This window comes from Microcaecilia unicolor, chromosome 2 (genome assembly GCF_901765095.1).
Source record: "Microcaecilia unicolor chromosome 2, aMicUni1.1, whole genome shotgun sequence".
In the NCBI taxonomy this organism is placed as follows: Eukaryota; Metazoa; Chordata; class Amphibia; order Gymnophiona; family Siphonopidae; genus Microcaecilia; species Microcaecilia unicolor.
In genome coordinates this window covers 571483735-571694191 of record NC_044032.1, presented here as the reverse complement: position 1 = coordinate 571694191, position 210457 = coordinate 571483735, and the positions used below count along the sequence as shown (strand labels likewise).

The 210457-nt window shown below is 44.2% G+C and overlaps 1 protein-coding gene across 1 annotated transcript; it reads left to right on the top strand.

The window, feature by feature from the left end:
* The first annotated feature begins 39971 nt into the window (after positions 1–39971).
* On the top strand, positions 39972–210164 carry LOC115461567 (cytochrome P450 4V2). Its single transcript, XM_030191477.1, has 11 exons — positions 39972–40247; positions 118665–118777; positions 121749–121834; positions 123647–123837; positions 131905–131974; positions 149111–149237; positions 158443–158634; positions 165318–165420; positions 185654–185788; positions 187729–187908; positions 209277–210164. Exons 1-11 carry the CDS (start codon positions 40052–40054, stop codon positions 209447–209449), a joined length of 1566 nt encoding a protein of 521 aa, XP_030047337.1. The 5' UTR covers positions 39972–40051; the 3' UTR covers positions 209450–210164.
* Positions 210165–210457: the final 293 nt, after the last annotated feature.

Below are 210457 nucleotides of genomic sequence, written 5' to 3'. Positions count from 1 at the left end.
ATTCTTAGGAAATAAGTATTCTATATTAAATTCTCAATAAATTATTCAAGAGTTTCCTCTCACTGAGAGGACAATCTTAAGATTTCAAGGAATGTATCAAATTGTCTTACTAAACACTTTTCTTAAGCGCACATCCACTTTCCTTAACTCTTTTCTCTACATAACTTTCAAATTTACTTTTAACTAAATTTCCTCACGTCAATCACACAGTAGCAATCATTCAACAACTTCCTTCTTTTGAGCCCAACTGTCTTCTCCAAGAAGTCCTAAACTTCCCCTTAGAAACAGGTTCTTTCTGTCAGCAGGGCAGCCAATCAGAATCATGCCATAAGATTCTATGGAGATAGCCTGCCTGCAAAGATCCCTTGCACAGCTCCTAACCTTTCAAAAACATTACAATTTCACTATTTAAAACTCTCATTTTAAAACTTTAATCACTCAGAACACCTTACAGCCATGCTTTAAGCAGTATTATGTAAAAATCTGCATCATTATACACCCCAGGAACTCCCAAATGGAACTCTCTACAGTTACATTCATTTATATTCAAATGGAGTTCAAATGACATCATAGCACACATTTATAAGCTCCCTACACCTTAATTCTTTATTTAAAAACTTTTTAGACGCTTTAGAAATTCTTTACATATGTATTTTAGTGAGAAGGTGTCCTTGTTGATCTCCTTGAAACTCACAGTGCATGCGCCCAAAATTGTGCCATTTGTGTCATATATGGGCTTTCTGTAGCCCCCCCTTTACTTCCCAGCAGCCTTAGGAGCAAAAATCTTCAAAATGCGCCGTATGCGCAATTGCGCAATAGCATCAATTGTGATGCAATTCAATTTTATATAAAAATGGGCCCTTTTATGGGTCAAAACAGATGTTCCCCATTTAAAACTACATTAAACATTGGTGGTACAGCGTTTCCCGGGCTCCAGAATACCTCCGGAGCCATCAGGACTGTTAGGGCAACTGCGCATGTGTGCGTGACATCACTGCCCATCACAGCAACGCGCCTGCCCCTGCAGTCATTTTCAGGGCACACCAAGGCCCAGCATCACCCAGGGCTCTCCCAAATGCCAACGTTGGCTCTCTCTGACCCCACCCCAGAGCAGCTTGGAAAGAGTGCACCCACGGTGTGATCACGACCATCATGACCCCCACCCGCGGGCACTCTGGATGCATGCCCCAAGTCCCTGAGCCCTCCCCAAATTAAAAAAAAATATTTTTAACCATAGGTTACTCAAATAACCTTGAGCTTAACATGTCCTAGCCAAAAGTATGTTTATTTATTTATTTATATATTTATTGCATTTGTATCCCACATTTTCTCACCTCTTTGCAGGCTCAATGTGGCTTACAATACATCATGAGTAATGGAAATATATCAGAGAATAGACAATTAGTGTTACAGCAGGATTTGGGGTAACATAATAATGATAAGACATGGAAGTAGTATAACAAGCAGATATTGTAAAACAATTCTGAATATGTGTGGGGGAGTTGTGTATATTCACATTGGATGACTTTTGTGGTATGCCATGTTAACGAGATGGGTCTTCAGTAGTTTGCGGAAGTCCGTTAGTTCGTAAATCATTTTTAGGTTACGCGGCAATGCGTTCCATAGCTGTGTACTCAAGTAGGTAAAGTTTGACACGTGTATTAGTTTGTATTTTAGACCTTTGCAGTTAGGGAAGTGCAAGTTAAGGAATGTGCGGGATGTTCTTTTGGCATTCCTGAGTGGTAGGTCTATCAAGTCTGACATGTAGGCTGGTGCATCTCCGTGAATGATTTTGTGGACTAAGGAGCATATTTTGAACGTGATGCGTTCTTTAAGTGGGAGCCAGTGTAGTTTCTCTCGTAATGGTTTAGCACTTTCGTATTTTATTTTACCGAATATGAGTCTGGCTGTATACTATACTGTATACTGTATACTATGCTGGGAAATTCATGTCAAATCTTACTGTGCAGAAATCTATACAAAATTTGAGCTCAGCTTTAAAAGAAATTATGGGCTGTATAGAGCATCTTAAGAATATGAGTACTTTTTCTTAGCCTTACGAATAAGATTCCACTTCCATTTCATTCATTTGTTAGGACCGTTAGATCATCTTCTTCAAATCTTTTAATGATTCCTTCTGTGCGAGGGAGAGTTTAACAATTTCTTGAGTTTACAAACAGTGAATAATCTATTTCTATGTTATGGAATACCCTGCCTATAATTATTAGGCAAGTAGATTCTTTATTTTAAGGGACAATTGAAGGCTTTTCTATTTTCAGTAGCTTTTGGCCTTTGATTTTTGATCTTTTGCTTTTTTTCCCGGTTTGCTATCTCTGTGACTGTCTGCTGGGAACCCTGGGATCTTCTCTGTGTGTGTATGTATATGGTTATGATTATAGTGTGAGAATTTGTTTGCTTTTAGCCTCCCTTTCCTATAGCGTTCTTTGTCATATTTTATTTGGTTTTGATTTTAGTATTGCAAACTGCCTAGGTATTTTTCGAGCAGTATATTAAGTTTTAATAAACTTGGAAATGCAAACAAATGAAGTGGTGTACAATAATAACACAGAAAATTAACACAGAAAATCAGAATTAACAGATAACAAAAAAGTCAGTAAAATCAAAGTACAGGATAAAAACAATAAGAGTTAGGGCATACTTATCAATGTGGCCTACATAAGAACATAAGTGTTGCCATGCTGGACAGACTGAAGGTCCATCAAACCCAGTATCCTGTTTCCAACAGTGGCCAATTCAAGTACTGTACCTGGCAAGATCCCAGAACAATAAAACAGATTTTATGCTGCTTAACCTATGCACGGTAAAAGAGTCACCAAGGGAGTGATGTGAATATTCGTGCAAAAGAGATGAGACTCCACCTGGTTGCTGATTGCGAATACTCTGATTGATCTTCTCCTACCAGTATATTTTAGTAACCTAACTTCATTAGGAGTTATCTAAGCCATTTAGGTTTTTTGTTTTTGTCAGTTTTGAGGAAATGGCTTCCAGCTCGTGGAAGACTGGTTTTAGATTTAGTGCAGACACAGCGTCAGATCTGTTACAGAAATCTACGGATCTTGCTCCAATATTAGGTGAAACCCTGGACACAGAATGGGAAACGATGCTTTCGAATTGTAAATCATCATTAAGATTAGAGATGAATTGTTCCACATTGGTTGAATACTGTAGATCGGAACTTATTCCAAGGGGGCTCAGAATGAATAAAGCCCCACAGATTTTCAGAGAACATGAAGAATTTGTCAAAAAATGGAACATGATTTTAAATCAATGTTCACTCGATCTAATGTTGTTAATAATAGAACATTCACAGTTGGTTCTAAATAAAGAAAAAGAGCTCCTTGACAAAGAACTACAACGCTTGAAACAAAGCGTTTCTGATCAAGTTTTCAACCACAGGCACACACAACTAAAAGAGAGTTTAGAACTTTTAAAGGAAAACATCCGGAAATCAAAATTAAAGAAGTTTTCAAGAGACAAAAATGATTATATACACGATCGAGTATACCCTTGGACACAGAAAAAGAATATCAATCAGGACAATATAAGTGAAACATCGGAGTGTATTGAAAAAAGAGTAACCTTTAAGGTATTTCAATTTTCTGATAATTCGTCAGGAAGTGATACAGATGATTTTTTAGACCAAGGTCAAACACAGATACCGAGAGCCAGGGGGGGCAGACGAGGACCGAATCGCGGTTACCCCAGGTCCCGTCCACGAACCCGGTCCCAGTTCAGATGATTGATAATGTGATGAATCTTTCTAACACGCAATTGCAAGCTGCAGAACTTTCTCTTTTAGCTAAAGGCTTATCGTTTGTTCCTGCCAAACCGTTTGACACATTCCAATTTAGAATAGACTTGGAAAAATTCATACGTACTTTACAGCTACGGATTTATTTTAATGGCAGAGAGCCTGAGCAAAATACATCAAGAGTACAAGAGAAATCACAATGGATGCCCCCTATTCCCATAGATCCGGTTGTTAAAGTATTTAAACAACTCGTTCTTAGGGATGTACATCAATTATATCAAGACAAATCATACAGATGGAAGGATAATTTGTCAAAAGAAGAAAGACATGCGATAAATACACTTAAGAATAAATCTGAGATTGTAGTGAAACGTGCAGACAAAGGAGGGGCTGTGGTAGTATTAGACAGAACTCAATATATGGAAGAAGTTTGTTCACAGTTATCTGACACGTCAGCTTACGAATTGTTAAGCGAAGATCCCACAATTAATCTTCAGAAGAGGATTCAAGAGATTACCCAAACAGGAGTTGAAGAGGGTTTTCTTACGGATAAAGAATATAGATACTTGAACAGAAAAACCCCAGTTATTCCTGTTCTATATATTCTACCGAAGGTCCACAAAAGTACAACAAATCCACCTGGCAGACCTATCATGTCATCAAGGGGATCTTTATTGGAACCATTATCTGTTTACATTGATTCCTTTCTGAAAGACTATGTAAAATCTAGCCCAGCCTTTATCAGGGACACTACTGATTTTTTGAATATATTACAAACAATACCTACAGTTGATGCACATACACTAATGGTAACTCTTGACATTAAGGCACTCTACACAATGATTCCCCAAAGAGAATTATTGGATACTATCTCAGAGTTACTAGAAACTAGGGTAAGACCACATGATGTTCCAACCGACTTTTTAATAGAATTGACTACTCTGGCGTTATGCAAGAACTTTTTTAGATTCCAAGAAGGAATCTATCTGCAAAAGTCTGGAGTGGCCATGGGCGCCACGTTTGCCCCTACTTTGGCCAATCTTTTTATGGCAATGTTTGAAAGAAAATGGCTATATAGTTCACCATATGTTTGTAAGATCATATTATGGCGGAGATTTATAGATGACATTTTTATGTTATGGAGGGGAGATGTACAAGATCTGATGAAATTCATCCAATGGTTGAATAAATGCCATGCCAACATTCAATTTACAATGACATGGTCAAATACCAAAATAAATTTTTTGGATGTAGAAGTGCATCTAATTCAAAATCAGTTTGTCACTCGGGTTTTTTCCAAACCGACGGACAGGAACACGTTTCTGGATTATCATAGCTGTCACCCGAAGGCTTTGAAACAGAGTTTGCCCTTTTCTCAGTTTCTCAGATTCAAAAGAATCTGTACTGACATACAAGATTACAAATCGCATGCAAATGATTTAGGAGCAAAACTGTTACAAAGACATTATCCACATAAGACTTTGAAAAAAGCATATACACGTGCTAAGTTCAACAATAGAGAACTACTGTTGCAATCGCAACATTCAAAAAAACAAAAAGATGAGGTTTTGACTTTTGTCTTACGGTATGTCCCTGGTGGAGAAAGAATAATGAATATTATTAGACAACATTGGGACATAATACGATCTCATCCTCTATTTGAAAACCATTCAATAAGAACTGCTTTTTCCCGTTCTCAGAATTTAAAAGAAATTTTGAGTCCAGCGCTACTACCAGCTCCGTCTAATGAGTCATCTGAAAATATATTAGCAATGGGACACTTTAGATGTGGCAAATCTCGATGTATGACATGCGAGATGACAGAAGAGGGAGATCATTTTTACCATAATGGCAAGACATACTCATTATATAAACACACTACATGCCGAACTCAAGGCATTGTATATTACATTAAGTGCCCATGTCATAAGCTTTATATAGGCAAATCTATTCGATCGCTCCATGCCAGATTGATAGAACATAAATCTAGGATCAATGCACGTAACTTTGGCGCTCCTTTAGTCCAACATTGTGTGGCCAAGAGTCACAGTTTTGAAGATCTCAAATGCAAAGTGATTGAATGTGTGGACCCAGCTATTAGAGGGGGAGATTTTAATAGGAAATTGTTGCAGCGCGAGACCTTTTGGATACATCGGCTAAATACGGTGGAACCCGAAGGTCTCAACACTATGCTGCAATGGGGTAGCTTTATGTGAACACTTTATGTTTCCTTACGGAAATGGAGTATAACAATTTCCGGTAACAAACAGATTTGAAAGAGAGCAGAGGCGCCATTTTGTGTGAACAACTTAAGGACTGTGTCAAGACACGATTCAGTAAGTCCACAATAGTTATTTGTATAGGATTTGCAATGGCAACAAGAGATTGACACTGTATATATTTTATGATTTATTTTACCAGGCTAATATTGTGTGGGTTCCCCCAGAAGAAGCACAGCGAAACAGGCACTGTCGGGGCCTCTACACACTGAGTCTGAATTAGGGAGTTTTAATCGCTCCAGAAGCTAAGTGTCTTTAGTATATTTGATACATTTGATATATATTCACATAAGTTTGTAATTGTGGGTACGTTAAGTTTAAGATTTCACAATATCAGGGTGGAGGTGGTTTAAGTCGATGATTAAAACCTATGCACGGTAAAAGAGTCACCAAGGGAGTGATGTGAATATTCGTGCAAAAGAGATGAGACTCCACCTGGTTGCTGATTGCGAATACTCTGATTGATCTTCTCCTACCAGTATATTTTAGTAACCTAACTTCATTAGGAGTTATCTAAGCCATTTAGGTTTTTTGTTTTTGTCAGTTTTGAGGAAATGGCTTCCAGCTCGTGGAAGACTGGTTTTAGATTTAGTGCAGACACAGCGTCAGATCTGTTACAGAAATCTACGGATCTTGCTCCAATATTAGGTGAAACCCTGGACACAGAATGGGAAACGATGCTTTCGAATTGTAAATCATCATTAAGATTAGAGATGAATTGTTCCACATTGGTTGAATACTGTAGATCGGAACTTATTCCAAGGGGGCTCAGAATGAATAAAGCCCCACAGATTTTCAGAGAACATGAAGAATTTGTCAAAAAATGGAACATGATTTTAAATCAATGTTCACTCGATCTAATGTTGTTAATAATAGAACATTCACGGTTGGTTCTAAATAAAGAAAAAGAGCTCCTTGACAAAGAACTACAACGCTTGAAACAAAGCGTTTCTGATCAAGTTTTCAACCACAGGCACACACAACTAAAAGAGAGTTTAGAACTTTTAAAGGAAAACATCCGGAAATCAAAATTAAAGAAGTTTTCAAGAGACAAAAATGATTATATACACGATCGAGTATACCCTTGGACACAGAAAAAGAATATCAATCAGGACAATATAAGTGAAACATCGGAGTGTATTGAAAAAAGAGTAACCTTTAAGGTATTTCAATTTTCTGATAATTCGTCAGGAAGTGATACAGATGATTTTTTAGACCAAGGTCAAACACAGATACCGAGAGCCAGGGGGGGCAGACAAGGACCGAATCGCGGTTACCCCAGGTCCCGTCCACGAACCCGGTCCCAGTTCAGATGATTGATAATGTGATGAATCTTTCTAACACGCAATTGCAAGCTGCAGAACTTTCTCTTTTAGCTAAAGGCTTATCGTTTGTTCCTGCCAAACCGTTTGACACATTCCAATTTAGAATAGACTTGGAAAAATTCATACGTACTTTACAGCTACGGATTTATTTTAATGGCAGAGAGCCTGAGCAAAATACATCAAGAGTACAAGAGAAATCACAATGGATGCCCCCTATTCCCATAGATCCGGTTGTTAAAGTATTTAAACAACTCGTTCTTAGGGATGTACATCAATTATATCAAGACAAATCATACAGATGGAAGGATAATTTGTCAAAAGAAGAAAGACATGCGATAAATACACTTAAGAATAAATCTGAGATTGTAGTGAAACGTGCAGACAAAGGAGGGGCTGTGGTAGTATTAGACAGAACTCAATATATGGAAGAAGTTTGTTCACAGTTATCTGACACGTCAGCTTACGAATTGTTAAGCGAAGATCCCACAATTAATCTTCAGAAGAGGATTCAAGAGATTACCCAAACAGGAGTTGAAGAGGGTTTTCTTACGGATAAAGAATATAGATACTTGAACAGAAAAACCCCAGTTATTCCTGTTCTATATATTCTACCGAAGGTCCACAAAAGTACAACAAATCCACCTGGCAGACCTATCATGTCATCAAGGGGATCTTTATTGGAACCATTATCTGTTTACATTGATTCCTTTCTGAAAGACTATGTAAAATCTAGCCCAGCCTTTATCAGGGACACTACTGATTTTTTGAATATATTACAAACAATACCTACAGTTGATGCACATACACTAATGGTAACTCTTGACATTAAGGCACTCTACACAATGATTCCCCAAAGAGAATTATTGGATACTATCTCAGAGTTACTAGAAACTAGGGTAAGACCACATGATGTTCCAACCGACTTTTTAATAGAATTGACTACTCTGGCGTTATGCAAGAACTTTTTTAGATTCCAAGAAGGAATCTATCTGCAAAAGTCTGGAGTGGCCATGGGCGCCACATTTGCCCCTACTTTGGCCAATCTTTTTATGGCAATGTTTGAAAGAAAATGGCTATATAGTTCACCATATGTTTGTAAGATCATATTATGGCGGAGATTTATAGATGACATTTTTATGTTATGGAGGGGAGATGTACAAGATCTGATGAAATTCATCCAATGGTTGAATAAATGCCATGCCAACATTCAATTTACAATGACATTGTCAAATACCAAAATAAATTTTTTGGATGTAGAAGTGCATCTAATTCAAAATCAGTTTGTCACTCGGGTTTTTTCCAAACCGACGGACAGGAACACGTTTCTGGATTATCATAGCTGTCACCCGAAGGCTTTGAAACAGAGTTTGCCCTTTTCTCAGTTTCTCAGATTCAAAAGAATCTGTACTGACATACAAGATTACAAATCGCATGCAAATGATTTAGGAGCAAAACTGTTACAAAGACATTATCCACATAAGACTTTGAAAAAAGCATATACACGTGCTAAGTTCAACAATAGAGAACTACTGTTGCAATCGCAACATTCAAAAAAACAAAAAGATGAGGTTTTGACTTTTGTCTTACGGTATGTCCCTGGTGGAGAAAGAATAATGAATATTATTAGACAACATTGGGACATAATACGATCTCATCCTCTATTTGAAAACCATTCAATAAGAACTGCTTTTTCCCGTTCTCAGAATTTAAAAGAAATTTTGAGTCCAGCGCTACTACCAGCTCCGTCTAATGAGTCATCTGAAAATATATTAGCAATGGGACACTTTAGATGTGGCAAATCTCGATGTATGACATGCGAGATGACAGAAGAGGGAGATCATTTTTACCATAATGGCAAGACATACTCATTATATAAACACACTACATGCCGAACTCAAGGCATTGTATATTACATTAAGTGCCCATGTCATAAGCTTTATATAGGCAAATCTATTCGATCGCTCCATGCCAGATTGATAGAACATAAATCTAGGATCAATGCACGTAACTTTGGCGCTCCTTTAGTCCAACATTGTGTGGCCAAGAGTCACAGTTTTGAAGATCTCAAATGCAAAGTGATTGAATGTGTGGACCCAGCTATTAGAGGGGGAGATTTTAATAGGAAATTGTTGCAGCGCGAGACCTTTTGGATACATCGGCTAAATACGGTGGAACCCGAAGGTCTCAACACTATGCTGCAATGGGGTAGCTTTATGTGAACACTTTATGTTTCCTTACGGAAATGGAGTATAACAATTTCCGGTAACAAACAGATTTGAAAGAGAGCAGAGGCGCCATTTTGTGTGAACAACTTAAGGACTGTGTCAAGACACGATTCAGTAAGTCCACAATAGTTATTTGTATAGGATTTGCAATGGCAACAAGAGATTGACACTGTATATATTTTATGATTTATTTTACCAGGCTAATATTGTGTGGGTTCCCCCAGAAGAAGCACAGCGAAACAGGCACTGTCGGGGCCTCTACACACTGAGTCTGAATTAGGGAGTTTTAATCGCTCCAGAAGCTAAGTGTCTTTAGTATATTTGATACATTTGATATATATTCACATAAGTTTGTAATTGTGGGTACGTTAAGTTTAAGATTTCACAATATCAGGGTGGAGGTGGTTTAAGTCGATGATTAAAACCTATGCACGGTAAAAGAGTCACCAAGGGAGTGATGTGAATATTCGTGCAAAAGAGATGAGACTCCACCTGGTTGCTGATTGCGAATACTCTGATTGATCTTCTCCTACCAGTATATTTTAGTAACCTAGAAATAAGCAGTGGATTTTCCCAAGTTCATCTTAATAATGGCTTATGGACATTTCTTTTAGCAAATTATCCAAAACGTTTTAAAACCCAAAGTAACTGTTTTTACCACATTCTCTGGTAACAAATTCCAGAGTTTAATTACACGTTGAGTGAAGAAATAGTTTCTCCAATTTGTTTTAAATTTACTACTTAGTAGATTCATTGCATGCTTCCTAATGCTATTGTTAACATTTGTTGTTTTACCACTATCTTGAGTTATTTTATGTAATGAGATCTAGTTAATAATTAGGGTTAGCAAAACAATCCAGCCCCTCCTATCCAGCAATCTGCAGAGAAGAGGAGGGCGAGGTGGTGAGCCTGAAGCAGAGCACTCACTGTTCTTCAAGGACCTGATACTCAGAAAACACTGAGCTTCTAAATTTATGCTTCTTAGGGGCCCTTTTACTAAGGCCTGCGCTGGTATAGGCTCGTGTTTTGGACGCCTGCTGGTCCATTTGCTGAGTGCACCTGGAAAAGGGATTTTTTTAATGTGCCGGAAAATGGACGCGCAGCAAAGTGAAAACCAGCACGCGTCCATTTTTGGCCTGAGACCTTAACGCCACCCATTGACTTAGTGGTAAGGTCTTACACGCTAACCAGGCAGTAAGTGTGCAGCATGCGCCAACTGCCGATTACCGCCGGGTAAGGGCCCTGCAGTAGAAAATAGAAAATATTTTCTACCGTGTGTTTTGGGCACACGCCAAAAATGGAATTACCACCTAGGGCACACGGTAGCTGGGCAGTAGTGCCAATTTGACATGGGTTGGACACACGTAGGTGCCTATGTGCCTTTGTAAAAGGGCCCCTTAGTTAGCTCCCTAAATTTGTGCCCTAGGAACATAACTTTTCAGCTGAAATTTCATCCTTATCTGCTGATGCATTTACTGCATTAAAGGGTCCTTTCACAAAGGTGCACTGAAAAATGGCTTGCGGAAGTGTAGGCACGGGTTTTGGGCGTGCGCCGATCCATTTTTTAGCGCACCTGTAAAAAAAGCCTTTTTTGCCGAAAATGGACATGTGGCAAAATCAAAATTGGTGTGCGTCCATTGTGGGTCTGAGACCTTACCGCCAGCCATTGACCTAGCGGTAAAGAATCTGGGTGGTAATGACCTACGCGCTTCAGATGCCACATGGCACGTGTCCGTTACACTCGCCAGAAAATAAAAAATATTTTTTCAGACGCGTGTAGCGGACCCACGCCAAGATTGAAATTACAGCAAGGGCCACATGGTAACCGGGCGGTAACTCCAATTTGTTGCGCGTTCGGCACACATAGGTGCCTACGCAGCTTAGTAAAAGGGCCCCTAATTACCCTGTTTGGTAATTGCAGGGCTGATGCTAGCCGCACGCCGTATATTTATCACACAAGCTTTTGAAGAAAATCATCCAAGGCAGTGTACAGCAAGAACAATCTGGACATAAAAATAGACAATTTCAACAGAAACAAAATTCAATAACTCTACACATTATGGCACAGTATGCTACTTACAATATCCACACAGTACACATTAAATCATCTTAGAGAGCATAGGGTGTAAGCGAAGGTGGACCATATCTATATAATAATTTGTACCTCAGGTTATTTGGCTGGCTGGCTGGCTGTCTGGGTTCGTAACATGTTGCTGATATCAGCTCGCCTCCAGCGTTCCCTCTCACTGTCCCGCCCTCGCGTAGAGACTAAATGATGTCAGAGGAGGGCGGGACACTGAGAAGGAAGGCAAGGGAATGCTGGAGGCGACGCGAGCCCAGCCTGCCTGCCGCTGTTCCGACCTGAGATAAGATGGACGGCTTACAGGCAGGGTGGCAGAAAGGACAGTCACTGGCCATGGAGGGGAGAATCACTGCACATGGATGGGATGGCAGGGCAGGGCACAGGGCAATCGCTGCCCATGGATGGGATTGGAGGGCAGGGCAGAACCAAATAGCTGGATTTTGATGGGATGGGAGGCAAGGGGATAATCGCGGGACATGGAATGGAGGGCAGGGCAGAGGAGAATCCCTGGATTTCGATGGGATGGGAGGCAAGGGGATAATCGCGGGACATGGAAGGGAGGGCAGGGCAGAGGAGAATCTCTGGACATGGAGGGAAGGCCAAAATCGTGGGACACAGAGCAGGGGTGGGCCTGGGTGGGCCCAGGCCCACCCAATCATGGCTGAGGCCCACCTAGTTCTGCCTGATCCTCCAATCAATTCTGTCTTAGGCTTAAGGAAATTGCCAGGGCTGCAGCCTCATTGGCTCTGCTCACAGCCACACATGCAGTCGGCACACAGCAAAAAAACCCAGCAGCTCTCCGCCTGCCTTGCCTTACCCCCGTTCCCCGCAGCATGCAGACCAGTGTTACAAGGAAATTTCTGCCGCCAGTGTTGCAGCTCAGCTGGAGGAGATGTGCTGGAGCTGGCTCCAGAGCTGTTTGTTATTTTTTAAAGAATTTTGGGAGCCGGTTGTTAAACTTTAACAACTGGCTCCCAGCATTTGGGCTGGGGTGGCTCAAGTCCCTTCCTGGCAGCGTCAGCTGCCCTGTGATGGGGACGTCTCACTCCGACTCCGACCCTCACAGCAAAACAAAAAACAGCATGAAACCATGTGCGGGGCTGTAGCCCTGTACACACTGCTGCAGGCTCCCTTCCTTCTCCCTCTCCAAAACGGGAAGTTAAATCCTGAGGGGAAGGAAGGAAGGAAGCCGGCAGCAGCGTGTGCAGGGCTACGGCCCGGCACATGGTTTCATATTGTTTTTTTGTTTTGCCTGCCACAAGCAAGATTGTAGCTCAAGGTTCTTGCTTCAGCCTTCAGGCCACGGAAGTACCAGCCCAGGACTCGGAAGCCAGCAACAGTGAATGCAGGGCTGCAGCTCAAAGAGGTTAGATATGTTAAGTGTGCACCCTGCTTTCAAAAGGGAAGAGGTTCCAAGTTATTCCAGAAATGGCCTGGGGCTATATTTTGTGTAGGCTGGGTCTGTTGTCAACCTCCGGTTTTGAAAAAGCCTGCCTGAGTATTTGATTAGAGAGCTCTCTTTTACAACCTGTATAGAAACATTCTTTGATAAATATCCTGGGGCAATTGCACTGCTAGTTACAATAGAGTACTGTTTGTTTTCATGCAGCTTTCAGAAGCTTGCCTGCCATGACTGCTTTGTGTGTTTCATCACTTGGGATATACCTCCTGCTGATTCTTCAGAGGTTTGTCTCTTTCCCCTACCCTGCACAGCCATGGTCCCAAACAAAGCAAACAGTCATTTGAGCTGCTGCTCCATGTTGTCCTTCTTTAATGTTGGTAGCATGTTTATTTAATCTCACTTATATGTTCAAACATGCCAGCTTTTCATAGGTAGAGTAGTAAATTGTTATAAATCGTAATTAGTGTGTCATTTGGAGGAGGGGCTGGTTATAGGGACACTCTAGCACGTATTGTGTTCATGCAGAGATTTTTTTTCCTCCTGGAAAGAGCCACTAAAACAGATATCATATTATCATAAATATTTGAATGTATTACAAATATCTGTTTTTCTATTAAGTATATATGTGGTTTATATTGATGCAGGGCAGCTGTTGGGCAGACTACTTAGAAATCCATCATACCTATATACATAGTGCCCACCCATATTAGCTCCAGGCCCACCCAAAATGTCAGGTCTGGCTACGCCACTGACACAGAGGGGAGGGGAAGTGAGAATCGCAGGACATGGATGGGAGGGGAGGGCAGAGCACAGGACAATCGCTGGACAAGGAGGGGAGGGCAGGGAAGAGGAGAATCGCTGGACATGGAGGGGAGGACAGAATCGCGGGACACAGAGGGGATAGCAGGGCAGAGGAGAATTGCTGGAAATGGAGGGGAGGCCAGAATCGCGGGACACGGAGGGGACAGCAGGGCAGAGGAGAATTGCTGGAAATGGAGGGGAGGCCAGAATCGCGGGACACGGAGGGGACAGCAGGGCAGAGGAGAATTGCTGGAAATGGAGGGGAGGCCAGAATCGCGGGACACGGAGGGGACAGCAGGGCAGAGGAGAATTGCTGGAAATGGAGGGGAGGACAGAATCGCGGGACACGGAGGGGACAGCAGGGCAGAGGAAAATCGCTGCACATGAAGGGGAGGTCAAAATCGCGGAACACGGAGGGAATGGGAGGGGAGGGGAGGGAAGAATCGCTTGACATGGAGGGGAGGGCAGGGGAGAGAGGAGAAATTGCTTAGACGAGAGCCTTCCTAGGGCCCCTTTCATTTTTGACGAAACGGGTTTTGTTGCACTAGTAGACAAATAAGACAAAGTAACAAGAATGAGGTAGTTCCCTTATTTTCGAATTTAGTATGATTTCATACAAACACCCCCCCCCCCCATTTCAGAGTTTTTTTCCTATCATCACTTAAAAAGAACAACATGAATCAATATGGAAAATTGTTTCAAATGAATGCACATGCCTAGACATTACTAATATGTATTAAAGAAAAAACACACTGAGGGGCATTTTTGATATGATGTCAAAAATCACCCTATTTTAGACTTTTTTTATGCTCAGTGCCTCTTTCTTTTAGGGCCATTTTCAAACACTAAAATGGCCAAGGGAAAAAATGCACAAAAACAAGCCCACTGGCCACACCAACATCCCAGCAGAGCAGTGGGGCAGCCTAGGAGGCACTGCAGTGAACTTCACATAAAAGGTCCCTGGTACATGTCATATCATAACCCCCCCCTCCATATATTGTATGATGAGCCCTCTAGGAACAGCAAAACAATGTGCTGTATCCAACTGTACCCCACTATAGTAGCCCTTATGCCTGCAGGTGTCACCTATATGTGGATTCAGTAGGCATTTTGTGGGTTTTGGGGCACTCGTGCTTTCCACCACAAGTGTATTAGTTAGGGATATGGGCCTGGGTCTCCTTCTGTACAGTCCACTGTACTGACCATAGGTAGTCGGTGGCCCAACTGTTTGGGGAGGCTAAAGGGGGTGGGGTTAGTGGGTGGGGCTTACATCCATAATTATCTGACAACACTCCTAGCTCCTTCCCCACCTATCCCTGACGTTGTTGACAAGATGTGTTTTAAAATTTGTTATTTATGAAATTTCAAATAAAGACAAATCAAGCAAAACTTGTCCATAAAAACAAATTCAATTAAGCACAATGCTATCATAAGAAACCTATCTAGCCCATTATATGGGCTGAAGCCAGTAGGCAGGCAGAGCTTACCACCATTTTCACTTACCCAAAACAGTAGCAAATGCTGTTGAAAACAATAGCAAAATATTATTAGAAATGAGGTACTACCTATGTGTGGTCCATCTGTAAAAAGGCAAAAGTTATACCAATTGGACAGGCAGTGCCGTAAAAGATGGAGGACTATATATATATTTGTACTTATTGGAGTTTTTCATTTATTTGAAAGCTTCCCATATATAGATAAAAATATCCTGAAATAAAAATTGAATATCACTAAAACAGCTTTAAAAAATATTGTAGCTGGTAGAGACAGCAGTTATAAACTCTGTATTTTGTGCTAATTTTTCTACATTGTTCTATACAATAGAGATGGCCAAATTCAGTGAGGGTATCCTTTTTCCTGATGGGTTCATCTTAACAGCTGTTGTAATGTACCTTAGGAAGCCTGCCAGGTGTTATAAAGTAAGATGAACTATATTGGAATTAAATGGAGGTGGTGGAGTCGAGGACTGTTCCAGAATTTATGATTTATCTTTTTTTATTAAAGACAAGTTATCCTGTAAGACATAAAAATACTAAGCGATAGTTATACACTCAGATTTGTAAGTCCATATCATAACAGGAGTAAAGAACATCAACCATGTCCACAACTTAATACAGATATTAATAAATTCCCCTACCTCCCCCAACAGCCCCCTACCACCCTTCTCTTCCCCCCTCCCCCCCAATTTACCAAATTCCCTCCCTCCCTTTACAAACCCTCCCCCTCCCTTTTCTTATGCATTGCCTGGGAACTATCATATGTTCAGCAACCTACTCCTGGCTGCTGGGGTCAGTGTGTCTAGCAATGGGTGCCAAGTATCTAGAAACCGCAGACCAGGTCCAGAGTTAAAGTCATGCACCCCCATCCTTTCGACTCTCAACAGCAGGATCATACGAGTCCGCCACTGGGAATAGGATGGGTAAACGTAGGATACCCACTCCGACAGTATCACCTGCATAGCAACTATTATGGTTTTGTGCACAAAAGTTGTAAATCCTTTCGGTATTGGTCGGACAAGTACAGGGTGGCCCAGCAACAAACCTGGGTCATATTTCCATCCGGCCTGCCAAGTATGAGATACATAATGTATTATCTGCTTCCAATAGCTGACAATGCCTCTACACCTCCAGAGCATATGCCCCAGAGAGGCTCCAGGCTCCTTACATTTGGGACACTCCCCCCACGGAGAGATCCCCATATGGAAAGCCCTCCTAGGAGGAATGTACAGTCTGAGTGCCACTTTGTACTGAGTTTCCCAGTGAGAGACCATAGAAGTGTGTCTCCTCATAGTCAAAACATGAGTTTTCAACTGTGATATTGTAAATTCCATCGGAATGTCCTGTTTCCACTGGGCTAACAATTTGGCATAATCAGGTTCTTGCACTGTGTCTCTAATGTGCCTGTGGTAAAACTTGAGCGGTACTTGCTGTTGTGCTGCTAAGGAAAATGCTGAGGCCAGTTCTTCCTGAACATCTTCCGCCAAATCCTCCCAAGGCAAAGACTGGATATAATGCTTTAACTGACTGTAGTGAAACTCGTCCGAAGGGGGCAGACCAAATTCCTCCTGAAGCTCCCGGAACGACTTTATCCGTCCTTCTGGAGAGACTACATGCAGTAAGTATATCATCCCTTTCCGCTTCCACCTTTGGAAAGCTGGATACAAAATGCCTGGTGGGAAGGCAGGGTTTTCACAAATCGACAGGAACGGGGTAGTTTTTGCAGAGAATTGATGCAATTTACAGACCCATTGCCATACAGCTTTCGCTGACCTCAGAATTCCTGTCGTTTGCAATATATATGGCAAGGGAGGCCCTGCCGTATGCAGATAGTTACTAAAATGTGTTTCAGGATACAGATGCATTTCTATGGAAGTGGCTGTATAGTCCTGGGATCCATGGAACCAGTCGTTGATATGTCGCATTCCACTTGCCACTGACATATACTTAATATTTAATAGTCCCAGGCCGCCGTACTCCACTGGAACACTTAATGCGTAATAAGACAGGCGTGGCCTCTTCTTCTTCCATAAAAATTTTTGTACCATTTTTATCAGCTTCTGTTCATCAGATTTTTTTAGAAACAATGGGAGTGACTGAAATGTGTAGAGCCATCTAGGGGCTATAACCATGTTAAACAGCGCAATCCTTCCCATCAAAGAAAGTGGCAACGGCCCCCAGGCCTCCAACTGCCTTTTAGTGTCTTGTAATAATCTCTGTACATTTTGCACATATAGTTGTGATAAATCCCTAGTGATGGTGATTCCCAAGTATTTCAAGGAGGTCTGTGTCCATTGGATGGGGAAACTCCCCAGCCAGGTTATTGGTTCTTCTGACAACACTGGTAAGGCTATAGATTTATGTAAATTTAAACAAAACCCTGAGTATCTCCCATACTGTTCAATTAATCGCAGCAAATTTGATAAAGTCTTAGCGGGCTCTCTCAAAATTACTAATAAATCATCTGCATAAGCTAGGATCCTAATATCCTTTCCTGCCAGATTAACCCCCTGGAGGTCTGGGGCTGAAGAGACCCTCCGCAGCAACGGCTCCAAAGACAATATAAATAATAAAGGGGACAAGGGACAACCCTGTCGCGTACCCCGGCTTATTTGGAACTCTGGCTCTCTGACTCCATTTACAAACACTCCTGCCTTGGGTTGACAATAAAGTGCCTGAACCACCCCTCTATACCCATGGCAGCCAAGGTCTGGTGCATGAACTCCCATCCCACCTGGTCAAAAGCCTTTTCGGCATCTAGACTCAAGAGCAGGGTGGAGGCCCCAAGCTGCTGGCTGGCCGCCATAGCCATCAAAGTCTTCCTGATATTATGAACCGACTGACGGCCCCTAACAAACCCAACCTGTTCCTGACTTATCAGGGATGGGAGATATTCTGCCAAACGCTCAGCCATCAGCTTTGCCAATATTTTGGTGTCAACATTTAGCAAAGAAATTGGTCGGTAAGATTCAACATTATCCAAAGGCTTCCCTGGCTCTGTTCCAGAATTTAAAAAGGCATAGGATAAGCATGTGGGATCGCTTAGGAACAGGAAGAATTAGGGGTTACAGAGGATGGCAGACTGGATGGGTCATATGGCCTTTATCTGCCATCATGTTTCTCTGTTTCTAAAATTAAACTCACCTTTCATTAGGGCACATGAAATCACATCTTCACAGGTCTGTTCTCAATCTAACCTCCTTGGGCTCCCCACCTCTCGTGGCCTGTCCCTGCTTCAAAACCATAGCCAGCCTCCCACCCCCAGTTCAAAGTCAAGGCTCCTTCCCCAGTGGTTCTGAGCACTGAAAAAAAAAATTGTATCTTCCTCTCCCTACCGAAGCCCACCCCTCACTCACTTATTTTCTTAACCGGCCACCTGCCTGACTTGCTACAACCCTAAGGCTCCTTCCCCAGCGGTTCTGAGCACTGAAACAAACAAACAAAAAAAAAGAGCTGCCGGTATAGAGCCACATGCTGCAACACTCACAAGCTTACAGTCACAGCCAGGCTCTGCCGGAACAGCAGAAGGAAGTGTGTCACAGGGGGAGGTTCCGGCAGATCCTGTGAGTAAGTGTTGCAGCATGTGGCTCTATACCAGTGGCGTTCCTAGGGGGGCGGACACCCGGGGCGGCGCCCCGCCCCCCCGGTGCAGCGCGGAACCCCCCCCCCGGGTGCACGCCGCTGGGGAGGGGGTGCCGCAGCACGCGTCTGCTCAGAGTTGCCTGACTTCGCGCGTTCGCTGGAGCTCCCTCTGACCCGGAATAGGAAGTAACCTGTTCCAGGGCAGGGGGAGCTGCAGCGAACACGCAAAGTCAGCGAACTCAGAGCAGGCGTGCGCCGCGGCACCCCCCAGCGGCGTGCACCTGGGGCGGACCGTCCCCACCGCCCCCCCCCCCCCCTTGATACGACACTGCTCTATATTGGCAGCTTTTTTTTTTTCAGTGCTCAGATCCGCTAGGGAAGGAGCCTTAGGGAGGTAGCGAGTCAGGCAGGCGGCTGGGTAAGAAAAGAAGTGAGCGGGGGAGGGGGCAGAAGGTACTGACAGAGCAGGCAGGGGAAGGTCATGGTGGGCCAAGCCTCTTATAAGGGGCACGTATGGTACATACCACTAGGCTGCTCCAAGGACTGCTTGCCGCTCTTAGAGGAATTGCCATTATATCTGTAGCTGTCATAGAGCTTTCACCTCTTAGGGGGTGGGAGGGTGTCAGTGATTAAGGGGAGATTAAGGGAGGGTCATGCCTTTATTCCTCCAGTGGTCATCTGGTCAGTATGGGCACCTTTTTGGCACCTAGTCATTATTGAAACAGGTCTAGTCCAAAAGGTCCTATTTTTTGCCCTGAATGTTTTTACAATGTTCCATTATTGCAGAAAAACATCCAAATTGTAAGCCCGCCCTAGTTCCGCCCAAAACAAGCCTCCAACATTCTCCCTTGATATTTAGACAAACTGCATAGAAATCTCCTTAAAAATGAGTTTCAAAAATAGTGCTTTGGACGTTTTTATGAAACATGCCTTATTTGTATTTCTGTTTCAAAACTGAGCCCCAATATTTTTGCCATGTAATACCCATTAACAGCCTAATTCTATAAATGGCACTCAAAACTGCATGCAGAAATTTGGGTGTGAAACCAATTTCCATATTTAACAAGCCAATTAGTGCCAATAATTGGGTTCTAATAATCAATTATCGGCATTAATTGGCCTCAATTAAAATTTGCTCATACAATTTTAGAAATTGGGATCTGCGCATAAATTTTACAAGTGGATCCAAAAAGGGGCATGGCCATGGGTAGATTGGGGGCATTACTGAAATTTATGTGCAATTTTTTAAAATAAAGGAGATCTGCGCCTAATTTAGATACAATAGTTGGCACCATGTATTACTTAGGGGTCTTTTTACTAAGGTGTGCTGAAAAATGGCCTGCACTGGTGTAAATGCATGTACTAAATGAGCGCAGGTCCATTTTTTAGCACACCTGCAAAAAAGGCCTTTTTTGGCCAAAAATGGATGTGCGGCAAAGTAAAAATTTGGCATGCATCCATTTTGGGCCTCAGATCTTATCCGCCACCCATTGACTTAGCAGTAAAGTCTCATGCGTTAACCGGGTGGTAATCAGCACGCATACACTGCTGATTACTGACCAGTTAGTGCCGTGTACCGGAAATTTTCCACTGCGCATAGTGGACGCACGAAAAAAAGGAAATTACCACCCAGGCCATGTGGTAGCCAGGCAGTAGTTCCAAATTGGCGCATGTAGGCGCCTATGCGGCTTAGTAAAAGGGCCCTTCAGTGTAAATCCTTGCATCCAAACTTCATAACGGATCCTGGCCCCAAATGTTATTCTATAAATGGAATTCAGCGTGAAATTTTATCGGTGCTGATTTTTCAGTGCTATACATAATTTTGCCCTAAATGGCAAAATTGTCCCTTATTTTACTTTAACATAAATTATTTTACCAGATCAGAAGCTACATAACAGTGAGATGCAAATGCATGCTAAGCACCTCATTATACAAACCAAATAATGCAGCTTTTAACTTTACAAGCTGTGTCATTTCTGGAAAAATAACACCATCCTTCAGACACAACTTCTATCCCAAGGCAGACTCCTCCAAGAACAACTCTTCCTCACACTAGATACTACTTATACTCATTATTTCTATAGCGCTAGTCGACATACGCAGTGCTGTGCACACTATATATGCAGGTACTTTCTCTGTCCCAAGAGGGCTCACAATCTAGGGGAGGGGGGGTTCTACCTAGGGCAGGGGTTCTCAACCCAGTCCTTGAGACACACCCAGCCAGTCAGGTTTTCCACAATGAATATGCATGAGATAAATTTGCATGCACTGCCTCCATTGTATGCAGATCTCTCTCATGCATATTCAGTGTGGGTACCTTATAATCTGACTGGCAAGGTGTGTCCCAAACTACTGAATTAGGGCAATGGTGGGTTACGTGACTTGAGTAGGATCACAAGGAGCTGCAGTGGGACTCATTGGGAGCTGCACTAACCATTAGACTACTCCTCAGCTACCCCTCTGGCACAAGGACTTCCCTCCCCCTCCTCCGCACAAGGACCCTGCCAGCACAAGAACCTCCTCCCAGTGCTCACCGGGACTATCCCTGGTGTCTAGTGGGAGTGGGCACAAGTGCAACCCCCAGTAACCCCTGACTTCCAGCACCAAAATGGCACCAGTCAACCCCCGGCAGAAGTCCCAGGGCACCACGATCAGGGATCAAGCTGCCATGCAGTACATGCTTCTTATTTTGCAGCCTGACCCCCAGCGACAGCACCACAAGACCACTACCAGGGGTCAATGGCGCTACCCTGATGCCAGCAGCCCAGAGGGCAGGAATAACCACAAACTGCTCTCGTGCACCCTACCAGCGATAGTCCCAGCAAGTGCCAGCGAGGTCCCTATGCCAAGCCAGGGTTTAGAGATTGGAGAGTCTCTGTGCAGGGAGGTGTAGCTGCTTGGAGTGGGGAGGAATCTGCTTGGGGTGGGTGATTTGTTTTATGCACTGGCCGCTCTAAATAGCATCAGTGATAATGCTCTTAAGGTAGACAAAAGCAGCTTGTGAGGTTGAATGCATATGAGTTATTCATTTACTGTAACTGTTACTAATCCCATGGATTAATGAGACAAAGCCAACATGGATTTAGTGAAGGGAAATCTTGTCTCACCAATCTATTACATTTCTTTGAAGGGGTGAACAAACATATGGATAAAGGCAGTGGTGTGCTGGTAAATTTTAACAGGCTCTCTCCCCGCCCTGCAATTACTACTACTACTACTACTACTACTACTATTTAGCATTTCTATAGCGCTACAAGGCATACGCAGCGCTGCACAAACATAGAAGAAAGACAGTCCCTGCTCAAGGAGCTTACAATCTAATAGACAAAAAATAAATAAAGTAAGCAAATCAAATCAATTAATGTGAACGGGAAGGAAGAGAGGAGGGTAGGTGGAGGCGAGTGGTTACAAGTGGTTACGAGTCAAAAGCAATGTTAAAGAGGTGGGCTTTCAGTCTAGATTTAAAGGTGGCCAAGGATGGGGCAAGACGTAGGGGCTCAGGAAGTTTATTCCAAGCGTAGGGTGCAGCGAGACAGAAGGCGCGAAGTCTGGAGTTGGCAGTAGTGGAGAAGGGAACAGATAAGAAGGATTTATCCATGGAGTGGAGTGCACGGGAAGGGGTGTAGGGAAGGACGAGTGTGGAGAGATACTGGGGAGCAGCAGAGTGAGTACATTTATAGGTTAGTAGAAGAAGTTTGAACAGGATGCGAAAACGGATAGGGAGCCAGTGAAGGGTCTTGAGGAGAGGGGTAGTATGAATAAAGCGACCCTGGCGGAAGATGAGACGGGCAGCAGAGTTTTGAACTGACTGGAGAGGGGAGAGGTGACTAAGTGGGAGGCCAGCAAGAAGCAGATTGCAGTAGTCTAAACAAGAGGTGACAAGGGTGTGGATGAGGGTTTTGGTAGAGTGCTCGGAAAGAAAGGGGCGGATTTTACGGATGTTGTAAAGAAAGAAACGACAGGTCTTGGCAATCTGCTGGATATGAGCAGAGAAGGAGAGAGAAGAGTCAAAGATGACCCCAAGGTTTCGAGCTGAGGAGACAGGGAGAATGAGAGAGCCATCAACAGAAATAGAAAACGGGGGGAGCGGGGAGGTGGGTTTGGGGGGGAAAATGAGAAGCTCGGTTTTGGTCATATTTAATTTCAGGTGGCGTTGAGACATCCAGGCAGCAATGTCAGACAAGCACGCTGAAACTTTGGTTTGGATGCAAGGTGAGATATCAGGGGTAGAAAGGTAGATTTGGGAGTCATCAGCATAGAGATGGTAGGAAAAGCCATGGGATGAGATTAATGAACCAAGGGAAGAAGTGTAGATAGAAAAGAGGAAGGGACCAAGAACAGAACCCTGAGGTACGCCGACAGGCAGAGGGATAGAAGTAGAAGAGGATCCACCAGAGTGAACACTAAAGGTGCGGAGGGAGAGGTAGGAAGAGAACCAGGAAAGGACAGAGCCCTGGAATCCAAGTGAGGACAGGGTATCGAGAAGTATGCTGTGATCGACAGTGTCAAAAGCAGCGGAAAGATCAAGAAGAATGAGGATGGAATATTGACCTCTGGATTTAGCCAGTAATAGGTCATTGGAGACTTTAGTAAGCGCAGTTTCGGTTGAGTGGAGAGGGCGAAAACCAGATTGTAGTGGGTCAAGAATAGCATGTGAAGAGAGAAAGTCAAGGCAGCGGCAGTGAACAGCACGCTCAAGTAATTTGGAGAGAAAAGGAAGGAGGGAGATGGGTCGGTAATTAGAGGGACAAGTAGGGTCAAATGAAGGCTTCTTAAGGAGAGGTGTGACCACAGCATGTTTAAAGGCAGCAGGGACAGTCGCAGTGGAAAGTGAGAGGCTGAGAATGTGACAGATAAAAGGAATAAGAGCAGGAGAGACGGCATTAAGAAGGTGGGTGGGAATGGGATCAGAGGAACAGGTGGTACATTTTGAGGAAGAAAGGAGAAGTGTAGTTTCCTCAATAGTAACTTCAGGAAAGGAGGAAAGGGAATGAGGGGAAGGAGAGAGAGGGGAACGGACTAGTGGAGGGAGAGGTGGTGAGGTAGAGAAAGCAAGGTTTATCTTTTGAACCTTGTTGTGAAAGAATTCAGCAAGGGTCTGAGGAGATAATGAAGGGGGAGTTGGGGGAGGGGGCACCTTGAGGAGAGAGTTCAATGTGGTGAAGAGAAGTCGAGGATTAGAGCCAAGAGAGTTGGTCAGTTGGATATAATAATCCTGTTTGGCACGTAAAAGAGCAGATTGGAAGGAGGTCAGCATGAACTTAAAGTGTAAGAAATCAGCAAGTGCCCGAGATTTCCACCAGAGGCGTTCGGCGGAGCAGGTACAGGAACGTAGGTAGCGGATATTAGAAGTCAGCCAAGTTTGGGGGAAGGGGGTGCGGGGGGCACAGAAGTGGACTAGGGGGGCAATGCATTACTCTCTCCTTCCCTCTCATGTCAGAGCTCCCATTAAACAACAAATCTTTATAGCCCAAATCAAATGCCATGTTCATAACGTGTCTGTTAATAGTGTGCTGGGCTGGACAATGTTCGTTACTTCAAAGAAAATTGGCTTGGACTTCCAATAAGTAATTAACTTTATCACGATAAGTAAGTCAGCCGTTGTGTGATTAACTACAGACTGCACTTTCAGTGAAAGGGTAAAAGTCTCATAATGTCACTATGCTTATGTGCTGTATTGTTGCTCATCATCTGGACATCTTTCAGCATTTGTGACTTTGTGTAATCACTGACAAAAACCCCCGACCACCTGAGTTTTTTTAAATATCAAAGTGCAGTGGTATGAATTGTGCACATCGCACAGTTAGCTTTTTTTTGTTTTTGCACTTGCAATGTCATTTACATTGTTACTACATTTACAAAGTTACTAGCGCAATCATGCTGTTTAAGGCGTTCTTCTCTGAAGGGCAATCAATCACTTATCTGCATAATATGAACCTTCTCCAGACCCCAACAGGTTCCTGTTTCGCCTGGGCTTTGTCGAGGGATCTGGATTTGTTGCAGATCTAGTTAAATGAAAAACTGATTAGCCAACACACATCCACAGCAATTTCTCTAAAAAAGCAGAAAACCCATAGAAGTTTACAAAAAAATATCACATGCAACTGGTAGGGAGGGGGATGGGCCTGGGTCCGCCTGCCTGAAGTGTACTGCACCCACTACAACTGCTCCAGGGACCTGCCTACTGCTGTCACAGACCTGAGTATGACATCTGAGGCTAGCATAGAGGCTGGCACAAAATATTTTGAAAGATATTTTTTGAGGGTGGGAGAGAGTTAGTGACCACTGGGGGAGTAAGGGGAGGAGAGCCCCGATTCTCTCCGGTGGTCATGTGGTCAGTTCGGGCACCTTTTTGTACCTTGGTCGTAAGAAAAACAGTACCAGGTAAAGTTGTCCAAGTGCTCGTCAGGCATGCCTATTTTTTTCCATTATGGGTCGAGGACGTCCATGTGTTAGACACGCCCAAGTCCCGCCTTTGCTACACCTCCGATATATCCCCTTGAACTTTGGTCATCCCTGCGACGAAAAGCAGTTGAGGATGACCAAAATCAGCTTTCAATTATACCGATTGGATGACCCTGTGAGAAGGATGCCCGCGGCCCATCTTCCAATTTGTGTCGAAAAATGGGCGTCCTCCTCTTTCGAAAATGAGCCTGTTATTGTAATAAAGTTAATTACTTATGGACTGGACAATGTTGGCACATTTAGACTCTTCCCTCATTAATCAATACCTTCTCTGTGAAATAGTAGTAATAAACAAAAGGCAAGTGCATTTTTATAATATACCACTGCATTCCACAAAGCAAAAGGAGCAAGTTCCCACATGCCATCTTTTTTTTTTCTGTAGGTACAGGAAAAAAAAAGATTTTAAATTCTCCCAGGTTCCAATCTAATTCATATTTAATATGGGATAAAATGCCATAAATCTACTATAATAAAACTCACCCTCAACATTCTGAAGACAACGTTCTGAAGTCACTCAGTCACTCACTGAAGAGTTCATGGATTCATGGTGGTGAAGCCACAACACTGACCATGTCTCTCTGCCCCGCCCTCGCATGACGGACCAATCAGAAAAAACACCCTCAACATTCTGAAACACAAAGGACCATCACAACACCGTTCCCAGGCAACACTAGGCAACGTAAGACGGACCAATCAGAGGAAACTACGTGATAATAAGGGGGAGCATTCCCCAGCAGAATGGCTCATTATCTGTGCAGCACGGAGAGCACAGAACCACCGCTGGAACAAGAGAAGAATATTCCTGCTGTGGGTATGTGCAAAAATAGACCGGGGGGGGGGGGAATTTTTAAATGCCTAATGCCGGTACTGAAGAGTGCCGGAGGGCCTATAGCATAGACTATATTTGGGTTCGCTTGACGTGGAGTCGGTGGAGCCGGAGAACAGCGTGCCCCTCACCATCTGGGACGTGGGCGAACAGGACAAGCTGCGGCCCAGCTGGAAGGATTACCCGCGACCCAGCCAGCAGCAAACAGCGACCAAGGAAGGGGGAGGAGTACTCCTTCCCTGCCTAGGAATCGCTGGAGACTGGCTGCCAAACTAACGAAACAACTGCACACTGACGCACCACCTCCATCATTCGAAAGGCATCCACTCTTTCTTCAACAGAAATGCAAACTAATAATACAAAACAAACAAAGAATACCCGGTTTCTCACGCGGCTGCAGGTAACTCCCCACCCCCTTCCTCTTCCCCTTTTGCCGAAGTGGCCAAGAACGTGCCCAACCATCCCCAGCCTCAGGCAAGCCGTCTCCCACCTCAGGGATTCCCCGAGCACCCGGAAAAAGATGGCGCTGCTTCCTGTAGCACATAAATGTTCCAGCATTCCCCTGCAGCCGACCTGAAATGGACCGAACATACCGGATCACCTCCCGATGGCCCGAGACCATGCTCCTCTCCCTTCCGCCAACTTAAAACAACCATCCCCGTCCTCAGGCAAGCTGTCTCCCACCTCCAGGATGCCCAGAACCCCAGCCCAACGGAAAAAGACGACGCTGCTTCCCACAGCACATTTCTCTTCCAGCATTCCCCTACAGCAGCCCTTAAACGGCCAAAAAATACCGACAGACCAAGAACGTGCTCCTCTACCTTCCGCCCATCTAAAACAACACTGCTGCCTCAGCACAACACTAAAAAAAAAAAATCCCGGAAAAAACAATCCACCACTTAGCAAAGGCTGACCCCCCTACAACCACATTTACATTTCACCAACAGAAAGACCCACCTCCACAAACCTCCTCGACAGACAAAACCACACACACACAACAGAAACACACCCTCAAAGCCACACACCAATCCATCCCACTTTGCCAGCACAGCACATCCCCCAACCCCCCCAAGCAAAAAACAAAACAAAAAAAAAGACATACATCAACAACCTGCACACACACCCCACCCTCACACACTCACACACACACACACACACATACACACACACAAAAGAACTCTGTGACACATACACACACAAAAAGAAAAGCCACATGCTAGCGCCCGTTTCATTGGTTTCGGAAACGGGCCTTTTTTACTAGTAAGTAAATAAATAAACAGAAACTCTGAATGTTGAGCACCTGATTCTCATAACATGGTGTCTGTTTTAGTGGTCCTTTACCAGGAGAAAAAAGATCTCTGCACGAATATAACACGTGCTAGGGTGTCCCTATAACCAGCCCCTCCAAATGACACACTGATTACGATTTATAACAAGTTAGTACTCTATCTTTGAAAAGTTATTCCGTTATTACAGTTCCTCTTTCTATGTACATCCCTATGCACAAGCCGGCATGTTTGAAAATATAAGTGAGTTTAAATAAAAATTCAACAATAAAGACATACCTATTCCAGATCTCCTGGTCTCCTGAGCCGCAGGGTGCCCTCCCGGCACATACCTGAAGCAACCCTGGTTGTCTAGTGGAATTTTCGGGGAAGGAAAGATCCCCAGTCTTTTTTGCCCACTGCCGGTGCTGACCCTCTTGCTGCCGCATCTTCTTTAAAATGGCTGCCGAGACTTCCAATGGTGGCCTCGCAAGACTTCAGTGGAAGTCTCACGAGGCCGCCGCTGGAAGTCTCGACAGCCATTTTTAAAGAGTGATGCGGCAACAAGGGGGTTAGGGCCGGCAGCGGCCAGGAAATACTGGGGACCCTTTCCTGCCCCAAAGACTCCACTAGACCACCAGGGCGGTCTCAGCCAGGTATGTGCCGGGGCCCTGCGACTCAGGGGAGGAGAGGCTTTTAACAACCATCTTGCAAACTCTGTAAAAACTTAACAACTGGCTTTTGTGAGCCGGTACGAGCTGGCACCAGCTTATCACTGGATAAAAGTGAGCTGGTCAATATTGTGTATCTGGATTTTCAAAAGACATTTGACAAAGTACCTCATGAAAGATTCCAGAGGAAAATGGAAAGTCATGGGATAGGAGGTAGTGTCCTATTGTGGATTAAAAACTGGTTAAGATAGAAAACAGAAAGTAGAGTTGTAGGGTTAAATGTTCAGTATTCTCAATAGAGATGGGTAAATAGTGAGGTTCCCCAGGGGTCTGTGCCGGGACCGCTGCTTTTTATAAATCATTTATAAATGATCTAGGTATGGGAGTAACTAGTGAGGTAATTACATTTGCTGACGACACAAAGTTGTCTAAAGTTATTAAATCGCAAGAGGATTGTGAAAAATTACAGGAGGACCTAACGAGAGTAGCGAGACTGGGAGACAAGGCATCTAAATGGCAGTTGATGTTTAATGTGAGGAAGAGGAACCCAAATTATAGTTATGTAATGCAAGGTTCCACATTAGAAGTCACTGGCTGGGAAAAGGATCTAGGCGTCATTGTTAATGATATGTTGAAACCCTCTGCTCAGTGTGCGGCGGCCGCTAAGAAAGCAAATAGAATGTTAGGTATTATTAGAAAAGGACTGGAAAACAAAAATGAGGACTTTATAATGTCTTTGTATCACTCTATGGTGCGACCACATCTCGAATATTGTGTCCAATTCTGGTCACCGCATCTCAAAAAAAGATATAGTGGAATTAGAAAAGTTACAGAGAAGGGCGACGAAAATGATAAAGGGGATGGGAGGACTTCCCTATGAGGAAAGGCTAAAGCGGCTATCCAGCTCATAATCGAAAGTGATCGCCGGCCATTTCCCGACACAAATCGGGAGATGGCCGGCGATCTCGGAAAAGCGGTGAAATCGGTATAATCGAAAGCTGCTTTTTTTGACAGCATCGCCGCTTTCCCGTCGCCTCGCCGGCGAAAGTTCAAAGGGGCGTGTCGGCGGTGAAGCGAAGGCGGGACATGGGCGGGTATGGGCGTGGCTACCAGATAGCTGGCTTTCGCCGATAATGGAAAAAAATACGGCGTTAAGCAGTATTTCGCCGGGTTTACTTGGTCCTTTTATTTTCACGACCAAGCCTCAAAAAGGTGCCCAAACTGACCACATGACACCGGAAGGAAGCGGAGATTACCTCCCCGTACTCCCCCAGTGGTCACTAACCCCCTCTCACCAAAAAAACCCCCACTTTAAACACTTTTTTTTCCAGCCTGTGTGCCAGCCTCAAATGCCGTACCCAACTCCATGACAGCAGAATGTGTTCTGTCCTCCGACAGCCTTTTCCTGCTTGTGATGTGGCTCTGGGGTGAGTGTGACATGTTTTCTGTTATTTGCACCGCAGAGTCACATCACCAGTGCATTGTGGTGGGTGTAGGTATTGGTAGGCTGTATTCCCTTGGTGCTTCCCCCTGCTTACTGAGTCAGAGTGTGCCCTGTTTTGTTTCCTGTTGTAGTCCATGCGGTAGTGGCCATTTTTGCAAGCCAGTTTTAGTTCCCTTTCCTGTGTTACCCACGTTAGAGAACGTAGTTCTTACCTTGAATGGTGCTGAAAGAGGGCATTGTACACCATTGTGCCAGCTCTGACCTACTGCTAATCTTAGTACCAGGGGACTCTTTGCCAATGGGCACAACCTCTGATCTGCAGTTAACTGTGAGTAAACGTGCTTATTCAAATAAAGGACTTTTTCAAAGAGATTAGTCTTCAGGTGTCAACTGGTGTGCCAAAGTTATACAGCAGCAATAAGTCCTAGAGGCTGTATGCAGGTCCCTAGAGCAGTTTTAGTGAGTGCAGTACATTTGTGGATAGTGGGTTTTGGGGGGTGGGGGGGGGGGGGCTCAGGTCCCAAAGTAAGGGAGCTATGCACGTGGGAGCTTTTCTGAAGTCCACCGCAGTGACCCCTAGGGAGCCCGGTTGGTGTCCTGCCATGTCAGGGGGGCCAGTGCACTAAAAATGCTGGCTCCTCCCACGGCCAAATGCCTTGGATTTGGCCGGGGTTTGAGATGGCCGACATAACTTTCCATTATCGCTAAAAAACGAAGCCGCCCATCTCAAACCCCGGCCAAATCCAAGGCATTTCGACTGGCCGGAACCGTATTATCGAAACAAAAGATGGCCGGCCATCTTTTTCGAAAATACGGGTCTGGCCAGCTGTTTGCGGCACCGCTAAAATACATCGCCGGCCATGTATTTCGCCGGCACCATTCGATTATTCCCCTCTATGGCTCTTTAGCTTGGAGAAAAGATGGCTGAGGGGAGATATGATAGAGGTCTATAAAATAATGAGTGGAGTGGATTGGGTAGACGTGAATCACTTGTTTACTCTGTTGGAAACTGGATGCTGAGCTTGATGGACCTTCAGTCTGTCCCAGTATGGCAATACTTATGTACTTACGTACCATGTTTTGCAACTAAGGTGCATACGTGCAAAATCATACTGCAGTTTAGTAAACAGGCCCATAATTAAAGAGGAAGAAGATCTTGTCAGAATCAGTGGGTATGATTCTTGCTATATTTTTTGTGAGTTGTAGTCTCATTCACCAGGCCTAGTTTTTTTTTTCTTTATTTGATTAAAAGTGCTTATCTCCCAGCCCCCTCTCTGGACAATCCCATCCACTACATACTTGTTGACCTATTGATATTTACATTACACAAGGGAACACCTAAAGAGATTGCAGCTGAATGCTGCTCAACTCCCTCTGCTGCAAGCATACAATGAGAATGGGAATGTAATATAATGTGATTACAGCCAGCCCTAGGAAATGATGAACTAGGCACCCACCAAGGAAGGTAGAATTGGGGGGGAGGGGGGAGGCTGGCAGGGCAGGACAGGACAATAGCACTAAAAACTGCTGTGAGTGCAAGAAACCTTTCAACACATGTCCACACTCAAGTCCTGCCACATCCTACTCCCTCAAACAGGATTTTTGCATTGGAGGGGCCTGTGGTCAAAGCTTTCATTTTACCACAGCCTTGGGCCTGGAGAAGGGCAGGATGATTGCAGCAGGCCTGAGAAAGAGAAGGTATGCTATGCTATGCTGTATGATTCTAATATTCCACTAAGTTGAAAAGAAATTCTAAGCAGATTACAAATGATAAGGGGTCCTTTTACTAAGGTGTGCTGAAAAATGGCCTGCAGTAGTGTAGATGTGTGTTTTGGGCACGCACAGAATGATTTTTCAGCTCACCTACAAAAAATGCCTTTTTAAAATTTTTGCAGAAAACGGATGTGCGGCAAAATGAAAATTGCAGCGCGTCCATTTTGGGTCTGAAACCCATTGACCTAGCGGTAAGGTCTCACGTGGTAACCAGGCGGTAATACATAGTTACATACATAGTAGATGACGGCAGAAAAAAACCTGCATGGTCCATCCAGTCTGCCCAAGACAAACTCATATGTGTATACCTTACCTTGAATTTGTACCTGTCCTTTTCAGGGCACAGACCATATAAGTCTGCCCAGCAGTATTTCCCGCCTCCCAACCACCAGTCCCGCCTCCCATCACCGGCTCTGGTACAGACCGTATAAGTCTGCCCTCCCCTATCCTCGCCTCCCAACCACCACACCCTCTTCCCCCACCTGCTCCGCCACCCAATTTCAGCTAAGCTTCTGAGGATCCATTCCTTCTGCACAGGATTCCTCTATGCATATCCCACGCATGTTTGAACTCCGTTACCGTTTTCATCTCCACCACCTCCCGCGGGAGGGCATTCCAAGCGTCTACCACCCTCTCCGTGAAAAAATACTTCCTGACATCTTTCCTGAGTCTGCCCCCCTTCAATCTCATTTCATGTCCTCTCGTTCTACTGCCTTCCCATCTCCGGAAAAGATTAGTTTGCGGATTAATACCTTTCAAATATTTGAACGTCTGTATCATATCACCCCTGTTCCTCCTTTCCTCCAGGGTGTACATGTTCAGATCAGCAAGCCTCTCTTCATACGTCTTGGAACGTAAATCCCATACCATCCTCGTAGCTTTTCTTTGCACCGCTTCCATTTTTTTAACATCCTTCGCAAGATACGGCCTCCAAAACTGAACACAATACTCCAGGTGGGGCCTCACCAACGTCTTATACAGGGGCATTAAAACCTCCTTTCTTCTGCTGGTCACTCCTCTCTCTATATAGCCTAGCAATCTTCTAGCTATGGCCACCGCCTTGTCGCACTGTTTCGTCGCCTTCAGGTCCTCAGATACTATCACCCCAAGATCCCTCTCCCCGTCCATGCCTATCAGACTCTCCCCGCCTAACACATACGTCTCCCTTGGATTTCTACTCCCTAAGTGCATCACTTTGCATTTCTTTGCATTAAATTTTAATTGCCAAACGTTAGACCATTCTTCTAGCTTCTTCAGATCTTTTTTCATGTTTTCCACACCCTCCGGGGTGTCCACTCTGTTGGAAATCTTGGTGTCATCCGCAAAAAGGCAAACTTTACCTTCTAACCCTTCGGCAATGTCACTCACAAATATATTGAACAGAATCGGCCCCAGCACCGATCCCTGAGGCACTCCACTACTCACCTTTCCCTCCTCCGAGCGAACTCCATTCACCACCACCCTCTGGCGTCTGTCCGTCAACCAGTTCCTAATCCAGTTCACCACTTCGGGTCCTATCTTCAGGCCGTCTAGTTTATTTAAGAGCCTCCTGTGGGGAACCGTGTCAAAAGCCTTGCTGAAATCTAAGTAGATGACGTCCATAGCACGTCCTTGATTTAATTCTCCTGTCACCCAGTCAAAGAATTCAATGAGATTCGTTTGGCACGATTTCCCTTTGGTGAAACCATGTTGTCTCGGATCTTGCAACTTATTGGCTTCCAGGAAATTCACTATCCTTTCCTTCAGCATCGCTTCCATTACTTTTCCAATAACCGAAGTGAGGCTTACCGGCCTGTAGTTTCCAGCTTCTTCCCTATCACCACTTTTGTGAAGAGGGACCACCTCCGCCGTTCTCCAATCCCTCGGAACCTCTCCCGTCTCCAAGGATTTATTAAACAAGTCTTTAAGAGGACCCGTCAGAACCTCTCTGAACTCCCTCAGTATTCTGGGGTGGATCCCGTCCGGCCCCATGGCTTTGTCCACCTTTAGCTTTCCAAGTTGTTGATACACACTCTTCTGTGAACGGCGCTCTATCCACCTCATTCTCAGGTGTACTTTTGCCAGTCCCTCTCGGTCCTTCTCCAGGGTTTTCTTCAGTGAAAACAGAACAAAAGTATCTATTTAGCAAATTGGTTTTTTCTTCATCATTTTCTACATAGCGTTTTGTTGTATCTATGCGTCAGAAAATAAAAAATATTTTTCGGACGTGCGTAGCAGACGCGCACCAAAATTGAAATTACCGCAAGGGCCATGCAGTAACTGGGCGGTAACTTCAATTTGGAGCACGTAGGCACCTATGTGGCTTAGTAAAAGGACCCTTAAGTCCTTCTTCAGGAGAATTTACAATTGCATATCTAGTACACTGAAACTAAAAAAAACAAAACACCTTTTTCATCAATTGCACATCTAGTTGCATATCTAGTACACTGAAATTTAAAAGCATTTTTCTCATCAAATACAGTGAAAGTAAAAAACATCTTTCTCCTCAAACAAAAAAAGACTTTAACGCTTTCCTTAAGCGTTAATGTTGTGATATTTTCTGAATTTTTAAAGGCAGTCTGTTCCAAAGTCTAACTCCCTGATGTAAAACGGACGCTCTAGTATAGGATGGATAATTTAATTTCAAACAGTGTTCTGATCTACCTGAGGAAAAAGATGATGGGAAATCCAAATAATTAATCAGTTTACCAGATCTATCACCATACAGCATTTTGTATATCATACATGGTTGCTTTAAACTTCAATCTTGAAGATACAGGAAGGCAGTGTAGCTCCTTCAACAGTGGGGATGCTCTTTCATACTTTCCCAGACTATAAGTCGATCTTGCTGCTGTATTCTGCAGAAATTGAAGTTTTTGTAACAAGGTTTTTAGTAAAACCCCCAAATAGCAAGTTACAATAATTATAAGTATGGAATCAGGATTGCCTGTGCCACTGTTCTAAAGTTATCTGTGTGTAATTTAGATCGACTTTCTCTCAGCTGGTGTAATCAGAATTTTTTTTTTTAAGATAAATCCTTCACATGTAATTCAAAAGTTTAAACCTGAATCAATTATGACTCCCAACCAGTGGCGTAGCTACGTGGGGCCAGGGGACCTGGGTCCCCGTAGATTTGGCCCTGGACCCCCCTGCCGACGACCCTCTTGACCCCCCCTCCCGCTGTCGGCTGCCTTTGCTGGTGGGGGACCCCAACTCCCGCCAGCCGAGGTACTCTTCTTCCCGCAAAAGGCTTCCTTCTGTTTCTGATGTCATGCATGAGGACCTCGGCTGGCGGGGGTTGGGGTACCCCGCCAGCAAAGGTAGGCGACGGCGGGTTGTCGGCGGGAGGGGGGTCGAGAGGGTCAGCGGCAGGGGGGGGGGCAAAGTTGGCCGTGGTGGCGGGGTCGGCAATGGGGGGGGGGGGTCGGTGGCGCCGGGGGGGGTGTGTCTAAAATGTGCCCCTCACCTCCGGCTCTGGACCCCCCCTCCCGCCGAAGTCTGGCTACGCCCCTGCTCCCAACACTTTTGAGTGGTCCTCAATCATTAGCTTCTCACCTGTACCCAATTCACAACACTTAGCTATCAGCTTCGTATAATTTCGAAACCAAACAACCTTAGGGGTCCTTTTACTAAGGTACGCCGAAAAGTGGTCTGTGCTGGTGTAGATGCGTGTATTGGATACGTGCAGGTTCATTTTTCAGTGCATTTGCAAAAAAAGGCTTTTTTTTTTGCTAAAAATGGATTGTTAACCGGGCGGTAATCATTGCCTGGTTAGCGCCATGTGCTGGAAAATTTCTGCCGTGCCTACTGGACGCATGTACAAAATGAAATTACCACCTGGGTCATGCGGTAGCCGGACGGTACTTCCAAATTGGCGTGTGTTGGACACGCGTAAGCGCCTACGCGACTTAGTAAAAGGGCCCCTAAGTCTTTAATCAATTTCAGAAAATTAGCTTTAGCCCAGTTATCAGTTTTGATGACAGCCTCCCTCAAGAAAGTCATAGTATCTTCACATTTTTTCTCGAGCTTCACACAGAAGAAAAATATCAGCATATGAATAGACCAATATTCCCAAGGTGGACAGCACTGTTCTCATCGTACTTAAATAGATGTTGAACAAGGAAAGTGACAACGGTGACCCTTGAGGAACTCTGCAACCTGCATTCCACTGCAAGAATACCTTAGAATCCTTTCTTACACTATATATACTCTCCTCTGTAAAAACTCACTATACCATTTCAAAACAGTGCCACTCACTCTAATCAGACTAAGCCCATTCAACAGTTGATCATGGTTCACCACCTCAAAGGTGGGGCTGATATATCGAATTGTAGCAAAATCATTTGTTTCCCTTACTAATGGGCTGATGATCAGAAGCAAACGCAGGCGCTAGAGGCTGTTAGCACCATACTAGCGCCTACACTTGCTACCGCCCCATGATCAGAGCCCCCGAGTGTCTGAAACAACGTGCTCGCGGGCTCTGAACGCAACTAGCATGCAAATGCATGCAAAACAGGGCTCTTGGCACAAGTGTCATGCAAATGCATACTAAACTTATTCCTCCCTGATGATCAGCGACCAGCGTGCCCAACGTTGGCTCACTGGCCGAAAGTGTAATATTTGGATGCATGATGTCCAGTTATGCATTCTTATAGGGTTGTTGTGGATAGTCATTATTGTTGAGTTTAATTACCAAAACCTTTGGGGGGGGGGAGGGGGGGTGAGCTAGAGGCCTTACATTTAATGGGGGAAGGGGGGAGATTGAAGGTTTGCCTACGGGACTGATGCAAGGTAGATGGGTGATATGGGGGTCCTGCTACCTGCTTTTGAGACATAAACTAGCATCTCCTCTGCCCTTCTCTACTCCCCATGTTCAGCATCATTCACTCCCTTAGCAAGATCCCAGAATAATAAAACAGATTGTATGCTGCTTATCCTAGAATATGCAGTGGGCTTTCCCAAGTCCATCTTAATAATGGTTTATGGACTTTTCTTTTAGGAAATTATCCAAACCTTTTTTAAACCCTGTTAAACTAAATGTCCCTATTCTCTCTACCTTTTCTAATTCCACTGCCTTTTTTGAGATGCTGTGACCAGTATTTGAGATGCAGTCACACTTGTGACATGGATTGGCCACTGTTGGAAACAGGATACTGTGCTTGATGCACCTTTGGTCTGTCCCAGTATGGCATTGCTTATGTTCTTAGGGCCCTGTTTACTAAGGGTGCTTTAGTATTTTTAGCGTGCCTATGCTTAGCGTGCGCGCTAAACATATAGGCACCTATAGGGATATTGTGGGCACGTACATGGTTAACGTGCATTAAAAATGTTAATGTGCTTATGTTATAAATATCCCCCAGATAACCTGAGAACTTATACAAAAATAACTTATGAAATCAGATTTGGTGAAACAAGTCTTAATTAATTTATTATTTCAAAATACACCTTTGAAAAGATGGGTGCATCTAGAAGCAATAGGCACACCCCTCCTTAAAGTTTACAGGGTTTATACCCTTTCTTTTTAGTTACATTAAATAAGTTTCTCATTGGATAGTGATCACATTTACCAACCCCTAATACATCATTGTTAATTATCATATGACAGTCTTCTAAAAATTTTCCGTCACCCAAGCAGCTAGGTCTCTATCCATTGTTAGTTCTCCTTGGTTTGCATTTTTGTATATTTAAACCTTTATATGAGAGCTTTGCATAGTTCAGCACATGGCATGTTCCACCTTCCCCTTTGTCCATAGTCTTACAGCTTCATGGTCTCATACTTAGATACATTGTTGTTTCAGCTCTTTGGGCTTCTTACCCCTCCTTTCTTCTCTCTCTCCCTGTCCTCAGCATTTTTATCACTTTGCACACATTACTTTAAACTAACAGAGTTTCTTTTGTTAATGATTTAAAAAAGCTATAATATGGTGGTTTCTGTTAGAAAGGGCCTACAGAAGTATAGTTATACTTCTATCCCTAAAGAGTTCCTTTCTACCAGGGCATAAGTTATTTTTGCAATTATGTTACCTAATAACGTGGCAACATAGTAGATGACGGAAGAAAAAGACCTGCACGGTCCATCCTGTCTGCCCAACAAGATAAACTCATATGTGCTACTTTTTGTGTATACCTTACCTTGATTTGTATCTGCCATTTTCAGGGTACAGAACTTAGAAGTCTGTCCAGCACTAGCCCCGCCTCCCAACCACCAGCCCCGCCTCCCAATCTCAGCTAAGCTTCTGAGGATCCATTCCTTCTGAACAGGATTCCTTTATGTTTATCCCACGCATGTTTGAATTCCGTTACCATTTTCATCTCCACCACCTCCCACGGGAGGGCATTCCAAGCATCCACCACTCTCTCCGTGAAAAAATACTTCCTGACATTTTTTCTTGAGTCTGCCCCCCTTCAATCTCATTTCATGTCCTCTAGTTCTACCGCCTTCCCATCTCCGGAAAAGGTTCGTTTGCGGATTAATACCTTTCAAATATTTGAATGTCTGTATCATATCACCCCATTTCTCCTTTCCTCCAGGGTATACATGTTCAGGTCAGCAAGTCTCTCCTCATATGTCTTGTAACGCAAATCCCATACCATTCTCGTAGCTTTTCTTTGCACCGCTTCAATTCTTTTTACATCATTAGCAAGATACGGCCTCCAAAACTGAACACAATACTCCAGGTGGGGCCTCACCAACGACTCATACAGGGGCATTAAAACCTCTTTTCTTCTGCTGGTCACACCTCTCTATATACAGCCTAGCAACCTTCTAGCTACGGCCACTGCCTTGTCACACTGTTTCGTTGCCTTCAGATCCTCAGATACTATCACCCCAAGATACCTCTCCCCGTCCGTACATATCAGACTCTCACCGCCTAACACTAACACATACATCTCCCGTGGATTTCTACTCTCTAAGTGCATCACTTTGCATTTCTTCGCATTGAATTTTAATTGCCAAACCGTAGACCATTCTTCTAGCTTCCGCAGATCCTTTTTCATGTTTTCCACTCCCTCCCAGATGTCCACTCTGTTACAAATCTTAGTATCATCCGTAAAAAGGCAAACTTTACCTTCTAACCCTTTGGCAATGTCACTCACAAATATATTGAACAGAATCGGCCCCAGCACCGATCCCTGAGGCACTCCACTACTCACCTTTCCCTCATCCGAGCGAATTCCATTAACCACCACCCTCTGGTGTCTGTCCGTCAACCGGTTCCTAATCCATTTCACCATGTCGGGTCCTATCTTCAGCCTGTCAAGTTTATTCAAGAGCCTCCTGTGGGGAACCGTGTCAAAGCTTTGCTGAAATCTAAGTAGATTATGTCTATAGCACGTCCCTGATTCAATTCTCCAGTCACCCAGTCAAAGAATTCAATGAGATTCATTTGGCACGATTTACCTTTGGTAAAACCATGTTGTCTTGGATCTTGCAACTTATTGTCTTCCAGGAAATTTACTATCCTTTCCTTCAGCATCGCTTCCATTACTTTTTCAATAACCGAAGTGAGGCTTACCGGCCTATAGTTTCCAGCTTCTTCCCTATCACCACTTTTGGAAAGAGGGACCATATCCACCGTTCTCCAATCCCATGGAACCTTTCCCATCTCCAAGGATTTATTAAACAAATCTTTAAGAGGACCCGCCAGAACCTCTCTGAGCTTCCTCACTATCCAGGGGTGGATCCCGTCCGGTCCCATGGCTTTGTCCACTTTTAGATTTTCAAGTTGTTAAATGAAAAAGCAAGATATTTACACCTTTTTAACACCTATAATGCTGCTTAGTAAACAGGGCCCTTAATTTGTGCCATGCTGGCTGCTGCAGGATAACGGTAGCATAACTAACACCTGCACTAACTGTAGTGCACTTTTATTATTTATTTGCTGCCTGCTTGAAGGAATTCACTCAAGGGTACAGTAAGAATAAATCAAGCATGCGCAATAGGACAATTAGAGCAGTAAAAATGTTAAAATAACATTCCAAAGGTTCATTTTATGAATTTAGGCTGTTCATCAATTTGTTTAAAAACTATTCCTGGTAGTACGCTCACACAAGCACCTTGGATCCTTAACATACGCAAATACAGTGACATTTTTAATGGATTTTAAAAGCGACTGCTGTAATCCAACTTGTAATTTATTTATAAATGCAGCCATCTTTCATATTTAATTTGTCTGATGAAATAAAAAAAAAAAATAAGTTGAACTGACACGGCTACCACGCCACTTTACTCAAGAGTTTTCCAGTAAAGTGTGCACTGCCTGGCACGTGCAGTTGCTTCTAATGTCAGTCAGACCCTTAGTTCTATTCAGTTCTTTCTCTTTCCCCACGGTCGGGAACGTCAACTCTGTAAATAAAGCACACAGGCTTTTGCGAAGGTGAACCGAGAAGTAGCATACCAGAACCAATCAGAACTTAGGGTTGCTGATTTGCCAATCAGGAACTGATTTATGCAACCAATAGGATGCGGGCAGAGGGGGGCGGATGTTCCATGAGTTCGCCCAATGAAAGAGGAGCATCAGCTGTGCTGTTAAGAAAGTACTATTAAATTGTGATCCGGGGAGCGGGAGGAGGGAGAGAGAGGGTTATGCAGTGAGTGACGCGGTTGCCGGTTAGTCGCCCGTGGAGGGAAACAACTTGCTTAGTAGATCTTAGGGACAGCAATGGTTGCGCAGGACGACATCCAGCTGATGATCCGGTTGGCTGGAACCACCGTGTTCTTCACTCTTTTGGTCTTATTCTCTTTCCCCTTCCTGAGTGACTACATTCGCAAATGGGTGATGCTGAGACCGATCCCTTGTATGGAAAATGCTCTTCCTCTGTTGGGAAATGCTTTACAGATGAAGCCGGCTGGCAAAGGTAACGAATTATTAGTATTGATGTCTTAAGTGCAAACTGTACCAGTATAGATCGTGTATTTAAACCAACCTCTCCTCCTCCCCCATTCTCTATTTCTGTGGATAACACTCTCATCCTTCCTGTCTCATCAGCTCGTAACCTTGGGGTCATCTTCTCTCCTTCCCTGCATGTATTCAACAGACTGCCAAAACCTGTCTTTTCTTTCTCTGTAATATCAGCAAAATTCGCCCTTTCCTTTCTGGGCACACTACCAGAACCCTCATCCACACTCATCACCTCTCGCTTAGACTATTACAACTTGCTTCTCACAGGTCTCCCACTTAGCCATCTCTCTCCTCTTTAATCTGTTCAAAATTCTGCTTCATGACTAATATTCCACCAGTGTCGTTATGCTCATTTTAGCCCTCTCCTCAAGTCACTTCACTGGCTTCCTATCAGTTTCAGCATACAGTTTAAGCTGCATTCACTCTGCAGCTCCTCAGTACCTCTCCACTCTCATCTCTCCCTACATTCTTCCGTTCACTGGATAAATCTCTCTTATCTGCACCCTTCTCCTCCACTGCTAACTCCAGACTCAGTTCCTGTTATCTTGCTGCACCATATGCCTGGAATAGAGTTCCTGAGCCCGTATGTCAAGCTCCATCTCTGGCTGTCTTCAAATCTAAGCTTTTTATGCTGCTTTTAACTCCTAACCCTTATTCACTTGTTCAGAACCCTTATTTTATCATCCTCATTTTAATATTCCCTTATCTCTTGTTTGTCCTGTTTGTCTGTCCTAATTAGATTGTAAGCTCTGTCGAGCAGGGACTGTCTCTTCATGTTCAAGTGTACAGCGCTGCGTACGTCTAGTAGCGCTTTAGAAATGATAAGTAATAGTTGTAGTAGTAAAAAGAAAAAAAATGCACCCGCACTGAACATGTTGAAAAATAAATTGTTTCATTCCTTGACTAAGAAGAAAACAATGTTCACACCGTGATTAAAATATATTTAGCAGACTCCACTATAAACAATGTTGGTTATGGAAACAAAACTATATGGGCTGGCAAAACGCAGATTTTGGGCCAGTCTTTCTATCCATCCCATCCTGGTGCGTTATGAAACTTGCCACAGTCATTTCAATTGGCAGAGTTAGGCACTGTTTGATTCCACACAGCTTGGAATGTATGTTAAAAACCAGGACTGGGCCAGAATCTCCAGTATGGAACTGTGTAACTTGGTATCTGTGGTGGCTATGGCCTTAGGGCGAGGCGACCGCATAGGGCCTCATGCTCAAGGGGGCCCCGCGCGGCGTGCCTGAAGTCGCCCCACCCCGACCACCCGAGCTCCAGTCCCCCCTCCCTTTGGATTTTAAAAGTTACCTCGCGTTGACGTCGGGACGGGTTACAGCGCCGGCAGGTAGCAGCAGCAGTCAGTGAAAAGCGTGCGAGCTGCTCGGTGCTTCCTTTCCCTCGCTCAGTTCTGGTCCCGCCCTTATTTCCTGTAAATGAGGGCGGGACCAGAGCTGAGCGAGGGAAAGGAAGCGCTGAGCAGCTCGCATGCTTTTCACTGACTGCTGCTACCTGCCGACGCTGTAACTTGTCCCGATGTCGACGAGGTAACTTTTAAAATTCAGAGGTAGGAGGGAGGGAGCTGGGTGGGAGGCGGGAGGGGGGCCTTTGGAGCTGGGAGCTGGGCCCTTGGAGGTGGGAGGGGGGCGTTGGAGCTGGGGGCCCTAGGGGGGGGAAGCCCTGGAGCTGGGGGCCCTAGGGGGGAGGGGGCCTTGGAGCTGGGAGGGAGTGGCGGCTTGCCCTGGAGCTAGGGTGGGGCCCCATCAATTTGGTCTGCATAGGACCCCGCACTTGCTAAGACCAACCCTGGCTATGGCCTTCTAGCAATATCTTTACAGTGCACACATGATACAACAGTAGTACATACAGCACCGACCCGGGCGCATGACTGTTCTTTCTTAAAGCAGTACGTGCCCCCTGTCCTAACCTGTTCACTCCCTCATCTAATTTGTAACCTTTCCACTGTGTTTGATATAGGAAGATATTTTGGCAGGTGGAGAGGTATCCAGCTAAGACTCTGTCTCACATTGGCTGTGTCTGTTTTGTCAAACAAAAGCTCTTGCTCAATGACTTATGGTAGTTAACTTGGTTTATATGTGTGTGCTGCTTAGGTCCTACAGCTGGACTTGAACCCTACTCGGTGACATCAGAGAGCACTGCTTTTGCTATCACACCACAGTTCAGAGACAGCTTGTGAGCTTATTAGTTACCTGGCAGCTGTCCACTGTGCATTTGCCATGAACTGACACAAATGTGTGTGTGTGTGTTAAGAGTTGGGAGACTTTAAACGGTATATGTGCTTAGCAGGTTAGTGTTACAGAAGTGGAAATTGGTGAAAGAAATAAGATGTAAATCATATGTACATGCTAGATAGGTACTGTAAAGAACCAATGTGGATATATACGCTAAAAAAACTAGGTGTAAATTTAAGAACATATATTAACGCAGAGAAGTATGTTAAGAAATCAAGGGAATGCCCATACCACGCCTACTCTGGAATGCGCGTAACAACCTTTTCAAATATGCGCATTAGAACCTGGTTGTATTATATAAAATATTGCGCAAAGATATTTATGCTCATACATTCCAATTAATGCACATAAATTCCAATTGATATTTATTAGTGCTTGCTAATCTATTAATGTACGCACATTCTCTATAACTCTGCGCATAACATTGCGCAGAATGTTCGGCATGGTGTATAGAATCTGGGGAAAAAACGTACTGTTTTGGGATCTTGCCAGGTACTTGTAACCTGGATTGACCACTGTTGGAAACAGGATGCTGGACTTGATGGACCTTTGGTCTATCCCAGTATGGCAATACTTATATTCTTATGTGATCAAACGTTGGTGTAGGCTGTTGGAGATCACTTTCAGACTAAAGTAATTGCGAAACCTTGAAACACTCTAGGGGGCCCTTTTACTAAGCAGCGGTAAGTACTAGTGAGTGCATCTTAGCATTTTGCACTCTGTGCTCACTTCCCACATGCTAAAAAATAAAGTTTATTTTTTTTAGCTCTGTGGTGGGTTGGGGGTGGAGAGTAGGCGTGTTCTGCGCTATTCGGTGTAGCTACATTGCCGTGTGCTAACCGATTTAGTGTGTGGTTAGCTCTTGGGCCTTTACAGTCACCAAAATAGGTGTAGTTAAGGGCTCATGCGCTAATAGCCACGCACTAATGGGATAAGTAGCGAATGGCCATTAATAGAGAAAATAAGATTTTTTTTGTCATCTTACCGCTGCAGTAAAAATGGTTTCAGCTTGTAGGAAAGGGTCACAGATTTGATATACTGCCTTTCTGTGGGTATAACCAAAGCAGCTTACATATAGTGTATGCAGGTACTTTTTTCTGTTCCTAGTGGGCTCACAATCTAAGTTTTGTACCTGGGGCAGTGGAGGATTGTAACTTGCTCAGGGTCAGAAGGAGCTGCAATGGGAATCAAACCCAGCTCCCCAGGTTCTGAGCCTACCTCACTAACCATTAGAGTACTTCTCCATGTTAGGGCTACTCCTCTGCCTAAATAAAAGGGATTAGTAAAAGGGCCCTAGGCAAGGGTGAAGTACAATGGGATGTTTTTGATTTTAGAATAAAGACAGCTGCTTGTCCTTTAGATCTTGTGTCTACCTCCTGCTAAACTTCTAAGAGGAACTATAGTTAGCTTTTTACAAGAACTAATTAATGCATCCCTTTGGGAAGGTATATGTGATGCTTCATGAATGCTCTTGATCCCTGGCAACATGGTTTTCAGGCTCCACATCTCCAGAAACTTTGATAGCTGTGCTTCTAAACTTAGTGTTGCATGGTATAAAGAATGTTTGCAAACAAACAAACAGAGCAGATCAGTATAAAAGAAGAAAGTGATAATTTATTGGAAACAATACCTGACGTGGCCAGATATCGCCCACAGGCTGCATCAGGAGTAAACACTAAAATACAAACACAGATTCCAAATTAAATAATAAAGAATTATGATCAAAAATGATAATTAAGAGGACAAAAATTAAAAATTGATAAAAACCCAAATGGTGTAAAACATGTAGATAGGCAAATAGTGCTGGGCAGACTTCTACGGTCTGTGCCCTGAGAATGGCAAGGACAAATCAAGCTCGGGTATACGTATAAAGTATACATACCATGTAAAATGAGTTTATCTTGTTGGGCAGACTGGCCTTCATTTACTATGTTACATACATATAGAAAACAACACTTCAAAAAAGGCATGTGCGGTGTGAACTTGCAGATATGGGGACGTGCACAAGACAAAGACTAGTGAAGTACGGGCATATACCATTGTGTCAGTGACAGTAAATTTACATATAGCAATATACATGCACAAGTGTCAACCTTTAAAAAGTGTCGGTGTCATGATTATTTATTACTTATTTTGTAATTTGTGTTTATATTTTAGTGTTCACTCCTGACGCAGCTTGTGGGTGAAACGTGGCCACGTTGGTTATTTGTTTCCAATAAATTATCACTTTTTTCATTTAAATTGATTTGCTCTGTTTGTTTATTTGCTTTACCTGTTGGCAGATCCTTGTTTATTGTGCTAAAGAATGTTTGTGCTGCTTATCTTTTTGTTTTTTGCTAATATGTCAGCAATCCTTGTTTCTGTGTTACCGTTTTTACTGGTAAGGCTCAAATTTCCTGCGCTGTACTTAACAGTTTGCTGTACTGAACATCAGTAGAACAGTGTGTCGGAACAACTCCCTCGCTGTACTGAACAGCGCTGGAACAGCACGTCAGAAGAACTCCCTACTACTCAAAACTCCTGTACTGTACTGAACAGCGCATTGGAACAACTGCCTCACTATAGTGAACAGTGGTAGAACTGCGCATCAGAACTCCCTCACAATACTGAACAGCGCATCAGAACAGCTCCCTCGCTGTACTGAACAGTGCATCAGAACAACAGCACTAGAACAGTGTGTCAGAACAACTCCCTACTGCTCAAAACTCCTGCACTTTACCGAACAGCGCAACAGAACAACTCCCTCACTGTAGTGAACAGCGCTTGAACTGCACATCAGAACAACTCCCTTGCTGTACTGAACATCGCATCAGAACAACTGCGCTAGAACAGTGTGTCAGAACAACTCCCTACTGCTTAAAACTCCTGCGCTGTACTGAACAGCGCATCAGAACAACAGGCTAGAACACTGCATCAGAACAACTCACTTGCAGAACTGCGCTGGAACTGTGCGTCAGAACAACTCCCTCGCTGTAATGAACAGCGGTAGAACAGTGCGTCGGAACAACAGCGCTAGAACATCGCATCAGAACAGCTCCCTACTGCTTAAAGCTAACAGCGCACCTATATTTGCATCTCAGCGTTGAGCATTACTACTACTACTATTTACCATTTCTATAGCGCTACAAGGCGTACGCAGCGCTGCACAAACATAGAAGAAAGACAGTCCCTGCTCAAAGAGCTTACAATCTAATAAGTGAGTTGTTATGATGGATTGTGCCTGGCATATGCACGGCTCTTGTGCGTATGCGCCTGCGCTGAGTGGAGATGGAACAACTGGTGTGGGCTAGAAAGCAGGTTCCATTACTTTCGAGTGAGACTTCTTTATTTCTTGAATCCTGTTGAATGCTCTAGTATGCTGAATGAAGTATTGGCAAGTTTCTGAATAATAATAAAGTTTCTGATAGTAGTCACATGCAGGTCTAGTCACTAGTGACTAAAGGGTTTTTTCCTATTTTGTGGCTCTGGGAAGTGCTCATGATGTCAGAAGAAGGCAGGTCACTGAGCGAAGAGAAGCGCTTTCAGTGGGAGCGCTTTCACTGACGCTGGGCTGCCAGACTCGGAGGTAAATTTGAAAGAAAAAATAAAGTAAAGGGATCTTGGGGGGAGAAGAGGGTGGGCAGTTGGGGCAGGGGAGAGAGTGAGATGAAGGGGATGGCAGGGCTCAGGGAAAGAGGGGAATTGCTGAATATGGGTGAATGGAGGGGGGCAGGGGAGAGAGGATCATGGATGGGAGGGCAGGGCCCAGAGAGAGAGGGGAATTGCTGGATATGGATGAATGGAAGGGGCAGGGGAGAGAGGAGCATGGATGGACATGGATGGGAGGACTGGGCCCAGGGAGAGAGGAGAAATTGCTGGACATAGAGGGGAGGGGAGGGAAGAGAGAGGAAGGAGATGAGATGAGAGAAAAGGAAAAGAGGAGAAAAACTGCACATGGATGGAGAAAATAGGCAGAAGCTGGATCCACTGGACAGTCAAGTCTGCGGAGGACCCAGCTTTTACTTACAGATGTAGGACAAGAAATGAAGAAGAAAGGCGGAAAGTAAAGAAATAATTGGAAAGGAAGCCCTGAAAATGGAGTTAAGAGGACAGATAGCAGCAGAATCGGATACTGGGCCAGCACGATCAGAAAAGCAAAGTCACCAGACAACAAAGGTAGAAAAGATCATTTTATTTTCATTATAGTGTTTGGAATATGTCCACTTTGAGAATCAGGTGCTCAACATTAAAAGTTTATATTTATTTACTTATTTATGGCATTTTATCCCACATTAAACATGAATTAGGGTGTTTTGTGGCTGTACATGAGAATTGTGATATTATGATCCCTTGTTTCATATTGTTGATGGTCTGCATTTTCCGTATGGGTGGTATATTGGTGTATTAGGTTCTGCCCAGTGTAATATTTATGGTACAGTAAGGTTCTGAGTGTGTTTTTGCACAAAGTTGTGCATAGTGTTTTGCAGTTCAGCGATTGTGGTTAGTATATGCTTTGAGCAACCACTTTATTCTTTGACATATGATATATATCTAATATCTAAATTTAATAAAAGGTATTAATTGTGACTTATTTTTATTTTTTTTCTGTGTGTTATTAGACAATTATGGATTTAAGCTCCACCCCTGGCCCCACCCCTAACCCCACCCCTTTGGCCTTCCCAAACAGTTGGGCCACCGACCGCCTATGATTGTGTGCAAAATTAAGATAATTAAGTATCTAATTTAGATTATACACTGATGACATCCTGCTGTTTACTCCTTTTTAAAGTGAATGAGGATCTGATCTGTGTTCACTTGCTGAAAGTTCTTCTTTTTGTTTGTTTTTTTTCAGGCTTCAACATGTTCTCAAAACAGTGGATTGACTATTAACTTTAAAAACAGAGGCCCAACTGATTTTAGAGGCACAGACTACTCACCTTCTAATAGAGTTCTTTTGATGAGACATAACTATCCCTATTTTTTCAAACGTTTATTTTGGCTTTGCAGCATGAAGTGTTAAAGCAATGGGCCATTGCTAGCATCAGAGCCTATCAGTGACGCTAGAGCCACTTCAGTTGGAGGTTTCTTGCTGGTGGGAATGGCCACCATGATGTAGTCAGGCTCCATGTCTCCTGGTCAGCCTGCAGTGGACTAGCAGAATGGGAGAGCTCAGTGGCAGTACTGGATCAAAGCAGCCCTGTGGGGCCTTTCTCTTTTGACCCCCTCTGTTTCTTCAGTCACTTATCTCCTGCCTGCAGAAGGCTTTTTATGTTCTGCAGGTCCCAAGTGTGTTGGGATCTAGACTGAGCCTTGCAACACTCGGGTGTTACATGTTTAGTGTAAGGTGTTGTGTACATCTAGTAGCGCTATAGAAAAGATAAGTAGTAGTAGTAAGATCAGGATTCCCACCTGGGGGAGACGTTAGGTCTTGAAATGCAATAGGGTCTCTGAGGGGCTCAGGCCCCCAGATCCAGTATCCTTTCTGCCTCCTGACATCTTGGGCAATTATTACCATACAGCTTCTTTGTTTGCCATACTGGCTTAAATTTAGCAATGTTAACTTGCCCTTTTCAAGTACTATGACTGTAAACCCATTGGTTGCCTAACTTTTGTAACCCAGTTTGATAAATCATATGAATTTGTCTTCTCCTTCAGCTAATTGCACTGTAAACTTCTTTTTGATACCTATTTTGGTTACACAGTGTGTTAGAAATTGTATTCTACCGTTTTCTTCATATGTAAACCACATAGAACTGAATAACGTGGGATACAAATATCAATAAGTCTGAGGGGATGGGGCAGAGGAAAGGGAGACTAGTGCACTTGGCTGCTTATCTCCCGAGGAAGGAGAAATTTCCTGTGAAGAAGGAGACAAATCTGTATAATTTGTCTCTTCCATCATGAGGAATTGATGCATCTTATCTCGCAAGTGACTTCTCTTCTGTGGATAATGGATAAAATATATCAGATGGGGACCTTCTTCTGAATAGGTAACAGCAACCTTCCAGAACCTTTCCTCACCACATTGGCTTCTTTGACTGGGTGACCAAACAATTGGATGGGGGAGGGACGCTAGATGTGTCCTTCATAAACTCGCGCAAAGTGGATGTAAATCCTATAATAATGAACTGATGTGATTCAGATTCATGCAAATAGAAAGGCAAAGCGGGGTTCACGCTCTCCACAGCAATCGAACACAACAAGGAAATGGGGTGGAGAGAGCCCAATATCAAGAGATCAGTCACCACATATAAGGGTAAGATGCTCCAGAAAAACCTTTATTAGGACCCAACACGGCCTGTGTTTCGGCTATATCAGCCTTCTTCAGGGGTCTACAAAATTGTAAACATATAAAAACATACATCAAAACATATAAAAAAGTATAAAAACAAATCATTTACATAATCATAACCAATCATATTTATATATAATTCTTATTGAAAACATCATAGATACAATTATAAAAACCAAACAGAACATAACATATATATTTCTTTTATATAAAAAAATTGTTATATATCTATATTCAAAAAATTTGTAGACAAAAATTTTTTTTAAGTCAGTCAATTGCAAAGAGACATAATATCGAGAAGCTAATGGATAAAACTTAGGTATCTACTATAATAAAACTCACCCTCAACGTTCTGAGGACACTGACGTCAGTGAAGCCAAGCCCTGACTTCCTTCAAAAAGGTTTGAAGGTTCGTGGTGGTGAAGCCACCAAAATCGCTCTGGGCCCCGCCCTCGAGGGCGGAGCAATGGCAGAACAACAAAGGGGTTGGCAGGGAGGGAGGCGGGGGTGGGTGGGAAATCGCTCCGGGCCCCGCCCTCGCGTCAAACGTCATGACGTTGGGGGCGGAGCAATGGCAGAACAACGAAGGGGTTGGCCAGGGAGGGAGGGAGGGAGGGGGGGTGTTGGCGACGAAAACCTTGCTAGCACCCGTTTCATTTGCTCAGAAACGGGCCTCTTTTACTAGTTTTAACATAAAAATATAATATAGATAAATCTAATACAAATACCCAACCTTTATATGTATATAGAAATAAAGTTATCACCAATAGAATATATTACATCAGATAATATTCAGTAGGTTTATAACTTTGTAATATTTTTAAATCACTTATAAGACATAAATAAGGAAAAAACCTACCAATCAATAAATATATGAAGGTATATTGATTGATGGAACATTTAATGATCGTTAATAAGAATCACAAAAACCTAAAAGATAAACAAATTGTGTGTATGTATATATATACATGGGATACACATCATAAATTAAAAAATTTAAATATTTTAAACCACTTAATAATTTTAATTATTTATAAATGAGAAGACATATCACAAAACTTATAAATTATATATGTGTGTATATAAAAATCTTTTAAATATTATTTAAATCAAAGTTATCTCAGTAAAAATGGAGATACTAATTTAATTAGCATGTATACGAGCGATATTTAAGTTTAAAATGGCAAGTATAGAGAAATGGTTAATAATGGGGGGAGTGAAAAATATAAGCAAAATAAAGTCTTTCAATTAAAATAAATGACCATCTAATTAATGAGTATCAGCTGACTAATGATAAAACTATAATTGGAAATTGGCAAATAAGGAAAAACAACCAAACGGACGTATCTTTAATATATGAGTATGTGTTTGTATAACGTAATGAGCTATCAACCCATGAGTAGAGCAACAAAGTAAAAACCTGAACCCGATTTGAAAACCATATAGTCAAGATTACTAAAAACACCCCATTTAAAATAGATAAAACGTCCTTAGCGAATGGAAACAAACGAGGTATTCCAGAAGTCTCAAATGCGAAAAACATGAAAATGAATCCAGCAATTAAAAAGTAAAATATCTGGAAACTTTAAAATATGTGGGGTAACCTCATCTTAACAAGCGCTCAATATAACACACTGCTAAAAAGTTAAAACAATATATAATATACAACGGATATCAAAAACTACTCAGATTAAATGACACCAAATGGGGATGTAAACGAAACAAAGGTGTCAACCTATATATAAAATCAGGCCTGATCAAAAACATATAGTCAAAAAAACTAGAAGCATCAAATCTAAAAAGCTAATGAAGACAAATAAAAAATTCAAAGGATATACCATTTAAAATGTCATGTTCCAAATATAAAACGTAAAAACTAAAATATCGGGGAACTTCAAAATGTATACACACGAATGATAGCCTTACCGTAATAAGCACTTCATGTAACGTACTGCTAAAAAGTTGAAAGAATCAAAGCGAACGCCAAAAAACTACTCGAATTAAATAGCAAAAGATGGTGACGTAAACAACACTGATTGGATATATTTGATAGACAGATGAACGAACAAATGATCAAGCCAGAAAAATTTAAAAAACTACATCTATTGTGAAAGAAAATTAGTTAATTAAAAACAATAGATTAATTGAAAAAGAGCACTAATGATCATCTAGGTGTTTTAAATAAATGAACATAGAAATAGAGAGGAACGTCACTCGGACAATTTATATGGTGCTATTAAGATAATCGGCATTAAATACATCATTTTTTTTGTTACATTTGTACCCCGCGCTTTCCCACTCATGGCAGGCTCAATGCGGCTTACATGGGGCAATGGAGGGTTAAGTGACTTGCCCAGAGTCATCAGTGGTCTATCAATAGGCAACTCAAAATATATTTAAACAGAGTGACGACGATGTTCAAATTAGTTATTTGGAAAAATATATAGATAATCATCTGGCTTAAAAAGGCACAACGTCATTTAATTTGTTTATAAAATCTTAAATCAAATAGTAAACGTTAAACAAATCGTTGGTACTCTATGGCTAAATATAATAAATTGTTTGTCAGAAATATTTTGAAAAATAATAATTGAATTAAACACCTGTCTATCTTAAAACAATTTTTTAAAATACTGGACATAAATAGATCATTATTATAAAACCAAAAATAAACTAAAAAAAACAATATGTCCTGATAATCTATTAGTAATAATTTAGTTCATAATAATAAAAAAATAAAAAATCTCCCACAAAAATCCAATATATCGAATGTATCCTATTTTAAACAAAAATAGTTCTCCAAAAGGTTTTATCATCTACAATCGCTAAAAAAAACACCCATTTAAAATTGAAAATATAAATACATATGTATGTATGTATGTATACATATATGTATACAGGACAACTGCATATCAAAGCAAAACGTATATACACATATAAAAATATATAGAAATAATACATCCAGTCTATTATAACTAAAAATATAGTGGTTAATAAAATTTATGGAAATTTATAAAAGATTTTTAAAAATGTTTTAGAAATTTATGACAAATATTTAAATAGAAAATTTTAAACAAAACCTACAGGCATAATATGTAAGCCAAAAAAATATGTCAAATATGCAAAATCAGATACATTCGCGTATATATCTATCTATATATATATACACACGTGTATGTGTGTTGTGAAAATGATGAGGCTTTTGTGAAGATGAAGCTCCCACCTCAGGATCCCAGTTCCCTCTTTCACTCAGGGTGAGCTGGTTCTCAAAAAGGCAAACATAGTCAGGTCTCATCAACAGGATTTTTCTCATACAAATCTTTATTCCAGCCTCTGGGGCACACTTCTTTTAGATTAAAACACTTTCACAAGCTTAACCAGTTCTTCCAGCTTAACCATTTCTTCCTACTCAGTGCAATCTTCCAGCTTAAACATTTCTTCTTGCACCGTTCAATACCCAACAGATTTCTTCCCCCTGAGCCCTCTCACACAGGCATCTGGGCTCAGTACTAACTCAGTCCTGGACACACAGTCCTTCCTTGTAGTACACAGTTCTTATACTTGATACTCTAGGGCCTTCTTACCCCAGCCTTATTAACTCAGTCCTTCTGAAACAGGCCCTCGGCTAAGTGAATCAGGAGACAAGAGGCAAATGATTCTGAAAGCAGGACACCTTTATTGCAATGAACAGTACTGAGTTCAGTCTCAGGATACTGCCTCCTGAGCGTCATCTGACATTCGGTCTTATACAAATTAGTGATCATGCGCATAAAACACACCATACGTCACACATACACATGCGCAGTACATGCACATGCGCAATACATTAGTAATTCTGTAGTTCTCACAGAGAAAAGATACGTCAGTTTCAAGCTTTCATAGAAATTGTTACTTTGCAAGAAAATGTAACTTATTGTAGTGTTCCAGCACATTCACACAATACAGCCTCTATGCATAAATCACGAGACTGCATTGGCAGAGCCCGCTACCTTCCCTTACAAACCTAAATTGCTGACTACTACAACTTGTTATCTGGCTGCTGGTTAACGAATAAGTACTACTAGTAAAAATCCAAACTACACATGTTTTAGTAGGCCCATTATATAAAAGCTGGGGTTCTGGTACAAATAGAAAATCCTGCTAGTACAAAAGTCCACAATGCAAAAGTACACAAAAGTCCAGTAGTTATTCAAAGGTGGAGCATGCCACAGGTAAGGCAAAAGTTCATAAGTGTTATGCACAAGGGCTGAGGTTGTCTTGGCAGTAGGTTGTCTTGGCAGTCCAGTAGTTGCTACATGACAGTCGTCCACTCCTACACTTCTTGGTAACACACTGTTCTAGACACACAGTCTTTTCATCTTGGACACACAGTCCCTCTTTGAACACACAGTACTTATACCTGACACTCTAGGGCCTTCTTACCCCAGCCAGCTTCCTTGCTTTGCACACAGTTCACCACCAGTCCAAAGGGCTCAGCCAGTACTTCTCATGGGGATCCTCCTGCTTCAGCTACTAGCTCTCTTCTTTAGCTGCTAGCTCTTCTTTTTCCCTCACCACTCAGGTGGGGTATTAAGTGGTTAATGGCCAAACAGGACCCAGCCCATAACCTGCTGCACCTGTTTCCACCCCCAGGACTCTTTTAGTGACTCACCCAGCCCTTCTCCGTGGACATTTTAGGGGAACAGCGCCCTCTAGGGGCCTAACCAGGGTACGACAGCCTCTTCCTTCTCACAGTGTATAAACTCAAAATGTGTGTATAAACTCAAAATCCATAAATATCCCATATATCGCACGCTGTTCTGCTCTTAATAATATAAGATCAGTATTACCACCACGAGTACTTGGTTTAATACATTGGTATACAAAATATTTTAAATCTTCAATGGTATGATTTGTATCCATCCAATGTTCTACCAACGGGGCCGATCTAATCTGTCTTTTAATGCAGCTACGATGTTCTATTATTGTTTTAATTTTCCTTTTTGTTTTACCAATATATATCATGTTACAGGGACATAGGATCACGTATATCACATTTTCCGTGTTACAATTACTGCTGAATTTTAATTTATATCTTCTTCTTGTTGTGGGGTGTATAAAAAGATCCAACTTTAAAGAATGTGCACAAGCCGTACATTTATTACATGGTTCATGTCCGACATTCATATCAGACAAATTGTCTCTGATCATTGGAAGGGTAGAGGGCACTAAATAGTTTCTTAAATTAGGATTCCGTGAGAGGGCAAAAATGGGAGTAACTTCTTTAAAACATGAATGTATTTGAACAATATGCCAATGTTTCAAAATAATCTTTTTGACAAAATGGCTCAAAGATGAAAATCTAAGTGCACATTCTAAGTCCGGATTATATTTTGGTTTAACACCAGTCTTCAATAGTTCATTTCTTATTCTAACATTAGCTTTTCTAAAACCCTCTGTAATACACTTATTAGGATATCCACGTTGTCTGAACCTATTTTTCAAATCTATAACATGCTGATAATAGTCTTCTGTATCAGCACATATCCTCTTTAAGAAATTGGCGTATGGTAAATTGTCTTTTAATGCATGGTTATGATAACTTGAGTAGTGCAAATAACAATTTTTATCTGTCGGTTTTCTATGTAAAGAGGTGGTAAGCATATGTGCATCTTTTTTCACCATAATATCCAAAAAAGTAATATTATCTGTGTGATATTGCATTTTAAATTTCAAATTTATATCACAAGTGTTAATCCATTCCACAAACAGTAATAATGACTCACTATCCCCCTTCCACAGAATAAATATATCATCTATATATCTTTTGTACATTTTCATATACTGTCTATATGGATTGATTGGTAAGAATGTGTCCTCAAATTTTGCCATATATAAATTCGCTATATCGGGGGCCATAGAGGCCCCCATCGCCGTTCCCTTAGTTTGTAAATAGTAATTACCATTGAAATAGAAAAAATTCTTAGTAAGGGCTATTGTTGCTAGTGCCAATACTAATCTATTGGGTATACGTCTATCTGTCTGTCTATCTTGTAATGTTTCTTTAATAACAGTAAGAGCTTCTGGTTGTGGTATGTTTGTATAAAGCGATTCCACATCAAGAGTAACCAGATGTAGATCTTTTGCATCTCCATTATAATTCTCCAACATAGTAATAAAATGGGATGAGTCCCGTACATATGATTTAATTTTTGGAATGTATGGTCTTAAAAAGTAGTCTGTAAATATGGATAATGGTTCTAATAATGAGCCATTAGCTGAAATGATCGGCCTACCAGATGGATTAGTTACCGATTTGTGTATTTTCGGTAAAATATAAATTGTAGGGACCACAGGATATTCTGTTATCAAGAATAATTTAGTGATTAAATAGCCCATATCATATGCTTGATCCACAATTGTAGTTATCTCTGTTTTAAGTTCTTCTGTAGGATCTTTTGTAAGAGGTGCATAAAAGGCAGTATCTCCAAGTTGTCTCATAACCTACTACTACTACTACTTGACACTTCTAAAGCGCTACTAGGGTTACGCAGTGATGTACCATTTAACATAGAAGGACAGTCCCTGCTCAAAGGAGCTTACAATCTAAAGGACAAATGTAAGGTCAGTCAAATAGGGGCAGTCTAGATTTCCTGAAAGGTATAAAGGTTAGGTGCTGAAAGCAACATTGAAGAGGTGGGCTTTGAGCAAGGATTTGAAGATGGGTAGGGAGGGGGCTTGGCGTAAGGGCTCAGGAAGTTTATTCCAAGCATAGGGTGAGGCGAGGCAGAATGAGCGGAGCTTGGAGTTGGCAGTGGTGGAGCAGGGTACTGAGAGGAGGGATTTGTCCTGTGAGCGGAGGTTACGGGCGGGAACGTAAGGGGAAATGAGGGTAGAGAGGTAATGAGGGGCTGCAGACTGAGTGCATTTGTAGGTAAGAAGGAGAAGCTTGAACTGTTGCGGTATCTGATTGGAAGCCAGTGAAGTGACCTGAGAAGAGGGGTGATATGAGTATATCGGTTCAGGCGGAATATAAGACGTGCAGCAGAGTTCTGAACAGATTGAAGGGGGGATAGATGGCTAAGTGGGAGGCCAGTAAGGAGTAGGTTGCAGTAGTCAAGGCGAGAGGTAATGAGAGCGTGGACGAGAGTACGGGTGGTGTGCTCAGAGAGGAAAGGGCGAATTTTGCTGATGTTAAAGAGAGAGAAGCGACAGGTCTTGGCTATCTGCTGGATATGTGCAGAGAAGGAGAGGGAGGAGTCAAAGATGACTCTGAGGTTGCGGGCAGATGAAACTGGGAGGATGAGGGTGCCATCAACTGAGATAGAGAGTGGAGGAAGAGGAGAATTGGGTTTTGGTGGAAAGACGATAAGCTCGGTCTTGGACATGTTCAGTTTCAGGTGGCGGTTGGACATCCATGCAGCAATGTCGGATAAGCAGGCCAATACCTTGGCCTGGGTCTCTGCGGTGATGTCTGGTGTGGAGAGATATAGCTGGGTGTCATCAGCATAGAGATGATACTGGAAACCATGAGATGAGATCAGTGAGCCCCGGGAAGAGGTGTAGATTGAAAAAAGAAGGGGTCCAAGGACAGATCCCTGGGGAACTCCAACAGAGAGCGGGATGGGGGAGGAGGAAGATCCATGAGAGTGTACTCTGAAGGTGCGGTGGGAGAGATAGGAGGAGAACCAGGAGAGGACAGAACCCTGGAACCCAAATGAGGACAGTGTGGCAAGAAGTAAATCATGATTGACAGTATCAAAAGCAGCGGATAGATCAAGGAGGATGAGGATGGAGTAGTGGCCTCTGGATTTGGCAAGGAACAGGTCATTACAGACTTTAGAGAGTGCCGTTTCTGTTGAGTGTGGAGGGCGAAAACCGGATTGAAGTGGATCGAGGATGGCATGAGAGGAGAGAAAATCAAGGCAGCGGCTGTGAACAGCACGCTCAAGTATTTTGGAGAGGAAGGGTAGGAGGGAGATGAGGCGGTAGTTGGAGGGACTGGTAGGGTCAAGTGATGTTTTTTTGAGGAGAGGTGTGACTACGGCGTGCTTGAAGGTGTCAGGGACAGTTGCAGTGGAGAGAGAGAGGTTGAGGATATGACAGATGGAGGGGGTGACAGTATGAGAGATGGTGTTAAGTAAGTTGGTGGGGATGGGATCAGAGGAACAAGTGGTGCATTTTGAGGAGGAAAGAAGGCGGGCGGTTTCCTCCTCGGTGATATCAGGAAAGGAAGAGAAAGAGGCCTGGGTTGGTTGGTTGAGGGAGAGGGTTGAAGGGTGAAGAGGAAGAGGTGCCTTGGTAGTGAACTCAAGGTTGATCTTTTGCACCTTGTCGCGGAAGTAGTCAGCCAGTGATTGAGGTGAGAGTGAGGGGGTGGGGTGGGAGCGGAGGGCACTTTGAGGAGGGAGTTAAGGGTGGCGAAGAGACCTCTTCTATATAAGATGGCCTCTTCTATATAAGATGACCTCTTCTATATAACCTCTTCTATATAAGATGGCCGATCTAAGATAACAATCCCCCTGCCTTTATCTGCGGGTTTAATTACAATATTTATATTTGATGATAAAGAATGTAATGCCTGATTTTCATCTTTGGTGAGGTTATGAAATGGGCGTCTTCTAGCACTCTTCTCTAATACAGTGATATAAGTACATAAGTACATAAGTAATGCCATACTGGGAAAAGACCAAGGGTCCATCGAGCCCAGCATCCTGTCCACGACAGCGGCCAATCCAGGCCAAGGGCACCTGGCAAGCTTCCCAAACGTACAAACATTCTATACATGTTATTCCTGGAATTTTGGATTTTTCCAAGTCCGTTTAGTAGCGGTTTATGGATATCCCTTAGGACAACTTCATAAAATGTTTTAATAGCTGGATCACATATACCAGGTGGAAGAGAATGTTGCAGTAATCAATCAGTGTCTAGCAAGACAAGCATTTTGTACCCCAGGAGCAAGAAAGCAGTCTGGTTGAACTGTGACATTATTCGGAGCTGTCTCATTTTCAATAGTGTTGATTTCCAGAGATGATTAATGTGGGAGGAAAAAATCAGTGAAGAGTCAAGGTGAATGCCAAGCATTGCCTCTGATTCAACCGTGAGTACTGTGGCTTTGTCTACTGAAATTGACGGAGACACCGAGATTCCTGGGTTATGAAACCAAAGGATTTTAATTTTTTTGTGAGGGTGGTGGACGCTTGGAATGCCCTCCTGCGGGAGGTGGTGGAGATGAAAACGGTAACGGAGTTCAAACATGCGTGGGATATGCATAAAGGGATCCTTTTTTTTAGAAGGAATGGATCCTCAGAAGCTTAGCTGAAATTGGGTGGCGGAGCAGGTGGGGAGAAGAGGGGTTGGTGGTTGGGAGGCTAGGATAGGGGAGGGCAGACTTATACGGTCTGTACCAGAGCCGGTGATGGGAGGTGGGACTGGTGGTTGGGAGGCGGGAAATACTGCTGGGCAGACTTATACGGTCTGTGCCCTGAAAAAGACAGGTACAAATTCAAGGTAAGGTATACACATATGAGTTTATCTTGGGCAGACTAGATGGACCATGCATGTCTTTTTCTGCTGTCATCTACTATGTTACTATGTATGGGTTAAGTTTTAGTTTATTTGTCAGAGCCCAATCTTGAATGGCTTTCAAGCCCATTGCGATAGCTTTTGTGGGATCTTAATCTTGGTTTTGTATTATTGGCATGAACAGTAAGATGTTGTCGGCATAGGATAACAAATGTTTGCCGAGGTCTAGATGTAGCGAGCCCAATGAAGACATGAAAATGTTGAAAAGAGTAGGAGAGAGGGGGAAGGCCCTGCAGACCTCCACATCCCGGCGTCCAGTATTGTGAAATGATCTGGTTTCACTTAATGGAGTAACTCCTGTTGGTTAGGGATGCATTGAACCATTTGAAGGCTGGTCCAGCTATGCCTATTTGATTAAGCCATTCAAGCAACATGGTGTGATTGGCAGAATTGAAAGCTGCTGATATGTCGAATTGGAGGAGGATTACCTGGTCTCCTCTAGCGAGATGTTGTTTGAATGTGGTCATGGTGAGCAATGGGACGTCCATACTGTGTGCAGTTCTAAAACCAAATTGTGACTGGTATAGTATCTGGAATCTTTCAATATGTGTAGTAATCTGCCTGCTTACGTAGGTTTTGAGAATCTTTATGAACAGAGGTATGCTAACTACTGGCCAGTAGCTCGCAGTTAAGGATGAGTCTAGCCCAGGGCCCTTCAGTAAGGGGGTGAGGACTATCTTACCCATATCCGGGGGAGAGAAAGCCAGAGATTATTGAGTCCTAGAAAGGATGGATGGGATTAGTGAAGTGGGGCAGCAGTCGAGGGTGTAGTTGTGAGCCAGAGCATTTTAACAGAAGGGCTTTCACGTCTTCCTGTGTTAGCGGTTGGAAGGCAGGCCAGGATAGGTATGACCACGTCTCCGGTCTCAGGCAGATATTGGGTTTGGGGTGAGAGACTGTTGTCTTTTTCAAGTCTATGGTTGAGATTGCCTTGGCTATGTCAGCTCTAATTAGATTGATCTTGCTGGCAAAGTAGTCTGCTAGCTCCTAGGCGGTAGGTGTAAGTTACTGATGTTTGGAGGTAGATTTAGTATTTGTTAAGTTTCTTACATGGAGTGTAAATCCTGACATCTATCTTTTTGGATATAGATGTGTATTTCTCTTCTGAAATGGGGAATATATGTTTTATTTTTTAGGCCTGTCCTGGTTCCACCCAGACCACACCATCTTGCCACCTATGCACATTTTACAGTTTTAGACATGTATATCCTAGCTTTGTAAAATTGGGATTTAAACGTTTAAGCAATATAAACATCTAAATGCTGGTTTATGCATGTCTAAAACCCAAATAGCATTTCTAAAAGTAAGCACCATAGCACTAAGAGGCCATTTTACTAAAATGTGGTAAAATCTTGGCTTAGGGCAAGATGCACTAAACTAAACGAGCCTTTAACAAGCCTTTAACGAACAAGTTTTTAACCTTGGCATGTACTAAAGCTCAATTTCTGACGACGGTAGCAGCAAACAAAAATGGAATGCAGATGAGCAAATTGTGTAGAAACCCTGTTGAAATGAGATGCACTAAAGTTTTCCGCTTGCCCTAACGCAGGAAAACTCCGGGAAAGCTAACGAGAGGTCTGTACCTCTCGTTGGGGCTGCCCGGCTTCAAAAACAATGTTAAAAAAAAAAATCGCGAGGGGGCAAAAACGCTTGTCAGGAGCGTCCTTTATGGACGGCCTTGCCCCCCACCCCCCGCCAGAGGTTGCTGCTGCTCCCCGCTCCCCCCTGCATTAAAATCGTGACTTTTTTTTAGGCCCCCCCTCTCTCCCTCCCTTCCTCTCTTTCTGCTTTTTTAGAAAAAACAGCTCCCGCCATCCTCTGCCCCCGTGCCCCCCTCCGTCTGAAACCCGGCCCCTGCAGTGCCTTCACACAGAGGTGAGAGGCGCTGCATGGTCCCGGTTTGAGACGAAGGGGGGCCCGGTGGAGGGTGGCGGCGGGGGGCGTGGCAGAGGATGGCGGGAGCTGTTTTATCTAATAAAGGAGAAAGGGAGGGAGGGGCGGGGGCCGGGGCTGTCTAAAAAAGTCACGATTTTAATGGAGCGGGGAGCAGCGGCGACCTCGGGCCGGGGGGGGGGGGGGGGGGCAAGGCTGTCCATAAAGGGCGTGTTTGTTTTTGTTTTGTTTTTTACACTTTTGGCATGCGCAGAGCAGCCAGCATAACGCTTGGCTGCTCTGCGCATGCTTTACGGGCCGATTATCGACGGTTTTAACGAAGGGTTAGAGAATGCAAGTGAGCTGCAACGAGCAACTCATTTGCATTCCCTATCCTTCATGCATAGCTGTTCCGTACCGATTCGTTATGGAATACGGTACGGAACGGCTCTAACGAGGACTTTTGTGCATCTTGCCCTTAGTGTGTTCTAACGCAGGACTTTCTCTTGCACTAAGTCCAGATTTGACTTGGCACTTTATAGGGCATTTGTTTGTTTTTGTTTTTGCAGATTATGTGCTAAATGTTCTCATTAGCTCACAGTACCTGCAAAAAATCAACACGGGAGCACTTTCTGCTTCCATTTTAGGAGGGGCTAAGTGCTCCCACATTAACCCTGCGTTATCCGTTTATTGTGCGCTAATCCTAATGCACTAGTTGGATAACATGGAAACATCCACTCTCCGCCCATGCCATGTCCCCTCCTAAAAATCTTTTAAAAAAATAATGCACATTAACCCACGTATTACCTAACAAGCAGAATACTGCAAAATGTGTTACACTTTGGCACGCATTAACTATGCATTAAGGGCTTAATGCCTTTTAGTAAAACAACCCCTAAATGAACTCCTTTTATCCAGCCTGTGGGCTTTCACCACAATATTAGCCATACCTCTACAATAGTGACTTGACTTACAGATCTGGGAACCTTAATAACAAGAATCCGAACACCTGGAAAGAGGTTGGTTGTGAGAATTAATTACATGCACATTTTCTACTGAGATACTCTTCTAATTAGCTTTCTTTTAAAAACGATATCTGCATAGGGTAAAGTTTTATACGTATTTCCATTGGATTATTGAATTCTTTGGCAATAAAATATTTATCTTTAGTAGAGCCCGACAATTTAGATACAGATGGTTACACTTTTACTAAATCACAGAGTTCATTTATGGCAGGGCAGTTTATTGTCTTGTACCAGACACTGTTTTCTTATCTGTAGTTTAATGTTAAACTTGATGATCTGCTTTAGATGACATTGGTGGAGTACAATTAAAAAAAAAAAATTGCATATACATTTTGTTCCTGGATACTGGAACCTCGGCAGCCGATGGTGTGTTGAAGTAACTTTATTCTGCACCAGACTTGTATGTGACCCAGTGGAGGCAGTGCATGCATATCAAATATTCATTGTGGATATCCTGAAAACCCGGCTGGCTGGGGAGTCCCCAGGACAGTTTTGCAAACCACTGATGTAGAGGATGCTGATCCATATTGTTATTTTTATGAGAATGGGAGGTGCTTGGTTCCGTTGAATCCTTCTTGTTTGGCCCATGTACTGAATCCCCCATTATAAATATCACTGCATGCCACTGATCCAGGAGCATGTCAGAACAACGACCATCAGGTCAGGGTAAGAAAACCCCCACGTATAGAGGTAAACCAACGAATCTCATCAGCCAATGGTGGGTTGAAGTAACTTTATTCAGCACCAGACTTGTATGTGACCCACATACAAGTCTGGTGCTGAATAAAGTTACTTCAACCCACCATTGGCTGATGAGATTCCTTGGTTCACCCCTACTCTTTTGTTCTGACTTTTGATTGACACGTGGGGGTTTTCTTACCCTGACCTGTTGGTGGTTGTTCTGACGTGCTCCTGGATATTACCATCCTTATCCAGTCTCTATTGGACTTTCCCCAATTTGAAAATGGTTTTGAATCCAGTCCTCAGGAAACAGTCAGGTTTTCAGGCTATTAAATATGATTCCATATCATCATGCTGATCAATCCATAGACTGGTGGGTTGTGTCCATCTACCAGCAGGTGGAGATAGAGAGCAAACTTTTGCCTCCCTATATGTGGTCATGTGCTGCCGGAAACTCCTCAGTATGTTCTCTATCTCAGCAGGTGGTGGTCACACACAGCAGCAGCTCTGGCTAGGCCTCCAAGCCTAATTTTTAGGTTTTGTTGAGTGCCTGGGGTTGAGGGCTCTTCTTGAGCAAGTGCAAACCTGGTGGCGCCAGGTCCCTCCTTTTCTCCCCCTCCCGCTGGCTCCGTTAAAAAAAAAAAAAAATTTTGAACGTCCTTAAAGGCGTTTATTTCGACGTTTATTTAAACGTTTATTGCAGCTACTCACTGGGACACCAGGTCGTTACAGCTCGGAGCGGAAAGCAGGTAATTTTTACCTTTTTATAGCGGGCAGGGGGTTCCCCGATTGATCTCTACGTGGCCTATGGCGTCGGAGGGCGAGGGCGCAAAGAGTCGCTCCCCGGATCGCTTGGGCGCTTCTAGAGGGGATGCGGGGGTCTTAAAGTCTGATTCGCCCTTGTTGGGTGACAGTTTCGTGACTGATGAGTGTCCCGGTCCTTCCTCCGGTGTGGCGGTTTTTCCCGCCATAAACGCCCATCCCCCGCTGCTCGCCTCCGCCATCTTGGCCGGCCACGCGGCTCGGACGGCTTCTTCTTGGGCCGCCCTTGAGGTGGGAGACATTAATGCCATGAACGCCCTTAATTTGGGCGACGGCACAAAAGCGGCTAAAGTTAAGCGCCGTTCTTCCCGCGCGGCTCCTTCGCGGAGTGTCGCGCCGGACGCCATCTTGGATGCGCAGCATGTCTCTTCCCCGCTCTTGCGAGCGCCGGTTGAGGGGGCGTCTAGGGCTGTAGCCCAGGCTGCGGAAGTGCACAGTCTGGGGGGTTTCTCCCCCGAGTTTGTTTTGCTGCTGCATCAGGCCTTCCTTATGCAAAACGCTGCCCCTGCTCCCTCGTCTGGTAAAGAGGTTGAGGTCCCCGGAGGTAAACGCCCTCGGGTTGATTCCCAGGCCTTGGAGGACTTTGTCTCCTCCGATGTAGATGAGGGCAGCGTATCTGAGTTCTCCCAACGGTCCTTTGCGGATTCCTTGGAGGAGACGGATCCCCGCTCGGATGGAGCGGATGACCCCTCTGCAGCGCGGCTCTTTAGCTCAGAGGATTTGCCCAACCTGTTAGTGCAGGCCATGGGCATTTTGAAGATTTCCTCTCTGGAGGACGTCTCTCCCTCAGCCCCTGTTGGCTCTGCCATTATGCTGGGGACGAAGCGCCCGCCTAGAACCTTCCACGTGCATGATGCCATGCACACCTTAATTTTGGCTCAATGGGATGTCCCGGAAGCGAGCCTTAAAGTGGCTAGGGCTATGTCCCGCCTCTATCCTTTGCCTGAAAGTGAACGTGAGGCCTATCTGTGGCCTACCGTGGATTCTTTAATCACTGCGGTGACTAAGAAAACGGCGTTGCCGGTGGAAGGTGGCACGGCCCTAAAGGACGCCCAAGACAGAAGATTGGAGGCGGCCTTAAGGTCGTCCTTTGAGGCGGCTGCTTTAAGTTTGCAGGCCTCAGTTTGCGGCTCCTATGTGGCCAGGGCGTGCCTGACTATGGTGCAGCGGGCTTCCCCCTCGGATCATTCCTTGAGGGCTGATTGGCCGGCCCTGGAATCGGGCTTAGCCTATTTGGCAGACTTGCTGTATGATGTCTTGAGGGCCTTAGCTAAAGGCATGGCTCAGACAATCTCTGCGCGGCGGTGGCTTTGGCTGAAGCATTGGTCTGCTGACCACGCCTCTAAATCCCGCCTGGCTAGATTGCCTTTTAAAGGCAAGCTGCTCTTTGGGGTCGAGCTGGACAAAATCGTGACCGATCTCGGCACGTCTAAGGGCAAGAAGTTACCAGAGGTCAGGGCTCGGGCTAGTACTCGCCCCGGTACCTCCAGAGGACGGTTTCAGGAAGCCCGTCGGTACCGCCCGGGCAGGTCGGGCTCCTCTGCCCCCTCTTCCTTCAAGAGGAACTTCTCCCCCAAGCAGCATTCCTTTCGCAGAGACCGCCGTCCCGGAGGTGCTCCCTCCGGTCCTCCCCCAGGGTCTCGTACCCAATGACGGGGCCTTGGTCCACGCCCCAGTGCAGATTGGAGGACGGCTGTCCTCGTTTCTGGGCGAGTGGACCACAATAACTTCAGACGCTTGGGTGCTGGAAGTCATCAGAGACGGCTACAAGCTAGAGTTCTGCCGACCCTTAAGAGACGGGTTTGTACTCTCTCCCTGCAAGTCTCCGGTCAAAGCTGTGGCAGTGCAGCAGACCTTGGACAACCTGATCCGCCTGGGTGCGGTCGTTCCGGTGCCAGAAAATCAGCTTGGCAAGGGGCGTTACTCCATTTATTTTGTGGTACCAAAGAAAGGAGGTTCTGTACGGCCTATCCTCGACCTCAAAGGGGTCAATCGGGCCTTGAAAGTTCGGCACTTTCGCATGGAGACTCTCCGCTCTGTTATAGCGGCAGTGAAGGCAGGGGAGTACCTGGCATCCTTGGACATCAAGGAAGCGTACTTGCATATTCCCATTTGGCCTCCTCATCAACGCTTTCTGCGTTTTGCAGTCCTGGGCCGACACTTCCAGTTCAGAGCCCTCCCGTTCGGGTTGGCTACTGCTCCGCGGACCTTCTCCAAAGTAATGGTGGTCATCGCGGCCTTCCTGAGGAAGGAAGGAGTACAAGTCCATCCTTATCTGGAAGACTGGTTGATCCGAGCCCCCTCTTATGCAGAGTGCGGCAAAGCTGTGAACCGGGTGGTTGCTCTTTTGAGCTCCCTGGGGTGGATCATCAACTGGGAGAAAAGCCAGCTGCGCCCAACTCAGTCCCTGGAGTATCTGGGAGTTCGATTCGACACCCAAGTGGGCAGAGTGTTCCTGCCAGACAATCGGATTGTCAAGCTTCAGGCTCAGGTGGACCAGTTCCTAGTAGCCTCTCCTCTTCGGGCTTGGGACTATGTGCAGCTGTTGGGCTCTATGACGGCCACGATGGAAGTAGTGCCCTGGGCCAGGGCTCATATGAGACCACTACAACACTCTCTGCTGCAGCGCTGGACTCCGATGTCGGAGGATTATGCTGTGCGCCTTCCCTTGGACCCAGCAGTGCGCAAGGCGCTGAGCTGGTGGACGCAGACAGACAAGTTGTCTGCAGGAATGCCTCTGGTGACCTCGGAGTGGATTGTCGTCACGACGGACGCCTCTTTGTCGGGCTGGGGAGCCCACTGCTTGGGAAGGACAGCGCAGGGGCTCTGGTCTCCTGCAGAGGCAAAGTGGTCTATCAACCTCCTGGAACTCAGAGCCATTCGGTTGGCGCTTTTGGAGTTCATCCCGGTACTGGCGTTGAAGCCAGTACGGGTCCTGTCGGACAATGCCACGGCTGTGGCCTATGTCAACCGCCAGGGAGGTACCAAGAGCGCCCCTCTAGCCAAGGAGGCCATGAATTTATGCCAGTGGGCGGAAGCGAACCTGGAACAGCTGTCAGCGGCCCACATTGCCGGAGTCATGAATGTCAAGGCGGACTTTCTCAGTTGCCATACCTTGGAGCCCGGAGAGTGGCAGCTATCTGCTCAGGCGTTCTTGGACATCACGAAGCGCTGGGGCCAGCCGAGCCTAGATCTGATGGCGTCATCGGCCAATTGCCAAGTGCCGCGCTTTTTCAGCAGAGGACGGGACCCTCGATCCCTGGGAGTAGATGCTCTTCTCCAACAGTGGCCGACACAAGAGCTTCTCTATGTGTTCCCGCCCTGGCCCATGTTGGGCAGGGTGCTAGACCGGGTGGCAAAGCATCCAGTCCGGATAATCCTGGTGGGTCCGGATTGGCCCAGACGTCCCTGGTATGCGGACTTGATCAGGCTCTCAGTCGACGATCCTCTGCGGCTGCCAGTGGAGCAGGGCCTGTTACATCAGGGTCCCGTGGTGATGGAGGATCCCTCCCCCTTTGGTCTTACGGCCTGGCTATTGAGCGGCAGCGTCTGAGAAAGAAGGGCTTCTCAGACAAGGTCATCGCCACTATGCTGAGAGCGAGGAAGCGCTCTACTTCTACGGCTTACGCCAGGGTTTGGCGTACCTTTGCAGCGTGGTGTGAAGCGGGCTCACTTTCTCCCTTCACTGCTCCAATTTCTTCAGTGTTGGCGTTCCTGCAAGAAGGTCTGGAGAAAGGCCTGTCGCTCAGTTCCCTTAAAGTCCAGGTAGCGGCTCTGGCTTGCTTCAGAGGCCGCCTGAAGGGTGCTTCCCTGGCTTCGCAGCCAGATGTGGTGCACTTTCTCAAGGGAGTTAATCACCTGCGCCCTCCTCTGCACTCAGTGGTGCCTGCGTGGAATCTCAACCTGGTACTAAGAGCCTTGCAGAAGCCGCCTTTTGAACCCTTGTCGAGGGCATCTCTGAAAGACCTGACGTTGAAAGCAGTCTTTTTGGTGGCTATCACTTCAGCCAGAAGAGTTTCCGAGCTCCAGGCACTCTCATGTCGAGAGCCTTTTCTGCAGTTCACTGAGGCAGGAGTGACTATTCGCACAGTGCCTTCTTTCCTGCCCAAGATTGTTTCTCGCTTCCATGTGAATCAGCAGCTCTGTCTCCCTTCCTTTCGTAGGGAGGACTACCCAGAGGAATTCTCTGCTCTCAAATATCTGGATGTGAGACGAGTTATCATCAGATACTTGGAAGTGACCAATGATTTCCGGAAATCGGATCATCTGTTTGTCCTGTTTGCAGGTCCTCGTAAGGGTCTGCAGGCTGCTAAGCCTACAGTGGCAAGATGGGTCAAGGAAGCCATTGCAGCGGCTTATGTGGCCGCGGGGAAGGTGCCGCCTATCCAGCTGAAGGCTCACTCCACTAGAGCTCAGGCGGCCTCGATGGCAGAAGCCGGGTTCGTCTCTTTGGTAGAGATATGCAAGGCGGCAACTTGGGCATCGGCCCATACATTCTCCAAGCATTACCGCTTGACTGTGGCTGCTCGGGCGGAGGCCCGGTTTGGAGCTTCAGTGTTGAGGTCAGGGATTTCAATGTCCCGCCCTGGGTGAGTACTGGTTCGGTACATCCCACCAGTCTATGGATTGATCAGCATGATGATATGGAAGGTAAAATTATGTATCATACCTGATAATTTTCTTTCCATTAATCATAGCTGATCAATCCATAGCCCCTCCCAGATATCTGTACTGTTTATATTCTGGTTGAATTTTAGGTTCAAGTTTAGTCTTCAGTTACTTCAGGAGGACTTCGTGTTCAAGTTTTTTCACTTGGATTCTTCAAGAGTTGAGACGAGTTTGTGTTACAGTGAGCTGCTGCATTCCTCTCCCCTCCGTTTTACGGGGCTGGATTGAGACTTAAATTCTGCCGGCACTCCCTCCCGCTTCGTGCGGCTGTAGGGCAGCTTTGTACCCCTCCCGCTTCGGCGGTGTTAGGGTCAGTCAGCTCCTCCCGCGGTTGCGGTTGCAGGATAAGCCAGATCCCCCCCGCATCGGCGGGGTGGTGTCCCTCCCCCGCTCCGCGGGGATGAGCTGGACGGATTCCCCTCCCCCACTTGTGTGGGGATGAGCTGGGTTAATTCCCCTCCCCCGTTTCGGCGGTGGTGAGCTGGGCAGAGTGTCCCTTTGTGGGTGTAATTCTCTAAGTGCTGAGTCCTGCGGATGGAGCTTTGATATCGACATACTGAGGAGTTTCCGGCAGCACATGACCACATATAGGGAGGCAAAAGTTTGCTCTCTATCTCCACCTGCTGGTAGATGGACACAACCCACCAGTCTATGGATTGATCAGCTATGATTAATGGAAAGAAAATTATCAGGTATGATACATAATTTTACCATACGCATGAGATTGATTTGCATGCACTGCCACTTTCTGTCTTTTAAGTGTGGTATGGTATAAAAGGACATAAGATATGATGAAGTAATGGGTAAGATTACTTTTGTTAGATTTAGTGGCGTGCAATGATATTTTATAATGGGGAATTCAGTACATGGGCCAAACAACAAGAGGGGGTTCACCGGCACCAACATATCTCCTCCCATCCTCATAAAAATAACAATATGGATCAGTATACTCTACACCAGTGGTTCGCAAAACTGTCCTGGGGGCTCCCCAGCCAGCCAGGTTTTCAGGATATCCACAATGAATATTTGATATGCATGCACTGCCTTCACTCCATTCAAATCTCTCTCATGAATATTCATTATGGATGTTCTGAAACCTGATTTGTCTGGGAGCCAGTCAGGTTTTCAGGATAGATTTGGAAAGTACTGCTGTACACCATAACTCTCACTTCAACAATGACATAAAGAGAAACTTAAGAATATAAGACTAGCCATACTGGGTCAGACCAATGGTCCATCTAGCCCAGAATCCTGTTTTCCAAACAGTGGCCAAGCCAGGTCACAAGTTCCTGGCAGAAACCCAAATTGTGGCAACACTCCATACTACAAATCCCAGGGCAAGCAGTTGCTTCCCATGTGTGTCTCAATAGCAGATTATGGCATTTTCCTCCAGGAATTTGTCCAAACCTTATTTTAAACCCAGATACTCTGACTGCTGTTACCACATCCTCTGGCAAAGAGTTCCAGAGCTTAACTGTTAATTGAGTGAAAAAATATTTTCTCCTATTTGTTTTAAAAGTATTTCTGTGTAACTTCCTCGAGTGTTCCCTAGACTTTGTACTTTTTGGAACGAGTAAAAAATCGATTTACTTCCACTCATTTTATACCACTCGGGATTTTGTAGACCTCAATCATATCTCCCCTTATCCGTCTCTTTTCCAAGCTGAAGAGCCATAACCTCTTTGGCCTTTCCTCATACTAGAGGAGTTCATCCCCTTTATCATTTTGGTCGCCAAACCTAATACTGCTGGAATTTTGAGTGACTGCAGAGTGCAGAATTTACACAGTATTCTGCAGCCATGCAGAATTCCTCATTTTTGCACAGAATCTGTTCTCTGAAGCTGGATGGATGGCCTCCCTGCTGCTCCCGAGCCGTGGTGGGCTCTCTCCAGCACACGGCAAAGGCAGGCAGGCTGGTTGGCACCCCCACCACCCTCCCAGGCCTATCTGGTGGTCTACTGGCCGCTGCTCTCTGGCTCATGCCGCCGCTTTTTCAAAATGGCCGCCGCAACTTCAAATGGTAATCTTGTCTTCAAATGGCAGGAAGTCTCAGCGGCCCTGTAGAGATACTCCCATACAGCTCCTACCTCACGGGTGAATACAGGAGCGGGCAGTTAAGATGAACCCATCAGGAAACAGGATATCCTCACTGAAATTTGGCCATCTGTATTATATAGAACAGTGTAAAAAAATGAGCACAAAATACAGAGTTTATAACTACTGTTTCTACCAACTAAAATAATTTTTTAAGCTGTTCTAGTGATAGAAATATCATGAAATAAAAATTGAATATCTACATATGGAAAGCTTTCAAATAAATTAAAAAGCTGTCACATTAAAAAAAAAAAAGAAAAAAAATCTTTTGTCCTCCACCTTTAAAGACACTGCCTATCCAACTGGAACAGCTTTTGACTTTTTACAGATGGACCACACAGTGTCACGCTGCAGTCGCTCTGAGAGTGGAAGTGAGCCCTTGTACCGCAACCAGATGTCAGTGGCAGGCAGCCGATGAGCCCTAAGGTCTTCACCTGAACCCTCCACCATTCTCCTTAAGTTGAACCCTTGGGTGCAGGTGGCTGGCAGGACTTGGGGTCCTTTGTCAGGTGGTCAGGCACCAAGAGGACTGGAGCTGAGTCTAGCACAGCAGAAAGAAGCAACTTCAGGCAGGGACAAATCGGACTGTTTCCCCAGGTGCTCCAGCTAGTGGACAAGTCAGATAGCATACTAGGCAGAGTTAGAATCTAGGTAGGGTCAGATCATGCAGCGGTTTTGGCAGGGTTGTAATCCAGGCAGCTATCCAGGCATAGTCAATCCAGGCAACAGAAGTACACAGCTAAGAACTGCAAATAGGACCTTTTGCTGAGGCCCCGTTTGCAGTGTACAGACAGCTTAAGAGAGCGGGGACGCGTTTGACGTCAGGAATACACCGTGGGGAGGAGACAGCCTGTGGCAGGCCAACGTCGTGCTGCGGAGGGAAGCCGCTCGTGGCAGAGCACGGTGCCAGAAGATGTGCCACGTGGAGGAAGCCACCAGCAGCAGGGCGTGCCACCACAGTAGGACAGTGACGTGACACAGCGACGTGCTATTGTTTTCAATAGCATTTTTCCATTGTTTTGGGTGAGCGAAAATGGTGGCAATCCGCCTACTGGCTTCAGTCCATATAATGGGCTAGATAGGCTAACCTCATCTCCTGTTCTCAGTCTAATCTCCTCGGCATCTACCACCCTTTCCGTAAAGTATTTCCTTAGATTAGTCCTGAGTCAGTCTCCTATCACTATTTATCCTATGACCTCTCATTCCAGAGCTTCCTTTCAGAAGAGCACCATTGGGCATTATTAAACAAATATTTTTTTCTATGAAAAAAAGGAAATTTTTCCATTCACTGGTAACTAGCCAGTAAAAGAAGAGTGTGCACAAAGATACAAAAGAAACAAAAACATAAACCAAATAGATCTCTGTGTTATAAAAATATAGTATTATGTATCAAACCCATGAACCTGACCTGAAGCAGCCTGTTAGCAAAACATGAGTTAAGTGCCGTGTATCAGCTGAAACACAAAAATATGTACAATAATTATATTAAAATCATAAAAGTTAAGACCCTCATTTTAGAGGCCTTATTCACATTTGATACATGCATAAACTGGCACTTTAATGTTTATCTTGCATAAAAATCTAATTCTCTGTTTTACAAAGCCGGGATATGTACATATCATAAGTACATAAGTATTGCCATACTGGAAAGGACCAAAAAGGTCCATCAAGCCCAGTATCCTGTTTCCAACAGTGGCCAATCCAGGTCACAGATACCTGGCAAGATCCCAAAAAAGTACAAAACATTTTATTCTGCTTATCCCAGAAATAGTGGATTTTCCCCAAGTCCATTTAATAACGGTCTATGGACTTTTCCTTTAGGAAGCCGTCCAAACCTTTTTTAAACTCCGCCAAGCTAACCGCCTTCACCACGTTTTCCAGCAATGAATTCCAGAGTTTAATTATGCGTTGGGTGAAGAAAAAGTTTCTCCGATTCGTTTTAAATTTATTACATTGTATCTTGATCACATGCCCCCTAGTCCTAGTATTTTGGAAAGCGTAAACAAACACTTCACATCTACCTGTTCAACTCCACTCATTATTTTATAGACCTCTATCATATCTCCCCTAACCCGCCTTTTCTCCAAGCTGAAGAGCCCTAGCCGCTTTAGCCTTTCCTCATAGGGAAGTCGTCCCATCCCCTTTATCATTTTCGTCGCCCTTCTCTGCACCTTTTCTAATTCCACTATATCTTTTTTGAGATGCGGGGACCAGAATTGAACACAATATTCGAGGTGCGGTCGCACCATGGAGTGATACAAAGGCATTATAACATCCTCATTTTTGTTTTCCATTCCTTTCTTAATAATACCTAACATTCTGTTTGCTTTCTTAGCCGCAGCAGCACACTGAGCAGAAGGTTTCAACGTATCATCAATGACGACACCTAGATCCCTTTCTTGGTCCATGACTCCTAATATGGAACCTTGCATCACATAGCTATAATTTGGGTTCCTCTTTCCCACATGCATCACTTTGCACTTGCTCACATTCAACATCATCTGCCATTTAGACGCCCAGTCTCCCAGTCTCGTAAGGTCCTCTTGTAATTTTTCACAGTCCTTCTGTGATTTAACGACTTTGAATAATTTTGTGTCATCAGCAAATTTAATTACCTCACTAGTTACTCCCATCTCTAGGTCATTTATAAATATGTTAAAAAGCAGCGGTCCGAGCACAGACCCCTGGGGAACCCCACTAAGTGATTGCAAATGCCATGGAGGTGTTGTCTGGGCATGTTTTGGGTGGGCCAAGAGCATGGCAAGTTCATAGACATTTATTCCCCATTTCAGAAGGGGACTAGACATCTATGTCCTAAAAGAAAGACGTTGGGATTTGATTAGCTGTTGCTATTGAGCAACACTCCACTTAAGGAATTACGGGAGTAGCCCCCATAATCCCCTAGGAATTTTGTACTAGACTTAGCCCCAGTCCTCTAGGCGACTGACCACCCGACAGAGGACCCCAAGTCCTGCTGGCCACCTTAAATGTCAAATTGGTAAGGGAAACCGGTCACTGAGAGCATTGGGATAATATCTGGTTATGTTTCTAAGGTTGCAAAGATAATCAGTTAAGTGCTGGCTTTGAACCCATCTATAGTGTTTGTTTTCTGTTCTAAAATGGATGTTTAGGCTGCATGCACCTGGCCCATAAAAGTTCATTTCTCCTGTATTTTAGAACAGGCCCTAAGGTGGATGTACACATTATATGTAGATACTTTCTTTGTCCCTAGAGTTTTCACAATCTAGTCTTTTGTACTTGGGGTAGTAGAGGGTTAAGTGACTTGCCCAAGGGTGAACCCAGGTCGCCAGGATCAAAGCCCGCTGCACTAACCATTCAGCTACTCCTCCACTCCATACTGATGAAACTTGAAACACACGGACCTGCATGTCTGAATTCCTACTTCTATGACCTGTCTAAATTAGGGCTGTAAATATTTAAAAGACATGGAGGGATATTTTTGATATGACATCTATATCCAATTTTAGACGTTTTGTGAAAAATGTCCAAAAATTCAGTAATGAACATGACCATTTTCAGTCCAGAAGAACTTTCAACATTTTGTTTCGAAAATGGCCAATGCATCTATCTTTTAGGACAATTTTGGGGAAAAAAAAGTCCATGGGAAAAATGCACAAAAACAAGCCATTAGGATTGGGGGGGGGGGGGGGGGGGGACGGACAACATTCTTAGTAGACTGGCCACACAGACATCCAGCAGAGCAGTGGGGCACCCTAGTGGGCATTGCAGTGGATTTCACATAAAAGATCCCAAGTATACATCTCACCATTACCCCCTTATATTGTATTGGGAGCCTTCCAAAACCCACCAAAAACCTACTGTACCCAACTGTACACCACTATAATAGCCCTTATACCTGCTGGCGTCACCTCTTTGTAGGTACTGTAGGTTTTTGGTGGGTTTTGGAGTGCTCACACTTTCTACCACAAGTGTAGCAGTTAGAATGGGATATGGGCCTGGGTCCCCTTCTGTACCGTCCACTCACCGACCATTAGGTTACTCCAGGGACCTAATTGCTGCTTTAATAGTACTGGCCATAACATCTGTAGCTGTCATAGAGGCTGGTATGCACTGTTTCTTTCACATCGTTGAGAGGGGGGGGTCGCGCTTTAATCTTTCCAGTGGTCATCTTGTCATTTAGGGCATCTTTTTGTGACCTAGGTGTGACTGAAACAGTTCCCGAGCAAAACATCTAACTTTTAACCCTGGACATTTATGCTTTGTTCCATTATGGCAGAAGAATGTCCAAGTTTTGGGATTTATTTACCGCCTTTTTGAAGGAATTCACTCAAGGCAGTGTACAGTAAGAATAAATCAAACATGAACAATAGACAATTACAGCAGTAAAAATATTCAAATAATACAAAGTATGGCATAGTATACTACTTACAGTATACATAATAGAACATTTTGACAGTGAATGGTATAAGCAAAGATGGAACATAGATTGGTAAGAGGAGTTAGAAAATAAAGTGACTAAAGAACGGTGCACATGAGGTCAGAGAGATAGTTAAATATTATCCCAGTTACAGTAGGAGTGGATAAACATGTCCTGCTGCAGTATGTGCAGCTCGTGTCTCTCCTTGTTTGTGTGAGTGAGACTAACAAGTTAGTTACTTCTTCCATTAAAGGCCTGGTTGAAAAGCAAAGCTTTCACCTTCTTCCTGAAGTAGAGATAGTCTTGTGTTAAGCGGAGCTTTCAGGCAGTTCATTCCAGAGTGTGGGGGCTACTCCGGAGAAGGCTCGCTTGTGGGTATCACATTGTGTAATGTCTTTTGGAGAGGGTGTGGTTAGTGATAGTCCTTGGGAGGACATTAGTGTCCTTGGCGGTGTATGGAGGATCATCCTGTTCTTCAGGTACTTAGGGCCATTTCCTTTAAGGGCCTTGAAGATCAGACAGAGAGATTAAAATTTAGCCCTTGTTAATATGTGTTCAAGCTTGAGACCTATCCACTGGAATAGTGGTGGGCCAAGCTGCACAGCTTGGAACAGCCGATAAGCACTGACTAGGCCTGATAAGCAGTTGATGGCCTTATAGCAGAGGGCCTGCAAGAGCAGGACTGCTTGGTGAGTCTTAGTGAAACCTGGTACAACTTTCAAATTGAGTAGAAATTAATGACAAAAATGGTAAAAAGTGTGGTTCTTAAGATGGAGGATGTTTTTGAAATATGGCTCCTGGTATCACGTCGGGGTCACCACTGTTTTTATTTACCCCTCTCTAGACCCCCGGTGGACCCTTCCACACGGAGGTATTCAGAGGATTTGTTCTTCTATTAGCTTCTTTACCGTTCATTTATTCTTTATCTTCTCCGATGTAGGGGAAATTACTTACCTGCTTGCTTATTGGTTTGTAATGCTTGTCTATCAATCTGTAAGTCCCACCTCCCTCCCTCTTTAGTGCATGTCATTTTTTTTTATGCAGACTTTTTTTCTTGCTATAATTGCAGCGCTTGTCTCGTTCGCTCTGTGGCAGAGGCTGCACAACTTTTTACTTGTTTATTTCTAATTAAACTGTTTTTTTCACTCCTGACATAACTGAACGAATGAATTTGTACTGTTTGCTCTTGCATTATAGGTTTCCTTACTGTCAGCTGTTCCGTTTCAATGCTTTTAAGTTTCCTTCTTGTGGTTTGTTCAGTGAAAAATATATTGTCTAGGAATGATGAACGTGGAATTTTTCATATTTTCATTCTGGTTGCTTTATGGTAGTACCTTCCCCTGTGGGCTTACATGTGTTTAATGTTGCTTTAAAATATTTCATTTTTACCTTCTTATATTTCATCACCTTTGAAGTATGCTTCAGGGGTTTTTCCCTGGGATATGCTATACTTTTATTATTTTCTTTTCTCCCTGTGTCACGCTATAACCATTGGCTTTGATATCGATGCCTGGGGCTTACACCCATCTGAGGGTCACTGACCCTTCAATGGATGACGGTATCTCAATTATTAGATTTTGAGCAGATTTTCCATTCCATTTTCGGAGTGGCCTGCTTTCCACGATTCGGCATTATTGCCCACGTAGGAGTTACTTGTGCAGATGACCGCTGGGGACAATAAAGAGACGTCTAAGACCTTTGGTTGCGATTGTGTACAGGTTGACTCGGGCATTTAAAATATTTATGAAGGTTAGTCGTAGAAGCTGAGGACTCCTAACCAGATTTTAAAATTTTAGATTGGCTAAATTTGTGTAAGGTTAGTTGTAGAAGCTGATGACTCCTAACCTGGATCCAATGGGAGGGGGGGGGGGGGGTTAGTTGTAGAAGCTGATGACTCCTACCCAGCGGAGACCCATTGGATCATTGTCCTTCGACTATGGGAAACCTTCTTCCGCGTTTCCTATATTCTTTTAGGGGTAGTAGCAACCCCCACTTTAGGGGTTCTATCATTTGAGAAGCTGATTTACTCGTGGCCAATAGAAGCTGTTGAATACTCTTGGGGGGCAGTAGAAGCAGCTGTGTACTCCTGTCCTTAGAAGCCTACCTTGGGGGACAATTATTTTTGATTGATTAGTATAGATATATAATAGCTGACACTACTCACTCTTGCACTACTCAACTATTCTCCTTTTTTCTTTGTGACTTTCATTTGTCTGTTAATCTAACCTGCGGCAAAAGCATTGAGCTTTCCGCCAATTAGTAATTTCTGTTTTAGGTTCCGTTGCTGGAACGCTCTTGAAGACGCGTGAGTATAAAGGTGTTTTGTGTACGCATGATGCATGTTTTTTGTTTAGATAATCTTCCTCTGCACGTTTTTTCTACATATATTTTACAGGTGCCCCTATTATAAATCTTTGAGCTAGGATCCAGCTTGAGATTTAACTTGCATCACCTGTGGGTCTTGCCTTTAAATACCACTTTGCATTGCACACATTTTCCTATGTGGATTGCTTTCCCCTTATTTCTGATCCCACTATGTCCTCTTCCTCATCCCCTAGTCCCCTGGAAAGAGTTCTCAATTTTTTCCCCGCAGATAGAAAAGAACTTACCCGTTTATGTCAAACCTGGCATACCTCTTGGTCAGCCAAAGACCAAGGATTGGAATGGCCATCAAAGGGATCGTTTGATCAGGGCAAGCTTCAAGCCTTGGTCTGCTATAACGAATCCCGAAAAACAGGAAAATCTAGGGATAAACATTTAGCTGCCATTAATAAGTTCATACTTATCGCACGAAATCAGCATGATAAAGCTCTGGCTAACGCAGATTGTGATCAGGCCCCTTACCAGGAGGCAGTGACACCTACTGCCCCACCACCCTATGATGCGGCTGCTGCCGCTAGTCCTGCAAAGCTGCTACCATGCGCAGTGGGATATACCCCAATACCCCCAGGATATTGTGATAAACCTGTCACAGATCCTCAGCTACAGAATTCCCAGGGATCTCAGACGGAGACCTCCGGAACTCAGGGACCTCAGACGGTGGCCTCCTCGCTGCCTACGGGATCTCTTGCTCCTATGATATTTGACCCACCTACAACCGTGCACATCGCCGGTATTGTCGATATATCTCCTCTTTCATCTCAAAATAACCCTACCCCTATGTCCCAGGGGTCGGCACAAACTCAGCCGCCCACAACCCCTTCAACCATACCAGTGGCCCCGACTATCGCTCAACCACCCACTATTACAACTGCTTCAACGGTACAAGCAACTACCCAGACAGTTGTCCCACAGCAGCCACCTCATGTCTATCGTACTATCGATGGTTATGAGATTGAGATACCCCCCCCATTATTGAACAATATCCTTGTGTCCAGAACCCACCGGTTCCGGTCAATATCCATCGACCAGCTACCAGTCAAACTGATGCGGCTGCCCAGACCTCCACCTGCCCAGTGCTAGGATCAGGACTGACCTCACATATGACCACTCAAACGGCCACCAACTCATATATGGGGCATGCTACTCAGACTTCACCCCAACCACCACTCTTGGACTCCTCTGTCCAGACTGGTCCCCTGCCCCCTGCAACCTTGCCTTGCCCTACTCTGTCCCAGTTACGACAGATGGGTTTTGTTCCATACAGTCCTGCCACACAGGCACGCGCAATTTGTCAGGAATTATACGATCAGGGTTACGTAAAATTGCCCCCTGATCCGACCATGCCCATTCTTGCGCCTGAATGCTCTACTCCCCCTAGATGGGACAAGTTGGGTGCACGACCAAAGGTTAGATCTCCCCAATCAGTGGAGGAATTGGACGCCCTTCTTCAGCGTCCTCTGTTCCTTCCAACCAAACCTAGCATGGAAGAAATCCGCACCGAGCCTCCTCCGATGCTCGACTTTTCCTCCCTAGTAGCAAGTGACGCGATCCCTTCCTTTGCAGACGATTCACCTCGTCTTACTTTACCCAAGGCTCTTCCCCTTACCACCCCGGTCCCTTCGGGAGCACGGCCTATGCCGCAATATGGCCGTGCATTGGCCAGTATGGGAGATGACCTCGCGTTCGTTTCAGAAGGGCTTCATTCCCTACGTAGGTCCCTTTCCACACACCCGTGTCCCGATACCCCGCACACAGTAGCATCTGCTGCAATAAAACCTGAATTACCCCAACCACTTGACTCTATTGCTCATAACACCAGACAGCGTCAACCTAGAAGTTATCTTACTGCCGAGGGTACCAACCGATGTCTTGCAGTTATTGGTAGGCCTCATAACCCTACGGTACCCCTTGTCTCTAATACCAGTACAGTGCATACTCTATCTAATCCACCTAGCACTCCTGCCCAATATGTGGCATTACATGAGAATTCCTGGCATTATGTTCAACCATGGATTGATGACCTGGCAGGATGGTCCGAGGCTCTCCAGCCCCAGTCCGCCCTATACCCACGTGAAGGATCCTTACATTCTGACAAGCTTTTGTTAGTACGGGATCTTATTTATGATCACCCTGACCCCAATTGGGATCCGGATACTACATTATACTTGATCCAAGGCTTACAGGTTTGGAAAAAGTATGAGAATCAGTTCCCACCCCCTGCCATTGTAGGGCCTAGCACTCCTACGGATGTTAAGCTCTTTCCTCTACTAAATAGGATGTCAGGTGGTGTCCCTCATACGGAGTACACCCCACTTTCGGCTGTTGAACTAAATAGCCTTATACTACAGCTCCCAGATATCGCGATGGGTGGCAACCGATGGTTGAAAAGATTACAGGACATTACATTGGGTACTACTCTGTCAGTTGGTGACATGAAAGCATTATTGGGCAGAACCCCGCACGCTAGTGTCACCGATATATTCACTCAATCAGGCTATGCCAAATTTGTAACCGATACCCAGTATGATGGTAATCCTTTGACAGAGATTCAAACCAAAGTATTTCAGGAAATCCGGACCATGTATCCGGCTCTCAAAGATTTCTCAGTTATCACCTCCCAACGATGGGAAGTGGACTCTGAGCCTATTGAAGCTTACTTGCTTCGACTCCAAGACCTCTTTAAAGAAGAAACAGAGGAAAAATTTGACTCTGATAATGCTCTTCCAGTGTTCTACCATTTACTTAAGGGAACTTTACCTTCAGAGATTAAAAATAAATTGGAAAACACAGTTGGCCTCCAATTGGAAAAATGGCCAAAAATTCGTGAACACATCCTACATCATTGCAGAAGGCTTATTAAAAGCAAACAAGATGAAGCTCAAAATCGTAAGACAATACGCACTAACTTGGAAGTGCTACAGACTGAAGATCTCAAAGAGAAAAGAGCCTCTAAAAGCTCTGACACTGATCCCAATTCCCCTGACACTTCTCCCCCTGTTATAGTTATGTATGCTGACCAACGCTATGACAATAACACTCGAAATCAGGGTCCGAGACCCTATCGCCCAGACCGTAGAACAGACTATCCTGAAGAGCGAGGCCGCCGCTCCCAACCTCAGAGAGGTCCCTCTCGGGGCCCTCCTGATTCCACTAGACAACCCAGAGACTACCGTTCTAGACCTAGTCCCGATCGCTATTGCAATGTCCAGTGCTACCGTTGCAACCAATATGGCCACTATGCTGCCCACTGTTCACAACCGCTACAGCATAGGCCCCGAGCTCAAGTTCGTCAAAGGTCCCCGGAGCGACAGTCATTCCCTTTGTGGAACCCAGATCAACGTCGCCCACAGTGACTAGGCGTAGTCCGCACTACAGCAGGTTTGGATGATCCTATGATCACCCTGCTCATCTGTGATGTTCCTGTCCCCTTTCTAATTGACACAGGCGCTTCCCGCTCTGTGCTGGCCCACGTTCCATACAAGCTGCAGAAACTTCTCAAAGTTTCTCCAGACAACATTACTACCACTGGTTTTGATGGTGTCCCAACGGACACACCACTACTTGAGCCCTTGCCCATTAAGTATGCCGATCTCCAACTTTCGGCTCCCTTTTTGTATGCTCCACTATGCTCTGTCAATTTGCTAGGAAGAGATCGGCTAACATTGTTTCACTTTGAAATCCATTTTGATCCTTCCCCCAATGAAAGCACTTCACTCATGATGGCTGTCACCTCTATGGTTGAGAAACAAATAGAGGTAGCACTGAATGACCTACCGGGTTTCCTTTGGGCCACACCTGAGAAACCCTATGGTGAAGTTACAGGCCCTCCCCATCGTATTCAGCTCCTACCTGGCTGCAAAGGCCCTAAAATTGCCCAGTACCCACTAAAACCTGAAGTCGTTGCTGGAGCTCAGGAACAAATTGATTCCTTATTACAGCAGGGTATTATTGAGAAGTGTAATTCTCCATACAATACTCCATTATTCCCCGTTCCAAAGAAGGAACCTGGCGCCTTCCGCATAGTGCAGGACTTGCGAGCGCTAAATGACCTTACTTACGCCACATTTCCGAACGTGGAAAACCCGACTACACTCCTCAATAGTATCTCCTTGCAGACATATCATTCCACCATTGATCTGTCCAACGCCTTCTTTTCTATCACTCTCGACCCTGTAAGCCGCCCGCTAACGGCTTTCCAATTCAGTAACACAACATATCAGTGGACTCGTCTTCCCCAGGGGTTTACTGACAGTCCTACCATCTTTTCCCAAACTTTAGCAGGACACATACAGGAATTTAAACGTGACAGGTATGTTCTCCCACCACATATTTCTATTGTTCAGTATGTGGATGACATGCTCATCACATGCCCTGACTTTGACACTTGTGTTCAAGTCACCTGTGACTTTCTTGGCTTTCTTGCTACGAAAGGCTACAAAGTTAACAGGAAGAAATTAAAAGTTGCTCAGACACATGTTACCTTCCTTGGCCATCACATTGGCCCCCGTCAGAAGGGCCTAGGTCCCGATACTCTGCAACATGTCTCCTCCTTGCGTATGCCCACAACCGTTTCTGATCTCAGAGGTGTCCTTGGCATGCTAAATTTTTGTCGCCTTTGGATACCCAATTATTCAGCCCGGACTCAGCCGTTTTATATGAAGCTACAAGGCAAACAGAAAGCAAAACATGAACCCTTACATTTTACATCTCATGAAACAACTGATCTTATGGCTCTGGTGAAGGATGTTATGCTCTCCTCGCCATTGGCCACCATTGATGTTTCTCAGGATGTACACCTTTGGGTTGTGCATACTGAAGATACTTGGTCCTGCCTTATTACACAAGAGCATGACGATCTTGCATGCGGTTACCTTTCAGGTACTTTTTCACCTGTTGAAAGAGCATTTGCTACTTGTGAGAAAGGTCTTGTTGCCGCCAGTACCGCTGTTACCAAATTATACAGCTACATTCCTCACCTTCCGGTGATTCTTCACACGTCCCATGATGTTAAGTACCTATTGGACAAACAGATTAGTCACATGACTGTCTGCCGTTTGCAAAAGTATCAAGTACTTTTGTTTAGTGTAGTGCACTCCATCCACCCATTAACTTTAACTGACCTTCAACGTCTGGATCCACTACTCACCGTCACAGAGACAGCACAGAATGCTATCTTTCCCCATGAATGCACTACCCAATTATCTGTACCCGAATCTCTCCATGTACATTCTGAAATCTTGCAGAGTGGCGAGGTTTGGTTTACGGATGGTTCCCAGCAAAACGGAGTAGCTGGTTTTGCCGCCCTACGTTACACACCCGAAGAATACATACTGGACCCTGTGCAGTTTAGACTACCAGACACATTCACAGCCCAAACTGCAGAACTTGCCGCGGTCTTATACGTTCTGCTGTTTAAAGCACTACACTCTGATGTGAGCATTGTCACTGACTCTGACTATGTTTTTGCTTCTCTACACTCTCATGTTCGCAAATGGAACCAGAGGGGTATGATTTCCTCTACTGGGCAACCCTTAAGTCACTTACCTTTGTGGACGGCACTTTTTGACGCGCTGGAACAGCGCCATCAAAAAGGTCTCCGCACCAGTATCTCCTGGATTAAAGCGCATCAGGAGACGGTCTTTTCTTTCGCCATCAATGGAAACCATGCTGCTGATGAGCTGGCCCGTGAAGTCACTTCCAGTTCCAATTTTTCTTCCGGATCCGCTGTCGATGCCACACTTCCGGTAATTGCGTCCTCAGCGCCTAACGTTGACACGCCTCCTTCTACTCCATCAGATTCCACGCATTCCGATTCCTCCTCTCCAAGTACCCCTCCCCTTTTTCATGCTCCTCCCGTCATTACCCCCCCCTTACCTCCTGTACCCAAGGCTCCTTTGAATGAGCATTCTTCTCCTGTTACGGCTCCTACCTCCTCTGAATCCCTAGCTTCAGACTTCTCCACTACCCTTATTTCCTCACTCACACAAGCAGAACTCACCTTGTGGAAGCAAGCTGGATGTTTTCTTAATCCAAATGGTATTTGGACCCATCCCAACGGTCAATTATGTGTTTCACAGCATGTTTTATCTCTCCTTTTGCATGCTCTCCATTACCCTTTACATTTGAATGCTAATACACTGTACGATCAACTGTCTTCCAAATTATGGGCTCCCCAATTGATGCCCATGTGTCACACTGTAGTTCACAATTGTTACAAATGTTTCTTGTATACACCCAAACGGGGACCCGTTATTCCCTCAGGTCATTTGCCCGTGGTCCAAGGACCTGGCCAACATTGGTACATTGATTTTACAGATATGCAGACACCTGTCCGTGGTAAACGGTATCTGCTTGTCTGCGTGGACGCTTTCTCTAAGTGGGTGGAAGCCTTCCCTTGCTCTAGAGAAACCGCACAAATTATGGCACAATCACTTTGCAATGAAATTATCCCACGATTTGGTATCCCTGGCAAAATTACCACAGATAATGGTACACACTTTGTGAATGAACTTTTGCAGAACCTCCTTCCCGCACTTGGCATTACTCACAGAACTGTCTGTGTCTACAAACCCACCAGTAATGGTTTGGTTGAAAGATACAATGGATTGCTTAAAACCAAATTGCGTCAGCTTATGGCAAATGGGATTAAGAATTGGCTTGATGCCCTCCCATTGGCACTCTTATCTCTTCGTGCCACTCCATCCACTTCCCTTAAACTGACGCCCTTCCAATTATGTACAGGTCGCCCGATGCGACTTCTACCTGGCAATCCAGATACTGTAGTGCCCGATCAATACTCAGTATATTGGGATATCTTACAGACTATTGTAAGTTCTCTGTCCTCAATTCCACAGGCTATTTCGGACAGAAGAGGGGATTGTGATGTCAATAGATTCTCCCCTTTTAAAGTGGGCGATCTAGTGCACCGGCGTTATTATACGCACAAGACCTGGCGAGATCCCATCTACATTGGGCCCTTCAAGATTGAAGCCCTGTCAGCTACAGCTGCCAAGCTCGAGGATCACACATCCTGGATCCATCTGAAAGATATACGAGCCTATCCGAATCACGAGACAGGCCTTCTTGATGTTTCCAGCTCAGCAGCCCCTGGAGAAACCAGCCCCACCACGGACCCCATCTCCACCGCCACTGAGCCCCAGACCACCGACACCGCACCCAGTGCTCTTTAATCACTTTGATCAACTCGACCAAAGCCTTAATCATTTAATTCAACCACACCAACCATCCCCTGAATCACAGCTAATCGATCTCGCAGATATCACCATCCAAACGATTGCTGAGTCACCAGAGTCACCACCAGAGTTACCACCGTTACTTGAACCTGCCTTTGAGTGGCCATCCTCACCTCCACCCTCCAGTGTTCCAGAATTCCCACTTCCTTACGTTGACCTTCGTATCCGCCTCATCCGAATCCGCAACTTAGCAGGAGAATTGGATCTGGCTGAACCAGAGTCTGCTGACTTTTTAACACTGCAGAATTTGTACAGCAACATCAGTGAGCTGCTCGACATTCTACATTTATATTTTCCGAATCAAGCCAGCTAAATGCCACAGCAAGTTCAGCCACTGTTCACTCCAGAAGAGACTATTCCCTTACAGACTATTTCTTTACAGAAAGTTCCAATCCCACCTCCCCCAGCCTCTTCAGTCAGTGTTGCCCTCCGTAGGGAACCAACTGCAGAGAACCTTGCTGCCCTAGACGATATCAAGGAACCAGACCCAAGTAAAACTGAACTTTACTCTGTTGATAAATGTAACTCTGAGCAGTTTTCCGACACCCTCACACAGTGGTCATCCAATGATTTTTACGACACCGACCTTGCAGATACTGGTCCTGAGGATACTGACGAAGAAAGCAGTGCTGCATCAGCAGAAGTAGCAGTGGTGCACCAGTACACCCTCTTCTTCTGCTTCCCATCAGCTCGACTGTTCGCAGTTGGACTCTTGTGTTTTATCCTACTGTGTATAGGATTGGTGTTGTTTTTCATTGCACTGTTCATCCCCACTGCCAACAGAAATTTTCCTGATCATTGGTTTATACTCAGTGCCTCTCCCTCTGGCAATTACACCTTGCCCGTTGGAAACGCCACAGTACTTGCAACTACTCCAGCTGCCTACACAACGCCCCAACAGAATACCACATTCACACGCCTATTCGAAAGTACTTCCCTGCACCCAACCAATAGGATTAGCTCCATTACCACCAGTTATACCACCCCCTCGGCAGACACATCTGCCGTGACTGACTTTTCAACTGGCAATCTTACAGTGCCATTTGAAAATTCTGCGACTACTCCTGTCCTCACTGATTCTCCTATTTTGCATCCTACAAGTGTACCCCCTAATATTAGTAGCTCGGACAATATTATCCCCATTTCTACAACTATTTTTGAGGATAATATCACCTTGCCTGAATTGCGGTCCACTCCTCCTCCTCATCCTCTGGTGCCTAATAGTGACGTTCCTTCTCCCTCGAATATTACCTTAACCACTCCACATCCCAAAGTCCCTGCTACCCGTCCTCCCAGATAGCATTGCCGGGTCATTACTTTCAGAAGGTTCCCCACTTAATCCAACACCCCTACACTCGTGATATATTAATATATGTCCCATACCAGACCAGATAACCAGCGCTCACCGTCACAAACCGTTCCTTCCCTTGAATCCCCACCGCTGTCACCTTTCAATTTAGGTGATCAAATTATCCCTGAGCCCCCGATCTACCTTTTAGATCCTCGAGGGTTCGGATATCCCAATTGGGACCCGGCCCCAGAAGACGATCCCAAGTGGGATCCCCTCACTCGGTATTATACATTGTGTGAACCCTTACTTGAGAGTTGGACATTGGGTCCTAGTCGACTTGTCACTCATACCCTGGCATTATTTGGAGGAAGTTTGGGGTTGCAAGTGGAGCAGACTGAAGTGCTCCTAGTGAGACCAGAAAGTGGTGAAGTAGTGGATTTCTGGTTAATCATATACGCCGTACTTAACACTGATTGGATACCTTTTCTGTTCATTAGAGAAGTTGGATGGGGTTCTTTGGAAGTATTTAGCCTTTTTGAAGTACCCAATCCCACCGAAAAAGGAGCTATCAGAATTTACCCCCCTTACCCAAGTAATCCCTAAATGATATATCAAGCTTTGGTATATTTTGTAATAGTGATTGTCGTGATTGCAGCTCTTGCTAAAACCCTAGGGCTCATTCTGTTACTCACTTTAATTCTTAGCCGTCAATTACCATTTTTACAGGCCTGATATAGTGTTTAATCATGAAGACTACCAACATGATGTGCCTAGTTCTCCTGTTGTGTGTGTTCACCCTACCTATTGTACAAGGAACACAGAGTTTAGAAGCTTTTATGCAGAAATTCATACCTAACTACAAAGTCACATTACCCACTACTAAGGACACGGTCACAATAACCCTCGATGTGTGTGCCTACACTATGTGTGGTGAACATCCTGTGCAGCAGTATCTGTCAGCTTTTGAGATATACCTGTGTCCCTTTTCCAACTGCGGAAGTTGGGCACAAGTATGGTGGTACACAGGTACATGGGTTCCCTATTCAGGCAGCGAAATTCCAGATCTCAAGAAGAGTATTTCTATTATGAAAATACGAGTGTTTAACACTTGTCCAATGACTAAGTGTAATCAGGTTGCTATCACTTTCAGAGGAGTGACTGCTGTCACGTACAGAACTTATTCCTTGGGAATTGATACCACAGGCAGGGATCCTATTGGCAAATTTGAGATTGTTCCCCCTCCCCAACCAGCACAGAACCCCTTGATGCCAACAAAGATCCCAGAAGAAAAAATTCCTTACCAAGTTGTGTCAATTAATAATTCCAAAGATTTAATGGCACTAGAAACAGGATTTGGGGATACCAATCTGTGGCTCGAATGGGCCCATTATACTACCAAGAGTTTGAATGTTTCCAATTGTTATTTCTGTGCTCACGCAAGAGCAGAACCAACAGTAGTCCCCTTTCCTTTAGATCTTTACAACGATCCAGATGGTTTTTGGTGTATGTTAGAGTTACTACAGGTAACAACTGAAGTTAATCAGTCTTGTCAGCATCTTGACAAACATCACCCTTACTTACCCCCTCGGATGAGGGTACCGCCTGCATTCAGGATTCCAGATCCTGGCACCAGATATCATACATGTCTGGAAAGATATGGAGTGAAAAATTCACGGTTTTTGGGAAATTTGACCAATTGCAACAGTTCCCTGGCAAAAGAAACTCTGAGGGGTCTGAACCTTACGGACTTCTCACAGGCTAGAGCCGCTATATGGTGGTATTGTGGAACCCACGCTATCCACCATACACTTCACAGAAGTTGGACAGGCAGATGTGCCTTAGTCAAATTGGTAATTCCAATCATTATAGCATCCTTGATCCCTCCTCATAGCAGCTCTTCCTCACGAGTGAAGAGAGATGCAATGCCTGGATCTTTTGATGATCGAGTTTATATAGATGCAATTGGAGTTCAAAGCCAGAAACCAGATTGCTGCAGGGTTCGAATCTGCCTTCTTTTGGTGGGCTACTATTAACAAAAATGTAGACTGGATCAACTATATATATTACAACCAGCAGAGATTTGTAAATTACACGAGAGATGCGGTTCAAGGAATTGCAGCACAGTTAGACGCCACTAGCAGAATGACGTTAGAAAATCGATTAGTGCATGACCAGATTCTGGCAGCAGATGGCGGAGTGTGCCACAAAATAGGTACACAGTGTTGTACTTTTATCCCCAACAATACTGCTCCAGATGGATCGATCACCAGAGCTTTGAAAGGTCTTACTTCACTGTCACAAGAATTGGCGGAGAACTCTGGTGTGGATACATCTTGGACTGGTTGGATGGATAAAGCTTTTGGTAAATGGAAGACATTTATCATTTCTGCGGCCACCACCATAATCATAGTGGTTGCAATTTTTGTATTAGTAGGATGTTGCATAATCCCTTGTGCTAGAGGCTTAGTAGAACGCTTAATTGAAACCGCCATAATGAAAAAGACAACCGCAGGACAGTATGCCCTGTATGAAAATCTCCTTCCTAACACCACAGGGGATAACACGTTGGATTATCTCCCTATGAGATGGACCAATCGCTATGCCAATCCTAGAGACAATGTAGAAATGTCTGCAACTGTATAATCAAGTAACAGCACACAGGGATACAATATAAGAACGTAAAGCTTTATGAAATGATGTGATCAATAATCAATATAACTATGTAATCTATGCAAATGTATACTTAAGATATAATCAGTATATAACCAAAGAATTATTGATTGTTAGCAATATATATATATACACATATGTAAGAATAAGAGTAAAACCTGCATATTAATAGGTAAAGATATATTATTGTTGTAATTATAGTATGTTACTTGATCGCAGGTATGGGTAAGCCCCAAGAAGGATTGAAATGACTGAAGTAGTGCCTATGTTATGATCTGAATTACAGGAATTTGACCATATCAGGTTTTAATTAGACTCTCCAAACCAATAGTTTTATAGGATACCTTCTGGAATGGATGGTACCATGGTGCATTAACCCTGGTGTCACCCTATGAGATAGGGTGAAGAGGGGAATGTTAATATGTGTTCAAGCTTGAGACCTATCCACTGGAATAGTGGTGGGCCAAGCTGCACAGCTTGGAACAGCCGATAAGCACTGTCTAGGCCTGATAAGCAGTTGATGGCCTTATAGCAGAGGGACTGCTTGGTGAGTCTTAGTGAAACCTGGTACAACTTTCAAATTGAGTAGAAATTAATGACAAAAATGGTAAAAAGTGTGGTTCTTAAGATGGAGGATGTTTTTGAAATATGGCTCCTGGTATCACAAGATATAAAGACACAGATCTCTGTCTTAAGATTGGAAAAGAGGAAGTGAAAGTGTAAAAGTTGAAATTATTAAGCAATCTGTGGGAGGAGGGGCAGGTGGGCACCTGACCGGAGGTCATGACTCATAGATTAAGCAATATTAGAAAAAAAATCCCTCTCCATAGACTTGTATGGGCACCAAATACTATATAAGCAGTGCTCTTCCGAGGATTCTTCGGAACTTTTCCCCAACGCCTCGGAAGCAGCGAAGCTCTGTCCAGTTGTACCCAGAATCTGTCCGATGTCTGTACCTAACTGAAGACCCTATTTGGGGTAAGAATAAATGAGTAATTCTTTCACTAACTGGTTTCAGTCTTTATTTCAATCTATTTTCTCTCATTCACCTATTTGACTGAATACTACCCATATACACATAAGTTAGATTCTCTCTCTCTTACTTACATAGATTTAATGTGGGAACATAAATGGCCAAAGATTCACTTAGATCTGGACAGACAGAAAGCCGTGGTAATGGGGATTAGATTTGAACTGCGCCTTCTGATGCCTCCCCAGCGTCGATACCCATGGGAAGGGGTGTCGCTGGAATTCAGGGAGGCGGTAAAGAAGCTAATAGAAGAACAAATCCTCTGTATACCTCCGTGTGGAAGGGTCCACCGGGGGTCTAGAGAGGGGTAAATAAAAACACCCTGTATTGTACTGGTAGCCAATGAAGTTTTTGCAAAAATGGTATGATGTGGTCATGTCTCTTGCAACCTTCTGTGAGTCTTGCTGCTATATTCTGAATCAACTGGAGCTGGTGCATGCCCTTTGTAGTCCGACCATTGTATAGTGCATTGCAGTAATCAAGTCTTGGTGTTATTATGACATGCACAACTGGGATAAGATTTACCTTTTCGATGTAAGGAGAGAGGCAGCATAGTTGTCGCAAATAGTAGAAGCAGCTCTTGAAGGTTGCTTGGATTTGGGGAATCAGAGTAAGTGTTGAATATAACTGTATTCCAAGGTTCCTGACTTGTGATTTGAGGGGGAGTTCGTACTTCCCAAAAGATGTCAGGTATGCATCCACTTGTGTTAGGGACCCAGAGAAGCTCAGTTTTACTTGGGTTCAGGCAAAGTTTGTTGTGTTTGCCACATTCTTGAATTGATGTTAGGTAATCAGTTTATTCAAGGCTGTAGGTAAGTCAGGTTCAGTGGGTATGGGTAGCTTCACATCATCCGCGTAGATGTAGAACTGAGTGTCCATTGACTGAATGGGCTCAGCTAGTGGCTTGAAGTAGATATTAAACAGAATAAGTGACAGTATTGATCCTTGTGGCCCCGCAAGTCAGTGCCCATGGTGACGATGAGTTGCTGCCAAACATTATGGATTGTTGCCTGTTTGATAGGATCTGAACCAGGCAAGTACTGTTCCATTGACACCATTAAAACTGTATACTCCTCCCAAGTACAAAGGATTATTCAAATTCACTATAATGGATAATATTCTAAGAAATGAAAGCAAAATCTCTTTTTCGTACTTGTCTTTTAGTAGTAGTGGATACAAATGTCATTTAAATAAATCCTCAACAATCCTATCACTAGAAAGCAACCATTTGGAACCACAGCTTGTACTATGTATAATATTCCCAAAATACTACTCTTACAAGACTGTGAGAAAATTCCACTAAGGTCAAACATCATCCTATATAAATTTGCACCATGAACGTTCCATGAAGCTGCCTGGGCCCGTGCCGCCATTCTGATTGGCTGTGCCTGGGACTGAAGCCTCAGATGATGTCATCCAGAGAGCCCAAGCAACAGCAGTGCGGGCCCAGGCAGCTTCATCGAACGTTCATGGAAAATAAAAGCTAAGAAAAAGAAATAAAAGGTAAGAAAAAGGACAAAAACCAACCCCCCCTCGCCCGAAAAGCAGATTAAAAGAGCTTTGCTTGCTTGACCTCCCGCCGGCCATCTGAACAGCAGTGCTGCCTCCAAACCCTCACGAGCACACGCACAATAAGCAGGTTCCATCTCGCGTGGAGCTCACCGGGCTGCTGCAGGATATCGGCGGTGCAGCAAACACTGAGCAGGAGAGAGCAGAGGAAGACTCCCTGGTTCACGAGCCACTCTCCTGTGCTGCCTCGAGCCCTTCATGAGCCAATGGCCGTTGCCGCTGCTACTGCCCCGCGCTTCCATATCACAGGGTGCAGCCCAGGGTCCCCGGCTCGGCACCCACACGTCTCCCTCTAGGCAGCGCGATACCGGCTGCAGCCTGGGCCCCTGAGAGGCATTGGTGGGGCTGCAAGCGCGGTGCACTACTCTCTCGACTGCAGGACTCGACGTAAGACGCACACCTCTCCCTCCCGTTGAGTTTCAACTGCGGTGCCGGACGGAGCACAATCTGTCAGTGCCTCCCGCCACTTTCTGAGTCGGATGAGTACTGCGTGGGGGAAAACGACCCTGGAACTGGGGGGGGGGGGGACGACGAGGACCCTGGAACAGGGAGGGAGGGAGGGAGAGGGGGGACCCTGGGAAACACTCTCATTCTCACACACACACTCTCTCTCTCTCACACAGACACACTCGCACCCAGTCTCACTCTCTCTCTCTCTCACACACACACTCGCACATTCACTCTCCCTCACACAGTGACTATCACACACACTGTCTCTCAAACAAACACACTCCGAGGAAAACCTTGCTATCGCCCGTTTCATTTGTGTCTGAAACTGGCCTTTTTTACTAGTGTAAAATAATAACAGACCTCTTTTTGTAAATGTATAATAACTGTAGAAGCTCGCTATATACTCTTGTTGACAAGCTTACTCCTACCCAGTAGTTATTTTATTTTTTTCTATTTATGAAATTTTTTAATTAACAAACACCCCCCCCCCCCCCGATTCACTCCCCCCATTCACTAAGCTGCATGGCAACGCCAACACAGCCATTCAAAGTGAATGAGCTGTGTTAGCATTAGCGCACCACCAGCCACTAGCACGGCTTAGTAAATAGGGGGGTAAGATAACCGTCTCTTTGTCCAGAAATAAAAGCAATTTTTACAGTTCTAGAAAAATAAAATAGTAAGAAACAAAAAAGAAACATTTACCATAACTGAAAACGCTAATCTAGCCCTCAAATATGGGGGGGGGGGGGGGTAAAGGATTCCAGAAATTATAATATAAGGCGATGAAATCACATTGCTCATTACAATATATAGTGCAGAGAGAAGGTCAGCCTACTAGATACTATGTGATACAATGATATAATTAAGTAGTCGGCTTCTTTTTCTTATTCAGGAACAATCTCAAATGTTTAGGGTCTCAAAAAGTATAACTTTGATCTTCAATTCCTAATCAAACACTTTACTGTTAAAAACAAAATCTGCCCTTCTAAGGCTAATACCTCAGGCCTCATATCAAGAAATAATTTATACTTTACCTGAGTTTGTCTATAGACATCAGGAAAAAGCCCAATAATACTGACTCCTTAAAAACACTTATTGTTTACGGCAATGCAATCTCAAAATAGAATCTTTATCAGACTCAAACTGAATTGCAATAAGAAACGGTATATAAAATGAATAAATGAAAAAAACATATTCTCCATAGATGTTTCCAAAAAGTTTGTCAGGCTCATACTAGACAGGTGACCTCACAAAGCACAATGAGGCTCCTATGTGTACAGTGAATATTATTGATGGATTGAATAAATGCTATTAATAAAATGCAGTAGCAGTTACAATAAATTCATTCAAAAAGTTTTAAACATCAAATATACTGCTTTATCAATATTTACCATGTAAGTGGAAGTAGAATTAATATGGTCTATAATCTTCATGTGCTGAAGCCTCCATTTTACTACTAGGTTTAAAACAGGTCAAATAAATGTAATAGTTTTCGTTCCAGTCTTAAACCCTGTACATAGTAACATAGTAGATGACGGCAGAAAAAGACCTGCATGGTCCATCCAGTCTGCCCAAGAAGATAAATTCATATGTGCTACTTTTTTATTTGTACTGTCCTCTTCAGGGCACAGACCGTATAAGTCTGGCCAGCCCTATCCCGGCCTCCCACCACCAGCTCTGGCACAGACTGTATAAGTCTGCCCAGCACTATCCTCGCCTCCCAACTACCAGTCCCGCCTCCCACCACCAGCTCTGGCACAGACCGTATAAGTCTGCCCAGCACTATCCCCGCCGCCCAACCACCAGCCCCGGCACAGACCGTATAAGTCTGCCCAGCCCTAGTCCCGCCTCCCAACCACCAGCTCTGCCACCCATTCTAGGCTAAGCTCCTGAGGATCCCTTCCTTCTGCACAGGATTCTTTTATGTTTATCCCATGCATGTTTGAATTCCGTTACCGTTTTCATCTCCACCTCCTCCCGCGGGAGGGCATTCCAAGCATCCACCACCCTCTCCGTGAAAAAATACTTTGACATTCTTCTTGAGTCTGCCCCCCTTCAATCTCATTTCATGCCCTCTCGTTCTACCACCTTCCCATCTCCGGAAAAGGTTTGTTTGCGGATTAATACCTTTCAAATATTTGAACGTCTGTATCATATCACCCTTGTTCCTCCTTTCCTCCAGGGTATACATGCTCAGGTCCGCAAGTCTCTCCTCATACATCTTGTAATGCAAATCCCATACCATCCTCGTAGCTTTTCTTTGCACTGCTTCAATTCTTTTTACATCCTTAGCAAGATACGGCCTCCAAAACTGAACACAATACTCCAGGTGGGGCCTCACCAACGACTTGTACATGGGCATCAACACCTCTTTTCTTCTGCTGGTCACACCTCTCTCTATACAGCCTAGTAACCTTCTAGCTACGGCCACCGCCTTGTCACACTGTTTCATCGCCTTCAGATCCTCAGATACTATCACCCCAAGATCCCTCTCCCCATCCATACCTAGCAGACTCTCACCGCCTAACACATATGCCTCTCTTGGATTTCTACTCCCTAAGTGCATCACTTTGCATTTCTTCGCAATATGATTGAACAGAACCTAGGTTGAACCATTGTAGGAGGAGGACTCTGAGGATATACCTTGATTTTTTTTCCTCACCTCTTCATCATGCAAAGCTAGAAGTAGCACAAAGTAGGTAAACAATTCACTCGTCATGGAGTTCTCAGCTACAGTGTCCTGCTCCTTGCACACCCCAAGTAATTTATTTTCAAAAACTATGGTGGCACTGTATCGTTGGCTTTCGTCATTTGCGGAGCTCTAAACTGCACTACACTAACAAATTATCTAAGGGGGTCTTTTACTAAAGACTAGCGCAAGTTATTTGCTGCAGGATGCATTTTATTCCTGTGGATCCTGCTGCAGATAACATACGCTAATCTTTAGTAAAAGACTTCCTAAATCTAATACCCACTACATAAAATATCGCTAGTAAATAGTTAAAAAAACATTATGGCATATCTTTGAGCTACAGTGCCTCCACTTGCACAGTGTGTATAGAATTAAATATCTTAAAAAACATACTGCCTTAAAATAGCTACTACTACTACTACTTAACATTTCTAGAGTGCTACTAGGGTTATGCAGCGCTGTACAGTTTAACAAAGAAGGACAGTCCCTGCTCAAAGGAGCTTACAATCTAAAGGATGAAATGTCAAGTTGGGGCAGTCTAGATTTCCTGAATAGAGGTAAAGTGGTTAGGTGCCGAAGGCGACATTGAAGAGGTGGGCTTTGAGTAAGAATTTGAAGATGGGCCATGCTTATCCACTCCTACCCTAGCTGAGATAATATTTAACCATCTCTCTGACCTCATGTGCAACTTTCTTCAAATCAGTCACCTTACTTTCTAATTTTTCCTACTTTCTTACTCAGTGATATGGATCACCTTAAAAAGAGAGGATAGAACCTCTGTCCACGTGGGTGTTGTCTACAGACCCCCGACACACGTGGAGGAACTAGATAAAGATCTGATCGCAGATATTCAAAAGTTGGGAAAGAAGAGAGAGGTTCTGTTGATGGGAGATTTCAATCTGCCGGATGTAGATTGGAAGGTTCCGTCTGCGGAATCGGAAAGAAGTAGAGAGATAGTGGATGCTTTTCAAAGTGCTCTGCTCAGACAAATGGTGACGGAACCCACGAGGGAGGGATCGACGCTGGATCTGGTGCTCACAAATGGGGATAGTGTGTCAAATGTCCGAGTGGGTGCCCACCTGGGCAGCAGTGACCATCAAACGGTTTGGTTTGATATGACGGCTGAAGTGGAGGGCAGCCACTCAAAACTCAAAGTCCTGGATTTCAAGCATGCTGACTTTAGTAAAATGGGGGAATACCTGAGGAAGGAGCTGATGGGCTGGGAGGATGAACGAGAAGTGGAAGGACAGTGGTCCAAGCTGAAAGAAGCTATAAATAGGGCCGCAAACCTTTATGTAAGGAGAGTAAATAAAAGCAAGAGAAAAAGGAAACCAATATGGTTCTCCAAGTAAGTGGCCGAGAAAATAAAGGCCAAAGAGGTTCCTGAAATACAGAAAAACTCAAGAAGAGGAACACAGGGAGGAATACCGGATGAAACTGAAAGAAGCCAAGAGAGAGATACGTCTGGCGAAAGTGCAAGCGGAAGAAAAAATGGCTAGAAATGTAAGGAGGGGTGACAAAAATTTCTTCAGGTATATTATTGAAAGGAGGAAGACAAAAAAAGGAATTGTGAGACTGAAAGATGCTGCGAACCACTTTGTAGATAATGATGAAGAAAAAGCAAATTTACTAAATAGATACTTTTTGTTCTGTTTTCACAGAACAAAATCCTGGAGAAGGACCACGATTGACTGGCAAAAGTACAAATGAGAATGGAGTGGATACAGCACCGATCACAGAAGAGAGTGTGTGTGTGAACAACTTGAAAAGCTAAAGGTGGACAAAGCCGTGGGACCGGATGGGATCCACCCCAGGATATTGAAGGAGCTCAGAGAGGTTCTGGCGGGTCCTCTTAAAGATTTGTTTAATAAATCCTTGGAGATGGGAAAGGTTCCATGGGATTGGAGAATGGTGGATATGGTCCCTCTTTCCAAAAGTGGTGATAGGGAAGAAGCTGGAAACTACAGGCCGGTAAGCCTCACTTCGGTTATTGGAAAAGTAATGGAAGCGATGCTGAAGAAAAGGATAGTGAATTTTCTGGAAGCCAATAAGTTGCAAGATCCGAGTCAACATGGTTTTACCAAAGGTAAATCGTGCCAAACGAATCTCAATGAATTCTTTGACCAGGTGACCGGAGAATTGAATCAGGGATGTGCTATAGACGTAATCTACTTAGATTTCAGCAAAGCTTTTGAGACGGTTCCCCACAGGAGGCTCTTGAATAAACTTGACGGGCTGAAGATAGGACCTGACATGATGAACTGGATTAGGAACTGGTTGACGGACAGACGCCAGAGGGTGGTGGTTAATGGAATTCGCTCGGATGAGGGAAAGGTGAGTAGTGGAGTGGCTAAGGGATCGGTGCTGGGGCCGATTCTGTTCACTATATTTGTGAGTGACATTTCCGAAGGGTTAGAAGGTAAAGTTTGCCTTTTTGCGGATGATACTAAGATTTGTAACAGAGTGGACACCCGGAAGGGAGTGGAAAACATGAAAAAGGATCTTGGAAGCTAGAAGAATGGTCTAAGGTTTGGCAATTAAAATTCAATGCGAAGAAATGCAAAGTGATGCACTTAGGGAGTAGAAATCCACGTGAGAAGTATGTGTTAGGTGGTAAGAGTCTGATATGTAGGGACAGGGAGAGGGATCTTGGGGTGATAGTATCTGAGGACCTGAAGGCGGTGGCCGTAACTAGAAGATTGCTAGGCTGTATAGAGAGAGGTGTGACCAGCAGAAGAAGAGGTTTTAATGCCCCTGTATAAGTCATTGGTGAGGTCCCACCTAGAGTATTGTGTTCAGTTTTGGAGGTCGTATCTTGCTAAGGATGTAAAAATAATTGAAGCGGTGCAAAGAAAAGCTACGAGAATGGTATGGGATTTGCGTTACAAGACGTATGAGGAGAGACTTGCTGACCTGAACATGTATACCCTGGAGGAAAGGAGAAACAGGGGTGATATGATACAGACATTCAAATATATGAAAGGTATTAATCCGCAGACGAACCTTTTCCATAGATGAGAAGGTGGTAGAAGTAGAGGACATGAAATGAGATTGAAGGGGGGCAGACTCAAGAAAAATGTCAGGAAGTGTTTTTTCACAGAGAGAGTGGTGGATACTTGGAATGCCCTCCTGCGGGAGGTGGTGGAGATGAAAACGGTAACTGAATTCAAACATGCGTGGAATAAACATAAAGAAATCCTGTTCAGAAGGAATGGATCCTCAGAAGCTTAGCTGAGATTGGGTGGCACAGCCGGTGGGGCTGGTGGTTGGGAGGCTGGGCTAGTGCTGGGCAAGACTTCTACGTTCTGTGCCCTGAAAATGACAGATACGAATCAAGGTAAGGTATACACAAAAAGTAGCACATGAGTTTTATCTTGTTGGGCAGACTGGATGGACCGTGCAGGTCTTTTTCGACCGTCATCATCATCTACTATGTTACAACTTTGCCTTACCCCTCGCTACCAATTATAATGTTCTAGTACATATTGAGGCATATTTTCAAAGCACTTTGGGAGGCTAAGTTCCATAGGTTTCTATGGAACTTTGGGAGGCTAAGTGCTTTGAAAATGAGCTTGATTGTGTTGTCATTGCAAGTAGTATGACATCATGCCATACTTTGTATTGTTGTTCGAATATTTTTACTGCTCTAATTGCCTACTGCTCATGTTTGATCTATTCTTACTGTACACCGCCTTCAGTGAATTCCTTCAAAAAGGTGGTAAATAAATCCAAATAAATAAATAGATTTCACACCATTTCCAATATGTCTACTTACTTCTAGCTGCCAGAATGACAGATGATATCATGACGACACTACTAATCTCATTTACAGAAGGTCCCATGGCATGTTAATGCTACTGTCAAAGGCTAAATTAAAAGATCGAATTGCATTCAAAATCTGCACCTTAACTCATAAAATCATTCATGGAGAGGCCCCATCATATATGTCAGACCTAACTAACTTACCAACACGAAATACCAAAAGTTCATCACGTACTTTCCTAAACCTCCACTACCCCAATTGCAGAGGTCTTAAATAGAAATTAATACATGCATCTAGCTTTGCCTACCTGTGCACACAATTATGGAATAAACTACGGAATACTATAAAAACTACGCACGACTTGACAACCTTCTGGAAGTTACTGAAGACGTACCTTTTCAAAGAGACTTACAAAAAGAATCCGCCTTAATGACTTGTTTCCTAATCTATACCAGAACCAACCAATATTGATCCCTTCTGATTTGATTATTTTATTCTATTATCATTAATGAACATTACACTTTTTCCTACTCTCACTTGTATGTTATGTATTATCATTTTATTTACCCTACCTACGTGTTATTCTTGTACATTAATTGTAACAATATGCTGAACCTCTTACTCTATTAATGGTGATGTCATTGCTATATAATGTAAGCCACATTGAGCCTGCAAATAGGTGGGAAAATGTGGGATACAAATGCAGCAAATAAATAAATACTATGACAAAATTATTACTCACATTATACTTTAAATAATATGTATGTGTGTGTATGTGTAATGAGCTTAGATAAATCACAAAACTCCCAGGCTATTAAAAAACATGTAAAATGGATAACTTAGAAAGTTAAAAAAAAAAGGGCCAATGTCTTTTAGGTAATTGAAGACTTATTGGTCTTATTTATTGAAATTATGACATACAAGGTATGTCTTCCTACCATGACACATAATTGCATATACAAGTTGTAAAAATGCAACACACATTACTTCTCATTACTTGTATATACCGATTCAAAGAACATGAGGGTAGATATTCAGCCAGTGGAGCTCAACGTTTTAATGTCTGCCACTGACTGTATTCCCGGTTGTATGTTGCCTGCTACAGCTTATACAGTTAAGTGTAATATAAAATGCTGAATATCAGCATTTAACCACATAAGTGACAACTCTGCCCCCTGGAATGCTCACAAGTTAGCTGGTTTCGGCTCAGGTGCTAACTGCAAATATTTAGCTGCTCTAACAGTGCCGCTGAATATTCATGGTTAGCCACAGTCAAATGATTTTAAACAGCTAGGAGCCTCTTTGGACCGTTTAAATTGCTTTGAATATCAGGTGGATGATTTTTAAAGTCTGCATAAGAAAAAAGAGATCTATTTCTTCAAATTAACATACATATGAAAGAAACAAAAATTGTCCGCACTGTGATTTTAAACAAATATTAATGTCATGCACAAACGCATGTTGTTATAGAATCTGCTTGGATTTTGGCAAAGATCTCTAGACTATATAGACTCTGGGGGATAATGCTTACAAAAAAATTCTGTAATCAACTTGCTGATGCAGTCCAAAACGTTCCATACTCTTAAATTGGAAAATAAATTATTTGCTCCTCAGAAGACGTATCAAGATTCCTTCTCCTCTATGTATTTCAAAGCACTTAGCAATACACCACATCTGAGATCTTCAAACAGTGACCCTTTTTCTTTAGAGTTTTCAGTCATGACTGTGTCCTCAACTCTTCTATTGGTACAGCTCTAGTGTTCCAACAGTCTTAAATACAACATCTTTCTTGTCTTACCAATGTATGACTTTCCACATGGGCAAACAATACAATAGATAACTCCTTCAGTATCGCAGTTAGAAAAAGATTCTGAAATATGTTTCCCGTTGTTATTTGGCGGTCAGAAATCTTTGCAAATTTTATTTCAAACAAACTACATTTACCATATTTATCATGTCCACAGGGTCACCCATCCACTCAAGCTGTGTGGAATGCAGAGGGCACCAAAATATCTCTTAAACTGCAGCTTTTAGAGTATGCAAGTATAATGCCTTTATCCTTGAAACAATTAGTACCCTAAATAAGATGCCAGTGTTTACATATAATATTCCTTATCTTTACTGAAAGATATGAAACTGGAGAGGAAGGGCTACCTCATAGAAACACAGAAAATGACAACACATAAAGACCATATGGCCTATCCAGTCTGCCTATCCATGACAACAACTAAGCTCTAAAATCCCCTCCTCTCCCTTAGAGACCATCTGTGTTTGCCCCATGCTTTCTTGAATTTAGATACAGTCTTTGTATCCACCTCTTCTACTGGGAAGCTGTTCCATTCATCCACCACCCTTTCTGTAAAGTATTTCCTTAGATTACTCGTGAGCCATTCCCTTTTCACCTATGACATCCCATTCCAGAACTTCCTTTCAGAACAGTGTCATTGGTTGTTATTGAACAAAGATGTTTTTTCTCTGGGCATAAAATGTTGATAAGTCATTTTCTGTTCACTAACTAACTCAATATTTGTTTGAGTTTTAGACTTTTGGGGAGAGGATTTCTACCAATGAAGAAGCAGACTAGTATGTTCATCTGTTTTGATTTTTGTTGGTGAGCTACTCTGTCTGAGGAGGCAAGGTTGAATTCTCAGTTGCATCTCCCTCCCCAATTAGACCAAGGTGAAGTTCTCTGTGCGAGTTCTAAATCCCTGATGTGAACAACAATGCTTACTATTAATGAGGATAGCTGGATTTTGTTTCAAATCAAAGTAGTTTTTCTCATTCTGTTTAACATAAAAACATGTTCTTGGCAACAGTAAGGGTATGATTCACCCCTGGTAGCAGAATTTAGCCACCATGAACAATGTTTTGGAACCTCCTAAAAAATATTCAGACTGTTCTCATAATCTATCAGTGCAAGAGATGGATTAGGCCTATATGTCTTATTAGGTTCTGGTCTGTCCCTCATCCAGCTCACAAATGGAAATTTCACTTTCCTCTACATACTTGGGCCTTTGAATTGAATGTGGCATGTATTAAGTAGACAGAGGAACAATGAAGGAGGAAGAAACTCGAGACATAAAGGATATCTATCCAAAATTACACCACATAGCTATACAGATAGTGGCTGAATATCATCAGCCATCCCTAGAGTGAGGTGTGATGTCCACGATCTGTGCTTGTTCTGCCCTGTTTCCATCCAGGTGTATCTTTGGCTGCAGAGAGGCTTCAGCTCCAGCTTGGCACTCTTCAGCTGTTTCAATCTTAGGCAGCTCTCCTCCCATCTCAGCTCATATTACTCAGTGCAGTAGCATCTGTTTTGCCTGCCCTCCTGAGAAACTCCCTTAGGCTGGGGAAGTCTGACTTTCATGGGATCCTCCTACTCCTCCACAGAGTATGGAGGAGGGGGCAGAGGACTCGGGCTACCACCCCAAGGCACCTGTCAAGGGAAAAAAACCAGGGCTTATGAAATCAAGTTCCCAATCCACAGCAGAACACTGCATCCTGTCCCAGGAATTTTAATTTGCTCAGGAATCTCTGTCTTAGATCTTCTTTTTCAATTGTGAATTCACTGATTCAGTCAACCGTCCCCAGGCCTTCACACTACAAACATCATCAATCTATATAAATGACAAGTGACCGACTCACCTGCAAATGCGCAGTAGAGCTTGAACGTTCAGACAGCAACAGTCCAGAGGCGGGGCGAGCAGGGCCGGTCTTAGGGCGAGGCTACTGCATAGGGCCTCACGTTCAAGGGAGCCCCACGCGGCGCGCCTGAATTCCGCCCCGACCGGCCGTCCAGTTCTAGTCCCCCTCCCTCTGAATTTTAAAAGTCATCTAAGTTACGTCATCGGGGTTATGGCGGCAGGCGGCAGCAGTGAAAAGCGTTCGAGCTGCTCGGCGCTTCAGGAGCCTTCCCTGTCTCAGCTGTGGTCCCGCCCTTGCGGAAACAGGAAATGAGGGCGGGACCACAGCTGAGACAGGGAAGGCTCCTGAAGCGCACAGCTTGCAAGCTTTTCACTGCTGCCGCCTGCCGCTGTAACCCGACGAGGTATAATGACTTTTAAAATTCAGAGGGCGGGGGCCTTGGAGCTGGGAGGGAGGCCTTGGAGGAGGGAGGGAGGGAGGAGGGAATGGGGCCTTGGAGCTGGGAGGGAGGGAATTAGACTTGAAAACAGAACAGACCACCAATACTCGCCCGTTTTAACGGGCTTTAACGGCTAGTATTTTATTAAAAAAAAATTCAGTGCAGATATTTGTGGTGGAAAACAGATTGCTAATAAATGCGAACTTCATAGGGAAGGGGGGTAACTTTTAATAAAGACTTCTCTGTGTAAAGCCTGCTTTATGTGAAGAAAAGAGCTTTTGCAAAATGGTGCAACTGCATCAGTGTATAAAATGTAAATCACAGAAAGAGTGTGCCTATTTTTAGTTAATCTGCAGGTAGGCATTCCCAAGGGCATACTTTGAGCTGAAGGGGGTTGCAATGTACACGCATAGAGTACATGCACAAATTTATACCACCTTTGGAACAGGTATACATTTGTACCTGAACATTTGTGCACTATTGGAGGTAGGCTTAAGATAGATGCTTTTATGGACAGATGTCCTGTTGTCAAATTACCCTCTTTCCCCTGATTCTATAATATGGTGATTACATTTACATGCTGAATTGCTTGCATAAATTTATAGACTCCTAGCACTTATGCAGGTAAGTGCACAATTATATTATGAGTGTAAGTGGTGGCTCAGTGCTGTTCTATAAACAGCATGCACAACTCGCTTAGGGGTCCTTTTACAAAGCCGCAGTAAAAAGTGGCCTGTGGTAGTGTGGGTGCGTGTGTTTGGCGTGCGCTGGGCCATTTTTTACCGCGGCTGGGAAAAAATACATTTTTTAATGGGGCAATAAATGACCATACACTAAAATTAAAGGTAGCGCACAGCTATTTACTGCTTGAACCCTTACTGCCACCCATTGACTTAGCGGTAAGGGCTCACACGCTATTTGTGTGGTAATCGGGCAGTGCGCGCCAATGTGGCCTTGCTGCCGATTTACCATTGGGAATGCCCCTGTGGTAGAAAATTATGTTCTACTGTGGGGAAAAAAGCACACGCCAAATTTGAAACTAATGCAGGGCGCCTGCACTACCCCTGCAGTAGTGTTGATTTGGCGTGTGCTACCCACGCATTAGCCGTACCACTGCTTAGTAAAAGGGCCCATTAGTGCATAAATGTAAGGGAGCTTTCACAGGGAGGAGCATGGGCAGGACCAACATTTACGCACATAACTTGTAGAATACTTTAAGTTGCATGCTAGACTGACGCATAACTGATTTGTTTAGGTGTACCCACTTAGGAATGCTATTGATATGGTGTAAGTGGGTGCTTAAATGTAGGCACATTGATGCCAATTTATGTTAGATTTCTATATAATGGAATCTTGGTGCCCAGATTCTGTTATAGAAGTAAGGACATAAGAACATAAGTGTTGCCATATTGGGATAGACTGGAGGTTCATCAAGTCCACTATTCTGTTCCAGCAGTGTCCATTCCAGGTCACAAGTACCTGACAGTATCCCAAAAGAGTAATTTTCCCCAAGTCCACCTTAATAATATTTCTTGGACTTTTCCTTTAGGTAACTATCCACACATTTTTTAACCCTGCTAAGCTTTTACCGCATTCTTTGGCAACAAATTGCAGAGTGTAATTACACGTTGAGCAAAGAAATGTTTTCTCTGATTTATCTTAAATTTACTACATAGTAGCTTCATTGCGTGCCCTCTAGTCCTTATATTTTTGGAAAGAGTTAACAAGCGATTCATGTCTACCTGTTCCACTCTCTTTAAAGAATACTTGCATTACACCCAGTGTTCTGAGAAGGCTCGCATTTGCACACTCGTATACTTGATATATGTGTTGACGTCATGGGTGCAGGGACATTGAGGAAAATTGCAGCGGCAATCAAGCAGCCAACCTTTTCACCTGAAGACACCCTCTTTTTTTCTAGGCTCAGGTTGCCCAGGTTAGGGAAGTTGTTCTCAGAGTCGGGGCACAAGAAGGACTACCTGCTCCTAAGGAGGGCTTAGCAGAGGCCCCATAGGAGATTCAGTTGTCAGGCTGCTGTCCCTAGGGAGATGTGGAAACAGAGGGGTAGGGCACAGAGGAAGATTCTAGGTGGGACAATGCAGCAAAGAATATCACTGGTCCTTAGCTGGAGGAGGAGATTAGAGGAGGACATTGCCATAGTAATAGCATGAAACATTGAAAACCAAAATGCCTTGCCAGGGCTGAGGTTGCTGGACTCTGACAAGATCTTAGAGGTGAGAGAGCTACTGAGGATGAGGGTATGGCCATTCTCAGGGTCATTGCTACAAAGCTCCAGACCCTTAACCCGCACTCTGGCCTCCACTCTACCCCAGCTGCTAGCACGCAGATTGCCATGCAACAGCTCGTCCTTCAGCTCACCTTGGCAGTCCCTGCCACATTCCCCATCCATCTTGAGCCCACCTCGTCCCACCCAACAGCAGTGGTGTACTGGGGCTGTTCCCCTAGTCTTCCCCAATTTTTACAGGGATGTCAGGGATCCATCAGGGGTGAGTAGAGATGGTCTCTTTCTCTCCAGCTTGCTCCATCTCCACCCCAGGTGTCAATGTGCATGTACAGTAGGGGGGAAAAGTAAGGTGATCACAGTTGGCCAGTATGTTCCTCTCAAGTGCAGTGAGGGTTATGGTACTGCTGGGGAGCTGACTATGTTGAGCAACCTCTTTTTATGTGGGCTTTGTGCCACTTATATCTCCATTCTTTTTTAAGGTCCTCCACATTGCGGTTTTGATGGATTATTCTGTTAAGGTAGATGCCATGCCGCAGTGTTCTTTTGGAATTGGTGCTGACTCATGCCACCACGTATGTCATGTTTCATCACAGTGCATTTAAGTTACCTGTTTTAGACCATATTCTTTGGTGTACTTTTTTTCATTTCTCCATAAATTTTATATCCTCTTATTTTATTCATCTTGGTATCCAGTCATAGTGCAGTATTTATGTTCAGTTCCACTATTTTTATGATAATGTGTGTGTATATATATATATATATATATATATATATATATATATATTATCTATCTGTTGTATGTTCAAAAATTTCTCTGTTTATATTTTTTTAGAATTGACCCCTGAGGCAGGCGTTGTTTTACGCCAAAACACGCCCCGTGTCGGGTCATTAATAAAGCACACTTTTCTTTAAAAAGCCCTCTGGGCTTTTTTCTGGATTGATTGTTGTGTACTTTGACCCTCTCCGTTGTATGCTGGAGCACCATACCTAGAAACTTAGAAAAATGAAGGCAGAGACCGTATGGCCTATGCAGTCAGCCAGTCCGTACCATTTACTATCCCTTCTTATCCCTTGGAGATTCTGTGCAATTGTCCCAAGCTTTATTAAATTCAGATACAGTATTTATCTCTACCATCTCCACCAGGAGGCTATTCCCAACACCTTGTGCCCACACTGGTTGATGAAGAAGGGGGAAATATTGGGGCCATCTGGTCACTGTTGTGTTAGCAGGGTTAATTTACTTTTATCACTGTTACTGTTATATACAAGGAGGGAAGGGCAGGGAGGGGGCATATATGCATATGCACACAGAAAAAAATAACTAACTTTCTCACAAGAAATGTAGATAGGCCTCGGCCTTCCTCTAAGGGTGCGGCGGTCCACTCCTCTTACAGACCTCGCTTCCGTGAAGCTCGAAGGTACCGCCCAGGGCATTCTGCTGGGTTCACTTCTCATGTCTGTTTTCAGCAGAGGAACTCCTTTCGCTCGGACAAATGTTCCACAGCCACTGGCTCAAGGCCTGGAGTTCAGGGGCGACCCTCTCAATGATGGTGCGCCGGTCCTCTCCTCGAGTCCTGTCATCGGAGGACATCTTTCCCTCTTTGCCGAGGAGTGGGCCAACATTTCCTCAGATCAGTGGGTCTTGGACCTGATCAGAGACGGTTACAGAATACAATTTGACGCCCCTGTAAGAGACGTGTTTGTGGAGTCCCGATGCGGTTCTGCCGCCAAACGGGCGGCGGTAGAGGAGACTTTACAAGGTCTGATCCAGATAGGGGCCATGTCCCCGGTACCTCCCGCCGAACACGGCTGCGGCCGCTACTCCATCTACTTTGTGGTGCCACGAAAAGGAGGGTCTTTTCGCCCTATTCTGGACTTAAAAGAATTAAACAAGTCCCTGAGAGTGCGGCATTTTCACATGGAAACCCTGCGCTCCGTCATTGCGGCGGTACAGCCAGGAAAGTTTCTCACGTCTCTGGACCTGAAAGAAGCTTACTTGCACATTCCAATTTGGCCCCCGCACCAGAAGTTTCTGAGGTTTGCGGGCAATAGTGGCTTTAGGTTTGCGGTGATGGGAAAGCATTTCCAGTTCCGGGACTTGCCTTTTGGCCTCGCCACAGCTCCCCGCACCTTTTCGAAGGTTATGGTGGTAGTAGCTGCCTTTCTAAGGCGAGAGGGTATTCAGGTTCACCCGTACCTGGACGACTGGCTCATTCGAGCAAACTCTGCTGCAGAGAGTCAGCATGTAACAGCCAGAGTGGTCTCAGTACTTCAATCTCTGGGCTGGGTCGTCAATTTGGCCAAAAGTCACCTGACCCCCTCGCAGTCTCTAGAATATTTGGGGGCCAGGTTCGACACAGCCTCGGGGTATGTGTACCTACCCGAGCAAAGGCGGTGCAAGCTTCAGAATCAGGTCCGTCTGCTCCTGAGGATGCCCCGCCCGCGAGCTTGGGACATTGTCCAGCTGCTTGGATCGATGACGGCCACTATGGAACTGGTGCCCTGGGCGAGAGCGCACCTGAGACCTCTACAGTATGCTCTACTCCAAAACTTTTCTCCGGTATCTCAGGATTACCAATGCAGACTCTCTTGGCTCCCTGTGGCCCGACTCAGCATGGAGTGGTGGCTCTCAGACAGCATGCTGCGGCGAGGAATGCCGCTGGCGCTCCCCGATTGGTGTCTAGTGGTGACAGATGCCAGTCTGAAAGGCTGGGGCGCACATTGCAAGGGGAAGCATGCCCAGGGTCTATGGACACCCAAGGAATCGGAGTGGTCCATCAACCGCCTAGAGTTGAAAGCGGGGTTTCAGGCGCTTCTGGCCTTTCAAGTGACCCTGGAAGGATTGGCTGTCAGAGTGATGTCGGACAACACGACAGCAGTGGCCTACATAAATCGATAAGGCGGCACTCAGTGCAGAGCTCTAGCCGCGCAGGCCGAACAAATTTGCCACTGGGCCGAGCTGCATCTACAGTTTCTGTCGGCAGCTCACATTGCAGGTCAGAGCAACGTGCAAGCCGATTATCTAAGCAGGCATCAGATCGATCCAGCGGAGTGGGAACTTGCAGACGAAGTGTTCTTGCAGATATGTGCCAAGTGGGGCAAGCCCGTGATGGATCTATGGCGACAAGCACCAATGTGCTTCTTCAGCAGACGGAGAGATCCTCGCGCGGCGGGGTTGGATGCCTTGGCTCAACCCTGGCCTCCGGGCCTACTGTATGTGTTCCCTCCGTGGCCCTTGATAGGGCGAGTGCTCCTGCGGATTTGGCTGCATCCATGAGAAGTGGCTCTCGTCGCCCCGGATTGGCCCAGGAGGCCTTGGTATGCGGACCTCCGACAGATGCTCGTAGAGGATCCCCTTCAGTTACCTCTGGTTCCCAACCTGTTGTCACAGGGTCCGGTGACCATGGAGGACGCCGGCCGATTTGGTCTTATGGCCTGGCGATTAAGAGGGCGCAATTGAGAGGCAGAGGCTATTCCAATAAAGTAATTACCACTCTCCTGCAAGCCCACAAGCGTTCCACTTCCGTGGCTTATGCCAGGATTTGGCGCCAGTTTGAAGTCTGGTGTGCTTCCAGAGAGATCACACCCCTGCGGGCTCCTGTCTCGCCGATTCTGGACTTTTTGCAGGATTGTGTACAAAAAGGCTTGGCCTATAATTCCCTGCGGGTGCAAGTGGCAGCGTTGGCCTCCCTGCGTGGCAAGGTTGAAGGCGTGTCTTTAGCTGCTCATCCGGATGTGGCACTGTTTCTTAGAGGGGTGCTTCAGCTCCGTCCTCCTGTGCGTGCACCTTGTCCAGCTTGGAACCTGGGCCTAGTGCTGAAGGCCCTTCAGGGTGCTCCCTTTGAACCGCTTCGGCGTGCTTCAGAGAAAGATTTGACACTGAAGGCCGTCTTGTTATTGGCCATTACTTCGGCGAGACGGGTGTCAGAGCTCCAGGCGCTGTCCTGTAGAGACCCTTTTCTGCAGTTTTCAGAGTCCGGGGTCACGGTTCAGACCGTGCCTTCCTTCTTGCCTAAGGTGGTTTCAGCGTTTCACCTAAACCAACCTATTTTCTTGCCCTCCTTTGTCGAGGAGGAGTTTCCAGAATCTTTTGGGCAATTGCACCTGTTGGACGTGCGCAGGACTCTGCTGCAGTATCTGCGAGTTACTAACTCTTTCAGGACCTCTGATCATCTGTTTGTTTTGCTGTCAGGTCCTCGCAGAGGGTCTCCAGCGTCTAAAGCCACTATTGCCCGCTAGCTTAAAGAATCTATCTTTTCAACTTATTTGCTTGCCAGCCAGCCTCCGCCTGATGCCTTTAAGGCGCATTCCACTAGAGGAATTTCCTCTTCTTGGGCTGAAACTGGAGCACTCTCTCTTCAAGAGATTTGTAGTGCAGCAACATGGGCTTCTAAGCTCTCTTTTGCCCGACATTACAGGCTGGATGTGGCTGCCAGGAGGGACGCCCATTTCGGAGCGCAAGTGCTGGCGCGTGGTGTGGCTTGTTCCCACCCTATCTAGGGATTGCTTTGATACATCCCATCTGTAATGGCTGCATCTGCTTGATGACAAGGAAGGGAAAATTAGGTTCTTACCGTGATAATTTTCTTTCCTTTAGTCATAGCAGATGCAGCCATGATCCCTCCCTGTCTGATGCTATCTGCTGTAAATCTATTTCAGGTTCTGGTCGTGTTTCCTGGAGATTCCGTCCTTGGGAGAAAGTCGGAAAACAGTCTTCAGGATTCTTGTTCAATTAAAGGAGGATGACTTAATTCCCTCCAGTTTCATGTTTTGGAGGATGAGTTTATGCCCTCCTGGAGGATGAGTTTATTCCCTCCATTCTGAGTTAATGCCCTTTGTTGTAGGGCCATCGTTCGCTGTGAGGAAAGCTCATGTTATTCCCATTGCGGTTTGCCATACTGCTTTGGAAGCTTCAAATACTGAAGAAAGGCAGTGGAGCAAGCTGGTATGAGGCACTGAAAAAAGTGTGCTCTCTATCTCCCTCTGCTGGTTGATGGACACAACCCATCTGTAATGGCTGCATCTGCTATGACTAAAGGAAAGAAAATTATCACGGTAAGAACCTAATTTTCCCATGTTAGTGCATCGAAAAAACTGAACATATATGCTTGCTTTTCCAAAATTCTATAAAAGATCAGTCATCATTATCATATCAAACATATACTTATGAAAACGGTCTTGAACCATTATCAAAAGGAAATAAACGGCACGTCATGATGTACTGTAAACAGTTGACCTAAAAAGAACCTGACTCACCAATCTGTCATACAGAAGGATGCTAAATAACCAAATATACTTTGTTAAGGCAAATGAAAGAGCTAAGACATTGGCATGAAATGCAAAGGCACTATAATGTCCTCGTTTTTATTTTCCATTCCTTTCCTAATAATACCTAGCATTCTACTTGCTTTTTTAGCTGCCGCCACACACTGAGCAGAGGGTTTCAACGTATCAATGATGACACCTAGATCCCTTTCCTGGTCGGTGACTCCTGATGTGGAACCTTTCATCATGTTCCGCTTTCCCACATACATTACTTTGCACGTGCCACATCAAACGTCATCTGCCATTTGGATGCCCAGTCTCATAAGGTCGTCTTGTAATTTTTCACAATTCTCTTTTGATTTAACGACATTGATTCCTTAGCATCCCTCTGGACCAGCCCAGGTTTGGACTGATGGGTTGTGCATGCCTTTCAGCAGGTGGAGACTGAGAAACTTCTGACTCTAGAGAGCCAATAAGAGCCCTGGCCATGTGACCCTAGCCTTAGTATTTTCTCAGTCACCAGCAGGCGGTAGAAGGTGAGCCCATTAGTCTCTCTCTCTCTTTCTCTACTTTAAAAAAAAAAAAAAAGTAAAATAAATTACCCTTCTGTGCCTGGGGAATCCAGTGTAGAGGCTTGGAAGAGAGCAATTTTGTTTTTCATCTCCAGCTTTAACAACTTTGAATAATTTTGTGTCATCAGCAAATGTAATTACCTCATTAGTTACTCCCATCTCTAGATCATTTATAAATATGTTAAAAAGCAGCAGTCCCAGCACAGACCCCTGGGGATCCCTACTATCTACCCTTCTCCATTGAGAATACTGGCCATTTAACCTTACTCTTGGTTTTCTATCTTTTAACCAGTTTTTAATCCACAATAGAACACTTTCTCCTATCCCATGACTGTCCAATTTTCTCTGGAGTCTTTCGTGAGGTACTTTGTCAAATGTCTTTTGAAAATCTAGATACACAATATTGGCTGACTCACCGTTATTCACGTTTGTTCACCCCTTCAAATAATGTTATTCACGTTTGTTCACCCCTTCAAATAAATGTAGTAGATCCATGGGGCCTTGTCTCATTAATCCATGCTTTTGAATATGCTCTGTAATAATGTTTTTTATAATAGTCTACCATTTTGCCCAGCACCGATGTCAACACATGTGTGCCAATGTGATGGTGTTGATGAACCGCGCTTAGCGCAGAACTGCCTTTCATGCACCTAAATAATGCATTTGTGCCCAAATTCTGCACCTGTTCCAAATGAGGGAGTTTATTTTATTTATTTTTTATTTATTGCATTTGTATCCCACATTATCCCACCTATTTGCAGGCTCAATGTGGCTTACATATTTTTGTTAACATTGTCATTACAGGGTGACAGATACATTTATGTACACAGTTGTATTTACCAGGGTACAGTATGTGTTTTAGCATTATGGGAAATGTTCTAAGACGTGTATTAACTACATAGTCCATGCATTCTTGTGTGCTTTTCTAATTCAGGGAAAACATTTTTGTCACACCTGGGACAATTCTAGAAATAGGCATTTTAACAATTAAGCTCAATTCTGTAAATACAGACATAACTTACATAGCATGTATTTGTAAGGTGGATGTACAAATGGGTACATAAGTACATAAGTAATGCCATACTGGGAAAAGACCAAGGGTCCATCGAGCCCAGCATCCTGTCCACGACAGCGGCCAATCCAGGCCAAGGGCACCTGGCAAGCTTCCCAAACGTACAAACATTCTATACATGTTATTCCTGGAATTTTGGAGTTTTCCAAGTCCGTTTAGTAGCGGTTTATGGACTTGTCCTTTAGGAAACCATCCAACCCCTTTTTAAACTCTGCTAGGTCGGACGCTCACGACGTATAACTTGTAAACTACTGTAAGTGGGATAGGAGACAAGGTTCTGGTGTGGATTAAGAATTGGTTATTGGACAGAAAACAGATGGTAGGGTTAAATGGCCATTTCTCTCAGTGGAGGAGAGTGGAGTGCTGCAGGGATCTGTACTGGGACTGGTACTGTTTAACATATTTATAAATGATATGGAAATTGGAATGATACAAAACTGTTCAAGGTTGTTAAAACATGTGTGGACTGTGAAATATTGCAGGAAGACCTTAGGAAATTGGAAGACTGGGCATCCAAATGGCAGATGAAATTTAATGTGGACAAATGCAAGGTGTGATGTACTTTGGAAAGAATAATCCAAATTGCAGTTACCTGATGCTAGGGTCCACCTTGGGGGTCAGTTCTCAAGAAAAAGATCTGAGTGTCGTTGTAGATAATATACTGAAATCTTCTGCTCAGTGTGTGGCAGCGGCCAAAAAACAAACAGGATGCTAGGAATCATTAGGAAAGGGATAGTGAATAAGACCAAAAATACTATTAATGTCTTTGTATCATTCCATGGTGAGTCTACACCTTGAGTACTGCATTAAGTTCTGGTCGCTGTATCTCAAAAAAGATATAGTGGAATTAGAAAAGTTTCAAAGAAGAACGACTAAAATGATAAAGGGATAATGGAGCTCCTCTTGTATGAGGAAAGGCTAAAGAAGTTAGGGCGCTTCAGTTTGGAAAAGAGATGGATGAGGGGAGATATGATTGAGGTCTACAAAATCCTGAGTGTTGTAGAACGAGTAGAAGTAAATCGATTTTTTACTTGTTCCAAAAGAACAAAGACTATAGGGGACACTCGAGGAAGTTACATGGAAATAATTTTAAAACAAATAGGAGGAAATATCTTTTCACTCAGCTAATAGTTAAGCTCTGGAACTCTTTGCCGGAGGAGGTGGTAACAGTGGTTAGCGTATCTGGGTTTAAAAAAGGTTTGGACAAATTCCTGGATGGAAGGTGCATAGTCTTGCTATTGAGACAGACATGGAAAGCAACTGCTTGCCCTGGGATTTGTAGTTGCCACTATTTGGGTTTCTGTCAGGTACTTGTGACCTGGCTAGGCCGTTGTTTGGAAAACAGGATACTGGGCTAGATGGACCATTGGTCTGACCCTGTATGGCTACTGCTTTTAAGGTTTAATGGTTCTTAGTCAGGATCAAAGAAAACCTAACAACATATGGCTGTACAACAAATCTGGACAAACACAAGTGGTTACATCATAACAAGCAAGCATGATAGAACAATAAACAGTAGAACATCTGTCAGCAATAACCCGGTGACACTTGATCCTTTTTTTATGTATACAACTAGTAAAAAAGGCCCGTTTCTGTCTGAAATGAAACGGGCACTAGCAAGGTTTTCCTCGGAGTGTATGTTTGAGAGAGAGTGTGTGTGAGAGATGGAGAGTGTGATAGTCAGAGAGTGTGTCGTAGAGAGTGTATGTGAGAGACAGAGTGAGTGAGTGCCCCTCCCCCTCCCTTTATGGTCTGAGGCCCCCCTTCCACCCCCACCTCCTCTCCCCTGCCCTCCTCCAGCCACCCATGTCCAGCGACCCTACTCTCCCCCTACCCCTCCTCCAGCCACCCATGTCCAACAACCCTGTTCTCTCACCTGCCCCTCCTTCATCCACCCAGGTTGTGTAACCAATTCTTCGGGGCAGGCAGGAAAGATCCCCGGTCCTGCCTGCCTGCTGCTGGTGCTGGCACTGATGCTCCCCCGCTGCCGGATCGCTGTTCAAAATGGCCGCCGAGACGTCCAATGGCGGACTTGCGAGACTTCTGCTGAAGTCTTGGAGGCTGCTCTTGTAAGTATAGGTGGCCATTTTGAACCTGGGTGGATGAAGGAGGGGCAGGTGAGAGAGCAGGGCCATTGGACATGGGTGGCTGGAAGGGGGGGCAGGGGGAGAGTAGTGTCGCTGGACATGGTTGACTGCAGGGGACAGGGGGAGAGGAGGGTCGCAGGACATGGGTGGCTGGGGGGGGGCAGGGGAGAGGAGGGTCATTGTTTGATGCGCCGCTCCCTGCCACTTGCTCCGCGTGTTTCCCTACTCCTCCCCCTGCCTGGGAATCAGCTGTGAGTGACGTCAGCCTGGCTACGGAGCCTAGCTCAGCAACTCCAAAGGTGCCACGGACACAGGCAGACACATTAGAACGTTGGTGGTGAGAATTATTATATAGGATAACCCTCCCTTTGCTTCCCACCCCACCACCCCAGTTTCCATTCGGTTTTATCAAATGTTCAGCGTCACTCCCCTCCCTCCTCTACCAAAATCTGCCTCGTCAGATTTTTAAGGTGGCCGGCGTTTGGACTCTTATAATCCCAGGCCATCTTGAAAAAGATAACATCCAATACTCCAGTTCCTCCCTTACCCAATCTAAAAACCCCTAAACAATCCTTCACATAACAGTACCCACTCATGCAACACTCTGATACATATTCAGTACAGCACTTCTAGCTTTATGGGAGAGTATTTGCAAATAACAGTTCCAGATAGATATGAAAGCCCTTCGTCCCTTTGGAGAACTCCTTGCAGCCCTTGCCTCCCACAACTTGAGAGCATGCAATCTGTTTCTCTAATTCCAGAATGAGGGAGGCTCTTCAAGTACCCAATGCTTGAGTATGCATTTCTTCCCCAATGCATAAGCTTTACTAAGAAATTAATGGTAATTTTTATCCAAAATCCCATTTGCCTCCCATTTTATTCAGCAAATCTCCCTTCCAAGAATATAGTACACATTGATCAATGTCTGTAAATATCGATGAAGCAATCTCCAAATTGTTTGGATGCCACTGCATCGTCAAAAAGCATGAAAGAAGGTATTGTCCCCCCACTGACATTTGAGATATTGACTAATAGGCACCCAACCTGCTCTCGCTGCCTGATATTGGGATATATAGGCCCTGTGGAGTATTCTGTATTGATTTTCCTTAATTCGGCATTCTCAGCCTGCTTTGGGATAGCTTTAGTTAATTTTAAAAAATCTGCCCCTGTCAGTTCGAACCCAAATCTCTACTCCAAACCTCCTGAAGAGAACCATACTCCGGGGGGGGGGGGGGGGGGGGGGGGGGGAGAAGAGTGATCAAAACTATATGTAAACCTGATATTGAAACCTGACCAAGAACATCTCCTTGTAAAAAAAAATCTTGAATTTTCTGGCCTAGCCTCATATTCAGAGACTCATGATCTAAGCTGGAATAATAGTGGTGCAACTGTCTATAAGAAAAGTAATCCTTATGAGTTAGGGAAAGCCTCTGTTGTAGGTCCTGAAAGGAATACAAGACACCTTCCTCATTGCAAAGATGTTCAATAGAATAATACCCATAGCCGCCCATCGTTTAAACAGACCGGATTCCAGCCCTAGTGGAAAATCTGCATTACCCCTGTATGGCAGTAAGCCACTAATATTCGGGTTCTGATCCCAACACTTCAAGAGAACCCGCCGAATGCCTGTCAGTGATTGCAGCAAAACACTCACGACAAAAATGAGGCAAGTTTTGGTGTAGGCATGCAAGAGATAATTCAGATGCCAAAGTTCAAACAAAACCCTTTCCCACTGTGTAGAAGTAAACTGCTTTGTTCCAAACAACCAATCCCTAAGGTGCCTCAGAAGGCAAGCCTGATTGTAACTCCTAAGGCAAGGTAGACCTAAGCCTCCCTGCGGCCAGGAATCATGAAGATATTCTAGATGCATTTTCAATTTCCTTCCCCCCCCCCCCCCCCCCCCCAGAAATTTCCTACACAGCCTATGTAACAATCGCAAGTCTTTCTGCAAGAGGCGTAATAGTAAAACTTGGAGAACATAGAGCCACTGCAGAAAAATAATCATTTAAAAAAAGATTTATCCTGCCCATCAAAGATATAGGTAACTGTAAATGACTCCATTTCTCAAGATAAAGCTTGGTATCATTTAACAGCCTGTCCACATTCAAGCGATACAGTCCCGAAGTCTCCATAGTCAACAACACCCCCAAGTAATGAAAAGATTCACCAACCCATCTTACTGGATAGAGTCTTTGCCAGGCCGCTCCTCGATCCCCCTCTCTCTGCAACGCTGAGCTGATTTTTTTTTTGTTTCATTTGTACCCCACACTTTCCCACTCATGGCAGGCTCAATGCGGCTTACATGGGGCAATGGAGGGTTAAGTGACTTGCCCAGAGTCACAGGGAGCTGCCTGTGCCTGAAGTGGGAATTGAACTCAGTTCCCCAGGACCAAAGTCCACCACCCTAACCACTAGGCCACTCCTCCACGAGATTTATCTTTAAACCTGAGAAATCCCCAAATTTATTCATAGATTCTAACAAAACTCCCATTGATATTTGGGGGTTGAACATATGCACCAACAAGTCATCAGCGAATGCCACTTTCTTAAAAGTATTTGCTCCTCTGAATATCTCATATTAGGGGATCCAACTCAAGGAGCTGAATCTTAACCTGTACATTATGATGGATTCCATAGAGACGTCTCAGGCGTGTAACTTCCCTTTCCAAACAAAGTAGCTCCCTGTCCCTAGCCTTCTTTTGATGACTAACATACGCTATAATCTCTCCCCTGAGCACTGCTTTAGCAGTATCCCAATACAGAACAGGACTATCCATGTGAGCAGCATTAATTTCCTTGAATATCTGGTATTTCTGCAAGATAGTCTAGAAATCTTCTATCCCCGTAGAGATGTACGGGGAATTTCCACTGGTAATGTCATGAAGATGCCCCTGGGAACTCCAAGCTAGTGGAGACTATAGCATGATCGGAGATCTTAATAGGTCCAATCTCCACTTCCTGTACTATTATAAACAGACAAGAAATAAAAATGTAATCCATTCTGGACATGTGCCCGAGACAAATGAGTACAGTCCCTTTCATCTGGGTGCAAGATACGCCACACGTTCACCAAGTCCATGACTTCACACAGCATTAGAATACCCTGAGTCTTACGATAAAAGCTGCTTCCCGTCCCATTAGATCTGTTTAACCTCGGGTCTCCCACTTCATTGAAATCTCCTCCTATCAGAAAAGGGACCCCTTCAAAACTCTGAAGATGATTAAGAAGTTGCTTATAGAAGACTTTACTGTATGTATTTGGTGCATAAACATTACATAGGAGCAATGATTGGCACTCAATAGTGACATGAACCAGCAGAAATCGCCCAGCATCATCATGAATAATTTTATGAGTAACTAGCTTGATCCCCTTCCGAACTAGTATAATGACACCAGCCTTTTTGGCCCGTGCCGGGGATTCAAAATAGGAACCTGCCCACCATTGGCATAGCTTTTGATGCGCCTTAACAACCAAGTGTGTGTTTTGAAGGAAGGTTATAGATGCCTTCTGTCGGTTTAAGGCTTGGAAGTATTTTTTTTACGCTTAATCAGGGAAGAGATACCTCCCACATTCCAGGTCACTATTTTAAAGGCATTGTGTGATAGCATTATTCAAATGATACCAAGAGTTGATAACCATTCTTAAAGGGTGATTAGGTCATCCCAGCCACTACCCCCACCACCCCATTCATACCAACTTCCATTGCATGTACTCCCATTCCACAATCTAAGGTTCCCTGCTTAGGTCAACCCTCCCACCCCTCCAAATCCAAACCCAGACCCCATCTACCCCCACCCCTCCCCTCTCCTAAAGACCACCATAAGGTGTACGACTTCTGTACCCCCTGACTACAAACTCAAGTTGTAAAGTTAGCATTTCCCCCTCCTCTTTTTTTTTTTTTTTTTATCTAACACAGAGGCAATACAGAATGTCACAACCAGAGAAGTCACAGGCGGAATACTGTAAATCTCAAGTCATTTGGAGGTGCTCGATCTATCTCATTCCAGTTGATCCACAAAAGCTTGGGCCACATCAACTGTATCATAATATTGGAAGGCTCCATTGTGTTGGATCCACAGCTCGGCTAGATACAGTAAGCTTAAAATGTACTTGCAGCTTGTGTAAATGGCCACAAAGCAGAGAGAATTGTTTACGCTGAAGAGAGACTTTAGTAGAATAGTCTTGAAAACACAAGATTTTATGTCCTTCATAGTCCAAGACTTCACCACTTCGGAGAGCAGACAATATCTCCATCTTATGATGATAATGAAGCTGTCTAAAAATGACTATCCTGGGATGTTCCGTAGGTGGTCTCTTGGGACCCAGTCGATGTGCACGTTCTATGAGCAAAGAGCCAACCGTACTTTGTTGTTGCACAAATCTAGGGAACCAGGCTTCCAAGAAACCCTGTAGTTCTGCTTCGTGAATCGATTCTGGCAAGCCAACTAGTCTCAGGTTGTTCCTACGTGAGCGATTTTCCAAGTCTTCAACCTTCTCCAAGGAAGTAACCTTGTCTTGAAGGCTTTTGATTTTCAATGAAGATGCCTGAGTTGATGTTTCTACCTGTACGACTCGCTGTTGAACCTCCTGCAGATCTTTGGTGAAAGTATCAAATCGATGTTCCATGCCATCCAATTTATCGATAATTTGTGGCCTGTTCCACAGCCTGGCGGACCTCTGCAACTATTTCTGACGCCCAGGCGGAGCCTACTGTAGGCGAGGGAGGGGCACTTTTCTCTGCCTTCTTCACTCCTTCGTGATTTTTCTCCGTGTCTTTCCTGGATCCACGGGCAGCCATACGGATACACTGCTCTCCCTATGCAGCTCCAGTACTCCAGTGCCACTCCTCAGTCAAGAGTTTGGCAGACAAAGAGGAAAAAAAAAATACACACCCCTCTCAGTACTGCTGACAGTCCATACAGAGATCAGCCAAAGAGGCAGCCTGATTCTATCCTCCTCGTTGAGAGCTCAAGAATTAAACTTGATCCGGGCTAATGGAGCAGAATCTCAGCAGTATTCAAGCTGGATGCTGCCCATCTACGTGCCTCAGATCCCAGAGCATCGGCTTTACCTTGGGGGAATGGCTCACCAGAGCACCAGTTCGTTCTGCGGCACTGGCCACCTCCAGACAGGGTCACCTCGCCTCTTCTAGTGCCCAGAGGTCTGCTGAAGCCTGCTGCCTTACTCCGCTGTGTTTGAACGTCAGACGTTCATTCTGGACCGCCGCTGCAACTCCGATGGGGGAGGGCACAGGTTCACGCCGCAGATGGCTCTCCCTGGCGCCTCCAAGCATCAAATCAGAGCGTTCCTAACACCTCCAGGTAAAAATGGAGGGCGAGACCTGGGGCAGCGTATGGGAGAGGGTTCTGGTTGCTAAGTTTGGGGCCTGCAGTCGGGGGTTGCCGGAGCTCATCTGAGAGTGGCCATCTTGGCTGGTAGCCCCACTGGAAGTCCGTTCCCCCCCCCCCCCCCCCCTGGAATGGCTACTCTTATGTTATGTTCTTATGTTCTAAGTTAGGCATATATCTCTGACATTTAGGCACCAATACTCCAGCTCTGTGGCTGGCAGAAATGTTTACACCTATCTGTTACACATGTATTACGTTATTACGCTGGTATTTTGTAAAGGAAATGAGGTGCCCACATTGCTTTATAGAGTAGGGTCCTAATGGTTAGTGCAGTGGGCTTTGATCCTGGCAACCTGGGTTTAATTCCCACTGCAGCTCCTTGTGACCTTGGGCAAGTGACTTAACCCTCCATGGTCCCAGGTACAAAAATTTAGATTCTAAGCCCTCTAGGGACAGAGAAAACACCTGCATATAGTGTGTACAGCGCTGTGTATGTCTTTGTTAGATTGTACAGCGCTGCGCAACCCTGGTAGCACTTTAGAAATGTTAAATAGTAGTAGTAGTAGAAATGATTTAGCAGTTGTAGTAGTTAGTAGTACTGGGAGGGTGCCTTGTTAAAGAATTGCCCCGCTAGTGTCTTTTATTTCTAGGTTCCAATGTCTGCAATTGTTCTTGATGAAACATTTGTTAGAAGTGTTGTTGTCTCCCTCATTGGCTAATTTTCTCTGACTGTGGTCTTTAATTTTAGAAATAAAATAAGACTGGTAGCACTATAGAAATGATTTGTAGTAGTAGAATAAGTGTTCTCCTAAATGTAAACCCAGCTTTTAAACCTTTTCTTAAGATTGAGGTGATAGAAATTTCAATAAATGGTCTTCACTTTTCCCAGTATTGGTTCTCCATTGCTTCTAACTTACAATTTTGTTTTTGTTCACTTTTTTCTAGATTTCTTTCTCCAGGTGATAGATTATACAGAACGTTTTAGAGATGCACCATTGGCGAAACTTTGGTTAGGAACTATTCCACTCTTGGTATTGTATCATGCAGACGTTGTGGAGGTGAGTGTGCAAGGTTTATTTTTAGTTCATGCTCTGCAAGTCTGTGGAAAAGACGGTGAAAAAAAAGTCAATTTTATCACACAGCAAGTTTTCTGAAACAAGAGCTTTAATCTATCTCATGAGATACCTGAAAATGTGGCTGTTCTAGACAGGGCTGGTATTATGGGGTGGCAACCAGGGCAATTGCTGTGGGCTCCCACTTCACAGGGGCTCCAAACCTGCCTCGAGCTGAAGGACGTATAGCCTGAAGGTAGGCTTTGGAGCCCCTTCCCAGTGTCTGCCCTGGGCCCCTGTATGTCTGACACTGGCCCTAGTTCTTAGAATGATTGAGTTAGTCTAATTGATGCTGCTTGATGAAGAAGTAAGAGAATGGAGTTAGGATGTGGCTTTTATGGAATGGGTAGGGGGAGTATTGGCAGGAGGATATATGTTTTAGTTATTTCTATGTTTATTATTATTATTTGTAATGCAACAAATAATAATAATTAATGATTTGATGAATTGCCAAATCATGGGAAATCACATATTGATGCGATTTACAAAATATTACATATCTATCTAATCTATCTATGTGACAGGACAGATCCCAGGCACACCAGAAAACAGACATGCCCCAAATTAGCTTTAAAAAGCTACAGGGGAAAGCAGAGGTGTCTAAAACGTAACAAATAAAAACTGTAATAATGTGATTTTATGTCTATTCATTTTAATGTGTAAAATTGTCTCAAACTCCTTCAAGGGGTGAAGCAGGGAATAAATGCCTATTTCAATTAAATTAAATTGAGAGTGATTGCCTATTAGTGCCAACTAGGAGGGCAATATTAATGTCTAGAAATGGGCCTGAGACTTTAGCTCACTTTATGTAGACAGCTGTAGGCATATAGACAGCTGAAATGGTTTCATACGGTAATACCTTGTGATCTCTATTAACCTGAACCAGATGTGAACACAATACTAGAGTCTCATTACACATGATCCAAACCACTGAATCTGTTAACTACTCCCAAAGATATATAGGTAATTATTTTGGGTCTGATTCACCCACTGAGGTCTGGTCTTTCCCTTGGGGTGTAATTTGATAAGATTTTGTTCAACACTGGAAAGGTAACTCTAAGCTTTCCATCTACGTTTGGTAGAACAACTTATTGTTTAGGAAATATTTAACATTTAGAAAATCTATTATGAATGAGAAACATCCATATCAGTATGTTTATGATACTGTATTGTAAAATTGGATTCTTACAACAAATTACTTTCTTATGCATTATTCTTTGCTATGTCTCCTATACTGTTTATTGTAAGCCAAATTGAACTCAAACTTGTTTGGGATAATGTGGGATATAAATGTCTGAAATAAATAAATAAAGACATTATTTCTTGTACTTTGGGGGACTCATTTTCAAAACAGAAAAACATTCAAAAAGCGATACAAAGCAGTAGATGGATTTTTTTTTTTGAGAAAATGTCCAAATTGCTATTTTCAAAACATATTTTTAAAACGTTTTTTTTAATGCAGTTCATCTAAATCTCAAGGGGGCATGTTGGGGGTGGGATTTGGGCAGTCCCAACACCTGGACATTTTTGTTTTGTTCCATTATGGCAGAAAAATGTCCAGGGCTATTTTTGGCCTACACCTATTTTTATCATGACTAATAAATATTCCATAGCGTCCCCAGATCAGTCCAGAGACTTGTGGGTTATGTCCCTCCACTAGCAGGTTAGATAGAGAGAACACTATAGGCAAAAGCTGGATCCACTCTATATCTTCTCCAGTCAAGTCTGCAGAGGATCCAGGTTTTACCTATGGATGTAGGGCAAGAAATGAAGAAGAAAGGAGGAAAGTAAAGAAATAAATGGAAAGGAAGCCCTAGAAACGGAGTTTAGAGAACAGATAGAGAGCAGCAGAATCAGAGACTGGGACCAACGTGATCAGAAAAACAGTCACCAGACAACAAAGGTAGAAAAAATCATTTTATTTTCATTTTATTGTTTGGAATAAGTCCAATTTGAGAATTTTCATCTGCTGTCTTATTTTGCATTGTACAGCAATATGTTTCTTTCTGTTTTTCTGGTGTTGTGCTGCATGCATGCAGAATCTAGCTTCTTGGGATTTCAGGTTAATTTTTCAAGAATTTGAAGAGGGGCTATCTCTGTTCTGGATGTGTGACTGCAAGGCCAAGTGTCTGAATAGGGATCTGTTTGTTAGGTTCAGAGATTTTGATAACATATTGTTTCAGTTTTGGCATGTCGGTGTTGGCATGAGTTGTCCAGTTCTTCCTCGAGTGGGACTATGGCTCTTTACTTTTGGGTGTTTAGGAACACTTGGTGGAGCAGAGCATCTTGACCTCACAGTGCCACATCCTTTATAATGCTATTTTGCTCATCAAGAAATTGATTCTGTCCTATTGGGTAGCAGAAGATTCACCACCACTATCTGCAGCTATGGTTTGTCAATATGAGGGAAATGGCCTGTTTTGAACTTAGGACCTATCAGCACAGTAGTCCCACTGTCTCGCACAGCTGATGCTAAATGCTGTGGTGCAAGTTTTTACACTTGTACCCTGCAAGTACTTAGACAGTAGACTCATTTTGCACACCATTCATTTTCGATTTAGTATTGCTCTAAATGTTTTATCTGACTATTGCAATAAAATATATTTTAAAAAACCAAAACGAAAGAAAGGTGAATATAGTCTATTTCTTTTTTGGTGGTGGGGGAATATTGGGTTACGTTCAGTCAGCACACCTAATCATTTTGAAAAGTTGGCTCCTATGGACTTACCTACAGCCTTGAATAAACTGATTACCTGTCTAATATCAATTGAATTGTAAATTGAAGTTGTATATTTTAGCAATTCCCAGAGTGAATTATTGTAGCATTTGATTATGTTCTTTGTTGCAATGTCTTCATGATGAGCTCACTGAAAATTATTAACCTTTATAACCTCCAAACAATTTTCGTTTTTCACAGGATGTTCTGAGCAGTTCCAAACATATTGATAAGGCTTATGTATACAAATTTCTAGAGCCTTGGCTTGGCACAGGACTACTAACGAGGTACGTTAATATAAGAATGAAGTCTTGCTCTCCTGCTCTTTTAAGCTTTTTAGGGGCTCCTTGTAAAAGCTGAAACATTTTGGAACTCATTTTCAGAGCACTTAGACTTACAAAATTACGTGGAGGGGCATTTTCAATACGACATCTAAATCCAACTTTGGATGTTTTGCTGAAAATGTTCAAAAATCGAGTAGTGAAAACAACTGTTTTCAAACTAGAAAAAAAGTCTTTTTTTTATGGCTATTTGCTAGATGTGTTTGTGCTCTGTGTGTTTCTTTTTGGTCTATTTGAAAAAAAAAAAAAAAAAGATACAAACGCACAAAATCAAGTCATTGAGACGTAGGAGGAGCCAGCATTTTTAGTAGACTGGGCACACAAACATCCTAGGAAAGTAGTGGGGCACCCTAGGGGGCACTGCAGTGGACTTCACATAAAAGGTCCAATTACACATCTCACTGTGGCTCCTTTATATTGTATAATGAGCCCTCCAAAACCTACTGTCCCCAATTGCATACCACTATAATAGCCCTTATGGCTGCAGGTTTCACCTATATATGGGTACAGTAGGGTTTTGGTGAGTTGTGAAGGGCTCACACTTTCCACCACAAGTGGATGGATTATGGGCCTAGGCCCTCTACTCCATGGACCTGCTTACTGCTTTCTAGGACTGCTATAACATCTGAGCTTGTCATAGAGGCTGGTGTGTACTGTTTCTTTTTCATTTTGGGGGTGGGGGTGGGAGGGGGTCAGTGACCACTAGGGGAGTATTATTTGTTCTAAAAACAGGTCCAGCTCAAAACAGTTTTAATCCTGGGCATTTTTGTTTTGTTTCATTATGGCTGTAAAACATCCAAGTCTTAGAAATGGCCAACTCCCGCCCTTAACACTCTCCCTTGAGATTTGAATTCACTGTAAATGAACAGCATAGAAAAATGACTAAAAATAGGTTTTGAAAATACTGATGTTTTTGTGAGAAAAACGTCCAAATGCTACTTTTTATTCCACTTTTTAGACGTTTTTCTCTTTCGAAAAGCCCGTAGTAGCTTATGGAACTTTGTAAGTCTAAGTGCTTTGAAAATACACATCTTTATCATATAAATCTCTTAAAATTAAAAACTGAACATTGACTCTCACCTGTCTTATTCTCCTTACAGCCCTCATCCCTGTAGCATTCACGCCCAATTCTCTGCTTTCTCCTGTCTCTGATCAAGTTCTTCACTGCCTTTAGTTCCCCCAAAATACTAGTTTCTCTTAAGTGTAGACGTTGATTTTCTTTCCTGTTGCCCAGTTGGAATGGTATTGAACATGTCCCAAAACATTAGGATATACTTGAACAAAATAGTAGAGCTAGAACATAAATTACTCTGTTATGTACTACTTTTCTTCTATGTTTAGCTGTGCTGTGCTGTAACTAGGACTTTCTCAAAGCACTTCATTAATACAGCTGTCAATTTTGAGCTTTTACGATTATTTTTGTTGCAGTAAATATACAGATTGAGATTGGTTATATTTTCTTTTTCCAGCCAAAGATTAAAAATCTTTTGCAAGAACATTATTTTGGAAAATCTTTTGCAGGTAATGTTCTGACAATATAGTGATGAACATGTAATGGTGGACAAAGTAATAGCAAGTGTTCTCTGCAAATTAAACATCGTTGAATTTCATAAACAATTCAGTAAAAAAATTCCATTTGATAGTCAGCATTTTTCCTTAAGGCACAAAGCAGATTTTATAAATATACATAAAGATAATAATTAATCCATAATAGGAGCCCACATTTCTGATTAGTACACACCATCTTTTTTTATATAGCACTGGAGAAAAATGGCGTTCCAGGAGAAAGATGTTAACTCCAACGTTCCATTTCGCAATTCTCTCAGAGTTTCTAGAGGTCATGAATGAACAGTCCAGCGTGCTGGTTGCTAAACTAAAACAGCATCTTGATAAAGGCAAATTTAACTGTTTTATGGATGTCACACTTTGTGCCCTTGACATAATCTCTGGTAAGTGAAAGTGATTACTCTTTCTGTGACTGAAATAGTGATAGTGGGTAACTGAGACTGTTTTTTTTTGTTGTTTCAAATTTGCCACTTGGTTTCAACCAAAAATGAAACTGCCCTGCTCCTGAACCACAGCAAACTCTGCTCCCACTCCCCTCCCCCTAGAGCAATAACAGCCTCCACTCCCTCCTCTGTTTGGACCCAACCGTTGGCCTGTCTGCTGTACCTTAGAGTCCCTAGTGGTCTAGTGGCTAGTCAGGACGGGAGCGATCCTCAGTCACTCCTGCCTGTGATGTCTCCATCATCAAAATGGATGCTGTGAACTCCTTCAGCAGTCTCAAGATAGTGGCAGCCATTTTGAGATTGGAGCTGGCATGGGCAGAAGTGATATGGAACCCGAATTATAGCTGTCATGCAAGGTTCCACGTTAGGAGTCACCAACCAAGAAAGGGGATCTAGGTGTCGTCATTGGTACGTTGAAACCTTCTGCTCAGTGTGCTGCGGCGGCTAAGAAAGCAAATAGAATGTTAGGTATTATAAGGAAAGGAATGGAAAACAAAAATGAGGACGTTATAATACCTTTATATTGCTCCATGGTGCACCTGCACCTCAAATATTGTGTTCAGTTCTGGTCGCTGCATCTCAAAAAAGATATAGTGGAATTAGAAAAGGTGCAGAGAAAGGTGACAAAAATGATAAAGGGGATGGGACGACTTCCCTATGAGGAAAGGCTAAAGCGGCTGAGGGGAGATATGATAGAGGTCTATAAAATATTGAGTGGAGTGGAACGGGTAGACGTGAAGCTACTACTACTACTATTTAGCATTTCTATAGCGCTATAAGGCGTACGCAGCGCGCTACAAGGCGTACGCAGCGCTGCACAAACATAGAAGAAAGACAGTCCCTGCTCAAAGAGCTTACAATCTAATAGACAAAAAATAAATAAAGTAAGCAAATCAAATCAATTAATGTGAACGGGAAGGAAGAGAGGAGGGTAGGTGGAGGCGAGTGGTTACAAGTGGTTACGAGTCAAAAGCAATGTTAAAGAGGTGGGCTTTCAGTCTAGATTTAAAGGTGGCCAAGGATGGGGCAAGACGTAGGGGCTCAGGAAGTTTATTCCAGGCGTAGGGTGCAGCGAGACAGAAGGCGCGAAGTCTGGAGTTGGCAGTAGTGGAGAAGGGAACAGATAAGAAGGATTTATCCATGGAGCGGAGTGCACGGGAAGGGGTGTAGGGAAGGACGAGTGTGGAGAGATACTGGGGAGCAGCAGAGTGAGTACATTTATAGGTTAGTAGAAGAAGTTTGAATAGGATGCGAAAACGGATAGGGAGCCAGTGAAGGGTCTTGAGGAGAGGGGTAGTATGAGTAAAGCGACCCTGGCGGAAGACGAGACGGGCAGCAGAGTTTTGAACCGACTGGAGAGGGGAGAGGTGACTAAGTGGGAGGCCAGCAAGAAGCAGATTGCAGTAGTCTAAACGAGAGGTGACAATGGTGTGGATGAGGGTTTTGATAGAGTGCTCGGAAAGAAAGGGGCGGATTTTACGGATGTTGTAAAGAAAGAAACGACAGGTCTTGGCAATCTGCTGGATATGAGCAGAGAAGGAGAGAGAAGAGTCAAAGATGACCCCAAGGTTTTGAGCTGAGGAGACAGGGAGAATGAGAGAGCCATCAACAGAAATAGAAAACGGGGGGAGCGGGGAGGTGGATTTGGGGGGGGGGGGGGGGGGGGAAATGAGAAGCTCGGTTTTGGTCATATTTAATTTCAGGTGGCGTTGAGACATCCAGACAGCAATGTCAGACAAGCACGCTGAAACTTTGGTTTGGATGCAAGGTGAGATATCAGGGGTAGAAAGGTAGATTTGGGAGTCATGAGCATAGAGATGGTAGGAAAAGCCATGGGATGAGATTAATGAACCAAGGGAAGAAGTGTAGATAGAAAAGAGGAGGGGACCAAGAACAGAACCCTGAGGTACGCCGACAGGCAGAGGGATAGAAGTAGAAGAGGATCCACCAGAGTGAACACTAAAGGTGCGGAGGGAGAGGTAGGAAGAGAACCAGGAAAGGACAGAGCCCTGGAATCCAAGTGAGGACAGGGTATCGAGAAGTATGCTGTGATCGACAGTGTCAAAAGCAGCGGAAAGATCAAGAAGAATGAGGATGGAATATTGACCTCTGGATTTAGCCAGTAATAGGTCATTGGAGACTTTAGTAAGCGCAGTTTCGGTTGAGTGGAGAGGGCGAAACCCAGATTGTAGTGGGTCAAGAATAGCATGTGAGGAGAGAAAATCAAGGCAGCGGCGGTGAACAGCACGCTCAAGTAATTTGGAGAGAAAAGGAAGAAGGGACATGGGTCGGTAATTAGAGGGACAAGTAGGGTCGAGTGAAGGCTTCTTAAGGAGAGGTGTGACCACAGCATGTTTAAAGGCAGCAGGGACAGTCGCAGTGGAAAGTGAGAGGTTGAGAATGTGACAGATAAAAGGAATACGAGCAGGAGAGATGGCATTAAGAAGGTGGGTGGGAATGGGATCAGAGGAACAGGTGGTACATTTTGAGGAAGAAAGGAGAAGTGTAGTTTCCTCAATAGTAACTTCAGGAAAGGAGGAAAGGGAATGAGGGGAAGGAGAGAAAGGGGAACGGACTAGTGGAGGGAGAGGTGATGAGGTAGAGAAAGCAAGGTTTATCTTTTGAACCTTGTGAAAGAATTCAGCAAGGGTCTGAGGAGATAATGAAGGGGGAGTTGGGGGAGGGGGCACCTTGAGAGAGTTCAATGTGGTGAAGAGAAGTCGAGGATTAGAGCCAAGAGAGTTGGTCAGTTGGATATAATAATCCTGTTTGGCACGTAAAAGAGCAGATTGGAAGGAGGTCAGCATGAACTTAAAGTGTAAGAAATCAGCAAGGGCCCGAGATTTCCGCCAGAGGCGTTCGGCGGAGCGGGTACAGGAACGTAGGTAGCAGATATTAGAAGTCAGCCAAGGTTGGGGTTTTGTACGCCTTACAGGGCGGGTCATCAAAGGTGCAAGAGTGTCTAAGGCAGAGGATAGAGTATTGTTGTAAGAAGAAACAGCCTCGTTGACAGACGTGGATGGTGCCACAGTAGAGAGGAGGTTTGAAACATGGGAGGATAGAGATGAAGGGTCAATATCGTGAAGATTCCTAGATAAATTAGATAAGATAGGACGGGACTGGGAGGGAGGAGATTTAAGTGTGAAAGTTATAAGATGGTGATCAGAGGAGGGAAGATCAGAGGCAAGGAAACTAGAGGGTGAACAGTTGGAGGAGAAGATGAGATCAAGACAGTGACCATTTTGATGAGTGGGGGAGGTGGAGCATAGTTGGAGATTAAAGGAGGACGTTAAAGCGAGTAACTTGGAAATATAAGAGTTAGAAGGATCATTAGCAGGAATATTAAAGTCACCAAGGATGAGAGAGGGGGAGGAAGGATCATGGAAGAAGGCAAGCCAGGCGTCAAAGTCACTGAGAAAGGATGAAAGGGACTTATCAGGGGGACGATAAATGACCGCTATTTGAAGAGGCAGAGGAGAGAAAAGGCGTATAGAGTGGACTTCAAAGGAAGAAAAACAATGAGATTGAGGTGGAAGAAGGGGTTGAAATCTGGAGGAGGGAGAGAGAAGTAGTCCAACACCGCCCCCGCGGCCAGCAGGGCGAGGAGTATGTGAAAATAGATAACCGCTAAGGCACAGGGCTGCAACTGAAGCAGAGTCATCAGGGCAGAGCCAGGTTTCTGTTATGGCGAGCAGATGGAGGTGACGCGAGATAAAGAGGTCCTGGATATAGGCGAGTTTGTTACAGATAGAGCGGGCATTCCATAGGGCGCAAGAGAAGGGCAAAGAAGAGGAGAGGAGTAGAGAAATAGAGATGAGGTTAGAGAGGTCGCGGTGAGATCTGTAGAGTTGGGATAATAGTTGGTGAGGGGGGCCAGGATTGGGATTGATGTCACCGGCTGAGAGTAAGAGAAGGAGTAAAAGAGGGCGGAGGAGAGTAGGAGAGGTGTGGCCACGAAGGCATCGAAGGCGAGAGGTATTTAGGTGGAATGGGGAAGGCAAAATGGAGGGAAGAAAGAGACGGAGATTAAAAGCCAAGAGGGAGGAAGAGGGTAGGAGAGAAGGTGAGGTGATGAAGTTGTTGGATGGGCAGTGAGTTCCTGTAGCGGAGAGAGGTAGGGGGTGAGGGAAAAGATTAGGAAGGGACAGGGCTAGGAAGAGAATGTGAATAGGGGCCATAAATGACTGAGGTACTTTAGCAACTAGGAAGAAGATTAGATGTAAAGAGAAAAGTGCCCCGCGCGCGGCACCTAGAACGGAGGCCCTGAGTGGATCGGAGTGGACCTGGGTGTCACCCCGGAGAAGGCTGTAAGGATATGCAGATGAGCTGCAAGTCCTCCACAGCACCTGAAAGGCAGCCGGTGGTAGAGCTGGGCACCTCTCAGCTGAGGAAAGGCTTAGCAGGGGTTAGGCCGAAGCCAGCATTCCTCCCCCTGAGGGTCGCCTGATCCTAGCCAAAAAGCACCTGGAAACTCTGTGGACTTGGAGCGAAGGCCCTGGGAAGATCGGGGTGGAACTGGAGTCACCCCGGATAAAGCTGTGAGGAAATGCAGAAGGGCTGCAAGTCCTCCACAGCACCTGGTGGGAGCGCTGGGCACCTAGAGCGGAGGCCCTGAGTGGATCGGAGTGGACCTGGGTGTTACCCCGGAGAAGGCTGTAAGGATATGCAGATGAGCTGCAAGTCCTCCACAGCACCTGAAAGGCAGCCGGTGGTAGAGCTGGGCACCTCTCAGCTGAGGAAAGGCTTACCAGGGGTTAGGCCGAAGCCAGCATTCCCCCTGAGGGTCGCCTGATCCGCATCTGTTTACGCTTTCCAAAAGTACTAGGACTAGGGGGCATGCGATGAAGCTACAAAGTAGTAAATTTAAAATGAATCAGAGAAAATGTTTCTTTACTCAACGTGTAATTCAACTCTGGAATTCGTTGCCAGGAAATGTGGTAAAGGTGGTTAGCTTAGTAGACTTTAAAAGGGTTTGGACGGCTTCCTAAAGGAGAAGTCCATAGAACATTATTAAATTGGACTTGGGGAAAATCCACTATTTCTGGGATAAGCAGCATAAAATGTTTTCTACTTTTTTGGGGTCTTGCTAGGTATTTGTGACCTGGATTGGCCACTGTTGGAAACAGGATACTGGGCTTGATGGACCTTTGGTCTGTCCCAGTATGGAAAGTACTTATGATTGCTGCTGCCCATGCCGGCTCCAAACTACAATCTCAAAATGGCTGTCCCAACTTCCAGGAGCAGTCTCACAATACAGTAGCAGCCATTTTGATGACGGAGATGGGACTGGAAGGAATGACTGGGATCACTCCTGCCTTGACTAGCTACTAGACCACCAGGGACTCTAAGATAGGCCTGGAGGGACCTGTGGTTGGGTACAGGTGTACTTGTTTTGAGGGAAGGGGAGGGGGAGGTAGAAGTGAGGAAGGGGGTTGGGCCCATGTCTGTACAGGGGAAGAGGGAGCTGGGAATGCTGGTGGGGAAACACTATGGGTACTTAGCACAGAGTTTCAGTTTCAGCCAAAAATGCACCGGTATTTTCGGCCAAAACCAAAACAAGGTCAAATTCAGATTTTGGGCTGGCTTTTGGCATCAAGAATGAAAAAAAAAATTGATCAGTCTGTAGTTAGTGAGCTATTGAAGTGCTGCAGAATGATATCTAGTAGATGGATTTAAATGTGGCTTCTGTTAATTGAATCAAAATCATCATATGAAAAATGGGAAGTGTCTTTTCTATCTGCCATTCCTTTTACCTTTAGAATTTAACAAATATGTTAAATTTAGCTCCTAATGATGCTTGGTGTGATCCAATTAAATACTAAAGCCCTTTATTTATTTACCTGTTAGATATTGTCATTACAGGTTTACCATATTATCTTGCCAGGGGAAGGGCAAACCAATAAATCCCAATTTACTTGAATAAGAGGGACGTATGAGAGTTATCTTTTCTCTGCACTGATGAAAGCGCACAATTAAGTTGGAGAACTAGCATACTTTTTCTTACACAGAGAATAAAAATTTTCTGGGAGCATGTTTTAGAAAAAGAATATGGCACATGCAAATTTTCAAATCTAGGTGCTTGCAGGCTGATATTCAAACTGAGTTATATGTTCACAGTGAGGTGGTGAGCATACTACTCTGTTATCTGTTGATTTTCAGTCACTATACACTATCCCTCTCCCTCTCCCCTATGATCCTTCATTAATTTTTAACCTGCAGCGCCCCACCTCCTCCTATTCACTTTCCCCTTTCTGTCTTGAGCTGGGTAAAGAGGAAGAGTAGCAGGGAAAAAAAAAACCCAGAAAGACAATGGGGGCTGTCCTAAAGGTCTCTAGGGGCCACTGTTGAACACCATTGTAGAGCAGTATTTTTCCCTTTGCTCCCAATGTGAGAACCTTCCTCTGTTCAAGCCATGGTTCATTCTTATATTGACTCAATTAGGCATTCACAGTTTTCTTCTTGACCCCCACTTTATAGAACTCTACCCATTCCTCTGATTGGAAAAATCTTATAAAAAGTTTCAAATTGGTTTAAAGACATATTTCTATGAATTTGGCTTTTGAACAGTTGAGCTGATCTGTGCAGTGCTGGATTGTGCCTTGCAGGTTTTTAACAGTTCTTTCCTAGCTCTAGTTTGATGTCTCCTATTGTATCTTCTCTAGGCTTGTTCACATCAATTGTATGGTGACGTTCTGCAGTTTTGTTTATCCCTGTTTTATTTTATTAACAGCTTTGCTATTGGTTATGAAAGGTGATGTGGAGGGGCATAATCAAACGGGGTGCCCAAGTTTTCCTGAGGACGTCCTCGAAGACGTCCCCGCAGAGGGGCGGGGAATCCCGTATTATTGAAACAAGATGGGCGTCCATCTTTCGTTTCGATAATACGGTCAGGGACACCCAAATCTCAACATTTAGGTCGTCCTTAGAGATGGTCGTCCCTGGTTTTCGGCGATAATGGAAACCAAGGACGCCCATCTCAAAAACAACCAAATCCATGCCATTTGGTCTTGGGAGGAACCAGTATTCGTAGTGCACTGGTCCCCCTCACATGCCAGGACACCAACCGGGCACCCTAGGGGGCACTGCAGTGGACTTCAGAAAAAGCTCCCAGGTGCATAGCTCCCTTGCATTGTGTGCTGAGCCCCCCAACCCCCCCCCCAAAAAAAACAAAAAACCAAACCCACTCCACACAACTTTACACCACTACCATAGCACTTAGGGATGAAGGGGGGTACCTAGATGTGGGTACAGTGGGTTTCCTGTGGGTTTTGGAGGGCTCACATTTACCACCACAAGTGTAACAGGTAGGGGGGGCCTGGGTCCGCCTGCCTGAAGTGCACTGCAGTACCAACTAAAACTGCTCCAGGGACCTGCATACTGCTGTCATGGAGCTGGGTATGATATTTGAGGCTGGCATAGAGGCTCGAAAAAAATATTAAAAAAAAAAAAAAAAATTTTAGGGTGGGAGGGGGTTAGTGACCACTGGGGGGGTAAGGGGGAGGTCATCCCCGATTCCCTCTAGTGGTCATCTGGTCATTTAGGGCACATTTTTGTGGCTTGGTCGTAAAAAAAAAAGGACCAAGTAAAGTCCAAGTGTTCGTCAGGGACGCCCTTCTTTTTTCCATTATCGGCTGAGGATGCCCATGTGTTAAGCACGCCCCAGTCCTGCCTTCGCTATGCTTCCGACACGCCCCCGTGAACTTTGGTCGTCCCCGCGACAGAAAGCAGTTGAGAACGCCCAAAATCGGCTTTTGATTATGCCGATTTGGGCGACCCTTTGAGAAGTACGCCCATCTTCCGATTTGTGTCGAAAGATGGGCGCCCTTCTCTTTCGAAAATGAGCCTGTTAGTAAACATTATAATAAATCCACTAATTTTGAAACACTGTCCTAGTGAGAAAGCTGAATACTGTAAATTGTCTCTTAGAGAAGGAGCCATTTACAGGATCCATTCTCGCTTAAACTTCTCCTAGATATCTTCTAATTTTTGTTTTTCCGTATTCTCTAGAGACTGCCATGGGCAAGAAAATCTACGCTCAGAGCAATAGTGATTCTGAATATGTCCAGGCTGTCTACAAGTAAGTTTTAAAAATTCCATTCTGGTAATAAACCCCACCCCCTTCCCCATTCATATGAGAGCCCATGTACTCAAGGGCCTACAAAGGAAGTGCTGCACTCACAGTAGGCTCCCCCTCACTCCCCTCCCCATCAAGCAGCTAAATATTCCCCACTTCAGAGGATCACTTACTCCATTTCAATTTAACTAATTTGTATAAATTGCTTACAAAGTCATCACAGAACTGAACCTGGAAACTGCCACTAATAGTAACTGTTTTGCTGCTAATAAGATGTTCTTACTAAACATATATAACAGCGACCAGATTACATTTGAAAAGACCCAACTTGCAGCTGGGTGAAGCCTCAGCCCGGTTGATCTAAAGCTGTAGATGGTCCATCTGAATTGCGCTGAAATCGCCTCCCTTTCTGGGTTGCCCGCCTCCATTGTTGTGTATTCTCTTGCTGGTGAGAACCTACAAAAGCGGTCTGATCGTTGTCCTCGGTGGTCGACAACAATTTTGCTTCTTAGAGCACTCTTCGAGCGTCCATTGGCGTGACCACCTTATGTTGCATATTCTGGCGGGTGAAAGACAGACCAAATGGATAGACCCATCAATATCGCACTTCATGGGAGGCTATACAGTGCATTATATCTCACAATTTACAGTGCTTTCTCAGGGTCAGCGCTGAAACATCAGCATACACTCCATCTTAGAGCCTTCCTAGGTAATGTGTCCCACTTGACATGCCACCTTCAAAATGTGCTCCTTTAAGGGGAATCTCAGAAAATACACCACAATATCTTTAGGTCTGTCCCCCACTCTGGGCCCCAGGGCTTGATGCATGCGTTCAAATTCAATCTCCTGGAGCTCACAGCTTGGCTCAGCAACAAGCAAAAATTGGTGACAATAACTCTCATCTGTGCTTGATCTGTGGAGTCCATTCCACCTCCATCACCCCTTGGGCCTGGAGGTTGTTATGGCACACTCTGTTTTCGCCAGCTTCAATTCTGAGTAGGCGCTCCTCGTGCTTTGTGTTTGTACGTGTACTATGTAAGGCCTCCAGCTCACTTTCATGGTCTATCACTTTTTCTTCAAAATCGCTTAGTTTTTGACCCATGTCTTAAGAGTGCTGATATCTTGATGTAACTCTTGTTGAAAGGACAGCATGGCCGCTTTCAGCTCTTCTATCCAGCCCCATAGCTCTCTGTGGCCTGCCAGCCGAATATCGTCGTTTGACTAAGATAGGGCCTCCAGCGCCATCAAACCGTGCTCAGCTTCCGGCTGCAGAGTGGTAGGCAAAAACTTTTAGATCAGGCTTCCCTTTTCTCTCCGCCATGAACTCCTCTTGATCAACAGTACTTCTCACCTGTGGGAATCATAGCATGGAATCAAAACGCTAATGATAGCTGGTGGCATCTGGGTCAGGAGGAGTATGACGGCTAAGCAGCCATTTCTTGCAGCGACGTCACTTCCTCCCAGTGAGAAGGTCTTAAATGAACTTGCACCAATTAAATTAAATTAAATTAAACCTTTTCTCACATGAGCACGCAGTTCTGGAACACACTGCCGAACAACCTGAGAACGATCTACGAGCAAACCTCCTTCCGCAAATTATTGAAGACCCATCTTTTTGATAAAATTTACGGAAAGAACCAAAACACATAAAGTCCACACTCACTATTCACTAATGCATCAATACATCCACTTCTGAACTCTCACCCCCCGTAATCTCACCTCACTCATACCTTTACTCACAGAAACATGTATACCACACATAATGCCCTTTTAGCTTCTCGCTGTCTCCTTCCAATGTTTCAAGGCTTTGATCCATTGTTATATTCTTCTACAATAATTTGATTGTCTCGCATAACTCTTCACAATGTAATCCATAACCAAGTTGTAACAAATTGTACTTCCAACATTCATATCATATTGTAAGCCACACTGAGCCCGCAAAAAGGTGGGAAAATGTGGGATACAAATGCAATAAATAAATAAATTGAAAACAAGAATTTGTAGGAAATCTGATCAGTGGTTTACTTCTGAGCTACTTTTTCTGAAGTGTTTGTTGTAAATTAGAGAGGAAATGGAGAAAATGCCCCTACCAGGCCAATAGGAATGATTGGAAATAGTGACTAAAAACTATAAATTAAAACTGGTTTGGATCATTTAGATCCTAAGAAGTTATATAACTTTTTAGAGTAACTTTTTAGATTCTCTGCTGAATGTTGATGGTCTGATATCCACTGTTCCCTCTAAGTTGAGTGGGAGTCCTCCAACTTCATTGCTGCCAATGGGTGGTGGTGCTTTATATTGTGTCAGGGACAGGCAGGTTCCCTGGAGTCCTACAGAGCTTGCCTATTGAAAATATAATGAAACAGCACCCCCCGCTGGCAGGACTGTAGGAGGACTCCTGCTCAGCTTAGAGGGAACAGTACTGATATATATAATAATGAGACCATATTCCCTAGTTCAGTTGAGTTAGCTCTATATTTTAAGAATAAAGCAGAATGTATCCGGTCTCAGTTACCAGTTACAAATCAGTATCCTACATTGGGAGATTCAGATCCTTTGGCTTGTCCTGTTGATCACATATGGCATTGGTTTGACTTGCCATTACCTAATGATATTAAATAACTACTGTTCAAAATATGATAAATCTAACTGTGTTTTAGACCCTTGTCTAGTTTCTGATGAAATTTAATTTATTTCCCCATCATTTCTTTTTGTTGTCTCAGATTGGATAAATAGTCATCTGGCAGCTGGCATTCTCCCCCCCCCCCCCCCCCCCCCCCCCCCCCACTGGAGTCAAAATTGTTTTGACACCTATACTGAAGGGGAAAGAGAATGATATACCGCCTTTCTGTTATTTGTTTGCAATTACATTCAAAGCGGTTTACATAGTGTATACAGGTACTTATTTGTACCTGAGGCAATGGAGAGTTAACTGACTTGCCCAGAGTCACAAGGAGTTGCAGTGGGAATTGAACCCAGTTCCCCAGGATCAAAGTCTACTAGGCTACTCCACCACTCCAGAATAAAAAGGGTGATGTTTCTGATGTTACCAATTATCATCCAGTTGCCTCAGAACATTAGTAGCCATACTGGGTCAGACCAATGGTCCATCTAGCCCAGTATTCTGCTTTCCAAACAGTGGCCAAGCCAGGTCACAAGTACCTGGCAGAAACTCTTGATCCTCTTTCTGATAAAAATCATGGAAGGATGGGTTTACCAGCCAATTGGACTCTTAGCTATATAAATTTCAGCTACTTCATATCTCCCAGTCTGGGTTCCGAAAAGGGTGCAGTACAAAAGCAATGTTGGGCTCTCTGATTGCTATTTTCAATGGGATGTTGAGTCAGGGATGGTCTCATACAATTTAATCTTACTAGTGCCTTTGACTGGCCGACCACCAGTTATTACCATCACCCGCGGGAGGTGGTGGAGATGAAAATGGTAATGGAATTCAAACATGTTTGGGATAAACACATCTTGTTTTTAAGGAATGGATCTGCGGAATCTTAGCAGAGATTAGGTGGCGATGCCGGTAATTGGGAAGCAAAACCGGTGCTGGGCAGACGTCTTCGGTGTACGCCCTGATTGTGACTGAATAGATAGGGATGGGCTAGAGTGTAAATTTTAAGGGGCTTCGACATTAGGTTCAGAACTTAATACAAGAAGAGTGCTGGGCAGACTTCTACGGTCTGTGCCCTGAGAATGGCAAGGACAAATCAAACTCGGGTATACATATAAAGTCTCACATACCATGTAAAATGAGTTTATCTTGTTGAACAGACTGGATGGACCATACAGGTCTTTATCTGCCGTCATTCATTTACTATGTTACTATGTTATTGCTATATATCCTGCATGGATTTGGAATTCAAAATAGTTGGTTTCATGGTTTTTTTTAGACACAAGATCTTATGTGGTTAAAATAGGAGAACTATCTAAGTCCTAGGGGACTCATTGTGATGTCTGTCAAGGCTCACCTCTCTCTCCCACCCTATTCAACATTTTGATGCAGTCTTTAAGGGTAGTTCCAGAGAAGAACAACAATCTTATGTTTATGCTGATGACATTAACTGATTTCCATCCGTTCTCTAAGACTGAACGTGATGCTCAATTGTTTTTACATTGTCTGGAATTAATAGAGCATTGGGTTACTTCTCATAAACTGAAATTGAATGAAACAAAATTTCTTTGGATTGGGAAACCTGATTTGTGGGATATGTACCCGACTTTACGGCTATCAGATTTGAATTATAAATTGGCAAATTCTTCCTGAATTCTTGGAGTGGAAGTGGACAGTCTTCTCATGTTGAGAAATCAAATAGATAAGATTATTAGCAGCTCATTTATACTCCTGAAAACATTGAGAGCAGTTAAAGTTTTTTTGAACTACAAATGGACCTGTTATTCAATTTTTAATCCTTTCAGAGTTGGACTATTGTAATGTTATTTTCTTAGGTTGTACCCAGAAATCTCAACTTCAGTTGGTTCAAAATTCAGCAGTCAGATTGATTTGTTCTGCATCTAAATATGATTCAGTAACTCCCCTACTATTACATTGGCTCCCAGTTGAAGCTAGGTTACATTTTAAAGTTTGTGTTTTTGTTTATAACTTTTTATATGGAGAGTAACCTACATAGATAGCAGATCATTTCCATAACTCAAGGATAAGAGAAAGAGAACCTACTGCTGGGATTTCCATTGCCAAAATCCATAAAATCTAATAAATTGTTAGGGCTATCAGGCAGGACTAATCTGGAACGCTCTTCCTTTTATTGATTATGGGAACTACAGATTATCTTTGCTTAACTATTGACAATTCTTTTGTTTAGAAAATATTCATTAGGCCTGTAATGATCTTAGAGTATCTGATGTCATTCTAGTTGGTGTCTTTTAATTGTTGTTGTGCTGATTTTATACAAAATTGTATTTTGATGTAATTCCCGGTTACTGATTATTTGCTCTTATTTGAACCTGAATGGTAATTGTGGGTTATAAAATCTTTTTAATGTAATGTAAAAAAGAAAAAAAAAGACTTCTTCCAAAGATAGTTTACTCTTGCAGAAGATGAAACCACACAACCTTTTTGAGATAGCCCTGTATACAGGAAGTATGACTGAAACATTGACACCCTGTCTTGAACTAGTCCTGACCAGGCAATATGGAAGATCCAAGCAAAAAAAACTCCTAGCATTACTAACCTCCATCATGCAAGACTCACCAGCTGTTAACCTGTTCAGGAGCTGTTAGGTCCTCCATAGAATGTTTAAGTCCTCTCTCCTCTGCCTACTGTTACCTGGAAGGTTCGACCCATCCAACACAGGAGGACTCAATCTGGAGCCACTGCTTATTGCTGCCTGGAACGAGACAGTCTAGAGAAAAAAGAAATATTGTTTAAACAGATTCACATCTTTTTATCACGGAGGACCCTGAATGCTGTGCTTTCCTCTAATTATGGTTTTACTTAAGGACAGCCCCCTCCCCCAGGTAACCAAACAACTTATTCTCCAACAGGAAGAGAATATAAAACCCTTGACGCTGACCACTTTAAGGCTAGAATCAGGTATCACAAGCTAAGGAGATCCCATCTCCAGCAGTCAAATGTGAGAGGAAGCTCTGTGTATATGAGTGTGGAGGAAGGGGTCCTATGACTACCCATGGATATAGGATCTTCCTATAGATTAACAGCTATCATGGCCCATGGGAGAGCTACTCAGAGATCAAGCCTTTGTAAATAAGAGTCACCAGCTTCTCTCCCACATAACCTCTTCACTGAGGCACTATCCCTTTCTGAAGAGGCAGTTTCCCTCTGACTACTGAACTGGCTATCTGCTTCTCCTCTTGCCCCAGTCAGTGAAATGCTCTAACATTCCAAACACTGCCAAAGGCAACCTCGGGTTCCTTCCATGCAGGTACACAGATTAGGGCTGGGAAGGGCTCAAATAGAAACTGAAGGTGCTATCGAAGCAGTCCATGCAGGATTTTTTTGTTTGTTTATTCTCAGGCTGCAGAAATCTTTTATGCATCACAAGCCTAATCTGGCTTTAAAGACATTCTAGAAAGTTTTACTTGTGTAGAGGGGCAGAGAACCAGTTCTGCAGGCTGTTCTCACTCTTACCTTTCTAACTGGGAGGGAGTGGAGAGGAGAGAGGAACTCTGACATGCATGTAATACCACCTTTCAAATATTAATTTAGTAGAGAACTGGAACTGTGTAGGCTGTGCTATAGCCGAGAGGTAGATAGTAATATTATGTTATGTTATGTTATGTTATGTTATGTTATGTTATGTTATCAAGGATTTATCTCTCGTCAACTCTCTAAATTCAGATTCAAGGCGAGTTACAATTAGTATGAAATAAGAAGCTGCTAACAGAACATCAGGAATTACACAAATACAGAAAGAAAGCATGATTCATTGCATACAATACAAAGTTAACGCCCCCCCCAGGCCTAGTAAACAGATATGTTTTCAAGGCTTTGTGAAACTTATAATAATTCCTCATTAACCCATTAGTGCCCAATGTTCCCATAATGTTCCCAAATATGGGAACATTGGGCACTAATGGGTTAAATGTAATTCACACGGAAGATTGTTCCAATAACAATCAACTAAGAAAAAAAATATTTGAGCATAAGCAGCCTTAAACCGAATATTCTTAATTGATGGAAAAGCTACTAGTTACATCTTCTAGAGACCATCTTTGATTTCAACACTTTTCACCAACTGGAACCCCATTTACAGGACACGAACTGTTCAAAAACTTTAAACACTTAGCAAAGTGCCTTAAAAATAACCTGAGATTTCACGGGCAGCCAATGCATTGTTTCCAATAAATGATCCAGGCAAGTTTTCCGAAATATTTATTTATTTATTTGTAGTATTTGTATCCCACATTTTCCCACCTATTTGCAGGCTCAATATTAACCTAGCGGCTGAATTCTGAATCATCTGAATTTTGGAAAGGTGCTTAGAAGAAAGACCCCGCTATAATGAGTTACCGTAGTCCAGTAATTATAAAATTAACTGCACAATAATCTTAAAATGATCTTCTAAAATAAAAAAAAAATAAAAGTTTAAAATAAGCTTTTCTAATCAAACTATTGACCTGTGGCCCCATCATCATAGATAAGTCCAATACCATTCCCAAAACTTTAGAAGTTCTTTCTACATTAAACTGAAATCCATCATCACCCACAGTTGTCTGGGGAATCTTAGTTAAATCCATCGGGAACCATAATATCTTGGTCTTATCAGCATTAAGGGCCCTATATACTAAGCCATGCTAGAAGCGCACTAGCATTTTTAGCGCACACTAACCATGTAGATGCTCGTAATATTCCTATGGGCGTCTACACAGGGTATGATAATTTTTAGTACACACTATTAAATGATAGCGCACCGTAGTAAACAGAATCCTTAAGTTTTAATTTATCCCTGATAGGCAAGTCTTTTATCGTTTTTATACAACCACTGATTTTATATGAAATAGAATCTACAACTTGACCGACAGGAAACTGAAAAAAATATCTGCATAGGACAGCATAATCTCACCAGGTGTTAACAAAAGTTGACCAAGAGAACTCATATATAAATTATATAAAAGCGGGGAGATGGGAGAACCTTGAAGAACACCACAAGGAGATTCCCAAGATAATGAAAAACAAACGTCCTTTAGAACTAGATATTGTCTATTTTTCAAAAACGTTTCAAACCAGTTAAACACTGAACCACTAAAACTAAATTCTGATAGCATATAGTCAATAATATATCATGGTTTACGGTATCAAAGGCAGCATAACTGTCAAATTGTATTATAACCATCTCTCCACCACTGCACAAAGATGTCATGTCTTACCTCAGATGTTAGAAACAGTTACAAAATCTCTGTGCTATGAAACAAGTGAAAACCATTCTGGGAACTGTGTAAGAGGTTGTGTTCATCAATATAATTTGATAACTGAGAACCCACTACAAACTCGATCAGCTTTGCAGGAAGTGGAATATTTGCTATAGGTCAAATTTAGAGACTGAAGTTAAATCCCCATAGAGCTGTTCAACAGTAAGAGTGAGAGCAATATTCCCAATATCTCAAGGAAACTAACCCAGCTTTAGTGCAGTATTGACAAACAAAGCAAAACATGTTAACTCAACAGAAGGATCTCTCAGTAAGTAAGAAGGAACAAGACCTAAGGGATAGTCCAATCTAGATAGCCTACTTACTAAAGGACATATGAAAGACGACGATACAGGTTCAAAAGTAAACCACAGTCTATCTGAAAGAATATCTGCAAAAGCCACATAATCAGTATCCAACTTAACATCAGGCTCCATTGAAGTCTAAAATGACTTATAAGCACCGCCATGCTGGGAAAAGACCAAAGGTCCATCAAGCCCAGCACTCGGTCTCCAACAGCGGCCAATCCAGGCCCCAAGAACCTGGCAAAACCCCCAAATTTAATAATGATCAATGGACTTTTCCTTCAGGAATCTGTCCAGACCCCTTTTAAACTCAGCAAGGCCAGCTGCGGTCACTACCTTCTCTGGTAATATTATCCCCCCGATATTTAGTGCCATTTAACCGGTCAGAACAGCTTCTGACTGGTTAAATAGCACTTAACTGGCTATCCACTGATATTCAGGGGGGGATAACCAGTTATCCCCCACTGAATATCCCCAGTTAGCAGCTAGCCAGTTACATCAGCCGATATAACCAGCTATCTGCCGATTTTTAATCTGGGTTTCGAGGCCATATTTAGCCATTTGAAAACCCGGTATATCTTTGGTTGGTTTAAAGATAACTGGCTCAGTCTGAATATTGACTTAGCTGGTTGCCTTTAAACTGGCCAAAAATAAAGCGGATATTCAGTGCCTGTCACTGGAAACGGCCCGGCATTGACTATTTGGGCATAGCGCCAACTGCGGGAGTTAGCCGGTCTAACTCCCATGTTCTGAATATCAACCCCTATATACTGTAGAAGTGAAATAACTAGCCAAAGCTTCTTCAGAAGGCTGAACTAAAATGGAAGAATTTGACAACTATAAATTTTCTTGTACAAATCAATCCCCCTTGGTTAAGCCGCACGGCAATGCCGACACAGCCCATTCAAAGCTAGCGTGACTTAGTAAACAGGGGGCAAATAACTTCCTTAAATTAGGTCTTTCAATCCCTACTCACTAAGAATAGTATGTTGTTTTAGCTAAATTTAAGCCTTTCTTATATACTGTCTGAGCAGTCTTCCAAAAATCCTTCTCTTCTTCACTTTTAGATTTTCTCCAGCTACGCTCCAGCCTTTGGTACTTCTTCTTAAGCTCTAAACGCTCATCAGAAAACCAAGGGGAATTAACCCTTCTTGAGACTTTAGCGGCACATTCAGGAGCCATTTCATCTAATATTCTTTGAGTTAAATGTTTCCAATTAGATAGTAAAGCAACTGGATGTTCCTCAAATGTTTCCAGCTGAGGAATAACCCTAGACCAATAGTTTACACTATCAACCCTTCCCCTTCCCAATCTATTATTCCTAAAACAATTATATTTTTTTAATCAGAAGTAGTAATATTCATTGTAAAATTGCAGCTCAAGTGGTCAGACCAAATCAGAGATTCCCAGTTACAGAAAGTTATCAAAGATGAATCATTTGCAGAAAGAAAATCCAAAGTATGACCCTTTCTCATCAGTTGGAACTGTTGTCAACATTAAAAACTGTAAGTTTGTAAAAATTCCAAAAATTCACATTTAAAATCCACTCTCAGACTGAGGAGATGCAATGAAGATATCTGGTGCACTAAAGATAATCTCATTGATCAGTTCCTGAATCCTAACCACAGTCTATAACTCTGATGTTATAGTCCACAGATATGTTCCCAATTCAGTGAAGATCAAGCTTTTAATGCGTCCAAACTCAGTGGCTTAAAGCATGTCAAAATATTATCATTTATTCAAGGACTAGTAAAAAAGGCCCATTTCTGCGTGAAATGAAACTGGCGCTAGCAAGGGCTCCCCCCTCCCTCCGTTGCTGTCTCCCTCTCTCCCGAGTCCCACGCCCTCCTTTCCTGCCCTCCAGGCCGTCCTCCCTCTCCTCTCCCACTCCCCTGTATCTCACCACTTTGTCCGGTGTTCTGGTGGCAGACGGAGAGGGGTGAGTGGAGGTGGGAGCGGCGTTGACGGCGACGACGACGGCAATTGTGGCAGGGCCATTTGTGGAGGGGTGGTTGGAGGTTAGCTGGGCCTTTGTGGTCACTGTAGGGTTCATCGGTTGAAGCCATCTCTCTCTGGCCATGTCTCCGCCCTCGACGTCATAACGTTAGACGTGAGGGCGGGGCTAGGAGACATGGGTAGAGAGAGTTGGCTTCGTTTGGGCACATCCTCGGGCAGTTTTCTTTGTTTGGCAGTCTGCAGCGATTCGTTGGAAGGGGAGGAGTAGGGAAACACGTTCCGCGTGTTTCCCTATTCCTCCCCGTTCGTTCTTTTTCGTTTTTTTGTAATTGTTCCGCCCTCGACGTCATCACATGTGACGCGAGGGCGGGGCACGGAGACATGGTCAGTGTTGTGGCTTCACCATCATGAACTTACGAACCGGTGTCTGAGTGCCTGCAGTGACGTCAGTGTCTTCAGAACGTTGAGGGTGAGTTTTATTATAGTAGATATCCATAAGCAAACCTCCTCGATCAGGCTATATGAAAAAGCCCATAAGGGAATTCACCCTTTCCTCTTTCACTCTCCAAAAAATAAAGATTTCTCCAAATCTTCTTTTATTAGCAATAAAATCCACAGGTCAAAATGTATTTTCTATATAGATCCATATTTTGCCAACTGGCTTCCTCAGGAGGAACAACAGAGTTCACCCAGGACAGATTAGGGACCCCCAGCCTGAACAACCTTAACGGTCAAAAAACTCTGATCAGGCTGGGGGTCCCTAGTCTAAACTCTGTTCCTCCTAAGGAAGCTAGGTGGTGAAATATGGATCTATATACAGGACAGAGTTTGACCTGTACATTTTATTGCTGATAAAGAAGATTTGGAGAACTCTTTATTCTTTGGAGTGTGGAGGAGAGGGTGAATTCCCTTATGGGCTTTTTTTATATAGCCCTGATCAAGGAGGTTTGCTTATGGATATCCCTGAGCAAATGATAATATTTTGACATACTTTAAGACATTGACTTTAGAAGCATTAAAAGCTTGATCTTCACTGATCTGGGAACATATTTATGGACTGTAACATCTGATATTATAGACTGTGGTTAGGTTTCAGGAATTAATCAATGAGATTATCTTTAGTGTACCAATACAATACAATACCAGATTCCTTCATTTCATCTCCTTAGTCTTAAAGTGGACTTTAAATGTAAAGGTTTATAGCAATATGAATAAAAGTTTGTATGTTCTATAAATGTATTGTCAGTACAATACAAGCAATACCATAATAGACAGCATGGAAGAATAATCAAATAACATCGTTTTAATACGATCTCAGCATAATACCAATGAAACCACCTAATAAGCAAGCAATATAACATTCAAATGACATAGCTATGATAATGCTTTTGTATCTAGCTGAGGGACCAAGTGCAAATAGATAGATGGGGACACAATGGGTGGTTTAGAGACAATTGGGATAAATAGATGGGTGGCGAAACTGAAGGCAAAATCTTTCTACGGTTGAACAAGATATGAGGAACTGGTCTAAGTTACAGGGTATGAGGTGGAGTAAGTGTATAGCCAATCACCACAAGTATTAAAGGCTTATGAGAAGACCCAGGCTTTTGCCTGCCTCCTGAAGTAGAGGTAATCTTGAGTTAGAAGTAGCCCCTGTGGGAGTAAGTTCCAGAGTGTGGGGGCTACTCCTGAGAAGGCTTGCTGGCGGATATCACATCGCACAATTTCTTTTGATGATGGTGCAGGTAATGATGCTCCTTGAGAGGACCTTAGAGGCCTCAAAGGTGTTTAGAGAGATATCTTATTTTTAAGTATTCTGGCCCATTTTGTCTGAGGACCTTGAAAATCAAACACAGTTTTTTTAAATTTAGCCCTGTAAGGTACTGGTAGCCAGTGTATTCTTTTGCAGGAAAGGTGTGATGTGGTCACACCACTTCTATCAGTTGGGCTGCAGCATTCTGAATTAGTTGGAGCTGATGCAAGCTCTTTTTGGTTTGACCAGTGTACAGAACATTACAGTAGTCTAGTTGTGATGTTATCATGGCATGGACCACTGTGGTCAGACTTGTCTTTTCATTATATGGAGAGAGATTTTGAGGTTGCCACCAATTAGAGACAATTTTTAAAGGTTGTTTGAATTTGTGGGATCAGAGTGAGTGATGAATCTAGTAGTATCCTAAGATTCCTGACCTGTGATTTTTAGGGGGAGTTCATACTTCCCAAAAGGTATTTTGAAGTCAGGTACTTGTTTTGGTTCAGGCAGAGTGTGGTGATTTTTGCCCATTCCTGAGTTGTGGTTACAGGCAGTCAGTTTATTCAAAGCTGATGGAGTTCCGTTGCACATCATCAGCATAGATGTAGAATTTTGTGCCAATCGACCAAAGCAGCTCAGCTAGAAGCTTGAGGTAGATATTAAATAAAATGGGAGTCAGTAGTGGATCACTGTGGCAACCCACAGTTCAGTGCCCAAAGTAATGATGTGATGTGCTGTTGTTGAAGAGAACTGATTGTTGTCTGTCTGACAGATAGGATGTGAACCACCTATTGTGCCATTGATACCTGTTTCTGCCAGCCTCGTAAGCATGATATTATGATCCACGGTGTTGAGAGCTACTGAGAAATCCAGCAACATTAGTATCGAAGCAGATCCCTAGTCACAGTTTCTGTGCAGATCATTGAGAAAGGACACAAGAACTGTCTGTATTCCATACGCAGGTCTGAAACCAGATTGAAATGGGTCTAGCCAATTGCTTTCATCTAACCAATTGTTGAGTTGAATGCAGACTGTCTGTTCTATACGTTTTACCAGGAAAGAAATATTAGAGACTGGGAGGTAGTTTTCAAGCTTGTCCTGCTCGAGGGAGATCTTTTTCAGTAGGAGGTGCACCACAACTCTTCTTAGTGTTGCTGGCATAGGGCATAGTGCCAAGAGTTCAGTTCAAAGATTTACACTAGCTGATGTGCCCATCTTTAGTGAATACCCCTGACCCGCCCATGGTCCTCCCATGGCCGGGTCCGCTTTTCAGTTGCTCGCTAAAAGATTCATGTACACATCTTTACCTAGCAAAATGTGCGCATAAATCCAAATTGTTGCCAATTAATGCCAGTAATTGTTAGTGCCAAGTTTTTGGCACTAATTGGCTTGTTAACTCAAATTGTGCTTGCAAATTGGGCTTGTACCAAAATTTGCCCACACAGTTTTGGGTGCCATATATAGAATCTGGACGTATGTGCTAGAGGAGGAGAGGCTGATATCCACAAACTGGGAGAAGGACCTTAGGGTAATAGTATCTGATGATGTCAAGGTGGGGAACCATTGTGACAAGGCTGTGGCCACAGCCAAAAGGATGCTAGGCTGCATATAGAGAGGCATAATCTGCAGAAGAAAGGAAGTGTTAAGGGCTCTGTACAAGTCATTGGTGAGGCCCCACTTGGAGTATTGTGTTCAGTTTTGGAGAGTGTATCCCGCTAAGGACAGAAAGGGAAATGGGACTTGATATACTGCCTTTCTGTGGTATTTTGCAACTACATTCAAAGCGGTTTACATATATACAGGTACTTATTTTGTACCTGGGGCAATGGAGGGTTAAGTGACTTGCCCAGAGTCACAAGGAGCTGCAGTGGGAATCGAGCCAGTTCCCCAGGATCAAAGTCCGCTGCACTAGGCTACTCCTCCACTCCAGTTCAGAGAAAAGTGACAAAAATGCACCAAAGGAAGTATGAGAAGAGACTTGAGGACCTGAATATGTATACAGTAGAGGACAGGAGGAATAGGTGAAATATGATGTAGACATTTTAATGCTTGAAAGGTATTAATATTCAAACATCTTTTTCAGAGACGAGGAAGCAGTACAATTAGAGGACATGAATTGAGATTGTAAGGTGTAGACTTAGGAGTAATATCGAGGAACACTTTTTCACAGAAAGGATGATGGATGCCTGGAATAGCCTCCCAGTGGAGGTAGTGGAAACAAAAACAGTGAAGGAATTCAAAAATGCATGGAATAAACACAGAGGATGAAAGGAAAGAGGATGAAATCAAAACTTAAATGACCTCATACTGTAGCTGTTGGTGTGTTGTGATGGACAGGAGTGGTGCTTAGACAACTGCACCAAAAGTTGGGGAGTAAGGTCAGTGCAGAATTCTACAGTCTGTTCTGAAAATGACAGGTCAGGATCAAGTATTCATATTTTATATCACATTTATATCATATACTATGAGTGTGTGTGTTATGTATGGGGAGGAAAAGACACCTTAAAGTTGAAATAAGATAGGTAAATGTTAATTAGCAATATGAGGGGGGGGGGGGGGGTTGGAGGGGAAGGATTATTTAAGGAAACGTTTTTATAGTGTGAGCCTTTTTAGCTGTCTTTGGGATGGTCTTTACTGTTCTGTGTAGGTGAAAGATGTGAATATTTTGCCGCTAACTTTGAAAGTGGAACTCCTGGGTACATGTATACCTTGGACCTTCTGTTTCTGCAGGTTGGCAGCTCAATGGAATTAAATATATGTACATATCTCCCCCTCCCCCCCACCCCCCACTTTTCCTGACCTGTCTTCCATGAAAGCTCTTTTTTTGTATCTTGGGTAAATGTAACTACAGTGCAATCCGCTTAAGTGCAAGGGTCTGGGACCAAAGAAATACATGCAGTTAACCGGCACGCACTTAACCGTTGTGACCCAAAGAAGCTAGAAATCTGATAAACACATGTACTGTTTATTATATGTACAGTATACAGTCTCCGTAGTGACCCAAAAAAGCTTGAAATCTGATAAACAGATGTACTGTTTATTATACGTACAGTATACAGTCTCCGTTAACTGACGTTAGGCTTACTTGACGTAATCAGTCATAGTCCTCTGTACACTATTGTGTCTGTGAGTTCCATAGACTACGTCTGCCAGACGGTAAAAACTGTCATAGCACTGACATCCAGTGGCCTCCAGATAGGCCCGCACGGTGTTGAGACTTTCCAGCGCTCTTGCAAAGCTGACAGGAAGTTGTTGAATTTCGTCAGCATGTGCTTTGCTGCTCATTTCATCATCTGTTTCATCATCAGCCGTTGCCTGCATGTAGGCACATATCTCGACATCAGTGCTGTCGGCAGCTGTTTGTAGATCGTAATCAACAGCTATGTAGTGATGAAACTCCTCTTCAGTAACATCGGCTGGGATGTCATTAGCCTGTTCATCCGACGCGATTGCAACAGCTACATCTGTTTCGTCCCTTTCCACATCCCTAACAAAGCTTGCCCACTTGTAGCAGTTCACAATGGTTGCCTATATAACATGATTCCAGGTTTCTTTCTGCATATGTAGGGAATCCAACAGTGATAGATTACGAGCCAGTTCAACAGCACGTTTATCTTTGCCAGTCTGGTCATCCATAATGCTCATCAAACGACGTAGCACAAGAGCCCGATAATGTTTTTTGAAATTGGCTATTATGCCCGGATCCATAGGTTGAATCAGAGAGGTAGTGTTTGGTGGCAGGAAGACCACCTTGACGTTAGACAGCTTGACATCATCACTGTGTGCAGCACAATTATCACAAAGCAACAAAATCTGACGCTTTTGTGCCCGCATTCTAGTGTCTAACTTTTTTAGCCACTGCTTCCAAATTTCCCCCGTCATCCATGAATTTGCGGTTAGCTTCATAATGCACAGGAAGTTGCTTAACATTCTTGAAGCAATGGGGCTGTTTGCTCTTTCCAATGACTAGTGGTTCCAACTTCTCGCTCCCATCCATATTGCAGCAAAGGAGGATCATCGGTTGCTCCTTTGTTTTACTTCCTGTAGTTTCAGTTTGTTTAAGTGCAAGTGTTCCATCAGGAATCGCTCGCCAGTAGAGACCGTTTTCGTCAGCATTGAAAATGTCACGAGGTGCAAACTCGTTTAAGATGGTACGAAGAACTGAAACAACCCAATCTTCAGCACCAGTCATCAGCGTCTTGTTTTTCACCATGCTGTTTCTTGAATTTTATGTTGTTCCTCTCCTTCCATCTTTCCAACCATCCAACAGTGGCTTTGAATTCAGTTAGTCCAAGACTTTCAGCTAGCTGATTAGGTTTCTCCATAAGCAGTGAACCACTGACAGGAAACTGTCTGCTCCTGACTTAATAAAACCACCGAAGAAGAGCATCTTCTACATCCTCAGCTTTTTCCGCCTGTTTACGTTTCCTGTGTGGATTAGTATTGTTTTGCCAGTCTTCCAGAAGATACATGAAATTTGACTGGGATTGACCCCATATTCCTAGCAATAGATGCTTGACTTGGTTTGTTTTCTAATTTTTTAAGAACTTCTATTCGTTCAGTCAGTGTTAGTCTTACAGTTGCGCGACGACTCCATTGTACACCCTAACAACTTTCTTTCACTTATTCTAACAAATTAGCTCTCATTGGTTACCGCCTGTGGCAGGTAACCAATGAGATTTTAAATTTATCGCCCCTTTGTCACGTGCCAATTGGCTTCCATATTCCTTGCATGCGCTTATGCAGAGACTTTTCTGCAGAGGAGCGGTCTTAAACCATGCATATAAGCAAATCTTGCACTTATCAGTGGTGTGCTAAACCGAAGTTTGGCCTCATAGAAATTGATGGTGCCAAAAACGGGACCGAAGTATGGCATGCAGTTAAACAGAGCATGCTCTTATCCGACGTGCACTTAAATGGAGTGCACTGTACATAGTGAACTACAGTTATCAGCCCATCAGATCTAGCCAGGAAACTTCTTAGTTACTGGGATAGAACCTTCTGGATATGGATCTGTTAAGGTGGGGTAGGCAGAAGCAGCCTGTGGGAACCCTATATAAGGCCTGCCCTGGGCTTAATGCTGTCCAGTCTGCTTTGTTTGCATCAGATTCAGCATGTACTCATACTGTGGTTGAACACATGAAAAATGTAACTGTATAGAACAATAGATTTTTCATCATACTTTTAGAAATGATCATGCTTTAATGCCAATCATTTTTCTTTAACCTATAGTATGAGTGATATAATTCATCGGAGACAGAGGATGCCATGGCTTTGGGCTGATTTTATATACTTTAGATTAAAATCAGGAAAAGAACACAACAGGAATATTAAAATCCTTCATATGTTCACTGAAAAGGTAAGATACATACAACATATTTAATAAAATGTGTTAAGATTTGGAGTTATTGCACTTTTTTAGGGCATTTTCAATTTATTTTATTCAGGTCATGCGCTGCTATTATTAGTGCAGTACCTGCTAGGAGTTAATGTGGAAGTACTTAACCACCTTCTATTTAGGAGGAGCTAAATGTTCGCCTGTTAACTCTGCATAAGCCAGTTAGTGCTAGATGGTTAACAGTTTCATGCCCACTCTGCCTATGACATAGCCCCTCTAAGTATGTTTTTAAAAAATCTCTTTAACACATTTCTGCGGTAGTGTGCGCTCTGACCACACAATAAGGACTTAATACACTTTTGTAAAAGGGCCCCTAAATTTGTCTTTCTTGACTAGCGGTTATGGTTGGTAGTGAGCCCCTGGACAAAGGCCGAGGCCTATATCAGTCTGAATCCATGCCAGCAAAAGGAAACTAAAAGGCCCAGCACACACAATAGGACCAGAAAGCGGGACACAGAAGGAAAAGGCAAAACACACATACAAGCTGCAAGGCCGAAGTGGAACCCATACGTAACAGAGTCCAGTCACACGGGCAAGGCCGAACTGAAACCCAAACAGCAAGTTAGAAAAGGAAGCAGAGTGTACAGGAAGCGGGCTAAAGGCAGGCCCACACAGACTCAGGCAGCAGTACACTGCGTAGGCTCACTCACAAAGCTCAGAACTAAAGGCAAACTCACTCAGACAAAAGCAGCAACACGCTGCATTGGTCTCACTCACAAGCACAAGACCAAAGGCAAGCCCATTCAGGCACAAGCAGCGACACGCTGCATTAATAACACTCACAAGCACTGGGCTAAAGGCAAGCCCACACAGACACAAGCAGAAACACACTGCGAAGGGATATTTTCATAGATAGATCCTGAGATTTAGGGCCCTGTTTATTAAGTTGCGCTAAGGGTGCTCTAGCGTTTTTAGTGCGTGCTAATGATTAGTGTGCGCTAAATGCTAAAGTCACCCATAGGAACATATGGGTGACTCTAATGCATGCATCTTGCTAGGTGTTGTTCTATAAAGATGTATATATAAATGATTCCATGTGGAACTGGAAAGGGGGCATGGGCGGGTGGGGGGTGTTCACTAAAGATGCACTCACTGTTATAGAATTCAGGGGATCTGCATCTAATTCAGACCTCAGGATTTATACCAGGTTTCAGCTGGTGGAAATTGTCGCACCCAAAAATGGACTTGGATCTTTACACTATTCTGTAAATGGTGCCCAACTCAGAGCACTGTTTATTGTACCATGGCGTAACGCTGCTATTCTTGCACTTTATTCCATCTTTGAACCCAATGAGCTCTGGAACCAGAAGGTGACTTTATTTTTTGGAGCTCCCAGTGTCATGAAATTGCCTATGGAGAACTGACGACTTTGCAGTCTGGAGCATATGTACTTTAATTCTTAAGCCGCACAGTTCTTACATGTTGCAAGTTATTCCATCTTCAGCCACCCATGAAAGGGGCAATCTATTGGATATGGTGTCTTTAGTAGATATATGGTATTCACAGTCTGGGGAGTTAGCATATACGATTACCTCAGTGCTGTTGTCTGTCTAAGCCTTAGTGCTTTTTCAGTGCCTATTTGATTATGAAAGAGATTACAGAGATGGAAGGGGAAAGGTTGTAAAATGGATAAGAGCCTGTAAAATTTCAGAATGGTTGGGTGTAGGGTCTGAAACCGCTGTTCAGTGGAATTTAATAGAAAAGGTAAAGATGTGGAATGATTCTTTACATGATATTGTGGAAAAGATCCAGATCACAGGACTCATAGAAGTTTGGGGAAAGGCAAGACATGTTTTTTTTTTAATTGCAATTTTCAATATAATTCAAGTATGTATGTATGTGTGTGTGTGTATATATGTGGCTTACATATAACCGTTAACGGCGTTAGCCGGTTTGAACAAATACATAGTATGAATGAATACAAAGTGATATTGTGTTATAATGAGGTATATGTATGGTAGGAAACATTTTGGGGGAACTTAGAGAGGGACAGGGGGACAAAGAGTCAGGTAATGTCCGTTACGGTCTTTGGTTATATTGTGTCGCAAGTGACCGGTATTTTTATGTTGGGTCAGTGGGGTATGCTCTTCTGAACAAGTCTGTCTTCAGTCATACACACACACATACATCAAGCAGAAAATCACTTGAAAAATAAAGATTACATTATTTTATATTATTAAGGAAAAAGCTAAGTAGCAGCATAAGACACTTCAGATAGTCATACTAAAGTAAGTCTTTTGCCATTAACAAAAGCAGTTAATTGTGACAGCTCATAGAAAACATATTTTATAGACTTCAATTTAAATATACATTTACAAGAATATTTTAAGAAGAATAGAGCTGTTAACTGTAAAACAGCTGGCCTTATTAAAAGAGCATTTCTTCTCCTCCTTTGGGTTTCTTTAGTCAAGTCAAGAAACAACCTGACTTGGCATTCCAAGAAGGGCACATCTCTCTACTTAAAGAAAAGATGAAGTAACCATTCACGATCAGAAGAAAGAGCCAAAGTAATCAATAATGTGGCTTTCATCACTGAGGGTGTCTCAGAAGACTCCACAATATCTAAATCATTCAAGACATCAGTCTCTTGATCCAAAGCAGTTTGTTCTTGCATAGTCTTTTTTTCCCCAGTTGGTAGATAGTAAATTCGGGAAAATGGGAGGTGGTGATTGTTCTGGCACTAAAAGTACCTCCTTCAAATATTGCATAAACGTTTCCTTAGGTAATATATAGGATAATTTAGGAAAATTATTTATTGTACATCTTGTAGCATTTTCCAAGTTTTCCAATTTTTGCCTCAATATCACATTCTTCTTCACCAATGTTGAATTCATCAATTGAATATTTTTAATTGATTTGAGTATGCTTAACCAGAGTCTGAGAAACCTGGTCTATTTGGGCTGGACATTAGATATGTTATTCTTATCCTGAACATTAGCGTTCATGGCTGAAAACTGCAATGAAAGAGTTTTTCCTAAATCTGAGAGTGCAGTCCAGATAGTTTCAAGTGTGAAACGTAGGCTTCTTAAGCACAATTTCAGATGGTGTTGCCAGAAAAACAGTACCTTTTTGTCAAAGAGCAAAACTGCTTCCTTCTCCGGAGCAGCCAAAGTTGCTCCTGATGGCAAGTCCTCAGATTACTGACTCAGAGGACGGAAAAATCCCTCCTCACTTGTCCCAAGTACTTTCCCTCGTACCATGGGAATCTCCAATGACTTCTGAAGAGCATCCATGGTCGGGACCTCAGGACTAACGAGGCCTGACTGTGGTGGGGGTGTCCGTATGTCGGGCATCAAAGATAGATTAAGGTTGAAGCTAGTTGCTGCTTTTCCAGGCAGCGACATCAAAACAGCTGACAACTCCTTGACTTTGAAGGAGTTGGACCTCCTCGCTGAAGGTAGGAATCCATCGGACCAGAGATAGAGGGTTGGGACTGAGGCTCTGAGGGATATAGAGCCTTACCTTTCCCTTCTTCTTCACCATGTTATAGGGAGAGTCGAGATCCTCACTGTGCTGTTGCCGCCATCTTGACTCCTCCCTCTAGTCTGCAAGACAGATGATTTGGTGATGACATGACAGCTTTGGATCAGTATAGACATAAAGTTGAAAAGATTAAACAAAGATATATTATCAGAATAAGATAATGGATTTATTGAATAGACCTAAAAAATATTCTAGACAGTTCAAAGAAAGAACATGGTAGTTAAATCTAGTCGGATATTTGCAAAACTGATGAGTGTAGAAAATATGAGCCAGGTAGAGCAGATTGAGAATACATGGACATCAGTCTTTAAGGCTGATATTGAGCATGTAGCACAAGTGTTGTATAAAATTTCTAGCTCTACAAGTACCCTTGATCTCTACTCAGTTTGGCTTTTAAAAAAGCATCAAGGGACTCTGATAGAACCTTTAATTATAATAGTGAACCAGAAAGTTGGTTACTAGATTTTTTTAAACAACCAGTATTGAAATGAGGAGGGAATGCACCAGAGATCACTAGCTTCCATCCAATTTCAAACATACTGGGCCCGAAATTCAAAGTGCCCTGGCCTTTGACATTCAGTGACACTCAACTGGGCAGTGCTGCTGCATATTGGCTCTGAGTACTGTGGCACTTTTTGGTTAGTGCTAGAGCAGTCTGTGGGCAGAGCTAGGGTGGAGCCAGTAATTAACTGGCAGCAATATTCAGTCTGCTAGCTGTTTAAGTAAGTGGATAAAGGCTGTTCTAACTGTATCTGTTAAGATAACTGTGCATAGGTTCAAATATTGACTGGTACATGTTAGCTTCTGGTTGGCTGCTGTGATCTTGAATATTCAGTGCCAATGACCTGGCACTGAATATCCGAGTGCAATTCAGCCCATGTTGGCCAGCAGTTTATAAACTGCTAAGTTCCGCAGGCTAAATATTATTCCCATCATTCCTAGTGAAAGTGACTGAGGAAGTTGTCCACCAATAATTGAAGGACTATCTTGATTGACAACGTGTGTTGCGTGAACAACAATGTAGGTTCCATCTAATCCCTTGTATTCTGTACCATTGATAATTGGCTGCTAGCATTAGAATCTACAATTATTATTCTCCTTCCTTATCTAAATTAATATAATCTCTTTTCAGTTCCTTCTTAATCTGCATTGCATTTTTTTCATTGTAAACTGCTTTGTTGCATTGGTATATCAAATGCTATCGACCCTTTATTTTTTTAGGGTCTTTCTTGATATCTTCTTGCCAGAATGTGAAAATATAATCAACTTTATTTCTCCTTTATAAAAAAACACAGTGCTCGGTGGTTTTACAGTCCAAACTCGTGGTAGCATGTCTAATCATCTGAAAAATATGCACAATATTTAATAGCATACAAAATACTAATTCAAAATCTTCTGACAAGAGGGTGAATCTGTCTTTTCTAACTATGATAACCATACGAATCTATCCACCGACCATGCATCACAATAGACAATTCCAAGGAAATCAACATTCCACTCAAGTCATCCTCAGCAACCAGGAAAGATGGCTACTGATGGCTATCAAGACCTTGGTAACCAGATACCAGGAAAACTGTATCAGCTTTCTGGTACCATAGCATCTCTCTTCTGAAGCACAGCTGCAGAACAAAAGCCTGTAAGGAGTTCACTCTAAGGAGGATTCTATTTTACAACTGCAGCATTGAAAAAAGGAGAAAGAAAAAGGTGACCCAGAATTTTGTTTTAATTTATAGCACTTCTGGATGTACACTGGTAATATTCAGGTATAAGTCCCTTCCCCAAAGAGCTTAGCATCTAATTGAGTACCCAAGGAAGTGGGAGACTACAGACTACTCAATAATTACTGTGGATTCTTTTGGATTCGTATTAGGTAAATGAGACTTTTATTAGAGGTTCACTTCAAATGGAAAGTGTATAAGTCAATATTGTCTAAGATACACAATGATTAAGATATATACACAATGATTAAGCTATATAACTGAAGAGAAACAATAATAAAGAAATATCATATAACTGGTCATTAATTACTACATCCAAGGAAAGCTAGGAGTCTCTTGACCAGGAAATATAGTTCTCTGCGCAGTACATAAGTTTACTCACTGATGAGCTCCCAATTTCACTGGCAGAGATTTCCCTTTTATTATTTAATAATTTTTTATTATTATTTGCAAACTTTAACAGGTATAACAAACTGTCAAGTTAAACACAGCCATAATAGTCATACAGATATAATCATTTCAAACTTACAATCCAATACAGTCTGCCTTACTTAGACCTCAAAGCCTAATAAGGCGAAGAAAAAAGGGGGGGTAGGAATTAGTGAAGTTTAACAAAAATCAAATTATCAAATAGTTTATCCAAATTTGGAGTCGTGTTTCTCTACATTTCTTTTAACTCTGACTCTGTTCTACTTCCAGAAAGGATTTAAGCTGATCAGGAACATAAAAAACATATTTTGTCTGATTAAGCCTTATGAGACATTTACACGGGTAAGCCAAGAGGAAAGTTCCCCCTTTATCAACAACTTTTGACCTCATAGAGAGAAACATTTTTCTTTTTTCTTGAGTTGATTTTGTCACATCGGGGTAAAGCCAAATCTTTTGACCTGCAAAAATATGATTAGTTGATTTAAAATATAATCTCATAATTGCATTCAGGTCTTGCTGAAAAACAAAGGACACCAACAGTGTCCCTCTTTCACTTGCATCATCTATAGATTTCTCCAAAATAGCTGTGACATTTTGTAAATTATTTGATATCTCTCCTTCAACCTTTTCATTGTGCTAGGTATATAATAAATCTTATTTAATGGAGGAACTACTTCCTATGAATAATTCAAGTTTTCTTTCAAAAATCTAACAAACATATCAATTGGGGATACACCCAACAGTCTAGGAAAGTTTAAAACACGTAGGTTCAATCTCCTGTTATAGTTCTCCATTTGTTCAATCTTCCTTCTAATATCCAAATTATCCTTAATCACAGCCACCTTGAAATCTACAGTCTGCTTAGTCTCTTTCTGTAAGGCCTCAATTCTTGTGGAAAAATCTTGCTTGGCCATATCCAGGGAGTCTTTCACTTCTTTCACGTGTAAATTTAAAGATTTTACCTCTTCTGAGGAGCGTCCCAAGGCTTTCTCAATATCTAAGAGCTTCCGCCAAATCCTGTCCAGATTTACCTCTGTGTCTCTTCCTGCAATCGCTGTTGTCTCAGCTCTGCCGCGTTCCCCTATGGGCCTCTCTGAATCCCCCCTTCCGGGCTCCAGGGTAGACCCCGCACGGCTGGCAATTGTTGCAGGGCACGGAGGAGGTGTCGAGCATGGCGGGGAAAGAGATATTTCAGCTTCCAGCGGGGGGATCGCTTCACCAATTCCCCCCGTCAAGGAATCCGCACCGCCTCCACGAGAAAGAGCGGGGAAGAAGCGCTCGAGTCCTTGTCCTACTGGTGTGGACGTTCCCAAAGGTAGGGGAATCCCTCGGAGCGTCACCTTATGCTTAGTATGCGGCATATCACCAGGAATTTGTTTAGTTGGAAGGAAAGGGTCAGAGCTCACTTCCAGCACGTCCGCTCACGACGCCATCTTGTCCGAGATTTCCCTTTTTATTAGGCTTAGAACTCATTTTCAGAGTTAAGGAAAATTACAGAATGCTTGAGAATTTCTCTGTTTAGGTAAACAAGCCATTGAGAATGTGGGAATGTGGTCACATGTTTGTCCAGGTGGCCAGCCTGAACTCGAAACATGCTCCACCTCCCCCCACACATAGTTGTGTCTTATCTTCTTACACATTCCAAATCATTTTCACATGAACATTATCACTTTAATGAGAGAGTGCACTGTCTGTCACTCAGACAGAGTTGAAAAGCAATCTTTAAAATCCTTTCATTACACCAAGGTCACAATTTTTTGTAAAAAAAACTGATCTAAAAGATTCCAAACATTATGGGGTAAGACCAGGTCCAACTGAGATTATGCAAATGACTTAGAATGAGTTGGTATCCCAGGGGCCACTATTCAACATGATTTAACCAGCCAGGAGAGGCTCTTAGCTGGTTAAATCACCTTTGTGGGGCTATCTGATGATATTCAGCAGTACTTAACTGGATAGTGCCACTGAATGTCAGCACTAACTGCCAAACACAAAGCTGGCCATTTTGTGGGCTGTCTGGGGTGGAGTCCGCACTTACATGGTTAAGTCCTGATGTTCTGCACTTAACTACCTAAGTTAACCAGACAAATTGGACCACATAAAACACAGTCCTGTCTTTGTTCGGTTTCACTGAGCGTTAAGGCGCTCATTTTCAAAGCATATTGATGTCTCAAAAGGCCGAACTGGACATCCAAGTGCTTGAACCATCCAAACATCCAAATCCTGATTGCAAAGGCAAAAGTAGAGACATCCAGCCCAAATATCAAGGGGACGTGTTCTGGGCCTGCTTTGGGTGGGACTGGGAAGGGCCTGAAGTCTAGATGTCCACAGGAGGGATTAAAGCATGGCACCTCCTTAATCCCCCAGTGGTTGCTGTCCCTCTTCCTCTCATAAGTACACAAGTATTGCCACACTGGGACAGACCAAAGGTCCATCAAGCCCAGCATCCTGTTTCCAACAGTGGCCAATCCAGGTCACAAATACTTGGCAAGATCCCGAAAAAGTTCAATACATTTTATGCTGCTTATCCCAGAAATAAGCAGAAAGTGAAACCGGAAGGGGATACCAGGCTCAATGACAGCTTCAAGTATTATGGTATTCTTAATAGAGCTTGAAGCAGGTCTGAGGAAAAAGCTTAGTGGTTAGAGCAGTGGACTGTAAACCAAGTGACCCAGGTTCACATCCCACTTCTCTTTTTTTTTTTTAATTGTGAGCCCTCCAAAAACAGAAAAATACATAAATATATGACACCTGCAAGCTTGAAGGCTATTGAAGTGGTGTACATTCAGGACACTGAGTATTTTTATGTTTCTGGAGGACTCACAATTACAGAAACAAAGAGTTAAAGTGGAATTTGAACCTAGGTCCCTTGGTTAACAGTCCACTGCACTAACCACTATGCTGACCCTCTGCTCTGCAGGCACATCTGTGTGGCCATTTTCTCAGAATGCTGCTATACAGACATCCTGTTCAAAAATACATGTGAGATGGATGTCCATTTGGGACGTTCTGACTTGGATGTCCTTATTCAGATTTTGATGTTCTGTCGAAAATGCTCTTTCACCTGCTGAATATTGTACTTAACTGGATAAGGGATTGTCAGCCACGCAAATCTGAATATCCAATGTCTATGCCCAGACATGGTCTGGCATTGAACATCTGGGCCTAATCCTGGTGGTAGCCAAAAAAAAAAAATGCTGATTGCCGCCGGCTGAATATTCTCCCCCCACCCCCAAGTTTATAATGGTAGGCAGAGCTAATGGCATTATTAAGCTTTACTGACTCTGAATTTGTATCTGAAGCATTTTGGGTCAGAATAATGAACTTTATCAATCAAATCTGGGATTAATATTGATGTGATTGTTCAATGTTTTCTTTTGGGGTTTGTTGATCAGGATGATCTCCTACCTGATCAGACTAAACTTCTTATGGCAGCAAGGGAAGTTGTGCTTTTTTTTTTTTTTTTTTGAAACACTTGACTCCACCAAATCATTTTGATAGTTGGCCTAATGCACATTATATACTTGCTATCAAAGGTTATCAAAGAAAGAGCCTCTGAACTAGAACACCTTGAAAGTGCTGCCAGCAGCACTGATGGTAACCCTGATCCAAGAAGGTCTAAAAAAAGAAGAGCTTTCCTCGACATGCTTCTGACTGCAACTGACAATGAAGGGAAGAAACTAACTCTTAAAGATATTCAAGAGGAAGTTGACACTTTTATGTTTGAGGTAAAACAATACTTTACAAGATACTTGTCATTTTTTTTTGAAGAAACATTTTTATGTCTTTATGCTATTGTACCAGAAATCATTTTTACTAGCAGCATAGTAATCGAGGGCTCCAGCTCTAATAAATGAAAATATGATGGGTGTAATGTTAAGAAGAACATCTGCAAATTATAAAATGTGCAATTATGAGTGACATACATGCTTTGCCTGTATTGTAAGATATACCAGTATTCCATACCACTTGGGGAAGAGACCCGTGGTATGTTAGAAAAGACTAACCGTTCGATATTCAGCCGGCGGCAGTGTTTTTAAATACTGACTGTTGCCGGCTAGGTTAGCCCTCAGTGTTGAGAGCCAGGTCATGTCCGTGCACCAGCGCTGAACATCAGGGGCTAAGTTTGATGGGGATGGCTGCCGGAGTCTATGCGAGTCCTGGATATTGGCCAGAAACCACATAACTATTTTTAAACAGGAAAGCCCCCTCCTGGCTTCCAAATAGCCCCCCTCCCTCCTCCTTCCAGCTCATGAGATTCAAAGTCCCTCTCCCCCCCCCCCCCCCGGCAGAACGAGCCCCATCCCCAAGGTCTACCTGTATTCCTGGTGGTCCTACTGGAATCATTGGGGCAGGAGGTTGTGGTAGTCATTTTCCAAGGACAGCCACAAGGCTATTTTTTTTTCTTCAGTTTTTATTGTGGTTCCTTTATTTTTCATTTTAAAACCCGTCCTTTATTTTCTTAGTTTGTTCTGCCCAGGTTTGTTTTTTTCTTTTTTGATGTCATTGGGCAGTTTTTAGGCCCTGACTCCAGTCGAGTTCTTCCCTTCTTTTTTCCGTGCCTTAACCATTTTTTAGGCACTATTGAGTCGTTTAATTTAGCCGACAAGGTTTTCCCATCCATGTCCACGAAAACTCCTAGTGGCTTCATGCACTGTACTCAGTGCAATCGGTCTATCTCGGGAAAGGACACCCATTCTTGGTGTCTACAGTGTCTTGGGCCCAACCATAGCCCTGCTAACTGTGTTCTCCGCATGAAGAAGGAGGACCCAGGTTTCACCAGAGGCTCAACGAGAGAGGATTTTTGGAGCCAAGTCCAGTTCCTCAACGTCTGCATCAAGGTCAAAGGCATCGGCATCGATGTCAAGTATCATATCGGGAGCCTTTGTAAGCATGGCTGCTTCGAGACCCTTAGATAGTAGGAGCAGTGAGGCATCAAGTGGGTCTCCACCTGTCTTGAGGTCTCCTGCTATGCAGGCCCCTCGGGACCATCCATCGTCGGACCTGACCCTGAGGCGACATGAAGATTCCATGTCGTCTTTGTCGGCACTGAGGAGCCTTGGTGACACGTTTCAGGTGAAGGCCAAGAAGCATCGTCACCGGTCACCCTCGACACATAGTGCTGGGAGCTCCGGCGCTTTGAGGGATTCGGCACTGGGAGGATGCTGTCCCTCTATACAGGAGGTGCTGATGCGCCTGTCTCTAAGTAGCTGAGATCCTGCTCCTGCATCGACCCCCAGCGGTTCTGCAACCTGCGCCTCAACCGGCACCCCAGCTTTTACCAGTATCGGCCCTCGAGTGCATCTGGGTCTTGCTCCCAGAGCTGCTGGATGGCCTAATGCAACGGTGTGCATCTGTATCGGGGGTGCTTGCACCTGCCATACCTCCTGTGAAGCGGCATCTGACGCTGGCGCTGCTTGCGGCCCCGGTGTTGACTGTCACCCAAGCCAGTATCCCCTCGACGTCAGTGGAGGAAGCTTCGCCGGAGTCTGGGCAGGAGCCAATTTCGCAATACTGCTCTCGAGAACACGGTTCCTCGGCATTGAGGCAGGTTCGGTCTCGGCGATCCCATAGGGAGATACTGTCTGACACTGAAGAGGAGCGCTTAGAGTATTCAGAGGAAGATCCCAGATACTTCTCCTCAGATGAGTCTTATAGGATTCCCTCTGAATCTTCCCCTCCACCTGAAAGGAGACAGGAGACAGTCTCCACCAGAGAGCCTTTCATTTCCAACTTTTGTCAAGGAAATGGCAAATGCCATTCCATTTCCCTTGGGAGTGGAGGATGAGCCCAGGGCTAAGATGCTCGAGGTCCTGGACTACTCTTGTCCTCCTAAGGAGGCTGTGACTGCCCCTCTCCACGAGATACTCAAGGAAGACCTTGTCAGGAACTGAGAGTCCCCTCTGTCGGTCCCCGTCGTGCCCAAGAAGATTGACACCCATTATCGGATCCACAGTGAACCTGGTTTTGTTAGGCCTCAGTTACCTCACAATTCCAAGCGAGTCAGGAGTACTAGAGACTATACCTCAGCACCCCCAGGCACAGAAGCTAGAACCCTGGATTCTTTTGGGAGGAAGATATACCAGGCTTCAGTGCTCATCTTCACGAGCGTATACTTGCGAAACTCGGTGTGACGGTTGTCAGACTTGGTGGATACACTCCCTCTGGAGCAGGCTGAACATTTTCGCCAATTGGTCAAGTAGCAGAAGGCGTGTTGAAAGTTCTTGTCCAGGGGCACTTACAACACTTTTGATGTGGCATCCAGGATCTCTGCTCAAGGTATAGCAATGCACAGACTCTTAATCGCTGCGTGTTTCTAACCTGGAGCACTCTGTTCATCAGTGGCTGGCAGATGCCCTTTGCTGGGGGATAACCTTTTTAGAGAGAAGGTTGAGGAGGTCGCTGACCAAATCAAGAAGCATACTGATACAATTTCTTCTCTCTCCCACCGGGCACCTTTTGCATCTACCACCTCAGCTAGGAGGGTTTTTGGCAAGTCAAGGAGCAGTCCCTACTACTACTTTAGGCGTAGGTACAATCCTTTGGCTCACCAGCCTACTCAGGCTCAGCACCAGTGTGCTCGCTCACGTCAACAGCTTGCACCTAAGGCCCCTGCTGCTCCCCAGTCAAAGCAAGGGACAAGCTTTTGACTGACTCCAGCAGAGCATAACTGTAGTAACAGCATCCATCCCAGACGACTTGCTGGTTGGAGGGAGGCTAAACTTTTTTCACCAAAGGTGGCTTCTTATAACCTCCTACCGGTGGGATCTTTTTTTTTTTATTATTACATTTGTACCCCGAGCTTTCCCACTCATGGCAGGTTCAATGCGGCTTACATATTGTATACAGGTACTTATTTGTACCTGGGGCAATGGAGGGTTAAGTGACTTGCCCAGAATCACAAGGAGCTGCCTGTGCCTGAAGTGGGAATCGAACTCGGTTCCTCAGTTGCTCAGGACCAAAGTCCACCACCCTAACCACTAGGCCACTCCTCCACTCTTCAAATAGTCTGTCTCGGATACGCCCTCAATTGGCATCTAAAACCTCCAAGTTGCCCACTGAGAGCTCATTCATTCAGCTGTCAGCACAGGCAGTTCTAAAGGCCCATGCGGTCGAACCCGTTCCACCAGGGGAAGAAGGGCAGGGGTTCTATTCCAGGTACTTCCTTGTGCAGAATAAGACATGGGGGATGCGTCCCATCCTAGACCTAAGGGCCCTGAACAAATTCCTAGTCCGAGAAAAGTTCAGGATGGTTTTCCTGAGCACCCTTCTTCCAGTGATTCAAAAAAATGATTGGCTATGTTCTCTGTACTTAAAGGATGCATATACTCGCATCCCGATACTTCCAGCCCACTGGAAGTATCTTCTATTTCAACTGGGAACACATTATTTTCAGTATCGCTTGTTGCCTTTTGGCCTCACGTTGGCTCCCAGGGTCTTCACTAAGTGTCTAGCAGTAGTTGCAGCGTTGCTACACAGACTGAGAGTCCATGTGTTCCTGTATCTCGATGACTGGCTGGTGAAGAGCACCTCAGAGAACAGTGCTCGGGAGTCAATGCAGATGACTATTCGGGTGCTGTAACTACTAGGGTTCATTTTAAATTACCCCAAGTACCATCTACACCCTGTCCAGTGATTGGAATTCATAGGAGCCCTGCTCAACACACAGAAGGTTCGAGCCTACCTCCCAGAGATGAGAGCAGACAATCTGGTCTCGCTGGCGTCCAAGGTTCATGCTTCTCAGCAGGTCACAGCTCGGCAGATGTTGAGATTGCTGGGCCACATGGCTTCCACAGTGTACATTACACCAATGGATCCTGGCTCCTCAGTGGTATCAAGCCACGAGGAGTCTAGAGGATGTCATCCGAGTGTCCCCAATTTGACTCTGGGACTCCCATTCCAATTCCTCAGCCACAAAAAGTGCTGACGATGGATGCATCTTTGCTGGGATGGGGAGCTCATGTAGATGGGCTTCACACTCAAGGAACTTGGGCCTCTCAGGAAACGAATCTTCAGATCAACCTCCTGGAGCTTTGGGTGATCTGGAAGGCTCTAAAGGCTTTCAGAGATCGGCTGTCTCACCAAATTGTTCTCATTCAAACATACAATCAGGTTGCAATGTATTTCACCAAAAAGCAGGGGGGCACCGGATCACGCCCTTTGTGTCAGGAGGCTGTCTGGATGTGGTTTGGGCTTGCCAACACTGCATGTTCCTTCGAGCCAGTTATCTGGCAGGCACAAACACCACCCTGGCTGACAGGCTGAGCAGGATAATGCAACCGCACGAGTGGTCTCTAAATATTGGCATAGCCCGCAAGATCTTCCTAGTGTGGGGCACCCCCTTGGTGGATCTTTTTGCCACTCAGCTCAACCACAAGGTCCGTCAGTTCTGTTCCAGGCTTTCAGGCCCACAGCAGACTAGCATCAGATGCCTTCTTCCTCAGTTGGAGGACAGGTCTTCTCTACGTATATCCTCAGATACCTGTAGTGGAAAAAACATTGTTGAAACTCAAGGAAGACCGCGGAACCATGATTCTGATCACGCCGTACTGGCTGCAGCAGATATGGTTCTCTCTTCTGGAATTATCCTCCGAAGAACCGTGAAGATTGAAGTGTTTTCCGACCCTCATTTACACAGGATGAGGGGTTGCTTTTACATCCCAACCTCCAATCTCTGGCTCTCGCAGCTTGGATGTTGAGAGCCTAGAATTCGCTTCCTTGGGTCTTTCGGAGGGTGTCTTCTGAGTCTTGCTGGCTTCCAGGAAAGATTCCACTAAGAGATGTTACTCTTAGGTGGCGGAGGTTTGCAGTCTGGTGTGACAGCAAGGCCTTAGCTCCCCTTACTTGTCCTACACAGACTCTGCTTGAATACCTTCTACACATCACCTTAATGCAATTAGTGCATATCATCAACGTATAGAGGGTAAGCCTATCTCTGGACAGCCTTTAGTTGTTTGCTTCATGAGAGGTTTGCTTTTGTCAAACCTCCACCAGTGTCATGGGATCTCAACATCGTTCTCACCCAGCTGATGAAAGCTCCTTTTGAGCCACCGAATTCCTGCCATCTGAAGTATTTTACATGGAAGTTCGTTTTCTTGGTGGCTGTTACTTCAGCTCGTCGGGTCAGTGAGCTTCAGGCCTTAGTAGTGAATGCACCTTGTACTAAGTTTCATCACAACAAATTAATCCTCCACGCGCACTGTAAGTTCATACTGAAGGTTGTGTCAGAGTTCCATCCGAACCAGTCTATTGTCTTGCCAACATTCTTTCCCCGACCTCATGCCCATCCTGGCGAAAGCAGCTTGCACACCTTGGATTGCAAGAGAGCATTGGCCCCATAGACAGTCTGCCCAGCTTTTTGTTTCTTTTGATCCCAACAGGATGGGGGTCGCCATCGGGAAATGCACCATTTCCCGATGGCAGTTTGCATTCCCTTCATTTATGCCCAGGCTGAGCTGATCTTGGAGGGTTATGTCACCGCTCATAATGTCAGAGCCATGACTTTGTTCGGTAGCTTCCTTGAGGTCAGCCTCCATTGAAGAATTTTGCAAGGCTGCGACATGGTCTTCTGTCCACAGATTGACATCTCACTACTTCCTTGAGTAGGACACCTGATGCAACAGTCAGTTTGGGCAGTCAGTGATGCAGAATCTGTTTGGGGTCTAGAATCCAACTCCACCCTCCCAGGCCCATTTTATTCTCTTCCATGCTGCACTCTTTCAATTTGTATATAGTTTCAGGTTAATCTATGTTATGTCCTTGCCGTTGTGAGGCCTAGTTGACCAATGTTTGTTGTTTTATGTGAGCCTGAATGCTAGGGATTCCCCATTTGTGAGAATATTGGAGCCTGCTTGTCCTCGGAGAAAGCGAAGATACCTGTAGCAGGTTTGCTCCAAGGACAGCAGACTTCATATTCTCAAAATCCTGCCCACCTCCCCCTTGGAGTTGTCGTCTTGCTTATTTTCACTTTATTTTTTTTCTTTAATGTTAAACTGAGGCGACCACATTCACACGACGGGCGGGAAGACACTCGCTCATATGTGGTGGAGCACAGCTTGCGCTCCACAAAGCTCTGTTTTTTACTTTGGCAAAATGCCGGACCAAGCGACGCGGTTCGGCGTCATCCACTTGTGAGAATATGAAGCCTGCTGTCCTCTGAGAATACCTGCTACAGGTAAGTCGGTGTCACCCACTTGTGAGAATATGAAGCCTGCTGTCCTCGGAGAATACCTGCTACAGGTAAGTATCTTCACTTTATGTAAAGTACACAACAGAATAATCAGACAAAATGCAAGATTTATTTATTTATTTTAGTGCTTGATATACAGCAAGTGATTCCTGAGGAGACTATGCAGTTTACAATTAATGTAGCCCTACAATATAAGTATATGGCCTTGGTGTATATTTGCAGGGACATGACACAACAGCTGCTGCTATGAACTGGGCTCTGTTCTTGCTGGGATCTCATCCCGAGGTTCAAATGAGAGTTCACAAAGAATTGGATGATGTTTTTGGTAAGTTTTAACTTCCTCACTAAAGTTGTGAGAGTTTGTTAGGATTGAGTCACCCAAATTTTTCTTGGCCTCTCATCCTTCTTGCTCATTTTTAAAATGCTGCTGTTTATGATCATTAAAGAGCACTGGATATCCATTTGTTAGGTAGTAGAAACAGCTGTTGTCTCTTTAAATTCTGGTAATGTGCTGTCTCCATGGTGGCACTGGACACAGTATGAAGGTGCAGGCAGCACACACTCCTCATGCTCATAGCCTGACTGAGAGCTAACAGATACTGTTCAGTAAGTTAGCTACCTCCAGTTGTCATCTGCTGGCCTCCCCCCCCAGCTAGTCCTTTGGGACAGATACTAGGATAAGAATTTTTATCCTTCTAATTTAGTACATAGAATGTGATTTCCTATCTTCTGTTAAGAGAAGGGACCTGCGCACATTCTTTCTGTTGAAATACCTATTCCAACTGAAGATTGTATTAGGAATTTTGGGGGTTTGTGTGGAAAGCATGGGGACCTTTCAGACACAAATTGATATGGTACCAGTACAATAAGGTGTGTTTGTTCAGACAATATAAACCTCTTTTTTTTGTAACATCTTAATAAAAACTTTGGATCTGATATGCAAAAGAGTTTCAGCCACACTGAGGGAGCTAGGAGGGTATAGTCAGCAACACTTAACTGAGCAGTGCTGTTAAATATCTCCTCTGACTACTGCAACAGTTAGAACCGGTGCAAGGTTGGGTTTAGGGCTGTGAAGTAGGTAAACCAAACTTTCAACTCCGACTAATCAAATCTAAGAGAAATTTGATTAATTACAGAAACATAGGATATGTCTTTAGGTACAAAACTAGTAAAAGAGGCCCGTTTCGAAGAGAAATTAAACTGGCGCAAGCAAGGTTCCACGCCCCCCCCTCCCTACCTCCCTCCCTCTCTCTCTCTTTTCCGAGTTCCAGCCCCCCTCCCTTCCGAGTTCCATGCCCCCCTTCCTCCCTCCCTCTCCTCAGAGTTCCAGGCACCCCTCCCCTTCGAGTTCCAGGACCCCCCTCTCCTCCCCTCCAAGTCCCAGACCCCCGCGCCTCCCTCCGTGTGCAAGCACGACCTGTCCTCTGGCAGCCCCTCGCCTTCCTGCGTGCTGGCTGTAATTTAAAACTTGTTACCTCGTGGTCCAGCGGCAACAGTGAAGTCAAGCGGCGCTTCAGACTGCCTTCCCATCTGTCTCAGCTCTGACTGTGGTCCCGCCCTCATTTCCTGTTTCCAGAAGGGCGGGACCAGAGGCAGAGCTGAGACAGATGGGAAGGCAGTCTGAAGCGCCGCTCGCCTTTTCTGCTGACGCCGGACCCCGAGGTAAGAAATTTTAAATTATAGGAAGGCGAGGAATGCTGGAGGACAGATCGTGCTTTCACTCGGAGGGGAGAGGGAGGGAGGCGCGGGGGCGTGGAACTCGGGGGGGAGGGGGCGTCCTGCAACTCGAAGGGGAGGGGGGCCTGTAACTCGGAGGGAAGGAGAGAGAGGGAGGTAGGGGGCATGGAACTCGGAGGAGAGGGGGGCCTGGAACTCGGAGGGCGGACAGGGGGGAGGGAGGGGGCGATTCTCTACTCACCTCCAATGTTCTGTGGCTGGCTGGTGCTGGCTTCCCTTCCCTTTCATTGATCCGCCCTCTGACATCATTGCCAGGGCGCACCAATGGGAAGTGTGTTACGAACCCAGGCTTCCATATCATCATGCTGATCAATCCATAGACTGGTGGGTTGTGTCCATCTACCAGCAGGTGGAGATAGAGAGCAAACTTTTGCCTCCCTATATGTGGTCATGTGCTGCCGGAAACTCCTCAGTATGTTCTCTATCTCAGCAGGTGGTGGTCACACACAGCAGCAGCTCTGGCTAGGCCTCCAAGCCTAATTTTTAGGTTTTGTTGAGTGCCTGGGGTTGAGGGCTCTTCTTGAGCAAGTACAAACCTGGTGGCGCCAGGTCCCTCCTTTCTCCCCCCTCCCGCTGGCTCCGTTTAAAAAAAAAAAAAAAAAAAAAATTTTGAACGTCCTTAAAGGCGTTTATTTCGACGTTTATTTAAACGTTTATTGCAGCTACTCACTGGGACACCAGGTCGTTACAGCTCGGAGCGGACAGCAGGTAATTTTTACCTTTTATAGCGGGCAGGGGGTTCCCCAATTGGTCTCCACGTGGCCTATGGCGTCGGAGGGCGAGGGCGCAAAGAGTCGCTCCCCGGATCGCGTGTGCGCTTCCAGAGGGGATGCGGGGGTCTTAAAGTCTGATTCGCCCTTGTTGGGTGACAGTTTCGTGACCGATGAGTGTCCCGGTCCTTCCTCCGGTGTGGCGGTTTTTCCCGCCATAAACGCCCATCCCCCGCGGCTCGCCTCCGCCATATTGGCCGGCCACGCAGCTCGGACGGCTTCTTCTTGGGCCGCCCTTGAGGTGGGAGACATTGATGCCATGAACGCCCTTAATTTGGGCGACGGCACAAAAGCGGCTAAAGTTAAGCGCCGTTCTTCCCGCGCGGCTCCTTCGCGGAGTGTCGCGTCGGACGCCATCTTGGATGCGCAGCATGTCTCTCCCCCGCTCTTGCGAGCGCCGGTTGAGGGTGCGTCTAGGGCTGTAGCCCAGGCTGCGGAAGTGCACAGTATGCGGGGTTTCTCCCCCGAGTTTGTTTTGCTGCTGCATCAGGCCTTCCTTATGCAAAACGCTGCCCCTGCTCCCTCGTCTGGTAAAGAGGTTGAGGCCCCCGGAGGTAAACACCCTCGGGTTGATTCCCAGGCCTTGGAGGACTTTGTCTCCTCCGATGTAGATGAGGGCAGCGTATCTGAGTTCTCCCAACGGTCCTTTGCAGATTCCTTGGAGGAGACGGATCCCCGCTCGGATGGAGCGGATGACCCCTCTGCAGCGCGGCTCTTTAGCTCAGAGGATTTGCCCAACCTGTTAATGCAGGCCATGGGCATTTTGAAGATTTCCTCTCCGGAGGACGTCTCTCCCTCAGCCCCTGTTGGCTCTGCCATTATGCTGGGGACGAAGCGCCCGCATAGAACCTTCCACGTGCATGATGCCATGCACACCTTAATTTCGGCTCAGTGGGATGCCCCGGAAGCGAGCCTTAAAGTGGTTAGGGCTTTGTCCCGCCTCTATCCTTTGCCTGAAAGTGAACGTGAGGCCTATCTGTGGCCTACCGTGGTTTCTTTAATCACTGCGGTGACTAAGAAGACGGCGTTGCCGGTGGAAGGTGGCACGGCCCTATAGGACGCCCAATAAGGTCGTCCTTTGAGGCGGCTGCTTTAAGTTTGCAGGCCTCAGTTTGCGGCTCCTATGTGGCCAGGGCGTGCCTGACTATGGTGCAGCGGGCTTCCCCCTCGGATATTTCCTTGAGGGCTGATTGGCCGGCCCTGGAATCGGGCTTAGCCTATTTGGCAGACTTGCTGTATGATGTCTTGAGGGCCTCAGCTAAAGGCATGGCTCAGACAATCTCTGCGCGGCGGTGGCTTTGGCTGAGGCATAGGTCTGCTGACCACGCCTCTAAATCCCGCCTGGCTAGATTGCCTTTTAAAGGCAAGCTGCTCTTTGGGGTCGAGCTGGACAAAATCGTGACCGATCTCGGCACGTCTAAGGGCAAGAGGTTACCAGAGGTCAGGGCTCGGGCTAGTGCTCGCCCCGGTACCTCCAGAGGACGGTTTCAGGAAGCCCGTCGGTACCGCCCGGGCAGGTCGGGCTCCTCTTCCCCCTCTTCCTTCAAGAGGAAATTCTCCCCCAAGCAGCATTCCTTTCGCAGAGACCGCCGTCCCGGAGGTGCTCCCTCCGGTCCTCCCCTACGGTCTCGTACCCAATGACGGGGCCTTGGTCCACGCCCCAGTGCAGATTGGAGGACGGCTGTCCTCGTTTCTGGGCGAGTGGATCACTATAACTTCAGACGCTTGAGTGCTGGAAGTCATCAGAGACGGCTACAAGCTAGAGTTCTGCCGACCCTTAAGAGACGGGTTTGTACTCTCTCCCTGCAAGTCTCCGGTCAAAGCTGTGGCAGTGCAGCAGACCTTGGACAATCTGATCCGCCTGGGTGCGGTCGTTCCGGTGCCAGAAAATCAGCTTGGCAAGGGACGTTACTCCATTTACTTTGTGGTACCAAAGAAAGGAGGTTCTGTACGGCCTATCCTCGACCTCAAGGGTTCAATCAGGCTCTTTCGCATGGAGACCCTCCGCTCTGTTATAGCGGCAGTGCAGGCAGGAGAGTTCCTGGCATCCTTGGACATCAAGGAAGCGTACTTGAATATTCCCATCTGGCCTCCTCATCAACGCTTTCTGCGTTTTGCAGTACTGGGCCGAAACTTCCAGTTCAGAGCCCTCCCGTTCGGGTTGGCTACTGCTCCGCGGACCTTCTCCAAAGTAATGGTGGTCATCGCGGCCTTCCTGAGGAAGGAAGGAGTACAAGTCCATCCTTATCTGGACGACTGGTTGATCCGAGCCCCCTCTTATGCAGAGTGTGGCAAAGCTGTGAACCGGGTGGTTGCTCTTTTGAGCTCCCTGGGGTGGATCATCAACTGGGAGGAAAGCCAGCTGCGCCCAACTCAGTCCCTGGAGTATCTGGGAGTTCGATTCGACACCCAAGTGGGCAGAGTGTTCCTGCCAGACAATCGGATTGTCAAGCTTCAGGCTCAGATGGACCAGTTCCTAGTAGCCTCTCCTCTTCGGGCTTGGGACTATGTTCAGCTGTTGGGCTCTATGACGGCCACGATGGAAGTAGTGCCCTGGGCCAGGGCTCATATGAGACCACTACAACACTCTCTGCTGCAGCGCTGGACTCCGATGTCGGAGGATTATGCTGTGCGCCTTCCCTTGGACCCAGCAGTGCGCAAGGCGCTGAGCTGGTGGACGCAGACAGACAAGTTGTTTGCAGGAATGCCTCTGGTGACCCCGGAGTGGATTGTCGTCACGACGGACGCCTCTTTGTCGGGCTGGGGAGCCCACTGCTTGGGAAGGACAGCGCAGGGGCTCTGGTCTCCTGCAGAGGTAAAGTGGTCTATCAACCTCCTGGAACTCAGAGCCATTCGGTTGGCGCTTTTGGAGTTCATCCCGGTACTGGCGTTGAAGCCTGTACGGGTCCTGTCGGACAATGCCACGGCTGTGGCCTATGTCAACTGCCAGGGAGGTACCAAGAGCGCCCCTCTAGCCAAGGAGGCCATGAATCTATGCCAGTGGGCGGAAGCGAACCTGGAACAGCTGTCAGCGGCCCACATTGCCGGAGTCATGAATGTCAAGGCGGACTTTCTCAGTCGCCATACCTTGGAGCCCGGAGAGTGGCAGCTATCTGTTCAGGCGTTCTTGGACATCACGAAGCGCTGGGGCCAGCCGAGCCTAGATCTGATGACGTCATCGGCTAATTGCCAAGTGCCGCGCTTTTTCAGCAGAGGACGGGACCCTCGATCCCTGGGAGTAGATGCTCTTCTCCAACAGTGGCCGACACAAGAGCTTCTCTGTGTGTTCCCGCCCTGGCCCATGTTGGGCAGGGTGCTAGACCGGGTGGCAAAGCATCCGGGCCGGATAATCCTGGTGGGTCCGGATTGGCCCAGACGTCCCTGGTATGCGGACTTGATCAGGCTCTCAGTGGACGAACCTCTGCGACTGCCAGTGGAGCAGGGCCTGTTACATCAGGGTCCCGTGGTGATGGAGGATCCCTCCCCCTTTGGTCTTACGGCCTGGCTATTGAGCGGCAGAATCTGAGGAAGAAGGGCTTCTCAGACAAGGTCATCGCCACTCTGCTGAGAGCGAGGAAGCGCTCTACTTCTAATGCTTACGCCAGGGTTTGGCGTACCTTTGCAGCGAGGTGTGAAGCAGGTTCACTTTCTCCATTTTCTGCTCCAATTTCTTCAGTGCTGGCGTTCCTGCAAGAAGGTCTGGAGAAAGGCCTGTCGCTCAGTTCCCTGAAAGTCCAGGTAGCGGCCCTGGCTTGCTTCCGGGGCCCACTGAAGGGTGCTTCCCTGGCTTTGCAGCCAGATGTGGTGCGTTTCCTAAAGGGAGTTAATCACCTGCGCCCTCCTCTGCACTCAGTGGTGCCTGCGTGGAATCTCAACCTGGTGCTAAGAGCCTTACAAAGCCGCCTTTTGAACCCTTGTCGAGGGCATCTCTGAAAGACCTGACGTTGAAAGCAGTCTTTTTGGTGGCTATCACTTCAGCCAGAAGAGTTTCCGAGCTCCAGGCACTCTCTTGTCGAGAGCTTTTTCTGCAGTTCACTGAGGCAGGAGTGACTATTCGCACAGTGCCTTCCTTCCTACCCAAGATTGTTTCTCGCTTCCATGTGAGTCAGCAGCTCTGTCTCCCTTCCTTTCGTAGGGAGGACTACCCAGAAGAGTATTCTGCTCTCAAATATCTGGATGTGAGACGGGTCATCATCAGATACTTGGAAGTGACCAATGATTTCCGGAAGTCGGATCATCTGTTTGTCCTGTTTGCAGGTCCTCGTAAGGGTCTGCAGGCTGCTAAGCCTACAGTGGCAAGATGGGTCAAGGAAGCCATTGCAGCAGCTTATGTGGCCGCGGGGAAGGTGCCGCCTATTCAGTTGAAGGCCCACTCCACTAGAGCTCAGGCGGCCTCGATGTCAGAGGCCGGGTCCGTCTCCTTGGTAGAGATTTGCAAGGCGGCAACTTGGGCGTCGGCCCATACCTTCTCCAGACATTACCGCTTGACTGTGGCTGCTCGGGCGGAGGCCCGGTTTGGAGCTTCAGTGTTGCGGTCAGGGATTTCTATGTCCCGCCCTGGGTGAGTACTGCTTCGGTACATCCCACCAGTCTATGGATTGATCAGCATGATGATATGGAAGGTAAAATTATGTATCATACCTGATAATTTTCTTTCCATTAATCATAGCTGATCAATCCATAGCCCCTCCCAGATATCTGTACTGTTTATATTCTGGTTGAATTTTAGGTTCAAGTTTAGTCTTCAGTTACTTCAGGAGGACTTCGTGTTCAAGTTTTTTCACTTGGATTCTTCAAGAGTTGAGACGAGTTTGTGTTACAGTGAGCTGCTGCATTCCTCTGCCCCCCGTTTTACGGGGCTGGATTGAGACTTAAATTCTGCCGGCACTCCCTCCCGCTTCGTGCGGCTGTAGGGCAGCTTTGTACCCCTCCCGCTTCGGCGGCGTCAGGGTCAGTCAGCTCCTCCCGCGGTTGCGGTTGCAGGATAAGCCAGATCCCCCCGCATCGGCGGGTGTGGTGTCCCTCCCCCGCTCCGCGGGGATGAGCTGGACGGATTCCCCTCCCCCACTTGTGTGGGGATGAGCTGGGTTAATTCCCCTCCCCCGTTTCGGTGGTGGTGAGCTGGGCAGAGTGTCCCTTTGTGGGTGTAATTCTCTAAGTGCTGAGTCCTGCGGATGGAGCTTTGATATCGACATACTGAGGAGTTTCCGGCAGCACATGACCACATATAGGGAGGCAAAAGTTTGCTCTCTATCTCCACCTGCTGGTAGATGGACACAACCCACCAGTCTATGGATTGATCAGCTATGATTAATGGAAAGAAAATTATCAGGTACGATACATAATTTTACCATCCAGACGTAGAACGTTGGAGGTGCAAATTATTATATAGGATTAGAACTAATAGACCACAAAATATATTTATTTCAAGTTTGAACAAAGATCTTGAACAAAAATAAGTATAAAATGATATATTTACCATATTTTATAATGTAAGTTTATTTTGAAGCTGGAGTCTGTACATTTTTATCGCTCCACCCAAAATTGCTTTCGACTCTGATCCATGACTGACTTTGCAGCTCTGCTTGGGGGCAGATCTTGGATTTAGCCAGTATTTATTCAGTTAATGGCGGTATTCAGTATGCTAAGCAAAAAAGTAAGTGATTAAAGTTAGGACAGATTTTTGGACGGGTATTCACATTAATCCAGATATCTAATGCCAGTGCATGGACATTACCCAGCTTTGATTATCTGGGTTTAATTCAGCATGCAGCTGTCAGGGGCTTCAAACTTGCTGACTGACATGGACTGAATATTGAGTGGTTTGTGTTTAAAACAACCCCGACAGCCCATTTTTATGAATTGTTAAAACATCTACTAGAACTTATGTTATTTATTTATTTATTGCACTTGTATCCCACATTTTCCCACCTGTTTGCAGGCTCAATGTGGCTTACAAATACCTGTAATGGCATTGCCATTTCAGGGTACAGAATACAATTAGTGTTACAAAGATAATAAGAATAACAAGGTTCACATGTCAGTATAATCAGACAGTCATAGTCAAGGAATTGTGGTGGTATGTTGTGGTTAGTTATGGATTCTCGTGGTAAGCTTTAGTGAAGAGAGAAGTTTTTAACGATTTGCGAAAGTTGTTTATTTCATTAATTGTAAGTATTTTGGTAGTGTATTCCACAACTGCGAGCTCATGTAAGAAAAGCTGGACGCATGTATTAGTTTGTATTTTAATCCCTTGCAACTGGGGAAATGTAACTGAAGAAAAGTACGTGCAGATCTTTTGGCATTCCTGGGTGGGAGGTCCACTAGGTCGTGCATGTATGACGGGGCGTCTCCGTAAATGATTTTATGAACTATCATGCAAATCTTGAACGTGATATGTTCTTTAAGAGGGAGCCAATGTAACTTCTCTCTTAGGGGTTTTGCACTTTCATATTTTGTTTTTCCAAATATGAGTCTGGCTGCGGTGTTTTGGGCGGTTTGAAGTTTCTTGATAATCTGTTCTTTACATCCAACGTAAAGTGCATTGCAGTAGTCCAGGTGACTTAGTACCATCGATTGTACCAGATTTCGGAAATTGGCCCTTGGGAAGAAAGGGTTTTACTCTTTTGAGTTTCCACATGGAGTGGAATATTTTCTTAGTTGTATTCTTCACTTGGCTTTCAAGTGTGAGATGTCGATCTATGGTAACTCCAAGAATTTTCAGAGTGTTAGAGACGGGGAGGGAAAAGTTTGGGGTAGATATGGGGAAGTTGTTTGTTTTATATTGTGATGTAAGTATAAGGCATTGTATTTTTTCTGCGTTGAGCTTTAGTTGAAATGCATCCGCCCAGGAGTGCATGATTTGGAAGCATTGGTTGATCTCGTTGGTAATTTCCTTTAGATCGTGTTTAAACGGGATGTAGATTGTGACATCATCTGCATATATATATGGATTGAGGTTTTGATTGTCTAGTAGCTTGGCTAGAGGTATCATCATTAGATTAAAGAGGGTTGGTGAGTGGGGGGATCCTTGGGGGACTCCACATTCGGGTGTCCATGGGGCTGATGTCGTCGCTTTGGTTGTTGGTAAGATCTCATTGTCAGGAATCCTCTAAACCAGTTAAGAACATTTCCTCCAATCCCAAAGTATTCCAGAATGTGTAGAAGTATTCCATGGTTGACCATGTCGAAGGCGCTAGAAGTATGTTGTTGCCAACTGCAATTGTTTGTTTAAATTTACTCATTAAAGTTACCAATACAGTTTCGGTGCTGTAATTCGATCTGAATCCTGATTGAGATTCATGCAGAATAGAGTGTTTGTTTAGGTAGTTAGTGAGTTGTTTCATCACTGCGCCTTCCATGAGTTTGGTTGTCAGTGGGATCAATGCTACTGGGCGATAGCTGGTTAGGTCGCTTGCAGATTTCTTTGCGTCTTTTGGTAGAGTGGTCTGTTCTTAAATTTTAGCTTTAGTTCCAGTAATTTTCTGTCGTGTATCATTCTGCCCATGCCCTTCCCTTGTGAATTGTAAAAACCATGATTGTGTGACTACTCTGTTTGTGGTGTCGAACATGAAGGAGTGTAACCTGCACGTTGTGACAAGTGCAGCTCTGGCTGCCTTATCAGGCTGACTAGATGGACCATGTGGGTCTGTATCTGCCTTTATATACTATGTTACTATGGATGCCCCCCTTGTTACTTGCTAAGGGGTCCTTTACTAAGGTGCACTAACAGATTTAGTGCGTGCTAACGATTCCTGTAGGCATCTTATCATTTAGCTTGTGCTAATCGTTAGCATGCACTAAATCTGTTAGCGAGCCTTAGTAAAAGGACCCCTTATTTATGTAAAATATAGAATAGTGCATAAATTTGGGCACCAAGTTAAAGAATGAATGGGATAGACAGCTTGTTACTAAATTGCTTCTATCAGGGCTTAATTTCTGAGGGAACAACCTGGAACACAATCCCACCCCTTCTTTTCAGAGTCCAGAGCAGTAGAGGTGTTTTATGCTCTGATAATTCAGTAGAGTACTATGGGGAGGCTTTCTTTCTAGGCGCTCTTATCTATTTTAATGAGACCAACTTTTCTAACTTATTAGATCAAATCATTTTCTTCCTTGTCAGGGCAGTCTCAATGTTCCCCACATCTTCCTCTTTAAAACAGCTAGCCATCCATTCCATATATATGACCCACTGAATGCAAAGGTACCAAAAGTGGGGTTACAATAACAGAGATAAAGGCTATAGAAGTTTGGAGGAGCAACTTTCATTTTTGTACTATAGAGTCAGTAGAATTCCAGTGCAGTGCAATTACTTTTGCAACTTGGATGCTTTTCATGTTCCACAGCCTAAAACTGCAGGTACCTGAAGTGGGGTATGTGATTTCTGAGGTTAATTACTTTTTTTTTATTGATAAACATTTCTCATCTTACCTCTCATGTACCTCCTCCTACCTGCTAAAGCGTAAGGTGCACCTTTTCCCTGCAGGAAGGTGATGTGATCACTGAAGTTTGGCATCCTGATGGCAGCCATGACTTTTACTTTCTATCCCGAAGCCTGTGATATCATTGCATAGGTCATGCACCTATGAAAGCGCACGTGCAACAGCAAGCTCAAAAGGCTAAGCGTCCTGCCGCATTTGGCCGTGAAACTTAAGGCCAACATATCCCCTATTTTAGGCTCTTAGTGCACTTTTGGATGCACCAAACTGTGCGTGTCCCCATATGGATGGGCACCCTTCTCAGAATTACCTCCTTAGAGAACAATTTTATAACAGGGCGCCTGGTAGAAGCTTATTCTATAAAGGAATGTAGATGCTTGTTTTCCTTTGTAGAATACTAGTGTAACCGGGTATATACAGAATAGCGCTTAGGAGGAATATTTGCAGTCGGTCATGTATGTACACACAGTTATGCACAGAATTAAATTTAAACTTTTGATCACTATACAGAAGATAATGAGGTGCAGTGCCACAGTATATGAGTAAATACCTGTTACTTTATAGACCTCAACGTTTATTATGCTCAGAACAGGACTTGCAGTTGACGTTTCTATCAGCAAATGAATGTAGATGAATGAGTATGAGAACAATGACAAGGGAAGCTCTGCAAGAATGGAACAAGATCCTTAAATTTCTTCATCTTGGACAAAATTACAACTTACTTCAGAGAAGGCTAAAATCTTGGCCTTTTACAGGAGGATGATGAGTGTTCAAGATTTGATTAAAAAAAAAAAAAGAATAAGTGTGAAATAAACAGTTACACAGTGCCGTAGCGAGGGTGCCTGACACCTGGGGCGGGTCGCCGCTGCGCACCCTCCCCCGCCGGGTGCAGGGCACGGCGCACACCCCCCCCCCCCCGAAACGCACTCTACCTTGCAGCGGGGGCAGGTGGGAGGGCCGATCCGCCCCCAGTGCACGTCACTGGGAGCTGCGTCGGCTCTGCTGCTTCCCTGCTTTCTCTGCCCCGGAACAGGAAGTAACCTGTTCCGGGGCAGAAAGAGCAGAGAACCAGCGAGCCGACACCACCCCCAGCGCGTGCACCCGGGGCGGACCGCCCCACCGCCCCCCCTTCCTACGCCACTGCAGTTACATAAATAACTTTTAATCTAGAATTATAAATAGATGACTCTAAATCGATTTTTCACTCTTTCAAATAGTACAAAGACCAGGAGACACTCGATGAAATTACATGGAAATACTTTTAAAACAAAATAGGAGGAAATATTTTTTTCACTCAATGAATAGTTAAGCTCTGGAACGTATTGCCAGAGGATGTGCTAACAGGGGTTAGCATATCTGGGTTTTTAAAAATAAGGTTTGGACAAGTTCCTGGAGGAAAAGTCCATAGTCTGTTATTGAGATGGACATTGAGGAAGCCACTGCTTGCCCTGGTATTGATAGCATGGAATGTTGCTACTAGTTGGGTTCCTGCCAGGAACTTGTGACCTGGATTGGCCACTGTTGGATGCAGGATACTGGGCTAGATAGATCATTGATCTGACCCAGTATGTCTATTCTTATTTTCTTATAGTAAGGCATTTTACATTTTTATTTCATGATATTTTTAGATGATTTTTGTAACTCACCTCAAAACTATATAGGATGGAAGTGGGCTATAAATGTCATTTTGTAAATTAGGTTAAAGGTTAGAGCAATGGGCTCACTACCAAGGAAGCCAGATTCAAATCCCACTTCTGTTCCTTGTGATCTTGTGCAAGCCACTCAACCCTGCAGTACCTCAGGTACAAACTTGGGGGTCAACATTCAGTGGGACTTATCAGAGAAGGAGCTGTTGCTATCTGATTAAGTCTCGTTCACAGTGGCCATACCTGGATTTTCAGTAGCATTCCCAGAGAATGGCACTGAATATCTAAACAAACTGACTCAGCTCTGTCCCTTTACCACCCCAGCACTACCTAAATAATGCTAAGGGAGGGAGGACAGAAGTGACCTGGCTAGTGGCAATATTCAGTCTGTTTTAGGAAAGCAAAAAGCTGTCTTGATCTGGGTAGTTTTTAGAGAATGACATGGAGACAGGGGCACACAGTGCCTGTGGGAACAGAGCCCATGGGGAGGGGGTAGGGATGGGGACTGAGCCCGCGGGGACGGGGACATACTTTATTCCCTTGTCATTCTCTATTGTTCATTCCTGCTACCAGCACGTCTTCTAAGAGGACATTTTCTTCACAGGGCATATTTCACACCCGCTAGGCCATACAGAGAGGATTGTATTTTTTATCTGACAGAAAATAATAAGAAACGGCATAAGGAATGGCAAGTCAAATGCAAAGTGCCGATAAGGAAGGCAAAGAGGGACTTTGAAAAAAAGATTCCATTTGAGGCAAAAAACACATAGTAAAACGTTTTTTAGGTATATTAAAAGCAAAAACCAGGCAAAAGAATCGGTTGGACCGCTAGATGATCGAGGGGTAAAAGGGGCACTCGGGAACAACAAAGCCATAGCGAAGAGATTAAGGGGGTCTTTTACTAAAGGTTAGCTCTTGTTATCTACAGCAGGTCCCCTTTTATTCCTATGGGCCCTGCTGCAGATTACTTGAGCTAATCTTTAGTAAAAGACCCCCCCCCCCCCCCCCATAAATTAATTCTTTGCTTGTCTTCACCAAGGAAGATTTGGGAGAGAGATCAGAGCCAGAAATGATATTCAAAGCTGACAAGTCAGAGAAATTGAATGAAATCTCTGTTAACCTGGAAGATATAATGGTGCAATTTGACAAATTGAAGAGTAGCAAATCGCCTGGACCAGATGGTATTCATCCCAGAGTGCTGATAGAATTGAAAAATGAATTTACAGATATGTAATTTATCTTTAAATCAAGCATGGTACCAGAAGATTGGAGGGTGGCCAATATAACGCCAATTTTTTAAAAAGGTTCCAGAGGTGATCTAGGAAATTAGACCAGTGAGCCTAACATCAGTGCTGGGCAACATGGTAAAGACTATTATAAAGAACAAATTTACAGAGCATATTGTAATTTATCTTTAAATCAAGCATGGTACCAGAAGATTGGAGCGTGGCCAATGTAACGCCAATTTTTAAAAAAGGTTCCAGAGGTGATCTGGGAAATTAGACCAGTGAGCCTAACACCAGTGCTGGGCAACATGGTGAAGACTATTGTAAAGAACAAATTTACAGAGCATATTTGAAAGCACGGATTAATGAGACAAAGCCAACATGGATTTAGTGAAGGGAAATCTTGCCTCACCAATCTATTACATTTCTTTGAAGGGGTGAACAAACAAGTGGATAAATGAGAGATGGTTGATATTGTGTATCTGGATTTTCAAAAGATGTTTGACAAAGTACCTCATGAAAGACTCCAGAGGAAATTGGAGAGTCATGGGATAGGAGGTAGTGTCCTATTGTGGTTTAAAAACTGGTTAAAAGATAGAAAATAGAGAGTAGGGTTAAATAGTATTCTCAATGGAGAAGGGTAGATAGTGGGGTTCCCCAGGGGTCTGTTCTGGCACCATTGCTTTTTAACATATTTATAAATGATCTAGAAATGGGAGTAACTAGTGAGGTAATTAAATTTGCTGACGACGCAAAGTTATTCAAAGTAGTTAAATCACAAGAGGATTGTGAAAAGTTACAAGAGGACCTTACGAGAGGCATCCAAATGGCAGATGACATTTAATGCGAGCAAGTGCAAAGTGATGCATGTGGGAAAGAAGAGCTTGAATTATAGCTGCATAATGCAAGGTTCCACATTAGGAGTCACCAACCAGGAAAGGGATCTACCTCGAATATTGTCTGCAGTTCTGGTCACCATATCTCAAAAAAGATGTAGTGAAATTAGTAAAGGTACAGAGAAGGGCGATGAAAATGATAAAGGGGATGGGATGACTTCCCTATGAAGAAAGGTAAAGCGGCTAGGGCTCTTCAGCTTGGAGAAGAGACAGCTGAGGGGGAGATATGATAGAGGTCTATAAAATGAGGAGTGGAATGGAATGGGTAGACATGAATCGCTTGTTTACTCTTTCCAAAAATACTAGGACTATTGGGCACGCAATGAAGCTACAAAGTACATAAGTACATAAGTAATGCCATACTGGGAAAAGACCAAGGGTCCATCGAGCCCAGCATCCTGTCCACGACAGCGGCCAATCCAGGCCAAGGGCACCTGGCAAGCTTCCCAAACGTACAAACATTCCATACATGTCATTCCTGGAATTTTGGATTTTTCCAAGTCCGTTTAGTAGCGGTTTATAGACTTGTCCTTTAGGAAACCGTCCAACCCCTTTTTAAACTCCGCCAAGCTAACCGCCCTCACCACTCTCTCCGGCAACGAATTCCAGAGTTTAATTACACGTTGGGTGAAGAAACATTTTCTCCGATTTGTTTTAAATTTACTACACTGTAGTTTCATCGCATGCCCCCTAGTCCTAGTATTTTTGGAAAGCGTGAACAGATGCTTCACATCCACCTGTTCCACTCCACTCATTATTTTATATACCTCTATCATGTCTCCCCTCAGCCGTCTCTTCTCCAAGCTGTATAGCCCTAACCTCCTTAGTCTTTCTTCATAGGGAAGTCGTCCCATCCCCGCTATCATTTTAGTCGCCCTTCGCTGCACCTTTTCCAATTCTACTATATCTTTCTTGAGATGTGGCAACCAGAATTGAACACAATACTCAAGGTGCGGTCGCACCATGGAGCGATACAACGGCATTATAACATCCTCACACCTGTTTTCCATACCTTTCCTAATAATACCCAACATTCTATTCGCTTTCTTAGCCGCAGCAGCACACTGAGCAGAAGGTTTCAGTGTGTTATCGACGACGACACCCAGATCCCTTTCTTGGTCCATAACTCCTAACGTGGAACCTTGCATGACGTAGCTATAATTCGGGTTCTTTTTTCCCACATGCATCACCTTGCACTTGCTCACATTAAACATCATCTGCCATTTAGCCGCCCAGTCTCCCAGTCTCGTAAGATCCTCTTGTAATTTTTCACAATCCTGTCGCGATTTAACGACTTTGAATAACATTGTGTCATCAGCAAATTTAATTACCTCGCTAGTTACTCCCATCTCTAAATCATTTATAAATATATTAAAAAGCAGCGGTCCTAGCACGGACCCCTGAGGAACCCCACTAACTACCCTTCTCCATTGTGAATACTGCCCATTTAACCCCACTCTCTGTTTCCTATCCTTCAACCAGTTTTTAATCCACAATAGGACATTTCCTCCTATCCCATGACCCTCCAATTTTCTCTGTAGCCTTTCATGAGGTACCTTGTCAAACGCCTTTTGAAAATCCAGATACACAATATCAACCGACTCCCCTTTGTCCACATGTTTGTTCACTCCTTCAAAGAATTGAAGTAAATTGGTCAGGCAAGATTTCCCCACACAAAAGCCATGCTGACTTGGTCTCAGTAATCCATGTCCTCGGATGTGCTCTGTAATTTTGTTTTTAATAATAGCCTCTACCATTTTCCCCGGCACCGATGTCAGACTCACCGGTCTATAATTTCCCGGATCTCCCCTGGAGCCTTTTTAAAAAATGGGCGTTACATTGGCCACCCTCCAATCTTCCGGTACCACGCTCGATTTTAAGGATAAGTTGCATAAATTTAAAACTAGTCTGAGAAAATATTTCTTCACTCAACATGTAATTAAACTCTGGAATTCATTTCCAGAGAATGTAGTAAAAGCTAGTTTAGCAGGGTTTAAAAAGGATTTGGATTGCTTTCTAAAAGAAAAGTCCACAAGCTATTATTAAAATGACTTGGGGAAAATCCACTGCTTATTTCTAGGATAAGTAGCATAAAATGTAGTGTACTGTTTTGGAATCTTGCTAGGTACTCGTGACCTGGATTAGCCACTGTTAGAAACAGGATGCTGGGCTTGATGGACCTTCGGTTTGTCCCAGTATGCAGTACTTATGTAGTTATGTACTTATCCCTGGACATTTTAACAGGGTGGATGTTCTGTCCCCTGACATCGCGAGAGACTTGACAGTGGATTATGAGTTTTTTGAGTAGTAGAAGTCAGCTGTTGTTGGGGTTGGAAGGGTAGGGGATAGGGAGAGTTATTATAGTTGCTCATTATTATTGCTTTCTTTGTGATTTATAAACAACAGTTGCACAGAATATTGTCCCTTTTTATATTTTAATAAAATATTTAAATATAAAATCATAAGTGTTCGAGGCTTGTGCAGATAAGGACAGAGCCTGTGGGGATGGGGCAGGGACGGAGACAGAGACCACATGTGGATGGGATGGGGACAAACTTTGTCCGCATGTCATTCACTTGTAGTTAATCCAGGTACAGGTCTGGATATGGATGGTACCCAGATAAGACCTGGGAGATTGCTTTATACCTGGATATTCAGTGCCAGTATCTGGGTACAGCCTAACACTCACAATATCTGGGTCTAACAAACTTGCAGAGGCCAGCATTTAAAAAACGAGGACCACTGTAGGCTGAATATTACTCCTCGGGACAGAAAATACCTCCTGTAACTAACAGTAACTCGCCTTGAGCTCACCAGAAAAGGATTGAGCTAAATCTCTTTCCTCCTTTACCCTTCTGCCCATTTCATGCCCCCTAACTACAATATCCATATTGGGGCAGGAAATTCTATGGCATAGGCACTACCATTTACTTGCCCATTATAGGCATAAATGTCTAGAAGAAGAATAATATTTATATGTGTATGTTCACACATATGCACATAAATGCCAGAATTCTGCCTATGAGCTATTCTGTAAATATGCGCATAACTTATTAGCATGCATTTAAGGGGGGGGCAGGGGTATACACATGGGCAGAGCATGGGCAAGACTCACAGTAACTCACAGAAAACTGTAAGTTTATGTCCATGTGTTCAGCATTTAGGCGTGGATACTTACACCATTAGTGTAAGTGCTTATACCTAACAGTTACAAAAGTATATGGTTTTAGGCTAGTATTCTATAAAGGGAGGTAGGCATTTACCTTCTTATATAGAATAGGCCCCTACCAGGTACCCTCTGGGCTCCTAATTATAGGCTAAATGAAAAGGAAGTAGAACTGTGGAGCCAGGGAAGGTGTAACAGGAGAAGAGCTGGGTTAGGGAGTTCAATACTGTGCTGCAGGATCACCCCTTTCTTCCTCTTCCCTGCAAGCTGCCTGGAAGTTGAGCTTTGCTCCTGCCCCCATAACCCCACTGGACCACCATGGATATCAGGTATCCTGACTGGAGGTGATAGGGGGATATTCTGGGGGGGTAGGGAAATTCATACTCTTGCAGGCTAGGGGAGGGGGGCTGCATCAGGGGCTGGGAGGGGGATCACGGGGGCTAAAGACCAAAAAAAAAGTTATGTGGGTCCTGGCCAATATTCACTGCTGGGACCCACACAGCTAACCAGCCTATTTAGGATAGCTTTTTGGCTGGCCTAACTTACTACTACTACTACTTAACATTTCTAGAGCGCTACAAGGGTTACGCAGCACTGTACAAATTAACGAATAAGGACGGTCCCTGCTCAGAAGAGCTTACAATCTAAAAGACGAAATGTCAAGTTGGGGTAGATGAGATTTCCTGAGAAGAGATGAAGTGATTAGGTGCCGAAGGCGACATTGAAGAGGTGGGCTTTGAGCAATGATTTGAAGATGGGTAGGGAGGGGGCCCGGCGTATGGGCTCAGGGAGTTTGTTCCAAGCATGGGGTGAGGCGAGGCAGAAAGGGCGAAGCCTAGAGTTGGCGGTGGTGGAGAAGGGTACTGAAAGGAGGGATTTGTCTTGAGAGCGGAGGTTACAGATAGGGACGTAAGGGGAGATGAGGGTAGAGAGGTAAGGAGGGGCTGCAGATCGAGTGTAACTTGTCAGGGTTACATATGTGAGTCCCGGCACTGAATATTGCTGGCACCCACATAACTGCCGACTCTTTCCCAGTGCTGCCTCTGACCTGCCCACCTTCAACATGATGGTCAAAGATGATATCCAGCAACACGTCTTAGTTTAGTACTGCTGAATATCAGTGGTTGGGCAACACAAAGCAATATAAGCGGGCAGGAGCCCCTCCTGCTTGCTTAAATCGCTTTGAATATCAAGCAGCTAGAGTCTGTCTGTCCGATATTTACCCCGCAGGAGGCAGGCCAGCTAAATGCCACGATCAACGCTGAGCCTGGATATTCAGTGCTAGGCTGTTTCTGGTGACAGGCATTGAATATCTGTGGGTTTTTTTTGTCCAGCTTAAACTTAACTGGCCAAGTCAATATTCACCGCTGGCCAGTTAAGTTTATAACGGCCAAAGATAGGCCTGTTATTTAGGCAGCCTGATTTGGCCGCCAAACTTAGCCAGACAAGTGCTGAATATTTGCAGCTAGCCAGTTAGCTGCTATGAGCCAGATTCTATATATGACGCCTAAAATTCCGTCCGGAACACATTTTCGACTAAGCGTATTCTATAAGATTTAGGCGCAGTATATAGAATACACTGAGTTGTTATCATAGCGCCTAAATCTACGCACACCCATTTACACCAATGAAATGTGGTGTAAATCCTGGTGCATAGATTTACGTGCACTGGCCCATATTCTATAACTACGCGTGTAAATTTTGGAACACCCACAAAACGTCCATTTCCCCACCTATAACCACGCCCTTTTGAACTACACACATTCATTTTGAATTGCTTACTTTAGAATTTAGGCGTAATTTATTACAGAATGCGCTTAGTGAGTTGTGCACATAAATTGTAATTATTGCCAATTAGTGCTTATTGCTTGTTAAGTGCTGTTAAAAACGCTTATTGGCTTGTTAAGCCAATTAAGTTATGCGTCTAGTTATAAAATGCACCTGGATTTCGGCATAGATCTCTAGGCGAGCTATATAGAATCCCCAGGTTTGTTCTAAGAGCTAATATTCAGCAGAGATAACTGGTTATCTCGCACTGAATATTAGCGCTTAGCTGGCTTAGTTCTATTTAACTGACCAGGAGCCGTTCCTGGCCGCTTAAGTAATGCTGAAGATCGGCTCGTGTGTTTTAATTAAATAACACCTAATTATGTACCTACCTGTCATCTTAAACTAGACCCCCCACCCTTTATAAAATTATTCCCACAGTGCCACTAGAAAAAAACAGGGATTTGGTGTCCAGTGAGCCATTTTTAAAAAGGAAACATTCAAAAGGGTGGCATCTTGGCATTTTGCACTTATAATTAGCACTTCTTTAAAACTCAAATTGTTTACATGTTGAGGTGGTTTTGAACTTCTGAGAGGTAAGCTATTGATATTCATGTTCAGTCCCTGGCTATTTATTTATTGGGATTTATTAACCACCTTTATGAAGAGATTCACCTATGATAACCACTTCTTTATAATTTCATTTTTAAGTGGCTTTCAGCATTGCTAAAAATGATTTAGGATTCTCTGTGGCTAATCATCTATCCACTGTGATGTGCTGATTGGGTCCAAAGTTTGGTGGGGGGGGGATGGTTCAACATAGTCTTATAAGTCTCTGGTCATTATCAATAGGATATCATTGCAAAAATAATCTATCAAGTGCATTTTTGACATTTGTTTCCTCCATATTAGGTGAATCTGATCGTCCTGCCACAATGGATGATTTAAAGAAGCTGGAGTATCTCGATGCAGTCATAAAAGAAACTCTTCGTATATATCCATCTGTTCCAGTCTTTGCTCGAACCACATGTGAAGATTGTATCATTGGTATGTAGTTCCAAACCCCTTGTTCAGCTCAATACATTCATTTTCAAGCAGTTGAGAATGAGTCTTTGTCATACATTACCTATTGAATTCCCAGTCCCGATGTTTTTTTGAAAATAGTCTTTTGAATGTATCTGTTGGCAACATCAGACAAGATTTTCTAAGCCTTTTAATTTGATAAAACAACTCAGCTGATAATTACCCTTCTGTTTCTGGCTAAAGATTTATGTGTGCTTTTCCCAGGTTAAAAGGAGCTGTTTTATTGGATGTTTTTAGGTTTCTGTGTTAAATGTATAACTCATCAATAGAGTACTGTGCTGTGAATGGATTTTAGCACACGTTAAGCACCTAATATGACTTCATAAGTAGACCTATATGTGTTTTATTTACTAACTAGTGTTAACGCTATGCATTACATGCTAGTTTAATATCAACAGGACACTGAAAGAGACATCAGGGCCTCAACCTCCAAAAGGTTATAGCCGGTGTTGAAGTGACTAGAAAAATCCATTAAAATGGTACAGGCAGGGCTACCGAGGGGGGGCAAAATTCCCTGGGCCCTGGCCTCTAAGGGGGGCCTGGCGCTGGGGTCTCTCTCTCTCTCTCTCTCTCCTGCGCCTGATGGGACCTGGGAGATCATATCTCGACAGAAGCAGGAGTGAGAACTCCATCACCAGGCCCCCCCTTGGAGACTGGGGAGGACCTGAGGAACAGACATCATCTCAGCCGCATTGCCTTCCCCTGTGGCTGCTTTTTCTCTCAGGTCGCACATGCACGACTTGAGAGAAAAAGCAGACGCAGCGGAAGGCTACATGGCAGAAGGAAGAAGAGCAGCGCTAGAGAACTGTTCTGCTGGCGGGCCTTGGGATAACTGCCAGCCAAGGAACCCAGGGCGGGCAGCAGCAGCGATCGGGGAGGGTGGGGCCTGGCAGCTGCAACAATCCTTGGGAGGGCGGCGGCGATGACAATCCTGGTGGGGGAGGCCTGGCAGCGACGATGATCCTTGGGGAGGGCCTGGCAGCAGCGACGATCCTGGGAGGCTGGGGGCCCGGCGGCGGCCTTGTCCTGGGCCTAGCTCAGTCTCTCGGCGACCCTGGATACAGGGTCTGCATCCAAAGCCATATCAAATAACATAACATTCCAAATATATATATTGTCATGTTCAGCACTGCACGGCACAGGTTCAGATGAGATGTTCTGTTGGAGTGGGGGGAAGGGTTTTTTTTTTTTTTTTAAAGGCTGCAGAGGCCATTTTGGAGGAAATCCCAAAAGGAGCCCCCTTAAAGTTAAGTGGCAAGTATGTACATAAATGTTGCTATTCTAGTCATTTACATGCATATGTAAACATATACATTTATATATGTTAACCAGCAATAACAGTAGCACATGATAATGGCATGAGTTAACCTGCTTTATAAGTGGGCATTAACTACTATACATTAGTAGATAGGTCCTTTAATGTCACTAGGTCACTTGAATTCTCACATTCAGAGTTGCATTGTGGTTTGACCTTTGTTTTTATAATGGTAAATTACCTTGTAGTCTTTCAGGACCTTGATGCAGAGGCCTTTTCAAGACAGTTATAACATGTAAAGGACCCTGTTTCTTTGACCAGATATATGTAAAAATATCTCATATTTATCTGAGCTGCAAGGTTACCCAGATCCAAGGAGAAGATTTTTGGCCAGTCCTGGGTCTCTGATAATCCTGTCTTGATGTGTGTTAGGACCTACAGCACTGATTTCAATAGGCAGAATCAGGGACTACAAAGACCACCCTGCTTTGGGAAGTAAGTTCAAAACAGGACTGGACTTAAGTCTTCCTTGTGGAAGTGGGTAACTTGGCAGCTTTGAAATATTAGTTCTGGATATCCTGAAAACCAGACCTGGAGGACTGAATTTACGCAACCCTGTTCTATAACTAGTCTGGTTTTTATCTTGTAGGAGGATTTGAAGTACCGAAAAATACAGTGTTAATCATCATTCCATATGCACTGCACAGAGACCCTAAATATTTTACAGACCCAGAAGAATTCAGACCTGAGCGATTCCTTTCTGAGAATTCCAATGGACGGAGCCCTTATGCCTACGTTCCATTCTCGGCTGGACTCCGGAACTGTATTGGTATGTAGTGCATTAGCAGGCACATTTAAGAGTTGTACAATTATTAGGTACAGACGTGCATATTGCCATTTTTTATTAGCATTCGGGAATTATTATCTTTATATGAAAACACACCTCCTATAAGCAATCCTGAGTTCACTCCTTTATGTACTGATCTATATAAATAAAATCCCCCTCAGACATTCTGAATCCCCCTCAGACGTTCTGAAGCTCACCTCTCTCCAACTGTGGCTCCTGACCTAGGCTATTCGGACTCCCGCACTCAGCCACGCCCATCTGCGCCCTAGGCCATGCCCCATCTGGACATAAAAGCACTCTCAACGTTCCATTGACCACTGACGTCAATGAAGCCAGTTCGTTTGTTCAAAGCTCTGTAGCAGCAAATGTGGGCCCCGCCCTCGCGTCAAACGTAATGACATTGAGGGCGGAGCAAATTCAAGGAGCCAATCAGTAGCCGAAAGCAGGAGAGAGGGCGGAACGACGAAGAGGAGGCAGGAGAGAGGGCGGAATGTGGAAGAGGAGGCGGCCCGGCAGCGCTTCGACCTCTCAAAAAGCTACCAGCCATGGAGGCGGAATAAGGGAAGGAAGAAATAACTGCACTCAGCGCCAAGGAGTAGCGGGCACGCCAAAAAAACCCCAACAAACCGGATGGACCCCGTCCCACTCACCCACCCTCTTTCACGATGGACACTCGCACCTGCACGCTCGCCGTTCCGCCGCCCTCCCTCTCCTCTCCAAGTCCAGGTTCACACTCTCGCACAGGACGAAGAGGGAGGGCGGCAACACGGCGAGCAAATGGCTGCGGCGAGTGTCCAATGTGGAGGAGGCGGGTGAGGGGTCGAGGACCACTGGCGACTCAGAAGCGGGGGGGGGGGGGGGAGGAAACAGCACTGGCTACGACTCCAGCGCAGCCGTCATCCCATTCACTGAAAACAAAAGAAGCAAACCTATGACATGCTTCAGGACATTTAATACACAGGAGTGGAAGTGACCCAAGCAAGTGTACGGTAAGCAAGGAAGCCCATTGATTGATCTCTGTTTCAACTCCCCCAAGCAGCCGTCATTGCTATACACTCACAAACAAGCAAACCTAGGAGCTGCTGCTTCACATTGTCGTTTTTAAATTGAGGACAAAAGGAGAGGGGACACAGACAGACCCTGTAACTGGGAGGGGGGACCCTGCAACTGGGAAAAAGGGACGGGGGGAACCCCCCTGGAACTGGGAGGGAGGGGGAATCCCCCCTGCAACTGCAACTGGGAGACAGACCGGGGGGGGGGGGGGGGGGAGAGCCCCTGGCACATACTCTCATTCTCACACACACACTCGCACCCAGTCTCACTCTCCCTCTGTCACACACACACACATGCGCGCACATTCACTCTCTCTCACACACTCACTCTGTCAAACATACACACTCCGAGGAAAACTTTGCTAGCGCCCGTTTCATTTCTGTACGAAACGGGCCTTTTTTACTAGTAGACCATAAAACACATAGTTCATAGAAATAACAGGCACATTTATTTACATGAACAAAGAAGTGCTTACAAGAGTAATATGTAAACAAATGAATAAATACAGAAACAAACAATAGCATTTAGTCACAGAACAAAAATAAAGTATCAGTTCTCTAAAACGCTGTATGGAACTGTTCTGGTCTTAAGAACATAAGCGTTGCCATACTGAGACAGACCATAGGTCCATCGAGCTCATTATCCTGTTTCCAACAGTGGCCAATCCACACACAGCTCCCTATTGCACTCAGTTAGGCCACCTGATCATTACCCAAGGGAAAGCAATTACAGAGCTTGACTTGTGACCTTTGTGATAAAATGAGTCTGTCATTGGGGAACAACTGGGTTCCAACAAAGAGCAGGAGGAATTGTTGTCCTGACAGATGGGATGAATCAGGTCCCCTGATGGGCTGAGTTGATGCCTTTTATACCATTCTGATAATAGCACTGTCACCAATGTCTTGATAACACCGTGCAAGATGATTGGTTGTGTCCTGCCTGTTATGGTTTGTAAAACCACAAAGTCTTTCATATCATAACAACATAACATAACACTTTATTCTTATAGCCACAATAGCTTGCAAATGTGGCTTACCTACAAAGAGACTTGACATCCCAGGAAATGCAATTCAAAATGATAAATCAAAAAAGCCCAATACATTCACCTCCTTCCAAAGATCCTAAATAAATATGTCTTAAGCAATCGTCTAAAATGCATATAGCGCAACTCCTGCATTATCAAAGGGGAAACTTCTTTACATAATTTAGCTGCCTGATGATAAAGCAGAGAATCTATACATTTCTTTCTTTCTTACTTTATTCTTCATTGAAGGAAGGAATGGATCCTCAGGAGCTTAGTCGCGATCGGGAGGCGGGGCCGGTGGTTGGGAGGCGGGGATAGTGCTGGGCAGACTTATACGGTCTGTGCCAGAGCCGGTGGTGGGAGGCAGGGATAGTGCTGGGCAGACTTATACGGTCTGTGCCAGAGCCGGTGGTGGGAGGCAGGGCTGATGGTTGGGAGGCGGGGATAGTGCTGGGCAGACTTATACGGTCTGTGCCCTGAAGAGCACAGGTACAAATCAAAGTAGGGTATACACAAAAAGTAGCACATATGAGTTATCTTGTGTTTATTTTCTCAGAATCTGCCTTTGCTAATCAAGCAGCGGAAGCAGTGGCCCGTCTCATCTCTCTCGGCAAAGTTACATATGCCCTCCAATATCTAGCTTTCCCAACCTTGAATCTGCTCATGACAGGCTTACACCGTCAGGCAGTATGGACCCTTGTAATTAGAAAGGAACCCAGTATGTAGTAGATATAATAAGATAGTTTATTACAATCTTACCAATGGTAATACAGGTAGGTTAAGCATTTACATAATGGAACCGCATATCATGGCACGTCCTCTCTCTCTAGCCTTCTGGAGTCTCCCTTCTCTGGTCTTCTTCTCCTCTTGTCTCCTTCTTCTTCTCGTCTCGTCTGAACTAATACTCCTCAAACTGCTCCTTATATACAATTTTGGCCCTATTCATTTCAATGGACCCCAGCTGTCTCAACAGGGCTCCTAGCCCTTATCAGTTGATCAGAATGACTTCATATGTTCCCAAACCTTCCTGTAGCCCCCACTTTGGATGTTCTCACCCGGGGTGCAGCTGACTCAGCACTATCTCTACATAACCATAGCAACCCTTGCTTATGACGTCTTGCAGGTGCCAGTCTCAGGACTGTTTATAGAGTAGATTGCCCCCACCCTTGCCAGCTCTCAATTACCTCATTTCAGCACTTGCCACAGTGAAATGTAACTGTGTCAAAGGTGATCTCTTATTTTTACAAGCTAGCTCTCTTTTGTATCAGATGATTCTAATTTTAAGAAGCCTAGCTCTTATTATGAGCCATTGGCCTGTATTACTGAGAGCAAGGGCTAGCATAACTCTTCACTTGTTGGGCAGACTGGATGGACCGTGCAGGTCTTTTTCCTCCGTCATCTACTATGTTACTATATTTATAGACCTGGAAACATGAATAGTATTTGACAAAACAAAACATTGAATCAAATAAGCAGGCGCTAGACCATAAGAAACCTTATATATCAAACAAGATAATTTGAACATGACCCTTGCAGCCACTTTCAACCAATAAACTTTAGAATAATATTCTGACAAATGATCAGAACTGTGACAACCAGAAATTCATCACACAGATGCATGTTGAAACATTGGGGACTTCCAGCAAAGGAAGAGACTTCCAGCAAAGAGCACAGCTGGACTCAGGCCAACAGATCCTGCAAGATCAACCCTCCACCTTCATCCTCTGTTGAACTGAAGAATCGGTTCACGGCCCTAGAGGCAGAAGAACTAGAAAAATCTCAAAAACAGAAGGAAACAACAATCAAAACTCCCAGCACCACTGGACAAGTGACCAATAAGAAGCAAAAAGTAGTGGTGGTTGGAGATTCACATCTGAGGGGTACTGAGGCACCTATCTGCTGACCAGACATGTTGTCCAGGGGGATGTGCTGTCTGCCAAGATTCATGATGTTGTGGAAAGATTGCCTAGACTCATCAAGCCTACTGACCACTCTCCTATGCTGCTCATCCATGTTGGCACGAATGATACCCCAGCACCCACCCACCCCTAGGACAACACTACATTTATAGCAAGTAGTGCAATTAGGGTAATAAGCTAGGAGTGCTCTTATAGAACTATATACATTCATTACCATTTAAGTAGTTATCACTACAAGAAGCATACAATATATAAACTAAAATCACTTTATATCAGACTGAAATTCTTAATACTGTACCAACTCTTACAAAATTGAGAAACTTGAAAACACTAAGATGGAGTCAGCAGTCCAGCAGTGAGAGGGGTGCTACCCAGTCTTTTGCTTTTGAGTGCCATATGTATGATTATCTCCCAGTTGGTGAGACATCATATGTGTGTGCCCGATGCAAAGAGCTCCTAGACCTCAGAGAGCGTGTTCATTCTCTTGAGGCTAGAGTAGCAGATTTGGTAGAGATGAGGGAGATAGAGAAATACATTGAGGAGACCTACAGGGATGTTGTAGAGAGGTCCCACCTCCAGTCAGGTAGCCTCTGTGCTACCTTGGAGGAGGGAGGTCTCCCAGAAGGTGAAGTAGGAAGTACTCCTATAGCCAGGACCTACCCACCAGAAGATGTACTATCCTCTTGCACCAAGGATATATCTCCAATGAGTGACTGGAAGGAAAAGGTTAGAACAGCTGTCATACTTGGCAATTCAATCATTAGGAATGTAGGTTGCTGGGTGGCTGGTGGACGGGAGGATTGCCTGGTGACTTGCCTGCCTGGTGCGAAGGTGGCGGACCTCACGCGGCAGCTGGACAGGATTTTAGATAGTGCTGGGGAGGAGCCGGCTGTCTTATTTTATTTTATTTTATTTTATTGCATTTGTATCCCACATTTTCCCACCTATTTGCAGGCTCTGGCTATTGCCATGGCTAAATAGAAATACAATTAATAATAACACAAGAATATGAGTAACATAGTGGAATAAAACATTAGGTATAACAAGAAAGGGGGTGTTGATGCCCCTGTATAAGTCGTTGGTGAGGCCCCACCTGGAGTATTGTGTTCAGTTTTGGAGGCAGTATCTTGTTACGGATGTAAAAAGAATTGAAGCGGTGCAAAGAAATGCTATGAGAATGGTATGGGATTTGCGTTACAAGACGTATGAGGAGAGACGTGCGGACCTGAACATGTATACTCTGGAGGAAAGGAGAAACAGAGGTGATAGGATGCGAAGGCAGTAGAACAAGAGGACATGAAATGAGATTGAAGGGGGGCAGACTCAAGAAAAATGTCAGGAAGTATTTTTTCACGGAGAGAGTAGTGGATGCTTGGAATGCCCTCCCGCGGGAGGTGGTGGAAACGAAAACAGTAACGGAATTCAAACATGCGTGGGATAAACATAAAGGAATCCTGTTCGGAAGGAATGGATCCTAAGGAGCTTAGCCGAGATTGGGTGGCAGAGCCGGTGGCAGGAGGCGGGGATGGTGCTGGGCAGACTTATACGGTCTGTGCCAGAGCCAGTGGTGGGAGGCGGGACTGGTGGTTGGGAGGCGGGGATAGTGCTGGGCAGACTTATACGGTCTGTGCCAGAACCGGTGGTGGGAGGCGGGGCTGGTGGTTGGGAGGCGGGGATAGTGCTGGGCAGACTTATACGGTCTGTGCCCTGAAAAGGACAGGTACAAATCAAGGTAAGGTATACACAAAAAGTAGCACATGTGAGTTTATCTTGTTGGGCAGACTGGATGGACCATGCAGGTCTTTTTCTGCCGTCATCTACTATGTTACTATGTAAGATAATGAAATAACAAAACAGTAATGTATTAGAGTTCAGGTGATGGGTCGTTATGATATGTTGTATTGAAGAGATAGGTCTTCAGTGATTTCCGAAAATTGATAAGGTCACTTATTTTTTTCACATCAAGTGGTAATGCATTCCAAAGCTGCATTCCTATGTAAGAAAAACTGGATGAATGTATTAACTTATATTTCAGTCCTCTGCAGCTAGGGAAGTGAAGATTTAGGAATGTGCGTGAAGACCTTTTAATATTCCTGGGTGGTAGGTCAATAAGATCTAACATGTAGACCGGGGCATCTTCATAGATAATTTTATGAATCAAACAGCAGACCTTAAACACAATACATTCCTTGAGTGGAAGCCAATGCAATTTTTCTCTTAAGGGTGTGGCACTTTCGAATTTAGTTTTACCATATATGAGTCTGGCTGCAGTGTTTTGGGCTCTCTGAAGTTTCTTAATGATATGTTCTTTACAGCCAGTGTAAAGTGCATTGCAGTAGTCTTGGTACATGTGGGTACCAATGACATAGGAAAATGTGGGAGAGAGGTTCTGGAAGCCAAATTTAGGCTTTTAGGAAGAAAGCTCAAATCCAGATCCTCTAGGGTGGCATTTTCTGAAATACTACCCGTTCCATGCACAGGGCCAAAGAGACAGGCAGAGCTCCGGAGTCTCAATGCATGGATGAGACGATGGTGCATGGAGGAAGGTTTTAGATTTGTTAGGAACTGGGCAACATTCTGGGGAAGGGGGAGCCTATTCCGAAACGATGGGCTCCATCTTAACCAGGGTGGGACCAGGCTGCTGGCGTCAGCATTCAAAAAAGAGAGAGAGCAGCTTTTAAACTAGATATGGGGGAAAGGTCGACAGTCGCACAACAGTACATGGTTCGGGATAAGGTATCTTGCAAGGATACCTCACAAACAGGGAAGATAGGGTTTCTGGATAGTGAGGTTGCACAACAGACTGTGGTAGGTCAGGTGCCCTTAAATACAACTAAAGATCAGACAAAAGATGGCAAATCAATAGTGTCAAGTACTAAGCATCATGCAAATAGGAGCAACAAACATACTCTGAAATGTCTATATGCAAATGCTAGGAGTCTAAGAAATAAGATGGGAGAGTTGGAATATATTGCACTAAATGAAAAATTTACTGAGGCATTACTGAGACCTGGTGGAAGGAGGATAACCAGTGGGACACTGTCATACCGGGGTACAAAGTATATCGTAGTGATAGGGTGGACCGGACTGGTGGAGAGGTAGCATTGTATATTAACGAGAGCCTTGACTCAGATAGATTACAAATTCAACAGGATACAACTCACACCTTTGAATCATTGTGGGTTGAAATTCCATGTATAAAAGGGAAAAGGACGGTGATAGGAGTGTACTACCGTCTGCCTCACCAGGTTGAGCAGGTAGACGCAGAAATGATAAAAGAAATCAGAGACGCAAACAAAATGGGCAATGTGATAATAATGGGTGACTTCAATTATCCAAATAGAGACTGGGTAAATGTAACATCGGGACATGCTAGCGAGGTACAATTCCTTGATGAAATCAAGGACAGCTTTATGGAGCAGCTGGTGCAAGAGCCGACGAGAGAAGGAAAAATTCTAGACTTGGTCCTTAGTGGAGCACATGATCTGGTGAGGGACGTTATGGTACTGGGGTCGCTTGATAACAGTAATAATAATATGATCAATTTTGATATCAACCTTGAAGTAACTATACATAGGAAGTCAAATACGTTAGCATTTAACTTTTAAAAAGGAGACTATGATAAAATGAGAAGAACGGTTAAAAAAAACTTAGGGGGGCAACTGAGAGGGTAAAAACTGTACAACAGGCATGGACTCTGTTCAAAAATACCATCCTGGAGGCCCAGGCCACAAATATTCCGCGATTTAGAAAAGAAAGACAGAAGTCCAAAAGACAGCCGGCATGGTTGAAAAGTGAGGTGAAGGAAGCTATTAGGGCTAAAAGAAATACCTTCAGAAAATGGAAGAAGGAACCGTCTGAAAATAACAAGAAGAAGCACAAGGAGTGTCAAAGCAAATGCAAGACGCAGATAAAGAAGGCCAAGAGGGATTACGAAGAAAAGATAGCATTAGAGGCAAAAAAACATACCGTATTTTTCGGACTATAAGACGCACTGGACCATAAGACACACCTAGGTTTTAGAGGAGGGAAATAGGAAAAAAAATTCGGACTATAAGACACACCTTTTTCCTCCTCTAAAACCTAGGTGCTCTGGTGCATCTTGTTCGAATCCCTCCCTCCAAGTGCGGGATCTCCCTCCCTCCCTCCCTCTGAGGTCTAAAAGTAATTTTACCTAGTCGGGGCGGCATCGAAAAGCATGCAGGCTCAGCACATCACTCTTCCCTTCTGTCTCTCTCAGTTCTCTGGTCCCGCCCTCTGAGGTCTAAAAGTAATTTTACCTAGTCGGGGCTGCAGCGAAAAGCATGCAGGCTCAGGACGTCACTCTTCCCTTCTGTCTCTCTCAGCTCTCTGGTCCCGCCTTCATTTCCTGTTTGAGGGCGGGACCAGAGAGCTGAGAGAGACAGAAGGGAAGAGTGATGTGCTGAGCCTGCATGCTTTTTGCTGCAGCCCCGACTAGGTAAAATTACTTTTAGACCTCAGAGGAAGGGAGGGCGATCCCGGAACTCGGCAGGAGGGAGGGTGGCCTGCTAAATTTCTCTACCTTCGGACTATAAGACGCAATCCCCATTTTCCTCCCAAATTTGGGGGGAAAAAATACGGTAGTAAAAATTTCTTTCGGTATATTAAAAGCAGGAAGCCGGCAAAAGAATCGGTTGGGCCGCTGGATGACCAAGGGGTAAAAGGGGTGATCAAGGAAGACCAAGACATAGCGGAGAGATTGAATGAATTCTTTGCTTCGGTCTTCACCGAGGAAGATTTGGATGGGATACCGGTGTCAGAAATGGTATTTCAAGCGGACGAGTCGGAGAAACTTACTGACTTCACGGTAAACCTGGAGGACGTAATGGGGCAGTTAAGCAAACTGAAGAGTAGCAAATCTCCTGGACCAGATGGTATTCATCCTAGAGTACTGATAGAACTGAAAAATGAGCTTGCGGAGCTACTGTTAATGATGTGCAATTTATCCTTAAAATCGAGCATGGTACCGGAAGATTGGAGGGTGGCCGATGTAACGCCAATTTTTAAAAAAAGGTTCCAGGGGAGATCCGGGAAATTATAGACCGGTGACTCTGACGTCAGTGCCGGGGAAAATGGTAGAGGCTATTATTAAAAACAAAATTACAGAGCACATCCAAGGACATGGATTACTGAGACCAAGTCAGCATGGCTTTTGTGTGGGGAAATCTTGCCTGACCAATTTACTTCAATTCTTTGAAGGAGTGAACAAACATGTGGACAAAGGGGAGTCGGTTGATATTGTGTATCTGGATTTTCAAAAGGCGTTTGACAAGGTACCTTATGAAAGGCTACAGAGGAAATCAGAGGGTCATGGGATAGGAGGAAATGTCCTATTGTGGATTAAAAACTGGTTGAAGGATAGGAAACAGAGAGTGGGGTTAAATGGGCAGTATTCACAATGGAGAAGGGGTAGTTAGTGGAGTTCCTCAGGGGTCTGTGCTAGGACTGCTGCTTTTTAATATATTTATAAATGATTTAGAGATGGGAGTAACTAGCAAGGTAATTAAATTTGCTGATGACACAAAGTTATTCAAAGTCGTTAACTCGCGAGAGAATTGTGAAAAATTACAGAAGGACTTTATGAGACTGGGAGACTGGGCAGCTAAATGGCAGATGACCTTTAATGTGAGCCAAGTGCAAGGTGATGCATGTGGGGAAAAAAGAACCCGAATTATAGCTACGTCATGCAAGGTTCCACGTTAGGAGTTACAGACCAAGAAAGGGATCTGGGTGTCGTCGTTGATAATACACTGAAACCTTCTGCTCAGTGTGCTGCTGCAGCTAGGAAAGCGAATAGAATGTTGGGTATTATTAGGAAAGGTATGGAAAACAGGTGTGAGGATGTTATAATGTCGTTGTATCGCTCCATGGTGCGACCACACCTTGAGTATTGTGTTCAATTCTGGTTGCCGCATCTCAAGAAAGATATAGTAGAATTGGAAAAGGTGCAGCGAAGGGCGACTAAAATGATAGCGGGGATGGGACGACTTCCCTATGAAGAAAGACTAAAGAGGCTAGGGTTTTTCAGCTTGCAGAAGAGAGGGCTGAGGGGAGACATGATAAAGGTATATAAAATAATGAGTGGAGTGGAACAGGTGGATGTGAAGCGTCTGTTCACGCTTTCCAAAAATACTAGGACTAGGGGGTATGCGATGACACTACAGTGTAGTAAATTTAAAACAAATCAGAGAAAAGTTTCTTCACCCAACGCATAATTAAACTCTGGAATTCGTTGCCGGAAAACGTGGTGAAGGCAGTTAGTTTGGCAGAGTTTAAAAGGGGGTTAGTTTCCTAAAGGACAAGTCCATAAACCACTACTAAATGGACTTGGGAAAAATCCACAATTCCAGGAATAACATGTATAGAATTTTTGTACGTTTGGGAAGCTTGCCAGGTGCCCTTGGCCTGGATTGGCCGCTGTCGTGGACAGGATGCTGGGCTCGATGGACCCTTGGTCTTTTCCCAGTGTGGCATTACTTATGTGCTTATGTACTTATGTTTCTTACTGAACATATCAAACAGGACTTCATGGATTTGGGTCAGAGGGTGAAGCACCTAGGTGCACAAGTGGTGTTTTCATCGATCCTCCCTGTTGAAGGTAGTCCAAATGAGAGAAGTGGAGGAGTGGCCTAGTGGTTAGGGTGGTGGACTTTGGTCCTGGGGAACTGAGGAACTGAGTTCGATTCCCGGCACAGGCAGCTCCTTGTGACTCTGGGCAAGTCACTTAACCTTCCATTGCCTACCGCATTGAGCCTGCCATGAGTGGGAAAGCGCGGGGTACAAATGTAACAAAAAAAAAAAGCTGCAAATAAATGTGTGGCTGCATGGATGGTGCCAGTGTGAGCGCTTTGGTTTCCTAGACCGTGGGATGACTTTCCCAAGAGCTACTGATTGGTGATGGTATCTGGACGAAGTGTCTTCAGCAACAGACTGGCTAAAGTACTAAAGAGGGCTTTAAACTAAATTTGCAGGGGATGGGTAAAAAAGGCCCCTAAGCCATAAATAACCCTCAAGAAGGTAGTACATCAAATGCCCCTATGGAAGAGGAAAAAAGAATAACATCTGGAGAGCCTTGTATACCAATGCCTGTAGTATGGGAAACAATAATAGAAGCAAACTTGGATTTAGTGGAGGTCACAGAATTGTGGTTCATGGAGGACCATGACTGGGATATAGCTATACATGGCTATAATCTATTTAGGAAGGACAGGGTAGGAAAAAAGGGTGGAGAAGTGACAGAACTGCATGACATGTGGGGTATGGAAAAAGCGCTGTGGGTTAAACTGGAAAGAGACTGTTCCGAGCCAGAATTAGATTAAAGTATCAAGAATGACATCAAAAGGTCGATCTCTAGTCTCTTTGGATCCAAGAAAAACATCAAGATTTACGCTGGAGTTAGTTTCAAATTATAAACCTATTGCATCGATTCCGTTGTTCATGAAATTAATGGAGGGGGTAGTTGATGTTCAACTATAACATTTTTGGGGAAAAGCATAATGTCCTTCATTTTCCCAATCAGGGTTTCAGTCTAATTTTAGTACTGAAACTGTATTGGGTGCATTATTCAGTATGGTTCGATTATGGCTGAATGAAATGAAAAAAGCCGTTCTCCTTCATTTCGATTTGTCGAGTGCATTCAACTTGGTTGACGATGATACTGTAAGATCTTGGTTCCATGGCTTTCTTTACTACAGAAGATACAGCGTTAAAATGTTAGCTGACCAGTCGGATTATTGGAGCAATGTCTGTGGGGTCCCACAAGGATCTCCCTTGTCTTCTTTGTTATTTAATGTGTATTTACATACCTTGGGTTTTGAATTTCGTGTATTATGAGTGAACTTTATTAAAAACTATTCATACAAAATTTTTAAAAAAGGGAAGATTGAATACAAAGAACGAATGAAGTCTGAGCAGATTGAGAGATGGAAAAATAAATTAAGGAAAGCTGAAGGGAAAAGATCAGAGTCAGAGAGATGGATATAGGAGAAGTGAAGAAAGCAGGAAGGGAGAGAAGTAGGAGATGGACTGGATGTCTTGTAAAGAAACTTTAAGAAAAGCTAGAGGAAAGCAGAAACTGGAGACTGGTGCAAACATGATTGGAGAAAAAAACAAAACAACCAGACAACAAAGGTGGAAAATAAGAATTTTATTCTTAATTCAGTGAATGGAAAATGTCAGTTTTATAGTAAATTTAATTTATACTGCTTTCTTTATAGTTTGAAGAGTGCAGGTTGCTGTTTCTATTTCTTTCTCTAGTGTTGCACTGCCTGCAGTGTGGCTGGGCTTTAAGTATAATTTTTGTCTATGTGTCTATATTTTATTTATTTATTTATTTACATTTGTACCCCGTGCTTTCCCACTCATGGCAGGCTCAATGCGGCAGGCAATGGAGAGTTAAGTGACTTGCCCAGAGTCACAAGGAGCTGCCTGTGCCGGGAATCGAACTCAGTTCCACAATTCCCCAGGAACAAAGTCCACCACTAGGCCACTCCTCCACTCTCCAGTTTGTGGTCACTTATTTTGTACCTGGCAAGGGTCTATTTGTGTTCAGTGTTTATGTTTAAGCCTCTGTAATAGCTTGTTCAGTTTCCCAATAGGTGTATTGATGCTCTAGGTCTGATTTCAATATTTATTGTGTTTCATTATTTATTTATTTATTTATTTATTCATTCATTCATTTATTTATCTGTTCTTGTATCTCACTGTTACCGAAAAAACAAGTTTTGGTTCAAAGTGGCATACAGCTAAAAGAGAGTATAATGATGAGATTATTATTATTATTGTTGTTATTATTTGTTACATTTGTATCCCACATTTTCCCACCTATTTGTAGGCTCAATGTGGCTTACATAGTATCGGAGAGGTGTTTGCAGACTTCGCAGTAAACAAATACAAAGTGATGTAGTAAGATAAGGTTCATGTGGTAGGACCACATAAAGGAATCGTACAACAGAAGAGTTGTGTAATATCCATTACGAACTTTAGTGTTGTTGTGTAGCGGAGATCAGGCATTTATGTTGGATCGATAGGGTATGCCTTTTTTTTTTTCTTAATTTTTAGAAGTCTTTATTGAAGTATAGAATACAGAACAAAAAGAAACAACACTTCAATTCAACTCAGCTCATATCAATACAATCTACAATAAATGTTTCACCAATGACAGTCTTGAAAAGATAATGAAATTCTATGTCCACTTAAATTTAGGTCAAATTACACTTCAAAACATTTTTTATTTTATTATTAACCCTATCCCCCCCCCCCCCTTGATCTACCCCCTCCCGAGCCTTGTTACCTTCATCAAACACTTGCATTCACAAAAGGTTTCCAGGCTTTCTCCCACTTTGGCAAGATTTTATGTTTAATCGCTGTCAATCTCTCCATTTCACAAATGTATTTCACTTTCGTAATCCAGGACACCAATGAGGGGACCCGCACCACTTTCCACTGCTGAGCCAAATTCATGCGGGCAGCGTGCAAAGACCCCCTCACCAGAACCCACTGGTCGGCCGTAAGCCCAGCTGGCCTCCGGCCCAGATGAAAGTCAAAGGATGCCACTGCACAGCCCTTCCCGTCCAGACCTGAATGCACGCCCACACACTTTTCCAATATGCCTGCACTTTAGGGCAAGTCCACCAGATGTGGCCCATAGTTCCTACTCCTCCACACTGTCTCCAACAGTCCTTTGAAACATGGTTATACATACGGTGCAGCCTTATCAGGGTAAGATACCATCTATAAAATATTTTAATGGCATTCTCCTTTACTGCTATGGCCCGGGAGGAGCGCAAAATCGTCCTCTCAAGCCTAAGCCAGTCCACCTCTGATAATGTGAAATTTAACTCCTGTTCCCACCGCCGCCTATGTAATGTATATGGCTTAATCTGTGTGCCCACTAATTCATACAATTGAGTAATCATACCCCTCATGGGCCTTGAATTTACACACACCTCCTCCAGAGGATGTACCTCTCTTTTCATGCATTCTAAATAACTTGGTCCCTGCAAAAAAATGCTGTAATTGTATGTATGCATATCTGTCCTCAGTCCTGAGTCCGTAGTCTTCAACTAGTCTGTCAAATGGTATCATATCTGCACCCACATGTAACTGCCCACACATATCTAATCCCAATTCAGCCCACCTGCAAAACGTGGTATTACCCACTCCCGGGCTAAAGCTTGGATTATCTACTATGGGTGCCAACCCAGACACCACGGGCTGGTGGCCCTCAAACATATGATCCCAATAGTGGAATGTGGCTTGAACTGTCGGTGGGAACTTGTCAACCTGTACTCTGTGTTTACTCGGGAGCCACATTAAATGTCCCAATGTTCGCGTCCCAACCAATGCTTGTTCAATGTTCACCCATATTTTGTGATCTTCCTTTCGGAACCACTCCACCGCTGCTCTCGACTGTGCAGCGCAGTAGTTCCCATATAGGTTGGGCACCCCCATGCCTCCATCCCTTTTATTTTTATATAAGAAAGCTCGTGGCAAACGCGGTCTTTTGTTGTTCCAGATAAATCTGACCAGACTATCCTGTAACCTTGAGAGAAAGGTTCTTGGGAGTCTAAGTGGTATCACCTGGAACAAGTACAACAGCCGAGGTAAAATATTCATTTTAAGGGCCGCTATTCTCCCCATCCAAGATAAGCTCATTGGTATCCATCTCTCCAGATCCCGGTGTATTTTTTTCTGAAGGCCCGGGTAATTAGCGTCGAACAACGCCGACAAGTTATACGGAATCTGCACCCCCAGGTATCTTAGTTCCCGTTCCTCCCATTTAAAAGTAAAGGATGTTTTCAGTGATGTTAGCATGGCCTCTGGCACTCCCACAGCTAGCCCAATCGACTTACTCGCATTAAGTTTGTAGCCTGACACTCGAGTATATCTCTCTATCTCTCGCATAACGTTGGGAAGGGATATCAGGGGTTTGGTTAGTGACAATAGTACGTCATCTGCGAATAATGCAATTTTGTATTCCCGTCCTCTCACGCTAACACCCGCTATGTCTACATTCTCCCTTATGGCCTCCGCCAGAGGCTCCATCGCCAGTGCAAATAGGAGAGGGGACAAAGGGCATCCCTGCCGTGTACCACATTCCAGCTTGAAGGCCCCTGAGTTCCCCCCGTTAACTCGTACACACGCCCTTGGGGAAGTATAAAACGCCCGAATCCAAGTTCTGTAAAACTGTCCAGTCCCTACTCTCTGCAGAACCCTGTCCAGATAGCCCCAGTGGACCCTATCAAATGCCTTTTTGGCCTCTAGTCCTAACAGCACCATCGGGCTAGCTTTCTTTTGTGCTTGAAACACCAGGTCCAGCGTTCTACAGATATTGTCTCCTGCCTGTCTTTTAGCTACAAAGCCAACTTGGTCCGGGTGGATCAAGCATGGTAACACCCTTCCCAGTCGATTCGCTAGTACCTTTGCTAATATTTTGACATCTGCATTAAGTATTGAAATTGGTCTCTACACTGCACAGTCAGTTTTATCTTTGGCTGGCTTCGGTATGACTGCCACCCATGCCTCCATCATGGTCTTAGGGAGGGGAAAGCCCTCTCTCACCGAGTTAATGACCAGTGCAAGGTATGGGGCCAACGTCCCCCCAAATGTTTTAAAAAACTCATTGGTGAATCCGTCAAGACCCGGTACCTTCCCAGTTGGCAGATTTTTGATAACCTGAAGGACTTCAGCCACCTGCACAGGAGCATCTAAATCACTCTTTTGTTGTTCTGTCAGTCCCCTTAGGCCCATATCCTTCAGGTAGTCCTCAATTTCAACTGTCTGTACAGCGGCATCCTCCGCGTACAGAGATTCATAATATTGTGCAAATCTTTCCCTAATCTGTGTTGAGGTATGTAGCATAGTTCCCTTATCGTCCTTCACTCTCAAGATGTGTCTATCTGTTCTCAGCTTTCTTAATTTATTAGCCAATAACCTCCCAGGTTTGTTTGTGGACTCGTAGTACACCTGTTTCAACCATGCATGTACAAATTTCAAGCTTTCCTCATGGATATCTGCTATCTCCATTCTCAGGGCTTGGAGCCTTCGGTAATCAGACACCGAGCCAGAGGCCCTGTATCTGGCCTCCAAGGCCCCCAATCTCTCCATGCACTGGGCCAGCCGTTCCTTACGTATTCTATTCTTCTGGCTAGCACACTTAACAAAAAATCCCCTGGCCACCGCCTTAAAGGCGTCCCACACTATGTCCAAGGCCGGCCCTGAGTCCATATTATGCATAAAGTACTCTTGCAAAACCGCTATAAATTTAGCCACAACTGCTGGGTCTTGCAGAAGAGAGTTATTAAGTGTCCATCGTTTATCCCTCGTCTCTTCTCTCAAAGAGGGGAGGCCAACCCACGTCGGCGCGTGGTCTGAAATAGTAATATGGCCTATGTGGGAATCCCCTCCCCCCTCCGAGAGAGTCTTATCAACAAATATATAATCCAATCTAGAGTAAGACTGGTGCACCTGTGAGTAATATGTATAATCTCTCCTTCTAGGGTGTCCCACTCTCCACACATCATATAAATCCATCTCCTCCACAAAGATCTTCAGGGATCGAGATATCTTCCAATCGGTTGGAACTGGAGACTTTGACCTGTCTAGTCCAGGTTGCATGGTGGCATTAAAATCTCCAGCCACCAGCAACTTCCCTCTGGTAAAATTCTGCAGGTCTCTACGGAGTCGCCCAAAAAAGCGCTCTTGTCTCTCGTTCGGAGCATACATGTTAACTAGAGTGTACTCCTCCTGCTCCAAAAGGATGTGTAGGAAGAGATATCGTCCCTCCGTTTCCCTTCTCACATGTAGTATCTGAACTTGTACATCCCTATGGAACATAATAGCCACCCCTCTCTTTTTGGCTCCCTTAGCATCAGAGGCAAAGTACACTGTCGGGTATTGCTTAAAGGTCAAACACCTCTCGTGTGTTTTTAAGAAATGGGTTTCTTGTAGGAACACCACATGTGGATGCATCATACGCAATTCCCTCCCTAAGGCATGTCGTTTATATGGAGAGTTCAAGCCCTTTACATTATAAGTTAGTAATTTAAAATTAGCCACGAACCTCTGCTTTTACATTGCCTTTTTTTGATGAAAAGTTTAATTGAACTTCATAATCCATAGTCTTGTGATCCTCTCCCTCCCTCCTATTCCCCTCACAATCTATCCCCTTAACCATGTCCCACCCTCTCTCTATCCCTCCCCCATCCCTAATCCCCCCCTCTATCATTACCCACCAACTAGCGCTTAAGAGCGCTACTTGGGAACCAGGAGAAAGAAAACCCCCCCAGCCGAATTGAAAATAAGATGGAATCTATGAGCCCCCAGAGTATGACACTCAATCCCCCGCACCCCAACCCCCCCTCCTAAATCCCTTTCTTAATCCAACTGCAAGCCTCTCCCCATACTTTTATGCGACCCTTATTGTCATCCCTCCAAATTCTGAATGCCTCCCCCGTACTTCCCGGTAAACAGTAAATTAGATAATTCACCCAGACCAGAGCCCAGTCTCTCATGTCTTGTCCACAGTCCTTTTGCTTGTTTTCTCCACGCGTTTCCACTTCTGCATCCGATTCTTTGTAGATGAAGCCATGCCCACAGGCACAGTATCTGTCGGGGTCAATCCCGCTTCGCGCAGAACCTTCCATGCTGCATCAACCTTTCTGCAGCGGACATTTTCTCCTTTTAACGCAAAGAGCGAATGGGAAACCCCATCTGTAGGCTATTTTTTCCTTCACCAGGATCTCTATAACCGGTTTCATGGCTCTCCTCTGGGTGAGGGTAAATATAGATAAATCCTGGTAAATCGCCACTTGTGCTCCATTAAACTCCAGGGAAGGGTTCTGGCGCGCCCTCTGCCATATTTGGTCTTTGCTGACATATGAAATGAATCGGACCACTATCTCTCTTGGCCTGTTGTCTCTGCTTTTACCCAGCGCTCTATGGGCTTTGTCCATGCTCATGGCTGCAGCGTCAAAGCTCTCTCCCATCAGCTGCTCGCATATGGTTCTCACCACCTTCTGGACATCTTCCATGTCCTCACTTTCCGGGACTCCCCTGAATCGTAAATTCTGCCTGCGCCCTCGATTCTCAAGGTCGTCCATCTGGTACTGTAGCTCCTCCGCCCTCTCATCCAGCATCTTTAGTCTCCTGTCCACCTCTACATTTTTCCCCTCCTGTTCATCTGCTTTCTCCTCCAGCAGCTCCACCCTGCTCCCCAGCTCCCTCAAGTCCACATTCAGCGCATCTACATGCTCCAGGATTTCATCCTTGGATGCGCGGATTTCGGTGCGAATTACCTCCAGGCATTTTGTCAGGTCAGCCGGGAGAGCTGGTATCAGGGCAGATTCACCAGCGTCATCGCGGGAACCGGCGGTTTCAGAGTCAGCCATCTGTGAGCCTCGTGGTTTAGGAGAGGCTGGCTGCGTTAGGCCCCGCGCCAACTGCCTCGTTGAAAGGCGCTCATTGTCTCGCGGGAGGGCAGCGATTTTTTTACTCATGTTTATGGCGAGGTATCTACCGGCACACCGATGCCGTTTTCGCCCGATTTGTTGAGGTTTAGCGCAGTTGTTGCTGTGTAAACGGTGAGGGATCGCGGAGCTAGAGGATCAAGCGTCCATTCGGCTGTGTGACGTCACTTCCTCTAGGGTATGCCTTTTTAAACAGGTGAGTTTTAATGATTTCCTGAAGTGTAAGTGGTCGTATGTAGTTTTCAAGGCTTTTGGTAGTGCAGTGCATTCCATAGTTGTGTGCTGATGTAGGAAAAACTGGATGTGTAAGTTGATTTGTATTTGAGTCCTTTGCAGCTTGGGTAGTGCAGATTTATGTACGTTCGTGTTGATTCGTATGTGTTTCTGGTTGGTAGGTTGATCAAGTCTGTCATGTATCCCGGTGCTTCAACGTATATAATTTTGTGAACCAGAGTGCAGATTTTGAAAGCAATGCGTTCTTTGATTGGGAGCCAGTGTAGTTTTTCGCAGAGGGGTTTTGCGCTTTCAAATCGCATTTTTCCTAAAATGAGCCTTGCTGCCATGTTTTGAGTGAAGTTTCTTTAAGGTTTGTTCTTTGCATCCCGCATAAATTCCATTGCAGTAGTCTACATGGCTTAGTACCATTGATTGTATCAGGTTGCGAAATGTTTCCCTTGGGAAGAATTGTTTCACACGTTTGAGTTTCCACATTGAGTGGAACATTTTCTTTGTTGTGGATTTCACTTGGCTCTCAATGTTAAGTTGCGATCCATTGTAACGCCGAGGATTTTCAGGCTGTCTGAGATAGGGAGGGTGTAGTCTGGGGTGTTGATAGTTGTGGGGTTGTCCGTGCTGTGTTGGGATGAAAGGATGAGACAGTATGTTTTTTCTTCGTTGAGTTTTAGTTGAAATTCATTTGCCCAAGAGTCCATGATGTTCAAGATTGTAATGATTCATTACAGATATGGCTTATTGTTGTAGAATACATTAGGTAGTGCGTGTTCTTAGCCATTATCCTAGGTCGGATCCTTGTTGTGTTACTTCTGTAAGTTGGAGGTGTTATGGTAAAGTACATTAGCTTTATAGGTTCTGAGTGATTTTTGTAGGCTTTGTATTTTAGACACAGTACTTCACAGTATGCTTGGGACTGGGAAGGATCTGTGTTTTTATTGAGATTACACCAAAATCAACTTTTTTTTGTACGACTAGATCCTAGGGAAATGCCCTTTTTCTGCTTTGTATCCATTCTTTGAGGAGGAGCTATGGGGATTTCTGTGGATGCAAAATATTTGTTTAAATTAACAGCTTGATAGTCCAGTGTGCAGTGTTAGAGGCTGGTATTTTTTATATTAGGGGCCTCTTTTACAAAGCCGCACTATTGATTCCCATTGCGGCAAATGAAAGGAAGCCCATTCAGTTCCTATGGGCTTCCTCTCATTTGGCAGACGGGAATTGGTAGTGCAGCTTTGTAAAAGAAGCCCTAGATTTCTTAGGCTAAATATTCAAACTGCTACTTCAAACGTATGTACCGGTTTTATTAGTACAGTTTATTAATGTGTTTATATTTATTATAAAGCAAAGTTGAAGGATATGTACCATTGTAATTATTTTGCAGGATACTGTGATGTGCGTTGAGATGTTGACCAGACTCGGCTCTACTATAATGGCAAAGTTTACGTTATTGGATAATGCAAATTTATTTTAAAATGTCAGTGTTTCCAAAGAGTTCCTTTTACAAAGCCGCAGTAGTGATTCCCACATGGCAAATGCGACGAAGCTCATAGGAATTTAATGCGCTTCATCGCATTTGCTATGCCAGGAATCACTACCAAGTTTCCATAAGTATGTATGGGGTTTATGTTTGATGCGGGATAGACTATTTTCTTAGAAATCTGTCTTGAACGCTAAGGCATTATTTAGAAGTATACGAAGCAGTACTGACACGTATATGCCTAGTGCCCCCTCATGACATTTGGGGGGGGGGGGGGGGGGGTCAGACTTAACAAGTCTGGCTACACCACTGATTCAAAAGTTTCAAGTTAAAATTATTGCCCCACTATAATAATTTGGTTTTACCTGCATTCAACTCTGGACAATAAGAATGAATTTGATTGTCCATTAGGACAAAATCATCAGTCAACAAGGAGTAAGTATGAACCCAATGATCAAAAACAGGAATTAACAGTAAAATATCATCTACTTAAGAATAATATCTAATGCCATAATTCTGCTTAAAATTGGTAGTGCACTTGAGATGGAGAAGACAATTTGCCAGCACTATTTAAAAATGATCTAAAATTTTTGAAAAATTAGTTGATTAAGGGGCCCTTTTACAAAGGCGCTCTGAAAAATGGCTTGCAGTAGTGTAGATGCATGTTTTGGGCACGCGCAGAATCATTTTTCAGCGCTCCTGTAAAAATGCCTTTTAAAATGTTTTTTTTTCCAAAAATGGACGTGTGGCAAAATGAAAATTGTTGTGCATCCGTTTTGGGTATGAGACCTTACCACCAGCCATTGAGCTAGTGGTAAAGTCTCACGCAATAACTTGGCGGTAATGACCAACGCGCGTCAAATGCCACTTGGTTCGCGCCCAATATGTGCGTCTGAAAATAAAAAGTATTTTTCGGACACACGTATCGGATGTGCACAAAAAATGAATTACCGCAAAGGTAACTCCATTTGGGCACTCGTAGATGCTTACGCGGCTTAGTAAAAGGGCCCCTAACTGAGATTTGGTTCCAGAGATGTATCTAAGTTATTCGGGGGGGGGGGGGGGGGTTAGTTTTTTGCGGTGCTTTAGCTATAATGAATATCCTTGTTTCTGCTATAGACCACTTTGAATTCTTTTTTTAATGTCATTTTCAGGTCAACGTTTTGCAAAGATGGAAGAACTGGTTGTTTTATCTTCTATTCTGAGACATTTCTGGGTAGAAGCAAAGCAAACTCGAGAAGAGATTAGCCTGGTTGCTGACTTGATTCTTCGTCCGGAAAATGGCATCTGGATTGAGCTGAAGAAGCGAGCAGATTATGTGTCATAACAGACACCATTTCTCTGATGTATAAATGTCATCTGAGATCATTTGTACTACAAGCCTTATTCAGCTTTCTCACCCAGTGAGTTTGGAATTTGGCTTCTAGTTCTATTCTGAGAAAATCAATTGACATTAACCAGCCTGGAATGCATTCAAAGCTAATTTAAAATGTGCTGTATGAATTTAAGGAGCCCTTTTACTAAACTGCACTAAGAAATGGGCTTAACGCGCCCTTATGTAAAACAGCAAAAAACACACATTAAGCTTATTTTTGGCACAACCATGAAAAAGGGCTTAGTTCAATTTTTCCAACATATGGCCATACTCTAATGCTACACTCTAATACTAATGCTATCATTAGCACGTGGCCATTAAAAAATAAAATTTCCACGGGTGATCTTATGGTTTACATTTTATTTGATATACCACTATTCATAAAAATACAGCATAGTGCTTCAAAATTTAAAACAGTTCCTTAAAACAGAAAAGAACTCTGTTATTTAGACAGGATAGGGAAGTAGACATCATCATTCATATCCAGAAAAGACAATTTAGTAATAAGATGAATATTAACCACATTCAATCAGAACAGAACACAGTTCACAGATGCCCAGCATCAGACAATGCTCAACCAGCATCTCCGAACGCAATTTTAAATAATTGGGTCTTAAGGGCCTCCTTGAATTTAGAAAAGGAAAATTCAAGACGGAGCTTAGGTGACAGTGAATTTCATAAGGTTGGGGCCAAACAATAAAAAGCCGATTGCCCTGTAGAATCTAATCTTACAGATGATGGTGAGGAGATGTGTAATAGCCGATCATTCAATGACCTAAGAAGCCTAGGGGGGTTCATATGGAACTATTACAGTAGACAAATATAATGGAATTCCTGTGGAAAGGGATCTGTAAGAGTCAAAACTTTATTTTGAATTTGATAAATTACTGGAAGGCAATGATGTTGAATAAAAAGAGGAGTGACGTGATCATATTTTCTGTCTTGAGGGAATATTCTCAA

What these genes read in the sequence shown, in the direction of transcription:
- LOC115461567 (XM_030191477.1), top strand. Translation starts at nt 40,052, where the DNA reads ATGGTTGCGCAGGACGACATCCAGCTGATGATCCGGTTGGCTGGAACC. An exon ending in GATGAAGCCGGCTGGCAAAG is followed by an intron (nt 40,248 to 118,664) that starts GTAACGAATTAT and finishes ACTTTTTTCTAG; the next exon opens with ATTTCTTTCTCCAGGTGATA. An exon ending in TTGACACTTTTATGTTTGAG is followed by an intron (nt 158,635 to 165,317) that starts GTAAAACAATAC and finishes GTATATTTGCAG; the next exon opens with GGACATGACACAACAGCTGC.